The sequence below is a fragment of the Hemitrygon akajei genome, chromosome 13, assembly GCF_048418815.1.
Source record: "Hemitrygon akajei chromosome 13, sHemAka1.3, whole genome shotgun sequence".
NCBI classification, from domain to species: domain Eukaryota; kingdom Metazoa; phylum Chordata; class Chondrichthyes; order Myliobatiformes; family Dasyatidae; genus Hemitrygon; species Hemitrygon akajei.
Genome location: NC_133136.1, coordinates 45,155,849 through 45,409,126, shown reverse-complemented (window position 1 = coordinate 45,409,126; position 253,278 = coordinate 45,155,849). Strand labels below are relative to the sequence as shown.

Sequence of the window (253,278 nt, the reverse complement as noted above, 5' to 3'; positions counted from 1 at the left end):
ACCACATATAATCCAGGTAGCATCCTGGCAAACCTCTTCTGCATCTTCTCCATAGCCTTCACATCATTCAGTACTCCAGTTGTGGCCTAACCAGAGTTTTATAAAGCTGTAACATAACTTAATTACTCTTAAATTGGATGCCTCCACTAATAAAGACAAGCATTCCATACACCTTCTTTACCACCCTATCGACGTGTGGTCATTTTCAGAGATATGAACTTGGATCCATGGATTTTTCAAAGGTTATTATTCTTCATGAGTATGGAATAAGACATGCAGAAGAGATGCTCAACAGCAAGTATGGCATAGGACATGGTTATAATTCAATTTAAGTACATTCCAATAGGCTTATTATTTTCAATTCACAGCAAGAATAACAGATAAAAGTTGAACTTCACAGTAAATCACTAATTATAAATTAACTGCATCTGCTGGCACTGAATTGACAGAACTGGTGCTGGAGGAGGGGAGTTTTGATTTTACTGCTTAAATTGATTTACTGCCAATTTTACAGTGATAACAGCTATCACACATAGGTATCAAGAGCTTGATCTCCCTTCCTGCATTTCAAAATAACTTGAGCCATTTACTTCATAGACTCTCTGCCAACTCTTTGATTTTCAACTTTCTTGCTAGCCCACCTACACTAGAGGTGAATTATAATAGCCAATTAACCAAGTAACATCTTAGGGATGTGGGAGAAAACCAGAGCATCCCGGGAAAATACACACAGCCATGAAGAATATGCGAACTTGAAAAATGCAGTCTCTGAGGTTCATCTCAAACCCAGGTTCCTTAAAATTGTTATAGCCAGGAATGCCAGAGGGAATAAGCTCACACCATCTATTAAATTCTCCCAAAGGCATGTGTCTCAAGTAGCCTCTGACAACCAAGTCCAGCTCCTGGGCTTCTCATGTGTATTAGCTACTTAGCCCAGCGGAAACATTCCTGCTGATAGGTGAAGGGACAAAGAGTGTAACTGGTGCCTTAAAACCAGTAACTTTGGACAGATAAGGCTCATCAGCTGTGGTTGGCAACTTATCTAGTTGAAGGAAAACTCTGATCTCAAAACTCTGCTGCCTTGCCGCTATACTCAAGGCTTTGGAAGTAAATCGTGAGGAAAAATATGGAGCTGGAGTCCCTGTGCAATCCTACGTTGAGTTCAACTCTGACTGGCAACTTCAGCTGCTGGTGCTAAACCATAATTGGTCTCTGCCATTCCTTTGCATTCATCAGCTGCATGGAGAGAGGGAGCCTGCTACATGAGCACCAGCCTGCTCTCCATATCAAACTGCCCTGACTTGCATATCACTTAGACAGCTGGGACAAAACATCCATGGTTGAGCCTGACCATCGGAGGGCCTCATATCAAGCCTGGGTTGCTAGAACACTTTGGCAGCAGTTATGATTGCTGGACCACTATGTTACCTCAGTTGCACTACCCTCTTCAGATTGCATAAAGCGACAAATTAGCTGCAGCAACTTATGGTCATTTGAAAGCAGTGATGTCTCAATAAAACATTGCAAAAATATCTACACATTTTCATATACTTAGCTGTCAATGGTGTAATAAAGCAAAGGTCTGAAGAGAATTATTGTTTTGGACTGATGAATTTTCAGATATATAAAAGGTCATTTGACCTGAAACATTAACATTGTTCTTCTGTTCACTGACCTGCAGTGTATTTCCAGCACTTCCTGTTTTATTCCCCATCTATTTTTCCATCCTATGCCTTTGATTCCATTCTGTGTCCATTCATTGAGAACCTTTATCACTATGTTAAATTCAGCTAGGTAGAACAGACATCTGTTCTCTCATTTCTTTATTTCCATTATTTAGTTCTGCACTGTATGCAAACTATTATCTTTCTTCTTTAAATGTGTGCTGTTTTTCTCTTTTATCATTTCCCTAAGATTTCTTCCATTTGCCAAAATGCCTTGCTGTTCTACTCCCATTGAAATATATTTTGTGAAATGCCTTGCAATACATTCTAATGCCTCTTCCAAGACTTCCCATGCAAGATTTCTGCCATCTGCTGAAATGCGTTGCTGGTCTACTTCCATCAAAATATATTTTGTACAAAGTCTGGCAAAACATTCTCATGCTTCTTCTTAGGCTTGCTATGCACTTAGCTCTTCTGCACCATCATGTTCTACTCCCAGTCACCTTGCGAATTTTAACTTAGGCATAGAATTCTTCTTCATTCTCTATTCTTTGAAGTTTCTCCTTTTAAGAATTGCTCTGTGGTTTGCTGAGTTTGCTAGAATTGTTGGGTCTATAAGAATTAAGAACATTAGGAGGCCTTCGATCTGCACACAATCAATTACAGCACAGATATGTAATAAAATGGCATTGACCAATAGAAAATTAATATGTTTGATTAATAATCAATCATAGTAAAATATACTATTACTTAGTGGAACTAATGCATTAATGCTCTGCTTTCGACTCCACTGCACATCACTTCTACTGTAAATTGTCTCTGTGTAATCTTCTCATATTCTCTTTATACTATTTAGTTTGGCTCTTGCATTTTTTTTCATTCCCTTCCCTATACAATGAATTATTTTTCTCCCTGCTCTAACAAGTCCTGGTGGCTAATTGAACAGGCCGAATCCTGGCAGTCAGCCTCAATTACCATCTCTGTACCGTAGAACAGTAACATGCTGGAAGCACAGAAGAAGTAAACTTACACTATGTGGTGCATTATTAGGTAGACTCATTTGGAACCTCATCACAGGATGTAATTCAGAAGTCCAGACTATGGTAATTGGTATCAGTAAATGTTGGTATGCTTACCCAGCTACACTGTGTGGGAATATAAATACAATATACCGTAGATATTACAATGTAGAAGTGATTTAACTTTTTTCAAAACATGATTTTGACTATTTATAGTGTTGTGATCCAAACATTTTTTGAATTGATTGAAATTTTGAGAGTTCATAACAAAAAACTGCTTTTCACAAACCCACACTGCACATGATTCCAATTTCTATAACCTTATGCTTTTGCATCTTGAGTATTTTTATGCTGAACCACAGCCCTTCAGAACTTGTGGCCTGTACAGCTTTATAGAAACATTTCAATCAAACTATTGATTTCACTTGAGAGAAGTGTTTCATAAAGAAGTGAACACCAGAAACATTATTGAGAATACAATAAATGACTTGTCAATATATCAAAACAGAGCTTGAGTTTTATAAGTAAAATAATGTAACAGAAAACTTGAATGAAAATCTTACACGAGTGGAACCTGAAAGATTTTGTTACAGTTTGTGCTTCACTTGGATGGTAGTATAGTGGTTAGCACTGCTCTACAGTACCAGCGACTCAGGTACAATTCCCACCGCTGCTTGTAAGGAGTTTGTACGTTCTCCCCATGACTGTGTGAGTTTCCTCCTGTGCTCCAGTTACCTCCCAGAGTCTGATTAACCTACCATCGGTAGCTTAATTAGGCATTGTGAATTGTCCTGTAGTTAGGACAAGGTTAAATTGGGATATTGCTGGCCGGCTGGGCTGGAAACACAGCAAGGGCCTATTCAGAGCTGTATCTCAATAAATGAATTAATAAACCCAATCCATAACCGCCTTCCATTTTTTCCCCACTTCATAGATAGCACGATAGAGTTTATGGCACACAACCTAGTGCTTATAGGTTGATTTTCACAACATTTTGATTTAGGGGCCCACACTGCCCCTTCCTTCTCTTTCTGACAAAATCTCATCCGAATTCACGCCGCAGCAGCTTCGCCCCCCGGGTCACGCGACCGTATTTCTCCGGAGCGAGCGGGCGGGCGGGCGGTCAGTGACCGTGAGTCATAATGGGCCTGTCGCCCGGGGCGGGGCGGCACGTGGCAGCAGCTTCGCCCCCCCGGGTCACGCGACCGTATTTCTCCGGAGCGAGCGAGCGGGCGGTCAGTGACCATGAGTCATAATGGGCCTGTCGCCCGGGGCGGGGCGGCACGTGGCAGCAGCTTCGCCCCCCCGGGTCACGCGACCGTATTTCTCCGGAGCGAGCGAGCGGGCGGTCAGTGACCGTGAGTCATAATGGGCCTGTCGCCCGGGGCGGGGCGGCACGTGGCAGCAGCTTCGCCCCCCCGGGTCACGCGACCGTATTTCTCCGGAGCGAGCGGGCGGGCGGTCAGTGACCGTGAGTCATAATGGGCCTGTCGCCCGGGGCGGGGCGGCACGTGGCAGCAGCTTCGCCCCCCCCCCGGGTCACGCGACCGTATTTCTCCGGAGCGAGCGAGCGGGCGGTCAGTGACCATGAGTCATAATGGGCCTGTCGCCCGGGGCGGCACGTGGCAGCAGCGCGAGCTCGACGTTACCATAACTACCGCACGACGGTTACTGGCGACCCTGCTGCGGGCGTTGGAAAGATGGCGGCGGAGACGACGAGTGTGCTCGACCCGTCCTGTGAAACATCTGCCCCAGTTGTTCCCATTTTGACCATCCTCCACTTTAATGATGTCTATGAAATCCAGCCGCGTGCGGAGGAACCCGTGGGGGGCGCGTCCAGGTTACGATCATTCTTTTTACGCATTTACTTGGTGTAAGGTGTTTGTTAATAAACCACGAGGAACTTGCTGTGTTAGTTTTTCGTGGCTGTGTGAATTGACAGAGAGAGAGAGAAATAAGTTTGTTTTGTGCAGTTAAATACGAAATGAGTATGATTTCTAAGGAAGATGACAAGATTGCAAAAACCATATCATGCGTATATCAAAACATATGGCGAAACATGTTGTTTGTGTTAATAAGCAGCTCACCCAAGAATGTGCGGGGTGGGGGGGGGGTGCAATCCGCAAGAATCTCTCCATATTCCGGCACCAACATAGGTTCTACAGCTTTCTGACCAAAGATTACATATATTTAAAAGTGACAAAACATCTGGGTGATGCATTCGGGGTGGAGATTTGCTTTGAGCATTGTGGTAAGGATAGAGTGGTATAGTTATTAACATTGAAACAGCTATCTAGGTACCTGGACTGTTGATCCAGCGATGTGTTCAACCCACCATGACTCGTGAATATAAATAAATATTAAGCAAATGAACTAACTTCGGAATTCAATACAATAAATTGTATCACCAAGAAGATTACTTTAATTGAACTCATCAGGTTCACTACAAAGTTCGACCATGTTTTACCAGTCCCTTAATAGTTGGAAATTATAATAGAGGGCAGTTGGCAATGAATAATAAACACAGTGGATTCCCGTTAATTGGGACAGATTATGGCCCAATTAAGTGGCTGCCCAATTAACCAAAATTTCATGGAAATTATTAAAAAGGTAGAAAAAAGACAATACCATTTAACTGAGTAATAAATTATGTACTTAAATGAAAAACAAAAAAGTAGAATTGTAACTACTACAGTACTATAAAATTGCATTTGTTCCTAATAGTTATTGATGAAGGAATTAATCCAGTGTATATGTTCTTTAAATTGACTGTAAATGGAATAAAATCAGCACAGACACCTACCATAGATAATGGACTGCCTTTGGTACAATTCTTCTGATCATTACATCCTCCAAATCTTCATTTTCATTGTAACATTCAGTGTTGCTGAGATACCACCTAGGATGCACTGCGATGCTTAATCAGTGATGTAACCTGTGGTCATTGGCAGTTTTAGGTCTTTCAACATCAGACACCTTTGATCAGATGACCTAGCCAGGATTGATCAGGCCCCGGCTTGTGTCCCTGCAGCATTGGTTCACAGGTAACTCCTCTTGATCCATACCATCTGGAGGCACGCTTGTCAGCCTCCGTGATGATCCTGATTGTTCTGTTGTTTGCCAAGGAGAGATTAGGTTCTGTAGAATGAGCAGCCAACAAAAACCTTTACACCTCATTTCTATAGGCTTGCAACATTGCTCGCCACCATTGTCTCTGGCACTGCTCTACAAGCTCCTGGTATTTGGATTCCTTGAACTCGATTGCCTCCTTAATTCAGTCTTCCCAAAGCACTGTCAGTTCTACCATGACCAAGATGATTGTCAATACCTTCAAATTCTTTGTAGTCCCTAACTTGTTGAAGTAGTGAAATCGTTTTATTTTCATTCCTGGCATCTCCAAGCGTCAATGCTTGAAAATACAATGGGCAAAACAGTTTTGAATTGTCTTACTGCTTGTGTCTCACCAACTATCAGTGAAAAAATCACTGCTTTTTGAACACAAACACATGAAACTGATGATATTTTAAAACTGCTTGCTCTATGTATGGTGTAGTGTCAACATGCAAGTGCACACGGCTGACTCTAGTTAGAAACTGTTCGGCAAGTCTCCTGCCCAATTAAGTGGCACAGTGCCCCAATTAAACAAAGGGAACCCCAGCTATATTCTTGATTAGTTTTTGTTCTTTAAGGGTTGACCCAAATAAGCATCCGTCCTGATTTACTGATGGCTTGATTAACCGGAATCCACTGTATAAAGGTACAGTGAACATTCAATCTTTACCCTTGACAGGTGAAGTGAATTGGAAATATACACTTGAAAAAGGAAATGTTTCAGGCTAATTAATGAACACATGGGAAAATATAAAACTTAAGTGTAGTACAGGTCCTGTGGCCCACAATGTTGTGCTGACTCCAACCTCCTCTAAGATTCATCTAAACCATCCCTCCCACAAAGCCCTTCATTTTTTTTCTTGCATCCATGTGCCTATCTGTGAGTCTCTTAATGGTCCTAATGTATTTGCTTCTGCCAGCACTCTGGCAGCTCATTTCATGCATCTTCCACTCTAAGAAAACCTCCTTTTGACATCACCCTGTATGTTGTTCCAAATCCTTTAAAGTTATGTTCCCTCATGTTAACAATTTTCTTCCTGGGAAATGTCTCTGGCAGTCCACTTGATCTATGCCTCTTATTATCTTGTACAAACGTTTGTATATCCCTCTCATTCTCCTTTGTTGCAATGAGAAAAGCTCTAGCTGGTTCAACCCTTCCTCTTAAAACATGCTCTCTAATTCAGGCAGCATCCTGGTAAATCTCTGCACCTTCGCTAAAACTTCTACATACTTCCTGATAAGGTGACCAAACTGAACACAGTGCTCCAAGTATTGTCTAACTAAAGTTTTATAGAACAGCAACATTGTCTTGTGGCTTTTGAACTCATTTCCACGAACTAATGAAGGCCAACTCCCATCCACCCTATCAACTTGCGTGTCAACTTTGAAGAATATGACCATGGACCCCAAGATCCCCCTGTTCCTCCACACTGTGCTTTGCCTTCTGACTTGGCCTTCCAAAGTGAATCACTTCACACTTTTCTGGATTGAACTCCATCTACCACTTCTCAGACGAGCTCCTATCAGTGTTCCATTGTAGACTGCAACAACTTTATGCACTATCCACAACACCACTAACCTTCGTGTTATCTGCATACTTAATAACTACTTCCTCCTCCGGGTTAATTATAGCTTTCTGAAAAAGCAAGGATCCCAGAACAGATCTCTGTAGAACAACATTGGTCACTAGCCACCAGGCATAATATGCTCTCTGCCTTTGTGGGCAAGCCATTTATAAAGCCATGCAGCCAAGTTTCCCTCCATTCCATGCTTCCTGACTTTCTGAATGAACCTGTACTGTGGAATCTTGTCAAATGCCTTAGTAAAATCCCCAACCACTGCTCTGCCTTTAATTTGTTCCGTCACTTCCTCAAAAAATTCAATCAGGCTCATGAGACATGACCTGCCCCTTACAAAGACATGTTGACTATCATAAATCTTGTCTCTAAGAATCCTCTCCAATAGTTTGCCTGCCTCTAACATAAGACTCACTGGTCTACAATTACTATGGTTATCCCTACTACCTTTCTTGTACAAAGGCATACCATTTACCACACCCCCAGTGAGGATGCTAAAATCATTGTAAAAGGTGCAGCAATCTCTTCCCTGGCTTCCTGTAGTAACCTGGTTATATCCTGTCTGGCTGGGGATGGGGGAGGTGGGCTTATCTATCTTAATGTTTTTCAAAAGTTCTAGCACACTCTCTTCCTTAACATCCACATGTTTAAGTATATCAGCCTGTTCTACACTGACCTCACAATCATCAAGTTCCCTCTCACTATTGAACATTGAAGTAAAGAGTTCATTAAGGACCTCCCCTACCTCCTCCAACTTAAGGCACATGCTTTCTCTTCTATCCCTGAACAGTCCTATCCTCACTCTAGTCATCCTTCTGTTCTTTACATATGTGTAGAACACCTTGGGTTTTCCTTAATCCTACTCAGCAAGGCATTTCCATATCCCCTTTTAGCTCTCCCAAGTCCGTTCTTAAGCTCCTTCTTGCTACTTCGTAATTCTCTAGACTAGAGCCTTGATGGTCCTTGTTTCCTAAATCCCAAGTATGCTTCTTTCTTCCTCTTGACTACATGTTCCACATCTCTTGGCATCCATCTCTTCACCCTACCACCCTTTCCCAGCCTCAGTGGGACAAACATATCCAGAATCCCATGAATGTGCACTCTCAACAGCCTTCACATTTCTGTTGTGCATTTCACTAAGTCTATCCATTCCCAATTTATGCTGCTAAATCCGTGCCTAAAAGCATTATAATTTGTCCTCCCCCAATTAATACTTTTCCATAATGTCTGCTCCTATTCTTTTCCAAGGCCATGGTAAATGTCATGTTCATTGCCTAGTACCAGATACAGTATAGCTTCTCCTCTATTTGGCATTTCTACAGATTATTTCAGATATTCTTCATGGACACATTTGTCAAATTCTGCCTCATCTAAAACTTGCACGAGAAAATGCTGATCAATATTAGGGACGTTGAAGTCATCCATGACAACAACCCTATTACTTTTGCATCTTTCCAAAATCTGTCTGCCGACCTCTTCCTCAGTGACCCTGTTGCTATTGGGGGTTGGGGTATTCTATATCCTCATAGTCCCTCTGTATGCTGCAGTTACCTTTACACCAACTGCCTTATCTTCTAAACCATATATGTCAAACTCAAGGCCCGCGGTGGAATTATCTTTGGCCCGCAAGATAATATCTAATTACTATTAAAGCTGGCCCCAGTAATAGAAGCGCCTATGGCGTATGATATGGCTAATGCTGAGTTTATTCAGGTACCAGGTTTTCAGTGTTTATTCGGCAGTCTTGCTCGGCAGTCTTCTTCATAAGAAACGGAATTTGTAAAGTGAAACACTTTGTAGTTATAGCAGAGACTGAGACACATGAGAGCAGGCTGAAAAAATGGAGGCAACGAAAGCTGCGTTCGCACGCGTCCGACTGATCCGGCCCGCATGAAGCTGCATTTTGCTCAATCCGGCCCGTGACCTAAAATGAGTTTGACACCCCTGTAAACTATTGCTCTGCTTCCCACCCCACTGGCAAATTAGTTTAAACCCTTCCCATCAGCACCAGCAAATATCTATCAATGTTTTAATACCCAGCATTCCTTCTAGCAGTTCCACTTCAGGAAAATTTTCTATAGTTATGTTTCATAGTGTTTATCATGTTCTGTATAGTCTTTAATATTTTTCTTCCAGTTGCCCCCAAACACCCTACTTGGATATCAGTTTCCACTCAAACCACATCGCAATCATTTGTTCTAATTGCTTCCACAATTTGTGAACTTTCCCCATTATAGAATCCTGTGGTGCACAACTCAAGGACCTCAAATATAATATCAACAATAAAATTACTTGGTTTGTCAGAAACCCTGTCAGGTTCACCACAATATTTGATCATGTTTTCCTGGTCTCTTAATTACTTGTCTCGTACCAATATTGGTGGCAAATTTGAGCCTCCAGAAGTATGATACATCCTCTTATTGCTATCTTACAGTAAAACAATTAACATTGGACTTATATTTTGTGTGCCACTCCCTGTTTTTCCATTCCATGGCATAATTCCTGACATCTAATATTTAGAAACCTGTTCCCAGTGATATATTCTGTCAGGAATAACCCCAAGTTTTGATACACTCAGTATTCGTAGTACTTTCCATAATGTTTTAATTTATTTTAATATTTTAACTTACATAAGCAGCAAAAATCATTGACCCCCTCAGCCTGTAGGTTGATCATATATTATGCTCACTTCTTGATTTCCATTTCCTACCTATAATTTCCTATATGCCCATCAAAAGTCCATTCATCATTCCAAACAGTTCCAACTTTCTGCATAAGGGAATTTTGGTTTTAAATGGAGAAGATAATCTTTTGACATAAACCTACTCAGCTCCCATTCATCTTGATTTTTATTGTTTAAATTGCATCTTTTAGCTGCTAAGATCCAAACAAAATCAGCTGGTCAGGTTTCCCACAGAAATGATTGAGTTAGGAAAGTAGCACAAGAGAATTAACATTTTTAACTTTATCTTAGCACCACAGAAGCCACACAATTTGAGATTGAAAATATTTTCAGACTGAATTGTTGCTCTGAATTCAGAAGATTTTAAAAGTGTATTTGTTTCAGATATGCTTTAAATATAATATTCATAATTTCACTAAAGTTTATTTAACTGATTTAGACATAATTGTTCAACCTTTCCAAGCCTTATAAATCTTGAAAATCTATGATATATTGAACTATCTCTTAATGTTGAAAAATACACAGCTTCATTTGTTCTGGTCATTAGTATTTATTTTTTATTCATTCATAGGATGAATCACTGATCCAGTCACTGGCAAGGGCAATATTTATTGTCTATTTCTAATTGCCATTGAGAAAGCGGTGGTGAGCTGTCTTCTTAAACCCAATGATTTTGTTGAAGCTACTCTCACAATAGTTTTATGTTGGAGGTTCTAAGAATTTAACCCAGTGAAGATAAACTTTCAGGAGGTGATTTGAAGAAAAGCTTTCAGGAAATGATTTTCTCATTCATTTGTTTTATTGTTCTGCTATATATTAGTAACAATGGGTTTGGTAAGTGCCAAAGAAATCTTACAGGTTTGCTGCAAATGCATTTTTGGATAATACAGACTACAGCCATCATAAGCTACTGGTAGAGAAAGTGGCTTTTAGGGTAGTAGTTGGAGTAATTACATGGAATTAATTTGTCCTGAATTAGATTAGATTCAATTTTATTTTCATTGTGCTGAGTACAGATACAAAGCCAATAAAATGCAGTTAGCATCTTATGAGAAATGCAAAGAATAGTGTTATTTACAAAATAACTGCGAATAAAAAGTGTTACAGCATACAAATATAAAAGTACTGAGACAGTACAATATGGGTGCAGTACTGTTTAGCGCTGTGATGTGAGGTTCAGCAGGGTCACAGCCTCAGGGAAGAAGCTCTTCCTGTGCCTGCTGGTGCGGGAGTGGAGGCTCCTGTAGCGCCTACCAGATGGGAGGAGAGTAAAAAGTCCATGTTTAGGGTGAGATGCATCCTTAATAATGCTTTTCACCCTGCCCAGGGAGCGTTTATGGTAGATGTTCTCAACGGTGAGCAATTGGGTGCCAATAATTCACTGGGCGGTTTTCACCACACGCTAGAGTGCTTTGCAGTCCGATATGGGACAATTGCCATACCACACTGAGATGCAGTTGGTGAGTGTGCTCTCAATGGTACAGTGGTAAAAGTCCATCAGTATCCTGGAACAGAGGTGAGCTTTCTTGATGCTCTGCAGGAAATAAAGACACTGTTGCGCTTTTTTGATCAGGATGGAGGAGTTCAGATGTCAAGTTTTTGGAGATTCAATCATCTAGATAAATGAAGAATATTTTACCAATAGATTTGGAGTGTCAGGAAATGATTTTGTTATTTGATCTTACCAAATCTATTAGACACAGTGCTTATGCTTGTAGTCCAGTTAGGCTTCTGATTAATGATAACATCTAAGATGTTAATAATAGAGTATCTGGCACCAACATTGTTCCAGAGAGATGGTTAAATACTTGGATAAATCTAGTTTTGGAGTATGGTCCTAAATACTACTTGAAATAAAAACAAAATTGCTCTAATAGTGCAACAGGTTAAGCAACATCATTGGAAAGAGACCTTTCATCAGAACTAGGAAGGAGAAAACAAGTTAATTTTAATTTTAAGAAGGCAGGGAGGAGAATGGATATGGCAAAGGGAATATCTTTGATATGCTGATTCTGGGTTTGCAGTGAATGATCTATAAATGGAATGATCATTTTAATTATTTAACAGGACCAGTTAAAGAAACAGAATATGTGAAATGGCTGATCCATTCAATGCAAAGGTTTGTCAGTTGAGAAGCAGCACTTGCTCTTTTCAGGAATACAGGGTGTGAAAGCAGAAGTGCTGAAAATAAATGAGATACAATCAAATGCCTGCTAATGATGGAAGAGGGATAGCTATAGTTCAGGCAGAAGAAAGACATCTCCAAGTTTCTTTTATGTAGAAAGTCTCATTATCAGAGTGGATATGACAAAGATGGAAAAACTAGGAGAATAGAATTGAGTACCTGCAGGAGGCAGCTTGACGGGAACTAGATTTAAGATAGCTGTAGGAGTCTGTAATGCACATTTGTCACTACCCTACCCCTTCATGGGAGACAGAAATATCCAGAAGAGGAAAGGAAGGAGAGAGTCAGGTACATAACTAATTCCATTGGCCTCATAATCTCTTTTACAGTTATTCCCAAAACACCTTATCAGAAAAATAAGGTCTCACATTATCAGAAAAATACCCCTATTCTCTCTGTAAGTTAAAACAAACTTGTTTTCTTTCTTTCCTAGATCTGACAAAGGATGTTTTGATCTAAACCACTAACTTTTTTCCTAGATGCTGCATGGCTTGCTTAGTGTGTGCATCTTTCTGTTTTTCTTTCACATTACCAGTATTTTTCTGATTTTCACAAATAATATTTGGTTTTTCTGGATCTTATTTATTCTATGAATTCATCATTTTTTACAGGTTTGCTACAGCATTAAAACAATTTAAAGCACTAAATCCCCTGATACTTTTTAGTGGTGACTGCTTAAATCCTTCCCTCTTAAGTACAACTACAAAAGGACGACACATGATACCAATTCTTAATGCTTTTGGAATACAGTGTGCAGTATTTGGTGAGTAATTTTAAATATCATAAGTTGACATGAGTTATCTGACTTGATTTTTGTATTTCATTCCTATGTTATATTTTTCTAATTGAAATTAGCTTCAGCAGAATAGATAAATCTAATGGCTAGCCACGACTTTTTATTTGCTTTAGATATACAGTAGTTTCCTGCATAGTTATTAATATTTCAGTTTTAGGCTGTTTTTCTTTTTGATAGCTAAAATTTCGTGACATTAGACTATGGCTACAATCAGAATTGGATCAGTACATTTTGTTTACTGGACATTTGTTTTACAGGAAATCATGAATTTGATTTTGGAGTTGACCTATTGGAAGAAATAATATCAGATATGAATTTCCCTTGGTTGCTCAGCAATGTGTATGACTTATTTACTTCTGAACCACTAGGACATGGTATAGGAAGCAAGTTATTGGAATGGAATGGTGTAAAAATCGGTTTGATGGGATTGGTGGAAGAAGAATGGATTGATACTTTACCAACTATTGATAGGACAAATGTGAACTTTATTGATTACGTCATTGTTGCTAACCAACTTTCTCAAGATCTTCGAACCAAAGGTGCACAACTTCTGATTGCCTTGACACACATGAAATGGAATAATGATATTAGACTTGCAAGGAACACTGATGGGTTGGACCTGATTCTAGGAGGCCATGATCATGATTATGGCATCAAAGTAATTAATGGAACTCTAATCATCAAAAGTGGATCAGATTTTAGAAACCTAACCAAAATTGACATTACAAGAGCTTTTGAGAATAACTATAAGTACACCACACAAAAGATAGACATTACAGAAGATTTAGAGGAAGACGCTTTTGTGAGGAACATTGTCCAAGGATTTACTTCTAATTTGGAGGTATGTTGGCTATAGTTTAATGAATTTATTGATGCATTTTCATTCTATAAATTTGTGTCAGCAGTTGGTTTGGTGGAACATACTTCTTTGATTGATGCCCTGTATAATTTTCTTGATGTTCAATTATCAGATAAATGTTAATTGGTAAAACAAGATATTCTTGTTCAAAACACATGTATTATAACCTGAATTTACCTGGGAAAGTTAAGAATACTATTGCTGAAAGAAAAGTATTTTGTAATTATGTCAATATAAATTACAATGTGAAGAAAATGTTTGTATTTATCAATCCTCATTATCTGATTGGGCCACGGATTTTATGCAAGTAACAAAAAATAGTGGATGTTATTGATACCCTTTTCTCTATACCCAGTGCATCTCCAAGTAATGATAAATATGACCTATCATTCTAAAATTATTAATATGCATAAGTAAATACCAGAATCATAATCAGGTTTGCTTTAACTTTGACACATGTTGTGGAATTTGTTGTTTAGTGGCAGTAACAGAATTTACAATCAATCAATCAACCAGTAAATAAATAAATAGTGTTAAAGAAGTACAGCGAGGTAGTGTTCATGAGTTCATGGACTGTTCAGAAGACTGGTGGCAGAGGGGAAGAAACTTTCAGAATGGGTCTTCAGGCTCCTGTATGTTGTCCCTGATGGCAGTAATGAAAAGAAGGTGTATGCCAGATGGTGAGGGTCCTTAACAATGGATGTCACTTTCTTCAGTCCCACACTTTGGAGCTTCCATATCAGGTAGTGATGTAACCAGTCTGAATGCTCTCCATGCTATGTCTGTAGAAACTTGCTACAGTCTCAATCTCCTAATGAAGTATAGCCACTAGCATGCCTTCTTTGTGATTACATCTATTTGTTGGGGCCAGGATAGATCTTCTGAGATGTTGACGCCCAGGAAATTGAAGCTGTTCACCTTTTTCACTGCTGACCCCTCTGAGAACTGTTCTTAACATCACTTCCTAATGTCCACAATCAATTCATGAGTGCAAGATTCTTGTTGTGATACCATTCCAGCAGCTGATCTATCTTGGTCTTTTAAAATAGTAAAATACTGTTGTGGTTGAAGAGCCTCGGTTCTACATTATCTATATAAATGTTGTGATCTGTTTCAGACTTGTATTAAGTGGGATCCTATTGTGCAACATTGCAGTTGTTATTTTAATAAAGCAAGATTTTACACAGCTGTGTTTGATTTCAAAAACAATTGCTGTTTGTAAATATCAATACCTGGTTCTTGTTTGTACACCTCTGTATATATTTCATTTGTTGTAGGGCTGACATCATCAGCATGCAGATAATGAATGGCAAGTCATCAGTCATGATGCAAGGTTTCGACACAAAATGTCAAAAGGATTCTTTCCTCCCATAGATGCTGCTTGACCTGCTGAATTTCCCCGACAGTTTGTTGCTCAAGATTTTAGCATCTGGAGTATTTTAAGCTTTCAAAGTGCTAATGATAATGATTGGAAAAGAGTGTTTCATTACTCCAGTAAAACTGGAGGCAATCAAAGAAACAAAAGGACTTCCAATGTTATTTTAGCTACTGGGCTTGTGGAGTCTGTACTTTGTACAATAGGGACAATGCTGTTAAGATAAGGAAAGTTGCTTTCCTACTTTTCTGCAGTCCAGAACTGCTAGGTCAAGGCCAAAGATGATAGAGGAAACAGAGAGGCTCCCTGAGTGTGTGGATTGAAGGCCAAACGAAGAAATGTTTTAAGACAGGTTTTTTTTTATAACAATTAAAGAAAAAACATTTGCAATCTACAAAGATGAAAAAGTCTGAGAACCCAGGTGATGTGGCTCCTTTTAATTCTAGCAGTGGCTGTTTCACAGAATTTAAGAACTGTTTTGACATGCACCGTGTCAACTATGGATGAAGACACTGCAAAAATGTAGTTTTGGTTAATCTCTTATTATTTGTTTGTAGCAACAAAATATACTGTACCTATAAAAATGCCATTATTAAAATCCTGCAGAGAAGATAACTTAATTCTGTAAGTCCAAAATTTTTCAGCTGTGAACCCCCTTTTCACATTGAAAATTATTTTTATAATGCAATTTTCAATTATGTGAGATTTCTTAGGAATGTGATTCTTGCTTTAGAGCAGAACAGACAACTATCTTCAGAATCTTTTTGTGTTGCTTCAATTCTTGCTTTAAGTCTTCAGTACAACTCAATGCAGCAATACCCTCCTCTTTTCCTCTCTTGAATGCACTGCCTCCTGTACTAACATAGTTTGCCAAAATATGTTTAATTTCTGTATTGTTAAAGTTGTTGTGATTAATTGAAAAGCTTGTGGTGCAATCCTGGCTGTGATCAGATATCTCAAAACAAAATAGAAAACACCTTGAGCTTTTTTTTATGGGACAATTGATCTATTTGTGCACAAAATGAACAGGTGTTAATAAAGCTTAACTAATAGTAGGATTGCTAAAGAAGCAATGCACTAGACTTTATTCAATTCAGTGGGCCAGTGTTAAAACATTCTTGCAATAAACTTAATTATTTTGATGAAATTTTGTTCCCCAAGGATGATTTTTGGCTCTTGAAGCTTTATGGAGCAAATGAATCTTACAAGAGATTGCAACGTTTCATTGATAAGGTTTTTTAATTTAAAATTCCCTGTAAGGGAATATGATAATTTGAAGTACTTACATTAAAAGTTATATTGTTTCCATCATAATATTTTGTTCATTGTTCAGGCCCCCAATAGACTTTGGTAAACCTTGATGTTTTCACATATTGTTTTTTTAAAAAAATTTTTAAAATTAGTTTTTCTATACATTTTACAAATTAAAAACCCCAAATCCCAATGAGGAGCATTAATACAGTGCAAAATTAAGCATACAATGACAATATGCTACAAAGGAAGAGAATTTGACAAAAAAGCACCTAAATTGAAGACAAGTAAACTTAGTATCCTCCCCAAGCCCCACAACACAAGAAAAAACAACAACTCCAGACCAACCACAACATAATATAGAGAGTATAAATCAGGACAATCAAACTCCCAGACTGTGAATACACTTAGCAACAGAGGATAATAATGCCTACTACCAGAAAAAAAAGGGAGCTGAAAGCAAGGGACCGAAAAAAAAAACCCTAGTCAAGAGGAAGGTTATGAAAGTACTCGATAAAAGGTTTTAACCTTATGGAACTTTAGATCCGAATTAAGAACTGAATAATGAATTTTTTTGAGGTCCAAGCAGGCCATAATGTCGTTAAGCCATTGCGCATGAGTGGGCGGGGCAACATCTCTCCATCTAAGGAGGATCAAGCGTCTAGCCAGGAAAGAGGCAAAGGATAATATTCGGCATTTGGTTGTCCCAAAAACCGAACAAAGCAATTAAGGGGTTTGGTTCTAGGTGCTGATTCAGAATACACGATAACGTAGTGAAGACATCTTTCCAAAATCTCTCCAAGCTAGGACAGAACCAGTACATATGGATGAGAGAGGCCACGCCCCTCTTGCATTTATCACAGAGCGGACTAATGTTAGGGTAGAATCGAGATAGTTTAGATTTAGACATATGGGCTCTATGAACAATCTTAAACTGTAAAAGGCAATGGCGAGCACAAAGAGGTTGAGTTAACCGATTTGAGAATTGAGTCCCAGCTCTCATCGGATAGGGAGGTATTTAAATCCTGCTCCCAGGCCATTTTAATTTTATCCACAGGAGCCCGTCGTAAGGCTGCTAATTTATCTCGAATAATTGATATTAAACCTTTACCTAGTGGATTAATGGAAAGAAATAAGTCCATAGCATTTTTCGCAGGCATTTCAGGAAAGTTAGGAATTAAAGGAGCAATAAAGTGTCTAATTTGAAGATATCTAAAAAAATGAGCATTGGGCAGATTGAACTTAACAGAGAGCTGCTGAAAAGAAGCGAAGCGATTATCAATGAAAAGATCTTCAAAATGTCTAATGCCCTTCCTATACCAAACATGGAATGCTGAATCGTACGTAGTAGGTAAAAAAAGGTGATTATGTGCGACAGGGCTGGAAACGGAAAAACCGTGGAAACCATAGAGATTAGAAAAAAGGTGAAGAAAAGAGAAAAAAAATATAAAAAAAGAAAAAATAAATCAGCAATTAAACTGTGAACCAACAAACAGGGAGGCCTTCACTAAAGACTTCAAACCTCCAAAACAAGTTAGAGTCAGTTGTAGAACTCTATAGATAAAGTTATACAAGAATAAAATAGATTACACAAGTACTATTTAAACGTCCATAGGGAAACATTAAGCACAGAATGTCTATTTAAAAAAGACACACCAAATCCAGGGAGAGATTGTCAACAGCCCTTAGAGTTTCAATGAATAATGTTTGAGTGATTCAAGTGAAGTCTGAGTCCAGAAAAGGTAATTTTACTACGAGAAGTACTTATCCACCATTTTAGGAGGTCCGATCGGGTTCCGAAGATGACTGGATAGCCGGAAGACTTGCCACAAATGCTTCAGCTTCCTTCACTGACTTAAACCACTTATATTTTCCAGTATTAAGCTTGATTCGTAGATCAGTAGGAGTGCGAAGAGAGGGTTTAAAACCATGATCAAAAAGCACTTTCATTGCGCCTTTAAACTCAGCGCGCATCTTTAAGGTCTGGGGTGCAAAATCTTCCACAAAGCGAATGATTGTATTTTGGAAAGAAAAAGTACCTCTGCGACGTGCCTCCAATCAGACTGTGTTTTACCTGGTATTGATGAAAGCACAAAATTACCGGTCGCGGGCGGGAGCCCAGAATTCCGGAGGGAACGTAGACCCTGTGTGCCCTTTGGAGCTCAGGCGGGTTCGGAAGCAAATCTTTCCCGAATATCTCACAGAGAAACTCGGCGAAAAACTTCATGGTTGATCCCTGTTCGGTGGCCTCTGGCAACCCAAGAATTCGGAGATTGCAGCGTCTGCTGCGATTTTCGAGATCCACCATTTTGGAAAGGAGTTTGTTACATTTTTCCTCTAAATTGGAACAGAGAGTCTCCAAGTATCGAACATGACTTTCTAAATCTTCAGAAGTCAAATCGATGCGAGATAAGTGTTCAGCATGTTTGTCCACTCTATCGTTGATCCGATCCAGTTTGGCTTCCAACTGTTTGAAAGCGGTTCTAAATTCCTTTAAAATATCGTCTTGGAGTTGTTCGAGCGCAGCTAGAGTCTCAGCCGAGAGAGCCGGAGCTTCCTTTCTCCTGGATTTAGAACTCTTGCTAGACATTGTAAGGTAGATGTGTTCACAGGCAAGTAAAAGAAACCGAAAAAGTTCCTAACTAAGGTTTAAAAAATGCAGACATTTAGTGCAAAGATAGCGACAATAACGGAACAAAAGTTCGGAGCAGCTAAGCAATTGCCATCTTACCGGAAGTCCCCGTTTTCACATATTGTTAATTCTCTTAAGGAGCGTTTTGTTACTTATGATAATTTAGTAATAGAAATCTTCTGATTCGTTTTGATCACTCAGCTTAAGGGCATGTGAAACAATTATTTTTGTTAATTTTCAGTTATTAGAATAAATGATATAATCAGAATGAACTGAGATATAGTTTAATGTAATTGCCAGTTGATGATTTTTACTGGATACTAACCATAGCCACAGAAATTTATTTTTTACATATCTATTTTTCTAATCTATGCAGCACCTGTTGGGAGAAGTGCTGTGTCAGATAGAGGTAGAACTGGATGGCCGTTTCACCACAGTAAGAAAATCAGAGAGCAGTCTCGGGAATCTTGTTACCAATGCTATGCTTGAAGCCACACATGCTGATGTGGCATTGCTTAATTCAGGTATATTTTCCTCAATAAATCTTTGTTTTTAATAACTTAGTTTCTTCTAAACACCTAACCAGGTCCAATCAGGACTTTAGGTTGGATTAAAGTGTTGAGATCAACGAGCAGTTCTGATCCTTGCTACCTGGCCACTCTGCAGAATGTAAAACTGTTTGATCTTAGAGGAGGTGTATAGGGAGTGTTGTCTTTAAAAATTTTAAAGTAAAACAATGACACGTGTCTTTTATGGTTTTCTGAGAGACTAGAAGATGGTCATAAAGAACCTTTGTACAGTTCTGAATTATAATATATACCCAACTTTTGCTTATCATTAGATATCTTGAATTAATCATCTCAACTATTCAGCTGCTGGCTGTCTTGGATCATCACAATTCTTGGAACTAGGGTACTTATGCAAAGTTATGCTTTATTTAGGTATGGTGGGAATCAACAATGTAATTAGTCTCAGTGGTATTTCAACAGGCACTAACGATAAAATAATGTTTGTAATCTACCCTGAAATGAAATTATAGTAATACCAAATTGTAAGGCTTCCCTCAATAGCACAATGAGTAATTGCACTGTATGATTAAATATCGATCTATTAAAAAAATGGCAGGGTCATTTTCTGCTTTGAGGTAGGCAAGTAGATTGGCGTTGCTTTTGGCTTTGGTATGTTATCCACTCCTAATTACAAACCAGTGACTTTTACGAAGGTTTAATTACTGTTGTTAAATAAGTGCGGCATTATTTGCAAATTATTCTGCTTGCATGGTTACATATCATGCTTGTGTAGGGAAAAATCTGAAGAAAGGGCATGGAATTTCTTGGAAATTTAAGAGTGATTTTGGAAATAATTAACAAAATGTCATTGTCTATATGGTGGAATGGGGAAGGGGAAACATTTGGAAAATAGATTTTAATGTATAGGATGCATGCTGAATGTATTACTGACAGAACATATGGCACGTCCTGTTACTTTTGAACTTTAATTTATGGAGCAGGAGGCTTTATGATCTCTGCTTTAGTGGGAAGAGAGTTGTAGTTTTATTAATAGTACAGATTGTTGCAAAATTAGAATAATAACAGTTCTTGTTCTTGTGTGTTACCATAGATGACACCCCACTTATCATGCGTAGCATTTTCAAGCTTTGCCATGTAGTGTGTAGGAACTAATGCTATGTCAACATCAAAACTGCAAATTTAAAAATTATCTGTATTCAATGTAGATATTTGTTTCATATGGCAAATCTGAACTCACTCATTTAATCTGAGTTTTTAGATCTTTAATCTAGAAAGATGGGATTCAGTCATCATGGCATCTGTGATTCAGTAATTCTGGATCTTTTAAAAATATGTTGGCAATGATATGCACAAAGCTTCTAGAAATTTGGGTTCACTAATGTCCTTCAGGTCACAGATAACTTTTGCGTTCTGATTGACATATGACTCCAGGTCCACAAAGTGGATCACTTTTAACTCCTTAATTCAGGGACAGTTATGGATAGAAAATAAACATTGCATTTATCAGAGATGTCCATATCACTTAATTAAATTTTTGAAAATCTGCATGAAAATTTCACTGTAGTCGAAAAAGAACGACTCAGACTTGTGTCACCATCTGACAGCTGGTGTGCAGCTTTGGAGGCTATGGTTCTTCAACTACACAATAGGCATATTTTGAAATATTGTAAGTGCTTTTATCCCTACTATTATTTCTGGCAAAATTCCCAGTTCCTTATCACCCTCTGAGTAACATTTTTTCCCAGACCTCTCTAATCCTTCTACCAATTATTTTAAATCTATCACTCTGCCTCTGGGTTTTCGCCTCTTCTGCTAGAGGAAACAGATCCTTCATATTTTTAGGCAGATGAATTAGATTCATCTATTTCTGGCCTATCCTGTTCCAAAGGAAACAACCAAACCAATCCGATCTTTCTTTATTGATAAAATTTTCAAGATCCTGACAAAACCTTAAATGTCTGTACCATCACCAATGCAATCACATTTCTTTTTAATGTGACCAGAACTTTATGTACATTATCTAGGTATTGTTGTTCACCATTCTTACATTCTTTTCTTGGCTAATAAAGTAAAGCACAGCAAATGCCTTTTGAATTTAAGAGTTCAAAAGAAGCTGTGAGCATGCATTCCTATAGCTCTTTGTTCCTGCAGACTTCTCAGTAATTAAAAAAAGATTGAATTGACTCCTGATTATCAGAAATAGATTCCAAACAAATCAAGGAAATAAATGCACAATAATTAAAAGTAAATGAATCATATGGGCTCTGTAAGATAATACTGATCAAATCTATAAAAATAATCAATATTTTTGAATTTCTAGGTACTTTGCGCTCAGATCGTTTACACCCACCAGGTGATTTCACCATGCATGATCTTCTGATGGTTTTGCCTATTGTGGATCCACTCCTGGTTGTTCAGGTGACAGCTGAACAATTATTGGAAGCATTAGAAAATGGGGTGAGCATGTATCCAGAACTTGATGGAAGGTAATTATTTCTGGACTTTTTATTTTGAGGTGATTTACCAGATTATGACATATGACTCTATTTAGCAAAATGATGCAAAACATTGTGAAGAAATAAAACTAGAAATAATTCATATTGCAACATGATTATTTGTAGTTTATTTGTGATAATTTTATGCGTTGCATGTGAGTAATTTGTGCACCTTGTTCTGGAGGAACATTGTTTCGTTTGGGGGTATACATATATACTGTTGAATGACAATAAACTTGAACTTGATTAAGAAATCCCCTTAAGTTTAATTGTTAAATAGCTGGACTGTTTGTCCCACTCATATCAGAGAGGAGGCAACGTAACATCCACACCAGGACCATCAGATTCAAAAGCAGTTACTTTTCCCAAGCAGTAAGGCTAATCAACACCTCTACTCACTAACTCACCCCTCCACATCATAATAACCACTACTTTTTCCTGTCAGTTACCTTGTGTACAGACACTCCTGTGCCTAGTGTCACTTTATGGACATACGATCTATCTATGTACATAGGCAATCTAAAGTATTTATATTTACTGTGTTTTTATATTATTATTATTATTGTGTTCTTTAACTTTTTTTTGTGGTGCATCAGACCCCAAGTAGCACTTGTGTACAGGAAATTACATTTAACAACATTAAACAATCTTTAATCTTGAACTTTGAATCTTGAATAAAGAGGCATCAATAAGTGGGCAACTCTTGGCATGCAGCTCCAATGTTTAGGACTCCATAGCTGAAATCCACAGTCACAGTCATGGGTACTTCGGTAAGCAACATTGTTTTACGATGTTTAAAAAAACTATATTGATATTCAAATGAAATGATATCGACAGATATTGGAGTACTCCAGACTTGTGGAAAATAGAAGTGCAGAAGTCACACTAGTTTACAGGTGTGTTTGAAATGCTTAGACCTTGTACTGCACTCCTGACTATCCTGTTGGTGAATGTACCGTCTCTGAAAAATAAACTTGAGGACCTCAGAGTAAGATTGTAGTACCAGGGAGAAATCAGGGACTGCTGTGTACTTTGCTTCAAGGAAATGTGGCTCATGCCCGCCATTTCTGATGCAGTGCTGTAGCCCGATGCCTTCACCATTCTCTGCAAAGACAGGACAGCTCAGTGGTTTAAAGGTAAAGGAGGTGGAGTATGCTTTATGATTAACTTATCGTGGTGCACAGATGTTGAGATTCTGTTTTAGTCCTGCTCATCTGACCTGAAACATCTAGAGGTCAAATGTCATCTATGTTATCCGTCGAGGGATTTTCAGCCATCATATAGGTAGCAGTCTATGTTTCACTTCAAACCAACGTCAGGCAAGCACTAGAGGAGCTAGGCACTGTGATTAGCAGGCATGAAGCATTGCACCTTGATGCCTTCCCTATCATTTTGGGGTATTTCAACTAGGTCAGCTTGAAGAAGTCTCTGAACAACTACTGTCAACTTATCACCTGTGGAACCAGAGGAGCCAGCACACAACCACTGTTTCACTTCCATCAAGGATGCTTATCGTCCAATCATACATCCATACTTGGGAAAGTCTAATCACTTGACAATACTCCTATTCCTGGCATATAGGTTGAGACTAAAGACTGCAGCACCAGTTGTGAGGACCAAGAAGGTATGGCCAATAGAGGTGGAGAAGTGCCAACAAGACTGCTTTGACTTGATAGACTGGACAATATTCAGGGGCTCATCTTAGAATCTGAATGAATACACTACATTGCCACTGATTTCATTAAGATCTATGTGAATGAATGTGTGCCTTTGAGAGTATACCCAGACCAAACACAGTCTTTTTAGGGCTAGATCTGTGGCATTTAAGACCAGTGAGCCAGAAATATACAAGAAATCCAGGTACGACCTACATAAAGGACAAAAGAACAATTCCGATTGAGGTTAGAGATAAAAAATATCAGATGCATATCAACTCTGATTGGGTTTGTGGGCCATTACCTCCTACAAAGTAAAAAGTAACTGTTATGACATGCACCCAACCACACCAGATTCCTGCATTTACACACTCTAACTCTAAAATATAGATAGCTGGTGTGGCCCCTTTAAGGGTTCAGGACTGTCCTGCTAATTGGCGCCAAGAATTAAATACTTAAAGAGCACCTGAACTGAGGTTTGGCGCTCAATCATAAGCCTAACCAGAGATATTGTCTAGCGTTTTGTTTTTGCTCAGTTCTTGTTTCAGCTTTATACCATATCTCGAGTCCAGACTCTGATACAACAGCGCTTGGGTCCAAACCATCCTTATCAAAGTCTCTCATCACAGTACGATTGAGCCAACATGGATCCAATGGGGTAGCAGAGTCTCGGCCGCTGTGACCAGCCACAACAAAAGGATTTCCAGACAGAACCTGGAGCTACACAACCTTCAGGCCACCGTATACTAGCTATCGCTTGGGTGAGGCTATCGGTCGCTCTTGTTGAGCTAGTATATCTTCCGACCCTGGAGAGCTTTGATGGAGACCCCGGTTCTGCCATGGCTTCCTCACTCAATGCTCTTCAGAGCATGGAAAAGTGGCCTTTATGATCTCTCTCCTGACTGGGAGAGCACTTGCCTGGGGCACTGTGCATTGGGAACTAAGATCAGAGATTGGTGCAGTTTCGGAAGAATTCATGGCCACCTTGAGGAAGGTATTTTACCATCCTGCTGGTACAAACAGAGCCTCAAATGGTCTGATGTAGCTGCATCTGGGAAGTCGGTCAGTGGCTGATTATGCTATTGATTTCCGAACTTAGACACAAGAGAGCGGTTGGAACTGGGAAGCCTTGGCCACTCTTTACCGCCAAGGACTCCAGGACAAACTAAATGATGCCCTCGGTTAGGGAGAGCCAAAAGGGGACTTGTAGCCAACAGGCCAAAGCCAGCATGGTTTCCTGAAAGGAATATCCTGCCACTAACCTATTGCAATTTTTTGAGGAAATTACAAGCAGGGTTGACAAAGGAGATGTAGTAGATGTGGCGTACTTGGATTTTCAGAAGGCCTTTGACAAGGTGCCACACATGAGGCTTCTTAGCAAGAGCCCACGGAATTACAGGGGAGTTACTAGCATGGGTGGAGCATTGGCCGATTGGCAGAAAACAGAGAGTGGGAATAAAGGGATCCTATTCTGTCTGGCTGCGGTTACCATTGGAATTCCACAGGGGTCATTGTTGGGACTGCTGCTTTATACGATGTATGTCAGTGATTTGGACTATGGGATTAATGGATTTGTGGCTAAATTTGCCGATGATACAAAGATAGGTGCAGGACCAGGTAGTGTTGAAACAGAGAGCCTGCAGAGAGACTTAGATAATTTAGGGGAATGGGCAAAGACGTGGCAAATGAAATACAATGTTGGAAAGTGTAGTGTCATGCACTTTGGTGGAAGAAATAAATGGACAGATCATTATTTAGATGGGGAGAGAATTCAAAATGCAGAGATGCAAAGGGACTTGGGAGTCCTTGTGCAGGATACCCTAAAGGTTAATCTCCAGGTTGAGTTGGTGGTGAAGAAGGTGGATGCAATGTTGGCATTCATTTCTAGTGGTATAGAATATAAGAGCAGGGATGTTATGTTGAGGCTCTATAAGGCACTTGTGAGACCACACTTGGAGTATTGTGTGCAGTTTTGGGCTCCTTAGTTTAGAAAGGATATACTGACATTGGAGAGGGTTCAGAGAAGATTCACGAGAATGATTCCAGGAATGAGAGCGTTACCATATGAGGAATGTCTGGCAGCTCTTGGGCTATATTCCCTGGAGTTCAGGATAATGAGGTGGGATCTCATAGAAACATTCCAAATGTTAACCGATTAGATATGGTAAAGTTATTTCCTATGGTAGGAGAGTCTAGGAAAAGAGGCCATAATTTCAGGATTGAAGGATGTCCATTTAGAACAGAGATGCAGAGAAATTACTTTAGTGAGAGGGTGGTAAATCTGTGGAATTTGTTACCACAAGCGGCTGTGGAGACCAAGTCATTGGGTGCACTTAAGGCAGATATAGACAGGTTCTTGATTAGCCAGGGCATCAAAGGTTATGGGGAGAATGCAGTGGAGTGTGAATGACTGGAAGAATTGGATCAGCCCATGATTGAATGGCGAAGCAGACTCTGTGGGCTAAATGCCCTACTTCTCTTGTATCTTATGGTCTTATGGACTTGGAGGTCTTTATTGACCAGTCCATCTGCCTTGACAACAGTCTGGCAGAGCTTAAGAGGGAATACATTACAAAGACGAAGAGAGCTAGCCCGAGGTGTTGGCTAGCCCATGCAGATCGGTTACACAAGGCTCTCTGCCAGTGAGAATTCCTGCTGTCAGAATCAAGGCTACTGCTGTTAGTGTGGGGAAGCAAGTTTCCTGTGTGCTGAATATCCAAAGCTGTAGCCGCCTGAAGAACTGCTAAGACTGTCCATTGTCAGGAGGACTATGATGGTAGCAGCCACAACTCCCTATCCCATGGATTACTGAAGATGGAATTCACCTGGGGTAAGAACTGGAACTAGGTGAAGGCTTTTGTGGACTCTGGGGCAGCAGGTAATTTTCTGGACTTAGGAACTGCCCATTGACGTATCGTTGTGAGAGTTGAGCCAGTCCTTGCCCACGGCTGTCTTGGATGGCCTCTTGCTAGGTTTCGGGCAGATCCAGTAACAGACTGTGGTTTTGAAGATGAGGATAATGGATCACATGGAAGACATCAGTTTCTACATCATTGACTTACCACTTACACCCCTGATCCTTGGGCACATTTGGCTGTCCCAGCATAAATCCATCCTTGGGCTGAAGGGAGATAAGAGTCATTACTTGGTCCAGTTATTGTAAGGGTATATTTGCGGCATGGTTTTCCACAATCCCTCCCCTTCCCCCAGATTCTCACAAGACCAATGACCAACAAGGGGACAGTATTCAGTTCGAGGTAATTTGAAGCCCAAGAGAGGACTCCTAAATGTAGACTCTTGGAGCCCGTTCCCATAAGGACCATCAGTAACACTTTGTACTGTTGCCTGAGGATATGACAAGAATCTAGTGAACCTAAGGAGGAGACTGGGAGGTCAGTTGAATCACTCCTGCCACCTAAGAAGCCCCAGGAGACATCCTTGAAGGAGGTCTCAGAAGAACTTGCAACACCCAGGCCAGTCAAAGTTCCTTCATAGCAAGGGAAAGACCTGGACTCTTCCACTGCACTACCCCTACAACTGTGCTATAGATCTTCTGCCTGGTACTAGTCCTGTGGTTGATTATACATGCTCTTAGGTCCAGAGAGAAGTGCAGAGGAAGCATATGTAAAGTAAGTTCTTGCTATGGGATTCATCCAGCCCTCCACCTCACAGCTGGCGCAGGCTTCTTCACACAAAAGAAGGATGGAAGCCTGCAGCCATGTACTGATTATAACAGACAGACATATACTTTATTGATCCCAAGGGAAATTGGTTTTTGTTACAGTCTCACCAACCAAGAATAGTGTAGAAATATAGCAATATAAAACCATAAATAATTAAATAATAATAAGTAAATTATGCCAAGTGGAAATAAGTCCAGGACCAGCCTATTGGCTCAGGGTGTCTGACACTCTGAGGGAGGAGTTGTAAAGTTTGATGGCTACAGGCAGGAATGACTTCCTATGATGCTCAGTGTTGCACCTCGGTGGAATGAGTCTCTGGCTGAATGTACTCCTGTGCCTAACCAGTACATTATTGAATGGATGGGAGACATTGTCCAAGATAGTATGCAACTTGGACAGCATCCTCTTTTCAGACACCACCGTCAAAGAGTCCAGTTCCACCCCCACAACATCACTGGCCTTTCGAATGAGTTTGTTGATTCTGTTGCTGTCTGCTACCCTCCGCCTGCTGCCCCAGCACACAACAGCAAACATGATAGCACTGGCTGCCACAGACTCGTAGAACATCCTCAGCATCGTCCGGCAGATGTTTAAGGACCTCAGTCTCCTCAGGAAGTAGAGACGGCTCTGACCTTCTTGCAGACAGCCTCAGTGTTCTTTGACCAGTCCAGTTTATTGTCAGTTCGTATCCCCAGGTATTTGTAATCCTCCACCATGTCCACACTGACCCCTTGGATGGAAACAGGGGTCACCGGTGCCTTAGCCCTCCGCAGGTTCACCACCAGCTCCTTAGTCTTTTTTATGTTAAGCATTTCACATTCACATAGAGGATTAGACTGCATAACAGTCAAGAATCATTACCTGTTTCCACTCATAAATACTGCCTTTGAGATTCTCCAAGGGGCAAGAGTATTCATTAACCTAGACCTGTGGAGTGCATACAATCTGGTCTGTATAAGTGAAGGCGGCAAGTGGACGACTGCATTCAGTACACTGGCGATGCTGTACGAGTACCTGGTTATGCCCTTCGGCCTTGCGAATGTTCCAGAAGTTCTTCAGATATTTATAAACAACGTGCTGTGGGATACTCTCCATAAATATGCCTTTGTTTACTTGGATGATAATGGAATCTTCTTGAAGTCCATGGAGGAGCACATTGCTCACGTCAGGGACATTTTACAGAGGCTTCTAGACCATGGACTTTACGTTAAATTGGAGAAGTCCAAATTTCACGTGACAACCATTTCATTTTTGGGTTTCATCATCTCCAATGACAACCTCAAGATGGACTCTACGAAGATCTAGGCAGTCAGAGATTGGCCACAACCATCCAGTGTCAAACAAGTCCACGATTCCTGGGGTTTGCTAACTTTTATTGGAAGCTCATCAGGAACTTCAGCACAGTGGCAGCTCTACCGATGGCTCTAACTGAGAAATCCACAGGCCCCTTTATCTGGGCTACCAAAATGGAGGGTGCTTTTGCAGTACTTAAACAGCAGTTCACATCAGCTCCCATCTTGATTTCCCCTAACTCTGACCTTCCCTTCATCGTGGAGGTGGATGCCTCAGACATCAGAATGAGTGCAGTAATGACTCAACGGTCACCTTCAACAGTGAACTGCACCCATGTGCTTTCTTCTCCAGGCAGCTATTCCCTGTAGAGAGAAAATACAACACAGGGAATCGGGAGATATTAAACTGGCATTGGAGGAATGGCATCATTGGCTTTACAGACCATAAGAACATGGCTTATATCTAGAAGGCCAAGAGACTAAATTCCAGGTAGGCCCTTTATTCAACCATTTTAACTTTGTCCTGACCTGTCGACCTGGGTCAAATAATTTAAAACAAGATGCCATCTTTCGTCAGTTCGATGAACCTGAAAGAGAGGAGCAACTTGCCACCATTTTGTCCCAAGCTAAGGTGATAATGCCGATCCTTTGGGGAATAGATGAACTTGTTTGCAAGGATCAGGCACAAGGATGGTCTTCCTGGTCGACTGCTTGTCCCACACTTTGTCAGGTCACAGGTACTCCAGTGGGGACATTCATCAAGAATAACTTTTCACTCACAGATTGCCCAGAACGAGGAGCCCCATATCCAACCTCAAGGGTTTCTCCATCCTCTACCTGTTTTGGACTGAACATGGGCACACATCTCCATGGACTTCGTCACAGATCTTCCACTTTCAAGGGGAAAGACCATCATCATGGTAATTGTTGATCAATTTAAAAAGGCCGTTATCTGAGGTGGAGATGTCCTTCAGAATCCATGGTTTTCCACTGGACATAGTCATGGATCTCAGTCCACAATTCACATCACGTTTCTGGAGGACATTTTGCAAGCCATTTGGGGCAATAGCGAGTCCTTCCTCTGGGTTTCACCTACAGTTCAATTGCCAGATGGAATGGATGAACCAAGATATTGAACGTACCCTAAGATGTGTGGCCTCTGAAAGACTGCACGAGTGTAGTGACTATTTGATGTGGGCAGAGCTTGCCCACAACACTTTACAACATTTGGTGCATAGGATGACCCTTTCGAATGCCAATTTGGGTATTCTGTGCCAATATTAACTGAGAAGAAGGCCAAGGTTGGGGTTCCTGTGGCTGACGATCTTGTTTGACGCTGCAAGGAGAAATGGAAAAGAGAGATTTTGTTAGCCTCTGTCCAGAAGGTTGAAATAAAGGCTAACCACAAGGGAAGACAGTGACCAGTTTTGTAGCCTGGGCAATGGATCTGGCTGTTGACTCAGGATTTGCCTCCAGGTGGAGTCTAGGAAATTGGCACCCAAGTTCATTGGACCCTTCAAGGTTCTTAAAAAGTAAACCCGGTGGCTTACACTTCGCAACTTCCTAAGACCTTTAAAATCAATCCCACTTTCCGTATTTCCAAGTTGAAACCTGTGAGTACCATCCCTTTAGCCACACCACCATCAGCTCCACAGCCACCCAGTTTTGTTTCACTGTAAAAGGAATTACGAACTGTTCTGGATGTTTGGCAGTTTCTTGTGGACTGTGAGGGACTCAGACCTGAGGAATGGCGCTGAGTTCCTGAAAGGTTTCTCTTGGAGCCAGCTCTCATCCATGATTACCATCATCGTCTCTCTGAGCAGCCAGGGCCATCAGGAATTGGCTGCAGGAGAGGGGGTCCTGTTACGATAGGCACCTAACCATGCCAGCTTCCAATGTTTAGATGCTTTAGATCTCCAGAATATGGATAGCTGGTGTGACTCCTTTAAGGGTTCAGGACCGTCCCGCCAATTGGCAACACACACAAAATGCTGGTGGAACACAGCAGGCCAGGCAGCATCTATAAGGAGAAGCACTGTCGATGTTTCGGGCTGAGACCCTTCGTCAGGACTAACTGAAAGGAAAGATAGTAAGAGATTTGAAAGTAGTGGAGGGAGGGGAAAATACAAAATGATAGGAGAAGACCGGAGGGGGTGGGATGAAGCTGAGAGCTGGAAAGGCGATAGGCAAAAGTGATACAGAGCTGGAGAAGGGAAAGGATCATGGGACAGGAGGCCTTGGGAGAAAGAAAGGGGGAAGGGGGGAGCACCAGAGGGAGATGGAGAACAGGCAGAGTGATGGGCAGAGAGAGAGTAAAAAAAACAACTAAATATGTCAGGGATGGGGTAAGAAGGGGAGGAGGGGCATTAACAGAAGTTAGAGAAGTCAATGTTCATGCCATCAGGTTGGAGGCTACCTACCCGGTATATAAGGTGTTGTTCCTCCAACCTGAGTTTGGATTCATTTTGATAGTAGAGGAGGCCATGGATAGACATATCAGAATGGGAATGGGACGTGGAATTAAAATGTGTGGCCACTGGGAGATCCTGCTTTCTCTGGCGGACCGAGCGTAGGTGTTCAGTGAAATGGTTTCCCGTCTGCGTCGGGTCTTACCAATATATAAAAGGCCACACTGGGAGCACTGGACGCAGTATACCACACCAGCCGATTCACAGGTGAAGTGTCGCCTCACCTGGAAGGACTGTCTGGGGCCCTGAATGGTGGTGAGGGAGGAAGTGTAAGGGCAGGTGTAGCACTTGTTCCGCTTACAAGGATAAGTGCCAGGAGGAAGATCAGTGGGAAGGGATGGGGGGGGGGGGGGGGGGGGATGAGTGGACAAGGGAGTCACGTAGGGAGCAATCCCTGCGGAAAGCAGGAAGGGGGGGGGGAGGGAAAGATGTGCTTGGTAGTGGGATCCCGTTGGAGGTGGCGGAAGTTACGGAGAATTATACGTTGGACCTAGAGGCTGTTGGGGTGGTAGGTGAGCACAAGGGGAACCCTATCACGAGTGCAATCGACAGTGCTTCTCCTTATAGATGCTGTCTGGCCTGCTGTGTTCCACCAGCATTTTGTGCATTGTTTGAATTTCCAGCATCTGCAGATTTCCTGGTGTTTGCTTCGCCAATTGGCAATCATGTTTTGAGCGCCAAGTGTTGAGCAGTTAAAGAGCATCTGAACTGAGGTTCAGTGCTCAATTGTAAGCCTAACTGAAGGTATCGTCCAGCTTTTTGTTTTTGCTTGAGTTCTCATTCCAGCTTTATACCATGTCTCAAGCCTGGCCTCGGATACTCCAGCATCTGGGTCCAGATCATCCTCGTCAAGGCTTCCTATTGCACTAACATCATGAATGGCTGTGATGCTTCACTTCCAGATAAGCTCATTGTCTTTTATGCACACTTTGTGAAGGAGAGTAAACCTACACCTGTTCGTATCCCTGCAACATCTGGCGACCTTGTCATCTGTCTCAGAGGCTGATGTCAGAATATCTTTCAAGAGGGTGAACCCTCGCAAGGCACCAGGCTCAGATGATGTACCTGGTGGGGCTCTGAAAACCTGTGCCAACCAACTGGCACGAATTTTCAATGACATCTTCAGTCTCTCACTGCTGCAGTCGGAGGTTGCCACCTCCTTCCAAAGGGTAACAATCATACCAATGCCCAAGAAGAGCAGGGTGAATTGCCTCAATGACTATCATCTAGCAGCTCTCACATCTACTGTGATGTAGTACTTTGACAGGTTGGTAAAGGCCAGAATCAACTGGTGCTTAAGCAAGGACTTGGATCCACTGCAATTTCCCTATTGCCACAATAGGTCTATAGTGGATACAATCTCACTGGCTCTTCATTTGGTCTTGGATTACCTGGACAATAGCAATTCCTATGTCAGGCTGCTGTTTACTGATTACAGCTCAGCGTTCAACACAATCATACCCTCAGTTCTAATTAACAAGCTCCATAATCTGGGCCTCTCTCCACAACTAGGAACCTTAACTTCCTCACTGGTAGACCGGTCAATGTGGTTTGGAGATAATATTTCCTCCTTGCTGACAATCAACTAGCGTACATCAAGATTGCATGCTTAGCCCTCTGCTCTACTCCCTCTACTTCCAGCTCAAGTGCCATCTATAAATTTGCCGATGACACAACTATTGTTGGCAGAATTTCAGATGGTGACAAGGCGTACGGGGTGAGGTAGATCAGCTGGTTGAATGGTGTCACAACAACCTTGCACTCAACGTCAATAAGACCAAGGAATCAATTGTGGACTTCAAGAAGGGGAAGTCCTCATCAAAGGATTAGCAGTGGAAAGGGTAAGCAGTTTCAAGGTCCTGGGTGTCAACATCTCTGAAGGTTTATCCTGGGCTAACATATTGCCTGCAATTACTGTACAAATAAGGTATGACGGTGGCTATATTTAATGAAGAGTTTGAGGAGATTTGCTATGTCACCAAAGACTTGCAAATTTTTACAGGTGACCGTGGAATGCTTTCTAACTGGTTGCATCACAGCCTAGTATAGAGGGGCCACTGTACAGGATCGGGAAAAAAAAACCTGTCTGTTTACAACTGTCTGTTGTAAACTCAGCCAGCTCAGTCATAAGCACTAGCTTCCCTAGCATCAGTGGCATCCTCAAAAGGTTATGCCTCAAGAAGGTGGCATCCATTATTGAGGACCTTCATTACCCAGGACATTGTCTCTTTTCATTGCTACGATCAAGGAGGAAATACAGAAGCCTGGAGACAGACACTCAACATTTCAGGAACAGCTCCTTCCCCTTCACCATCAGATTTCTGAATCAACAATGAACCCATGAATACTAATTTTTTTTTGCTCTTAATTTTTATACAAATTTCTTGTTGTAATTTAGTTTTTTTTTGTTAAGTATTGCAATATATTTCTGCTGCAAAACAATAAATTTTACAACACAAATGAGAAAATCTGCAGATGCTGGATATCTAAGCAAAACATACAAAATTCTGGAGAAACTCAGCAGGCCAGGCAGCACCTATGGAAAAGCCGGCTGAAGGGTCTCAGCCCGAAATGTCGACTGTAAATTTTACAATAGATATGGGTGATATTAAATATGATTCTAATTCTAATTTGGGAAATTAATTGAATGCTACCTTAATTTTCATTCTTTGGATAGTTGTACTCAGTAGACCAATGAGTTTTTAATTCAAACTTTTGGTAATTGAGACTTTGAGTTTCCCCAATCATACTATAAAGTAAGATTCAGGAAAAACAAAGGTGTAAAGCATTGATGCATGTTTTTAAGTAGTGTTTAAAACATCAAATGGATAGTTCTGAATAAAGAAATTGAATATTTATTAAAAATGTAGTTTGTATTGTTTGTATTTGTTTGTATTGTTATATGGTATTCACAAAATACTGAATTTGAAAAAAGCCAATTTTCTTTCCAATGCTCCAGTGTTATTTTTCCCTTTTATATCTTTGAGGTTGACTGTAATAATCTCAATTAACAGAAGGCAGGTACTTTGCCTGATAAAATTGCTTACATGATTTACAGTCATGTCTCATCTTGTCATTTTCACTAACTAAGACATCCTGTTGATGCTGGCTACACTTTGTTATAACGTGCATGTTAGAATTTGATGTAGTCATAGTGCCTTGACCAAGATTGTAATTATGCAGTGAAACTGAATATTGTTGTAGCCTTCTCCTAGTAAAATTTGCACTGCTGTAGCTAATGCCAAGTGTAAAGAGAGTTGGAAGCAGAAGAGGCCATTCAAAGTATTTTTTATGATTATGTTACCAAGTGAAATTGCAAACTTTATGCGAATCACCAGCAATATTCAGGTTATGCGGGAACTCATGTTCCACTGTCCCATAAATTTACTCGAATGTTGGTGAATGGTAACAGAAATTAATCCTTATGGAATTCACAAATCACCACCAAAAACTTACATGATAAGAAGTAAATAAATAAAAATAAAACTTCCTTGAACTAAAGGCTGACCAGGTGGTATGGTAACATAGTGGTTAGCACAAATCTTTATAGTACCAGCAACCTCGGTTCACTTCACACTCCTATCTTAAGGAGTTTGTACATTCTCCCCATGACTGTGTGGGTTTCCTTCCGATACTCTGGTTTTCACCCATAGTCCAAATTGGTAAGTTAATCGGTCATTTTAAATTGCCCCATGATTAGGCTAGGGTTAAATTAGGGGTTGCTGGGTGGCTATTCCACGCAGCATCTGAATAAATGAATAAATAAATAAAAAACTTAGCCAGTTTTATCTAAAAAGGATCTAGTGTTTTCTCGGCATATATGACGAATAAACTCTTAGTGGGCTTCCAGCCGGTACAGGCTTCTTTCACATTGTAGCCATTCTATAGGTATGTCATGTGTAATCATTTTATTTCCTCATGGAGTCTCTGGGTCTAAAATAGTTTTCGCATGGTTAATCAAAATAGAAAGAACCACTCAACTTTGGAGGGCATGATGGTGGCTGATATTGTTGAGCTACAAATCCATGTGAGTGGGCTTCTGATTGATGCCATTTCCGATGGCTACTGTCCCGTTTCTGTCGTGTTAGCATGTCAGGAGCAAGATGCAACCATTCTTCTTCATTTCCTTCATAAACTGAATGTTTGGATATATGCTGTTCAAGATGGTCATGGAACTGTTGGAGTGCCTGGAGTCCATGAGGCCACACTACGAAGGTGTCATCAATGTATCTGAAGAAGCATTTGGGATGTAAGGGTGATGAACTCAGAACCCTCTCCTCAAAGTCCTCCATGTAGAAATTGGCAATAGCCATTGACAAGATCCTTTCCATTTGTTTGTTCATAGTAGTTTCCCTTATAGAGGAAGTACAATTATGCATAACATTTTTACAGAATGGTGACAAGGTGAAGCAAATCAATCGGACCCTGGAAAGGGCCAGCAGAAAAAGCAGGAACCCTAACAACGAGGGAGAACCCAACACTACCACCTGTCTTGCCTATATTTACACAGTTTCTGGAAATATCACCAAGATCCTGAAGAAATACTTAATTAATACCATCCACAAACTCATAACAAAGCTCAAATCACGGCTTATGTGGGTCAAAGATGACTTGTGATTCAGGACAGCTGGTGTTTACAGGATTCCTTATAAATGCAGAGCAGCTTATATTGGCCAGATGGAATGCACAGTGGAAACCTGCATCAAGGAGTACAGGAGGTATATCTGTTTGGGTTACCCAGAGAAACCGGTGGTGGTAGAGCATTGCATTCGCAATGACCATAGGATTGACTTTGATGGCACAAAACTACTGTGGCATGCCTGTGACTTTTGGGATGGTCTGGTGAAGGAACCCATTGAAATAAAATTAGAGGAAAAGAATTTTAATAAAGACAAAAGTCTCACTCTAGATAAGAACTGGAATTCCATTGTAAACAAGATGGGACAGCAGAAACCTGATTGGATGAGGACTAACCAATTAGGAGGGATGGACGATGGGACTATAAATAACACTGGATTAGACATGCCCAGGCATCATCACTGATGAATATAGCAGTTTGTCATCGAAACCCGTAGTCTCATGGAAGCCTGAGAAGAGTTTATTCAGCTTTATCTAGTCCAAATTAAATGACTTGTTGTCTTATACTGCACCTCTTGTGCAGTTAGACAGATAGTATAATCCATTAAGTCTACTATAGACAGTGCTTGTTTGCAAAGCTCTCTTTTGCTCCTTGCAATGAACATTAGTAACTGAAGACTTGCCTCCATTTATGGCCAGAAGCTAAACAAAGAATATTGGTTGGAAGTTTAACTTATTCAAAAACAACATTTAGATCTCCAGAAGCACACAGCTGCCATGTTTTGAAAGCTGAGCTTGGCATGAAACAATGCCCCCTTGCCCAGGACAGTCAATATCCATCACACTATAAACTTCACATAACTTTACTACTTTTGAGAAATGGACTGCATTATGCACATTTTATGGCTTTATTAACCTGCTATGGTATTTTTAATAAGTTGTGAATCTTGTAAATTGCATTAGATTTTAACTTGAGATGTGATAGTTATCTCTTAATTGGATCTGTGTCTTATATTGTACGAGTGGCATGTTTTATTTTTCATGTGAAGATCAATGTTGAAATATGCCAGAGGTCTGTGAGTGTCAAGGAACAGGAGTGAGTTTTTAAAAACTTATTTTTTTATGGGATGTGGGTGTCGTCAGCTAAACTAGCATTATTGCCCATCCCTAGTTGTCCTTGAGACGGTGGTGATGAGCTGCCTTCTTGAACCGCTGCGGTCCCTGAGGTATAGGTACGCCCACCTGTTAGGGAGGTAATTCCATGATTTTGACTCAGTGACAAAGAAAGAATAGCAATATATTTCCAAGTCAGGATGGTGAGTGACTTGGTGAGAAATTTCCAAGTGGTGATATTCACAGGTCCCTGCTGTTCTTCTCTATCTAGTTAGTAGTGGTTGTGGGTCTGGAAGATGCTGCCATAGGAACTTTGGTGTGTTGTTGTAGTGCACCCTGTAGACAGTACACACTGCTTCAATTGTTCATTGATGGTGGAGGGATTGGATGCTGTAGAAGGGGTACCAATCAAGTGGGCTGCCTTGTGCTGGATAGTGTCAAGCTTCTTGAGTGTTGATAGAACTGCAGTCATCCATATGAGTGGCGGAGTACACCATTACACTCCTGACCTGAGCCTCGTAGATGGTGGACAGGCTTTGGGGAGTCAGGGAGTAAGTTACATGTCTCAGGATTCCAAGCCTTTGACCTGCTCTGGTAGCCACTATGTTTATATGGCTAGACCAGTTCAATTTCCTGTCAATGGTAACCACCAGAAAGTTGATAGTAGGGGATTCAGTGATGGTGAAGCCTCTGAATATCTAGGGATGATGGCTAGAGCCTCTCTTGTTGGAGATGGGTCATTGCTTGGCACTTGCGTAGCTCGAATGTTACTTGCCACTTGTCAGCCCAAGCGTGGATATTGTCCAAGTCCTGCTGCATTTGAGTATTAACTGCTTCACTATCTGAGGAGTTACGAATGGTGCAGAACCTTGTGCAGTCATTTGTGAACATCCCCACTTCTGACATTGCTATTGCTATTACACTAGTTCCATTACTACTACAAAGGAAAAAGTTCTAGACAGATTCAAAGGTCTTAAGGTGGTTAAGTCACCTGGACCAAATGGACTACATCTCAGAGTCCTGAGAGAGGTTGCTGAAAAGATAACTTTCGCATTGGTCATGATCTTTCAAGAATTACTTGATTCTGGCATGGTCCTGGAGGACTGGAAAATTGCAAATGTCACTCCACTTTTTAAGAAGGGAGGAAGGTAAAAGAAAGGAAATTATAGCCTAGTTAGTCTAACCTCAGTGGTTGAGAAGATGTTGGAGTCTATTAGTAAGGATGAGGTTTCAGTATATTTGGAGACTAATGATAAAATAATTCTTAGAGAGTTCTTCAAGGAAGTAAAAAGCAAGGTGGACAAAGGAGGCAGTGGATGTCATTTACTTGGATTTTCACAGAATCTGCTGTCTGTCCCCTAACTATCAAGTCACCTATCATTATCGTTCTGCTTGACTTGACTTTTCCCTGCTTGACATCAGAGCTGGCCACATTGCCATTGGCCTGGCTGCCGCTGTTGTGCCTTGATAGGTCATCCCTTACCAAAGGTATGTAGTTGTAGCTGAGGGGATTAGCCACAGAGGAACCCTGCACTGACTGATTACTCCCCTTACCTCTCCTGGCAGTCACCCATCTACTTTTTAAAGCCTCCACATATCAACTGCTATTGTCCCAATATTCACGTCCCCCAGCCCCCACGTTCCATAAACTCCCCAGTCATCATGAACTCACCTTAACCTCTGAGCAGGTGGGAAGGGCCCTGGGGAAACTCAGACATGGCAAAGCATCGGGACCAGATGGTGTGAACTCCAAGGTCCTGAAGGAGTGTGCTGAGCAGCTGTGTGAAAGTTTCCAGTGCATTTTCAGTCTGAGTCTCAGCTTCTAAAAGGTCCCGACTGTGTGGAAAACATCATGTCTGAACCCAGTACTGAAGAAAGGCCAACTGAAAGTTTTGAATGATTACTGTCCAGTGGCCCTGACCACTCACATTATGAAGACCTAGAGGCTGGTCCTGGCTCACCCCTGACCCCTGGTCAGATCAGCCCTTGATCTCTTGCAGTTTGCCTACCAGAAGCACATTTTGAGTCAATTATGCTGTCATCTATCTGCTGAACAGAGCCTACTCCCATTTGGATAAGCAGGGCAGTGCTGTGAGGATCATATTTTTTTTTGATTTCTCAGGTGCCTTCAATACCATAGAGCCCTCATTGCTGAGGGATTAGCTCTGTTCAAAGCAGGTTGGCACTTCCATTGTATCCTGGATAATGGACTACCTGACTGGCAGACCACAGTTTGTGCAGCTTCAGAGCTGTGTGTCAGACATGGCTATAGGCAGCAGTAGGGCCCCACAGGGGACTGTATTGGCTTCCTTCCTGTTTACTCTGTATACCTTGGACTTTCGATACAACATTGAGTCATACCATCTTCAGAATTTCTCTGATGACTCAGCAATAATTGGGCATAGAAAGGGAGGATGGGAGAATGAATACAAAGCCTTGGTGGTGGACTTTGTCAAATGGTGCAAGCTGAATCATCTGCAGCTCAACCTTAGTAAGACAAAGGAGGTGGTGATGGACTTTAGGATGACTAAGCCTGCATTGTTCCCTGTTACCATAGATGGTTAGGACATGGATGTGGTGAGGATCTACAAGTACCTGAGGGTGCACCTACATAGCAGACTTGAGTGGAGCACCAACACAGAGGCTGTGTACAAGAAGGGCCAGAGTCACCTCTACTTCCTAAAGAGACTGAGATCCTTTGGACTATGCAGGCCTCTCCTTCACATGTTCCACCAGTCTGTTGTTGCCAGTACAATCTTCCATGTGGTGATGTGCTGGGGCAATGGCATTGCCATGAGTGATGCCAACAGGCTCAATAAACTAATTTGAAAGGCTGGCTCTGTTTGAGGAGCCATACTGGACACACTAGAACAAATGACCCTACGGAAAATCCTGGCAATTCTGGACAATGTTTCTCACCTTCTACATGCCACCTTGGCTGAACAGAGGAGCACTTTTAGTAATAGACTAAGACAGCTGTGCTGCTCCAAAGAGTCCTATGTAAGGTCATTCTTACTCTCGACAATTAGGCTTTATAATAAGTCAACCTATAATTGGTGAAGTGATGACCCCTTCCTGTTAGACTGTGGTAGCTTATTTTTATTCTTTCTATTTCTCTTCTAATATTTATACTTGTGCACTTGTAATGCTACTGTGACACTGTAATTTCCTTTGGGATTGATAAAGTATCTATCTATCTGCACGGGTGTGACCACCTCAGTAAAAGTTTCATCTATGAGGATTTCAGCCTCCCAGATGATCCAGAGAACATCCAACTCCAGTTTCTTGACCTTGTCACTCAAGAGCAGAAGTTGAGTGCACTTCCTACAGATGTAGTCATCAGAAAGACTTCTAGGTATTCTGAAATCCCACATCTCACAGGAAGAGCATTCCACTGCCTGAACATACCATTCTGCCTACTCTTGTTATATCTCTAACATCTCAAGCTTAATTTCTAGCCACTCTTAACACTGGCTCATTCACATAATCGTTGCTCTGCTTACACCTTGTTCTTTTTTGTTGGCTCTGCCGAGCATCTAAAAGATTGCAATGATTGGAGTCCGCTGAAAAATTCTGAAAGTCCCCGAACTTTTTTTTAAACTTTGCATGGCCTCATCAACAAATGACTTATTGGAATGATTGCAGTCTGTTGAGAAGTTCCAAAAGTCCCTGAGCTCATTTTAAAGCTCACATAGACTCACCAACAAAAGACCTTTCCTGTTGATTGTAGCTCGCTGAAAAGAATTGCTTAATAGCATAATTTCAAACTGAAATAGTTGATTTCTGAAGAACAAAGATTTGTATGTGTTCATCAAATCGTGCAGCACAGAAACATCCATGTCAACATTTTACATATGTGCACTAATCTCATTTGCTCATATTGGACTATACCCTTTTATTCTTTGTCACTCTAAATGTCTCCTAAATGCAGTTATTTGATTCTACCATCATCTCTGTCATCTTTCTGGACCTCTCATAATTATTTACTAGTCAATTATGTCTTCATGTCAAAGAAAACTATCTCAATTTAGTTCACATTCTTCAACACCTGCAATCTTTCTATCTCTTTCTTCAATGTCCTCTCCAGTGTAATTGCGTACTACCAGTATTGGGGTATGTGGTGAACTACATATACCTGTCTGGACACGCCCCCCCCGCTGACTGCTCCTGTGGCTCCTCCCACAGACCGTGGCTCCTCCCACGGACCCCGATATAAAGGCGATTGGAGGCACAGCCCCGGCCTCAGTCTCCAGGATGTTGTGTGGTGGTCACTTGCTGCTTGTTCTTTCTTCCAGCCAATAAAAACCTATATCTCGCCTCACGTCTCCAAGAGTTATTGATGGTGCATCAGGGTAACCAGCAGTAATCAACTGCAGTAAATTCTTGTGTATTCTCCCTTTTATCATATTCTCATAAGGGGAAATGTTGGTGTGTTTTCTGAACCTGTTAGCTCCAGGAATCTCTGAACATTCACTCCCTTCCTTCTGCACCTTTTAACATACTCTCATTGTCTGTTTGTCTTGTTTACCCTCTCCATATGCATTATCTTACACCCGCTTATTCACTTGCCATTTTCTGCTGACCAGACCATAACAATGATAATTTTCCACTGTCAGCAGCTTTTCCTTCATATTCTACAATACATTCAATTACACGATCACTATCATCTGTATATTTCTTAATCATAACTTTTGTTTATCTAAATCAAAATCATAAAAAAGGGGTACTGAATTTTGGGTTATTTTAATTGCGAAGAGCCATGAACTGACCAACTTAAACTGACCATAAACTGGTTAACTTTTGATTCCTGCCATCAGCCAAATTTTGGTTTAGTTTGGGGTTTTCACTTAGATTCCACCTGCATGCATGTGAACCAGATTTGCTATTTCTCTTAACAAACCAGTAGCATCATAGCATTGTTTGTTCACTTTTAACTGATTCATTAACTTACAGCCTTTTACTGCTGCTTTGTTATGTAATTAATAAAAGGGCTGAGATGAAAATGTTTTCCACAGTGGGTTTGTTATCTGGAAGACTCTGCTTTCAGTAGCAACTTTTTTAGGGGAATTGAATGTATACAGTATTTGACAAGAAAATGTTTGCAAGTTTATGAGGGCACTAAAGGAGAGTGACCAGTTCATAGTTTTAATGGATTGACTGGCCTCCTGTGCTATATGCTCCAGGAATTCACCCTGTGAGTGTCATAAGATGTTGGTATTAGACTGGGAACCCATCATACACAACATTCGATATTTAGCTTTTACAGTTAATGGAATTAAAGGCCCTGCAATAGAATGGACAACCTTTGTTTGCCATTATTGTTTCCCACAAAAATCTTTTCTCCTATGATTCTGAATAAATGTCTTTTTTTTATTTACGTATTTAATCTTTGTAGGAATTTTGTAAACTTAAATAATTTTAATGTCATTTATTCAAAATAGTTTTAGATGGTTGAATTTTAAATGATTGTTTTATGGAAAATAGAGATTAAAAGTTCAAGAGAGAAATTGAATTATCAGGTTTAGAAATGACAAGCCATAGATATTGGACATAAATTGAAATAGAACCCTATGGGAAAGATTCTATTTGAAACCTAACTTTGGTTTGAATTCTGACGGGGAAGGAGGATAAAAGGCTAGACTACAAAATCTATGGTGTTTCCCTGACATTTAGTTTCTGAAAATTACATTTCATCCAAGGCTAGACAATGAAGTCATATTTTGTACAGAAGGGTATGAGGATCAAGATTAGATGGCGGAAAGGGTGTACTGGAAGATAAACATACAAATAACATTTGAACTGAGAATGATGGTGTTTTCAAGGGGCAGCAAACACAAAAGAAAGAGGAGTGAAAAATGGATGAATATAGAAGGTGAAGTGGTAATAGAAAGGCAAGAACAGAGGTAGTTCATTGTAATTTATTCCAATATGCCCAAAGAGAGTAGTAAGAAATTAGGCAATGGGTGGTATGGTATAATCATTCATATCATAAGGAGGAGCAAGGTTGAAGTTATAGAAATAATAGCTTTTGACTAGTTTACATTGTGGAATAATGCACAATATACCGGACCCATTCAAATAGCTACAGAAATTGCTATATATCTGATCAAATTAAATGAGTAAATTGAATCTTCAGGATTATTTTCAACTTCCTATCAGATTTGCTTGCTATATAGGCACTTAATAAAACTGTGCACCTGACAACTAATTCATTGTTACTGACTGGAGTATTTGTGAAATTTCTTAAGGTCAGTCCACATTTATTGGTCCTCTTAGTCCTGATAAATGCTTGTAGCTGTGCTTGGGTAAGTACCTACTTTACAATGAATCAACTTGGCAGATGAATTCTCTCTGGAGTTCCCAAGGTTGTGGTAATGTTTCAGATTGGAAGCTGCAGGGTTTTTAAGCTGGTTAGTTTCAGTGTGCATCAAGTGCCTTTCTTATTGGCAGGACATTAAATGATAATTGGGTTATTTTAACATACTGCATATAGTGAAAAATGCTAGAAATGCTTGACAGTTCATTCAACACCTGTAGAGAAAGAAACAGTTAACATTAGTTTGGCGATCTTGCAGCAACATCAGAAAAATTAGAAAACAAGGATGCTTTAAGTTTTAGAGAAGAGTACTGGATGGATAAAACAGACTGTGATGGCTGGAGACTAAGAGAAACTGAATAATACTGATGAGATTGATGTTGATTGAGAGCATGTTAATTACTTGTCTCTAGGAAATGTAAATAGGAGGGAATGAATGAGAACACAAGAGACTGGGAGAGATGCTGGAAATGTGAAATGCAAGATATAGCAGTGCTGGAAAAGTTTGGGAAATATGAAATAATAAAGAATGCTGGAAATATCCAACAAATTGGGCAGTTGGAAAGAGATGAAATAGACTTAATTGAATAGTTCGATGACCATATAGGAAAAATTGTCAGTACTCACACAAATTAGGAAGGTTTGTTATCTGAAATTGTTAAATTTATTATTGGGTCCCAAATGCCCATATAGAAAATGAGATGTTGTTTCCTGAACACAAGAAGTTCTGCAGATGCTGCAAATCCAGAACAACACACACAAAATGCTAGAGGAATTCAGCAGGTTGAGACCCTTCATCAGGAATGGAAAGGAAGGAGGAAGATGCCAGAATAAGAAGGTGGGGGGAGGGAAGGAGTACAAACCAGAAGGTGCTAGGTGAAGCCAGGTAGGTATGTCGCATCCGGAATTATTTCCAGGTATTGGACGATTTCCTTCCACGGCGCTCTGACGTATTGGGAAATTGCGTACTAGGCAAGTTACTGCAGTGGTTTGCTATTGCCTTCTGTCGGGTGAGTTTTTTTTTAAAGAGATCACTACCTCATAATGGGATCCGGCTAGATTTGAACTCGGGACCTCTCACCCCGAAGTCCAGTGCTGATGCCACTACGCCACCAACCAGAGGGGAGAGGATAGGAAAAGAAGCTGGGAGGTGAAAGGTGGCATAGGTAGAAGGCTGGAGAAGAAGGAATCTGTTAAGGAGGGAGAATGGACCATGAGAGAAAGGTATCTAGGGAATGGTAATAGGCAGGTGAGAAAATGAGGTAACAGGGAGGCCAGAGTGGGGAATTGAAGAAGGACATAGAGGAAAGGGGAAAATAATTATATCCAAGATGGTGGCGTGACGCAGCTTGCAGTGGCCACTCCGGAACTGATTATCTGTTATTTGTGAAGTGGGGTGCTGTGCGCAATCATAGTTGATTGAAAACGGACGTGGGAGCACGGAGGAACATAGGGAAATTCAAGGAAGACCTTCTTCGTTGCTGCTGCTGCTGTGAGGTCCGGGACTCTGCTGGGAAGAACAGGCCCCCAGTCCTCGGGGTCGCGTTGGCGGGGCCGTCTTAATACACTCGGCAGAGGATGGTGCTCGGAGAAGCTGTGCCGGAGGGGATGGTCGTCGGCTCGGAGGTTCGATGGACTTGGAGTCCGCTGCGGTCAGGTCGCTTTCAGTGTGTGCTATGTCTGCGAGGCTGTGTCTGACGGAGCTTCCATTGTGTGCTGCGTCTGCGAGGCTGAGTCGGGCGGCGCTGTGGAAATCCATAGCGGGGGTATTCCCTTCTGCCGCCAGCGTGGGATGGTGAGTCTGTCGGGACCCTGGGGACTTGTGGAAACTGTGGTGATTTCTTTTGAACTTACAGTCCTTTAACATCTTGGACTATTTTTACTGTGCCCATAGTCTGTTTTTTTATCAATTATGCTATTGTTTGCACTGTTGTAACTATATGTTGTAATTATGTGGTTTTGTGCAGGTCTTGTAGCTTTAGTTTTTGGTCTTTTTGTGTGATGGATTTGGAGCTCCTTTCCGGGGAACGAGCTAGACGGTAGCGCGATATTAATACGCAGCAGCCTCTCCGGACTCTGGATTGGGGATTGCCAAACATTACGTGGATTTTTTGGTAGTCTGTTCTGTCATATTTTTGTGATATCATTCTGGGGGAACGTTGTCTCATTTTTTAACTGCATTGCATTTGTGGTTTCTAAATGACAATAAACTGAACCTGAACCTGAATAATTACTGTAAGTTGGAGAAATCAGTGCTCATGCCATCAGGTTGGAGGCTACCTAGACAGAATATGAGGTGTTTTTCTTCACCGTGAGGGGCCTCATCATGAAGGCAATAGACTGACATGTTGGAACATGAATGGGAATTAGAATTAAAATAGTTGGCCACTGGGAAGTCCTACTTTTTATGGATGCAGCGAAGATGCTCAATAAAGTGGTCCTCCAATTTACGCCTGGTCTCACCACTGTAGAGGAAGCTACATTGGGAGCACTGGATACTGTAGACGGCCCCAACAGATTCACAGGTGGAAGTATTGCCTCCCGTGGAAGGATTATTAGGAACCTTGAGTGGAGGTGAGAAAAAAGGTTAAATCAAGTATCTTTTCCACCAATCACCTCCCAGCTTCCTACTTCATCCACCCTTCCCATCCACCTTACTTTACCTTTCACCTTCTAGCTTTTACCCTTTCCCTCACCCCAGATTCTTATTCTGGCATCTTTCCCCTTCCTTTCTTGCCCTGATGAAGGGTGTCGGCCTGAAACGTTGACAGATTATTCATTTCTAAAGACGATGCCTGACCTGTTGAGTTCCTCCACTACTTTGTGTGTGTTACTGTTTCCTGAGCAGTTTGGTAATTGTTGGAACAGTGTAAGAAGCCTAGATGGGTAATTGGGAATTGGATGGAAGCTCAACAGAGTGCACAAAGTATGTGACTAGAAAATATGAATGAACATAGCAATTGTAAATTTGCTTACATTATTTCATTTTTAAATGTACAGTTTAATAATGGAAGTATAAAGAATCTGCATTGGATGCAAGTATTTTAAAATCAATTCTAACTGAATGCATGTAGAGTTCTTGTTTTAGTCCATCAAGAACAGCTCAATGTAAATGTTGAATATATGCATTGAATATTAAATTTGCATGAAGCAAATAAATTTCACATTCTAAAGTTAGGTAAGTATCTTAATAAAGTCTGCTTCAATATTTGAAACTTAATTTAGGTTTTGTGTTTTAAAGGTTCCCTCAAGTGGCAGGATTAGAATTTGGATTTGATCCAAGTGCCGAACCTGGGCACAGGATTGTTGTGGACTCGGTGAAGGTCCAGGGACAGTATTTGGACAGGAACAGAACATACTTACTTGCAATCAAGGAATACTTAGCAAAAGTAAGTTGTAATGTGTGGTTTATTTTTATGATAATCTTGTGTGTTCACAAAAAAGCACAAAAAGCTAATAGCTGTGAAGAAGGACATAGAGGAAAGGGGAAAATAATAATAATAAAAATAATAATAACAAGCTCTGTCTAAAAGCTAATAGGTACTTCAATTTGTTAATAAAACTTAACATGGAAGTGGAGACAAAAGACTGCAGATTCTGGTATATGGAGCAAAAACAAACTACTGGAAGAACTCAGTGGGTCAGGCATCATCTACAAAGGGAAATGGACAGTTGAAATTCAACCCAAAATGTCAACTGCCCATTTCCCTCCATAGATTCTGCCTGAGACACTAACTAGCAGTTAGTGTTTTGATTAACATAGAAATAATTAAATGGGATAGTAGTTAAAACATACAGTGCACAATATGTCTGGATATTGCTCTTAATCTAGGCAGTGACCTAACAATTTGCTTACATTCCCTTGATAAATTTCAAAATACCTATGTATCATTTCATAAGTGCACAGGATTCAAAATTCTTTAATTGGGTGATGAGCTGATATTGGTGCAGATGGAATCATTCTCTAGGTCTTGACAGAGGTCTAGAAAAATGGTGGAAACCTGATCTAGTAGTTGTGTCAGACCATTAACATTTTAGAGACCTGTCTTCAAATCAAAGGACATTTGATGTAGTATAGGACCCATACCATACATCCTGAATTTTATAGTTCTGTCCCTTAAGCAAATGAACTTTGGTGCTGAGAAAACTAAGTGGCGAAGTTGCTTTATATTTTTAGCAGACTAATTAAAAAAATAAATTTAGTATAGCCTAATTTTAAAAGTCCCCATTACAATTATGGGGCGTGTCAAGCATATTTAACCTTTTGAAGAACAAAAAATGCCTGAAATGCTCCTTGGCCGGTTGCTAATTAGAATTTAGGAAGACTTGAAATTTTACTCAACTTTAGTTTAAAGAAGGTGAGAGCACAACAGTGTTTGGCAGAACTTTCTAGTCTTTGTGATGCTCTGCCCGGTTTGAACTTTGGCCAAACAGGACTTCCTTTTTCAAAGAAATGGGTTTCCCTTCCTCCACCATCAACGCTGCCCTCAATCACACCTCTTCCATTTCATGCATGTCTGCTCTTACCCCATCCTCCCGTCACCCTACCAGGGATAGGGTTCCTCTTGTCTTCACATACCACCCCATCAGCCTCCGCATCCAGCACATAATTCTCCGAAACTCCTGCAACCTCCAACGGGATCCCACCACAAAGCACATATTTCCGCCCCCCCCCCCCCCACACCCACTTTCAGCTTTCTACAGGTGTCACTTCCTACACGACTCCCTGGTCCATTCAACTCTCCCTGCTGATCTCCCTCCTGACACTTATCCTTGCAAGTGGAACAAGTGCTACACTTACCCCTACACCTTCTCCCTCACTACCATTCAGGGCCCTAAACAGTACTTCCAGGTGAGGCAACACTTCACTTGTAGGTCTGTTGGGGTCATATACTCTGTTTGGTGCTCCCGGTGTGGCCTCCTGTATATCGGTGAGACCCAACGTAGATTGGGAGACCACTTCAATCGAGCATCTACACTGCATCCACCAGAACTAGCAGGATCTCCCAGTGGCCACCCATTTTAATTTCACTTCCCATTCCATTCTGATATGTCCATCCATGGCTTCCTCAACTGTTGTGATGAGGCCACACATAGGTTGGAGGACCAACACCTTATATTCCATTTGGGTAGCCTCCAACCTGTTGGCATGAACATTGATTTCTCAAACTTCTGGTAATGCCTCCCACCCACCCCCCATCCCTTCACTTTTTCCCATCCCCTTTTTCCTCCCTCACCTTATCTCCTTTCCCACCCATTGCCTCCCTCTGGTGCTCCTTACTTTTTCCTTACTCCGTACTTGCCTTTTTCTTTCGTCCACCATGGCCTTCTGTCTCATTCACCAATCAACTTCCCAGCTGTTTACTTATCCCTCCACCTCCAAGTTTCACCTATCACATGGTGGTTCTCTCTCCCCTCCCTGCACCTTTTAAATCTACTCCTCGGCTTTTTTCTCCAGTCCTGCAGAAGGGTTTTGACCTGAAAAGTCGACTACTTTTTTCTATAGATGCTGCCTGCCCTGCTGAGTTTCTCTAGCATTTTGTGTGTGTTGCTTGGATTTCCAGCATCTGCAGATTTGCTGTTGTTTAAAATGTAAGAGAATTATAAGAGAAATCTCAGTACCATGGCTACACCATCCTTTTAGGAATGACATGACTGGTGCTTCTGCCACTGAACTCAATAACTTTACTTAATTTTGGTCATTGATTAAGAATTATCATATCTCTATAATTTTAAAGTACTTCCAGCCTGTGGTTTCCAGCAGTAGTAGGCAGGGATTTGGATGGGTATAAATGATGTTAGATCTAGATATTTCAAGTCATTCTAATTTTTCAATTGCATTTTAAAAACCATATCTTTGAAGCTAGAAGAATGCTATTCAATCCCTCATGGCTGCTCTGGCTTTTGGTTCAAATGATCTAAAACTAATAATTTTCTCTCCAAAACTTTGAATTTTGTTTCCTCAAATATTAACTTGATTTGCTTAAAAGGTGAAATTGTTTTGGATCAGTAGCTCTTTGCTAACATTGTTTAGTCTTAATGATCCAATGTGTATAGACATTTCTCTAGCTGTATCTCCTTATTCTACTGTTGCTGATTTAAGGTGAAATTCCTTAATTACTTGTCAAAAATTCACTTCATGTTGTTCTGTTTTATGGAAATAGTGTGATAAGCTCAAATATGTTCTCACAACTTTAGTTCCTCACACTTGGAATTGTCCCAATGAACAATTTCCTATGTTTAATATAGAGGCTAAAATTCCTGGTGCTTTGCAGATTTATCAGGTGTACTTTGTAAAATACAAAATACTATTTCCATTTTTTTTGTAGTGCTGTTTCTGTGAACAATACATTTCACCCCTAATTCTCCTTTCTTCTTTTATCTCATTGTTTTTAATTTTGAAAGCTGTGTTTTTGTATTGTATATATGGACATGAATTACTGGATTTATTTTCTGCTGCTGAAATATATTACTTCCTGTCTGGACATTAAGTAGTTTGTAGCATCAGTCTTTGTCTTCATTAAATTAAATACCTTCCACTTTCTTGCTTGCCAGTCTTCCTAGTTGTGCATTTCAATATTGTGTATGCTACACCATGGTTCAGATTACTTATTCATATAGAATAAAAGCTAGCTAAGAGAACACCACTTCCTTCCCTTCTTTAATTCAATACACATTGCCTGACTCTGTTTCGATCTGTTAACTATTTTTGCAGTACTGTCTTGTTGCAGGAATACCTTTAACTGTCCTCTAGAATATTCTGCCTGTTCTGGGAAGTATCTCACACTGCTCTTCAATTAGATATGGTGGACTCCTTCTACTATTTCATGATAAATCAAATATCATGTAAATAGTTCCAGGACAATAACATCAGATTGGTGCTGAGCAAGGTAGAATTCATCTGTGGTCATCTGTGTAAACATGCACATAACTTCCCATTTCCACACTCTAGTTAGTAGAACTGAAATTTCAGAAACAGGGTACAGTATACTGCTGTTATTACATAGTGCATACAGTTGACAGAAGAGGAATTTACATATCAACGTCCTTGTGATCTGAGCTACTACCCTGTAGAGAAATGTCACAACATGTTTTCTATCTTCCACTGACAGCAAACTAACGAGCGATATATGCTCACTGGTTAAAACATGTTCACAGCCAAAAACTTTTGATTTGTCAAAAAACTTCCTTATAAATGGTGTTTTGTTGCTGATTATAGTGAAGATGAGGTGCCTCTCAGGATGTAGTGAAGATGTGGCAGAAGTTAAATTTCATGTCACATGCCGGTAATAATAAACCTGATTCTGAAGTAGAAAAGGAAAATCCAGATGAATAAAGAATTGTCTGGACACATCTCTTTTGTATATAAAGAGATCTTGTTTGGCAGGGTTTACACATGCAATTTCTCTTTACAAAATAGAGGTAGACTATAAGAATGCTTGAAAGCATTGCAAATATGGTAATACATAGAATGAAACTTGTTCAGGCTCAAAATTATGAGGGATATGGATAGGGTTAATGCATGCAGGCCTTTTCCATTGAGGTTTGGTGAAACTAGAACTAAGGGCATAGGTTAAGTATGAAAGATGAAATATTTCTTCTTCACTCAGAGGGCAGCACAAGTATGGAATAGTCTCCCAGACAACGTGGTGGATGCGGGTACAGAGAAGTTTGGATAAGTACATGGATGGGTGCGATATGGAGTGCTATTGTCCATGAGTGGGTCTACAGGTCTAAACAAATAACAGTTTGGCATGGACTGGATGGGCCATGGGCCATGGGTCTTGTTTCTATGCTGTAGTGTTCTATGACTCTAGACTCTTAAGTGTCCAGCTGAACATTCGAATGGCCCATGCATAGAAGGCATAGGGTGAAGTGCTGAAAGATTAGTTTAATATGGATGGGTGCCCCTGTTGCTGTGCATATGACAGACGAGTGGTATACGTCTATGCTGTATAAGATGGAGGATTTCCTTTTTCACTTACAGGATAGTTGGGTACTGAACTTACAGCCTGAGAAAGGAAACCATCATACCTAATCATATCTAATGATGGAAAGTGAGATTAGCATAGGCTGAGTGTCCTCCTGCATCATAATTAAAAATATTTAGATATATACTTGAGGGCTATAACCTGCAGAGTTACATATCTAATGATGGAAAGTGAGATTAGCATAGGCTGAGTGTCCTCCTAAGTTTTCTGTGCTCTATTCTGTCATATTATCTCCCATATTGTCTCCTGTCTTTTTGTCTGTTAACTATAGAACTATCTCATTATGTGCATTTGGAGGTTTTCTGTATTTCTTCTGTTGTTTCAGTTCATTCTGATTGTTATGGTGAATATTCTCAGGTAGACGATAGAATATCAAAGATTGAAGTGGCTTGAAGATTTCTGTTCAGCTTCTTCCTCTCCAAAATATCGATATAAACACAAGAGATCCTGCAGTTGCTGGAAATCCAGAACAACACATGCAGAATGCTAGAGGAACTTAGCAGGAAAGGCAGCATCTATAGAAATGAATGAACAGTCAACCTTTCATGCCAAGACCCTGATGAAAGGCTCCGCTCCTAAATGTTGGCTGGGTCGATCCCATTATGCTGACATAGAACATAGAAAACCTATGACACAACAATGCTGTGTGGAATATGTACTTACTTTATGGGTACCTCAGGTTACACATAGCCCTCTATTTTTCTAAGCTCCACGTACCTATCCAGGAGCCTCTTAAAAGACCCTATTGTATCCACCTCTACTACCGTCGCTGGCAGCCCATTCCATGCACTTACCACTCTCTGTGTAAAAAAACCTACCCCTGACATCTCCTCTGTACCTGCTTCTAAGCACCTTAAAACTGTGTCCTCTTGTGTTAGCCATTTCTACCCTGGGAAGAAGCCTCTGACTATCCACACGATCAATGCCTCTCATCATCTTATACACCTCTATCAGGTCACCTCCCATCCTATGTCACTCCATGGAGAAAAGGTCAAGTTCACTCAACCTATTCTCATAAAGCATGCTTGCCAATCCAGGCAACATCCTTGTAAATCTCCTTTGCACCCTTTCTATAGTTTCTACATCCTTCCTGTAGTGAGGAGACCAGAAATGAGCACAGTACTCCAAGTGGAGTCTGACTAGGTTCCTATATAGCTGTAACATTACCTCTCGGCTTTTGAACTCAGCCCTACGGTTGATGAAGGCCAATACACCGTATGCCTTCTTAACCACACAGTCAACCTGTGCAGCAGCTTTGAATGTCCTATACACTCAGACCCCAAGATCCCTATGATCCTCCACACTGCCAAGAGTCTGACCATTAATACTATATTCTGCCATCATATTTGACCTACCAAAATGAACCACCTCACACTTTTCTGGGTTGAACTCCATCTGCCACTTCTCAGCCTACACAAAGTGCACTGCGAATGCTGTGGTCAAATGAAGACGTACAAAAAAGCTGGATGAACTCAGCAGGTCGGGCAGCATCCGTTGAAAGGAGCAGTCAACGTTTCGGGTCGAGACCCTTCATCAGGACAAGTCTTGACAAGACTTTATCCTGACGAAGGGTCTCGACCCGAAACGTTGACTGCTCCTTTTAACGGATGCTGCCTGACCTGCTGAGTTCATCCAGCTTTTTTGTACTTCTCAGCCTAGTTTTGCATCCTGTTGTAACCTCTGACAGCCCTCCACACTATCCACATCACCCAACCTTTGTGTCATCAGCAAACTTACTAACCCATCCCTCCACTTCCTCATCCAGGTTATTTATAAAAATCACGAAGAGTAGGGGTCCCAGAACAGATCCCTGAGGCACACCACTGGTCACCAAACTCCATGCAGAATATGACCTGTCTACAACCACTCTTTGCTTTCTGTGTGCAAGCCAGTTCTGGATCCACAAAGCAATACCGTCGGCCCTCCTTATCCATGGGGGATTGGTTCCAGGACCCCCCGTGGATACCAAAATCCGCGGATGCTCATGTCACTTATTTAACATGTATCAGTGCGTTGGTCTTTAGGACCCAGCGGAACCCCGGACTTTATTTAACATGTCTCCGTGCAATGGATGTTAGGACCTGGTGACGCAGCTCTGAATCCGCAGTGTTTCTGTTCACAAAAATAATCACGATCGCTATTGAAAATAAAGTGAAAGTAATAAAGCGATCGGAAAGAGGTGAAATGCCATCGATTATTGGAAAAGCGTTAGGCTACAGTCGGTCAACAATCGGAACAATTTTAATGGAGATTGTGAAAGGCCCTACCCCGATGAAAGCTACAATTATTACTAAGCAACACAGTGGTTTAATTATTGAAATATGTATGTTTCTTAAGTGTTTTATATGCATAGAAAGGTAAAATATGTGCTATATACTAAGAAAAATGTTTGACTAACTGACGCTAAATAATACCGGATGTACCTCTTCCGACTTCAAATCCAACTTAAAGACGGACTCAGGAATGAAATTCATTCATAACCCGGGGACTACCTGTACTTTAAAGTCATTTCTAGATTACTTATAATACCTAATACAATGTAAATGGTATGTAATAGTTGTTATACTGTATTGTTTAGGGAATAATGACAAGAAAAAATAGTCTGTACATGCTCAAACAACGAGTGCTGGAGAGAGAACTTCTGGGTTTTCCCGATCCGCGGTTGGTTGAATCCGCGGACAAGGAGGGCCGACTGTATTCCCTTGGATCCCATGCCTCCTTACTTTCTCAATAAGCCTTGCATGGGTTACAGTATTATCAAATGCCTTGCTGAAATCCATTAACACTGTATCTACTGCTCTACGTTCATCAATGTGTTTAGTCACATCCTCAAAAAATACTATCAGGCTTGTAAGGCTCGACTTGCCTTTGACAAAACCATGCTGACTATTCCTCATCATATTATGCCTCTCCAAATGTTCATAAATCCTGCCTCTCAGGATCTTCTCCGTCAGCTTATCAACCACTGAAGTAAGACTCACTGGTCTATTATTTCCTGGGCTAGCTCTACTCCCTTTCTTGAATAAGGGAACAACATCTGCAACCCTCCAGTCCTCTGGAACCTCTCCTGTCCCCATTGATGATGCAAAGATCATTGCCAGAGGCTCAGCAATCTCCTCCCTCGTCTCAAGTCAAGTCACTTTTTATTATCATTTCGATCATAACTGCTGGTACAGTACACAGTAAAAACGAGAATTTTTCAGGACCATGGTGCTACATGAACAATCCAAAAACTACACACAGTAGCCTGGGTTATATCTTGACTGGTCCCAGTGACTTTGTCCAACTTGATGCTTTCCAAAAGCTCCAGCACATCCTATTTCTTAATGCCTATTTGCTCAAGCTTTTTAGCCCGCTGTAAGTCATCCCTACAATCACCAAGGTCCTTTTCCATAGTGAATACTGAAGCAAAGTATTCATTAAGTACCTCTGCTACCTCCTGTGGTTCTGTACACACTTTTACACCATCACACTTGATTGGTCCTATTCTCTCATGTCTTATCCTCTTGCTCTTCACATACTTGTAGAGTGCCTTGGGGATTTTCTGCTCGCCAAGGCTTTCTCATGACCACTTCTGGCTCTCTTAATTTCATTTTTAAGCTCCTTTCTGCTAGCCTTATAATTTTTTAGATCTCTATCATTACCTAGTGTTTTGAACCTTCCGTAAGCTTTTCTTTTCTCCTTGACTAGATTTTCAACTGCCTTTGTACACTACAGTTCCTATATCCTACCATCCTTTCCCTGTCTCATTAGAATGTACCTGTGCAGAACGCCATGCAAATGTCCCCTGAACATTTGCCAGATTTTTGCCATATATTTCTCTGAGAACATCTGTTATCAATTTATGCTTCCAAGTTCCTGCCTGATAGCTTCATATTCCCCTTACTCCAATTAAATGCTTTCCTATCTTGTCTGTTCCTGTCTCTCTCCAATGCTATGGTAAAGGAGAAAGAAATATGATCACTATCTCCAAAATGCTCTCCCACTGAGAGATCTGACACCTGCTCAGGTTCATTTCCCAATACCAGGTCTAAGACAGCCTCTCCTCTTGTAGGTTTATCTAGATACTGTGTCAGGAAATCAACCTGAACACACCTAACAAACTCCACCCATCTAAATCCCTTGCTCTAAGGAGATGCCAATCAATATTTGGGAAATTAAAATCCCCCAACACAACAACCCTGTTATTACTGCACCGTTCCAGAATCTGTCTCCCTATCTGGTCCTTGATGTCCCCGTTACTATTGGGTGGTCTATAAAAAACACCCAATAGAGTTATTGACCCCTTCCTGTTTCTAACTTCCACCCACAGAGACTCATAGACAATTCCTCCATGACTTCCTCCTCTTCTGCAGCTGTGACACTAGTTTTGACATTGGGCAGTCTGTAAGACTATCTCATCCACTGAAAACACAATCTTTATACCCTCCTAGTTATTGGACTATCATACAGCACTGATCTAGACATCGTATAAGCCGTGAACTTAACATATATTGGGCATTCTCAAGATACTTTTCTGATGAAATTTAAATTTTGGCTATTGTACAGCTGGTAGCAAAACTCTAGTTAAATTATTGGGTTCCAAAAGTTAATAGTAATTCTGGTAAAAAGGACTTTGAATTCTACAGGTCTCAAATTAGGTAAATGTTTAAATTTTCATTCTGCTGGCAATGCAGCAAGGTCCTTCTGATGACTGATGATTATATTGCAAGTAGATCCAACTGTTCGGAGCATAACTAGCCTGGCAGCAATTGGTATAAAGAAAGACATTATAGAGACATTAGGTATCTTTTTAAAGATTTAAACGACATTTCATGCATGGACCCCGTAGGGGCCATTTACCTACTTTTAGATACATGTATTTGTTGCACATTTATTATGAGTCATGGTAATTTGTCATGTGGGTTGTGGTATGGTAGAAACAAATGAATCTAGCCACGTTTATGCTCTTTGTGCTCGTTAGTTAATTTAGATTAATTGAGAGGGAGTGAGCCTGGAATAATTTTTTGTTGACTGCTAAGTACTCTAATTATGCTAATCTGAATACAAATTTCTCTTATTTCACTATTATTACTAAACTAGTTTCATTAGTTTTATTTGCTATAATATTGTTTGTCTTTGCTGGTTTTGTAATAGAGGATCGAATGTGCTTTTCTTGACTTGGAACTCGGTTATTTGGAAGCGTATCAATTCCTGTACTCAGTCTCTCAGCAGTTTTCATTTGTTTTCAAGTAACCAGAACATTTTGAAAATAGTTATATGAAATGAACACCTGTCTATGGCAAAGGATTGCCTCTGTTGGCGAAACTAGAGCAGCGTGTGGTACGATTATCTATGATCTTTTGTTGATTCATGCTGTGTATTTGTAGTTTGAACACAGCTTTGAATGGTCAGCAATACCTGTCCATTGTGGACTGTTGTATGATTGCCTGAGGGTTGGACACTTTATTGAAGTGCTGAAACATTGTCCCAGTTGCCAATATTTGAATTGAATGCCATTTAGGATAACTCCATTGAAGTCAGTTTCTATCCCTTGTTTGGAGCTCACTGCTGCTACAGTGGCAAACTGTATGGACATGTGTGGAGGAAAGAGTTGCACATGGAGCTTCATGACTCTGTTTCTTGGACTGATAATACTGTGCTGAGGTATATCAAGAATGAATGTTCATTGCAAACAGGGTTTCAGAAACGCTTAAGGTCTCACAGGCATCTCAATGGAGGTACGTAAACATTTCAAGCAACCTGGCAGATGAGGCCTCCAGAGTGCTGAAGGTGAAGGTATTCCTGAAGAATGAGGCATGGGTGTCAGGGCCTCAGTATCTTCTTCAGCCTGAAAGGGAATGACCTGTGAATCCCGATTCTTCTTGAGAACTCCTGCGAGATGATCCAGAAGTCAAGCGAAGTGTTTCAATGAATGCCATGCAGATTGAAGAGGAGGTGGACACAGTAATATGTATAATCCAACTTTTCTCGTTTTCGACCCTGAGGGAAACGGTGGCCAGGATTTTTAGATTTAAGAAACTGTTCTTGTTTCTTAGTCTGAAGAAGAAGTAATTGAACATCGTTCTTACTCAGTCTGACTTGGATGAAGAAAAACAAGGGAATTTTTTGGAGAGAGAAATTGGGAAGGCCAAAAGTCAGATCAGTCGAGGTTGTCTCTCAGTGGAAGAGATCAAAAGGCTGAAATGGAAATCATTGAGTCATCCAAAGAAAGAGATTTCCAGATGAATTCTCAAATTTACAAAAGGGAGAAAGTGTGAAAAGTAGCAGCCGTATTTTGAAGCTCAATCCAATACTTGAAGATGGTGTCTTAAGAGTTAGTGGACGACTTAGTAGGGCAGCCATGCCTGAAGAGTCTAAACATCACCTGTTATATTGGCAAAGGATCTTCCTATCTCAGACATCATTCTGAGGCGTGTTCATCAAGAGGTGGGATATAGTAGATGTAACCATATGTTATCCAGATTGCAGCATAAATACCAGATTCCCAGTACTAGTAGAGCTTTAAGAAGAATCCTATCTAAGTGTGTTGTTTGTTAACAGTTTCATACAGTTTCAGGATGCCAGCACACAGCAGAGCTACCTATGGACAGGGTCTCTCCCAATGAACCTCTGTTAATGTGTAGAAGTAGACTACTTTGGACCTTTTGAGGTGAAGAGTAGAAGGAGTTCAGTGAAGCTGTATGGAGGTCATATTTACCTGTCTGGCTACTTGAGCTGTTCACATAGAAGTGGCATCTTCTTTAGACACAGATTCCTTCATTAATGCACTTCGAAGCTCTGTAGCTGGTTGTGGATTACAGGAGGAATGGAGACGGGCTAACCCCTATTGACATCAATGGATCTGGGGTTGAGAGGGTGAACAGCTTTAAGTTCCTCAGCATCCACATCATCAAGGAACTCACATGCTCTGTACACACCAATTGTGTGATGAAAAAGGCACTACAGTGCCTCTTTCACCTCAGACGGTTGAAGAAGTTTGGTATGGGCCCCCAAATCCTAAGAACTTTCTACAGGGGCACAATTGAGAGCATCCTGACTGGCTACATCACTGCCTGGTATGGGAACTGTATCTCCTTTAATCATAGGATTCTGCAGAGAGCGTTGCGGACAGCCCAGTGCATCAGTAGTTGTGAACTTCCCATGATTCAGGACATTTACGAAGACTCATATGAGAAAAGGGCCCGAAGGATCATTGGAGACCCAAATCACACCAACCACAATCTATTCCTGCTGCTACCATCCAGGAAACGATACCACAGCATAAAAGCCACGACCAACAGGTTCCGGTACAGCTTCTTCTACCAAGCCATCAGACTGATTAACTCACATTGATTTGAGTGTATGTTACAATGTTACATTGACTGTCCTGTTTATTATAAATTATTATCAATTACTATGATTGCACATTTAGATGGAGACATAACGTAAAGATTTTTACTCCTCATGTATGTGAAAGATGTAAGAAATAAAGTCAATTCAATTCAATATAGCAAGATGAGGACCGGTTCATGAACTACCCTCTGGTAATGCAACAAACTTTGCTGGAGTAGAGCATGAGTTTCAAGAAGCCATTGAGAAGTGGAATCATTCACAGATCAGTGATGTCCTTTTTCAGAAAGGAATAAAGTGGATATTTACCCCCCCCACTTCCCCTGGCTGGTTCATATCTTGGAGGAGTGTGGGAAAGATTGATCAGGTTTCTGTGAAAGGTTCTCAGTTCCACTGTGAAGGTACAGAATCTTGACAAAGAGGGCTTTTACACAGTCCTTTGTGAAATAGAGGCTATTATCAGTGGTCACCCAATTACTAAGGCATCCCTCTGATTCCAGTGATTTTGAATCTACTACTACATCAACTTAGGCCTAGGGGGCCAGTGTCGGGCACGATGACGGACTCTCCACTCCTCCCTCTCCCTCATCAGTGTATTCAGTTCATCTACATTAGCTATGCTGCTCTCTTCTAGGAGCATGTTGACCATTGTCTTGGGAGAGTGCCCAGGGTTCATCCTCCCATGCTTGGGCTCCCATGTGATGACTAGGCTGGCAGGTAGCTCAGGGTGGCATAGACAATGCCCCGCTAGTTGCAGTCTTCTCGACTCGATTTTAGTAATGAGCATTGGTACGTATTCATAGAGCTCGACGTTCATCATGTGCTTTTGCCAACTCACATCAAGAGCCACCCGGAGCATTCGTGTATAGCAACCATCTAGTGACTTTCGCATGGTCTTGGTGAGTGTCCTCATCTCGCATCTAAACGTGACAATGGACTCTATGACTGCTATGAAAATCCTCTTTTTGAGCCCTCTGGTCAGGTTCAAAACACCAACACCTCACCATCTGTTGCTTCTGAAGAGTTCACCAACCTAACCACCAGGAGAGTTCCAAAAGGAAGTCATTTATGTTTGGCATGGAAACAGGTCCAATACATGTCAAGTTTACTTTGGAAACAGTTGGTCAGGAGTACTTACCAGAGTTACAGGAATGTCAGAAATAGTTAGGTATAAAATGCAGTTTCCTCCCAACAGACGGTGTGCTTATAGTTGCTGACACAGTGCCTCAAAACTCATATATCATTGGAAGTGCCATTCAGATCTTTCCAGATAGAAGAGGATTTGCAGTGTCAGCAGTGGTGGTAAAGTCACTGCCTGTCTGCTACTGAGATCCAGGTCAGTTCCTCTCGCCTGCTCCATATCCAGCAAGAAGCTCTTTCTGCTTCTTCCCCCTTCCTTTGAGCTTCTTGGTTCTTGTTGGCCCAGAGCAGACAGTAAACTCCATGCCAATCTTGCCAGGAACCCTCTGCAGCTAATCTCCATGGGGAATAGCCACATCTGCCATCATTTGTCCCTGCACTCCTGGACTAAGGACTGGTACTATAGGACCTTCCTCTCGTGAGCCTCCTTGCATCCGTCCTCCCTTGGTACTGTGAATTCCACCAGGATGATTTTCTTGTCTTCGGTGGACCACAGTACGATGTCTGGTCGAAGTATGTGGTTTGCACCACCTCTGGGAACTGCAGCTTCCTCCCCACATCAACCCTCATCTCCCATGATTTGTCAGTTTGCAGCAGATTGGATTTAGGCCTCTTTGATATGTCTGGCGTGACCCTCTCCTTGGCGAAAATGACTGCCTGTTTGCATCTCTGCCAGCTGGTCTCTTTTTACACCTCTTCTGCTCCAGTGTGTATGCAAGGGCAATAGGATCTTGTCGAGGCACCACCTATACCATCTTGTGTATGTGTGCCAGTGAACCTGCTGACCACAAAGCCTGCAGTTAGGGTCATCTTTCAGCCCCCATGTGTACAGCTGTGATGGTGTAGGGAGAGTGCCATACACAGACTGCAGGAGAAAAAGAAATGCAGAAGGGCGCCTGTCTCCAAAGCTCTGCCCAAGTAATCTTGCATTTGAGAAGATCCTATTTCATCCTGGCACCCTGCGACCCCAATTCCACTGCCTTTGATACCCATCTTTCATCTTTGCCATTCTGAACATCTGCCTCGACCATATCCCGCCTATCCATTGCATTTGTACTTGCATTCCCCCATCATTGGAAATGTGCTGAGCAGAGGCTTTGCTGTTCCAGGCATGGGTTGCCAATGGTGTCTCTAAATTGAAGGGAGCTCACTGCCTGATCTTGTTGTGACTCCTGCTTGGTTTATTAGCTTGTCATCAGAGCCCCTCAGTGTTAACACCTTGAGCTCCTCCACTACCAATGACAATGGGAGCTATAGCTGGCTTGATCTCATGTAGAGCCCCACTGAAGAAAAACTCGGGGGGGGGGGGATCCCCAGTCACCTCCACAGGTGCAGAGGAGTTTTGGGCATTTCTTATATACCTTGTAGGGTTTACCGTTTGGTCCTGGGGTGGCAGATGATTTTGCTCTCTTGATGATATCCTGGAGCTTCTGCCACATTCAGCTAGGTTGTTAGGATTCTTGATCGGGAACTTTTGGATTGAATTCTAGTCTCTGATTCCTATGGGGATGGCTGTGTGATTCCTGTAGAAATTCTTCCACCTCCTGCTTTGAGTTGGTTAAGGTGCCAGATTTTCACTGGCTGAGAAGGGATATGGTGAACCTGAATTAGTTTTTAACAAACTGCGCTGTCCTTCTCTCTTTCTGCCTTCTCTTTCATAGCTGCTCCACTCTCCTGAGCTTGGGCAGCTGTTCCTATAGTTTGCTGGTTAGATCTTTGACACCTTCTTATTCATCAGATGAACCATTTTTGAATTATTTGTTCAGGGTCTTTATCTTTCTTCTCAGGTGGTGAATCTCCTTTACCCTCCTGTTTGGTTGCTGTGTTGGTTTAAGATCCCCTTTCTTCTCCATTGGACTGAATTGCTCTTTAGCAAAGTTGAACACAATGGCTGTGAGGGTGATTTTCCTGTAGCTAGGTCCTGCCCATGTAGTTTCCAAGATGCAATCTGGGTCGTCATCAAACTGCTTCCAAGGTACATTGTCTGATGATCTAGATTATCTGATCCTCTTTCCTTGATGAATGGATTAGAGTGTCAAAGGGGCACTCACTTGGTCTCTTCTTTGGTACTCGGCGGCTTGGGTGCAGAGAGATCTTCAGCTCTGTGGGTTGTTTTCTGACTGGAGTTCTCCATTGTCTCACTGGATACTGAGTCGTGCGTTGCACTTGAGTTGCCTTCATTCCACAGCTGAACCAGCTTTGGTTTATCTTGAGGCCTTTGAATTTTTTTGCATATTTTGCTGCAATGGCACTTTGCAATGAATGCCTCCTTGGTCAGTGTTGTTTGCTTGAGCCATCTTATTACCGTATTTCCAGTTCTGGTCATTGCTGTTATGTTCATCCCCCACATCTCCCCCGAGGACTCTGGGGGTATTGTGGATTTAGTTTATTTCATCCATAGCTTGAATGTTGCCATTTTGTGAGTTCTGCACACATGGTTACTAGCAAAGAGAAAGCCACTGTTGAAATAAACATGCCATCTTAGCTAGAGTTTGCCAGAAGGCATGTGGGAGACGCAAGTCAGCTGGAAGGAGGTTCTATGGTCTAATGAAACCAAAATTGAGCTTTTTGGCCATCAGACTAAATGCTATATTTGGCATAAGCCAAACACCACACATTATCAAAAATAAAAATCTCTACTGTGAATAAAAAACACAAAATGCTGGCAGAACTCAGCAGGCCAGACAGCATCTATGGGAGGAGGTAATAATGACATTTCAGGCCGAAACCCTTCATCAGGAGTGAAGTAACATGGGATGGTCGAGGGGGGATAAGAAGTGGGGGGAGGGATAAAGTAGAGAGCTGGGAAGTGATAGGCTGGAGGGAAATGGGCTAGGGGAAGGTGGAGAATTATGGGAAATAAAAGAGAAAGAAAGGTAGGGCTGGGGGGAGATTATAGTGAAGCCTGGTGGTGTCTTCATCACGCTTCACTGCAGCAGGCCCTGGAAGGCTTGTGAAGGTAGAGAGTAAAATGAATACAACCAAATACAGGGAAATCAGGGAGGAAAACCTAATGCAGTCTACAAGAGAACTGCAACTTGGGAGAAGATTTGTTTTCCAGCAAGATAATGGCCGCAAGTATAAAGCCAAAGATACATAGGAAAGCTACAACAGTTAGTGTCCTGGAGTGGCCAAGTCAGAGTCCAGACCTCAATCCAATTTGAAAAGGGCTGTTCACTCACAATCCCCATGCAACCTGACAGAGCTGGAGCAGTTTTGTAAAGAAGAATGAAGAAAAATTGCAGTGTCCATATGTGCAAAGCCCTATCCACACAGACTCAAGGCTGTAATTGCTGCCAAAGATGTATCTACTGACTTAGAGGGGTGAGTAGTTATGCAATCAATTATTTTGTGTTTAATAATTGTAATAAATTTAGACCAATTTGTAGAAATTTGTTTTCACTTTGACATGAAAGAGTCTTTTGATCGGTGTCAAAAAAGCCAAATTAAATCTACTGTGATTCAACGTTGTAAAACAATAAAACATGAGGACTTCCAAGGGGGGAGTGAATACATTCTATAGGCAGTGTGCTCTCTTTGTCTTCGTTTGTTAGTGTAGATAGTTGAGAGGGAGTGAGCTGGGAATTATATTTTTATATTGATCACTTAATTGCACTAACTTGAATGCAAATTATTTTTATCTCGCTATATCACTAATTTAGTTTTGTTAGTTTTTTATCGCTGTAAGATCATTCATCTTTGCTGGTTTCGTAATAAAGGATTTGAATGTACTTTTTTGACTTGGAACTCAATTATTAGGAAGCGCATCATACAGTATCAATTCCTGTAGTCAGGCTCTCAGTGGTTTTGGTTTGTTTTCAAGCAACTGCTGCAGACCTTGAATGCCACATTTTGGCTGTTCCAACAGGATGGGCACCATTCTTCTGGCTTATTATGAATATAGTTGCCCCACCAGTTTATAAGACGATTTCACCTTCCTTTGTGATTTAAAAATTTGGCAAAATACCATTGAATTTGCAGCTGACGTTTCTGTACCAAAACATAATAGAAGAATATCTTGCTAACATCTGAAGTATGCATAAGTCTGTGTACCCTAATAATAGTTTTGATGCATTAAAAACCCTCTGTATTGAGAAATCTAAATTATTGTGGGGGAGGGATTTGGCAGGAAGAGTGACAATACTCTTCATTAGATTTTCTTTGAAGGATACTGCAGCAACTCCCAGTTCCAATATTAGCTGGTGAAGGGCGTACTCACTTAATAGCATGATCAGCTTTCCAATTTAAGCAAGGAAGTGATCTTACTGAGAGTGAACTTTTTTTGTTTGAAGTGACAGGGGATCAAGCAACATAAAAGTCTGGTGTGCCACAGATTTCATGCCTTCTGCTGTCAATAGCATCCAGAAACTATTGTTGCTCAGCTATTTTTAACTATTGTGGAAAAAGTCAAACACTAACAAGATTACTGTCTGGCCTGATTTTTCTTTGAAATTGTATTCTGGTAATATTTTCAAACCCAATTTAGTTCTTCCATGGCTAAAGTTCTATTAATTCACAGTCGTCATTCCTGGGCTTCAAGAATTTTACGTAATATAGCACTGGCTCAGATATATATTGTATTTTGTTTATGGAAATTATACTTCAAGTATTTCATATATTTAAGTAAATGATTTTCAAAATCGGAACATGCTGATAACAGTATTCTCTCAATTTAGTAGCCTTTGGAAAACTGTAATTGTTTTTTTTAAAAAGATGAATACAATTAATGCATTTCAATTGGCACTATCATTTTATGTTACGTTGTATGACATTAGCAGTTTTCAAATACAGTGGGTTCTGGTTAACTGGGAAGTATCGGGCCAATACATTTCAAAGGTTTCAAAGGTACATTTAATGTCAGAGAAATGTATACAATATACATCCTGAAATGCTATTTCTTCGCAACCATCCACGAAGACAGAGAAGTGCCCTAAAGAATGAATGACATTTAAATATTAGAACCCCAATGTTCCCCCCCCAGCTCCCCTCCCTCCCACGTGTAAGCAGCAGCAAGCAATGATACCCCTCCCCCGACCAGCAAAAAAAAGCATCGGCACCCATCTCCGAGCACTCAAACGTGCAACAAAAGCAACAGCAAATACATAGACTTGCAGTGCTCCAAAGACTATGTGTTCACCCAGTATTCAAAATACCACAGGCTCAATCTGTCCCTAATAAGGGAGAAAGAGATGTCTCCATTACACAGTAAGAGGGGAAACATAACAAACAACTCGCTGGTTTACAGTGTTAAAAGTCCATTGTGTTGCTTTTTCCGAGCTCTGTGCCCAAAGATCTCAGGTCTCTGGGCACACAGCCAAAGACCTTCCAGCTCCCACGACACACTGGTATGTCAGGAAGAGGATCTTGGTGATTGCAGTGATGATTTGCAGCGGACTGAAAAGCTTGAGCATGTAGATATTAAGGAAGAGGATGTGCTGGAGCTTTTGGAAAGCATCAAGTTGGATAAGTCACCAGGACCAGATGAGATGTATCCCAGGCTACTGTGGAAGTCGAGGGAGGAGATTGCTGAGCCTCTGGTGATGATCTTTGCATCATCAATGGGGATGGGAGAGGTTCCAGATGAATGGAGGGTTGCGGATGTTGTTCCTTTATTCAAGAAAGGGAGTAGAGATAGCCCAGGAAAGTATAGACCAGTGAGTTTTACTTCAGTGGTTGGTAAGTTGATGGAGAAGATCCTGAGAGGCAGGATTTATGAACATTTGGAGAGGTATAATATGATTAGGAATAGTCAGCATGGCTTTGTCAAGGGCAGGTCTTGCCTTACGAGCCTGATTGAATTTTTTGAGGATATGACTAAATACATTGATGAAGGAAGAGCAGTAGATGTAGTGTATATGGATTTCAGCAAGGCATTTGATAAGGTACCCCATGCAAGGCTTATTGAGAAAGTAAGGAGGCATGGGATCCAAGGGGACATTGCTTTGTGGATCCAGAACTGGCTTTCCCACAGAAGGCAAAGAATGGTTGTAGACAGGTCATATTCTGCATGGAGGTCGGTGACCAGTGGTGTGCCTCAGGAATCTATTCTGGGACCCTTACTCTTCGTGATTTTTATGAATGACCTGCATGAGGAAGTGGAAGGATGGGTTAGCAAGTTTGCTGATGACACAAAGGTTGGAGGTGTTGTGGATAGTGTGGAGGGCTGTCAGAGGTTACAGCGAGACATTGATAGATGCAAAACTGGGCTGAGAAGTGGCAGATGGAGTTCAACACAGATAAATGTGAAGTGGTTCATTTTGGTAGGTCAAATATGATGGCGGAATATAGTATTAATGGTAAGACTCTTGGCAGTGTGGATCAGAGGGATCTTGAGGTCCGAGTCCATAGGACGCTCAAAGCAGCTGTGCAGGTTGACTGTGTGGTTAAGAAGGCGTATAGTGTATTGGCCTTCATCAATTGTGGAATTTAATTTAGGAGCCGAGGGGTAACGTTGCAGCTATGTAGGACCCTGGTCAGACCCCACTTGGAGTACTGTGCTCAGTTCTGATTGCCTCACTACAGGAAGGATGTGGAAGCCATAGAAAGGGTGCAGAGGAGATTTACAAGGATGTTGCCTGGATTGGGGAGCATGCTTTATGAGAATAGGTTGAGTTAACTCGGCCTTTTCTCCTTGGAGTGACGGAGGATGAGGGGTGACTTGATAGAGGTGTATAAGATAATGAGAGGCATTGATTGTGTGGAAAGTCAGAGGCTTTTTCCCAGGGCTGAAACAGTTGCCACAAGAGGACACAGGTTTAAGGTGCTGGGGAGTAGGTACAGAGGAGATATCAGGGGTAAGTTTTTTATGTAGAGAATAGTGAGTGCATGGAATGGGCTGCCGGCAGCGGTGGTGGAGGCAGATACGATAGGGTCTTTTAAGAGACTTTTGAATAGGTACAAGGAGCTTAGATAAATAGAGGGCTATGGGTAAGCCTAGTAATTTCTAAGGTTGGGACATGTTCGGCACAACTTTGTGGGCTGAAGGGCCTGTATTGTGCTGTAGGTTTTCTATATTTCTATGACTCCGACCTTTGATCCGCCCGTCTCCAGAGCCCTGAGATCCTAGGCCTCCAAAGGTGCACCCTTGGCATGTCAGATAACGGCCAGTCATGAAACCCAGAGAGCGGGTCCCATTCCTGCAGAGAACTGAAGTCAGCGTGTAACTCCAGGTCAGGGTCTTCAAATGAACCCTGAAAGGGAAAAATAGAGATATTAAAGATGGAAATAAAGCCATTTCCGAAGATGCAAGCAAACGAGTCAGGGTTTAGTGCCATCATTTTGGCCCAATTAATGGAAGTTTCATTGAAATAGTTAAAAGTGTATGAAAAGATAAACTGAGTAATATATATTTAAATGAAATACAAAACAAATTAGTACACTACTGATTTTACTATAGTACTATAAAAATGTATTAGTTATCAATGGAGGAATTCATCAAGTGTATGCAATGAACAAAATCAGCAAAGACGCCTATTGCAGATAATGGACTGCCTTCATACAATGCTATCAATGATTGTATCCTACAAATATTTATTTTCATTATATCATTCAAGATGATTGTTGATACGTTCAAGTTCTCCATAGTTCTTAATTTGTTGTAGTGAAATGATTTCATTTTCAGCCCGGACTTTCTGGATGCTAGAAACCACAATGAGCAAAACAGTTCCAAATTGCCTTACTGCTTTTGTCTCACCAACAACCTGCGACAAAAATCACTGCTTTTTGAACACAAACGCATGCAACTCATGCTATTTACAAACTATTCACTCTAAGCACAGTGTAGTGTCTAATGGCTACAGAAGTTTGTGCGACTGATGCTAGTTAGAACCTGCTTGATAATGGTCTCCTGCCCCAGTTAAGTGGCGTAGTGTCCCAAATAAGCAACGAAAATCCAGGCAGTTTTCTTAATTAGTTTTTGTTCTTTAAGACTTGTCCCAAATAAGCAGCTGCTCCAATTAACTGTTGACTCAGTTAAGCAGAATCAGAATTGTTGGATGATAGAAGGCAAATGAATTACTGGTAGTACTTCTTACAAAATCATCACTGTAGATTTTGCACAGTTATGCTGTCAATAGTTTTACCATGAAGACAATATCCATCACCATTTGCATCAGCACAGGAGCACTGTAGGGATGTGTACTTAGCCCCTGCTCTACTCGCTTTACACCTATGACTGCATGGCTAAGTATAGCTCCAACAAGTTTGCTGATGAGCTGTATTGAAAGTGGTGGTGAATCAGCATACAGGAGGAAGATTTAAAATTTGGCTGAGTGATGTAATAACAACTTCCTACTCAATGTCAGTAAGACCAATGAATTGATAGAAGATTTCAGGAAGGGGAAACCAGAGGTCCATGAGCCAGTAATCTTTGGAGGATCAGAGGTGGAAAGGGTCTGTAACTTTAAATTCCTGGGTGTCACTATCTCAGAGGACCTGTCCTGGACCCATCATATAAATATAATTACAAAGAAAGCACGATAACAGCTCTACTTTCTCAGAAGTCTATGGAGATTCAGCATGTCATCAAAAACATTGGCAAACTTCTCTAGCTGTGTAGACGTGTGATGGAAAGTGTGCTGACTGGCTGCATTACATCTTGTATGGGAGCACCAATGGCTTTGAGTGGAAAATCCAATAAAAGGTAGTGGGATTCAGTCCAGTACAACATGGGTAAAACCCCCATCTACATCTACATGAAACAATGCTGTAGAAAAGGAGCATCCATCATCAAAGCTCACCACCACCCAGGCCATGCTCTTTTTTTTGTTGCTGTCATCAGGTAGAAGGTACAAGAGGCTCAAGACTTGTACCAGCAGGTTCAAGAAAAGTTACTACCTCTCAGCCATCAGGCTCTTGAACAAAAGGGGATAACTACATTCATTTAAGGACTCTTTTATTTTATTTCTTGCTCGTTTTGTATTGCTATTTATTTATATCTGCATTTGCACAGTTTGTTCTCCATTGAACTTGTTTACTGTACTGTTCTATAGATTTGCTAACTATGCCTGCAGAAAAGTATCTCAGGATTGTATGTGGTGACATGTATGTACTCTGATAATAAATTTTACTTCGAACTTTTGAACTTTGATATATTCTGTTTTTACAGGGCAAGGATGGATATGTGATGTTCCGTAATTGTCAGTGGATGGTTGACACAGAAACTGCTCCCAGTCTCTCTACTGTTGTCATTAATCATTTTGAATCAGTAAAAATTGTTCAAGGACTTAAGAAATGTAAATCTGGACATCGGATGGGTTTAATCAAAGTCTCACACTCTGCATCCATAACAGGTACTTCATGTTCTTCTGTTGAAAGAATTTGTCTAGAAATTGTTTTATGCCTGTGCCTTTTGGTTTGTGACAGGCAAACAATCATTCTGTTCAAAGCTGTGGATGAAGCCCAAACCACTGTGTGCTAGTGAACAGGACTTGCATGAAGAGAATTCCTTTCTTCTGCTGAGCATACAAATGACATCATTTAAATTAGGCATTGGGGAAATGCCTAATTTAGAAATCAGAAGACACAAAATGCACTGCAGATGCTGGGGTCAAAGGAGCACGCACAACACACTGGAGGAACTCAGCAGGTTGGGCAGCATCCGTGGAAACGAGCAGTCAGCATTTTGGGCCAGGGATTGATGGTGATTGGTAAAAAGAGGTTAAAAATGAGAGCTTTTGGGGAGGATACTGGTCTGGGTAAAATTGACTACTGGCAAAATTGGGAGGCATGGATGAGGCATTAGTCAAGGGGTTACATGTTAAAAATATTGTTTAGTAATTCACGGTCCCATCATTATATGAACATGGTTGGTAGTCTAGAGCATGATGCTTAGTCAGGGGAACAGTTGGTGTGATAGGTATGTCTTATAGATTGTTGGACAGAGTAATTGGATGAGGGTTGTTTCCTTGTTTAGGATTCCAGTGGGCTGGGACTGAATGATACTGAGTAAACTAATTAGAAGGAACTGCCTTGAGGGCAGTTCCTTGCATTGGATTGACTAGCAATGAAACAAGGTTCGCAAGTGCTTGAAGGCCTTCTTTTGCATGAGTGGTTCACAAGTGGCATGGGCCATAAACGTTCAAATGACAATTACAGAAGTGATACCCAGTCACATATTACATATTATTAGATGCCACTGTGTATGTCCAGTTTCCTCTGTGTATTAGCTTGTCAGACATACTGCGAATCTAAAAGGATAATTATGTTCTCCTTACAGTATGTTCAAATGCCTATCTCTATTGTTATTAAATCAATGTTGATTTTACTCCTCCTAAAATGGTTTGTTTAAAAGAAATGAAGTACACATTTTGAAAATAATTTGCCTCTAATTAAGTTATTAAGACTAAATACATTCAGACATTTCTATCATATCTCCTCTTAGCCTTTATTAATGAAGTGGAACTTTTAAAAGGATTTTCTGTAACTTTTAGTAAATATCTATATTAAGAATTTTAATATTTATGTCTAATCTTGTTCTACACTCACTTGTACAATTGTAGTAGTTAATCCTGTATTATTTCTTACGCCATTTGAAATTAAATGGCTTATGTTGATAGTGAGATGTTTGATGCTTCTGCAGTTCATTATCATTTTGTATATTGTATAAAAGTACAGAATTTAAAAATTGCTATCTTTTAATATCTAACCACTTCAGGATTATGAAATAAATAGTTTTGGATAATAAGTATTTACATTGAACAGACCAACTACAGATGATTTTTCTCATTCATACATTCTGTTTTAATAAGTACAATTTAGATTCATATAGCACGGAAATGGGCACATTGAGTCCATGCCAACTATCAAACATCCTTTTGCACTCATCCCATTTTATTCTCCCCACATTCCTGTCAATTTTCCCCTATCTGCTACCACTCATCTACACTTTTAAGGGCAATTTACAGTAACCAATTAATCTACCAACCCACACATCATTGTAATATGAGGGCAACTTGGAAATCCCAAAGGAAATCCTTTGCAAAGAAAGAGAGAATGTCAATGTTTCTTAGAAGAAATTGTCATTTTGTTTATGGATTTATTTTAAAAAAGGGGTATTTTTTGCTTTTCATTAATGTAATCTTTCACACTCAAAAATATTGTTTTGTTGTTTCTTAGATTTTGAAAAGAAAGCTGATGACAAAATTGTAGTTGCCCCTGTCCCTGAAGTGGAAGGAAGGATATATCACGTAACTGAGGAAATGAAACAACACCTCAAGCAACTACGTTCTGAACGAGAAATAGGCCAAAGGACATTTTCCTTAGATCTTCATAGTGCAGATAACTCAGCTGGTTGTAAACTAAAGTAGTAACTTAATCTCTGTATTTTCAGGATTAAATTTACTTGTTATTCTATTGTAAAATCTTTTTATTAAAGGAAAACTTTTTTTCTCTACAGATTTGAGTAATGTGAAATCCCTGCTTTGATTTTGTAACGAAAAATCCACAAAAGGTTATTAATTCAAAATTAACTGAAGAAATTCTTCCTGAAATAAAAGTGGATTCTTGATCTTTAGTTCTCATGTCTTGTGAAATTGAATCTGACAATGATTCCTTTTCTTATTTAAGACCGACTTCCCTGAAAATATTAACATTTAGTATCCTTATTTCTGAGCTTGCATCTTTACACCTTTGTACTTTTATATTTTGCTATGCTTTGGAGTAATATAATGAGACAACACAAAATGATTGAAGGGTTATTTAATAAGAGAAGTGCATAGCTTTCAGTAAATTTGGTAACATTATTTTTCCATGTCTTAAACATACTTGCACATACTGTATTTGCAGCTGAAATGTTACGTGAGATGTATCTGGCACTCTGCGTAATTGGCAAAAATATGGAGCGGGCACAATTTACTTAATCTTGAATCGACAAAATAAATGCTCAGCCAGTACAGAAAACAAATGGATAACATCCACTTGTATCACCATTCACTGCAGAGTTATAGAATTCAATTAAACAGCCATCTTAAAAAAAACAGGAAAAGTCAAAAGATAAGCAAACCAGATTGGGAATTTAGACAAAAAAATCAATAAATGTTCATAGAATGAAAGATTAGGAAATACTCACTGTCATGTTTATTAAAATATTTTAGTTTTATAATACAATGTAAAGTTTCATATGTGTACATCCTGCTCAGTCAGTTTCTATTTAGGGTCCTGAAAACTACAGCACAGAAGTAGGCCCTTTGATTAATCTAGTCCGTGCCAAACCATTTAATTTCATAAATAGAAATAGAAGAATACAGATATTTTTCTGTTGATAAACCAGGCACTGACCTGCAATGTGAACTATTTCTTTTCATATATTGTAGGTATCTATAATGCATATCCAGCCCCCAAACCTCTACAAAGGGCAAAGCTAGACAAGATTCATAAAGCAGCGCAACTTAAAACTCATTCAATAAGTATCATGCATTTTAGTTTTTAGAAGCACTATGTTTTACTTGTTCATAGATGTAAAAGGCACTGACATTGACAAACGTGCATTTATTGGGCAGGCCTAGTAGCTACCCATCATCTTGAGTAGACGATGGATAGGTATTGGCCTAGATTTACTGGAAACAGTACCATGCTTGTTAACTACTTTCTTATTTACTAGATTTGCATTTGCCTGGAGGATATCTTTGAACAGAAATTTGATTCATAAAATCTGCACTCACCTGATTGTTGAGCCACATGCATTGATTCATTGTTTGCACGCAACAGACACTTTCCACAAAGCAGCTTGGGCAACCAGCACAGCCCATGTTTCCAAGCTTTCTGAGTGTTCAGACATCAAAATGGTTTTATATTTGTAATTAATCCTAGTATTGATAAATTCTGAAATTTAAAAAACAAAATCTAAGACACTTAAGACAATTAAATAAATTGATTCAAAATACTTACATTACTCATGATTTTACCCGTTCCTTTTGTGATGTACCTCTATAGAAGTGAATAGCTGATCGATTGCTCAGTGTAACTGCTGGAAAACTAGATATGCCTGTTATTTAACTACTTGTAAATTAGAGAACAGTCAGAAAGACAGCAGCAAATGTCTGCTAAAGTCTGGATCTTTCAGACAGATCTCTTATCATTTACATTTTTGTTTCTTAATAGTCCTTCAATTAATAGACCTGTATTCTATTCCCATCTAAAAATGCTTTATAAACATGGTGTATTATGAATACTTAGCGCTACATAAAAATCCAATGTGTGTTTCAGTAGAGGGAAAGGAAGTAATTGATTTTGGCTCAGCTCTGATGGAAAAGTGCCAGTTACATTGACTGAATGTAGCTGGAATTGCCTGAAATAAAATGAAAACATCCATGAAGGTCACATTAACTTATTGGGAAAATGAATGATTATGAAACTCCAAGAATCATGGTAAAGATGGGAGGCAAATATTTATTTCCTTGACGATGAATTGGAACATTAGATGGTCTTCTTTAATGATAGCTGATTTATGATCCCCTAGATGAAAATTCCTATCTCAACATTATAGTGGTAGACTAAAGGTAAGTGATTTCTGGAGGTCAGACGCAAAAGACTGTGAGGAGTTTGCACATTCACCCTGGGACTGTGTTTCACCAGGTGCTCTGATTTCCTTCCTGATCCCAAATACTGCTAGTTGATAAGATAATTGGTATCTGTCATTATCCTTAGTTTAGGTGGCTGATGGGAGAACCACGGTGGAAATGATAGGTGCTCGAGAAAGGACAGGTTACAAGGAATAGGTAAGGGAAAATTATGATTGGATTGCTTTGAGAGTCAGCCTACGCTGATGGCCCAAATTGCCACTCTATGCCATAAGAACGGTGAAACTAGACCATTTTAATCCTGCCAATGGTATTCCATGGGAAGAAAGAGAAGGAAGTGGTAAAAGTAAAGGCACATCGCAAACTTTAAAGCAACTCAGCAGGTACAGCAGCATCTATGGAAACGAACAAACAGAATTTTGAGCCGAGACCTTTTTAACGGGCTGGAAAGGAAGAGGGATGATGCTGGAATAAAAAGATGTGGGGTGGGGAGAGGAAGGAGGCTAGCTGGAAGGTGATAGGTGAAGCCAACTGGGTGGGAAAGATCAGGGCTGGGGAAGAAAGAATCTGATAGGAGAGGAGAGTGGACCAAGGAGGAGGGGGACACGGGTAAGTAATAGGCTGGTGAGAAGAGGCAAAAGGTCAGAATCGGGAATAGAGAAAGTGGGGGGGGGGGGGAATTTTTTACTGGAAGGAGAAATAAATATACCATCAGGTTGAAGTCTACCCAGACAGAATATAATGTGTTGCTCCTCCACCCAGAGGGTGACCTCACCTTGGCACAAGAGGAGGCCATAAACCGACATGTCAGAACAGGAATGAGATTAAAATATTTGGCCACAGGGAAGTTCTGCTTGTAGTATATGGAGCAGAGGTGCTTAACAAAGCGGTACCCCAATTTACCACTGGTCTCACCAATGTAGATGAGGCCGCATCAGGAGTACTGGACACAATAGATGACTCCAGCAGATTGGCAGGTGAAGTTTTGCCTCATCTAGAAGGACTGTTTGGGACTTTGAATGGAGATGGGGGAGGAGGTGTAACACTTAGGCTGCTTGCAGAGCTAAGTGCTGAGAGGGAAGCTAGTGGGGAGCGACAAATGGATAAGGGAATTGCAGAAAGAGCAATCCCTATGGAAAGTGGAGGGGGGTGTAGGTGAATCCCTTTGCAGAGGGTGGAAGTTGTGGAGTATAATATGTTGGATGCTGAGGCTGATGGGGTTGTAGGTAAAGAAAAGAGGAACTCCAAGATGGCAGTAAGATGGGGTGAGCATGGATGTTCAGGAACTGGAGGAGATGTGGTTGAGGGAATAGTGAAGGGAGTGAAATCCCGTTCTTTGAAGGAGAACATCTCAGATGTCCTGGAAGGGAAAGCCATGTCCTGGGAACAGTTTCAGTGGGGCGAAGAAACTGAGAAAAGGGAATAGCATTTTACAGGAGATAGTGTGAGAAGAGGTATAGTTGAAATAACCATGGGAATCAGTAGGTTTATAAAAGGTATTAGTTGACTGTTCATCTCCAGAGAGGAAACAGAGATCAAGAAAGGGGAGGGAGGTATCAGAGATGGACCAAATGAATTTAAGGGCAGGGTGAAAGAGGCAAAGATAAAATTGTCGAGCTCAACATGAGTGCAGGAAGCAGCACCATTGCAAAATTTAAAGAGGCATTATATTTCAACTCTGCTCTCTTAATTCACTTTATATAAATTTGAAAGTCATTCAGAACTCTTCTGCATGCTTGCTAATTTACTCCAAGCCCACTACCCACTATCCCTTCGTTTGATCAACCTGATTAGGTCACACCTTGGTTTTTAAATTACTACACTTATTTAAAAAGTCATTTGTATTTTTCTTTCCCCTCTTGTTTTCTGTCACCTGTCTCTGCCCTCTGATTCTTTGACAGGTCTGTGTTCTACTGATTGTGATTTCTTGATATTTCCAGTATTTAATCTCATAAATATTGACAGCTGTATGTTCAGTTTCCAGAGCTCATAGTGCCTAGTCAATCTATGCAACAATCTTAACGCCTTGTAAGTTTTTGCCCATTTGTCCCATTATCTCTAATCTGGCTCTGCATCAGTTTGTGTTTGATAGTTTTCCTGTGAAGCATCTAAGGTTGTTTTGCCACATGAAGGCCATTTTGCTAATATAATTGCTGTTCAACTGATGTTTTTACTTTAGCTTTGGAAATGGAGCTTCTTGGAAAGATAAAAGGACTAATGCATGGCAGAGTTGATTACTCATTCAAATAATACTTTGGATACCTGGTTGATGAGTGTGTTATACTGCTCATTCAGAATGACGTGTATGCAAAACAAAGATGTCATCTTGACTATTACTGGGAGCAAAATCTGTTCATAGTAAGGTGACTGCTGATGGCCTGCCTTGTACATTGTAGATAGTAGGAAGTCTTTGTTGTGCCAGGGGCTTACTTATTAACTAGTTTACCCAGCTTCTCACTTGCTCCTGTAAGCATGGTATTTATGTGGCTGGCCCAGTTAAGTTTTTGATCAATAGTGACCCCAGGATATTGGGCCTAAGTCATTGCCTTTAGAACAGGGATGGCCAACCTATGGCGCATGCGCCACAAGTGACACATTGGATGATTAGAAGTGGCGCATTGCACCCCAGTGATAATAATAAAAAAGTAAGCCTACTCATGCAAAAGTATTAACCAAAAACCGATTTGTAGAAAAAAAAATCTATAACAGGAATGTGGGTGCGTCGCAGGGTTTTGCCAGTCAGTTTACAATTGACACTCGTGCGCTATGGAGTTGTGCTTGGTTCATCCTTTGTGACTTACGTACTTTTTTGAAAATTAAGCCTTGTTTTTACATTCAGTTACCCATCACAGTGCAAAAGAAAAGCAGGAAGTGATAGTAAGCGTGAATTCAGTGAACAGTGGAAAAATGAGTTCTTATTTATAGTGGGTCCGTCAGGAAAACCATTGTGCATTGTTTGTGAAAACATTTTCTCACATAATAGAAGACATGATCTTAATAGAGACTATAAAACACAACATCAGACTGAAATAGAAGGAAAACTGAAGCTAGTGCTTGGGTCTGAGTTATGGAAAGAATATGTGATTAAGAGAAAGGAAGAAATCAAAAGAAGACAAAATATTTGTTAAAAGTCTCACTAAGGTAAGTAATGTTTATTTTGTTTTTATATTAAATCAATATATCATGTAAAAATGCTAAATATGTCTATATTATCATATTTTTACAAGAATTGAATAAGGGTACAAGAGTTGTATGGCGCATCTGAACTCGTGTGTGAATATATTGATGCATGGAATGTAAAAGGTTGGTCACCCCTGCTTTAGAAGTTCCTGCAGTGATATCCTGGGGATGAGATGATTAATCACTGATAACCAATTTCTTTTGTGCAAGATATGACTCATAAAATCATATGGTCTTCTAGCATGGAGTTCAGTTACTCAGCTTACCACATCCATGCTGACAAGTGTCCTCTTCTGCATGCATGCCTGGATGAACCAGACTTAAATTCTGGCTTGAGAGTAATGATAGAGTAAGGGAGGGGCTGGGCCATCCATGACTTCGCAGATTTTGATAGTGTACATTTCTGCAGGTGGCCTACAACATCCCATGGGAGTCCAGTTCTGAGTTGTCAGATCTCTTCTGAGTTCACTCCATTTAGTACACAACAGAGCAGAGAGTGTCTTCAATATGAAGATGGTACTTTGCGCAAGGACTGTTTGGTGGTCACCTTCATCATTTCTTTCGTAGCCAGCTGATCTGTCTGCCCTAGGTAGATTGGTGAAGATGAGGTCAAGTGGATTCATCCCTTTTATTGGTTTGCTGAGGTATTTGCCACAGAGCTTGGCTGGCTTTTCTTTACTTCGTAACTCACAGCTTGATCAATGATGTACTCTTGGTGAAAGACATAGAATGTATTCTGGGTGAGGCAGCTTTGTGTGTCCTCTATGTGTCACTCAACATGGAAGAGTATTGATTTGTTCTCTGAGAGATGATAGAAAGTTCATAATGTGGAGGCTATCTTGAGATATCATAAAGTCTGGAATCAAGGTTGAGGCTTCCAAGGGCTCCTCCCTTTTATAGGTAACCTACTGTTCCTTCACCTCTTGTTGATGTATTCTGGTGGTGAGATAAGACTTACTCAGGACTGTGATGGACAATCTGACTGATTTTCAGTATGGAATGATTGTGTATCGCTCTGATACAGTAGTAGTAGTAGTAGTAGTAGTAGTAGTGAGGTTGGGGATAGCATTAAACAGGAAATTAGAAATGTGTGCAATAAAGGAACAGTAGTTATAATGGGTGACTTCAATCTACATATAGATTTGGTGAACCAAATTGGTAAGGGTGCTGAGGAAGAGGATTTCTTGGAATGTATGCGGGATGGTTTTCTGAACCAACATGTCGAGGAACCAACTAGAGAGCAGGCCATTCTAGATTGGGTATTGGGCAATGAGGAAGGGTTAGTTAGCAATCTTGTCGTGCGAGGCCCCTTGGGTAAGAGTGACCATAATATGGTGGAATTCTTCATTAAGATGGAGAGTGACGTAGTTATTTCAGTAACAAAGGTTCTGAACTTAAAGAAGGGTAACTTTGAAGGTATGAGACGTGAATTAGCTAAGATAGACTGGCAAATGATACTTAAAGGGTTGACGGTGGATATGCAATGGCAAGCATTTAAAGATCACATGGATGAACTACAACAATTGTTCATCTCAGTTTGGCAAAAGAATAAACCATGGAAGGTAGTGCACCTGTGGCTGACAAGGGAAATTAGGGATAGTATCAAGTCCAAAGAAGAAACATATAAATTAGCAAAAAACAATGGCACACCTGAGGACTGGGAGAAATTCAGAGACCAGCAGAGGAGGACAAGGGACTTAATTAGGAAAGGGAAAAAAGATTATGAGAGAAAGCTGGCAGGGAACATAAAAACTGACTGTAAAAGCTTTTATAGATACGTGAAAAGAAAAAGATTGGTCAAGACAAATGTAGGTCCTTTACAGTCAGAAACAGGTGAATTGATCATAGGGAACAAAGACATGGCAGACCAATTGAATAACTACTTTGGTTCTGTCTTCACTAAGGAGGACATAAGTAATCTTCCGGAAATAGTAAGGGACCGAGGGTCTAGTGAGATGGAGGAACTGAAGGAAATACACGTTAGTAGGGAAGTGGTGTTAGGTAAATTGAAGGGGTTAAAGGCAGATAAATCCCCAGGGCCAGATGGTCTGCATCCTAGAGTGCTTAAGGAAGTAGCCCAAGAAATAGTGGATGCATTAATGATAATTTTTCAAAATTCCTTAGATTCTGGATTAGTTCCTGAGGATTGGAGGGTGGCTAATGTAACCCCACTTTTTAAAAAAGGAGGGAGAGAGAAACCGGGGAATTATAACCTGGTTAGTCTGACATCGGTGGTGGAGAAAATGCTAGAGTCGGTTATCAAAGATGTGATAATAGCACATTTGGAAAGAGGTGAAATCATCGGACAAAGTCAGCATGGATTTGTGAAAGGAAAACCATGTCTGACGAATCTTATAGAATTTTTTGAAGATGTAACTAATAGAGTGGATAGGGGAGAGCCAGTGGATGTGGTATATTTAGATTTTCAAAAGGCTTTTGACAAGGTCCCACACAGGAGATTAGTGTGCAAACTTAAAGCGCACGGTATTGGGGGTATAGTATTGATGTGGATAGAGAATTGGTTGGCAGACAGGAAGCAAAGAGTGGGAGTAAACGGGACCTTTTTAGAATGGCAGGCAGTGACTAGTGGGGTACCGCAAGGCTCAGTGCTGGGACCCCAGTTGTTTACAATATATATTAATAATTCAGATGAGGGAATTAAATGCAGCATCTCCAAGTTTGCGGATGACACGAAGCTGGGCGGCGGTGTTAGCTGTGAGGAGGATGCTAAGAGGATGCAGGGTGACTTAGATAGGTTAGGTGAGTGGGCAAATTCATGGCAGATGCAATTTAATGTGGATAAATGTGAGGTTATCCACTTTGGTTGCAAGAACAGGAAAACAAATTATTATCTGAACTGTGGCCGATTAGGTAAAGGGGAGATGCAACAAGACCTGGGTGTCATTGTACACCAGTCATTGAAGGTGGGCATGCAGGTACAGCAGGCGATGAAAAAGGCAAATGGTATGTTGGCATTCATAGCAAAAGGATTTGAGAACAAGAACAGGGAGGTTCCACTGCAGTTGTACAAGGCCTTGGTGAGACCGCACCTAGAATATTGTGTGTAGTTTTGGTCCCCTAATCTGAGGAAAGACATTCTTGCCATAGAAGGAGTACAGAGAAGGTTCACCAGATTGATTCCTGGGATGGCAGGACTTTCATATGAAGGAATACTGGATCGACTAGGCTTATACTCACTGGAATTTAGAAGATTGAGGGGGGTTCTTATTGAAAAGTATAAAATTCTAAAGGGATTGGACTGGCTAGATGCAGGAAGATTGTTTCCAATGTTGGGGGGGTCCGGAATGAGGGGTCACAGTTTAAGGATAAAGGGGGAGCCTTTTAGGACCGAGATGAGGAAAATCTTCTTCACACAGAGGGTGGTGGGTCTGTGGAATTCTCTGCTACAAGAAATAGTTGAGTCCGGTTCATTGGCTATATTTAAGAGGGAGTTAGATATGGCCCTTGTGGCTAAAGGGATCAGGGGGTATGGAGAGAAAGCAGGTACAGGGTTCTGAGTTGGATGATCAGCCATGATCATACTGAATGGCGGTGCAGGCTCGAAGGGCCAAATGGCCTACTCCTGCACCTATTTTTTATGTTTCTATGTTTCTATGACAGATTGTTGATAGCCTGTGGAATATCTCTCCCAATTTAAACTCCATATGTACTGTATGTGAGGAAGACATTGCAAGGTCGACTGTGCTGTTTACACTATCACAATATATTATTAAAGACTAGCCTAATTTTCAAGGGTTTAATAATCCAGTTCCATCCCAATTTATTTTTAAAAATTATTTTGTGAACTAATATTTTTCCAATATTCACATTGATAAGCAAGACTTGATTTTTTAAAGGAATAAATACAAAATAATAAAAGAAGAATGTGTAGCATTCATGTTTTACAGCTTTAGTAGTATTTTACAAAGCCAAAAATAACTTTTCTTCAATAAATTTCAGAATCAGAATCAGGTTTAATATCACAGGCATATGTCGTGAAATTTGTTGTTTTGCAACAAATAGTAAAAATTATAAATTACAAAAAGAAGTGTATATATAAATAAATTAAATAATTAGTGCAAAAAGAGAGAGTAAAAATATAGTGAGGTAGTGCTCAAGCATTCATTATCTATTCTGAAATCTGAATGTGGAGGGGAAGAAGCTGTTCCTGAAATGCCTAGCGTGTGTGATGGTGATGTAACCAGTTAGAATGCTCTTCATGGTACATCGGTAGAAATTTCTGAGTGTCTTTAGTGACATACCCATTCTCCTTAAGCTCCTAATGAAGTATAGCTGCTGTCGTGCCTTCTTTGTAATTGCATCAATATGTTTGGCCCAGGACAGATGCTCAGAAATGATCACACCCAGGAAATTGAAACTGCTCACCCTTTCCACTTCTGATCACTCTTTCTTCCACTTTCTTCAGCATCTACTTTGTTTTCTTGTTCCCAGTTTTCAGTTAACTTACAAGTTGCAAAATTACTTTACCTCCAAGAGGCAGGAATAATTTTTTATTACCAACTTCATTAACAAATTCAAAACATTAACTGAAGTACATAAATCTTGAAGGATAATGTAAAGTTTAAAGTGGGTATTGGGGTATTGAATTAATGAACTTTGGGACAGTCCTCTTAGAATTTCAAGAAATGAAAGTATACATTAGACTGCAGATTGTTGTTGTACTAATGTTAATTTTTAGGAAACTTAGTATTTCCATGTTGAGGTGGCTTATCTTTGTGTCCAGTATTCCCACTTGTTCTGAAATTAATGTTAGAATAATGGCTACAACTATCTTAATGTTATAGGAGGAAATACTGGACAAAATGGTGCTTGGTGTTCCAGGGAACATGCCCATGTTATTAAATCATATTTTGATAATAGATTTTGATTGATAGCATAACTCAAAATACCTTGGACACTAAAGTGAGCATTATTTCTAAGTTGAAACAAGGTAGTAGCAAATTAATAGACAAATTTGAAATGAACCTCACAAAACACATTCATATTTGTTTAACTTCCTTCTATTAAAGGATTACTTTTCAGGATTAGTATCCTCACTTTCTTTGGATGGAATAATTCAAGTTAAGGTTATTTGTGATCATAGGCAAGATATAAATGCAGTGAAAATTAGTTCTTTGCAGCAGCAGCACAGTACATTACAAGATAGGGCAAACCTAAGTTAACATAAATTGATATAGATGATGCATAACTTACACGTGTGAAATAAACATAACAACATTAGTACAAGATTGAGAAAAGAAACACAAAGTAGTCTGAGGTAGTATACAGGTTTTTCAGGTCATTTTAAGATAGCAGTGGGAAAGAAGCTGTTGTTGAACCTTGAGGCGTGGACCTTCAGGCTCCTATATCTCCTGCCAGATAGCAGCATTGAGAAGAGGACATGGCTGGGAGGATGGGTCTTGCTGACGATGGATGCTGTCTTCCTGAGATATTGTCTCTTGTAGAAGACCTCAGTGTTTGTGGTGGTGGTGGGAGAGGAAATTGGGGGGGGGGGGTGGTGAGGAGCTGAATCCTTGATAAAACTGATTAAGTCCACTACTCATGGTAGCCTCTTGCATTCTGTGCTTTAGAGTTCCCATTCTAGGCCATGTTGCCAGAATGCTTTCCACTGTATACATGTAGAACTTCGTAAAATGTTTGATGACACAAAAATTTCCTTAAACCTCTAATGAAGTAGAAATGTTGGCATGCTTTATTTAGAGTTGCATCTATGTACTGGCCCCAGGATAGATTCTCTGAAAAGTCAAACCCAAGAGCTTGAAGATGCTTACCCTTTTCACTGCAGACCTTTCAAGGAGGACTTTTGCGAATTTGCCCGCCTTCCCCTTCCTAAACTCCATAATCAGTTCCTTAGACTTACTGATGTTGAGTGCAAGGTCAGGGTTACAGCACCATTCAATCAACTCATTTATCTTACCCATCATCATTCAACTAGTTCATTGTCACAGTTTCATTAATCTCTTATCATTCCAACTACCTAAATCCTTTACAATTTCACACACAGTTCTTCATTGTTTCTTTGAATTGCCCTCTCTTGTTTCTCCCAAGTTACAAATACTTTCTCCCTAAACCTTTTGTAAACCTGTGTTAAACTATTGGCTGGGAAAGTGATTAAGATACGTGGTTATGGATGCTGCATGGATTAAGCGTTAATGCGATTCAAAGAGATTGCCCATAACTAATGCTTGTGTTCTGAGCAGGGTGAATATGTGCAGACCAGATGAATTATTGATTAAGGTTTTAAGTACCGTTAAAGTATTAGGGAAAGTTAAGATCACAGAACGACAGTTTGACCAAATGGTGGGCAAAGATGTCGTTTCAGTTCAGAGTAGTGATGATGAGATGGGAGTGGATACCATTGGGGATCCAGAGAGAGGCAGGGCCATGGACCATCCATACTTTAAGAGAAGAGGGGAGTGCAGGCATGGGTGCTGAATTGGAAGTTGAGTTTCCTGTAGCTGAGGATGAAAAAATTAAAGAAAAGTTGCTCTCATTTCTACAGAGTGAGGGGAAGGAGATTTAAATTCTGAGCTTGTTTTGGCTATTACATCACTGGTTGATAAATGCAGGAGTATATCTGTGGAGAGCCAAAGTTACTGTAGGCTGGAAATATTCTCTAGGATCGAACCCACATGCGGTGGGGAAGAAGAATATGAGGTTAGGGCTGAGCAGACATCTCAGTTACTGGATGAATGGCAGTGCTCAGATAATATGAAAAAACAGAGACTGGTAGAGAGCTTAAAAGGGCCAGTGGCTGAGTGAGGTTCCTCAAGGCAGGAAATTCATTACCCACATCTGCAAGCTTTTGGCACTGTTGGAAGCGCAGCCGATCTTGGGATGAAGTTTAGGTACACATTTCAGAAGGAAGGAGTGAAGTTGTCTGCCTACATTTCAGGTTGGAGAAGCTGAAAGGGGGCATTCAACTGGCTGAGAGAAATTGCTTGAGGATGGAACTATTTGTGAAAGCACGTTGTTACACGATGATATTGCTTATGTATTCGAATGACCTGCAAGGTGTGCCTTCCTCCATTTTTTACTGAGTTGTCAGAGAAGTTAGAGGTGGAGGCCTCCATCAGCAGGGCAACATCCTCGGTAGTAGCCTCTGTTGCTAAAGCAATTCATGATGCCTCACAATTGGGGGTTTGCAGATGTTGTGAAAGATCTGCGGATCGAGGTATTTCAGATGATATCAGTTGGTGCTGCCACCAAACGTGGTGGGATATACCCTACAGAGCAGGGTCCATTGACCAGGGACCTGACTGGTATTTTCTGTTACATCTGTGGTGAAAATGGATATTTCAAATGGGAGTGTGAAGGACAGTAAAAGCTTTGGAAAGTAAATTAATCAAACAGAGAAGAAAAGAGGCAAAACTATAAAGGGATCCAGTAAAGGAACAGGCTGGTGTTTCGGAGAGGATACATATATTCCTATTAGTGTATCAAGGGAAATACTAAAGTACAAAACATTATTCCTGAAGGTTTGTGGGACCAAGCTCTGATGTATCCATATGGATTGAAAGTGTTTATGCTAGAGCCATACTTTACACAGGTTCTCAAGTTAATTGGCTTTATAGATCCTTTGACAATTGGTATTTGGTGCATTTACCATTGACGCTACTCAGTGTGCTTGAGATTCAGGGGCTTGGTACTGGTAAGTACCCATATGACGGTTACTTGCCGTTGAAGCTGGAGTTTTCGGAAGCAGACAGCAGAGTAACTGAGACTATTGACAAGGGTGGAGCTTCTATTCTTGTGATACAAATACTGCCATTGTGAGAAAGCTCCTGGGAGCATGCAAGGAGAGAAATGAAGAGAACTTTTTGAAAACCTTGAACATTCACCGTGTTCAGAGCTGCTTTTGAGAAGCGGCAAGTTCCTCCTAAGCAGGATGATGAGTAGAAAGGAGGAACCGTGTGGTACACCCAGTTTAACCCTATCACGTTATGTCCCGGAGTAGCTAGAGAGTGAGGACACCTCCAGGTAGGCTGGCCTATGAAGCACCGGGAAAACAGAATGTTGTGTCTATCCCCCTAGTAAGATACGTCACTACCGCTTACAAGTAGATTAGAGATCCTGACATCACAAAATTCCTTTGAAAACTGTGTTATTGATGATGGTTTGATAAGTTTCAGTCATGAGGACATGACTATTATTTGTGGGGGGTGGGAGAATGTAAATCCTTGGCTAAGATTTTTACAGCTATGCTGTAGGTGTTTTATTTTAGCAGCTCTGTAAGCACAGTCAGTTCTTTTTTCAGCCTATTTGGGTTTGAGCTAAGATAAAGGGCTTTGTTGTTCAACTTAGGAATGTGGTGTCAGCCAATCAGGATGGTGGAATTATAACCATATAAACCATATAACAATTACAGCAGGCCATCTCAGCCCTTCTAGTCTGTGCCAAGCACTTACTCTCACCTAGTCCCACTGACCAGCACTCAGCCCATAACCCTCCATTCCTTTCCTGTCCATGTACCTATCCAATTTTTTTAAAATGACAATATCGAACCAGCCTCTACCACTTCTACTGGAAGCTCGTTCCACACAGCTACCACTCTCTGAGTAAAGAAATTCCTCCTCATGTTACCCCTAAACTTTTGCCCCCTAACTCTCAACTCATGTCCTCTTGTTTGAATCTCCCCTACCCTAAATGGAAAAAGCCTATCCACGTCAACTCTATCTCCCTCATAATTTTAAATACCTCTATCAAGTTCCCCCTCAACCTTCTAAGCTCCAAAGAATAAAGACCTAAATTGTTCAACCTTTCCCTGTAACTTAGGTGCTGAAACCCAGGTAACATTCTAGTAAATCTCCTCTGTACTCTCTATTTTGTTGACATCTTTCCTATAATTTGGTGACCAGACTGTACATAATACTCCAAATTTAGTCTTACCAATGCCTTGTACAATTTTAACATTACATCCCAACTCCTATACTCAATGCTCTGATTTATAAAGGCCAGCATACCAAAATCTTTCTTCACCACCCTATCCTCATGAGATTCCACCTTCAGGGAACTATGCACCATTATTCCTAGATCACTCTGTTCTACTGCATTCCTCAATGCCCTACCGTTTACTATTTATGTCTTATTTTGACTAGTCCTACCAAAATGTAGCACCTCACACTTATCAGCATTAAACTTCATCATTCAGCCCACTCTTCTAACTGGCCTAAATCTCTCTGCAAGCTTTGAAAACCTACTTCATTATCCACAACGCCACCTATCTTAGTATCATCTGCATACTTACTAATCCAATTTACCACCCCATCATCCAGATCATTAATGTATATGACAAACTACATTGGATTCAGTACAGATCCCTGAGGCACACCACTAGTCACCGGCCTCCAACCTGACAAACAGTTATCCACAACTACTCTCTGGCATCTCCCGTCCAGCCACTGTTGAATCCATTTTACCACTTCAACATTAATACCTAATGATTGAACCTTCTTAACTAACCTTCCGTGTGGAAGGAATTGGGAGAAGGTTTTTGAGAATGCTGAGCAGAGAAGTTTTTGTGACAGACACTAGTGTAGGTGGAGGTCTTTTAAGCGGGAGCTTTGAGAATACAGAAGGGAAGATGGCTGAGGATACAGTCCCTGGTGCCCAGGGTGCTTTGTGCAGATGATTGGCTTCAAGGAGGAAGAACCAATACTCCTGTGGGAGAGCCCGTTTGTTCTAGATGGATTTCAAGTGTCATTTGGCAAGTGGTGTATGCCTCCACACAGACTGAGGGTCCAGCACGAGTTAAAGGAAACTGCAAGATGAGCTTCAACTTATGTGCATATTTGACTGTTTAATTATGATGAGCCCTTTTTTCTTTTCTTTAATAACTTTGGTTAAGTTAACATTCTTAAATATACTTTCTTTATAACTGTATCCAGTGTATGGTCTGTTATTTCTTGCAGACAGGCGATTACATAGGAGCAGTAAGTTATACAGCATTCACACGAATCAGGGTTCAGGTGGGTGAAACACCCCAACCTCAAGGGTTTGGTGGGATCGAGGTCATATCTATCCTAGACAATCAGAGTCTCAAAAAAGGTAGTTTTCTCACATCTGAGTCCAGTGGCTGTTAGCGAGACGCCCAGTAAAAAGCGGTTTCACTTTTTATTGTCTGTTTTCCTCCTTGCTGTAAATGTGATTAAGTGCAACTCTTAGCATTCTTTGCTATGCCTTTTTTTTTAACCTTTAAAGTCCCTCAGGCTGCCCTTACTCCACAATATTTAAGCTTTAGATTGTGTAACTGTTCCTTCTTTATTTCTTTGACTTGTCTATATTGTCCTTTGATAAGATTTTTTGATATTTTACCTATTCCATTTTAAAATGATTTATCTGAATATTTCTACTGCAATTACTTGACAGGGCTAATGAAGATATGTATCTGAGAATGTTACTGTGGGTATATTCAAAGTGGAAGTTGATAAGTTTCCTGATTAGTCAGGGCATCAAGGGATACGATAAGAGGGCAGGTGGAGCCATGATGAAATGGTGGAGCAGACTCGATGGGCTAAATAGCCTAATTCTGCTCCTATATCTTATGGTCTTATTACACAACACCCAATCCAGAATTGCTTTTTTCCCTAGTGGGCTCAACCACAAGCTGTTTTATAAAGCCATCTCGTAGACATTCTACAAATTCCTTCTCATGGGATCCAGCACCAATTTGATTATTCTAATCAACCCGCCTGTTGAAATCCCCATGACCATCGTAACATTTCCCTTTTTACGTGCCCTTTCTATCTCCATTTGCAATTTGTACCCCACATCTGTTGCGGAGGATGGGTGATGAGTGGATGCAAAGCTGGAATATATATATGCTGCAGATTTAGATGAGGATCTGGTGTGCTGCGATCAAGGCACCCAGGAGAACATGGGGAAAAGGGAATTAGGAGAATATTAGGAATTAATGGTCGGGACCATGACAACATCCTGGCTACTGTTCAGAGGTCTGTATATAACACACATCAGAGTCTTTTAACTTCCTGTTCTTAACTTTACCCATAAGGATTCTACATTTCCTCATCCTATGTCTCTTCTTTCTAGGGATTTAATTCCGTTTTTATCAGCAAAGCCACACCACCAATTCTTCTAACCTACCTGTCCTTTCATACAATGTGTATCTATGGATGTTAAACTCCCAGCTGTGATTTTCCTTCAACCATGACTCAGTGATGTCAATTTTGTCTACTTATTGCCTCAAGTTAAATTCTTGTCCATTTCTAAACTTTTTGTCTTATTCTTTATTCTGAGACTTCAGTAACCTCTCCTGCACTCTCCTCTTTTACTGTATCTGTATTTTTCCAAGCTGTTAAACCCACCCACAGCCCACTCTTTAGTTTAAAGCATTATCCTGACTCTTTTGAGCCAAATCCTCAGTTCTCCACTTGCACTATGGTCACTCTACTTAAGCTTAACTTTTTTTTAAATTGGCCCTTGTCAATTACCTAATAACCCAATCAATCTGGAACTCAGTGGGAAGTCCTGATTGGCCCTGCTTGCTTTTAAAATATGGCAGTGCTCATGACAAGTAATGGTAACCCATGATTTCACACACAGCCATCTTGTTCTGCATGGTTCTTTAGGTAAGCACAATCATAGCATGATGGAATTCTTCATTAAGATGGAACAGTTAGTCATATATTCAGAAAATACGGTCCTAAATCTGAGCGAGCAAACTTATAGGAAGCTGAGACATGAATTGACTATGCTTGGAAAACTTTACTAAATGGGTTGATGGTGGATAGATAAATTAATAATTTACATTGGTAAATTATTATTGTGTATGTTATTATTCTGTACTTTATTATTAGTTATTATTATTATATTTATTATTATTGCTAAGTGTGTTTTTAAATGTTGCTGCTGTAACAAAATAATTTCCCACCCGGGATCAACAAAGAACTTATTATTATTTATAGATATTATTTATTGAATGTGTACATGAATTACAACAATTATTAATTGCTGCCTGGCACAAAAATAACATTTGAGAGGGCTTAATCATGACTTCTGAAGGGAAGAAGTGTGACAGTATTAGGTTAAAAGGGGAGTCTATATATAGAGCCATTGCCTCAAGAATCAATATGTATCATTTGAACTGAATTCAGGCGAGATTTCTTAACATAGAGGGTAGTGAACCAGTGCATTTCTTCTCTACAGAAGGCAGCGGAGGTAAGTCATTACATACTGTATATTAAAGGAGGGGATTGATATACAGTATTTCCTAATGCCAAAGCAGGACAGGAGATGCTAAACAATGATCTTGTTTAATTGTGCAGTAAGTCTGAGAAGTCAAATAGTTACTCCTACTTTCTCTGTTTTAACACACTGTGATTTTCTAATGCTTTGAAAATATTACTATATCACTGAATAAGAAGGAATAACACTGTCCATTTTATCTTGTACCGTATGTCAATGTATCAAATTATTATTTTTCATTGATTCTTACACTTTGACAGCTATATAAATATATTATGGAAGCTGCAGTAAAGCAAGGGTTAAAAACAACATTTGGGCAAGGATGACCGCGGCAATGTGTAGCTAAACACAGACGAGGGAGATCTTTTGAAGCAAGACCAACAGAGCCATATTTACTTATTGCGGGTAGGTGAGAAGGGCTGTGGCAGTGTGTAATCTACCTCCAAGAACACAGCTTCCCTTTACATAGTAGAGAGTGGCTGTTATGGATGAGGTAGGAATAACGGAAGGATGTGAAATACAATGCCTTGAAAAAGTATTCAGCCCCCACAGCTATTTCCACATTTTACTGTCTCATTTTCTGAATTTAAAATGTATTGAAGCAGGATTTTGAGCTAATCTACAAAACACTGTACACCATGTCAAATCAAAAGAAAAATTGCAAAACCTGTCAACAAAACAAAAAATTAAAAACCAAAATTTTGAGGCTGTAGATACTATGCTAACATTCCTTAGGTGCAGTACTGCATATTACCTTACCCGCTCACTCAATTTGTTGATGTAGAAAATTGGAGGATCCCCTCTCTCTGTAAGGTCCAACAGTATGGTAGATATTCAATAGACCAAACCAAAATGAAGACCAAAGAGCAAGACAAGTCGGGGAAATGACGATAGAGAAGCACAAGTCTGGAGAAGGATACAAGACCATCTCAAAGGCACTGAACATACCTCGGAGCTCAGTGCAGCCCATCATGAAAAGGTGGAAAAATGTGAAGCCACATCCGCACTGCCTAGGTCAGGCTGCCCCTCTAAACTTAAGTCACTAGAGAAGAATGGCACTTGTAAATGCTGCAGGAGTCAGTGGCTACAACTGGAGATGAAGTTCATTGTCCCTCAATCTCTAAGGCCTTGCACATAAAGGACATTTATGGAAGTGTGGCAAGGAAGAGCCCTGGCTAAAAATAAAAGCATATCCTTGCCCATAAAGATTTTGCAAAGTGTCACTTAGAAGATGCTGTAAAGATGTGAAAAAAAGACTTCAGGTCAGTTAAGTCAAAAGTGGAACGTTTTGGCCTCAACACTAAGCAGTACATGTGGTGTAAATCTAATACTGAATATCAGGCAGATAACACCATTCCTATTGTAAAGTATGATTGAGGCAGCATAATGTTATGGGGATGCTTTTCAGCAGCAGAGACTCAAAATCTGGTCAGGATGGATGAGAAGATGAATGCTACTAAACATTAAGAGATCCTAGATTAAAAACTCACTAGCCTCTACCAGAAAGCTTAAACTGGGGAGGAAGTTTGTCTTTCAGCAGGGCAACAAGGCAAAGCACATTGCCAAAGCAAACATTGAGTGGTTTCAAATGAAGAAAATCGATATCCTTGAGTGGCCCATTCAGAGTCCAGACCTTAAGCTGATTGAACATCTCTGGCAAGACCTCAAGATTGCTGTAAACTGCTGCTCCCCAACTAACCTGGCACAGCTTGAGCAATTTTGCAGGGAGGAATGGACTAATTTTGCTACATCACGTTGTGCAAAACTGATAACGACTTATCCATAAAGACTACTGGCTGTAATAGCTGCAAGAGGTGGTTCAACCAAGTACTGAGCAAAGGGGATGAATACTTCTGAACTGCTGACAATTCAGTTTTTCATGCTTTACAATTTTACCTGTTCTTTGGGCTCTACTGTGGGGGAAAAAAGGAGCATGTGATTCACATATAAAAATTCTCAATTAAATTGATCAAAATTCCTAGTTATAATGCTCATTTATGTGAACAAAGGGTTGGTGGCTGAAAACTTCTACAAGGCACTGTACACCCAACAGCTAAGGAACAATTGCTTTATAACTTTAAAATGTCAGCTTGTAGTTTCTATTGACTTTTAACATTTGTACTGTGTATGACAATTGATCTTGCAAGTAAGGAATTCAAACATGTACAATTTACCCACTGGTTAATACAGTATCTGTAAATAATAAACCAATTCTGTATAAAATTAGAAGTTTTCTGTCCTGGCTTCAGAACAGTGTGGGTGACAGTGCCCATGTTCTTCTCCTTGTGCACAAGTAAAATAAAAGTATGTTTGAGTCATAAGATCGTGTTTGTAGTGAGCCCAGTAATTTTAGTTATTTAATTTTATTATCAGCAATGAAAATATTAAGTAATTTAGATAAAGGAGCTGAAAAATACCACTAACATCTATATTTAGATTATATTTGCAGGTGCATGATTAAAATTTGAACATTTGGAAAATTAACTAGAAGCAAATGAATACAGGACACCTCCAATGGGTGAAATGTAAATTTAATTACTGGAAGGTGTATGTTTACAGGTCCATGAGGAGTAACACTTCAATAGAACTATTTCCATTGCTGTTTCAGACAGCATGATTGTTAGATGGGTTTTCACTGTGGTATACAATTTAATACTTGAATTATATACCACAAGTTAGCAATGTAATAATGCTAACTTCAGGATCACAAAGTGGAGGTCTGTTGGGGGAAAAAAAGTATAAAAAGTAAAGCAACTAATTTAATTCAAGGAATTTCAATTGAGCTATTTTCAGTTTCTAAAAGCAGTTAATTTCAATCTAGTGTAGACTCCAATTAAAGTCAATAAAATTAACCAGAGTTTGGAAAGGCATCTAACAGGGAGATTTCCATATTGTTTAATGGACTTATAAGTTCAAAGTAAATTTATTGTCAAAGTACATGCATTTCACCATATACAAGCAGGCATACTCAATAAATCCATCATAGAAATAATAACTATAGCAGAATCGATGAAAGACCATACCAGCCAGTGCGCAAAAGCCACAAGCTGTGCAAACACAAAAAGAAAGAAATAATAATAATAAAGCAATAAATTTTGAGATCATGAGATGAAGGGTTCTTGAAAGTGAGTCCATAGGTTGTGGGAACAGCTCACTGATGGAGCAAGTGAAGTTGAGAGAAGTTACCGCTTTGGTTCAAGTACCTGATAGTTGAGGGGGTAATAACTGTTCCTGAACTTGGTGGTTGGGTTCTGAGGCTGCTGTACCACTTGCCTGAAGGCAGCAATGAGGAGAGAGCATATCCCGGCTGGTGTGGGTCTCTGATAATGGATGCTGCTTTCCTGCGACAACATTTTGAGTAGATACACTGAAAGGGGGGAAGGGCTTTACCCGTGATGTATCCACTAATTTTATGTAGCATTTTCTGTTCAAAAGCAGTGGTGTTTCCATACCAGGCCATGGTGCAGCCAGTCAATATACTCTCTACTACACACCTATCGAAGTTTGTTAAAGTTCTAGATGTCTTGCCAAATCTTCATGAACTCCTAAAGAAGAAGAGGTGCTGCCGTACTTTCTTCATAATTGTACTTGCTCTGAAATAACACAGAAATTTAAAATTGCCGACCCTCTTCACTTCTGATCCTCCAATGAGGAATGACTTATGGACCACTGGTTTCCTTCTCCTGGAGTCAATAATCATCTCCTTGGTCTCGCTGACATTGAGTAAGAGGTTATTGCTGTGGCACCACTCAGCCAGATTTTCAATCACCATCCTTTATGCTAATTCGTCACACCTTTGATATGGTCTGCAACAGTGCTGTTGTCAGCAAACTTGAACATGGCATTGGAGTGGTGCATAACCACATAGTCATAGGTGTAAGGTGAGTAGAGCAGGGGGCTAAGCACAAAGCCTTGAGGCGCAACTGTGCTGATGGAGATTGTGGAGGAGATGTTGTTGCCAATCTAAACTAACTGGGGTCTGCAAGTAAGGAAATTGACAATTCAATTGTACAAAGAAGTATTGAGACCAAAGTCTTGAAACTTACTGATTAGTTTTGAGGAGATGAAGGTATTGACTACTGAGCTATAGTTGATATACTGATGTATGCATCTTTGCTGTTCAGATGTTCCAGGGTTGAGAGATGAGCTAATGAGATGGCAGTTGCTGTGGACCTGTTGCTCTGATAGACGAATTGGAGCACATCCAAGTCGCCTCTCAGGCAGGAGTCCATATGTTTCATCAACAACCTTTCAAATCATTTCATCACTGTGACTTTAAGTGCTATTGTACGATAGTTATTGAGGCAGGTTACCACACCCTTTTTGGGCACCAGTATAATTGAAGCCTGCTTGAAGTAGTGGGTACCTCAGACTGTGAAGTGAGAGGTGAAGGATCTCAGTCGACACTCCAACCAGCTGATCATCATAGGTTTTCAGTACGAGGCCAGGTGAGGTTTTCAGTTCTAGGCCAGGTACCCATCTTCGCTGGATGCCTTTACTATTATGCAACTTTCTTGAACCAAAATTAAGTTACAATCACAATGAACATGAAGCAACAAGACAGCAATATGGCCTAATGGATGTACATCATTGTTCAGTGATTAAAAGTGAAATGTATGGAATCATAGAAATTTATGATGAGGAAACACTGATAACCTCGTGTCTGTGCTTCAACTCATCTAATTTGCATGTTCTTGGTATTTATCCCTCTAGTCATTGCTTCAAATACTCATTCAGCATTTCTTCAATACGTTGAAGATTTCTGTTTCTATACTCCTTAAAGACAGTTACAGTTGTAGATTCCCATCCCCACTGGGTGAGAATACTTCAATTACCTTCCACAGACCCCATCACATTAAATCTACACCTCCAGCTGAGGGAACAGACTCTCATAATTTTAAACACTTCAATATATCTTTTCCTTAATGTACACTGATCTAGAAAGAAAACCCTCCAACTTAACCAATCTTTTCTAATAACTAGGACTTGTTTTTTTTTAGTTTTATTAATAATAATTCAAAAGTACCAATGAAGGTTCATTTATGTTAGCTTTTTATTTGTTACACCATTGAAATTCGTGTTGGAAAAATTTCAGTTTCTAAATCATGTACTTAAAAATTCCAGCCTATAAAATGCACAGATTATCAACCAATTACATTTGTGAACATGTGACAGAAAATGATAGTGATGTGAGTGGAGTAATACACACAGTGCTGAAGACACCTAGCAGGCTGGGCAGCATCTAGCCAAGAACTGATGAGTGGTCTCATCCGAAATGCCAACCATTCATTCCTTTGTTTTGCTGCCTGTCCTGCTGAGTTCCTCCAGCATTTTGTCTGTGTTGCTCTGGATTTCCAGCATCTACAGAATCTCTTGTACTAGCAATGCGACTGGGTAACCTAAGGCAAAACAAGACAATACACATTTAGGTTAAGGGTTAAGAGATTCAGAGTGGATATGATGAGACCTTTTTCACCCAGAGAGTGGTTAAAGTGTGGTCATTGAAAGCAGTTAACAAGTCTCTAGATAAGCACTTGATGCTGGGTATGATCTGGGTTCTGGGATGGGCTGCTAAATGACTTGCTTCCATGCTGTAAGTCTCCATATAAGATTGGTTGAGGAAATACATTATTAAAAATATAGATAGTAACGGTTAACCGAATTTATGGATGTTACTTGGCATTAATGCCAGTTTAGTTGCAAATTAATTCAAAAAATTTCAATTGAAATCAAAATTCCAATTGTTTGCCTAAAGTTTTTTTTATTTTCCAAGATTATCCAGTTTTGCCAAACAATGGTAACTGGAGAAAACATTTGAATTGCATTCACAACTGTAACTCTCCAGCAGCAGGAACATTTGCTCCACCCATTCCAGTGCTTTGATATCATTTATGCAACGATTTAAACAGAATCTTATGATGTAACTTTAACTTGGCTTTATTAGAGTTTTATTCAGTTCTGGCATGACTCTTGTGCTCTCACTTGTTTTGGGAAATTAAGGAAATTATTTCACATCTTGATCACTGTCTTGCTGTATTTAGAGACATAAACACCAGCATCCATTTGTTACTAGGTATTCTAACTTTTATTCTACATTCTCCTACACTTTATTTTTCCAGCCTAAAATGCATTATTTCACATTTTTAAATGCTTTATTTAAATTCCTGATGAAGGGCCTCGGCACAAATCAGCAACTATTTATGCTTCTCCATAGGTGCTACTTGGCTTACAGAGATCCCCCAGGATTTTTTGTGTGTGGAATTCTTTTTGTTGCTTTTCTGTCCAACTGACTAATTCAGTGAGTTCCCTGGCGCCTTTAGCTTATTATTCATTGCTAGCAGCATGGCTTGTTTCTATATGAAGGTCAAGGCTGCTGAGCTATGCGTGTGCGATGAGTGGGTAGGATGAACTACTGGGCGTAAATCAAGTGAAAGGAAACCCAACGTGGAGACAAAATAGAATACATTTTGTGGGTGTGATTGAATATTCACCACATTAAATCTATGTTTGAGGAATGTCCAAATGAGTGATGGTGAGTGTGACAAGGGTTATTATATTTGGCAATGAAGGGCATCCTGCATCATATCCACATATTCACAGTAAACTAATGACTCTTGGTAAGAAATGGTAGTCCAACTTAGTGCAGTGTGATTTACCTTGAGAATCTGGGAAACATAAAAAAGATGACACATTTAAAGGAACTTGAAAAGAGAATAACAACACGCACAAAATGCTGGTGGAACACAGCAGGCCAGGCAGAATCTATAGGGAGAAGCTGCCTGGCCTGCTGTGTTCCACCAGCATTTTGTGAGTGTTGTTGTTTGAATTTCCAGCATCTGCAGATTTCGTCGTGTTTGCGCTTGAAAAGAGAATTACTGTTACTGTGTATCTGATAATTGAGTCAAGGTTGTACATCGCATGGTACTCGTTAACATGTTTTGGAGACAATTCTAAACTACAATAAACCTTCACATTTGTTTTCTTTATTGCATCTATACACAAGGCCATACAACCACAAGACACCAGAGCAGAATTAAGCTATTTGGCCCATTGAGTCTGCTCTGCCTTTTGATCACAGCTGATCCATTTCCCTACAACCCTATTTACTTGTCTTTTCCCTGTAACCTTCCACACCCTGACTTATCAAGAATTTATCAACCTTTGCCTTAAATACACCCAATAACCTGGCCTTCACAGCTGCCTATGGCAACAAATTCCACAGATTCACCACCATCTGGCATTGTGTACAGTTCTGGTCACCGAATTATAGGAAATATATCAATAAATTAGAGAGAGTGCAGAGATGATTTACTAGGATGTTACCTGGGTTTCAGCACTTAAGTTACAGAGAAAGGTTGAACAAGTTAGGTCTCTATTCATTGGAGCGTAGAAGGTTGAGGGGGAATTTGATCGAGGTATTTAAAATGTTGAGAGGGATAGATAGAGTTGACGTGAATAGGCTGTTTCCATTGAGAGTAGGGGAGATTCAAACGAGAGGACATGATTTGAGAGTTAGGGGGCAAAAGTTTAAGGGAAACACGAGGGGGTATTTCTTTACTCAGAGAGTGATAGCTGTGTGGAATGAGCTTCCTGTAGAAGTAGTAGAGGCCAGTTCAGTTGTGTCATTTAAGGTAAAATTGGATAGGTATATGGACAGGAAAGGAGTGGAGGGTTATGGGCTGAGTGCGGGTAGGTGGGACTAGGTGAGATTAAGAGTTCGGCACGGACTAGGAGGGCTGGAATGGCCCGTTTCCGTGCTGTGATTGTTATATGGTTATATATGGTTAAAGAAATTCTTCCTCATCTCCATTCTAAATGGACATCACTCTATTCTGAGGTGGTCCCTTCTAGTCTTTGCCCCCGTACCAGATGAAACGTTCTCTTGACATCCACTCTATCGAGGCCTTTCACCATTTGAAAGGTTCAAATGAGATAGCCCCCCTATTCTTCTAAATTCCAGTGAGTATAGACCTAGATCCATCAAACACTCATTATATGATAAGCCTTTCATTCCTGTAATCATTTTCGTGAACCTCCTTTGAACCATCTCCAATGTCAGCACATCCTTTCTCAGATAAGGGGCCCAAAACTGCTCACAATACTCCAGAAGCATTACATCCTTGTTTTGATATTCTAATCCTTTCAAAATGAATGCCAATGTTGCATTTGCCTTCCTCACTGCCAACTCAACCTGCAGGTTAAATTTAGGGAATCCTGCACAAGGATTCTCTACCTCAGATTTTTGAATTTTTCTCCCCGTTTAGAAAATAGTCTACACTTTTATTCCATCTATCAAAATGCATGACAATGCACTTCCTGACATTGTATTCCATCTGCCACTTCTTTGCCAATTCTCCTAACCTGCCTAAATCCTTCTGCAGCCAACCTGCTCCTCCACCTATCTTTGCAAACTTGGCCACAAAGCCATCAATTCCATCATCCAAATTATTTACATACAACATAAAAAAAGCCCCTGCAGAACACCAATAGTCACTAGCAGCCATTCAGAAAAGGCTCCCTTTATTCCCAATCTTTGCTTCTGGCCAATCAGCCAATGCTTGATCCATACTAGTACCTGTTTGACCTTATGTTTGACATCTTGTCAAAGGCCTTCTGAAAATCCAAGTACAGAACATGTACTGGTTCTCCGCTGTCTATCCTATTGTTATTTCCTCAAAGAATTCCAACAGGTTTGTCAGACAAGATCTTTCCTTATGGAAACCGTGCTGACTTTGGCCTATTTTATCTTGTGCTTCCAGATACTTTGAAAACTCATCCTTAACTGTTGACTCCAAAATATTCCCAATCACTGAGTTCACACTAACTCACATATAATTTCCTTATCTTGCCCCTCTCCCTACTTGAAATGTGGAGTGACATTTGCAATTTTCTAGTCCTCCAGAACCATGTCAGAATCTAGTGATTCTTGAAAGATCATTACTAATGCATCCACAATCTCTTCAGCTACAGGACCTCTTTCAGAATCCTGGTGTGTAGTCTATTTGCTCCAGGTGACTTGTCTACCTTCAGTCCTTTCAGCTTCCCTAGCACTTGCTCCTTAGTAATAGCAACTGCACTCACATATATCCCCTGATACTCTTGAATTTCTGACATACATCTAGTGTTTCCCACAGAGAAGACTGATGCAAAATGCTTATTGAGCTCATCTGCCATTTCCTTGTCCCTCATTACTACCTCTCCAGCGTCATTTTCTATCAGTCCAATATCTTCTCTTGCCTCCTTTTTACTCTCTACATACCTGAAAAAAACCTTTGGTATTCTCTTTGATATTGGTTAGCTTACCTTCACATTTCATCTTTTCACTCCTTATGGTATGTTTAGTTACCTTCTGTTGGTTTTTAAAAGGTCCCAAACCTCTAACTTCCCACTCTAATTTTTGCTCTATTACATACCCTCTCATCTGCTTTTCTCTTGACTTTGACTTCTCAATCTGAACCTCAGTTGTGTCATCCTGTTTTAAGAATACTACTTTTGCTTTGGGATGTATCTATTCTACGCCTTCCGAATTGCCCCCAGAAACTCAAGCCATTGCTGCTCTGCTGTCATCCCTGCTAGTGTCCCCTTTCACTCAGCTTTGGCCAGCAACTCTCTCACACCACTATAATTCCTGTTACTCCACTGTAATACTGATACATTTGATTTTAGTTTCTCCCTCTCAAATTGCAGGGTAAGTTCTATCATATTATAGAACAAACATAGAACATAGAACAATACAGCACAGTACAGGCCCTTTGGCCCACAATGTTGTGCTGACCCTTAATCCCTGCCGCCCATATAACCCTCCACCTTAAATTCCTCCATATACCTTTATGATTGCAGCCTCCTAATGGTTCCTGAATCTTAAGCTCCCTAATCAAATCCGTTTCATAACATAACACCCAATCCAGAATAGCTGATCCCTTAGTGGGCTCAACCACAAGTTCCTCTAAAAATGCATTTCATATGCATCCTCCAAATTCTCTCTTAGGATCCAAAATCAGCACCAACCTGATTTTCTCAATCTAGCTGAACATTGAAATCCCTCATGACTATTCTAACATTGTCCTTTTGACATGCATTTTCTATCTCCCATGGTCATTTGTAGCCCACATCCTGGCTATTGTTCGTAAGCCTGTATTTAACTCCCATCAGGGTCTTTTTACTCTTGCAGTTCCTTAACTCTACCCACAACAAATCTCTCTTCCAATCCTAGTCAACTCTTTCAAAGGATTTGATTTTATGTTTTACTAACAGAGCCACACCACCTCCTTGGGCTACCTGCCTGTCCTTTTGATATAATGTGTATCCTTGGATATTGAGCTCCCAACTATAATCTTCTTTCAGCCCACAATGTCATACTTGCCAATCTCTAAATGAGCTACAAGATCATCTACCTTATTCCATATATTGCATGTATTGAAATGTAACACCTTCAGTCCTGTATCTGTCACCCTTTTCAATTTTGTCTGTTACACTGACTGCAACTTTACCCTATCATCTGCCTGTCCTTCCTCATAGTCTCATCGCTCTCTGTCTCTGCTTGTATACCAACTGCCTCCATCCTCAGCCTATCACTCAGTTTCCTCTCCCCCTGCCAAATTAGTTTAAGCACTCCCCAACCATTCTAGCAAATTAGCCTGCAAGGATATTTGTGCCCCTCAGGTGTAATCTGTCCCTTTTGTTCAGGTACTACCTTCCTCAGAAGAGATTCCAATGATCCAGAGATCTGAAACCCTGACCTCTGCACCATTTCCTCAGCCACACATTCACCTGCCAAATCATCCTATTTTTACGCTCATAGGCACATGACACTGGCAGCAATCCAGGGATTACTACTCTGGAGGTCCTGCTTTTCAGCTTTCTACCGAGCTCCCTAAATGTTCTCTTCAGGACCTCTTCCCTTTTCCTACCTACGTAATTGTTGTGATTAGGTACCAAGACTTCTGGCTGCTCACCCTTTCTTTTTAGGTTGATTCAAGATGTCCCTGACCCTGCATCTGGGAGGCAACATATCATCTAAGTGTGTCTATCGCATCCGCATAATCTCATGTCTACTCCTCTAAGTAGGTAATCCCCCATCACTACTGGAGTCCTCTTCTTCCCTCCTTCTGAACAACAGGGCCAGTCTCAGTGTCAGAGACATTGTCACTGCAGCTTCCCTCTGGTAGGTCATCCATTCACAGTATCCAAAGCAGTATACTTACTATTGAGGGGAACACTTGCCCATTTCCTTTCCCTATTCTGACAGTCATGCAGGTAACTGCCTCCTGCAACTTAGGGGTGACTACCTATCCACCATCTCCTCAGTTTCCCCTATGAACTAAAGGTCATCGAGCTGCAGCTCCAGTTCCTTAACATGCTTTCGCAGGAGCTGCAGCTCGGTGCCCCTGATGCAGATGTGGTTATCTGGGAGGCTGCTGGTCTCACACATTCCCACATCTCACACAAAGAACACAACACAGCCCATGAGCCATTTTCACTGCTCTAACTATGTACTGATGGATGAAGAACGAGGAAGAAATTTACCAGATGCTTAACTCCAAGTCTATTTTCACTGAAACCTAATGAGCCAAAATCTCTGCACTCTAACACTGGTCCACTCACACAATGGTCTTATCCCTGCCTTATTTTTATGAAAGAAATGAATTGCAATTCGATTGGACTGTCGTAAAAATGGTGAAAGCCCGTGAATGCTTTGATTTTTTTTCTCTCACTCTCTCTTCCCCCCCCCCCCCACCCCCCCCCCCCCCCCCCCGATTGGGCTGCCAAGAAAATCCAAAACTCATAACTTGGGAAGGCTCATCTTCAAAATATAATACACACATAAAATTTGTGTCGTACTGTCTACTAAGGCATCATAAGCAAATGTAAATAATCCCGACATTTTTGTACTGCTTGAGTGCGGACCTTTAGTTAATGCATGTTTGGAACCATATTGATTCTAAAGGATATACTATTTTTGATGGCTGTGGCAGGTTCTCTGATCTCAGCTACTGGGGTAACTGGCAATAAACGCCTCAAGAGACTTCCTCTAATTATCACTTGGGACAATTCCTCCCTCCTCAGCTTACTGACAGCAACTGAACTTTCGAAAGATACATCCATCCAAAAAGTCGATCAGTATTGCAAATAAATAATGCTCCATCTGATGCTACATGATTTTAAAAAAAAAAGTAACAGAGCTCTGTAAAAGGTAAAATATTAAACGGAGCAAGAGGATGCCAAAAAAGCTCAATACGCCTCCACTCCATATAAAACCAAGAAACCCAAAAATTCATTGGAATGACAGGGTGGCACCAGTGAAGCAAGCAAACAGACAATGCTGTACCAAGGACAACATGTGTTTGAAGATTCAGTACTGGCCAGTACACCTTTAACACATAACCATGGTGCTCGGTTTCCCCACTTGTCAATCAAGAAGTATTTTTTGTAATGATGGAAGCAAGCAGTCATATTTTAAGGTAATTTTAGATCCACACCTAACTTCATCATAGTTGTTGTTGTACTTTTCTCAGTAACTGTTTTCACATGGATCCATGAGGAATCACCGGTCTTGAAGACAGATATATATAAAATAATATAATTACATATATCCTGTATGAAATAGGCCTCATTATTCCTGCTGTTATCAAAATGACACAGAGGAATGTCAAGTTTGTTGCATAGTAATTGAGGATTTTTTTTCAAGCCTTTAGTAATTACAATTAGTGGAAAAATCAAAATAAGGATAGGAAACAATTGTCCAAGATGGTGATAAATTCAGATTGCTGGCATTCTTATTAAACAACTCTATAAAATAAGTATTATACTGAAACTTGTATAAAATGTGATTTTAAACTGGCTCTAGTATTCTACATTTTTTTTGTTCAAGTTATTTGAAAATTATCAGTATTCTACTCAAAGTGTCACACTAACTTTGAAGCATGTGCTTGAACCAATGAAAGCAAATGTTTAAGATACAGTACTTGTCCAAAACCACATGTAGTTCTTGCTTTATACAGACTGTATTCTGAACTATCCCCAGTTACTGCCAGTATTAATTCTTGTCCACAATATCTTAGAGGTGGAAACAAAATACCGAAAGTCCCAAAAATGGCATAAATAAACCGTATTATGAGATGGTTACAATTAAGTTTTTAAACTAAGTTCAGATAGTGTTCAATCTCATGGAAACAAATAAAATTGCATCTGCTATACTCTGTAGATTCCATTAACGGTAGCTTAGTTTTCAAAGCGGGGTTAAAATTACACAAGATAACTGCAGCTGGAAAGAATATGGCTAACTTATTTCTTCAAACTTCATCATATTTCTGGACAATTTTTAATATGCAATATCTCAGGCAATTTCTTCTAAACTTGTTCAACATTCTGTGCTTGAATTATTATCATGTTATCAAAGCCTTAATAACTTAAAAGGATGGAAAGAAAAAGTAGCAAAGAAAGCAAAATATAATGAATCCGATGATCCAGTTAACAGAATAAATATAAATGATAACCATGTCCATATCAAATCTCCAGCCACGATTGTCATCTTCAAAATCCAGCCTGTAGGCACCATGAGGGAATTGTCTTCTTGCAACAGGATCTGGACGTCTTCGAAAACCTGTGAGGAAGACAATATTAATAACTTATGGCTCAGTACTCTCCAACAAATGACAAGCAGTATCTCGTGCATTAAAGAATAGAGTTGTTTAAGCCTTAAGGTAATAGACAGTTATAGAGCTACAAAAAGGATCTTTTTTCCTCTTAACACATAATCAGAGTGCACTCAGAAAACCACATGATCTCTTTGTGTATTAACTTTCAATTATTGTTTCCTTTCAATCTAAAATTGAAATCATTGAAGAAAAGCATTAACATTGTTAGATAGTTAAATAAAAGCAGAAAATATAGGAAAAACAGCTTCCCCTCCATGCACACTGCCTTCACTTCTCACTGCCTTAGGAAAGCAACCAATATAATCAAAAATGCCTCTGACTTTGGACATTCTCTCGTCTCCCCTCTCCCATTAGGCAGAAGGTACAAAATCCTGAAAGCTCAAGCCAACAGGCTCAAGGACAGCTTCTATCCTGCTGCTATAAAGTCAGTGAACAGAACTCTTGTATGTTAAGATGGACTCTAAACTAATTTATTGTGGATTTCTCCTTATTGTTTTCCTATACCGCACTTTATTGGTAAATGTAACACTCTATTCTGCATTCTGTCATTGCTTTTCCCTCAATGAACTAATGCTGTGAAATGATCTGTATGGATAACCAGCAAAACAAAGCTTGACACTGTACCTCGGCATGCATGACGATCATAAACCTATAGCCAATGAGTATTTTCACATCAGAACTGCTTCATTCATTCCAAGGTACAAATTATTTGATCCTTCATAATATTTATTTTCAAAATATATTGCAATGCAGAATGGTACGCAAAATATTTAAGTTCATTTAAAATACACAGAAAGCATTTCTACATAGTTTAAAGAATCTTGTGAATCAAATTAGTGGGCATCAAACTCTTGTGGCCAAATGTATTTAGCTAACTTAAGAACCACATTAACATGTAGGATACAAGCACCTTCCAGCTACATACCAAAGAAGAGGCCAGAGATTACAATGTGTATTAATGAGCTTGTATTCTATGCATCAAAATATAAACCTCCGAGAGATTACAACACTCTGTAACTTCTAGTTGATGAAAACAGCCTTTGAATTATGATGCATAAAAATATTATTTATTGCCAACTTCAGCAGCACATGTGACTCTTGATATGGGAAGCGGAGCGAAATTAAGATGGCTCTAAACGGCAACTCCCTTGCTTGCATGTTGGGTAACAGCTCTATATCCATCTTTAATATCTTCATTTTTCCCTTTCAGGGTTCTTTTTGAAGACCCTGACCTGGAGTTACAGGCTGACTTCGGTTATTTGCGGGAATGGGACCCGCTCTCGGGGTTTCAGGACTGGCCATTGCTTGGCACACCAAGGGTTCGGCCTGAGACTCTGGCTCGAATTCAGAATCCTAAGATCTCGGGGCTCTGAAGACAGGCGGATTGAGGGTTGGTGTCACAGCAGGAGACCCGTGTGTCGTCGGGGGAGTCGGGATATCTGCTGTGGGCCCAAAGACCCGGGATCTTTGCGATCTTCAGGCATAGGGCTCGAAAAAAGTGACATAACAGACTTATAACATTGTAAACCAGCGAGTTGTTTGTTATGTCTCCCCGCTCACTGGGGAAAAAACAGAGACACCTCTTCCTTCCTTATTAGGGAGAGTGCGAGAGAACCTCTACGTCGAATGCCAGATGAGACACAAAGTCTTTGGGGTAACTGCAAGTCTGTGTCTTCGCTATTGCTTTGCTCACAGTGAGTGCTCGGTGTCAGTACCGATGCTTGCTTTTTTTTTGCTGGTGGTGGGAGAGGGGATATTTGCTCACTGCCGCTTACGCATGGGAAGGAGTGAAGCTGGGGAGGCTTTGGGGTTCTTGTGTTGATCTGTCGTTCATTCTTTGGGGCACTTCTCTATTTTTGTGGATGTTTGCGAAGAAAAAGCATTTCAGGATGTATATTGTATACATTTCTCTGACATTAAATTGGACCTTTGAGATAAATGGTCTGTAAAAGACAACTGACAACAGTGGCTGTACAATCTACAAAGTAGAGAGCTGCAACTTTCTGAAGCATTTTTATAGCACATCCCAAACCTACATTCTATAACAAAAAAAGACAAACAAAAGAAGTGCATTGCAACTCCAATCTGCAAGATTGCCTGTAAGACGTGTAATCTTTACTTGGAAATGTATCTCCCTTTTCCTATTTCTTTTGGATATATAATCCTTGAAATCCTGACCAAATAGTACCATCTACTACCCTAAACATTCTTTCCTTCCACTACAATACTGTGGCTGCAATGTGTAGCATGCATACATCCCAGTTCTCTGCTCCAGCTACCTGCAACAGCTCCCAAAATTGTGATATCATCACCGCAGGCATGAAGTGCATAGACCCAAACCATCATTTGTAAGGGAAGTATTTTTTTGCTGCTGAGAAGATAGTGATGACTGGCCTTCATGAATTGCACGACCTTCTGGCAAAGCTATTCCTGCAGTGCTTGAACTACCCAGTGACAATGAAGGCATATATTTCCAAGTCAAGGAAGTTTGTGATTCGGCAGTCATCCTGCCGATGATTGTGTTCTCATGCACCTGCCTTTTGGTGGCAGAGATTGCAGGTTCAGAAAATGCTATAGCTGTGCTTTAGGTGAGTAACTGCACTTCATTTTAGATAGCACACATTGAAGCCACTCTATGCAAGTTGGAGGGACTAAACAAGAGAGGGTGGTGTGCCATTACAGCAGGTTGTCTTGCTCTTGATGAGAGAAGGTTCACAACTGTTTTTGCAAATGCAGTCATCCAGGCAAGTGAGAGTTTTTTTTTCCATCTCTTGCCCTGAGCCTTGTAGATGTCGCAAGAGCTTTGAAAATTCTGGAGCTGATTTACTAGGACAGCACGGCATATGACCCACTCATGAAGCCATGGTAACCCAACCCTGTAGGTCTCTTGGCAAGGGTGGCCACAGATTGTTAATGGTGGGGTACTAAGATGGTAATGCTGTTCAATATTAGGGATAGAAATTACAATATGTTCTTGCTAATGTCTTCATTTCTGAAAAGTTGGATGCTGTGCAACGGTGGAATAAGTAAAGTTGACATTGGTTTTAAAGCCTGAATTAAATAATCAGAAATGCATCACAAGGTTACAGGGATGGAGGAGATTACAGAGAAAGAGTGAGAAGACTTTGCTAGAGATTGAGAATTGTAAAGTATTGCTTAACTGGGAGCCCACAAATCAGAGAGCAGATGGTGCATGTTAGGACAAGGTCTACACAGTTTGGATGATCTCAGGCTTATGGAGCATCGGACAAGGAAGGACAGTTAGAAGTGTGTGGGAATAATTAAATCTACTTATGACATACTGATGAAGTTTCCAATTGATGCAGGAGCAAAATCTGCAGACGCTATAGATGCTAAACTAGTGGTAGAGTGATGTGGTCTGAAGTGACATCATTCATGGAACTAGAATTGTTCTGCTTCAGATAGAGATCAGGAAAAAGGATGGAGTAGTTGACTGGAGAATAGAGTATAGCAGTTAAGAGGATTTGTGAATGAATTTTTCTGAATCAAACTTGCTTTAATTTTTTTGATAAATATCTATAGTTTATTTTACTAACTCAGAAAACAGAATTGTTCCTACGTTATTACATGAAAAGTGGTCATGATGCTGTAGTATGTCTGTTGTCAACAACCTGTTCATTTGATCTTAAAGTCATAATGCAAAGAAACATTTTTTCATTAATATGGGCATATATTATTTCTTTTCGTGCTTTAACTTTTCAAAATAAACCTGGAGAAACTGGATCTAAATGGTGCTTATAAACTCAGTTGTTGTGTAGAAAAATGTGAAAGACTGAAGTATTTTGTTACCTCCCAAGACTTTGATCAGTCTCCTGCAGCTAGGCAATGGCCACTTTGCACAGCTTGCTTTTTGAAAGCTTTGTCCTCTGGCTAAATACTCCTCAGAGAATAAACTTTTCATGGTGTTATTCAACTCTGGAAAGCAGGGAAGATTAAAGAATGTTAACAATTTCTGTTAATTAAAAGTTAGCTATGTTTACATGAGACTATAAAACAGGAGCAGAATTAGGCCATTCAGTCCATCAAGTCTTCTCTGCCATTCCATCATAGATGATTTATTATCCCTCTCAACCCCATTCTCCTGCCTTCTCCCCATAACTTTTGACACCCTTACTAATCAAGAACTTGTCAATCTCCACTTTAAATATATCCAATGACTTGGCCTCCAAAGACAATGAATTCCACGTATTCACTACCCTCTGGCTACATAAAATCCTCTTCATCTCTATTCTAAAGATTCATCCTTCTACTCTGAGGATGTGCCTTTTGGTCCTAGACTCCCTTACTAGAGGAAACATCCTCTCTATGTCCAATCTATCTAAGCCTTGCAATATTCAATATGTTTCAATACAATTCCCCTCATTTTTCGAAACTCCCGGGAGTACAGGCGCAGACATATTAAGTACTCCTCATATGTTAATCCTTTCATTTCCAGGACCATTTTCGTGTACCTGTCAGAACCCTCTCCAATACAAGCACATCCCTTCTCAGAGAAGGGGCCTGAAATGCCTCACAGTACTCCAAGTGCGGTCTGACCAATGTCTTATAAAGACACAGTATTTTATCCTTGCTTTTATATTCTAATTCTTTCAAAATTATGCTAACATTATTTACCTTCCATGTCACCAACTCAACCTGCAAGTTAACTTTTAATGAATCCTGAACGAGAACTCACAAGTCCCTCTGCACCGCCGATTCCTGAATTTGCTCCCCATTTGGAAAATAGTCGACACTTTTACACCCTCTACCAAAGTGCCTGACTAAATACTTCCCTACACTGTTTTCCATATGCTTCTTCTTTACCCACTCTCCTAATGTCGAAGTCCTTCTGCATTCTACCTACTTTCTCAACACTACCTGCCCCCCGCCACCTAAAATTTGTATCATCGGCAAACATGGCCTCAACATCATCAATTCTGTCATCCAAATTATTAACATATAATGTGAAAAGAAGCGATCCCAACACCAAACCCTGCAGAGCACACTAGTCGCATGTCGACCTCTGAAATAAAAAGATTGCTAATTAAAATGTCACTGAGTCCTCAGCTCAATTTTGCTGTTGCAGTACCTGTACGATGAAGGGAAGCCACATTCCAAGTGAGAGGGAGGGAAACGTCTCAGAGTTTCATCCCGGCTGTTGCTTTGCTTTGCAACAATGTTGTGAAGGAATGGGTATGATTGTTGAAATAGCTTCATTTCCTTTTATGGCATTCTCATTGTCTGAGAAGATTAAGGCAGTAAACAGCAGAGACTTGTGAAGCTCAAGTTTAATCTGCAGTTTGTCCTAGTCAGCAGATAACAGCTGAGGCTGTGGTAGGACATAGCAGTAGGAGTCAACATCCTGAGCAACTGAAAAGAAATCTGGCCATAGTTCACACTCCCAGTATCAGCTACTGACTTTTCGCTAAAGTTGAATGTGTCAGTAACATTGAGGGAAGACAAGGTGGACAACATGGTTAAATATACATTCTTCATCTATACTCCTCATGCAGTAGTATACATGAAGAATGAACAGTTTGTACTGGCCAATTTAAAACCATACAAAACCAACATTCATGTCTTTCAAGTGGGGAGAAGTCAATTTAATAAAATAAAAAGAAGTTCTTGCTATTTTTGTTACCCAAGGTTCACAAGACCTACCACTATACCATAATTGGCATCACAGTTAGGTAACTGTGTCTTTAAATGTGAGGGCTAAACATTTTCAAGGTAGTGGCTGCCTATTGTACATATCCATTTATTTAGTTCCAGTTTTCTTGATTGTCAATCTATTCATTATCTTGGATATTCCATCCCTCCATACCATAGCAACTTCCCATGGCTTTTACAACAGCATCTGGCTGAACCCATGACCTCCAAAACCACTTCCAAGTCACACGTATCCAGACCTGGAGATATAAATAGGTTCCTCCAGTCATATTAGATCAAAATCCTGGATCTACCCACCTAAGAGCATTGTGGGAGGACCTTTCCTTAAAACAAAATGCAAGGAGTCAAGAACGCTGCTCCCCATCATGTACTTAAAGATCATTAGAAATATCCTTTTAAATGAGGGTCACATCAGTAATATCCAATTCCCAAATACAATTTTTCATTTTATACACATCTACTTTCTTTTAGTTCTTTTCATACTATCCTCCTCTTGCTCATCATTTTAGGATTCATTTGACCATAAATGGCAAATGCAGGAGAAAATCAAATTAACATTGATGTTACCATATTCTAATGACAAGTATACATGAGTGTGATTTAAAACATGATTATTAGGAGTGAATGATAAGGTTAATGGAATAATTGTTGTGAGATGGTGAAAAGCTGTGGGAAGTCGAGGGTTAAGATAACCAGGCAAAAAAGGTCTTTTAAGGAACGCCTTTAAGAGCTTTGCACAGCAGGGGGCTAGAGCCATTTGGCTTACTGGGGCAAGATACGGGACAATTACTTTACTAACTTCAAAATATCATCACTTAATTGCTTACAATTTCTAATAATCAGCATTAAAAATGGTGATTGATCATGCAAACAAGGAATTTGAACTTACACAGGTTACCAAAAGGTTATTATTCGTGTTGGTCAATTCTATATAATAAAAATGGCATTTCTCTGTTCAGACTTCAGAACGATATGGTGACAGGGGCCATACTGTTCCTCTGTGCACAAGTAAATAGAGTGTGATTGAGGAATGAGTGCAAAGTTTCAGAGTCCAGTTAATCGGCATCAACAATGAGATTTGATGATTTGTTCTATAACCTTGACTGCACTTTTCTGCAGCACCACCTTCCTGATCTTGCAGTGGCCTGTTCCCAAGATCACTTGATACTTGGATACATCATGGATACTTCCCTTACTATTTGTGCGAAAAGGACTGCCCTGCTCCTTTTCACTTTCTTAATTGATTTTGCATCAGTCTTCACTCTGGAAGATACCAGCAACGTGCCAGAAATTCAAGAGTGTCAGGGGCAGAAATGAGCATAGTCACCCTTAATAAGAAAAGGGTACTTGAGAAGCTGAAAGACGTGAAGGTGAATAAGTCACCTGGACTAGATTGACTACACCCCAGAGTTCTGAAAGAAGTAACTTAACAGGGTTGAGAGATATTAGTAATTATCTTTCAAGAATCTTTAGTTCCAGAGAACACAGAGTTTCAGAGGACTGGAAAATTGCAAATATCACTCCACCCTTTAAGAAGTGAGGGAGACAAAAGACAGGAGATTATAGGCCAATTAGCCTGATTTCAGCGGGTGTCCATTATTAAGGATGAGGTTTTGGGGTACTTGGAGGCATGTGATAAAATATGCAGAAGTCAGCATGGTTTCCTTAAGGAGAAATCATACCTGACAAATCTGTTGAAATTCTTTGAGAAAATAAAACACAGGATAAACAAAGGAGAATGGATGGATGCAGTGTACTTGGATTTTCAGTAGGCCTTTGACAATGTACCACACCTGAGGCTGCTAATCCAGATAAGAGCCCATGGTATTACAGGAAAGACACTCGTGTGGGTAGAAGATTGGCTGACTGACAAGAGTGGGAATAAAGAGGGCCTTTTCTGATTCTGTTAGTGAATACTGGTGTATTGCAGTGGTTGGTGCTGGGTCCACTTCTTTTCATATTATATATCAATGATTTGGATGATGGATTGATGGCTTTGTGGCCAAGTTTGTGGACAGTACAAAGATAGGTGAGGGACATGTAATCTAAAGAGTCTGCAAAAGGACCTGACAGGTCAGAAGAATAAGCAAAGAACTAGCAGATGGAACATCAAGAACAGCTCTCAAAGCTAGTTTGGTACTTGCATTATGATAGAAATAAACAGTACAATGATGATAATTTCATAATTTAAAGAAACCCCTCCAATTACTATTTGTCAATCATGGTAAATCTTCAAGTAGAGACGTTGTGAATGTTTGTTCTGCAAGGAATTAAAATTCAAACAAAAATGCTACAATCAAGGAAGAACCTAAGGCAGGTATTCATTCAAAAGTTTAAATGCATGCGATTTTGGATTAAATTACCTTTTAGATTAGATTAAGTTTATTTGTCACATGTACATCAAAACATGCAGTGAAATGCTTTGATTGTGTCAAATCCAATCAGGGAGCATTGTGCTGGGCAGAATGGCAAGTGTCACCATGTTTCTGGCACCAACATAGCATGTCCCCAACTCACTAACCCCAACCCGTACATCCTTCTAATATGGGAGGAAAGCAGAGCGCCTGGAGGAAGCCCGTGATGTTCAAACTCTTTGCAGGCAGTGGTGGGAATCGAACTCCAATCAGAGATTGCTGGCACTGTCAAATAATTGCACTCACCTCTATGCTACTGTGCTGCCCTTTTAAGATTAAGAAGATGTTTTTAATCTTATGTAAACCTTCAGAAGTTATTCAGTAACAGAGATAATACTAAAATATTTTTTTCAGACAGAAGAAATCTTCCTCATAGACCACAATGAAACTGAAAATCCTTCACTCTCTCCTCTTCCCACCACAGTCGTGGATTGCAAGGTATACACAAGTAGCTGAAGAGAAGTGAGTATTCTGTATTCTGGTGGGAATAATATTTTATGGTACAAAGCATGTTGGAACAAAACAAATATTCCTGTTCTATTAAACTATCAGACCTGGGTAAGTAGAAATAATAGCAAATAGCTCACAGGAATGTTCTCTAATGAGGTCAGAGGATTGTTGCAACCCTTGAAGTAATCCATGACAACACAAAAGGACATAAATGGAGAGACAATTGTTCTTTTGGCTTCATATAGGCAGGTTATGAACTACCTGCAGGATGTAAAAGATATGAAAGAAATTATAAGCTTGCTCCTGGGTGGAAAGAAACCTTTGCAGGAATGCAGAGAAGGGTCATTGTTCTGTTAACACAACTGAGCACCAGATGAAATATAGATTGATAAATTGGTAAATGTGGCTATTAAAGGCAAGCCTGTTGTTTACAAACTATTTTTAGAAGGGCGTGATATTGATTGATTCAATCAAAGGGGTGCTTGCTATGATGCGATACTGACCAGAGGCAAGGTTTTATCTTAGATGCAAGATGTGCTAACTAAATGCCTTGTACATTGGCCAAACAAGTGCTCTTCTATGATTTGTAACCTTAGAACTGGATGATACAAGGCGCATTAGCAATTCCCAGAGTATAAAAATCACTGCAGAATTGTGATCATTAAATCAACTCAGAGGTCTGTATGTGGGTGTCTTCCTTGTCAATGCTCAAGCAAATCAGTGAACAAATAAATTTGTTTTGGCTGATTACTGTGAATGTGGAATGAAACTGAACTGTCACAACATGTCTACAAACTCTCTTGTTAATTCAACAGCTTTTACTTTGTACAGGGACATGAGACAAGTGGTACTTATTCAACATGAACAGGGTGCTTGGCTTTTGAGATCATGGTATACCCAAATCAGAAATTTCTTCTGTTCCTGCTCCTCTCTTTTCCAGCAATTACTGGGCTTAAATTAATCCAATTTCAGTGATGGAAGTGGAGTTAAACAACCAGCTGTTGGAGCAAGTTTTATCCGCCTTCCATTGCTACATGTCTAAAAAATGATGTCATTATTATTTTCAGTCTCCTCAAACAAAGGATAAGTTGATTTAAAAATCTACTCAAATTATTCTTATTTGTGATGGATCAAATCAAGTTGCTTGTCAATTGGTTCTATAAACTCAAAACTAACATGGTAGTTTCAGATTATTCTGATATTTCTGAATTCTTTAAAATATTTGAATTCTTTAACCTTATTTTGATACTGAATATTCTGGCAAATAGGAACCATAAATACATGTACTCATGCAATATGCTTCCACTGATGGATCAGACCAGAAGATTCTCAACATGAATATCCGTTCAATTTTAGGGATGTAAGAAAGGAAAGATTCTCTTACAGACAGTACAGTGTAAGGCAAAAAACTTCTCAGTGGGCTTCTTCCACTTACTTTGACAGAAAGGCTGTAAACCAACATTTAAGCCATTTTCCATTATTTAAATGGTTGTGATATTGGCATGCAAGTATTTATCAAAATCTGTTTGTTACATTAGACCTATCCATATCTTTATATTTGTGTACCTGTTTGAAAAAAAACTCTTGTGATGATGGTACGGCACAAAGGGCACGGCGTACTCGTAGGGTTGTCTTTTGCAAGACTCCGAAGACAAGGTTCACAAAAGATGTGATGACATGGGTAGCACATGTAAGGACTGAAGAAAATATCCAAACAAACGGCACAGATGTAGCCTTCCTTTTCCCACTTAATTTCATCATCATCTGAAGTGGTCAGATTTGAACTGGAAGCCTGAAAACAAAACATTTTCTTTTAAACTCAGAATCTACATTTTCCCGAGCACATGTAGAAAAGCTTAGCTAAATAACATTCCATCAAAAGTAAAATTAGCAGGCACAGTATAGTAGACTTGTTTTATATGAAGAAGCATTTAGCTAAACCAGTGATCTGGGCTAAATTATTTTTCTTTGTCAATTGATTGAAAAATCAAAATGGCCACCTCTTGATGACAAGGTCAAACTCCCATAAACCAAGTACTTATTGCAAACATGTGCACAACAGAAAGTAAGGAGCAAATCCAGAATCAGGCCAGAAAATGCTTTATCTTTGGTATGCCATTTTAATTGACAAGAGGTTATTCCTATCAGATACTGGGAAATTGCCCAATGAAGAAAATGTAAACTTGTGCAGTGAAGAAGGTCCCCTATGCACAAGGCGGATTCTGACTGATCTGCCTTGTGCATAGGAACTCTTTGACACTTACAAACTGTGGCCACTTTATTAGAAACAGGAGTGGAATCGGGTGTGTTTTTCTGCTGCTGTAGCCTATCTACTTCAAGGTGCGATGGGTTGTGTTCAGAGATGCTCTTCTGCACACCACTACTGTAACACTTGGTTATCTGAGTTACTGTCGTCTTCCTGTCAGCTTAAGTAGTCTGACCAATTGCCTCTGACCTCTCATTAACAAGGTGTTTTCATCCACAGAACTGAAAGTTCAAAGTAAATTTATTACCAAAGTACATGTATGTCACAATACACAACCCTGAGATTAGTTTTCTTGCACACAATCACAGTAAATACAAGAAACACAATAGAATCAATGAAAGACTACACCCAACAGGACAGACAACAACCAATATGCCCCCAAAAAATACAAACTGCAAATACAAAGAAAGGGGAGGAAAAAAAGAAATAACAATAAATAAATAAGCAATAAATATTGAGAACATGAGATGAAGAGTTGTTGAAAGTGAGTCAACAGGTTGTGGGAACAATTCAGTTATGAAGTTGAGTGTTATCCCCTTTGATTCAAGAGCCTGATGGCTGAGGAGTAATAACTGTTCTTGAGCCTGTTACCTTCTTCCTGATGACAGTAGTGAGAAAAGACAGAGGCCTGGATGGTGAGGTCTTTGATGATGGATGAAGTTTTCCTGCGAAAGTGTTCTGTGTAGATACCCTTGAAAGGAACTGCCACTCACTGGACTCACTGGATGTGTTTTGTTTATCACACTATTCTCTGTAAACTCCAGAGACTGTTGTGAAAATCCCAGGAGATCAGCAGTTTCTGAGATACTCAAACAACCCCGTCTGGCACCAACAATCATTTCATGGTCAAAGTCACTCAGATCACATTTCTTCCCCATTCTGCTGATTTGGTCTGAGCAACAACTGAACCACTTGACCATTCCTGCATGCTTTTATGCATTGAGTTGCTGCCACATAATTGACTGATTAAATGTTTGTATTAATGAGTAGGCATACCTAACAACATGGCCACTGAGTGTATAGTGGCTGATTTGTGCAGCACAGAACCATGACAAAAATAAATTTTCACGCATAAAAGGAGGTTGTTGTCACTATGGTGGCCAAAGGTGAACTATCTGACCTAATCTGTTTCACAACTTTTTGGCCTATTGGAATATCTCATCCCAATCATTCTCAAACATCTAGAATTTTTAAATGCAAAGGTTCTAATCTTTACCATTCTTTTAGGGAGCAAGTTCCAAATACCCAGTGAGTGACAGAAAATAACTCTCTAATTCTTCTGCAATTGCTTTACATGTACTGTATGACCTCTGATTATTGACGTACCTGCTATTCTGTCCATGTCCATTATTTTTATACTTTTTAAATTAAATCATCCCTCAACTTCTTCTGTATCAAAGAAGAGCCAGCCTTTTAATGTTTCCTCACAGTTTCAATTCTGTGAGCAATATTCTTATAAATCTCTTCTGTGCCCTCTTGCTTGCTAGCACTTCTTTTAATGCGATGGCAGAGTTATAAACAGTACAGTAGTTGTGATCTATCCTGCAGTCTAATATTTATATAACTTCCTGCTGATATGTCCTAAGTCTCAGCTAATAAAGGGAATTGTACAAACATCTTGCTAAAAGGGAAATGAAAGCTTAAGGCAGACATCAATAGTTTTGGAGGTTGATTTGGTGAAAGGTATGACTGGGAATGTATTCTTCATTCAAGGATTCTAGACCTCCTAGATGTAGTTTCAACTCATAGGGCAAAAGCCATTTCTCTCACTCCACGTTATCAGAGTAGTAATGAAATCTTGCCTTATAGAACATAGAACAGAATAGCACAGTAAAGCCTCTTCTCTCCACAACGTTGAGCTGACCTTTAACATACTCTAAAATCAACTTAATCTTCTCTTCTACATAGCCCTCTGTTTTTCTTTCATCTTGTGCCTATCTAAGAGTCTCTTAAATGTCCCCTATGTATCTGCCTCTACCACCACCCCTGGCAGTGTGTTCCATGCACTCACCAATCTCTGTGAGGAAAAACCTACCCGCTCTACTTTCATCCAATCGCCTTAAAATTATGCCTCCTCATACTAGCCATTTCTGCCCTGGTTAAAAGGCAGGCTGCCCACTCTATTTATGCTTATCATCTTACACACCTCCATCAAGTCAACTGTAATTCTGAACACACAAAATGCTGGAGGAAATCAGCAGGTCAGGCAACGTCTATGGAGAGAAATAAAAAGTCAATATTTTAGGTCAAAGCTTCACAACAGGATTCTTATCCTCCTTTACTGCAAACAGAATAGCTCTAGCTCACTCAACCGTTCCTCAAAAAACATGCTCTCTAATCACGGCAGCATTCTGGTAAATATTCTTGGCTCCCTCTCTAAAGCTTCCACCTCTTTCTTATAATGAAGTGACCAGTACTGAACACAATACCAACACACCATACACCTTCTTAACCATCCTCTCAACCTGCATGGCAACTTTGAAGTGTCTCCCTCTCTTCTTCCACACTGCTAAGAATCCTGCCATTCATCTACCTTCAATTCTGGCCTTCCAAAGCATATAATTTCACATATTTTCAGATTGAACTCTATCTGCCACTTCTCAGCCCAGCTCTTCATCCTGTCATGTCCTGTTCTAACCTACGACAACTTTCTACAGTATCTGCAACACTACCAATCTTTATTTTATTTCAGGATGAAAAGTGTGCTAAGGTTATAATCATGCTTTAGATAAACTGTTATTCCTAATAATTTGTACGTAGAAGGACAGTAATTGCCACTTTTCAGCCAAGGGAATTAACCTCAAATTTAGAACTAAAGCAGTTTACAGCCTGTCTTTTCTGGTTCAAATTAGTTCAGGCAAAAAGAGTCTTTTTCTAAATGAAATGAGAATGGGTTATCGGAAATCAGTTCCCTGAAGGCACAAACCTCCAGCTAAGAACACTTTTAAGGTCCAATTAACAGAAGGAAGGCTACACAATGCCACGTAGAAATGTTTTTTCAGTAATTAATAGTCGTAAAATGTGGTAGAGATTTATGCACAAAGCAGAGTTGAATATCATTAGTAACAAGACATATTAAACCCTGAAATGTGTTCATTTATGATCTACATGATTGACTTGAGGTGTAGATAGAGCATTCTTACATAATAGTACCTAATGCAATTTTGATCCTGTACACCAAGTGGGCTAATGCAGAAAGCACAGAAAGCATGCAGGGAAGAAATCAAACCTTATGCAATGCCCGCTTAAGGCTTCCCTTGTGAATTCAATTCATGTTGATGAAATTAGCACTCAGTGAGAGCCACATACAGAAAAGCAGGTCTGAACAACTAGTACAATCATTGCACTGGAGCTATTTAAAGGGATCAATTACTTGCAGTTGCCAGGGGAGTCATTTGGAGCTGAGCTCACTGGCAAATACTGTTACTAGAATTCTTGGAGGAACATCTGTTGAATCTTTAGGTGAAAGTTGCTTTTTCAAAGATATTGGAATAGTTTACTGGAGTAGGTATTCCACACTTAAACATTCTGAGGATAGATGCTTCTAAGACTTTTAATTTTAAGGTAGTGGAGACAGAGATTTGTCAATCTGTAATTTATCATCATTGGGGCCCCCCACAATCAAAAATCCGAGAGTCACTGTTGATCAGGAGGTCATCTGGATCTCCTCACCATTAATTCGGGAAGGGCAATAAATGCCATTCTTGTTAGCAATGCCCAGTTCCCAAAAGAATAAAGGAAAGTTGTAACTTGTCATCCCTTAAAGTAAATCAGGATTAGCAACAAATTCTGATTAAGCCATAACATCAAATGATGTCATACCAATGAATAACACGATATCTGTCTTCCATAAAAGGCACATATCGTAACCCCTCTTTAATGATCAAACCAATGCTAGTTTTTGTGCAAAGTATGAAAATTAGAATTAAGGAAACTAGTATGTTGAATATTTTGTATCTTTAATCAAGAGAAACAATCCTGTTGTCTTGTCTTCATTTTGTCTTCCATGAGCCTTTGCATGTCTTATTAACCACTGCAGTCCTTCCATCGTATTGCCATCAGCCGGTGGTGGTTATTCCCAAGAATGACAAGATAGCTTCAAAAGTGAAATGGACAGCTTGGCTTCACTATGAGTGGTAGCAGTCTGTACTGATTACCAGCAGGCAATTGTGAGTTTAGTATTGGAAAGGCAATGCAGGGAGCATGAACACAGTCGATATGAGAAAGGGTGGCCAATTCATTCTCCATGGAATCTATCACCACCACTTGGGGGCAGGGTATCTGGTAAAGTGACTGCTGGAGAGCAATGATACCCTCAAAACATCAGCAAAGAGCAGAAGTCCAAGCATTCTGTGTAACCCTCATGCATTTTCCCTTTGTTATGATGAGTGGCATCAACCGTAAATCATTGTCAGGTTTGTAAGTGTTGATAGTAACTGGCCATCATTTAGATGGTGAAAGGTCAATTACGCAGAGTACAGGAAAGGTATGTTCCTATTGTAAGGAATGATTGGGATGAAGAGAGAAGAGAACCTTGAATGTCCAGAGAGATAATGAATCCAGTTAAGAAGGAAAGGAAAAGTATATAAAGCTTCGGATGTTAGGATCAAACTAAACACATGAGTATAAAGAAGACGGAAAACAACTAAAGATGGAAATTAGGAAAGCCAGGAGGGACCATGAAAAGTCCTTGGCAAATAGGATTAAGGTGAATTCCAAAGCATTCTATACATACATCAAGAGTAAGAGGATAACTGGGGAGAGGGTGAGAACACTCAAGGATAAAGGGGGTGCAGAAAATGTGAGTGAGGTACTTAATGAGCACTTTGCTTCGGTATTTACCAAAGAAAAGGATATGGAGGACCAGGGGATTAGTGCTGAGTGTATAAATATTATAGGGTGTTTAGAGGACAAGGAGGAGGAAGTGTTGGGTCACCTAATGAGTATTAAGGTGGCTATGTCCCCAGGTTATTGAAAGTGGCAAGAGATGAGATTACTGGGCCCTTGACCTGTATCTTTGTGTCTTCTCTAAGCGAGGTCCTGGAGGACTGGTGAGTGGCTAACGGTGGTGGAGGTAAATATATTAGAGGCTTTTAAGAGACATCTGGATAGGCACATGGATGTAAGCAAGTGAGAGGGATATGGACATGATGTAGGTAGGAAGGATCAGGGTTTGGCTGATTGTAATTTACTTTTCAATTGGTTCAGTACAACATTGTGGGCTGAAAGGCCTGTTCCTGTACTGTACTTTTCTATGTTATGTGTTCTAAAAGGATTTCAGTCATTGTGCACTATCTGGACTAGTTGGGTGCCACAGTGCTTGGAATCCACCATTTCTTAATGCAACTTAGACAGGATTCCAAGTAAACCAAACAATGCCATAGTCTCATCAGCCTTCACTGTCCTACCATGAACAGAGCTGTTGCTCTGAGGAGCTAGTTCATTGAGTACCTTCTCCCTTGGCTTGCCTTACTCATCGACTTACAATTACTGATCTCATCTCTGAAGTTCTGCTGGCAAGGTGGCAGCATCCGACTTTCTGAGGTAGAAGTTGTATTGACATTGTGCATTCTTCCTCCGTTTAATAGGATAGCTCCGCTTCCAGGATCCGACCTTCTGAGGTAGAAGTTGCATTGACATTGTGCATTCTTCCTCCATTTAATAGGACAGCTCCGCTCCAGGATCCGACCTTCTGAGGTAGAAGTTGCATTGACATTGTGCATTCTTCCTCCATTGAATAGTATAGCTCTGCTTCCAGGGCATGGTCAACTCTTTGATATGGAACATAAAGGAGCACAACACAGCAACAGGATATATTTTGTATATTAACAGATATACAAAATATTCCACATGTATCTGAAATCTTTTACTCAGCCAGCCTCCAGGGGTTTCTTAAGTTTTGTGGGTTCTGAGGTGACAGATGAGGCCAACTTCGAGACCACGGACTCTTCCATGGATGGGACAGGAGGTGTTAATGTTATGGATAGGCGAGAAGAATGGGAGATGGTGTGCACCTTTCACCACTTTTACTCAGTTCTGTGCATTACAAAGCCAACTTTTGATTTCTGGTGCTACACCAGCTGCTCCTTTCCCACAATGATTGTTGAATAACAAGAGATTCTCACGAATCGTGAGCACTTTTTCATTCTTTAAGAGGCTTTGAGAATATTCTAGACACACGTGACCTGCTGACAATCTCTTGCCACTACAAGTCCTTGACCTGCCAATCAGACCTGACAGAGTGTAATCAGGATCTTAAGGGAAAGTGACTTGGCAAGAGGACTGCGGATGATTTTTGTTCATCTTACCAATGGATTTGGATGATTCGGTGGAGTCAATATTAGTGGTATTTCTAGATGTAGTCCATGTGTCAAAGTGTACAGAAAGGCAGGGATCATTGCACTATGGTCTTTGCACTAGCCTTGAATTGAACTTCAAACACTCTTTTGTGAAAGGCTGTGTTGGTGAATTGGAAGCAGTGGGGGATTTCAACACGTTATTTGCTCTCGTCATGACATGGCTGCTGAGGTATGGAAAGTAGTACATAAAGTTTTGTCATGGATCTTTATTGTCAGGAGGTGCTCTTTGGGGCAGGGGTGGGGTTATGGTGATTAGTACAGGACCTTTGTTTTTATATTTTTGTTGAAAATTTCATTTTCTCATAAGGTACAGGAACAAATCAACAATAACTTGCAGACGAAAGCAAGGTGATATACAAACTGCAACCCAATGACTGAGGAAGCAGTGACCTTCCATCACAGTGGAAGTGTCATAGGCTGAATAGTTTCCCATTAGTTCCACTCCAGTGTGAAGAAATTTGGAGGTGATCTAAAGTGAAAAATGTACAAACAGATGATGAGAGAAGAGGGCATGCATGAAAATCATGTACCAATAACACTGGAACCTCATGCAATATCACTTTGGTACATTTTTCATACAAAATGGATTTCTGGACCAACTATCAGTTCTCACCGCCAGTTAGATCCAGATCTCTAGGTTGCTAACTTATAATTAATGTTTATCAGTCATACCATTTCATGTGTTAAAATACTTGAACTCATTCTATCTGCAAATTTGCAAATGGCCTTTACCTATTCAGCAAAGAATAAACTTTAAAAAAAGATCAATTGGTACATTTATTACCAATATTGCATGTACTAGTTTCAACTCATAATCATGTATTAGTTAAAGTTCAAGTGCCTTCAAGGGAAAACAAATACACTTGTACACTCTGTATGGAGGGAGTTTTCTGCTGCATATAATGCACATTACATTGCAGCTTCATGCTGGCAGAAGAAGTGAAGTGAAAACATATTTTGCTAGTGACTTCCTACATAAATATGATAAAACTATACATTGGAGCCTTGAAGGTGGAGTTTTGTTCTTCAATTTTATCTTCAGTATTTGTTTAGATCAATGATTACACATGTTAAACTTGAATCAAGTAGAAATCCATTCCAATATAAAAATGTTCTCCACAAAGTTTTACCAAGATTAAGCAATTATGTTGACATTTCTTGTCCAAATCTGGTAAAGGACTTTTGTTTACACCAACCTGGGGGTTCCCAATATAGAAACCTTCCAATGAGATATCATTAACACTGTGAGATGTCTATACTGTTATGTTTTTGCTCCCATAGATAAAATTGCATTGTGCTATTCTAGGAATTCATCACAGTACGGATGTTATTTTCACACGCACACATCAGCTCAGGACTGCCAAGCTGTTTTATATATATATTTACATTTCCCTGAACTATCATATTCCAAACAACAGTTTTTTAATTAGTAAGTAAAAATAATCTTAATTGGGGTTTATAACATTAACCCAAGGTGGGGATCAGTCTTCAAAAAAGTGCCTAGTATTCCTGTGCGAACTTTAATTTTCTAAGAAATCATTTTATTACCACATGAATGCTCAATAGCATTCTTTTTCTGTTGTAACAATAGAGATGCAGGTTAAAACAGCAAATAAAGAAACACTGAAGAAAATCCTTAAATATTTGAACCTAGAAACTGAAGGCTTGGATTTATCAAAACAGTTTATTTGGGTGAGAGTGTGCTGGCAACTATTTCTTGGTGAAATTGTGCCCATCAGGAAATTGCATGGATATATCTGGGTGTAATTCATCTTAGTGCAACTGATATTTTCTTGGTTTTACTTGCATATCTAATGACACCACAGATCATTTACCGCATATTCCTTCTACTGCTGGCATAAACAGGGTGCGACCAATGTCCTTCATTGAAAGCTAACAAGAAAAAACTTAGAAATGCATTGTATTGAGATTGCTATGTGTCTAAAAGTCTCTGCTCTGACTGATAACTTGCACACAGCATTTGTCAGCCTCTGTTTTTAAAGCTCAGGACATTTGAAACCAGGTTACTTGCTATTCATATTAGAGCCACAGGCTGAAGTCTCTACTTCATTGATAAGCCCACAGCTCACAATGGGATTGGGTTATTTGCAACAGTGGGTTGATCAGGGAAGATGATGGCATGCTCATGCAAAGGAAGTCATTGTGCTCCCTTGTCTCCCATGTCTGCCCTCATCTTCCGGACAGCTTTTTAGTGATCTGTAGAGCAAAGGCAAGCCACCTGGGAGCTCAGTATTCATACACATACAAGAACTGCACAGGTCCCATTTTACTGCATGATTCTGTATGCAGATTGCAATGGTAACATTCTAACAATCTTCAATTTCACAAATTGTTTTTCAGGAAATTGATTTTGAGTCTTACAGCTCAGAAACAGATCCAGTGACCCATCATGTTATTGCTGACTTTCATATATTGATGTCATTAACCAGCATTTGGTCTATAGTCTACTATGCCTTGGCAGTGTACATCATCACCCTGCTGTACCTTATATGTTCTGGGGTGCCACTGGGCACTCTAGGAGCAACTACATGTAAATAGCATCTTCCCTTCAGCAGTCCCAACCTCCAATAAACTGAGATTAGATTCACTTCTTTACCTTCTCTCCTTGGGGATAGTCCCCTCTTCCCAGACATGAATATGTTCTCCACCCATCATCAGGCCCACCATTCTTAGTAACATCTCCCCCATCCACTTCGTCATTCACCAGCCTAGCTTTCTAATTCCCTGATTTCCTCCAGTTTGTTCCAGCTCAAGTCCCAGATCTCTGCATTATGCTGATGCCCTGAATCCACAGCTTGACTTCCCTTTGTGTGCACAGCACTGCCGAGGGAGGATGTCTTATAGAAGGTTCTCCAAATGAGGTCAAATTCATAAAACATAGCAATAAAACAGACAAATGTTTTACTGGGATTATACTACAGACCTCACAACAAGCAGCCAGAGGCTGCGGGACACATTTTTTACCTGTGTTCATGAAAAAGAAAGACATTGTACTTGGAGATTTCATTTGGGAAGATGAAATTCTGGAGCACATTCAGATTAAAATGGTGGAGCAATTCGATATATAGTAGGTATAAAGGTGAATAAGTAATGAGGGCTCGGTGAGAATTGTCACAATCTGCCATTGGTAGGTTGGGGTCTGAACAGTGCTAGAAAAGGTGACAGCTTCTGCATCTATTCAGTTGAAATCATTGCTATGGTCATGCTGTATAGTTCTTTCCTTTACCTTTGCTGTGAAATGACCTATCTCATTGCAGTGTTTGGTAACTAAGGCAATTTATTTGCTTATTATATCTATTTATTTTTCTCACCCCTTATGGGTGGTGTGTATGCGTATTCTCCCCTCAATTTTGGGTCCTCTATCAGAGGCCTGGGAGCTTGAGGGTTTGGCGCAGTGTCATTGCTGTTCCTAGTAGGTGCTCTTCTGGAGAAGATCTCAGACGTTGTTGTCAGGATTTACGTACACAACGCTGGAAGAACTCAGCAGGTCAGGCAGCATCCGTGAGAAAAGAGTTCGGCCCGAAACGTTGGCTACTCTTTTCTCACGGATCCTGCCTGATCTGCTGAGTTCTTCCAGCGTTGTGTATGTATTCTTTGATCCACAGCATCTGCAGTTGTATTTTTGTGGAGCCTTTTTTTTTGTGGATTTGTTGGAGCCACTTTCCTAGTCCAGGTGTCCTGTCACCACAGGGATTACTCTGGCTTTAACCTTCCATTGCCTTTCTATTTGCTCTTTCAAGCCCTAGTACTTCTCCAGCTTCTCATATTCTTTCTTGCTGATGTTACTGTTATTTGGGATTGCCACATCTATTGCTATCGCTTTCTTCTGTTCCTTGTCCAATATTACTATGTCTGGTTGGTTGGCCAGTACCTGAGTGTCAGTCTGTATTTGGAAGTCCTACAAGATCTTAGCTCTGTCATTCCCCACTACCTTCTTGGGTGTTTTCCATTTCGACTTGAGAGTGTCCAATCCATGCTCAGTGCAGATCTCCTTGTACACAATTCCTGCAGCTTGATTGTGCTGCTCTGTGTATGCTGTCCCTGTCTGCATCTTGCACCCTGCAACTATGTGCTGGATGGTTTCAGCGGATTCTTTTCACAGTCTGCATCTTGAGTCTTGTCTGGTGTGATAGACCCCTGCTTCTATTTCCCTCGCGCTCAGCGTCTATCCTTGTGCAGCCATGAGCAGTGCCTCTGGGCTGTCCCTCAGCCCTGCCATTTCCAGTCATTGGTAGGACTTTCTAATGTCAACCACCTCTGATGCATGCAGTGGCTTGGCTTGCCATGGCCTCTGGGCCACTGGCTCTGTTTCACCCACTTCCATTTGTATGCCCCCTGCCTGCCGTCTTTGAGGTATTCTCTAGCAGGTCATCCTTCAGGATCATCTTCCTGATATACTCATGGATGTTCTGCATTTCTTCCAGGGCTGTGATTTCTATTTATATATTCACTCTATATTCATAGGTTAACTTGTATAGTGATAAATATATAATAATTTATATTCATATATTCACTTTGTATTCATAAGTTAATTCAAATAGAAGAAGTCAGGGACATAACATCCACTTTTTCTACAATGCAGTGGTTGATTTATTAATTTCTTCTGTGACTTAAAATTTTCTGTATCCCATTATATTTCTTTTAATCTGTTACAAGTCTAAACAGCAAGCTTTCTGTGGGAAGTATTTCCCTTTCCTTTAACACCTTTTCATTCCCTAGAAAGCACATGAATATATCTTCCATGTCACATCTCTCACATGCTTTAAGGATTAATTTTCACTTAATTAGTGAATGGCTAATTTAACGTTTCTTTCACACTTCTCTATTTTCAGTGCAGTTCTGTACCATGACCCTTCGTTTACTTGCATTTCCCTAATGAAAAATGGTTCGCAAGTCTTTACTTTATAACTTCTTCACTCTTTCTTAAAAAGACATGTTTTTGGTTCATTACAGTGTTAACCATCAATATAAAGGTCCATTGAACATTGTTATTGTCTGATGCGTGATATTAAATTTGAATATTTCTGTGTCTAGGCTTTAGATAGGAAAGCATATGGAGTTAATGCAGGGAAGTACTGCTGCGATAATCCATGATCTCACTGAATGGCGGAGCAGGCAAACTCCTGCTTCAGTTTTTTATATGTAATGCCCTGGGAAAGGTTTCACTGCTAATGTAATGGTTTTTCTGTAGCAGCAGTGTTTGGGTTATGGCTAGAGATAACGGGGGCTTCGGAATGTGCACCGTCCAATAAAGGTAGTGTTCTTTTCTTGTTGTGTGCCTGGGAACAAGGTGATCCGGGTGTGTTGTTTAGCAAGAAATGAAGAGAGAAGACGCCAGAAAGGAGAGGTCATAGTGTGGACTTGGAGTGAGGCCAGAAGTCGATGAAGCCCAGGGAAATCGATAGAGGACCAATGGAAGCGAAACCGTGAGCTCCAACTTGTGCACATTAGGCTGTTTCATTAAAATGGGCCCTTTTCTTTTTGTTTTTCTTTACTAACCCTTTCATCAAATTGAGAATTATAAAGCTAAATCGCTTAATTGCATATGGTGTACTGTCTGTTGTTTCATGGTACTGATTTGTAATGGGGGAACAGATCACACAGCATCCACACAAACAAGAGGTTTTGCACCTCAGATTTCACATGTTTGGCGGGGCCAGAGATTCCCTAGACGAACGCTGTGGGAGCTCGGCCGGGATTGATTGCGTTGGATGCTGTGTGTTCGCCCTGGGCATTGAACCAGTGAGTTGTGTGTTTAAGTCTGTGCTAGTATGGATGCCTCCGGGGTTGAGCGGTGGTGTTCATCCACAGGGTTACCGGGAAAGAATGTGTGCGTGTTGAATGGAATGCAATATTCATACTCTGGATGAATTGCTAATTCGACTTTTTAGTATTGTTAAAGCTGTCAGCAAAGTTACGATTACGACGGAGGTTTGCTAAAAGGGCGGACACAAACCTAGTTTTAGTTCACACTAGCGCTGATGTAACAGTAGTGGAACTGCCTGGTAGTATTGGGGTCCTAGGCAAGGAGGAGCCGTGGGCTGTCCATACTCTCTGGGAGGAGGAGAGCATAGTGGAGTGGGCCAAATCGCAAGTCGATTCTCTCGTAGCTGGGGGTGGAGACTTCAAAGATAGGGTTCTCTCGTTTCTGAGGAGTCAGGGGAAGGGGTGGTCAGATTTGGAATGTCTAATTAATCCTTGTTCCCTAGGTAAGAGTAAGAATTTTGAGTTACCTCTCTGGCAAATAAATGGCCCAGTGTGCAGGCAGAGAGTCCTAGTTATCGAAAGTTAAGAATATCTTTCTCTGGAATAAAGCCCACTCACGAGGAGCAAGAGGAGTATGAGACCTCTCAGTTATTAGATGAGTGGCTGTGCTCTGATGATGTAAAGAGACAGAGATTGGTTGAGAGTTTGAAGGGGTGGGCTGTTGACATTTTGAGAGCCGTAAAGTCCCAGTACCCCGCTTGCCACTGCTACTACTTACATAAAGGCACTGGAAAATGCATTTGGCACAACATGAAGCCCAATAGAGCTCATGTCGGGGTTTCAGAACGTGCGTCAGGAGAAGGGAGAGAAGCTTTCTGTCTACATTTTTCGGCTAGAGAGCAGCTAAATTGCTTGTGGCACAGAGGGAAGCCATTCAGGTGGCTGAGGTGGATCAGTTAAGAATGGACCAGATAGCAAAGGGTGCCCAGTCCCAGGACCTGATCGTTTGGGGTCTCTGAATGAATCATAAGACACATCCCCTCCCTCGTTTGTTGAGCTGATCAGAGAAGATTTTAGATTCGAAGCAAGAAGGCTGCAAGTGGAACGTCTAAAAGGATTTTCGGAGAGAAGACATTTTACTGCTCAGGGTAAAGAGAGGCAAGACTGCACAGGCTCGTGACGTCAACCAGTAGAGAGTGGGAAGAGTTTAAAAAGAAGACCGCCATATACGGCGGGCAGAGGCGTAAGAGGGTAGCAGAGTGATAGGGCTTTGGCTCAAATGGGGCTTAGGCAGAGAACTGATTTGTAGAGATTCACGGATAGCAGCCTTCGACTTCCCCAGCGGACTCTTCCCTTTCTCCCATGGTCCTCCATGGTCCACTAACATCCATTGCTCTGACGTGGCAGGAGAGCTCAGACCCGTGCCATGCTCGTCCTGCGCCATGTGGGAACTCAGGGAGGATGACAGTGTCCCTGAAGATTACGCGTACAGGAAGTGTGTCCAGCCGCAGCTCCTGCTAGACCGCATGGCGGCACTGGAGCTGCGCACAGACCCACGTTAGAGCGTCCGAGATGCTGAGAATGTTGTGGATAGCACATTTAGTGAGTCGGTCACACCGCAGTTTATGGGTCTAAGGAAAGATAAGGAATGGGTGACCAACAGGAAGAGTAGTCACAGGAAGATGGTACAGGAGTCTCCTGCGGTCATCTCCCTCCAAAACAGACATACCGCTTTGGAGTCTGTTGGGGGGAGATGGCTCATCAGGTGAAGGCAGCAATAGCCAGGATCATGGCACTGTGGGTGGCTCTGCTGCGCAAGAGGGCAAGAAAGAGTGGCGGAGCTGTTGTGGTAGGGGATTCCATGGTAAGGGGAATAGAAAGGAGCTTCTGTGGCCGCAAACGGGACTCCCATATGGTGTGTTGCCTCCCGGGTGCAAGGGTCAGAGATGTCTCAGAGAGGCAGCAGGGCATTCTGAAAGGGGAGGGTGAGCAGCCAGCCACCGTGGTGCATGTAGGTACTAAAGATATAGGAAGAAACCAGGATGAGGTCCTACAAGCTGAATTTAGGGAGCTAGGAGATAAATTAAAGAGTAGGACCTCAAAAGTAATAATCTCGGGATTATTACCGGTGCCACGTGCTAGCCAGAGTTGGAATAGCAGGATAGCTAGAATGAATATGTGGCTTGAGGGGTGGTGCAGGAGGGAGGGCTTCAGAACTGCATTGGAACTGCTTCTGGGGGAGATGGGACCAGTACCATCCGGATGGTCTACATCTGGGCAGGGCCAGGATCAATGTCCTAGGAGATTGTTTGCTAGTGCTGTTGGGGAGGTTTTAAACTAATATGACAGGGGGATGGGAACCCACACAAAAAGGAGGGAAGATATGCAGAGAACAAAGCTAGAGTTAGTGAAGAAAAAAGTAACAGTAGAGTGCATAAAAGTAAAAAGCAAAAATCACATAGGTCATTAGATTCTAAAAGGACAATGAGTATAAGGGCACTTTATCTAAATGTCCGTAGTATTAGAGACAAGGTTAGTGAACTTGTGGCACAGATCAGTACCAAGGCATATGATTTAGTGGCCATTACAGAAACCTGGTTGCAAGGTGGAGATAACTGGGAATTAAATATCCAAGGTATCAGGTAATATGGAAAGATAGACAGGAAGGCAAAGGAGGTGGGGTGGAGCTCCTAATTAAGGATGAGATCAGGGCAATTGTGAGAGATGGTATAAGATCTACGGAGCAGAATGTTGAGTTCATCTGGGTAGAGATTAAGAATAGTAAAGGGAAATAAAAACTGGTGAGAGTTGTCTGTAGGCCACCTAATAAAAATATTGCAGTGGCAGAAGTGATTAACCAAGAAATAACTGAGGACTTGTAAGAACGGAACAGCAGTTGTCATTGGGATTTTAACTTCCACATAGATTGGGTGAATCAGGTTGGTCAAGGAAGTCTTGAGGAGGATTTCATAAAATGCATCCGTGATGGCTTTCTTGAGCAGCATGTTCGTGAACCTACAAGGGAAAATACTATCTTAGATCTAGTCCTGTGTGATGAGACAGGTAAGATTAACAATCTTGTAGTCAGGGATCCTCTTGTAAAGAGTGATCACAGTATGATTGAATTTGGCATACAGATGGAGGATGAAATAGTTCGATCTAAAACTAGTGTATTATACTTAAACACGGGAGACCACAACAGGATGAGGGAGGAGTTGGCTAACGTGGATTGGGAGCACAGGCTATTTGGTAGGACAGTTGAGGAACAGTGGAATACTTTCAAAGAGATTTTTCACAGTGCTCAACAGAAGTATATTCCAGTCAAAAGTAAGGACAGTAGGCGTGGGGAGAGCTAGCCTTGGATAACTAGGGAAATAAAAGATAGTATCAAATTAAAAGCTTGTGTTCAAAGTCGCAAAGAGTAGTGGGAGACTGGAGGATTGGGAAAACTTTAAAAAGCAGCAGAGAACAACTACACAAGAAATAAGGAAAGAGAAGACAGTATGAAAGAAAATTAGCACAAAATATAAAAACAGATAGCAAAAGTTTTTATAAATATATAAAGCGAAAGAGGGTGGCTAAAGTCAACATAGGTCCCTTGGAAGATGATTAGGGGTAATTGATATTGGGTGATAAGGAAATGGCTGAGGCATTGAATGATTATTTTGTGTCGGTCTTCACGGTGGAGGACATGTCTAATATACCAAAGAATGATGTTATGGGCGAAATGGGAGGTGAGGACCTCAATAAAATTACTGTCACTGAAGAGATAGTGATGAGCAAAGTAGAGGGCCTGAAAGTAGATAAGTCCCTTGGTCCTGATGGGATGCATACCAGGGTGCTGTGGGAATTGGTGGAGGTTATAGCAGATGTGTTGGTAATCATTTACCAAAATTCTCTAGACGCTGGGTAGGTCCTGGCAGATTGGAAGACAGCAATTGTCACGCCACTTTTTAAAAAAGGATGTAGGCAAAAGACTGGCAACTATAGGCCAGTTAGCTTAACATCTGTAGTCGGGAAAATGCTTGAAGCTGTCATTAAGGAAAAATTAGCTAAACATTTAGAAAGGAGTGGTTCCATTAGACAGACGCAGCATAGATTCAGAAAGGGCAGGTCCTGTTTGACAAACTTACTGGAGTTCTTTGAGGACATAATGAGTGCAGTGGATAGAGAGGAACAGGTGGATTTCGTATACTTGGATTACCAGAAGGGATTCCATACGGTGCCACATGAGACTTATAAATAAGATACTGATGCATGGAGTTGTAGGAAGTGTATTGGCATGGATGGTGGATTGGTTAACCAATAGAAGGCAGAGAGTTGGTATAAATGGGTGTTTCTCCGGTTGGCAGTCAGTGGTGAGTGGGGTGCCGCAGGGGTCAGTGCTGGGCCCACAGCTGTTTACCATTTACATTGATGAGTGTAGCGTAGCAAAATTTGCTGATGACACTAAACTGAGTGGAAAAGCAAATTGTACAGATGGTGTGGTAAGTCTGCAGAGGGATATAGATAGGTTAAGTGAGTGGCCCAAGGTCTGCAGATGGAATACAATGTTGGTAAATGCAAGATCATCCACTTTGGAAGGAATAATAGAAGAGCAGATTATTATTTAAATAGTGAAAGGTTGCAGCATGTTGTTGTGCAGAGGGACTTGGGAGTGCTTGTGCATGAATTGCAAAAAGTTGGCTTGCAGGTACAACAGGTTATTACGAAGGCAAACAGAATGTTGCCCTTCATTGCTAGAGGGATTGAATTCAAGAGCAGGGAGGTTATGCTGCAACTGTACAGGGTACTGGTGAGGCCACACCTGGAGTACTGTGTGCAGTTCTGGTCTCCATACTTGAGGAAGGATATACTGGCTTTGGAGGCAGTGCAGAGGAGGTTCACCAGGTTGATTCCAGGGATGAAGGGGTTAAGTCGCCTGGGATTGAGTCACCAGGGATTGAGTCGCCTGGGACTGTACTCTCTGGAATTCAGAAGAATGAGAGGGGATCTTATAGAAACATACAAAATTTTGAAAGGGATTGATAAGATAGAAGTAGGAAAGTTGTTTCCATTGGTAGGTGAGACTAGAACTGGGGAAATTGCCTCAAGATTCAGGGGAGAAGATTTAGGACGGAGATGAGGAGAAACTGTTTTCCCCAGAGAGTGGTGAATCTGTGGAATTCTCTGCCCAGGGAAGCAGTTGAGGCTTCTTCACTAAATATATTTAAGATACAGTTAGATAGATTTTTACATAGTAAGGGAATTAAGGGTTATGGGGAAAAGGCAGGTAGATGGAGCTGAGTTTATGGACAGATCAGCCATGATCTTATTGCAGGTCAGGCTCGATGGGCCGGATGGCCTACTCCTGCTCCTATTTCTTATGTTCTTATGTAAGTACAGAAGGAGGAGAGTGCATTGGAGGTGCGTCAGCAGGGTACAGTGGCCCCTTGGGTTGAAGTAACCACGGATAGCCCAACCCAGGGAGTGGTAAAGGAGATCGTAGCTGAGTTGAGAACTGAGATGTCCCATTTGTTATCAGCAGGTGTGCCCCCCCCACCCCGGTCGATGAAACTGATAGGGAGGTGGACCCCCTAAGGGGACAGACTACGCAGAGGGTTGCTGGTGGCCAGAGTTCCACGAGAAGGAGAGTGGCTAGTATTGTCTGTTATTAATAAGAGGGGCACTTCAGGCAGGAGCGTGAATGGCGGGAAACCTCTCGGAGTGTGAGCCCCCAGGTACCTAAGCAGAGAGAGACGTCAGGAAACTTAAAGGAAACCCAGTGAGGGAATGGCCTGGTGTCTTGGCGGGGGGGAGAACACATTCCAGCTATATATCAAGGAATCCTTGAAAGCAAAAGACCCTATTCCTGAAGGCTTAGTGAGGTCAAGCTCCAACGTATCGCTATGGATAGAGGGTATTTATGCTAAAGCCATACTCAACATAGGGTACAAGGCCACTTTGCTGTACCATTCATTTTATAACCAGTATAACATTCATTTAGCACTGACACCACTCAGTGCACTAGAGATCTGGGATCTTAATGTGGGTGATTATCCATATGATGATTAATTGTCAGTGAAGCTGGAGTTTTTTGGAGGCCGATGTGGGAGTGGCTGAGGTCCTTGATACATTAGTGCTGGTTTGTCTGGACCCCGTTAAGAAGGGCAGTGTTTCAATTCTGCTGGGGACCAACACTCCTCTTGTGAAGAGGCTCACGGGGGGGCCTGCAAGGAGAAGGCTGGGGAGAGCTTTCCGGTAACTTTGTCTGTGCATCCGGTGTTTCGAGCTGCTTTTGAGATAGCGCGTGGCTGCACTGGGCCGGATACCAAGTTTAGACGCTCCGGAAGACCACGAGGGGTCGAGGGGTGTTGGGAATTCCTGCTGGGGTACTGGAGTGGCCCAAACTGCAGAAGCCCTTGCATGTACATGTGAACAGGATGGCAGTGATTGTCAGGGACACTGCGAAGAGGGGGGGTCACCTTCAAGTGGGGGATGCCCCGGAGCATCTTTTCCTGGTGACAGTAATGTCTAGCATCCCGGTAAGACAAGCCAGGGATAAAGCCTCAGCTAAGGGGAAAAAGTTGACTGCTGAGTGATTCAACTTTGGGGACTCCCCAGTACCTGTAGGTTGGAACAGGAGGCTGAAACTGGAAGGTGTCTTTTCTACTGACGAGTTTGATGTGGGTTCTTCCAAGAGCACTTGAGGACACCCCGTTCAGAAAGAGGTCATGGTGACAGGCCCCTGCAGAGGTGGAAGATGTTCGGCAGCATTTGTGTAAGTTGAAGGAAGCTGGGGTCATCAGTGAGTCCAGAAGCCCCTATGCATCCCCAATAGTGGTGGCCAGAAAGAAGAATGGGAAGGTACAGATGTGTGTGGACTATAGGAGTCTGAACAGGCGCACTGTCCCTGACCAGTTTACGGTCCCAAGGGTCGAAGATGCGCTGGCCTGTCTGAGTGGTGTGAAGTGGTTCAGTGTGCTGGACTTGAGGAGTGGATATTACCAGATCCCCATGAGTGAGGCTGACAAAGAGAAGACAACATTTATATGTCCACTGGGATTCTTCCAGTTCGAAAGGATGCCCCAGGGCATATTGGTAACCCAGGCAACCTTCCAGCGTGTCACGGAGAAAACAGTGGGGGATATGAACTTGTTTGAGGTATTGGTATATTTGGATGACCTCATAGTGTTTGGATCCACCTTGGAGGAACATGAAGCGAGGCTACTGAAGGTGCTGAGTTAAAGGGTTAAAACTTTCCCTGGACAAGTGCCAGTTCTGCAAGATGTCTGTCAGCTACATTAGGCACATAGTCTCATGAATGGGAGTAGCTATGATCCGTCTAAGTTAGAGGTGGAAACCACATAGCCAAGGCACTCGTTCCTCAGGTTCTGTGGTTACTATTGGAGGTTCATGAAGGGCTACGTGAAAGTGAGTCACCCTTTAAATCAGCTTCTATGTGGTTACTCTCCCTTAGGGAAGAAAGGGAGGAGGCCAAAAGGAGAGCAGGGTAAAGAGTATCTTAGCCCTTCGGAGCCTTTTGAACCAAGGTGGGATGCGAAATGTGAAGTTGCTGACCCAGGCACCAGTGCTGGCTTTTGCAGACCCCCGATTGCCATATGTACTGCAGACGGATGCCAGCAGAGAGGGTTTAGGGGGCATCCTGTATCAGGATCAGGGCACTGGGTTGAGCCCTGCTACGTTTGTCAGCCAGAGTCTGTCGCCCTCTGAGAAAAACTATCCCATGCACAAGTTGGAGTTTCTGGTATTGAAATTGGCTGTGGTGGATAAGTTCAGTGACTACCTCTATTGGTGCCAAGTTTGAGGTGAGGATAAACAACAATCCCCTAATTTCTCAGAGAAATTCTGACCTCGGTGAAATTGCCAAAGGCCATCAGTGGTTGGCGGGGCTGTCTGCCTATGATTTCAGCCTGAAGTACCATCCGGGAAGTAGGAACAATGATGCTGGTGCTTTGTCCCGACGTGCGCATGAAGGGCTGGACAGGGATAGAGAGTGGGAGAGTGTTCCTGCCTGGGAGTGAAGGTCATGTGCCTGTTTGCCATCCCGATGAAGGCAGACAGAAGGCAAGGGCAGGATCGAGTGGTAGATCATTTGCGAGCTTCTGATGAAGCCATTCCACAAGTTTACTGTAACCTGACTGCTCTGAAGACAAACCAGTTACTGGAATGGAGTCCTGGTGAAGTGGCAGCTGCTCAGCGAGATGACCCGGGCATCGGTACTGTTTGGCCAGCAGTCGAAAAGGGAGACATGGCTCAGGCGGAGAAGACGAAACACACTGAGGTGCCTCCATTACTGAGAGAGTGGCCCACACTGGAGTTGAGGAACCAGATTCTATACCGGATCAGGTGGCTTCCAGACCAGTCTCGGCATTCCCAGCTAGTTCTGCCTGAGAAGGAGGATCGGAGGATTGTGTTTTAGTCACTTCATGATGATTCTGGACATTCGGAGGTTGAGAAAACCTATGGATTACTCGGAGATCAGTTTTCTTGGCCCTGAAAGAAGCCGGAGGTTGAAGAATACTGCAAGTCGTGCATTCGATGCATATGGAGGAAGATGCTGCCTACGAGCTCAGCTCTCTTGTCCCACTTCCAGAGTGCGGGGCCCCTTAACCTGGTGTGTATGGATTTCCTCTCACTTGAACCAGATGCCAGTAACATGGTGAATGTCTTGGTCACTACATCAGATAAGCACAAGCTTTCCCTACCAAGGATCAGAGGGCATCCACACTGGCCAAAGTGTTATAGGAGAAGTACTTAATTTATTATGGCCTCCCCAGACAGATGCACAGTGATCAGGGATAGGATTTCGAGAGTAGGCTCATACATGAGTTACTGGGCATGCTCGGAGTCGAGGTTGAGTACTATGCCTTATTACCCACAGGGTGATCTCCAGCCCGAGAGGTTTAATTGGACAACACACACAAAATGCTGGTGGAACACAGCATTCCAGGCAGCATCTATAGGGAGAAGCGCTGTCGACGTTTCGGGCCGAGACCCTTCGTCAGGACTAACTGAAAGGAAAGATAGTAAGAGATTTGAAAGTACTGGGGGGAGGGGGAAATGCAAAATGATAGGAGAAGACTGGAGGGATAGAGGTGAAGCTAAGAGCTGGAAAGGTGATTGGCGAAAGTGATACAGAGCTGGAGAAGGGAAAGGATCATGGGACGGGAGGCCTCAGGAGAAAGAAAGGGGGGGGGGAGCACCAGAAGGAGATGGAGAACAGGTAAACAACTAAATATTTCAGGGATGGGGTAAGAAGGGGAGGAGGGGCATTAACAGAAGTTAGAGAAGTCAATGTTCATGCTATCAGGTTATAGGCTACTCAGCCGGTATATAAGGTGTTGTTCCTCCAACCTGAGTTTGGATTCATTTTGATAGTAGAGGAGGCCATGGATAGACATATCAGAATGGGAATGGGACGTGGAATTAAAATGTGTGGCCACTGGGAGATCCTGCTTTCTCTGGGGACCGAGCGTAGGTGTTCAGTGAAACGGTCTCCCAGTCTGCGTCGTGTCTCACCAATATATAAAAGGCCACACCGGGAGCACCGGACGCAGTATACCACACCAGCCGACTCACAGGTGAAGTGTCGCCTCACCTGGAAGGACTGTCTGGGGCCCTGAATGGTGGTGAGGGAGGAAGTGTAAGGGCAGGTGTAGCACTTGTTCCGCTTACAAGGATAAGTGCCAGGAGGGAGATCGGTGGGAAGGGATGGGGGGGACAAGTGGATAAGGGAGTCGCGTAGGGAGCGATCCCTGCAGAAAGCAGAAAGGGGGGGGGGGGGAGGGAAAGATGTGCTTGGTAGTGAGATCCCGTTGGAGGTGGCGGAAGTTATGGAGAATTATATGTTCGACCTGGAGGCTGGTGGGGTGGTAGGTGAGGACAAGGGGAACCCTATCCCAAGTGGGGTGGCGGGCAGATGGGGTGAGGGCAGACGTGCGGGAAATGGGAGAGATGCGTTTGAGAGCAGAGTTGATGGTGGAAGAAGGGAAGCCCCTTTGTTTAAAAAAGGAAGACATCTCCTTCGTCCTGGAATGAAAAGCCTCATCCTGAGAGCAGATGCAGCAGAGACGGAGGAATTGTGAGAAGGGGATAGCATTTTTGCAAGAGACAGGGTGGGAAGAGGAATAGTCCAGGTAGCTGTGAGAGTTTGTAGGCTTATAGTAGATATCAGTAGATAAGCCGTCTCCAGAGATGGAGACAGAAAGATCAAGAAAGAGGAGGGAGGTGTCGGAAATGGACCAGGTAAATTTGAGGGCAGGGTGAAAGTTGGAGGCAAAGTTAATGAAGTCAACCAGCTCAGCATGCATGCAGGAGGCAGCACCAATGCAGTTGTCGATGTAGCGAAGGAAAAGAGGGGGGCGGATACCCGTATAGGCTTGGAACATGGACTGTTCCACAAAGCCAACAAAAAGACAGGCATAACTGGGACCCATACGGGTGCCCATGGCTGCACCCTTGGTTTGGAGGAAGTGGGAGGAGCCAAAGGAGAAATTATTGAGAGTAAGATCTAATTCTGCTAGATGGAGGAGAGTGGTGGTAGAGGGGAATTGGTTAGGTCTGGAGTTTAATTGGACCTTGCTAGACATGCTTGGAACCTTGAAGGTCAGCAAGAAGAGCAGGTGGAGTCAACATATTGGACAGCTGGTCCACCTCTACAAATGTACACAAAATGAAGCTACTGGGTACTCGCTATATTATCTGATGTTTGGGCACGAGGCAATTTTACCCATCGACCTTTGTTTTGGGACTGCCTAGGAAGGCCTACCACCAAAGACTTATCTGAACTATATGTCTGATATGAGAAGGGAGCTGAAAAGGGCTCATGGCTGCCAAGCAGAATCAAGGAAATAAGAGGAGGAATGATCAAAAGGTTAGGTTCTGCCAACATCCTGGGAGACCGACTCCCCATAAGGAATTTGGGGTTACCTGGGAAGCACAAGTCAGCTGACCGCTGGGCGGCTATGCCCTATGTAGTGGAGAGTCCGATGCCAAACATACCAGTTTTCTGGGGAAACCAGAGGATGGGACTGGGCCTGTCAAGATTCTCGATTGGAACCACCTTCTGCCTCTGCAACAAGAGCTGCAGGTTGACCCAGAGCCCGACCTGTAGGAAGACTCTGCATCGACGCAGGGCAACTGAAGGACCAACAGCAGGAGAGATATGTAGGCATCTGTTAGTCTCGAGAGATCATGGATTTGTGCCTTAGAAAGTTTCCAGTCTGGACAGGGTTGAATGGGAGACTGGCAGTTGCCCATGCTGCAAGTCTCCCCTCTCCATGCCACCGATGTTTTCCAATGGAAGGGCAAGAGCTTGGAACTGGTGTCGCCTTAGACACAACACCTTAGCTGAGGCTCGAACTTCACTAGATCACTAGACCAAAGCCTTAACCACTTGGCTATGCGCCAACATGCAGGAGAAATAGAAACACAGAAAACCTACAGCACAATACAGGACTTTCAGCCAACAAAGCTGTGCTGAACATGTCCTTACCTTAGAAATTACCTAGGGTTACCCATAGCCTTCTATTTTTCTAAGCTCCATGTACGTATCCAGGAGACCCTATCGTATCCGCCTCCACCACTGTCGCTGGCAGCCCTTTCCACGCACTCACCACTCTCTGAGTAAAAAAACTTAACCCTGACACCTACTTCCAAGCACCTTAAAACTGTGCCCTCTCGTGCTAGCTACTTCAGCCCTGGGAAAAAGCCTCTGACCATCCACACGATCAATGCCTCTCATCATCTTATACACCTCTATCAGGTCACCTCTTATCCTCTGTTGCTCCAAGGAGAAAAGGCCGAGTTCACTCAACCTACTCTCATAAGGCATGCTCCCCAATCCAGGCAACATCCTTGTAAATCTCCTTTGCACCCTTTCTATGGTTTCCACATCCTTCCTGTAGTGAGGCGACCAGAACTGAGCACAGTACTCCAAGTGGGGTCTGACCAGGGTCCTATACAGCTGTAACATTACCTCGGCTCCTAAAATCAATCCCATGATTGATGAAGGCCAATGCACCGAATGCCTTCTTAACCACAGAGTCAACCTGTGCAGCAGCTTTGAGTGTCCTAGGGACTCAGACACTCTGATCTTCCACACTGCCAACAGTCTTACCACTAATACTATATTCTGCCATCATATTTGACCTACCAAAATGAATCGCTTCACACTTACCTGGGTTGAACCACTTGACACTTACCTCAGATTAGACCAGCCCCCGCCCCTGAGTGGGATAGTCATTCAGAGGATAAGGAAATGTGGGTGTGGTATAAACTGCCTTTTGCTCACTCCCCACTGATTGCGGGAGAGATTCCCAACCCATCTCACACTGAGTCAGGTGAAATCGGGTGGACTATCAGCGGACAGCATGGGTTTCAGTGGGACCCTGCAAGGGATGAAATGGGGCTTAGCCAAGTGACAGAGGGGTCAGAGTTGCAGGAGGGCATGAGTGACAGACCAGGGAGAGGCCCCGCTAGGTAGACCAGAAGTATCCCCAGTAGTGTGAGAATATGAAGAAGTAGATGAGGGGTATGGAGGTCTCAAAGAATCAGGAGACCACCAGAAAGACTGGCCTATGTAGCACCGGGGGAACAGAGTGTGGCACCTACTGCCTTGGGGAGCTAAGTCACTGCCTTTTACACCTGGGTTGGACTTTGTGCTTTGCAGGAAGGGTTGGCAACTTATCTTAATGTCATGAGGACTTGATTAAATTTGGTGGGGGGAGAGTGTAATACCCTAGGAAAAGTTTCACTGCTAATGTAATGGTTTTGCTGTAGCAGCAGTGCTTGGGTTATGGCTAGAGATAACGGGGGCTTTGGAATGTGTGCCGTCCAATGAAGGGAGTGTTTTTCTTTCCTGTTGTGTGCCTGAGAAGGTGATCCGGGTGTTTTGTTTGGCAAGAAATGAAGAATGAGGACACCAGAGAGGTCATAGACAGCAGGACGGAGTGGACTTGGGAGTGGGGCCGGGAGTCGACGAAGCCCGGGGAAATCGTTGGAGAACCAACGGAAGGGAAACCGTGAGCTCCAATTTGTGCACAATAGACTGTTTCATTAAAATAGGCCCTTTTCTTTTTGTTTTTCTTTACTAACCCTTTCGTCAAATTGAGAATTATAAAGCTAAATCGCTTAATTGCATATGGTGTACTCTGTTGTTTCATGGTACTGATTTGTAATGGGGAACAGATCACACAGCATCCACACAAACAAGAGGTTTTGCACCTCAGATTTCACATGTTTGGCGGGGCCAGAGACTGTCTTCCCAAGACTAACAACGCCAGCCGAACCTGAGGGTTATACATATTTTTATGTTATGCTTAAAACTGTAGAACCTTCACAAAATCCAACAAAAATCCAAAAATATTTCACAGAAATACAGAACATACTGAAGAGTAAATGGGAAGGAAATTATAGAAGCTCTGAAGTCCTGGCTAATGAAGCTTTTGGAGATATTTTGGAAAGGGGAGGCGTGCAAAAGAATTTTGTAGGTTTCAAAACACAACATGTACTGCCTGCCTGTGATTTTGGAGTGAAGTATACCAGAAGTGGAAGAGCAGATGGCACATGGTGGAATGGAGACGTTACATGTACTGAGGAAATCAGCTAAGGTACTGATGCTCTGTTTGGCAAAAGAATGTGAAAAGCAAGGCACGTTTCTTGCTATATCGAGGGCAGCTGAGGAGCATCTTGCACAATGACTAGTAATAAAATTGGAAAGGAGCTTATTATTATTATTATTATCAGGTTCTATCAACATCGAGTTCAGAGGCTTTGTTTTCAGTACTGGCATGCCCTCACATTACAGCCTTTCTGGTAACAGAAATTTACCCTTATGGAACTCACAAATTATGACCCAAAAATTTGAGATGCTGAATAGAGTTTTATAGAACTTAATATTGTGGGGGGGGGGGGGGGGGAAACAAACTTAAATGTGAAAGAAATAAAACATTCAATTCTTAATTTTAGTCACTCAGTGTTACAGAGCAATAAGACTTGGACATGATGTCACAGCTTCAATTTGGCTGGCAGTCGCAGCTGTTTCCCTTTGCAATAGTCTCTTGAATCTTAGGACATATGATCAGATGTCTGAGTGTGGTGCTGCCATACTCTTTGCAAGGCATCTTCTCCAATATGCTGCATTGTGGGAGGTGCAGTAGCTGTGGCCCCTTAAAGTAACCTCGTCCTCTAAGTCACTGTGCTTTAATGCATTATCCTCCTGAACTCCGACACCACATTTGTCCCATGCACCCCAATTCTCGAATTCCATCACTTTTCCTGATATCCCCACTTCCTAACCCCTTTACTGACCCACAAATCTTGTTCATCTCCTCAAGTCTAATGTTGGCCTCAACTGTAGGATAGTGAAGGCAAGTCATTTTGTCATCGCAGACAAAACGGTTTAATATGAGGTATAAACATTCCATAGGAATGTATGTCCACTTATAACATGGGGCTCAAAAGGAAAGGGGGGTGGCACTCCAGAAAAATCATGATATGGGCAATTCTCTAGAAATGCAAACCCTCCAAAACACGAGGTCACCTCTATTCCAATTAAAACCGTTCATATCACTAAAATATTTCTGCGAGGGGCTGCAAATTTATTTCACATGCAAGTACCCTTCCAATAACGATCAACGCTCTCTTTCAACTCCAAATTCTTGATGGTCAGTCAAATGAGGCAATCCCTCTGGGTCAAGTATGATTTGCTTTCACCTTGGTTATGTGAATTCTTTCAATGTGGGACAGCCACAGCTCACCAACTATCATTCTTATTTGACAGAGTGAGAGCTTCCTCCAAAGCCAGTGAGGTCCAAGATAATTAAAGACTGTGCTCTCCTGAACAGCGACGCACATGACCACATAATTATTTGTTCTCTTTCTTCTATTAATCTTCCCCCCATCTTGATGCACTTCTATGTTCTTTCCATTCACTCACTTTCAACTTCCCTCTGCCCCTCTCTCACACCTCTCACCCACATGCTCCACTGCACTTTACCCTTCATTTATTACCCCCTCTTTCGTGGCTCCCTTTACGCACCTGCAAGAGCACCGTAGAGTCAGCTTTTAAAGATTCAGGATCTCTCCTGTGTTTAGGCCTAAGGCTGAGCACCAAGAAGCAAGTACCAGTTCGGACCTAAACAAATCTTTGCTGATAATGGCCAAGTTTTTTTTTGAATAGCTGTTGCTTGTCTGATGAACTTATAGGATTCTTTGAAGTGAGAACTTCCCAACTTACAGATTTTTTTGATGGCAATCAATTTAGTTTTGGATCTAGAAGCACGGTAGAGGAGTGGTTAGCACAATGCTTTCTAGCGCAAATAAGCCCAGTTGAATTCCCACCGCAGCCTGTAAGGAGTTTGCACCTTCTCCACATGACTGCATAGGTCTTCTCAGGTGCTCTGCTTACCACCCACATTCCAAAGGTGTTTGGGTTAGTAGTTTAATGGGTCACGTGGATATAATGGAGCAGTGGGGGCTCATTGGGCCAGAAGGGCCTGGTATCGTGCTGCATCTCTAAATAAATAAAAAAAAGCATTGGGGGCACCATGGTAGTATAGTGGTTAGTGCAATGCGATTACAACTCTGGGCGTTCTGAAGTTCAAAGTTCAGTTTGGCTCCGTTCTGTAAGGAGTCCTCCCCATGGACTGAATGGGTTTTCCCTGGGTGTTCTGGTTTCCTGGAGTCCAGAAATATACTGGTAGGTTAAGTGGTTATTGTAAATTGTCCCATGATCAGGTTAGGGTTGATCGAGGTTGTAGGGTTACTGAGGCAGCATGGCTGGAAGGACTAAAAGGGCCTACTCCAGGCTGTATTGCTAAATTTAAAAAAAACAAAACAGAGCACCCAGTTAACATCCACTCTAAAAATGGATGGAATCCAATTGCTTGACTACTGATCATGGCTACTTCACAATTAGGATTAATTCAAATCCAATTTATAAAAATTAGCAACCAACTAGGATAACTCACCAAACTCTACATTTGCTTAAAAGCTCTGAAACAAGATCCTATATTTGTTTAGCCATGTTCCCAGCAGTGCTAGGGAGAAACTGCAGACACAAGGCTTCTATTTGTTGACCTACTGCAACACTGACAGTTTCTTTAACACTTTATTTATAAAAATCAAAACGAAATAGAATGTTGGTTCAACATAACAAACAAGACATATTTGGATAGTGAAGCCAAGCTATTGCTCTTTGTAAGGGTATTGGTGTAAAACCCATACACCCCATAGTATCCTACCCCACCAACTATGAGATTAGCGATGTAAAACTTCTGAACCTCAAAGCTCCATGTCTTCTTTCTTTGCTGGTTTGTCTTTTAGTCCTTTGTAAATCCTCCTGATGTGGCACAAATTTTATGATTTTCTGGTAATACATTAAAAAAAAATCGGTGTGCAAAGCTCATAATTTTCTGTAAATGCATGTCCTAAATACCGGTAACTTCTAATTCTAAAACATAAAATGCACACCTTTTCAATTAACATCCTATTATAAGACAGTTATCCCAAATGAGTAAATGTGCTACTTTTAATTAGATAATCTTGGTTACGGAGGAAGAGTGACAACTCTTCAATTTCAGACCTATTTCTGCACAATTCATATGTGGCTTCTGTACCACGGAAGTAAATCCTTCTACAATTCCCATTGCTTTTATCCTATCACTGGCAGTGTTACTTTACTCACCTTGGTCCTAAACTCTGAATAGCCAGTCCTAAGCCTTTGCCACACCGGGAAAACACAGCAGGTCAGATTGATGACTCTCCATAGATGCTGCTCGACCCAATAAATGTTTGCAAAATTGCCTACATTTTAGGTTTGGCTATAAACTTTAATTGTTGGTGAGATTATTACAAATTTTAGACCGTCAAAATAGCTCAACAGATTTTTGTTGCTGCAACTAGAAACATAGAAAAACTACAGGAAAATACAGGCCCTTTGGCCCACAATGCTGAGCCAAACATGTACTTACTTTAGAAATTACCAAGGGTTACCCGTAGCCCTCTATTTTTCTAAGCTCCATGTACCTATCCAGGCGTCTCTTAAAAGACCCTATCGTATCCGCCTCCAGCACCGTCACCGGCAGTCCATTCCATGCATATTGATCATCAAAACCAGTTCTACTGTAAGGTTGTTAACTCTTATTTTAAGCACCAATTACTCTATCCCACAGCAACCTTTCTGGGCCCATTTTACTGTTATTTCTGACCAACAGGATATCACAAAGGCCATCTCCCAACTTAAATATAACAAGATCTCAGTAGCAGGATCTGTTCCTGCTGAAATACTGAGCTTTAGGCACGATCATCGACAAAGTAGCAGATGGAATATAGTGTATGGAAGTGTATGTTTATGCACTTTGCTAGAAAAAATAAAGGCATAGACTATTTCCTAAATAGGGAGAACATTCAAAAATCTGAGGTACAAAGAACTTGGGGGTCTACCGTGCAGGATTCCCTAAAGGTTAACTTGCCAGGTTGAGTTGGTGGTAAGGAAGGCAAATGCAATGTTAGCATTCATTTCGAGAAGGCTAGAATATAAGAGCAAGAGTGTAATGCTAAGGCTTTTTAAGGTATTGTTCAGAATGTATTTGGAGTATTGCGAGCAGTTTTGGGCCCCTTATCTAAGAAAAGATGTGTTGGCGTTGGACAGGGTCCAGAGAAGGTTCACAAGAAGAACTCCAGGATTGAAAGGGAATGCTGCAGCTCTATAAAACCCCAGTTAGACCACACTTGGAAATACTGTGTTCAGTTCCGGTTGCCTCATTGTAGGAAGAATGTACAGGTGTGAGAGAGAGTGCGAAGGAGATTTACCAGCCTGCTGCCTGGATTAGAGAGCACGTTTTATGAGGAAAAATTGTGCAAGCTGGAGCAAAGCATAGATTGAGTGGATAGTCAGAGATCTTTTCCCAAGGTGGAAGTGGCTAATACAGAGGGGCATAATTTTAAGGTGAATGGAGAAAAGTAAAGAGGGCATATCAGAGGTAATTTATTTTTTTAACACAGAAAGTGGTGAGTGCATGAAACTCCCTTCCAGGGTGGTGGTAGGGGCAGATACATTAGGGACATTTAAGAATGTCTTTGATAGGCACATTGGTGATAGTAAAATGGAGGGCTCTGCTGGGGGAAAGGGTTAGACTGACTTTATCATAGGTTAAAAGACATCATGGGCCGAGGGGCCTATACAGTGCTGTAATGTTCTATGTGATCTGTTCATTTGATTTGCTTCTAATATGTTGCCCAATTTCCACAGCTGTAGCTACTGAATCCTGTGACTCTGCTAGTCTTCAACACAATTGCAGCAAAACTTAATGGAATCCCCAGAGTTAAACATTCTCATACTACATGGAGGGTGCAAAGGCTTCTCTTAAATTATGAAGGATGCTGTGTTGTGATACTACTCCTAAATATACATACATATGTTGTTGAACTAGGGCATCAAGAGGCAACATACTGAATGGATTTCATTCAACAGAATAAATTTCACTAAATGTGAAATTTAAGGGTTTTTTTTAACCGTTAATATCAGTGACACAATACTGCTCTTGAATTTAAAAAAAAAGTCAGTGCTTTTTTCTTTGTGTCAAATTGTTGTTGCCACAAGATAGGAATGGAATTGTGTAGCAAAGAACAACAGACAGGAATATTCTACTTAGCAGAAGGACACATCCTGCTGATCGTCACAGTGTTGACAGCCAGCGTGAAGAATACTGGTGTGAACACTCCAAGGATAAAAGTGAATGCAGTAACACTGCAGAATGCGGAGAAGGTGAGAATGAATTACTAATCCCACTTTGCAGACTGATTTTGCAACATTTACCTAAAATGTGTACTACTTTCTCTGTAATTTATAAAAACTCAGTAATGTTTACTTAAGCAACATGCACAGAATGCTGGAGGGACTCAGCAGGCCAGGCAGCATCTATGAAAAAGAGTACAGTCGATGTTACGGGCTGAAACCCTTTGGCAGGAATGCTTATATATTTATTTATTCATTCGTTTATTTAGAGATACAGCGTGGAATAGGCAGTTGGGTTCATTCAAATCACATTATCCAGCAACACCTGACAACCCCAGTTTAACCCTCACCCAGTCACGGGACAATTTCTAATGACCACTAACCTACCCTGTACTACTTTACCCTATGGGAGAAACCAGGAGTACCTGGGGCAAATGGTAGCAGTCTTCAGGTAGGACATGCAGAGACTAGTTACAGAGGATGCCGGGATTGAACTTCAAACTCTGAGCTGTAATAGCATCGTGCTAACCATCAATTTCTCCAGTCTTTGGACTTTAAAATATTTAGACCGTTGAAAAAAGTATCCAAGTCATGTGAAACTATTGTTTATAGAGGATTTGAAATTGGCTAGCCCAGTGGATGGTCATAGGTGGAGCATATTCTGCATGGAGGTCTGTGACTAGTGTTCCTCAAGGATCTGTTCAAGGAACAATATCGTTTTTATAAACGATTTTGAGGAAGTAGAAAGGTGTGTTAGCAAGTTTGCAGACTACATGAAGTTTGGTAGGGTGCTCCTGCATAGTTTGTGGGTAGTATACAAGGTTGCGGTAGGGTACAAGACACACAATGGATGCAGAACTTGGCTGAGAAGTAACCAATGGAGTTCAATTTGGACAAGTGTTTCATTTTGTAAGGTCAAACTTGAAGACAGAGTACATGGTTAATGGCAGGATTCTTAACAGTGTGGAGGGACAGAAAGATATTGAGGTCGATGTCCATAGGTGCCTCAAAGTTGCCCTGCAAGCTAGTAGCTGGGTAAGTTTGTATAGTGTGTTGACCTTCATTAATCAGGTGATTTAGTTCAAGAGCTGTGAGGTAATCTTGAAGCTCTATAAAGCTCTGCTTAGACCACACTTCAATTACTATGTTCAGTTTTGGTTGCCTCATTATCAGAAGGATTTGAAAGCTTGAGAGAGGGTGTAGAAGAGATTTACCAGGATGCTGCAGGATTAGAAAACAAGTCCTATATGGAAAGCTTGAGCAAGGTAGGGCTTTCTTTTAAAGAGTAAATGTGGATGAGAGGTGACTTGATTGATGTGCATCAGATTATAAGCAGGATAGATAGAGTGGACAACTAGCGTCTTTTCCCACGGTAGCAGTGGATAATACCAAAGGACATCCTTTCAACGTGAATGGAAGAATGTTTAGGGGATAAGTTAGAGGTAGTTAGAAAGAGTGGGAAGTGCCAAGAATGCAGTGTCAGGGAAGATGGTTGAGGTTGACACATTAGAGACATTTAAGAGACTATTAGATGGGTACATAAAATGGAGGGTTGCAGGCAGTGAGAGAGGGAAGGGTTAGATTTATCATGGAGTAGGTTTATATAGGTCAGCACAACATCATGGGCCTAAGGGCCTGTACTGTGCTATATTGTTCTTTGTTCTATGCTCTAAGTAATCTAACCTATTTATTTGTAACATTAGCATGAAATAAATGACATGTTCAGCATAAACATGGGAATTCTTTAATATTATACTGATATTACTTGTAAATATAATGGTTTGAAATGAAACAACTTTTTCTCTTTAAAGTTATGATATAATTTACATGGCTGAGATTTCTTTAGTTTCACTTTATCAACACTGTTCTAGCAACAAATTCAACATCTCTTTTTCATTATTCTGATGTAATCTCATTAAAGCCAAATGCTAACAGTAAGTAAAATGGTAAACAATTCTACGTGGAATGGTTGATTTCTAGGACAAGCAAGCAAGTTTATAAAAATATTTCCTTTTAAATTCAAAATTTCATGACATTCAAGCCAACCCATTTTATTTAAGGCACTAGAATGTGGCAGATTCTGAAATAACACAACAGCCCATCTATCAATGTGAATGAACAATAACTTAATATTTTCCTTGATGTAAGAATGAAGTCATGGAGCATAGCTACTCTCTGCACCATAAAACAACCATGGTGATTAATCTTCCAGAAACATCCCACTGCAGCTAATTTAACTGATATGGAAAGATACAGACAGCATTTTAAAAAAGGCATAAAGATTATTGAACAGTCAATTCTGACACCCCCACCACATTTAGTGAAAAGTGTGTTAGAATATAGAACACGGCAGTTTACAAATGTACCATTTCCCCACAATGTTAATTAGCTCAATGCACTGTAAATCCCAAGTATGAACAAGACTTCTAAATTTCTGAGAGATTTCTATCACATTTCTCTTTATCCTTTACAAATTTTAGTGCAGTGCTTGACAACTTTTAATTGATTTTACCTTTGAGCTTCCAATCTTCCTCAACCTCCCTTTTGCTACATTTTTTGTTTTTTGTTACTTTGCTTTGTTCTTGGAATTATAAAATGGTCTAATATGGATGGAATCTATTTGCATTGATATGCTTGTTAAGTTTCTGCATTCATTTTTCTTCCATTGTATTTCCCACTTCACTGGTCCCTTCAATGTTTACTAAGTCTCTAAGTTCTGTGTTATCTACAAGCTTTGAAGAAAGCAGTATAGCAGTTTCCTTCAGCCTTTGAAAGAATCTGTCAATTCACCTTTCCTCTCAAGCTTTTATCCAATATTATTTTGAATCTGCTCCTACCATTATTCAAGGCTGTGCATACCAGATCACAGCAATTAACTATATAAAATTATTTCTCCATACTTACTTTAATAAAATCATTAATGGTTTGAAATAACTCCATGAAATCTCTTCTTAACCTTTTGTGCTCTGTGAAGATCCAGCTCTTTCAGTTTCAACACATACAGTAACTCTAGTTCCCTAAGCTTGGTGATATTCTAGTAAATTTCATCCCATCCAAACTCATTATCAAGCTTCAAGACCTGGCCCTCCGTACTTCCCTCTGTAGTCCTCATCAGCAGACCTCAAATAGTAGGGAATGGTAACAACATCTCCTCCTTGCTGACCATCGACCAGGAGCATCTCAATGCTTCATGCTTAGTCCCTTGCTCTACAATCTACTTTCATTGCACCTGTGCACACTGTACTGTACCCATGCATATGACAATAAACTCAGATTTGCCTTTCATAATTCAATACACCTCTATAAGATCACATCTCACTCCCCTACGCTCGATTAGGTTGTTGGATTTCTGAGCTTAATATAATGGAATAAAGCCATGCAATACTAGAAGTACTTAGCATATCAATCTATATCTGTGAAGAGGGATCTCACATTTCAATACTGTTTCTCTCTTCACAGATGAGGTCTGACTTGCTGAATATTTCTAACACATTTTGTTTTTATTTTAGATTTTCAGCACCTGCAATTTTTTTTCATATCATGTTGTATGATAACAGTGGTCACATTACTGGATTAGTTTATCAAACGACATAGACCAAGAAGCATAGGCACATTTAAATCCCAAATAGACAGCTGGGAAATTTAAATACAATTTGTTAAATATATCTGAAACTTAAAATAATAATCTGGGTTTGGTGATCATGTAACAACCCATCTGGTTAATATCCTTCAGAAAATGATATCTACTGTACCTTGTCTAGCTATACGTGACTTCAGACTGCAATATGGGGCTGCACTTGGTCTCAAAAACAGCAGTTATTTCAGACTACTGTTTGACTTGCCAGCAATGACCACATGAATAAAACTCATCATTTTCAAACCTTGAAGATAGCAATATGCTTCCCCAGTCTGAAAAACAATTATTTGCCACCATTCTCCGTCTGTTCAGTCAAAATGTGTATCCTTACCAGTGTTATCTCCTTAATTCCAAATACATCATCTTTGCTGATGGTGTTTTCATCTCTGGTTTCTCATCAGTTTGAAATTATTGACATGGAAGCTTCTTCTTACTTGTTTTCTAAATCTGCCGAAGCTGTCTCATTGTACTGTTTTCTTGTATAATTGATATTTTCACAACTCACTGCAATTGATTAAAACCTTAACCTTTTCAATTTTTGCCTTCTCCGGCTATAAAAATGTTTTAAAAGCTGTCTAATTATCTAATGAATTATAAATTAGGAAGCAACAATCTGATGTCCAAAAGGTTTTTTTGTTCTACCTTGGGTTGTTGAATAGTAAGCAGTACAAAACGTTTAAAACGAGCACAGGAATTGATCATAATGTCCATCAGACTAACACTGTATTCAATAAAATCTCAGGAAACAACTACATTAATTTTTCTACAGTAACTCAATTTTCATTCCTTACCACAATTTCCTTTAAGACCCCAAGAATGTAATAATCTCAATTATAAATATGCTTTCAACCTTATATCCTCATGCCTCTCAGACAGAAAACGTCGAAGGGTCATGATTTCTCCTCATCCTAGCGATAAATGCCCAACCTTTCACGCTCCTTTATTTGAGATTTTTTCAGTTTTAGGAAAAACAAATTGAAAATCTCAGCATTCAGCCTGTCAAACACGCCCAAAGTGTTAAAGTGAGTGCAGTACGGGGAAAAGGAGCTGCAAGGGAGCAGGAAGCAGCCAAGATGAAAGGCAGTGAGAACAGCAGCATGGCCCACTGTCAGAAGCAGCAGTGAACCAGGGATGGAGCCAACTAACCTGAGAGAGCAGCAACAGAATGATAACAGATCTCACGATTCCAAGTATGGTAGGAGAAGCAACCGATTGGTAAATAGAAACAGATGAATATTTTCACTGCTTTTATAGTTTACTATTAAAGTTAGAGACATCTTTGGATTATGTGGGGGAGTGTTGAAAGTAAAATAGTGCCTAATGGATACCTAGATTTTAATTTAATTTAAAATAATCAAAGGACAAATGATGGCAGAAGTTGTGGCATCCTCCTGGGTGACTAGGGGGAGACTAAGTCATCAAGGCCATCCATGTCTGGATCCACAGGAGATAGCTGAGATCTTTGATGTCTATTTCTCCTCTGTGTTTACTGAAGAAGATATCATGGATGCCAAAGAAATGTGGGTGGTAAGTTGTGAGGTCATGGATCATATGCATATTATGAGGAGGGAGGTTATTGAGCCTTGAAATGCATTAAGATGGGCAAATCCCCAGGACTTGATCATGCACACACCTTATGGGAGGCCAGGAAAGAATTTTCGGACATCCTTGTAGAGATATTTGCTTTGTCATTAGCCACAGGTGAAGTTCTAGAAGACTGGAGGGTGGCTAATTTTGTTGCATTGTTCAAGAAGGGTAGCAAGGGTGTTGAGCCTGACTTCAGTTGTAACAAGTTACTGGAGGGAATTCGGGGGATAAGATCGACCATCACTTGAATACTTAAGGGCTGATCAGAAATTGCATGGTTTTGTGTGTGGGAGGTTATGTCTGATGAATGCTTTGGAATTTTTTGAAGAAGTAACTATTGGATAGATGAAGGTAGGGATGTTGTCTATACACTCTTTGGTAATGCCTTTGACAAAGTCCTGCATAGGAGGCTGATCTGGAAGGTCACGTCACCTGGGATACACGTAAGCTAGTGAGGTGGATTCTAAGACTAATACATCCTTACTAGTATAAAGAGACTAATTTTTTTCCTCAAGTGTGGTCCCATTAAAGCCTATTTGTGGCAAGACTTCCTTATTCTTATCCTGCAAGTCTATTGTGCTACAGGCAAATGTTCCATTTATCTTCCTAATTGTTAATTAATTCTTAATGAACATGCTGTACCTGCATGTGACTCATGTATTGTACAAGGACAGCAGCATTTATTAGTGTCTCATCTTTTAAAAGCTATTCTGCTTTATTATTCATTCTAACAAAGTAGATTTAGTCCATATACCACCTTGCCTAATCACTATGATTTTATTTCTCTTTACAGCCTCTTTATGTTCACAGCAGTTTTATAACATGAGTAGCTTTAGATACTTTAAATTGGCCTTCTCTTCCTAATCATTGATACAGATTGCAAATAGTTGAAGCCCAAAAATTGATTCTTGCAGAACTCCACCAATTGCACCCTGCTATCTATAAAAGATACATTTATTCCTATTTTATTTTTGTCCACTGCCAGTCCATAGTTCATTATTTCAACTGCAATCCCAAAATGTAACGTGCATCTAATGGAACATTGCTAGTATAATCTGCTAGGTATATACTTAAAAAATTGAAGATCAATCAAACAGATAGTATTTTTCAATGGCTTTTACATATTACTGAGCACTTACTTGCAATAGTGCCTGCTTTTTGTACCTAAATCAGTTTATTGTATTTTCTTTGTTTAACAAATACATGCCTAGAAATAGTTGTGAAAATAGTTGGTCTGTTCAACAGAAAGCATTTTACAACTATAGTTGTGCAAATATTAATTAAGATGCATGTTGGTGTTTAATTTTGTCTAAATTAAATTAATACAGTATATATTAAATATTCACCTGTGCCACATGGTCTCTAATTATTTATATCTTTGCAATACAATTTTAAACTACTTTATAATTTCATACTTCAAAAGAATTTTGAATAAGGAGATGAAGGGTGCTGTATCATTGCGGTTCAATTAGCATAGAGGTGTTTGCATCAGTGATCCTGAGAAACAAATTCAGATCTCACCAAGACAGCTGAAGAGTTTAAATTTAAGTAATTAAATACATTGAAGCAAAAAGCTACCATGAGAAATGATGACATTGATATTCCTGGACTGTCATTTAAAAAACCTACTTTGCATCAGGGAAGGAAGTTTGCCATCCTTACCTGGTCTATGTGTGACTCCAGAGCCACCAACATGGTTGACTCTTAAATGACTCATCAGATGAGGGGAAATCAAGGATAGGCAAAAATGCTGGCATTGTCAGCAATGTCTATATCCTATGAAAAAATAAATAAAAGAAAAACAATCGCAGGAATTTTCTCAAATTATCCATGGTTATAGGGAGATAGCCAATATTGCATTAACAATGTAAAATAGAATCCTAGCTGAAATTCACACTTTTGATGCAGTTCATCAGTTTGTTCAAGGCAATGGCACAATTTCGTTCAGCTTTTGATGAGCTTTATTAAATATTTAGGGAGACTATATATTATAGTGTTAATTTGGATATTAGGTTTATCAATTGTTTATATTTAAACACAGATGCTTCCAACTTGTGATAAAGTACTTCCACAAATACAGCACAGAAAAATAAAAATCAGACTGATTTATTTCCCATAAGTATCACCGCAGCAAATTTTCTATTTTTGTTCCCAGTCATATGATTGAAATAATTTTTTAAAAATACTATTACTAGACATGTGATTAATTGCAGTTCTTCGAACTAAAACAATAAAACACTTGCTTATTTCTGATGGTGCAGTTTGATTCAACAAACTGATTACTGAATTAAAAGAATTTCCATTAGTGCAAAGTAAAATATCCCAAACTTTATCCTTTTTTTAACTAAATAAGCAATGTATGTATTTTTTCCCAACAACATTCCCTTTAGTGTTGCATTAGTGAATACACTTAAATTGTGTTTCAATTTTTTAGGAAGCACTGTTGAAGGTAATGTACTGTGAAGATAATGTTCATGACAAGCAAACATCATCAGTGAGCGATAAACTCCAAAGACACTGACGTATTATTTATTTTAAAGAAGTACTGGACATTCTTGAAGTGATCATGCTGTGCAGCTCAAATCTATCTACTGGCTTTTGGTTGCAAGGTGATGTTCATGTTCTCAGACAAATATATTCATACATTAGTAAACTTAATTCAAGTTATGACATTCTCTTGTATCAAAAGGTAATATTATAGTGGTTTTGTGACCAGTTGTAAATATGCCATGATGAAAGTTATGCTTCATACAATTTGAAAATGACTTGTGTTTGACCATAAGACATAGGAGTAGAATTAGGCCATCTGACCCATCGAGTCTGCTCCACCATTCAATCATGCCTGATCATTTTTTCTTCTCCTCCTCAACCCCATTTCCCGGCCTTCTCCCCGTAACCTTTGATGACATGTCCAATCAAGAACCTAACAATTTCTGTCTTAAATACACCCAATGACCTGGCCTCCACTGCTGCACGTGGCAACAAATTCCACAAATTTACCACCCTTTGCTTAAAGAAATTTCTCTGCATCTCTGTTTTGAAAGGGTGCCCCTCTATCCTGAGGCTGTGCCCTCTTGTCCTAGACTCTCCCGCCATGGGAAACATCCTTTCCACATCTACTCTGTCTAGGTTTCAATGAGATCCCGTCATCCTTCTGAATTCCAGTGAGTACAGACCCAGAACCATCAAACATTCTGCATATGATAACCCTTTCATTCCAGGAATCCTCCTTGTGAACCTCCTCTGGACTCTCTCCAATGCCAGCACATCTTTTCTAATATGAGGGGCCCAAAACTGTTCACAATACTCAAGGTGAGGCTTCACCAGTGCCTTATAAAGTCTCAGCATCACATCCTTGCTCTTGTATTCTAGACCTCTTCAAATGAATGCTAACACGGTATTTGCCTTCCTCACCACCGACTCAGCCTGCAAGTTAACCTTTAGATAAAGGATATGTAACAATAGTTTAAGAACACATGAACAATCCAATTGGCTGTCAAACTGTTCATTGATCAGTTTCTTAAATCCACCTATCTTTGTTCTGTAACCTTTAATTGCTTTGTCAAGTGAAAAATTCTCAACCATGAAATTGCTGCATTATTAGAAATGCTATATTTCTCACTCAACTCGCTGTGCCATGGCCACGTTGAATTGGAAGGATTGGAGCAGGTGGCATCCTTCTATTTCTCTGAGAAACTTCTTACAGAAATGTAGACGTTTCACACCTTTAATATATGAATTTTAAGGGTAATGGAGAAAACATATGGTCTATCAGAGACCAAAGAGATGATCTATGCAGAGATCCAGGAACCTTCACTGTGAAGAAAGAGGACACTGTAGTCCAAGCAAGGCAGCCTGAGATTCTCTAATAAATTGCGACAGCAACGGAGGAGGTACTAGCTGAGTTTGTGAATTTCAAAGTGGATAAATCTCCAGGACTTGATGAGATACATCATTGGCTGCTATGGGAGGCAAGGCAGGAGATTTCTGAGATTCAGACCGAAATTTTCAAATCTTTGGTCACAGCAGAGTTGCCAGGTAACTGGAGAACAATATATATAGTAATTTAGTCAAGGAAGTCAGTGGGAAAGAACAGGAAATTACAAGTCAGTGAGCATTAGTAGTAGAGAAATCATTGGAAAAAGTTCTGAGGCATGGGATTAAGCTACAGAGCTGGGGATTGATCAGGGTTAATCAGCTTGGCTTTGTTGAAGGGTGATCCTGTCTAATTAATTTGATTGAATTTTTCAAGAGAGTGACCTGGTGTGTTGCTGAGGATAGTGTGATTAATGATGGCAATATGAGTTGCACTAACACCTCCAATAAGCTCCCTCTTGGGAATGTGGTGGAAAAGGTAAGAATCCAGGGATACAGTTCAACTTGGCAAACTGGATTTGAAAGTAGCTTGGTGACAGTCAATCAGTAGCTATATTTTGTGCTATGTAATTAGAAACCAATGATCAGTGGTTTACCAACGAGACCCTGGCTGTTTCTCATATTTTTTGACAATTCGGTTGGCCTACAGCTCCACTGAGTCTATTCCAACTTTCCCATCAATCCCACACCCTCACTTCCTTCCCATGTAGCCTATTCCCTCTCCCTTTTCCAACTTTCTCTTCAATTCTCCTGCCACAAATCTACTTGTCCTAGGTTACTTACAGTAGTCACATTATTATGTTAGGATGTCTTTGGGATGTGGGAGGATATTAGAACATCTAAAGGAAATTCATGTGGTCAAAGGGAGAATGTGCAAACCCACAAAAACAGCACCAAAGATCAGGATTGTGCCAAAGTAATAATTAGTAAGTTTGTAGATTGGTGGTGTCATTAGTAGTGAGGAAAACATCTATGGAATTATATTGATCGACTGTTAAAATGAACAACTTGAGGTGATGCAGTTTGAGTGGACTAATTAGGCTAAGATATACAGAAGGAGTGGTAGGACTCAAGGAAGTAATGAGTAACTGAGAAGCCTTAGTGGTTAGGAAAGGATATTTCTACTTAAGAGCTTGGCATAGAATAAAATAGCTGGGAAATTATGGTATAACTTTGTAAAGATATTTGTTAGGCCACAGTTAGAGTATTATGTGACATTCTAGTCATTATACTTCAGGAAGGGTGTGATTGCACTGAAGGTCTGCAGAGTAGACTTGGCAGGATGGAATGGAAAGCTTACGATATGAGGAGAGACTCACAAGGCTGTGTTTGTTTTCTCACGTGTTGAAAACTGAGGGGGGACTGAGATACACAAAATCGAGGAACATACTGTAGATTGTACAGGCCATGAAAAATGTTTTCCTTAGCAGAAGGACTTATGACCAGAAGGACTTAAGATTTCAGAGTTCAAATTCCAACAAATTCCATCAATGTATGTGTACCACATACAACCTTGAGACTCATCTACTTGCAGGCAACCACCAAACACAATACAGCCCTTCAAAAACCGCCATACATTAAAGACCATCAACACCCAATGTGAGAAAAAAGAACAAATCATGCAAACGATAAAAGAGTAAACAAATAAACAGCAGTGTCCCTGAAAGTGAATCCACAGCCATGGAGACAGATCAGTGCTGCAGCTGATCCAGGAGTTCAATAGCTACGAACCACGGCCACAGAGCCAGTTCAGCACAGGGGCGAGTAGAACTTCTTGGAATAGTAAGCTGAGCACTAGTTCATCCTATGCCCTCAGCCTTGACACCTTGATCTTTTTAATCTGGCTCGGCACTTAAATCAGCCAAATATCAGTGCATTTTCTGCTCTTGGGTCTAGCCCGAGGTTTCAATCCGGTCCCAAGTCCGCTCCAGCAGTGGTCACCATGGCTGTGCCTGCATCCTTGAGAGTCCAGTTTGCTGAGTCATTCAGGGTACTGCAAAAGTGCCAGAGTGTACAGTCACTTCTAAAGCACAACTTCCAAAGGGAAATAGCAGGTTGCGGACTGCAGCGATCATAGTCCAGAAAAAGTATGATTAATAGAATAGTTAGAGGTTTTGTTTGCTCTCTGCAAAATGTTGCTTGTCTTGTCGGCGCCTCTTGTCTGATGAACATGAGGTGGTGTTTTTTAACCTTAGAGTGTGGTTGAAATCTGGAACATTCTGCCAGAGGAAGTAGCAGAGGAAGCGACTCTCATGATATTTTGTAAGTATTTAGAGGAGCACTTGAAACAGCATGGACCAGATGCTGGAAAATGGAATTAGGTCAGAAAGGCACTTGATCCATTACACAAAAGTAATGGAGTGAACAGCCAATTTCCATCCTGTACAACTCAATGACATTATTCCCAAAACGGCATGCATTAGTGAACTTCTCTTTGAACGTCCTGGACAGATATGCCCTCCTCCTGGGAAACCTCTACCCCCTCAAATGCCTCCTTCTTCCTTCAAGACACTGCTCTGCATGCACAATGCTCATTCTCCCACTAATGTTGCATTGCCAAAGGGAAATTTGTATTACTGCACCAGTGGTCCAGAGCTTTGAAGTCTCTCAGCACCTACTACACTACAGCTCTGAAGTTTATCAACTTTAAATCATATAAATACAGGTTGAGCATGAAATCCATTTACATCATTGACATCATCAGCAATGATCTTGGCATACCCCTCAATGCATTTCACTGCTGCTTCAAGATCAGCAGACACTTTATCTTTATCTTTAAAATTTAATGCCACGTCTTTTCCTAAATATCTGCAACCAGCCTGCTGAATATTCACAATTACCATCAATTTTCAGTTTGTCGTATTAGATCTTTGCTTGCTTCATAATCGTTATACCATTAGGCGGCATATGTTCACTCTGACACTGACGAATCCACTCTCTCAATACACAATCAAGATCTTCATTTTTCACTTTTATGCAGAATTCTATTTTTCATTAATTTCTGTCACTACTTTCTGGATACTTCTGTCCTTCTGATTCTTCAGGTCATAAATGGTGGTCATTCCAAGACCATATTCCTCTGTCAGATGCTTCACATTTACACTGCTGTCAAGTTTTTCCAACAACTTAACTTCCTGTGTTATAAATAAACATAAATGCTTCCTCTTCTTCTTTTTACTATTACCCATAGGGGTAACTACAGGCTTTTCTGACATTCTTAATAGTCTTCACAGCACAGAGCAGAGAATAGGTGCAAATCACATAGTAATCACTGTGAGTAATACAGACTCTGGCTATGAGGACCTGCTGCAAATAAACTGGCACCAGTAGGGCCCAACTCAGAGTGTGTGAGATCATTTCTCAGAACTGCGTGTGGTGCACGGAGACCAGCTCATTGCTTGGGAATCATCCCAGAAATTTGTGGAATTTTCCATTTGTGGTGTCATGTCAGCACTCAAAAAAATTTGGATTTTGGAGGTTTTTGGATTTGGGTTTTTGGATAAGGGGTGTTCAACCCGCAGTAAATGATTATTTGACATATTGTTAGTGGGCAGAAGAGGGCAGGTGGGGGACGTGGGTCTTTCTTGTTGCTCAAAATTTAATCAGTTATGCGAATATAAGAATGTGTATGTGCCAGCCTTTAGAGTGGCTTTGGCTTATCAGGCTCAGGCAATATCAGAGGTAGATTGTCTTGTAAGTTACTCTCTATGTGTTTATATCTGTTCATTCCTCATCTATTAATGCATAGTATAATGAGAATGGCTCCCAAGTCAGTACTGTCTACCACATGTGGGATGTGGGAGGTCTGTGAGACCTCTGGTCTCCCAGATAAACACCTCTGCACAAGATGCACTGAGCTGCAGCTCCTGAGAGAACATATTAAGGAACGGGAGCTGCAGCTCAATGACCTTTGACTCGTACAGCAGAATGAGGAGGTGATACACAGGAGCTACAGGGAGATAGGCACCCCTAGGTTGCAGGAGACAGGTAACTTGGTGACATCGGGGAAGAAGAGGAAATGCACAGGCAGTGCATAGTACCCCTGTGGCCACTCCCTTCAATAACAAGTATAACTTTAGATACCATTGAGGAGGACAACTTACCAGAGGGAGCCACACTGACCAGCTCTCTGACACCAAGTCTGGTGCTGTGGCTCAGAAGAGCAGAGAGGTGAAGAGGACTGCAGTGTTGATAGGAGATTATTTAATCAGAGGAACAGAGACAAGGTTCTGTGGACACAATAGAGACATCCTGATAGTATGTTGCCTCCCTGGTGCCAGGATCAGGGATGTCTTGGATCATGCCCAAGGCATTCTCAAGGACGAGGGTGAACAGCCAGAAGTCTTGGTGCATATTGGCACCAGTGACATAGGTAGACAAGGTGAGGAGGTCCTGAAGACAGAGTTTAGGGAGCTAGGTAGAAAGCTGAGAACTAGGACCTCCAGGGTAGTAATCCCTGGATTGCTGCCTGTGCCACGTGCCAGTGATGGTAAGAAAAGAATGGTTTGGCAGGTGAATGCCTGGCTCAGAACCGGTGCAGGAGGCAGGAGTTCAGATTTATGGACCATTGGGATCTCTTCTGGGGAAGGCATGACCTGTGCAAAAGGGACGGGTTATTTCTGAATCCGAGGGGGTCCAATATCCTTACGGGCAAGTTGGTTAGAGTTGTTCAGGTGGGTTTAAACTAATTTGGCAGAGGGATGGGATGTAGAGTGAGGTAGTTGGGTTACAAACAGAGGCAACATTCAGAGAGTCTCCTAGGAAGGAAAGGCTGATGATAGGGCAAAATTACAGTCAACAGGACATTGCAACATAAAAGGCAGACAAAAATTGAAACGAGCAAATACAGGACTAAAGGTGTTATATTTGAATGCGCACAGTTTGGGAATAAGGTCAAAGAATTTATAGGACAGTTACAGATTGGCAAGTATTATGTTGTAGGCTTCACTGAATCATGGCTGAAAGACAATTATAGCTAAGAACTTAATGTTCAAGGACACACATTGTATCAAAAGGATAGGCAGGAAGGCAGAGGGAGTGGCGTGGCTCTATTGGTAAAAAATGAAGATAAATCATTAGAAAGAGGTGACATGGGTTTGAATCATTGAGGATAAAGATAAGGAGCTGCAAGGATAAAAAGACTCTGATGGGAGTTATATACAGAACCCCCCCCCCCCCCCCACAAACAGTAATAAGGATGTGGTCTACAAATTACAATGGGAAATAGAAAATGAATGACAATGTTACAATAGTCACGGGGGATTTCTATGTACAGGTAGATAGGTAAAAGCAGGTTGGTGCTGGGTTCCAAGAGGGGGTATTTCTAGAATGCCTATGAAATAGCTTTTTAGAGCAGCTCATGGTTGAACCCACTGGGGGGATTAGCTGTTCTGGATTGGGTCCTGTTCAATGAACCGGAATTGATTAGTGAGCTTAAGGTAAAAGAACCCCGGGAATGTGATCATAATATGATCAATTACACCCTAAATTTGAGAAGGAGATACTAAAGTCAGATGTATCAGTATTACAGTGGAGTAAAGGAAATTACAGAGGCATGAGAAGAGTTGGTCAGAATTGACTGGAAAAGAACACTGGCAGGGATGATGACAGAGCAGTAATAGCTGGAATTCCTGGGAGCAATTCGGAAGGTACAGGATATATACATCCCAAAGAGGAAGAAGTATTCTAAAGGCACAAACATGCCTAACAAGAGTTGTCAAAGCCAACATAAAAGCCAAAGAGAGAGCATATAATAGAGCAAAAATTAGTTGGAAGTTAGAGGATTGGGAAGATTTTAAATACCAACAGAAGGAAAATCAAAAGTCATTAAGAAGGTAAAGATAGAATATAAAAGTAAGCTAGCCTATAATATTAAAGAGGATACCAAAGGTTTCTTCAGTTACATTCTTTGTAAAAGAGGGGTGAGAATAGATATCAGTCTGCTGGAAAATGATGCTGGAGAGTTAATAATGAGGGAGAAAGAAATGGCAGGTGAACTGAATAAGTATTTTCACACCAGTCTTCATGGTGAAAGACACTAGCAGTATGTTGGAAGTTCCAGGTGTCAGGGTCATTAAGTGTGTGAACTTACCATCACTAGGGAGAAGGTTCTCAAGAAACTGAAGGTCTGAAGGTAGATAAGACACATGGACCAGACAGCATGCACCTAGGGTTCTGAAAGAGGTGGCTGAAAAGATTGTGGAGGCATTAGTAATGACTTTTCAAGAATCAATAGAATCTAGAACAGTTCCAGAAGACTGGAAAGTTGCAAATGTCACTTCACTCTTTAAGAAGGGACAGCAACAGAAGAAAGGAAACTGCAGTCCAGTTCGTCCAACCTGGGTGGATGGGAAAATGTTGGAGTCAGCTGTTAAGGATTTGGTTTCAGGGTACTTGGAGGCATATGATTAAAAAAAAAAGGCTGTAGTCAGCATGGTTTTCACAAGAGAAAATCTTACCTAACAAATCTGTTGGAATTCTTTGAAGAAATAACGAGCAAGGTACACAAAGGAGAATCAGTTGACGTTACACATTTGGATTTTCAGAAAGTCTTTGACAAAGTGCCACACATGAGGCTACTTAGCAAGCTACAGATTTATGGTATTACAGGAAAGATTCTGGCATTGATAAAGCAGTGGCTGATTGGCAAGAGGCAGAGAGTGGGAATAAAGAAAGTTCTTCCGGTTGGCTGCCAATGTCTAGTGGTGTTCCACAGGGTTCTGTATTGGGACCAATTGTTTTTATGTTATTTGGATGATGGAATTGATGGCTTTGTTGCAAAGTTTGCAGACAATATGAATATTGGTGGAGGGGCAGGTAGTTTTGAGGAAGTAGAGAGGCTACAGAATGACTTGGATGGATTAGGAGAATGGGTAAAGAAATGGTTGATGGAAGACAGTGTCGGGAAGTGTATGGTCATTCACTTTGCTAGAAGAAATGAAAGGGTTGACTATTGTCTAAATGGAGAGAAAATACAAAAATCTGAGATGCAAAGCGATTTGGGAAACCTTGTGCAGGATTCCCTAACTGTTAATTTGCAGGTTGAGTCTGAGATGAGGAAGGCAAATATGATGTTAGCATTCATTTCAAGAAAACTAGAATAAAAAAGCAAAGATGTAATGTTGAGACTTTATAAAGCACTGGTGAGGCCTCACTTGGAGTATCGTAAAGAGTTTTGGGCCCCTTATCTTGGAAAGGATGTGCTGAAACTAGAGAGGGTTCAAAACAGGTTCACAAAAATGATTCCAGGATTAAACGGCTTGTCATATGAAGAACATTTGATGCTTTGGGGCCTGTATTCACTGGAATTCAGAAGAATGAGGGATGCCCTAATTGAAACATATTGAATGGTAAAAGACCTTGATAGAGTGGATGTGCAGAGGATGTTTTCTATGGTTGGAATAGAGCGGTGTCCTATTAGAACTGAGATGAGGAGTATTTCTTTAGCCAGAGACTAGTGAATATATGGAATCCATTGTCATAGACAGCTGTGGAGACTCAGTCTTTATGTATAGTTAAGGCAGAGATTGATAGATCCTTGATTGGTCAGGGCATTGAAGGGATATGGGAGAATGCAAGAGATTGGGGCTGAGAGGAAAAATGGATTACCATGATGAAATGATGGAGCAGACATGATAGGCCAAACGATCTAATTCTGCCCCTACATCTTATGGTCTTATGGCACAGCTACAGCATTGACTTCTAATTTAGCATTAATTGACAACTTCATCAAGCTACCTTTCAAAATTTGGATCTAATATGGCAACTCTGCAGATAACATGGTGATATAATGGGTTCAACAGAGCTGAATTTTGCAGCCATAATTTATTAATATATGAAGACTAAAAACTGACTTCATGAACATTTCTCTGTTGATTCCCAAAGGAAGAAATTCTGCTCTGATGTTATATCTACTTGGTTAAGTATGAAGAATATCAAGCTTTACTTTAAGTTTGAAAATCAGCATGCTAGAATGTGAAATATTTATTTAATTGATTGTACATTACTCTGAATGGATGGTCTCTATTTCTGACACTTGTTTTCCACAGTCTCTGTAAAACTGAGAAAGGGCACAAAATAAGAAGTTCATGTGGATTTTATTGCTCACTTCCAGAAACTCTTGTTCTTCAGATGAAAATACAATGGTGATCTGCAGTAACAAATATTCTTAAATGCTTCTTCTATAAACAAGAATTGGCTCAAGACCTAGAAATTCCAAACACGCTTTTCTGGACAGAAACCTACAAAAGTGGCAGCCTCATGAAATATGGTACATCTTTCTTAGCTGGTCATAAGGTTCGGAATTGAACTGTATGAACTAGATTCCATTTAGCTAAAGGGATTTTGACAAAGTTCAATTGTTTGGTGTGTAAAAGTATCGTATTAGACAAAAGAACCAAGTCCCATAGGACAAAAAAGGAAATTGCATACCAATAACAAGCATAATATAACAAGGATTACTCATCCATGCACTTTGCAACATCATTCCATCAGGGTACCAACTGCAAATAATTTACTTTACAGGCAAGAACCAATAAATAATTTACATGCTATCAGCACAGTATAATCAATACAACTAGAGCTAACTGTCCAACAGCTAAGGCATACTGTATCTTCAATGGCAGCAACCTTCAGAATTGTAATGCTGAACCAATGTTCCATTGCTTGTACCCTACATATTCAAAGCATAACAAATGATCAGTCTGGTTAAATATTAAAATGTAAATGTATCATGTTTTAACAAATTATTAAACGCTTGCTCTCTAAAACTTCATTTGATTTAGCCAATAATAAGTAACCAAAATAATGTTTCACACCTCATCAAGCTGAGTTAAAATGGCTCAATGAATGAACGAGCTGACGTAGAAATTGTAACACATCTTCAAATTATGCTGCAGTCTGGCAGATCCCTTGGAATATATATTTTTTTACAGAAAGTCAAGAAGCACATCAAAGCCTGGATATCCTTATCATATCTTGCCTTTGTCCTTGCCTTCCCTGCAGTTGAATTTCCAAGAGCATGAAATGTATCCACTTGGATCTCACATATCCTGACTGGGCCAGTGTTGGAGAGTACTAGCAGCTACAATCTCATTAAGAATTTGTGAAAGGCTTTTGTGTATGTTTAGCTTTGCTGCTCTATTCTTCCCTGGATCTAGAAGTTAACAAATCATCAGAGAGTCTGTAAATCAACAAGAACTATTTAAACCATTTCTTACCAGACTAGGCTAGACATTCAGATGCCTGGACTAACTATCCAGTGTTCAAAACCCAACATGATACATGTGGATTTTAAACTGAATTCAATAATATGGATTTTGGAAAAAACCTACAGTAACAATAACCATGAAAGTATCGGATTGCAATACAAACTAATTCAGAATGTGCCTTGGAGGTGAGGAAATCAGCCATCTTTACCCATCTGTGGGGACAGAAACAAATTCAATGCTTCAGATCAAGGATCCCTATGTAAATATGATAGTCAGAGCTAAGGAGTCTCATAACAAACAGATCAGAATGAAATGCTGTGTCTAACCACATCTAGATGCTGATGGTATTGGACAGTTAACGGGAGGAGAAGATTCCAAAAACTTCGATATCCACAATGTCTATGTGATACCAAGAAATAGTTGACAGCACCAAATAAAAACAAAAGCTATGAGAATTAACAACAGTCCAGTGCTGAAGATTCATGCTCCAGTACAAACCACACCAACACAATTTGGTTGCTTCAGTACAGTGCCATTTACCCAACAATGTGGAGAACTGCCCAGATAAGTTCTATTCACAAAAGGCAGGACGAATCCATTGCATCTAATTACTGCCCAGTCAGTCTACTCACAACCATCAGAAAATGAATGGATAATATTTCTGATTCTATGCATAAAAGATTGGCCAGCATTATCAATAGCTAGCACCAGTTATAAAACTTCAGTAATTAGGTAAAACCAGAATTTGCTGTGTTTACTGAATGTAAGTGCTGATAGCATTTCCAAAGGTCGTAACACACTATATTCTCCAACTCACCATGTGTACTTGATGGACCCAGAATATCACTCAGAGTCATGCAATTTAAAGAAATTAAAACTAATTCTCCATGGAAATATGATATTGTTAGCCAGCAGCATGGTGTGAGGATGACTAAAGCACATTATAAAGTTCAGTTTAACCATGAGGTTCTAGTGTTTGACTTTTTGGTTTATGGGCATCACTGATGACTTTTGCAAAATCATTGTGAACAACTTTACTATGCAGTATCCTGTCACACTGTAGAGGCTTAGAAATATCAACTTAACTGTTATTTATTCACTTATTCAGGATTTGGGCATCTGGCAAGGCCAGTCGTTTATCGTTTATCCCAGACTGTCCTGGTGAAGGTGGTAGTGAATGTCCTGGTGTAGCTTCTCCCATGGTGCAAAGTTGGGTAGGGAGTTCTACAATTTAAATCCAGTAAAGGAGGCAGAATAGTGATATGTATCTAAGTCACAAATCTTCCAACACTATGTTCGAAAACCCGACCCTGGACTTAAGCTTTTGATGTGCTCTACAGGACATACCTCATTAAAACAGATATCAATTATTTCACTGTAAAAGCTAACAATGTCTGATGAAAAAAATAATTGGATAACTACTTAATGTGTTCATATTCTTCTACTATTATTATTCTACCTTTTTATTCCAGTTATTAAAAGAGTAGACATGCAAATGTGATTGATAAATTCAGAGTTGATACTATTATCGATCATTTCTGGCCTTGCAATTCCTGTTAGGATGAAGGAAACATTACTTGGAAGTAAATGCTCACTTGTCTGTACTCTGGGATTTCTGCACTAATGATGATCCCCATTACTGTCAGGTAATTGTACAGTAGAGCTTGTCATTTCATGTAACACTTAATTCTTCAAAGATGGAGTTTAACCTCAAACAATTCCTTCAAACATCAGTTGTAAAGAATAATGTTTGCTTTCAATCCCCTCTAAACATATACATTGTTTAAAGAAAAACATTATTTGTTTCCTAAAGTAAAAGACACAAATTTCAGACAAATTTATTAATCAAGTAATGTACTTACATTACCAGTATGTTTTATTAAGACATTAATAGCTTTAAACTTAAAGGTAACTTCCTGGCAAAACTGTCTTAACACCGTATCCAAAATGATTTTCAATTGAGATCCTAATAAGTATGGATTAGCTATAAATCAGAAAGCTCGATAATAATTTTTCGACATTTTTTCTGTGACATTAAAGTTTGCAACATAACATCAAATAAACTAATGAAAGCTAAAGTGGAATAAAGCTGCCCAGATCCAGTGAAATCTTTTCCCCATAAGCTGCAAGGCTGGAAACATATGACCATAAGAAATAGGAGCAGTTGGAGGCCATTCTGTCTCTCAAGTTTGCTCTGCTACTCCATTTATGATTGTTTAATGTAAATTTTAGTACACAAGTGTAAAGGAGAACAAAATAATTGTTACTCTGAATCTGATGTAGCACAGAGAAAAACACAATAAAGTAAAAAATGTAATAAAAACACAAATATAACTACATAAGATAGCTTGTATACATGGATTGATTGTCTCTCCATAAAGTAACACTAGGTACAGGAGTGTTTAGACATAAGTTGGCTGACTGGGAATGATAAGGTAGTGGTGGTGGTGGTGGGTGTGGATGGGTGGGTTAGTGCGTGGAGGTATTGATCAGCCATATTGCTGGGAGAAAGTGACTGTTTTTGAGTCTAGTGATGCTGGTGTGGATGCTACATACCCTCCTCCCTGATAGGGTTGAGAAAAACAGTTCATGAACAGGGTGGGTGGGATCCTTCTTGACGTTACTGTCCCTTTTCCAGCACCTTTCTGTATATACAGTATGTCCTTGATGGCAGGTAGACTGAAGCCAGTGATGCATTGGGCAGTTGTGGCTACCAGTTGCAGAGCCTTCCTATTTGCCACAGTGCAGTTTCCACACCGTGCAGTGAAGCAGCATGTTAGGATGCTCTCTACTGAGCATCTGCAGAATTATGTGAGTATAGATCTGCATATCTAGCTCTCTCCAGTTTCCTGAGAAAGTAGAGGTGCTTGTGATTGTGTGTAATGTGTTCTGAGAGGTTGTGCAAGATGTGCATTCCTAACAGTTTGAAACTGCTCACAGTTCCCATTTCTGTGCTCCCCATGTAAACAGGGGTGTAGAGAGATCTCTTTAAGTCAATAACCATCGCCGTTGTCTTGTCGACATTGAGGAAGAAGTTATTTGCTTGGTATCAGGCCTCAAGCTCTTCCACCTCCTCTCTGTAGGCCATCTCATCATTCCTGGCAAGCCCCACCTGTGTTCTGTCATTTGTGAACTTGAGACAATGGGATTACAGCTGATGTTCTGCATTTCACTGCTTCCTTTTACTTGCAAAAATATTAGGAATGCAAAAACACCTCTTTCATGTAGATAATTCAAAAGATTCACTGCCCTCTGAATGGACAAATATCCCCTCATTTCAATTGCAACCCTCATTCTGAGAGTGTGACTCTTAAGTTCTGGATTCCTTCACGATTCGAAACATCTTCCCTGTCAATCCCTCTAACAACTCTGTAGGCTTTCATTTATTTTTTGTTTCAGAAAGTTGATTTCATTGAAATATACAGTAAAAAAGGTGTTTTATATTTGATCTTGAAGTAACAATCTGCTGGAGTTACATCCCAAACCCCAGGTGCAGTCAGTCTGACTGGAGCCCTACCAAGTGCTGCATCACCTACCTGAAAATACACAATTTCATCTCAAACTCTTGCTCATAACACTCCAACATTTTGCTAGCTAGTTTGGATCGGAGCAGGAACACATTTAGTCCAACCCAGCCCTGGCCTCACAGTGACATTGCTTAAAACCAGCATTAAATGAATAGCTCTTCTACAAACTTGTGCATTGAGAAACTCAGACAGGGCACTGTGGTTTACTGTGTATTAATCGTAAGCTATTTGAACCAAATCCAGCCCTGTGTATCTGGTCTGACCTATATGTGCCTTCTGACCTACAATAATGAGACCAATACATTTTAATATTGGTACACATCATAGTAATTTATCAAGAATACTTCTGACATCAATACCAGCACCAAAGACTCCATATTTCTAGAAAACCATTGGTTATATTAAGCTCTAAAGGTTATGTCACTGCCTCTATGTGTACCTGCTCCAGACCAGATCTCTGTTTTATCGTCTGAAGAAACAAAATAATTACTACATCAATAAAATCAAAAGGAGAAACAGAAATTCATCAAAGTTCAAAATTATTATCAAAGTCTGTATACAATATACAACATTGAGATTCATTTTCTTGCAGGCACCCACAGAACAGGAGATCAGGATCAGGATTCAGTTTAGATAGATAGATAGATAGATAGATAGATACTTTATTCATCCCCATGGGGAAATTCAACTTTTTTTCCAATGTCCCATACACTTGTTGTAGCAAAACTAATTACATACAATACTTAACTCAGTAAAAAATATGATATGCATCTAAATCACTATCTCAAAAAGCATTAATAATAGCTTTTAAAAAGTTCTTAAGTCCTGGCGGTAGAATTGTAAAGCCTAATGGCATTGGGGAGTATTGACCTCTTCATCCTGTCTGAGGAGCATTGCATCGATAGTAACCTGTCGCTGAAACTGCTTCTCTGTCTCTGGATGGTGCTATGTAGAGGATGTTCAGAGTTATCCATAATTGACCGTAGCCTACTCAGCGCCCTTCGCTCAGCTACCGATGTTAAACTCTCCAGTACTTTGCCCACGACAGACCCCGCCTTCCTTACCAGCTTATTAAGACGTGAGGCGTCCCTCTTCTTAATGCTTCCTCCCCAACACGCCACCACAAAGAAGAGGGCGCTCTCCACAACTGACCTATAGAACATCTTCAGCATCTCACTACAGACATTGAATGACGCCAACCTTCTTAGGAAGTACAGTCGACTCTGTGCCTTCCTGCACAAGGCATCTGTGTTGGCAGTCCAGTCTAGCTTCTCGTCTAACTGTACACCCAGATACTTGTAGGTCTTAACCTGCTCCACACATTCTCCATTAATGATCACTGGCTCCATATGAGGCCTAGATCTCCTAAAGTCCACCACCATCTCCTTGGTCTTGGTGATATTGAGACGCAGGTAGTTTGAGTTGCACCATATCACAAAGTCCTGTATCAGTTTCCTATACTCCTCCTCCTGTCCATTCCTGACACACCCCACTATGGCCGTGTCATCAGCGAACTTCTGCACATGGCAGGACTCCGAGTTATATTGGAAGTCTGATGTGCACAGGGTGAACAGGACCGGAGAGAGTACGGTTCCCTGCGGCGCCCCTGTGCTGCTGACCACCGTGTCAGACCTACAGTCTCCCAACCGCACATACTGAGGTCTATCTGTCAAGTAGTCCACTATCCAATCCACCATGTGAGAGTCTACTCCCATCTCCGTTAGTTTGTGCCTTAAGATCTTGGGCTGGATGGTGTTAAAGGCACTAGAGAAGTCAAGGAATGTAATCCTCACAGCACAACTGACCCCCTCTAGGTGAGAGAGTGATTTGTGCAGCAAATACGTGCTGCTACGTAAACATGCGAGGAGTAATAAGTACTCACCGCTGGTCGAGAGGGTTCACCTCCTGCATGCTAATCCCCAGTATGCCTACGTGGTCTTGTCTGATGGGCGGGAGGACACGGTCTCTGTCCGCGACCTGGCGCCCGCCGGAGCAGCAGACCACTACCACGAGCATTCCACGGTAACTATGCACCCTGTACCCGAGGTGACACTGCACGCACCATGCCACACCCAGACTCCTCACGACGCTCATGTACCGGGCATCTCGTACGCGTCTATTCCAGGGACCTCGCTCACACGCGAGGGATCCCTGACACCTCCTGTTGGGACAGAACCAACCCACTCTCCGCCTCCGGTGCAAACACCACCTCCGGCACCTGTGCCATCACCACCTCCGGCTCCTGTGCAATTGCAGCCGGAGCTACGTAGATCGCAGCGAACGATTCGACCACCTGATAGACTTAACCCCACAAATGCAATGCAGTTAAAAAATGAGACGATGTTCCTCCAGAATGATATCACAAAAGCATATGACAAAACAGACTACACCAGAAAATCCCCATAACGTTTGGCAATCCCCAATCCAGAGTCTGGAGAGGCTGCTGCGTATTAATATCGCGCTACCATCTTAGCGCGTTGCCCGGAAAGGAGCTCCAAATCCACCAGACAAACAAGACCAAAAACTAAAGCTACAAGACCTGCACAAAACCACATAGTTACAACATATAGTTACAACAATGCAAACAATAGCATAATTGATAAAAAAAAAAGACCATGGGCACAGTAAAAATAGTCCAAAGATGTTAAAGGACTAAGTTCAAAAGAAATCACCACACAGTTTCCACAAGTCCCCAGGGTCCCGACAGACTCGCCATCCCACGCCAGCGGCAGAAGGGAATACCCCCACTATGGACTTCCACGGTGCCGCCTGACTCAGCCTCGCAGACGCAGCACACACCAAAAGCGACCTGACCACAGCGGACTCCGAGTCCGTCGAACCTCCGAGCCAACGACCATCCCCTCCGGCACAGCTTCTCCGAGCACCATCCTCTGCCAAGCGCATTAAGACGGCCCCGCCAACGGCCATTGGCAATGCGACCCCAAGGACTGGGGGCCTGTTCTTCCCAGCAGAGTCCCGGACCTCACAGCAGCAGCAGCAACAAAGAAGGTCTTCCTGGAGATTTCATGATGTTCCTCCGTGCTCCCATGTCCATTTTCAATTGATAATGATTGCGCATGGCACCCCACTTCACAAATAACAGATAATCAGCTCCGGAGTGGCCACTGCAAGCTGTGTCATGCCACCATCTTGGAATTGGCCGATGCAACAGAATTCACAAAACAAAACAAACAACAAAGACTACCACATGTCCAATTTTCAAAAGAGAACAAATCACACAAATAGTACAAAAAAAGGTAACAAATAACATGAACTGCAGAGCCCTCGAAAGTGAGTCCACATGTGCAGAGCCAGTTCAGTGCTGAGGGGAATGAACCTGATCCAGGAGCCTGATGGTAGTAGCAAGATGAGAGGGAGACTGGTCAATCGCAGGCAGCCAGCATTGAACACCCGTTTGTCTTCCGCACTTAGTCCCAACAATTTTAATCTTGCTCAACACTTTAATCAGCGCGGGATAATGAAGCTGAGCACAGCTTCGTCTTCTGCTATCAAGCCTTGACACAGTGTCTGCCCCAATGATGGCCATACCTACACTCTTGAGATTCTAGTTTGCCAAATCCCCAGGAGATCACAAAAGCACCAGTTCATTTAGTCAGTTCAAAAGTACATCCCTTTAAAGGAAATTGTAGGCTGCAGACTACAGAGCTCACAGTTCTGAAGAAGGATATTTATAAGAGTATCTAGTTGTTTTGTGAGCTGCCAGCAAAACATCACCATTGCCATCTTGTAAGCATGCAAAATGTACCAATGTCCTTTATTCAAGCATATACCTTATGAAATGTATCTTAAGCTTAGTTTATTAATACTGCACAAACTCAAAGCAGATCCAGTGCTCTCTGCTGGCAGTTATGCCCTATTGCTTGCTTCACAAAATACTATTATTTACTTGATCATATGCGGTCATCAAATTTACTGAAATTCATCTAAGTGCATCCTGTTATTTTGCACAGAACCTATCCTTCGGTCCCGGCTTGTGTTTGAATGCATACCACATAACATGGAAGTTGCTGCCAATGTCATTAGATGGGAGATTCCTCATAGTTTCACCAGAAGGAAGAACATGCCTAAAACAATATGACTAGCAAACAAACGCACCACATCAACATCATTAATCTCCGTTTTGAAGGGCATGGCATAAAGATAATATGTTCTTTAATGGTATTTACCATCTAAGCATTCATCAGAAGAGATCTATTATTAACTACTCTGGCCTATAAAGGATTCTGGACACACAGCAAGAAGATCTTTGAAACAGCCAGCAGGCTACTGAAGAGATGACACAAAGGTTGGGAGTGTTGTGGATAATGTGGAGGGCTGTCAGAGGTTACAGTGGGACATTGATAGGATGCAGAACCGGGTTGAGAAGTGGCAGATGGAATTCAACCCAGATAAGTGTGAGGTGGTTCATTTTGGTAGGTCAAATATGATGGCAGAATGGTAAGACTCTTGGCAGTGTGGAGGATCAGAGGGATTTTGGGTCCGAGTACATAGGCCACTCAAAGCTGCTGTGCAGGGTGACTGTGTGGTTAAGAAGGTGTATGGTGTATTGGCCTTCATCAATCGTGGGATTGAGTTCAGGAGCTGAGAGGTAATGTTGCAGGTATATAGGACCCTGGTCAGACCCCACTTGGAGTACCGTGCTCAGTTCTGGTCGCCTCACTACAGAAAGGATGTGGAAACCATAGAAAGGGTGCAGAGGAGATTTACAAGGATGTTGCCTGGATTGGAGAGCATGCCTCATGAGAATAGGTTGAGTGAACTCGGCCTTTTCTCCTTGGAGCGATGGAGGATGAGAGGTGACCTGATAGAGGTGCATAAGATGATGAGAGGCATTGATCGTGTGGACAGTCAGAGGCTTTTTCCCAAGGCACAAATGGCTAGCATGAAAGGGCATAGTTTTAAGGTGTTTGGAAGTAGGTATAGAGGAGATGTCAGGGATGTTTTTTTACGCAGAGAGTGGTGAGTGCATGGATTGGGCTGCTGGCAGCAGTGGTGGAGGTGGAAACCTTATATAAAAACATACAAAACCTACAGCACAATACCGGCCCTTTGGCCCACAAAGCTGTGCTGAACATGTCCTTACCTTAGAACTACCTAGGCTTACCCACAGCCCTCCGACAGGGCTGTATTGTGCTGTAGGTTTTCTATGTTTCTATGTAATAAATACAAAGTGCTGGAGGAACTCTATGGAAAGGAATAAGTCATTGATGTTTCGGGCCAAGACTCTTCATCAGGACTGAAGAAGTAGGTTTGGACAGTAAATGTTGGTCTTGCTAGTTATTCTCACATTCCAGGAACTGAATTAATAGATATTAACTATAAAGGAAACCTAATGGGGCAGAAGGAACACAAGATGAATCAACTTCACCTTTATAATATTACTAATTGTTAGAATTATTCTTCTCAACTGTTTATAACTAGATATATAGACCTCCAGCTGGAGCTCGAACTCTGGTGGACAAAGGCCTCAACTGTGGTGCTTTCTTCAGATAAGTTTTTCTTTTCTTCTGTTCTCATTTTAATATAATTTCAAGATGCAGCAACAAAAAGAAGTGTAATCGAAAGAAAGGGACCAACCAAACATGGAGGCCTAGTTTGTCAAACAAAGGGCAAAACCGAACATAACTCTGTTCTGATACTTCAAAAGATCATGATGCATTGAAGAACTTAACCAAAATAATGGGAAATAGCAATGAAAGAATACGACTAAAATTTTTTAACTAATTTACATTCCACAGTATGAAAATTGTACATCATCAGCTATAGCAACCAACTTTCTACCTAATTGTTCAGCTGATAAAAAATGAAAATTCCAATTGCTTTTATTAGACCATAAGATGTAAAAGCAAAAGGAGGCAATTTGGCCCATCAAGTCTGCTAGGCCATTCAATCATGGGCTGATCTAATTCTTCCAGTCATCCCCATTCCCCTGCCTTCTCCCCATATCCTTTGATGCCCTGGCTAATCCAGAACCTATCACCTCTGCCTTAAATGCATCCAATTACTTGGCCTCCACAGAATTTGTGGCAACAAATTTCACAGATTTACCACCCTCTGACTAAATTAATTTCTCTGCACCTCTGTTCTAAGTGGACATTCTTCAATCCTGAAGTTGTGCCCTTTTGTCCAAGACTCCCCTACCATGGAAAATAACTTTTCCATATCTAATCTGTTCAGGCCTTTTAACATTCAGAATGTTTCTATGAGATCCCCCCCTCATTCTCCTGAACTCCAGGGAATACAGCCCAAGGCAGATGTTCCTCATATGGTAACCCTTTCATTCCTGGAATTATTCTTGTGAATCTTCTCTGAACCTTCTCCAATGTCAGTATATCCTTTCTAAAATAAGGAGCCCAAAACTGCACACAATACTCCAAGTGTGGTCTCATGAGTGCCTTATAAAGCCTCAACATCACATCCCTGCTCTTATATTCTATACTTCTAGAAATGAATGCCAACATTGCATTCGCCTTCTTCACCACCGACTCAACCTGGAGGTTAACCTTTAGGGTATCCTGCACAAGGACTTTCAAATCCCTTTGAATCTCTGCTATTTGAATTCTCTCTCCATCTAAATAACAGGCTGCCCATTTATTTCTTCCACCAAAGTGCATGACCATACACTTTCCAACATTGTATTTCATTAGCCAGTTCTTTGCCCATTCCCCTAAACTATCTTAGTCTCTCTGCAGGCTCTCTGTTTAGAAAATAGAACATAGAATAGTACAGCACGGTACAGGCTCTTGGGCCCACAATGTTGTACTGACCCTTAAACCCTGCCTCCCATATACCCCCCCACCTTAAATTCCTCCATAAACTTGTCTAGTATATAATGTTTCCTCAACCCTACCTGCTCCTCCACTTATCTTTGTATCATTGGCAAATTTAGCCAAAAATTCATTAATCCCATAGTCCAAATCACTCACATACATCATAAAAAGCAGTGGTCCCAACACCGACCCCTGTAGAACTCCACTGGTAACCAGCCAGAATAGGATCCCTTTAGTCTCACTCTCTGTTTTCTGCCGATCAGACAATGATCCACCCATGCTAGTAACTCCCCTGTAATTCCATGGGCTCTTATCTTGCTAAGCAGCCTCAAGTGTGGCACCTTATCAAAGGCCTTCTGAAAATTCAAGTACACATCTACTGTATCTCCTTTGTCTACCCTGCTTGTAATTTCCTCAAAAAAATTGCAGTAGGTTAGTCAGCCAGGATTTTCCTTTCAGGAAACCATGCTGGCTTTGGCCTATCTTGTCATGTGCCTCCAGGTACTCCGTAATCACATCCCTAACAATCAATTCCAACAACTTCCCAACCACTGATGTCAGGCTAACAGGTCTATAGTTTCCTTTCTGCTGCCTCCCACCCTTCTTAAATAGCAGAGTAACATTTGCAATTTTCCAGTCATCTGGTACAATGCCAGAATCTATTGATTCTTGAAAGATCATTGTTAATGCCTCCACAATCTCTCCAGCTACTTCCCTCAGAACCCGAGGGTGCATTCCATCAGGTCCAGGAGATTTATCTACCCTCAGACCATTAAACTTCCTGAGCACCTTCTCAGTCACAATTTTCACTGCATATACAGACAGCCCTCCTTATCTGCAGGGGATTGGTTCCAGGACCCCTTGCAGATACCAAAGTTCGCGGAAGCTCAAGTCCCTTATTCAACCTGTCTCAATGCAGTGGACCTTAGGACCCAGCAGAACCCAAGACCTTATTTAACCTGTCTCAGTGCGGTGGACATTAGGACCCGGCAGTAGAGATCTGAATCCGCAGTGTTTCTGTTCACGAAAATAATCACGAACACGATTGAAAATAAAGTGGAAATAATAAAGCGATCGGAAAGAGGTGAAATGCCATCGGTCATTGGAAAAGCGTTAGGCTACGTCAGTCAACGATCGGCACGGTGGAAAGCGCACTCAGGAACGGTCTATCCCGAGTCCCGAGAACTTCCGTTCCCAAGCCCAGCGCTGAAACATACGTTCTTAAGTGTTTTATATGCATAGAAAGGTAAAATATATACTATATACTAAGACAAACATTTGACTAACTGACACTAAATAATACCGAATGTACCTGTTCCGACTTACTTAGTAAGAGAACTTATGATTTTTTTCGATCCCGATCCACGACAACCCACGCACATCCTCCCGTATACTTTAAATCATCTCTAGATTACTTATAATGCCTAATACAATGTAAATACTATGTAAAATGGTTGTTATACTGCATTGTTTAGGGAATAATGACAAGAAAAAAAAGTCTGCAATTGCTCAAGCAACACGTGCTGGAAGAGCACTTCCGGGTTTTCACGATTCGCGGTTGGTTGAATTCGCGCATGCGGAATTCACAGATAAGGAGGGCCAACTGTACTTCACTTCCCTGACACTCTTGAATGTCCGGTATACTGCAGATGTCTTCCACTGTGGAGACTGATGCAAAATATGCAGTCAGTTCCTCTGCCATCTCTCCATCTCTCATTACAATATCTCCAGCATGATTTTCTATTGGTCCTGTGTCTACCCTTAACTTTATGTACTCAAAAAAGCTTTTCGTATTTTCTTTGATATTAGTCACCACCTTCCTTTCATAATTCATCTTTTCCTTCCTAATGACCTTCTTAGTTTCCTTCTGCAAGTTTTTAAAAGCTTGCCAATCCTCTAACTTCTCACTAGCTTTGGTTTCCTTGCATGCCCTCTCTTTTGCTTTTACTTTGGCTCTAACTTCACTTGTCAACCTCGACAGTGTCCTTCTTCCATGCGAAAATTTCTTCCTATTTGGAATATATCTGTCTTGCACTTCCATTACTTTTCGCAGAAACTCCAGACATTGCTGCTCTGCTGTCTTTCTTGCAAATGTCCCTTTCTAGTCAACTTCGGCCACTTCCCCTCTCATGCCATTGTAGTTTCCTTTATTCCACTGAAATACCAACACATTGGATTTTATTTTTTCTCTCTCAAATTTCAATATGAACTCGATCATATTATGATTACTGCTCCCTAAGGATTCCTTAACTTCACGCTCTCTTATCACCTCCGGATCATTGCACAACACCCAGTCCAGAACAGCTGATCCCTTAGTGTCTCAACAACAAGCTGTTCTTAAAAAGCCATCCCTTAGACATACTACAAATTCTCTCTCGAGGTCCTGGTTTTCCCAATCCACTTTCATGTTAAAATCCGCAACCATTTTAATGACATGTCTTTTCTATCCCTTGCCATAATTTGTAATCCACATCCTGGCTGCTGTTTGGAGGCCTGTATACAACTGCCATTAGGGTCCTTTTATCCTCGCTATTTCTTAACTCAACCCACAGTGACTCTACACCTTCCAATCCCATGTCATATCTTACTAATGATTTAATATTATTTCTTATACACAGAGCTACTCCACCCCCTCTGCTTGCTAACCTATCTTTCCGAAACACCCTATATCCTTGGACATTCAGCTCCCAATGGCAGCCATTCTTTATCCAAGTTTCAGAGATAGCCACAACGTCATATTTGCCAATTTGTAGCTGAATTTCGAGATCGTCCATTCAAATATAACACATTCAGTCCACTATTTGTTGCTTTCTGTTTTAACTACACCATGCCTCTATTGCCCTGTAACTCATACCACTGGCTGCGATTAAGCCTCACCTTCTGCTTGTTCTTTCTATAATCTCTGTTGCACACTATCTTTGATTTATTTCTGATTTCCCCTTCCTCAACCCCATCACTCTGGTCCTATCCCCCTGCCAAATTAGTTTAAACCCTCCCTAACAGCTCTATTAAATGTGCCCGCTAGGATATTGAACCCCTTTGGGTTCGGGTGTAACCCATCCTTTTTGTACAGGTCACACCTCCCTCAGAAGAGGTCCCAATGATCCATGCTCTCAACCACACATTAATATGCCTGATCATGCTATTCTTGCACTCGATAGCACGTGGCACAGGCAAAGGCAGCAATCCTGAGATTACTACCCTAGAGGTCCTGCTTTTCAGCTTCCTACCTAACCCCCTGAATTCTCTCTTCAGGACCTCCTCCAGAAAAATTCCTTCAAAATACTCTGCACCCGATCCAAGACATCCTGTACCCTGGCACTGGGAGGCAACACACCATGTGGGCATCTCTATCAGGCTGTCAGAATCTCCTGTCTGTTCCCCTCACTATGGAATCCCCTATGACTACCACATTCCTCGTATTCTTCTCTCCCTTTTCCACCATGGAACCAGGCTCAGTGCCAGAGACCCGATCACTGTGGGCATCCTCTGTCAGGACACCCCCCCCCTCAACGAGATGACGATTACTGAGGGGGTGGCCACAGGGTGCCCTCTACTATCTGAGCTCTTCCCATCCCTTCCCTGACAGTTACCAACTTTCTCGAGGTGACTAACTCCTTGTAGCTCCTCTCTATCTCCTGCTCAGTAGAGTAAAACTGAAGGCGGCTTGAATCAAAGCTTTCCAATGGTAAAAGGAATAAAAATTCATCTGCTCACTTTTTTGTAATTTATTGCCATACCCAGTTCTGCACTTACTCTCTGATCTAAGGTTTATCTATTCTGAGTCCACATTAACCACTTTTGATTTTACGTCTCCATTCAAAGTAAACTGAGAAAAACAGCTAAAGATGTGAATAAGCTCTATTAATATGCTTTTCAAATTTTAAAAGTACCTGAAAAGATAATAAAATTGATTGTTTTAGTTTAGGATTTCAAAAACAATGAACAAGTAAAACATTATTTTCCATCACACAGAATATCAAAGCTCTGTTAAGGTTGTGTAATGAACCTTATGCTAATCCTACATGTAACATAAATATTTAACTTTTTGAACAATCATAACATCTGAAATATGACTTTGAACATTGTTTATGTTGCAATAGAAAATCAAGCATAAAATGCATCATTAATTATTTTGTCAGTTAAACATTTGATAAAAGTTCTTAAATTATTAAGAGCCTCAAATACTGAACGTCAATTATTTTACAGCTGCTAATAAATTAAATTAAATTCAATCTGTCTGGCCTGATATACACAGAGGCTCGATTCCCCATCCCACACTATTTACAACATTTTCAAACTGTATAGACAATTCTCAGTTAAAAGGATAAATAATACCCCAGATCAGAGTAGGAAGTTGCAAAGGGGAATGGAATCATTGCTTGAGGGTGGCAAGCTAAGAGAGGCAGATGAATAAACGCTGCTTGAGCTTCCATCTGGGTACAGGTATTGACTTTAACTGACATTTCGATGACAAACTCTGCCATCTTTATCTGGGACCTCTTGGTAAAGGAAATCATTGATGGCCCAAGTATCATCCCTGATGAAGACATTTGAGATTGTCATCGAAATATCAGTTAAGATTGATACCTGTACCCGGCTGGAAGCCTACAAAGAGTTTATTCGTCATTTATGCCAGGAAAGCACCTTTTACAAGGTAGTAGACTTTGACATGTATAACTGTGCAAGAATTTGTTTGGAATTCAAGAAAGAAACATTAAAATGGCTGGAAATCAGAACAACACAGAAGCAAGGATTTGGTTATGTATGAATGCAAATCATTAAAATTTGAAAGCAGCTACAGTGAATTCTTTGGAATACAAAAGAAGTTATGCTAGAGCTTAAAGAAGTAATTATCAGACTCGATCTGAAACACTTTGTTTGGAAGCAACCTAACAATATGTAAGAAATATCTACGGAAGGAGTCCATCTGACCCTTTGAAACTTGTCTGTCATTCATCAAGACCATGGCTGATCTTCTACCTCCCACCATTTTTCAGCACCAAGCCCTTGATTGCCTTTATGTCCACAATGACTGAGACCTCACAGCACTATTGGATAGAGAGTCTCAGAAATCACATGTTCACAGTGGATGTGGTATATTTGGATTTTCTTCAGGCTTTTGACAAGGTCCCACACAGAAGATTAGTGTGCAAACTTAAAGCACACAGTATTGGGGGCATGGTATTGATGTGGATAGAGAATTGGTTGGCAGACAGGAAGCAAAGAGTGGGAGTAAACGGGATCTTTTCAGAATGGCAGGCAGTGACTAGTGGGGTACCACAAGGCTCAGTGCTGGGACCCCAGTTATTTACAATATATATTAATGATTTAGACAAGGGAATTAAATGCAGCATCTTCAAGTTTGTGGATGACACAAAGCTGGGCGGCGGTGTTAGCTGTGAGGAGCTAAGCTGTTAGCTAAGAGGTTGCAGGGTGACTTGGATAGGTTAGGTGAGTGGGCAAATTCATGGCAGATGCAATTTAATGTGGATAAATGTGAGGTTATCCACTCTGGTTGCAAGAACAGGAAAATATATTATTATCTGAACGGTGGCCGATTAGGAAAAGGGGAGGTGCAACGAGACCTGGGTGTCATTGTACACCAGTCATTGAAAGTGGGCATGCAGGTACAGCAGGCGGTGAAAAAGGCAAATGGTATGTTGGCATTCATAGCAAAAGGATTCGAGTACAGGAGCAGGGAGGTTCTACTGCAGTTGTACAAGGCCTTGGTGAGACCGTACCTAGAGTATTGTGTGCAGTTTTGGTACCCTAATCTGAGGAAAGACATTCTCGCCATTGAGGGAGTACAAAGAAGGTTCACCAGATTGATTCCTGGGATGGCAGGACTTTCATATGAAGAAAGACTGGATCGACTAGGCTTATACTCGCTGGAATTTAGAAGATTGAGGGGGGATCTTATTGAAACTTATAAAATTCTAAAAGGATTGGACAGGCTAGATGCAGGAAGATTGTTTCCGATGTTGAGAACGATGTCCAGAACGAGGGGTCACAGTTTAAGGATAAAGGGAAAGCCTTTTAGGAGCGAGATGAGGAAAAACTTCTTCACATAGAGAGTGGTGAATCTGTGGAATTCTCTGCCACAGGAAACAGTTGAGGCCAGTTCATTGGCTATATTTAAGAGGGAGTTAGATATGGCCCTTGTGACTAAAGGGATCAGGGGGTATGGAGAGAAAGCAGGTACAGGGTTCTGAGTTGGATGATCAGCCATGATCATACTGAATGGCGGTGTAGGCTCGAAGGGCTGAATGGCCTACTCCTGCACCTATTTTCTATGTTTCTAACCTTTGAGGAAATAATGTTTTCCTCATCTCAGTGCTATAAAGCCTCCCCTTTATTGTGAATCTTTGTCCCATGTTCCTAGATTCCTCAGTTAGGGGAACAAAATAACGACACATTCCTCCACTCCAAACTTTAAGAATTGTGCAAATTTCAATGAGATCTCTTTTCATTCTTCTAAACTCCAGAGAATAAAGATTTGCTCACTAAATCTTTCCTTATGCAACATTCATCACTGGAACTTTTCTAGTAATTTTTTACGGCAGTGTGTGGAGACTAACAAAGCGTGAGCACACACAGAAAATCCTTTGTTCCTGATATGCTGAATGTGTTCTATACATGATTTGACCAATTGACAACTGTGGCATCAAGGAAAGCCGCTCTCTTCCTGAGGAACAGGCATCCTGTCTGGCTGTAACTGGAGTGGATGGCCGAAGCTCTGGCACCATCAGCCATGGTAAATGCATACCAAGCTGCAAGGCCAGACGACATATCTGTTCAGGTGCTGAGGGACTGTGCAGTCCAACTAACAGAGGGCTGAACAGATATCTTTAATATCTCTGTGAAACAGTTCACTGTCCCTGCAGGTTTTAAGGTGGCCACCATCATTTTGGTGCCACGAAGAGCAATAGTAACTGGCCTAAATGATTACCACCCAGTGGCACTGACTTCAACAATCATGAAGTGCTTTAAGTAGCTGGCAAAAGACTGTATAAACTCCCACATTCCAACTACATTGCAGGTTGCTTACCCCTCAAACCAGTCCATTGATGATGCCATAGCCTCGGGTATCCACCCCTTCCTGTCCCACCAAGAAACCGGTGTCCTGTACCCCAAGATGTTGTTCATCGACTTCAGCTTGATGCTTGACATGATCATTGCTCTGAGGCTGATGGGTAAGCTGTCCTTGTTGTTGAGGCTCAACACCCCTCTCTGTAACTGGATCTTCTTAAAGGAAAGACTCCAGTCAGTCAGAGTTGCAGCAACATCTCAAGTCCAACACACTGAGCACTCATGCTGTCCAGGGTTGTGTGCTTAGCCTGCTACTAACTCACGACTGCACTGCCCGATTCAGCTCAAACTGCATCAAGTTCACTGATGATCATCGGCAACAATACAGATGAATAACACAAGGCATTTTTGAGGAACCCCACCACCCATTCCACAATCTCTTGACCCACTAACATCAGGAAGGAGATTTAAAAAAGCACCAGGACTTGGACTACTAGACTGGATAACATCTTCTTCCCTTGGGCTGTGAGACTAATGAATACCCTGCCACCATTGAGGTCTCTTCACTAAAACAGCGAGCTGTTTATAGTACTATTTACAGTTTACCTGTGCTGCACCTTACTACATGCATTATATTTGAAATATATTTTATTGACTTATTTATAGCATAGTATTTTGGTTTAAGTGAAGCCTGATATATGTTGTGTGGGTGCACTGTGGTCCAGAGGAATGTTGTTTTGTTTGGTTGTATACAGTATATGGACAGTAAACTTGAACTTGGACTAGAACTAACACTGCACACAAAACCCTAAGTGTGGTATGATCAAAGCACTATATAAAAGCAAAAATATTTCCTAATGGTTCTAATTCAAATCCTCTAGTAACAGAGGCCAGCATACTACTAACCTTAGTCACATAGTTGCAGACCACAGGCTGTATGTACATTTCAAAATATAAATAGAAAGGCTTCACAATACTTGTTTTATTTCAGGATAAAAATTTCAGATAAAAAGATTATAAGTAAAATGTTAATTTGAATTTTTCTTTTCTTTCATGCTAGTTTGTCCAATCTATCAGTGGCATTTTATTCCAGCTGTCCAGCATTTCTCTGATCCCTTTAATCTTTTATAGCACCGTGTTAGTTTTATTGCTATCATTATACTTACATTATCACGAGTTTGATGATAACTAATCAAACCATGTGCATAGGCAAGCTCGCAGCATGTTGCCTCCAAACAGAAATTTGTACTTTTGCAGTTTGAAGCAGGGTACAAAAATGGTATACAGCACTGCAGGGATCAACACACAATTAAAGCCTGGCTTTCTTAAACTTACCATATATTTAGACAATGTTCTTCATGGTCGGATGATTCACATTATGCTGCCATACACGTTAAGTTTTGCAACTTCCAATAACATATAATAATTTGTAATGTTTCATGTGTCACCAAGAGAAAAAAATTTATTGCTGGATGGACTTATACAAACCAACTAAAACTAGCTAAATTAACCAGAGTTAACGTGTTTGAATTACTTTTGATCTCTATCTTTTCCCTTCCCTTTTTCTTATTAAAGTACAGCTTCATTAGTAGATAAAGAAAGGTTATCTCCCACTAAAACAGGTTATTCGGTCATTAACAACTCACTTATCCAAACCAACTGCTGTTTTCTACATTATAAGAGCAATTACACTGAGTATACTATTGGCTGTAAAGTGCCACAGTTGGAAAAGCAAATAATGGCTTTTAATGGGTAATAATCACAGAAGTCACCCTTCTGGAGCCATTCTGCCAGTGATGTGTGCACTAGTCTTAGATAATGCCATCTTCCAAAACAAGGTCAAAATTCAAAGTTCAAAGTAAATTTATTATCAATGTATATGTCACCATATCCTACCCTGAGATTAATTTCATTGCAGACATTCACAGTAGAACAAAAATACAACAGAATCAATGAAACCCCACACACACAGACTGACAATTCAATGTGCAAAAAAGACAAACTGTGCAAATACAAAAAATAATAATAAATACCGAGAACATGAGTTGTAGAGGTCTTGAAAGTGAATTCACAGGTTCTGGATTCAGGTTGTAGCCCTGCATATCACAGTTCTTACGAATGCAATCTAACTATTTGTTAAATACAGTGAGGGTTTTTGTCTCTACCACTCTTCTAGTTAGTAAGTTCCAGGCCCTTACTACCTTACATATGTATTATGACACAGAAAGCTGTTATTTGGCTTCCTGGCCAGTTTTGTCTCCCAGTGGAGCAATCCCATTATTCTGGACAGAACTGTGAAATAATAAAGGAGCAACCACTGTTATGGATTCTGACTGGAACTCTGTGCCCGTGCTATTCTGCAGGGATCAGTGCTGGGATGTCTGTTGCGTGCGACACATGCAATTCATTTGGATATAAATGTAGATTGGTTGGTTAGGAAGGTTACAGGTATCTCATAAACTGGAGGAGTTCAGGATATTGAAAAAGATGGTCAAAGGACACAGAAGTACATAGATTACAAACATAGAAGACCTACAGCACAATACAGGCCCTTCGGCCCACAAGGTTGTGCTGAACATGTCCCTACCCTAGAAATTACTAGGCTTACCTACAGCCCTCTATTTTTCTAAGTTCCATGTACCTATCCAAAAGTCTCTTAAAAGACACCTATCGTATCCACCTCCACCACCGCTGCTGGCAGCCCATTCCACGCACTCACCACTCTCTGAATAAAAAACTTACCCCTGACATCTCCTCTGTACCTACTCCCCAGCACCTTAAACCTGTGTCCTCTTGTGGCAACCATTTCAGCCCTGGGAAAAAGCCTCTGACTAACCGCACAATCAATGCCTCTCATCATCTTATACACCTCTGTCAGGTCACCTCTCATCCTCCGTCGCTCTAAGGAGAAAAGGCCGAGTTCACTATCCTCATAAGGACATGCTCCCCAATCCAGGCAACATCCTTGTAAATCTCCTCTGCACCCTTTCTATGGCTTCCATATCCTTCCTGTAGTGAGGCGACCAAAACTGAGCACAGTACTCCAAGTGGGGTCTGACTAGGTCCTATATAGCTGCAACATTGAAAACATGGACAAAGAAAAGGCAGATAGAGTTTAAACAGGTTAACTATGAAGGTGTTGCACTTTGAGGTCAAACATAAGTGAAAAGTATGCAGTAAGTGGCATCAGGAGTTTTTGTTATTTTCTTCTATAATTTTTTCTCACTATCAACAGGATTAACTATTTTAGATTTTGACCCCTGCTTTTAACTCTATTTCTTCATTAAATACCAGAAACAGCAAGGGATGAGAACAGATTCCTACAAAATCCCAGTAGTCATAGCCCTCCCCTGCTGAAACCCTGGTCACCTTAACCATCTGCTTCCATAGGTTATGCAATCAGGTTGTAGCCCTGCATCAGTCAGCATTTAATCAATCTTGTAACCCTCTCTTGGCTCCCAAGTGGTTTTTATTAACTGTTTCAATTCCACTGTACTTTATTGTATACAACCATATCAGTTATCTAACTCTTTTATGGAACTACAATCTTATGTCATTTGAGGAAAATTGTCATGCCATGGTGGGGAACAATCAGATGCAACCACCAAAGCTCCTTCACCAGCACTGATCTTCAAAAATGTCATCATCAGACTATCTAGGAGGTTAATTGACCAGCTACATTAATGGCCTGATTGCTATAGCAACATCTAGGATCTTGGTGATGCGCTCACCTCTTGGTTCTGAATGGGTGGCATGGTTGCTCAATAATTGAGTCTGCTCCTCGTGGTTCCAAGGACATGGGTTCCTCTCAGACCTCAGGTGTACACAGTCTCCCCAAGGCTTAGAGAGTTTCTACTGGGTTCTCCAGCTTCCTCACATATTTCAAAGATGCGCCAGTGAGGTTATTTGGTTTCTACAAACTTTGCCTTAGTACATCAGCAATAGCAGTGCCCAGATCAATATTGTTCACCCGCTTAGTATTATTGCCACTGAGCTCAGTCTTCACAGAATACTATGGTGCAGATCCTATTGGCTTTACTTGGACTCCAACCTGGATGTATCTTTCTGCTCATTCCTCACTGCTCACACAACAATTGCCAACCCAAATGCATCCTCTGATATATGTTCTAGCACTTAAAGAGCATGGTTCTGCTTAACTAATTTCCAGAACAAAATAGTCTTTAATTCACTGTAAATATATGCTTCACCTTTCAACAAGTTTCTCCGCTTACTTTTATTCAGAGTTCAAAGTTTATTATCAAAGTACATATGTCACTATATAAAACACTAAGATTCATTTTCTTGCAGACATACTCAATAACTCCATCACAGAATAATAACCATAATAGAATCAATGGAAGACTGCACAAGCTTGAGAGTTCAATCAGTGGGCAAAATATAACAACTGTGCAAATACAAAAAGAAAGAAAGAATAATAATAAATAAATAAGCAATAATTAATGACAACATGAGATGAAGAGTCCACAAAAGTGAGTCCACAGGTTGTGGGAACAGTTCAGTGATGGGGCAAGTGAAGATGAATGAAGTTATCCCTTTTGGTTCAAGAGCCTGATGGTTGTGGGGTAATAAATGTTCCTGACCTGGAGGTGGGAGTCCTGAGGCTCCTGACGGCAGCAGTGAGAAGAGAGCATGACCTGGGTGGTGGGAGTCCCTGATGATGGATGCTGCTTTCCTGTAACAATGCTCCGTGCAGATGTGCTCAGTGGTCGGGAGGGCTTTACCCATGATGGACTGGGCTGTATTCATCACTTCATTTATTTACATTTACATTTAGTATTCATTTACAGGTAAAAGCATTACTTGATAAAACTAGTGTTAAATGCTCATTCCTAGTTGCCTTTAAAAACCTGAGGGTGTGACACCTTCTTGAAAAGCTGCATTCCTGCTAATAAAATTACCTTCACTGTGTTAAGTAGAGTGTTTCAGGGCATAAATGAAGCAAGTAAAGGGATGCTTCTCGTATGTTTCTAAATAAGGACAGTGTGCAATTTGGAGCAGAACCTGGAGGTTATTCAAGATTGCTGAGCCTCTGGCAGATTGCTGAGTCTCTGGCAATGATCTTTGCATCATCAACGGGGATGGGAGAGGTTCTGGAGGATTGGAGGGTTGCAGATGTTGTTCCCTTATTCAAGAAAGGGAGTAGAGATAGCCCAGGAAATTATAGACCAGTGAGTCTTACTTCACTGCTTGGTAAGTTGATGGAAAAGATCTTGAGAGGCAGGATTTATGAACATTTGGAGAGGCATAATATGATTAGGAATAGTCAGCATGGCTTTGTGAAAGGCTGGTCGTGCCTTATGAGTCTGATTGAATTTTTTGACGATGTGACTAAACATGTTGATGAAGATAGAGCAGTAGATGTAGCGTATATGGATTTCAGCAAGGCACTTGATAAGGTACCCCATGCAAGGCTTATTGAGAAAGTAAGGAGGCATGGGGTCCATGGGGACATTGCTTTGTGGATCCAGAACTGGCTTGTCCACAGAAGGCAAAGAGTGGTTGTAGATGGGTTACATTCTGCATGGAGGTCAGTGACCAGTGGTGTGCCTCAGGGATCTGTTCTGGGGCACCTTCTCTTTGTGATTATTATAAATGAACTGTTGAGGAAGTGGAGGGATGGGTTCGTAAACTTGCTGATGACACAAAGATTGGAGATGTTGTGGAGGGCTCTCAGATTTTACAGCAGGACATCGATAAGATACAAAACTGGGCTGAGAAATGGCAAATGGAGTTCAACCCAGATAAATGTGGTGGTTCATTTTGGTAGGTCAAATATGATAGCAGAATATAGTATTAATGGTAAGACTCTTGGCAGTGTGGAGGATCAGAAGGATCTTGGGGTCTGAGTCTACAGGACAGTCAAAGCTACTGCGCAGGTTGACTCTGTGGTTAAGAAAGCATATGGTGCATTGGCCTTCATCCACCGATGGATTGAGTTTAAGAGTCGAGAGGTAATGTTACAGCTATTTTGGACCCTGGTCAGACCCCACTTGGAGTACTGTGCTCAGTTCTGGTCACTTCACTACAGGAAGTATGTGGAAACTATAGAAAGGGTGCTATGGAGATTTACAAGGATGTTGCCTGGATTGGGAAGCATGCCTTACGAGAATAGGTTGAGTGAACTCGGTCTTTTCTCCTTGGAGTGGCGAAGGATGGGAGGTGACCTGATAGGGGTGTATAAGATAATGAGAGGCATTGATCATGTGGATAGTCAGAGGCTTTTTCCCAGAGCTGAAATGGCTAACACGAGAAGGCACAGTTTTAAGGTGCTTGAAAGCAGGTACAGAGGAGATGTCAGGGGTTAGTTTTTTATGCAGAGAGTGGTGAGTGCGTGGAATAGACTGCCAGCGACGGTGGTGGAGGCAGATACGATAGGGTTTTTTAAGAGACTCCTGGATAGGTACATGGAGCTTAGAAAAATAGAGAGCTATGGGTAACCCTAGATAATTTCTAAAGTAAGTACATATTCAGCACAGCATTGTGGGCCGAAAGGCCTGTATTGTGCTGTAGCTTTTCTATGTTTCTATGTTTCCATTTTTCTGTTTCATTAATGTAACATTAAGGTTCACAAGACTGTTTCAGCAGTTCCATCTTGAACCAGATCTACCAGAGAGGAGCCATCTGAATTCCTGAAGTCTGGGATTGGAGCTGGACACAATTAATTAAGTGATTTTGCCATTTATCTAACCTTTCAGAATGACACTGGAGAATTTGCTATCATCCCTTCTTCCACCAAAGGAATTTTTTCTTTATATACCTCACTGTTTTTTTAAAATCTACCTGATATTCAGCATTTAAAATAACAGAGCATTTTTATGTTTATTTACAAGGGCAGAAATTACTTTCAAAAATTGTGAAGACACTATATATACCTTTAATTGTTGACTATTATTATTATTGTTGCAAATTAGGTACTATTTTAATTTTTAACATCATCAAAATGCAGCTTTTTTTAAGAAACAATTTCATCTTTCTATTATAGGTTTTGGAATCACAGAAGCAGTAAAGTTCAAACCATTCAATCCATCTACATTATACTGGCTTATACCAGAACAATTTAGTCAATTCCACTTTCCAATTCTTTCTCAATAGCCCTTTAAACTTCAAATATTTGTCCTGCAATCTGCATCTACTACACTTACAGCTTATTGCTTTTTAGTGTTTTATTTCTACTCTCCCCTTAATACCCTAGACCTTTTGATAATAATTTTATTGCTATGCCTTTTGGAGTCCACTGAGGACAGGTTCTCCATAATCATCCTATCGTGGCGACCCACTTTCTACGCAGGTGAACCGGCTCACAAAATGGCGCTGGGCCTTTTTCTTCACCAGCAAGGGGAGAAAGCCCGTGCGTGGGAAGAGACTTTTGTACTGCACCCCTGACGTTAATTCCACCCGGAGAGGGTGGGAACGGAACTGCGTAAAAGCCAGTGCCACGAAGTTTGAATAAACTAGACTCGAGTGCAACTTACAGACTGCGTGTCGTTATTTCTAGCTCTGTGTGTAGCACATCATTACACTATCAAGAACTTGCACATTTCTATCAAATCTTCTTCTCTTTAAAAAATACCATTCTCTCTTCCCTTTTCTTGTATCCAAAATACGCAAACCCAGAAACATTTCAGAAAATCCTTTCTAGGGGCCTTGCATCCTTCCTAAAATCCAATGACCAATGTAAAGTATTTTAGTTATGGTCCTCATAGCATTTTATAACACTTTATTTTTGCATTTTGTGTGTGAAATCCAAAATCTTATGCATTGAAGATGAGAAGGTGAGAGTTTCCAGTTCCTGGGAGTGAACGTCACCAATAGTCTGTCCTGGTCCAACCACGTCGATGTCATGGCCAAGAAAGCACAGCAATGCCTCTACTTCCTCAGGAGGCCAAAGAAATTTGGCATTTTCCCATTGACCTTTACCGATTTTTAGTAATGCACCATAGTAAGCATCCTATTCAAATGCATAATGGCTCATTATGGTAACTACTCTGTCATGACCACAAGAAACTTCAGAGTTGGGGACACTGCTCAGCACATCACGGAACCAGCCTTCCCGCCATAGACTCTTGCCTATAACTTCTCGCTGCCTCAGTAATGCAACTAGCATAAATGTCGACCTCATCCACCCCAGATATTCTTTCATCTCCTCCTTCCATCTGGCAGAAAATATAAAAGCCTGAAAGCACTTACCACCAGACTCACAGTTAGTTTCTACTCCACGGCAGAGTTTGTCATCAAAACGATACTTGTCCCCGGCTGGAAGCCCGAGAAGAGTTTATTCATCATATAAGCTGGGAGAGCACTAGATCCTTTTTTTTAAAACAATTAATTAGTTCTCTAATATAATAAATGGACTTTTGACCTCACAATTTACCTCACTATGAACTCGCACCTTATTATTTACCTACACTGCACTTTCTCTTTAGCTGTTTCACTTTGTTTTGCATCGTGTTATTACATTTCCTCGTTCTTCCTCAATGCATTGTGTAATGATATGATCACTTGTAAGAAAAAACTTTTTACTATATATTGGTGCATGTCACAATAATAAAGCAATTCCAATTCACTTACATAATCTGACCAACCATCTTCAGATATTTGCACCCAAGCCTCTTGGTTTCTGCAGCTTTGCTATTACGTATACCATTTAGTCTAGTTGGAATCCCCTCTCTCTTCAGTTCACACTTGTCTGCATTAACATGCATTCACACTTCAGCAGTTCATCTCTAATGTCAACTCTAGTTAGTATCCTCATCATTGCTAACATATTTTGTGTAAACGACAAATTTTATTTAACAGCAACGTCCATCATTAAAATATATCATAAATAATAGCAGCTCCAATATGAAACCCTGAAGAATACACTGTTAATATTGCTTTGATCTAAAAACAACTTTTGTTTTATAACTTGGGACTTTTGGTGCCTAAGTTGTGCTCTTAATATGCAAACACTGACTCTTTGATTCTAATTTAAATGCAGATTATATTTTAACTGATATTCCTTATTTTTTACTGAGTAGTTCCCAATTTTAACCTGACTTTCTGATATTAACATTACTGCATGTAGGCTGTCTCAGGCTTTCAAGCACTGACCTGTTTTTGTTCCTTCAATTTGCTCTGATGCCATTGCTGCCACTTCCGTTGCTTCCTCTTCAAACTCTTCAGTTTATTTCTCTCTCTTTTACTCAAGGGTCTCTCATCTACAGAGGACAATAAGGGAACGCATGGCGCAGAATCATCACAAGGATTGCTTGCTCCAGCTTCATGTCCTTCCCCCCTCTCTTCTGCATCACTAGTTTCAGTACTTGAGTCAGGGGACCAACCTCTAACAATGGTGGATACGTGAGCAGCTGTGTTCCTACAGTGTCTTGGAACAGATGGACCAGGGTCGATGTCTTCTTCGTCAACTGGATGATCATGGAATGACTGAGGGTTCAACACAAAATCAGACTCTTTAATGTGCTGATTAGGAAAGAGAGATCCATTTGATTCTTCTCTTGCAAACAGCTGCAGTTTAGTATCTTCTGACACTGAAATCTGCTGTATCGGATCAGAAGCCTCAGCTATGTGATTCATTATAAGGCCACAAGAAGAAGATCGTGGACACAATCCATGAATGCTAGCAGAACTAACTGATGCATCCTTTGAGCTTATGCTGTTAAAATCCAGACTGAAAGACTTTTTATGAAAACCTTTCACTGCACATCTGGCTCTCACTGGCTGTGAAGCAGAAGAGCATGGCTGTGGATAAGCTGCTTTGAAGTTGCTGTCAACTTCTACAATTCCTCTGTTGTGTGATCTTGCCTCCAGGCAAAGGGCATCAGTCCCTTGTTCATGATCCATCTTTTTCAAATGATGTAAAAATTCTTTTTGCCTGCAGTGGAACAAACTATTTTTTGACCCATGCTCCAACTTCTCCACAGGTTCTAGTCTGTGTATATATTGTATTTTCTGCAAGGATTTCACCTCTGCAGACTCAGTGCTTCTGATTAAATGTAGCGGTTCATAGTCAGTCCGACGCTTGCAGATATGAACAGTCACTGTCTGCCCACAAGGGCATTTGGCAGGGCAAACAAAATTAAATTCCCCTAGACGGGCCCCACAGTGCTGGCAGTTCAGTTTCCCAATTGTCCACCATGACTGTAGAAAAGAAATAAACAACACTGGTCATTGTAATAAAAAAAAGCGGGAAAGTGACCACATCAACTATTTCATACAAATCATAAGGTCAGCTTTTCTTTCTGTGTGTCATGTGGAATCTAGCACTACACAGAAAAGCCCACATAACTGCATGCTGAGGCACCTGATTTGGCAGATTGTATGGGTTTACAGTGCATCAGAGTAGCAGACTTTAGAAAATACATATTATTCAGTTGTGCCTGAAAATTCCCACTGTTTTATGCCAAAAAGCATAATCTATAATAATGCCTTTAATAGTTAAGAACATAAATGGCTTTATGATCACAGACCACTGATAAAAGTATGGCTGAGCTATCAAAAAAATCTCAAAACCACAACCTATGAGTACTAAAAAGGAAGTTGTTTTCCAGCTGAAAATACCTACAAATTAAAATGCTGAATACATGTTCCATTGTTATTTCAGAATACAGCAGAAAAAATGTTGAACATTTTGAGGATTATTGTTAATTAGTCAAAGCAAACAGTTTATGTTCCATTCATTTCATACTGAAAAAAAATCATTATTTGTTTAAAAATGGCAACAACTATATTTTGATTGTAGTTGGTGTAGATTTTCCGCACATCTTATTTTAAAGTATTCTAACTTGGATCCTGCTCCAATCTAAATAGTAATTTTGCTGTTGTACAGATCTGTTTTGCTAAAATGCACATTGCAGGTTTAGTAAAGACAAGACAATTTATGGAGTGAATAATCTCCTGAAAGTGATGAGTAGCAACACCATTTAATGAACAGTGAGTATAAACTCATGTTATGAATAATGCAAGAAACTTCAAAAATCAATAATCATTAAATTTTGATTATAAATGAAAATTCAGTCAATTGTTTCTAAAACAATATCGGCACTGTGCCACAAAAGGAGAATGAATGTAAGACCAGAGAAATAGCTACTTCCAGTCACATCATGTAACATGAACATAATCATCATTTCTCAATGTGTAAAAGACTCCTGAAGACAATACAATCACAGATTTAGTCTCATCCATTTAATAATAAGATGAGAAGCAACTTCATCATGCAGTGATTCATGACTCTGAAAATTTCTATCCCTAAGCACGATAGTTGTCTAGTACCTTCAGTCCAAGATTGATAGATTTTTTGAATCAAGGCTTAATTTTTGTCATGTGGATCAGAAGTTAACATAATTGAAGAATGGTCATGATCATATTAAATGGAATATACAGCACTCAAAAAGCCCCTGGATTCATTCTAGTTTTACATTTAGTGTTATTATAATAAAACTATTTTAATTATATTTTTTTCTCATGAGTATCAAATGGAGATTTTTGAGCTATACTCACAAAGACCTCAACCCAGGTGATTTACTTAAACAGTAAAAATTCCTGTCAGCAATTGCACCTGTGGTCCAGGAAAAGGAAGTTCAATATGAGAATCTCTCTAAGAAAGAGCAAGTTTAAAAAGCTTCAGATTTTGTTTTAACTTCAGAAGTTTACATGAGCCACAATACATGACTGATAAGTTAGACAAATCTGGTGAGAGAGAGAGATGCCAATTATTGGTGTTTCGCAGTTTCCAATTAAACGTCTGTTTCATCTTAGTAGCCCAGGCTGATAAACAGTTAAAGTATTTATAATATAATAGTTTAGGGCACATTGCTAAGTCTTAAATTAGTTACAATGTTTGGCAGGAGTCCAAGTAAATCTGGCAAATTGAGGTTCAACTCAAATTAAGTCATTCCCTGTTACAAACTATATTAATGTTCAACTCTCTCTGTCCAAAGTCATAGAATATATAATATTCCAAAAAGGTTTGTTGTTTTACTCCACAAAACAAACAGGCAACCCCCGTTTACTAGACTCTTTCCCAAAATGTAGTTCACATATCAGAAAGGATGAGCAAATCTTTGATAATTTCTTTTAAATGCAGTTTACTTTGGCAAACCATAGCATAGGACTGAGCTTGCACATTTCATATAACTATCCATATGATCTCACTAGGATTCTCAAATGCAAGTTCACTGATGTGCTGGTAGACTAAGATGCTACACTCTTTAAAAAAATCAGATCGAACAAGAGTATCTGCAATCTGGCTACATACAGCAGAATCTTAACTGGCTTGCATGGAACAGGCATTAAACAAGGTAAGGTGACTATTTTTTGGTAATGAATTGAAATAGAGGGCTTACCTCAGTGAAAAATCAAAAGGCTGGCGTTTAGCATATTGTGACAATAAAATAGATGATCAGGTGATTTTTATGGTTAATAAATTTATGGCAAAGTGAAAACTAATCCGTGACTAAAGATACTGAAACCTCTTCAGTCACGGAAGAACACAACAGGCATGTCTAAATTCTTATACAAATTATATGCTGAACATAACGCAGCAAAACTTTGGTAGTCAAGAAAAATAATTATTTACTGCTGTAGAAATTAGTACTCAGTGGAGAGTTAATGAAAGAACCTATAATGCTAAAAGTTAGAACAGAACTACAAGTCGGGAGTCCTTCTTTAGTTACTAAAATAAACATAAGAAAAAAGGCAAATCTAAGAATAACAAAATTAGTACTTACTACTTCAGTTAAAATATGCAATTTAATCACTTTAGTGGTCTCCTGCTGATAACATTAACATCTTTTTCTGGTCCATTTTCATTGCTAAACATTGCAAATTATTTTTTTAAATTTAGCATCGAACAACCATTAAACAGACAAGATTTTATCTACTGCTCTACTTATTTACTGGATTCTACTTAAATGTTTCAAACTTAAGTTTAAAACGCTGTCCAAATACCTCTTCCAGGCTACTGAGGAAGATAATCCCTCTCCAATGGAGTGCCTCTGGACTCAAAGTGTATATACTGGGAAACAAGCGAAAGAGACTTTTCTCCCCCAACCCCAAATGCTGTGCTACAGCACTGTGACATAAACACAAGAGATTCTGCAGATGCTGTGTCCTTTCCCCTCCACACCCTCCCCCCATCTTCTTGCGAGGAAGCAGAAGCGAGGCGAGTGGGCAGGAGTCCATGCCAGGAAAAGAGTAAGCCCTAGCCGGCTGGCTCTCCCATCCATTCTGCTCTCCAATACTTGCTTACTGAGGGAATCGGGCTTGCAGTCCTCGGAGTCGCCTGATGCCGGTGGCCGGAGGTGGGGACGTCGTAAGCAGTGTGCGAGGAAGGGGAAGCAAGGCGAGCAGGCAGGAGTCCGTGCCAGGAAAAAAGCAAGCCCTAGCCAGCCAACTCTCCCGTCCACTCTGCTCTCCAATGGACATTAAATTGGACTACATCTATGGCAACGAAATACTCGGTGGGAATACCGAAAAAGACAGAATCCCAGACGCCGCCATTTAGCTGTTTATTTATGTAACAGATTTTCCCCCAAGCCATCAGACTACCAACCTACTGCCCTCTGCTGTGCCTATTGTCTTGTTTATTATTTATTGTAATGCCTGCACTGTTCTGTGTACTTTATGCAGTCCTGGGTAGGTCTGTAGTCTAGTATAGTTTTTGTGTTGGTTTACATAGTTCAGTGTAGTTTTTGTATTGTTCATGTAGCACCATGGTCCTGAAGAACGTTGTCTCATTTTTACTGTGTACTCTACCAGCAGTTATGGTCGAAATGACAATAAAAAGTGACTTGACTTGACTTATTCTGGGTTCTGTCCCCTTCTTTTCCACTCTTGATTATCACCCGAAATGCCGACCGTTGGTTTCTCTTCATAGATAAAGTCATATAGTCATAGCAAAGTACATCACATAAACAAGACCCTTCAGCCCATCTAGTCTGTACCACACCATTTAAACTGCCTAGGCTTATGGACCTGCACCCAGACCATAGTTGTCCAAACCCCTGCCAACATGTACCTATACAAACTTCTCTTAAACATTGGAATCGAGCCCACATGCACCTCTTGCACTGGCAGCTCATTCCACACTCTTGTGACTCTCTGAGTGAGAGAAGTTTCCCCTCATATTCCCCTTAAACTTTTCACCTTTCATTCTTAACACATGATCTCTAGTTCTAGTCTCACCCAAGCTAAGGAGAAAGAAAAATTTTGATAGGTAAATGTATGAGAGGGGCTTGGAGGGAAAGCACATTATATATATATATAAATATGATATGAATTATTTTGTGGTAGATTTCCATAAGACCATAAGATATAGGAGCAAAATTAGGCCATTTGGCCCATCAAGTCTGCTCCACCATTTCACCATGGCTGATCCAATTTTTCTCTCAGCGCCAGTCTTCTGCCTTTTCCTTGTATCTTTGTGAGTAGAGTTAAGAGACTGCAAGGGTAAAAAAACTATTATGGGAATCAATATAGGCCTCTAAATAGCAGCCAAGATGTGGGATTGAGATTGCAAAGGGAGCTGGAAAAGGCATGTAATAAGGGTAATGTCACAATTGTAATGGGGGACTTCAAAAAGATAATGGAGGATTGGGAAAATCAGGTTGGTGGCAGATCGCAAGAGAGGGAATTTGTTGAGTGCCTATGAGATGGCTTTTTAGAGCAGCTTGTGCTTGAGCCGACTCAGGAAAGGCTATCTTAGATTAGGTGTTGTGTAATAATCCAGATTTTATTAGTCAGCTGAATCTAAATGAACCCCTAGGAGGCAGTGATCATGATGGGATTGAATTCATACTGCAATTTGAGAGGGAGAAACATAACTCCCATGTATCAGTATGGCAATGGAATAAAGGGTATTAAAGAGGCATGAGAGAGGAGCTTGTCCAGGTGGATTGGAGGGGTATACTGGCCGGATTGACAGCAGAACAGAGGTGACTGAAGTTTCTGGGAATAGTTCACAAGGCGCAGGATAAATATGTCACTGAAGAAGCTCTCAAACGGCAGAGCTAGGTAACCATGGCTGACAAGGGAAGTTAAGGATTGCATAAAAGCCAAGGAAACAACATATAAGGAAGCAAAAGTGAGTGAGGAAGTGGGATGATTGGGAAGCTTTTATCATCCTACAAAAGACAACCAAAAAACTATAAGAAGGGAAAAGATGAAATATGAGGGCAAACTAGCTGACAATATAAAGCAGGATACCAAAAGATTTTTTCAGTTATATAAAGAATAAAGGGAGGTGAGAGTTGATATTGAATCACTGGAAAATGATGCTGTTCAGGTGGTAATGGAGGACAAAGAAATGGCAAATGAACTTAATAAGTACTTTGCTTCAGTCTTCACTGTGGAAGACACTAGCAGTCTGCTAGAGGTTTGTGAGTGTTAGGGAGCAGGAATGAGTGTCATTGCTATTACAAAGGAAAAAGTGGTAGACAAACTGAAAGGTCTTAGGGTGGCTAAGTCACCTGGACCAGTTAGACTACATTCCACAGTCCTGCAAGTGGATGCTGAAGAGATAACAGATGCATTGTTCATGATCTATCGCCACAACAGGTCAACGACAGATACAATCTCAATGGCTCTTCACATGGCCTTAGTCCACCTGGACAACACAAACACCTATGTCAGGATGCTGTTCATCGACTACAGATAAGCTTTTAATACCATCATTCCCACAATCCTGATTGAGAAGTTAGAGAACCTGGGCCTCTGTACATCCCTCTGCAATTGGATCCTCGACTTCCTAACCGGAAGACCACAATCTGTGCGGATTGGTGATAACATCTCCTCCTTGCTGACAATCAACATTGGTGCACCTCAGGGGTGTGTGCTTAGCTCTACTCTCTATATACCCATGACTGTGTGGCTAAGCATAGCTCAAATACCATCTATAAATTTGTTGATGATACAACCATTGTTAGTAGAATCTCAGATGGAGATGAGAGGGCATAGAGGAGTGAGATATGCCAACTAGTGGATTGTGTCGCAGCAACAACCTTACACTTAATGTCAGTAAGACAAAAGAACTGATTGTGAACTTTGGGAAGGGTAAGACGAAGGAACCTCGTAAAGAGTCTTTTGTGTCCTTATGCAAAACTCCCAGAAGGTTAATTTACAGATTGAGTATGTTGTAAAGAAGGCAAATGCAATGTTGGCATTTATTTCAAGGGGAATAGAATATAAAAACAAGGAGATATTGCTGAAGCTTTATAAGGTGCTAGTCAGGCTGCACTTGGAGGGTTGTCAACAATTTTGGGTGCCATATCTCAGAAAGGATGTATTGTCATTGGAGAGAGTCCAGAGGTGGTTCATGAGGATGATTCTGGGAATGAAGGGGTTAACATATGAAGTGTGTTTGGAAACTGTGGCCTGTACTCACTGGAACTTAGAAGAATACATGGGGATCTCAGTGAAACCTACAGAGTGTTAAACAGACTAGATAAAGTGGATGTGAAGAGGATGTTTCCTCTGGTGGGGTATCCAGAACTAGCGGGCACAGCTTCAAAATTGAGGGGCGACCTTTTAGAACAGAAGTATAGAAGATATTTTTTAGCCAAAGAGTGGTGAATCTGTGGAATGCTCTGCCACAGTCTGTGGTGGGGACCAAGTACATGGGCATATTCAAAGTGGAAGTTGGTGTATTCCTGAGCGAGGCATCGAGTGATGTGGTGAGAGAGCAGGTGTATGGGGTTGAATGGGATCCAGGATCAGCCACGACAAAATGGCAGAGCAGACTCGATGGGATGAATGACCTAATTCTGCTCCTATGTCTTAAGGTCTTATCCCTTCATGCCCTGACCAATCAATAACCTATCAACCTCTGCCTTAAATATGCATAATGACTTGGCCTCCACAGCTCCATGTGGCAAAGAATTCCACAGATTCACCACTCTCCGGCTAAAGAAACTCCTCCTCACCTCTATTCTAAAAGGACACCCTTCCATTCTGAGGCTCTGTCTTCCGGTCTTAGACTCTCCCACCATAGGAAACAACCTCTCTACATCCACTCTGTTAAGGCCTTTCTCAATTTGATAGGTTTCAATGAGGTCAACCCTCATTGTTCTGAATTCTAGTGAATATGGGCCCAGAGCCATCAATCATTCTTCATATGACAAGCCACTCAACCCTAAAATGATTTTCCTGAACCACCTTTGAACCCTCTCCAGTTTCAGCACATCCTTTTTAAGATAAGGAGCCCAAACCTGCTCACGATACTCTAAATGAGGCCTCAACTGTGCTTTATAAAGTTTCAACACTTCCATCCTTGCTTTTATATTCTAGTCCTCTGGAAATGAATGCACATTCATTTGCCTTCCTCCCCACTAACTCAACCTGCAAATTAACCTTTAGGGAATCCTGTACAATGACTCTCAAGTCATGTTGCACCTCAGTTTTTTGTATTTTCTCTCCATTTAGAAAGTAATCAACCCTTTCATTTCTTCTTCCAAAGTGTGTGACCAGACACTTCCCGACACAGTATTCCATCTGGCATTTCCTTGCCCATTCTCCTAATCTAAGTCATTCTGTAGCCTCTCTACTTCCTCAAAACTACTTGTCCCTCCACGTATCTTCATATCATCTGCAAACTATGCAATAAAGCCATCAATTCCATCATCCAAATCACTGACATATAATGTAAAAAGAAACGGTCTCAACACAGTCCCCTGTGGAACACCACTAGCCACCAGCATCCAGTCAGAAAAGGCTCCCTTTATTCTCACTCTTTCCTGGAATACCACGGGCTCATAGCTTGTTAAGCAGCCTCAAATGTGGCACTTTGTCAAAGGCCTTCTGAAAATCCAAGTACATAACATCAACTGATTCTCCTTAATCTATCCTGCTTGTTACTTCTTCAAGGAACTCCAACAAATTTTTCAGGCAAGATCTTCCCTTGAGGAAACATGCTGACCATGGCCTATTTTATCATGTGTCTACAAATACCCTGAGATCTCATCCTTAATAATCGACTCCAACATCTTCCCAACCACTGAGATCAGACTAACTGGCCTATAGTTTCCTTTTTTCTGCCTCTCTCCCTTCTTGAAGAGTGGAGTGACATTTGCAAATTTCTCATCTTCCAGAATCATTCTAGAATCTAGTGATTCTTGAAAGGTCTCCTCAGCCACCGCTTTCAGAACTCTGGGGTCAACATCATTTGTTCTAGGTGACTTAGCTAGCTTAAGACCTTTCAGTTTCCCAAGAACTTTCTCTCTGGTTATGGTAACTTCACACACTTCATGCCCCCTGACACCTGGAACTTACACCATCCTGCTAGTGTCTTCCACAGTGAAGACTGATACCACACACTTATTCAGTTCATTGGTTATTTCATGGTCCCCCAATTACCACCTCTCCAGCATTGTTTTCCAGTGGTCCAATATCCACCCTCGCCTCTCTTTGACATTTTTAGATAAGGTGTCGGGTACAGTTAGATGGGACAAGGCAGATGGAGTTGGCATGAACCGGATGGGCTGAAGGACCTGTTTCTGTGTTATAGTATTATAAATTTAACACTAACTTCATCAGTTCTTAGTGGCAGAGCCTTATTTATATGATCAAACTACCATCTGTTGGTGTACTTTGGTTTGAAAGGTTTTCTGGTTTTTATCTTGCTGCAGTTACACAGCCAGCAGAACTGTTGCCTCACAATTCCAGTAATCCAGTTCAATCCTGACCTCAGGTGCTTTGTGAAGTGCACGCGTTCTTCCTGTGTTCCAATTTCCTTCCATATCCCAAAGACATACAGGTTAGTGGACTAACTTGACACTGTAAATTATCACTAGTATGTAGGTGAGTGGCAATGCCTGGGCAGTGTTGAAGGGAATAAAAAGGGTTAAGCATAGGATTAATGTAAATGGGTGCTTGATGGTTGGACTTAGTGGACTAAAGAGACTTTCTATGCTGCTTAATTCTATGACTCTATGGATTTAATAGTTCAATACACATAAGCACAACATAAAGTATGTGATTTGTTCTCTAAAAATCCAAGTGAAGGATTTTACAGAATAAAATGTCAGCCATTATTTACAATTTATAAAAAGATACATAACTGAGCGGAACTGCAACATGTAGTCTCAGGCAGTCTGTGAGTGTATGGTTCATGAATATCATTACTAGCAATAATAGTAACGATTCTGCATGTAAAGCTTTTATATCGTGCATTATGACAACATCATTAAATTGTTCTCTCATGCCAGAGTACAGTGTTCTTAAATGAATCAAGGAGAAAGTACCATCTGAAGCTGTATTATCATCACTCCCTTTGGTCTGTTGCAATTAATGGATGAAGTCAGTGTTTTAGAATCATGAAAATTTACAGCACTTATGCCTGTTCTGGTCAGCCAACTAAAAATCAAACTAACATCAGATTAGGGTGTAGAGTTGTTATTTTTCTCAATTTGTGCATCATTAGCATCCCTAGTTGCCCGCAGGGAGTTGGTGTTGAGTCAATTATTACAGTGCTTCTGGTGAACAGTCTGTTGGCTGGCTTTCTAGTCAAAGGGTCTCATACCATTGAATATCATGGGTAAGTGGTCAGGCTCTCTGTTGTTTGCTAGGCACTTCTGTGGCATTTCTATTACCTCATAACTGAATAAAATCTCGATTTTGTGGCACATAGAGACAGTTTGATATTTGTGGAAACTTGAATGGAACTGAACAACGTCCAATCAACAGTGGACATCCCTGTTTCTAACCGGGAAAATAATAAATATAAATTTATTATAAATATAAATATAAATATAATTCACCTTTGAAGCTGCTGAATATAGGAGACTTCCCAAGGAACCCCAGAAAACAAGTCTTGAGACTTGATAATTGATCTCCAACAGCTGAGAGATTGATTTCCAACATTTAGAGAGTTCTCTATGGACATTTACAGCAATTTGTTTTTGGACTAGAACGTTTTCTCTTCGATGCCCATTGATTTCAATTTTACCAGGATTTATTGAAATCTCACTTTGTCAAATGCTGCCTTAATTTCACAGACAAGCAATCTCACATCTACTCTGAGATTTATCCCTTTAGTTCATGTTTGGATTAAAGCTGTAGCAAGATCAGCTACTGAATGGTCCTGGGAAAATTTGTATTGGGCATTGGTGAACAAGTTATTGGCAAGTAGTGTCACTGAATAGCACTGTCAACAGCACCTATTGTCATTTTGTTGATAAATAAGACCAAACTGATAATTGATAATTGGATGCACTGATTTGTTCTATTTTTGTGGCTCGTATGCAACTTAGCAATTGTCATGTGGAGATTACTGTGAAGGAAATCTATGGCTAGAAGCACAGTTAGTTTTGAAGTACACGTCCTCAGTAACACAGCTGGATTGCTTTATGGTCTCACACATTTCTCTGTCTGGAGCTAGACTTTCACTGTTTTTTGGCAGAAGAAAACATTTCTTAACTCCCCTCCAACCTTTCTACTAATTAATAAATTAATGTAGGGTGAAGAGTCTGTTCCTATGCTGTACTCCACTATTGACTCCACTCTGAAGGGAAACAAGTCATCATCTTCTCACTTTTTAAATAACAGTCCTTCAGTACAAAGACTATAATGAAAAATATGAAAAATCCTACACAGCTTCGAAATGTTTCCACTTCTTTTAAAGAACTTGGAATATGTTATACACTGGCTTAGCAATTTAGCCACTCTTAAAAATCCTAGAAACCTTAATAAATCATTATTCCATAATGTTTGTTACTTACATTATTTAATTTTCTTTCTCTTTAAAAATGAATGTCATAATCGTCTTTCTCTTTCTGAAGACAGAATGCAAAACATTTATTTAAAAATAAACATCTATTTTGGAGCCACACATTGTCTCCTGATTTGATCTCTAATTGAACCTACCGTACTTCTTTTGTTCACTTTCTTTTAATACCTGTGAATACTAATAGAATCGCTTTATCCTTACTCTTTATAATTTCTCAGCACTTTCAAGACTCTTCCATATTTTCCACAGTTTTGAACTCTCTAAATTGTATATTATCCTCTCTTTATTGCCTTAACCTAACATTGTATGTAGCTCAAAATCCATGGCATCTAGATTTGGGATTCTGTTTGTTGAGGACGTATTTGACCTAAATTCTCATCAAGCCCTCCATAAATTACTCTTATTTAAGAAGCTGTTTCCAATCCCTTTTTGCTGAATCAAGTACAATTCTGGTAAATTTGACCGTATTCTAATTTAAAGCTGAAATGCATTCTAAAAGCTTAATTCATAGTTAGTGTGTTATTGTAGTTGAAGCGTAAGACAACCAAAATATAATAATTGATATGCATTTGCTTGTGTATGCATATATGTATATCTTACACTTAACAATAGAGCAGTAAATAAAACTGACTACAAAGTTCAGAAATCTTGCTTGCTGTATTCAATTTCTTGTTAGTTCAATTTTGAGAAAGTGGCATTTGCACATGAATTGTTAGATTTAACTCAATGATAGGCCCACCATTGGTCAGAGTTGACCAAGGATATTGTGTCCTAGCTGACTTTGTGATACACAAGCTGGTATGCAAGCCAGGGTAGTAAGATACGGAGAGTAAGCTGTTGCCTATGAAGCAGGCTGCCCCTCTCCACCCAGCTGAAGGCAGAACAGAGACTGATACAGTTCAATACAGGCCAATATACCAAAAGCATCACAGGGGTTCCCAGTCAGTGTTGAACTCAACGTAAGACTGCCTTAGGGACTCCAGCTCTGGGTTTTTCCTCAGGGTTTACTCCCGAAGCCTTTCCCGTGGGTGAAAGGGAGCAGAGGTTTGAGATCAGAGTTTCCCTTCTCCTAGATTAGCTGCCAACCACAGATGATGAGCCCCATCTGCCCATAACAACTGGTTTTAAAGCACTAGTAATCAGCCTTTGCCCTTTGATTTATCAATAGAAACGGTTCCACTGGGCTCACAATAGTTAAACTGCATGTGAAGGTCAGGAGCTGGACTTAGTTGTCAGAGGCTATTTGAAACACACTTTATTAAGAGCATTTAATAGGTAGTCAGCTTATCCCCACTACCTCCCCAGCTATGACAACCTTAAAGAACATGAACCCATTTCTGACTGACTGTTCCATCCAAAGCAGGAACCAATTCCCCAAATGCTGAGTGTTCCATGACTTTTGCAATAGATGTCATTTTCATTTTATAATTATTTACCTTTTCTATTTCTTTTTGTATCCACTCTGGAATAGCCTCTAGCTTTACATGCCATACGGTACAGTTGACTTGTGCAGTTGATTCCTCAGCAGCATCCTAAAATAAAGAACAATTAGATCTAAAAAATAATAAAGATGATTCAAGCCACATCACAATACAGAAGGGGAGAAAATATATACCAAACAGCAGTTTGAAGAATCTATAACATATTATGTCTGTCACATATGTTATATAATTAGGAATGGAACTGGTAATAATTTCTCTCCAAACCCCTCTCCACCTCTGGTTTTGTAAACTAAAGAGGCAGCTGCAAACCCATAAATGTGAAAAGGAACAACTTGAAGACAAAAACATGTTCTAACACGGTGAATGGGGGAGGGAGGGAAGGGAAGAAATGAAATGAAATTAGAAAATGCTTGTCTGCTACAGAGTAGAAATGGACAGCAGTTCTTGAACTGCTGAAAGCAGGACAGAAGAATCAGATACTCCAAGAGCTCAGCAAGATGAGTTAGAAGTAAACATAGAATCTTAAACCATGGAAGGCTGCTGCTTAGCCCATACTATCTATGTTTTTTGTAAAACAGCCAAATTCCACATATAAGCACTCAGTTCTTTGAATGGAGGTCATGAATCTTCAAGTACACATCCTGGTATTGTTTAAATGCAATGAAGACTTATCCTCGATGTTTTTTCTAACAGCAGTTAGCTGGATTACTTGTACTCCCCTTCAGCTGATCTCTGATCCTACTAATAATTATTTTAACTTTATGTTGTCTATTTTTGTGCCACTCTGTTAAAGGAAATACTAGTCTATCCAGACCCTTCATAATTTTTATGTATGTCAATGATGTTTCCCCGTGGTCTTCTCTTCCAAAGGAAACAATGTTAGTTTATCCATTTTTCATTCATAGTTGCAACCAAGCAACTTAACTCTTAATAAAGAAAAACATTCAGTATGCTTTATGAAGCAAATAATGATCTGTCCTGCTATCTTTAAGGGCACATGCACACATCCTGCAACAATTGTCTTTTCCCTCACACCACTCTATTTTTTTCCCCATTTATACGTTAACCAATTGCTTTTTTCACCTTGCCAAATGCCTTTGTGGATTAAACTCCATTTGCCATTTTTTTTGCCCAACTATAATTATTTGGACTATAAGTACTTGGTTTATCCTTTCCTCCCATTTTGAATAATAGTACAACAGCAGCATTCTCCAGCTTGGCACCAGATCTGATTAAGTTGTAGTCAGTATCTTGCACCTTACTTCCCTGCTTTTTTTTAAGACAACCTGGGCTGTATTTAATCTAGTGCTTGGATTTTATCTATTTTCAAAAATAAAATTTTGTTTTAATACTTACTCCTTTACCATACTTATCTTACCTAATATTTTAACACGTTCCTTGGCATCATCTCCCTTCTTCTGACAGAAAGAATCATTAAGAAACTTACCCACATATTCCACCTCTGTCTTTTTAAGTTACCTTTTAGATCCTTAAGTGCTACTCATTCCTTAGTTATTCTCTTGCTCTTTAAGCATTAATAAAAGATCTTTGGCTTGTTTGATTCATTGACAATATCTGTATATTCCCATATGTTTTGTTGCTTTTCTAATTTCTCTGTCATGATTTTAATACTCTTCCAGGCTTTGTGATATGCTCTTTCCCTATTTTGATCTATTGTACCTTGAATGTACTTTGTCATCCAGTGTACTCTTGACTTGGCAACCCCAAGCTTTATCACTGTGGGAATGATTACCATACACACCTTGAGTATCTCCTATTGTTTCAAGAATAATTTGTCTCTAAGTATTTGCTTTCAACCTACTTTTGGTAAATCAATTCATAGCTGAATAAAATTGGCCTTACCCCAATTTAGAAACATTACCCTTATCCCATTACTGTCCTCTTCCATAACTATGTTAAATCTAACTCAATTCTGATAACAAACACAAAGGTGCTAAATTTAATGGATCCTTCCACCTACGCAGCTTCATAAGAAATGAGAGCAGGAGGAGGCCAATTCGCTCTTTAAGTCGGCTTCAATATTCAACAAGGTCATGGTTGATTTCCCACCTCAACAGCATTTATTTGTTCTATCTCCATCAGCCTTTATCCAAAACCCTACTGATTTCAAGCTTGAGTGAAATGAATGGCTGAGGTACAAAAAGGTAGAAAAAAGTCACACAACACTGAAACCTGAATTTCTAGAACTATGTTTATTCCACAAAATTAAGAAATATATCATTTATGTCAGCAAATGATCAAACATGAACAATACCTGCATTTTTGATTTTTGAATCCCCTGTGGAAGGGACAAACTATCAGCGTTCAATACAAATCTTCGACATTTCCAGCAACGTAGTATACCTTCCATTTCTGAATTCTCAGTGGATCCTCACATGTCTGTAAGAGAATGTGCATGAAACAAAGATTAACCTTATTTGTCACATATATATCAAAATATACAGTGAAATGTTACATTTGTATTAATGACCATCACAGTAATTGGTAAAAAAAAATGATATAAAATCCTTATAAAGAAGTGACATACAATTGGAAGATGTAGAATCCTTGTGGGTAGAGTTAAGAAACTGCCATGGTAAAAAGACCCTGATGAGAGTTATATACAGGCCCCTGAACAGTAGGAAGGATGTGGGATACAAATTACATTGGGAGATAGAAATTGCATATAAAAGGGGCAATGTCATGATAGTCATGAGATATTTCAAAATGCAAGTAGATTTGGTGAATGGAATTTGTAGAATGTTTAAGAGATGGATTTTTTAGACAAGATTGTGGTTGAGCCCATTAGGGTAAAGGCAATTCTGGATTGGATGTTGTGTAATTAACCCAATTTGGTTAGGGAGTTTAAGATAAAGGAACCTCCAGTAGGCAGTGATCACAATATGATAGAATTCACCCTGCTTTTTTTTTAACATGTCGTACCAGACAGTCAGCCATTCTTGTCTGGCGCATGGTATCAGGATTGGTCTCCTTTCTGATTAACCGGGTCACAATATGAACGTTCCTGACTCGACCCTTGTTTTTTTTTTTATGAGGCCAAGTGGCTAGCTTGACACTCAACCCGGCACAGATGGAAAGCATGGCAAATCTTTCCTGACAAATCTGAACAAATTCTTTGAGGAAATAACAGGCACGATAGACAAAAAAAGAGTCAGTGAATGTTGTTTACTAGGATTTTCAGAAGGCCTTTGACAAGGCGCCACACATAAGAGGCTGCTTAACTAGATAAGAGCCAATGGTATTACAGGAAAGAAATGGGTATGAATAGAAGATTGGTTCACTGGCAAGAGGTAAAGAGTGGGAATAAAGGTGGTGTTTTCTGGTTGGCTGCCAGTGACGTGGTGTTCTGCAGGGTGTGTGTTGGGACCGCTTCTTTTCACATTAAATGTTAATCGTATGGATGGCGGAACTGATTACTTTGTGGTCAAGTCTGCGGATGATATGAAGATAGGTGGAGGGGCAGGTAGTGTTGAGGAAGCAGGGAGCCTACAGATGGACGTACATAGATTGGGAAAATGGGCAAGAATGTGGCAGATGGAATATAATGTAGGGAAGTGTATGGCCAGGCACTTTGGTAAAAGGAATAAAGGCATGGACTATTTTCTAAGTGGGCAGAAAATTCAAAAATCGGAGGTGCAAAGTTACTTGGGAGTCCTTGTGCAGAATTCCCTAAAAGTTAACTTGCAGGTTGAGTCGGTGGTAAAGAAAGTAAGTGCAATGTTAGCATCCATTCTAAGAGGACTGGAATATAAAAGCAGTGATGTAACGCTGAGGCTTTATAAGGCATTAGTCAGAATGCACTTGCAGTATTTAGGCCCTTATTTAAAAAAAAGATGTGCTGGCATTGGAGAGGGTCCAGAGGAGGTTAATGAGTATGAACCCAGGAATTAAAGGGTTAATGTATGAGGAACATTTGATGGCTCAGGGCCTGTACTCACTGGAGTTTAGAAAAATGAGGAGTGATCGCATTGAAACCTATTGAATATTGAAATGCCCAGATAAAGTGGATATGAAGAGGATGTTTCCTGTAGGGGGAGAATCTAGGACCAGAGAGTACAACCTCAGAATAGAGATAAGGGGCATGAGGAGGGTAGGGAAGCTGGGGAAGTCAGTGCCACAGACGGTGTGGAGACCAAGTCACTGGGTATATTTAAAGTGGAGATTGATAGGTTGTTGATTAGTCAGGGTGTCAAAGATTACAGGGAGGAGAATAGTGTGAAGAGGGATAATAAATCAACCGTGATGGTATGACAGAGCAGACTCGATGGACCGAATGGCAGAATTCTGCTCCTATGTCCTGTGGTCAGATAGTCCGAGCATGTGTTGCAGGCAGCCTACAAGTGTCGCCATACTTCCAGCACCAACGTAACCGGCCCACAATTTACTAACCCTAACCCAGGTGTCTTTGGAACGTGGGAGGACACCGGAGCACCCGGAGGAATCTCACCAATCACAGGGAGAACATACAAACTCCTTACAGACATCAGCAGGAACAGAACTCTGATCTTCTAATCATTAGCACTCTAAAGTGTTACGCTAACAATTACGCTACTGTGCTGTACCATACAAGTAATAGTCGTTAAAAGCAATTAAAAAGCAGAGCTTAAATTGAAACTTGCAAATATGAAAAACCCTGAGCTGCATTAAACCAAATCAGAACACTAATTCTGATGAAAACATACATATTTGAAATGCCTGAAAAATGCTAATACATATTGTTGGAATTTATGAGACATTCCTAGTACCAGTAAAGTCGGCTAAAGTGAAAAAAAAATTGTGAACTACAAGTTACGTACACTTGGAATTCATATTTTGCAGAACATTTATGATTAACAATATGTGACTTGGTACATCTAAGAGGCTTACTTTTGCTACAATGTACATTATGCTACAAGCCACATTATGTTACTGCAGTCAAAAATCACTGGGAAAGCCATTATTTAAAGCAGTGTGGCTTTAAAAAAAACTCTAATGTCAGGAATAAGCTCAAAATAACTTTGAAAACAAAAATGGAATATATAATACTCTTTTACACCCCACAACTCTCACTATCGACTCTATTATATTCTCAACACATCAACGTATCATAAAATTCAGAACTTAATTATTTTCAGTATTTACTGTCTGTCCATGGAAAGAGCAATTATTAAACATGAATTCATCCTTACTATGCTAATAATCTGGACCTAGTCCATTGCAGCATTTTTCCATTGTTAACAGTGGTTTCACCAATATCCCTGGCACAGTTTCAAAGGCTTTAAAAAAAAAGATAAAATTAATTATTGGCAGTTCCAACTCAGCATTATTTGGATCCCTCATGTCAAGTTGCTATGTTTCAGAAACAGCAGGTGCTAGTAGTTCAATTTCCCACATTAACAGCACCTTTCTTCATAGCTCTTATCTTGGCAAAATAGTCCTAAACATGTTACGCCATAATAAGATCTCCATTCTTTCAGCTGCTTGGGGTTTAGCAAGAATTGGCAGAGCCCTTTCAGGGGCAGAGGGACCTACACAGTCTGCTTAAGAACAATACGTAAAGGAGGCAGCCTCCTTCTCCCATAGGAGCTCACAGCAGGATATTGCTAAGGAAATGACCGTAGAAGGCATGAGCGCACTTTACGAATACCTGCATTTTTAGAGGGTCCCTACCCACTTTGCCTGTAAAGCTCTGCTGCTCACTGCTGCATTACAGAAGTCATAACAAGTGTCACAAACAGTATATCTTAGCAGAAATGGGTTGTAAGGATCTGAAAGCAAGATTTATGACAGTGAAGAGGACTTAACCTCTCAGTACACTACAGGCACAACTTGGTCACGTCGAGTTTATTGTCATGTCACAAACATGGTGAGGTACAGGTACAATAAAAACTTGCTTTCAGCAACTTCACAGGCATATAGGTTCAGACAACAACACAAAACCTAAATATACAAGACAATGTAGAGAAAAAAATGACTAATTTAAAAAAAAGACATTAATGCAAGAAAAACACAATCAGAGAAAAGTTCATAATCGTGTAAGAGGTAGTCTATAGTGTTCCATTGCTCAGGCAGAGTTAGGATTGTGCAGGTCAGCTCATTCTGGTTTCCCCATTCCTTTCTAGTCCCGATTAAGAGACTCCGCCTGAAATGTCGACTGCTTATTCCCCTGATGCTGATTGAGTTTCAACCTCCTGGGAGTGCGCATCATGATCCCAGCACATATCCTACACAGTCAGGAAAGCTCACCAACTCTTCATTCTGAGGATGCTGAAGAGAGCCGGACTTCGCACATCCATACTCACATCATTCCACAGATATGGAGTGGAGAACATCCTAACAAGCTACATGACTGCGTGGCATGAAAACTGCACTGCGGTGGACAGGAAGGCTCTAGAATGGGTAGATAAAACTGCCCAAACCATCACCGGCACCATCATCATGGACATATGTACAGAAAGGTGCCGGACAAGGGCCAGTAACATCATGAAGGATCCCACAAATCTCTCTCATGATCTGTTTGGCCCAATCCCATCAGGGAGGAAGGCTATGCAGCATCTACACCAGGACCACTAGACTCAGAAGTAGTTACTTTCCCCAAGCAGTAAGGATGATCAACACCTCCACCCACTAAGTCCACCACTACCTTAGTATTTCCTGTCAGTCAGCGTATGTACAGCCTTGTGTCACTTTATTGTCATACAATCAGTTTATGTATATAAGCTATCTTATGTACTTTTATTTTGTGTTTTTTTAATTATTATTGTGTTCTTTATTTATTTTTATTTAAAGATACAGCACGACTTAGGCCCTTCTGGCCATTCAAGCTACACTACCAGCAACCCTCATTTAACTCTAGCCTAATCATGGGACAATTTACAATGACCAATTAACCTACTAACCTGTACATCTTTAGGCAGTGGGAGGAAACCCATGCATTCCATAGGGAGGACATACGAACTCCTTACAGTGTATGTCTGGATTGAACTCTGAACTCCAACATCCTGATCTGTAATAGCATCGCACTAACCAACCACTACACTACCATGGCACCCTATTTATCTTTAGTGTATCATTTTGTGCTGCTTCAGATCGGGAGTAACAATTATTTTGTTCTTCTTACACTTGTGTTCTGGAAATGACATTGAACAATCTTGAATCTTGAGTTCCTGCATATGAATTGCTCTGGATTTCCAGCATCTGCAGAACCACATGAGGTTACAGTTCAAGAATCCGATATGTTGTAGTAAAGTAGCTTCGATACCTCCTGCCTGATAGTAGCAGTGATAAGAGGGCATAACCTCGATGACTGCGATGTTTGATGATAGATGCCACCTTCTCGAAACAGCACCTCCTATAGATGCTGTCAGTGATGGAGAGGGCTGTGTCCACTACTCTCTGCAGCTGCTTGTGTTCCTGAGCACTGGAATTGATGTACCAGTCGATGATGCAACCAGTCAGAATACTTTCAACAATGCAACTGTAGAAATCTGTTAAGAGCATTTGATAATATGCCAAATCTTCTTAAGCTTCTAAGGAAGTAGAGGCACTGGCACGCCTTCTCATAATTACATCTGATTGCTGGACCCAGAACAGCAGATCCGAATGTTAACACCCAGGAATTTGAAGCTGCTTACTCTCTCCACATCCAAGCCTACAAACAAAGTTGGCACAGAGTCACCCAACTTCCCCTTTCTGAAGACAACATTCAGCTTCTTAGTTTTATTAACAATAAACGTGAGGTTGTTATTGCAGCACCACCAAAACAGATGTTGAAGCAGTCTTGATGAAGGATCTTGGCCTAAAACATCGACAGATTTCCACAGATACTGCCTGACCTTCTGAGTTCCTCCAGTATTTTGTGTGTGTTCAACCAGATGCTTGTTTGCTAACAAATGCGTGTGCAGTACAGGTGACATTTTTTCCCTCAGGTAATGATGGAAAAGCCTCCAAATGGCGCACCCAGGCACCTGCTAACATTATCTTGATGTTAATCACCTGCATTGATTGTTGTGGTAAACTGAGAAATGTACTGTGCCCTGAACCTACACATTGCTTTGGTATACAGTACATTCCTGCTGTTAATGGCACCTCATAACTCTCCAGCTGTCATGTGAGTTTGCCCACTTTGTTGCCATGGCGACAAGGCAGCATAGCAGTTAGCACAATGCTATTACAACTCAGGTTGTTGGATTTCAGAGTTCAATTCTGGCGCCGTCTGTAAGGAGTTTGTACATTCTCCCCGTGACCGCGTGTGTCTCCACCGGATGCCCCAGTTTCTTCCCACAGTCCGTGGACATACCAGTTGTAGGTTAATTGGTCATTGTAAATTGTCCTATGATTAGGCGGTAGCTCATTGGGCTGAAAGGGCATGTTGCTCCCCGCATCTCTAAATAAATAAATAAAAATCTGATCTGTCAGTTACGTCCTTCAGAACTCACTCAGTAGTAGCACAAATAGTGAAGATAAGGAAGTCCTCCACTCTCTGTTCCTGCTAATTTCCCTGTTCTTACACGAGTGCTAAACAAGGACCAGCAGAAGGAGGATAGTATATGACTATCAGAAGGAGGTCTAACTGATGCCAAGAAACTTCAGCGATTTACAAGATCAACGCTGAGGTATCCCTTGACTACCTCCTCCCACTGGTTAATCACTGAAGTGCTCCCTCTGATGATTCTATTCTGTCAGAAAGACAGAATGTACGGAGGATTTGTGACTGAGGAAACTGGAACATTTTGGCAGATGTCTTTCTCAGTATTTTAGTCATTTCTGATCTGATAAATATAGAAACTCGTTTTTCTGGCAGGATATCTGCAGGCATTTCTAATCACTTAACTTTCTGAGGACACCTGCTGAAACAATCTGGGGTGTGTGGTGACTAAAATCCCAGCCTGGGTCACACTAATTAACCTTTGACAACATCTTGAACAGCACCTGCCAGTGACTACAGCAGAGATGTGCTTGACCATTTAACTAACATTCAATCTGGGCCTTCAGTCAGGTTAAAAGCTGTTTATCATTCTTTCATTTCTCTCTCTCTCTCACTTTCTCCCCACACACCCCATTGAACAGCACCAATTGTGAACCAGCTGAAAATCTTGCTAGAAAACAATTTTGGCAGGTCCTGTTGGGGGTCTCGACCTGAAACATTGACTGTACTCTTTTCCATGGATGCTGCCTGGTCTGCCGAGTTCCTCCAGCACTTTGTGTGTGTTTCTTGGCAGTTATACTGATTTTGACTTCCTTTGAGTGAGGAAATGCCAAAAGAAATAGCATTAAGGTAAATGTTGCAAAAGCATACATCTTATTAAGTTACCGAGAAGTATGTGTGAAATTGGTCTATGTCATGTTAATATGATGTTTTGAGGCACTGCACAGGCACAGAGCACGGGGTTCAGATAAAATTTTCTCAGGGACAAGAATGAATTCTTGACTTCCAGTGACACCATGATTTAGTATTGACCTGCCTCGCATTCCCTCCCTCGAAACTTGAGGAATAATAGCTGTTAAGTTACTTTTGTCCATCTATGAAAGATATTTTTGCTAAGTAAAGAGTAGAGGAACACGAATACGGCGTCTCAGACTTCAAAACACATTGAAAAACAAGAAATACAAAGAGAAAGCAAAGACTAAAAGATATAGCTAGTGCCAGAACAGGCCGAAGCTAGCAAAGACAATGAGGGAGAAAGATATGGCCGTGATACTACGTGAGTTGAAAGAGCTGAGAAAAGAAAATCAAGAGTCATTTTCAGACACCAAGGCGTCCCTATCCAGACTGGAGACCTCGGTGACAGACCTGAAGGAATGACTGGATCTACTCGAGCACAAATCTCTGAGTGTAAGTCTTGAATTAGTGTTAACGAGGATGCACGGTTCCGGCATGAGAGAGCACTTAAATACCTGTTGAAGTGAGAAGCCGCTCTTACTGCAGCTTGCGATGTTCTCCAGAACCGCTTACAAAGAAATAACTTAAGAATCTATCAGATACCTGAGGGTAGTGAGAAAGGAGACATGGTGCGGTTTGTCAAACAGTTAATTGAAACGATGCTTCGGCTGCCAGAGGACTTAAATATACATATTGAGAGAGCCCATCGATCTCTGATCAGAGAGCTGGCGTCCTCTGCACCACCGCGCTCCATCATTGTGCGTTTCTTGGATTATACAGAAAAAAGAGGCAGTACTGCGTCAAGCATGGGCTCATATACAAGTTGTGTTTCAAGGCAGAGTCATCTATTTTGATCAGGAATAGTCTCCCGAGGTCCAGAAAAGAAGAGCAAAAGTCCGCGCCGGATCAAACAGCTAAAGGAGAAAGGGATGGAAGCAAGTTGTCGCTTCCCAGCGCAGCTGAGAATAAACTTGGATGCTGGAGTGAGGACCTTTCCTTCCTTGATTGAAGCTTTACCTGCACTGGACAACCTGGGCATCTCCGTGCCGGTGAGTGGGAGGGAGAAGCTGGAGCAGCGACTCATCAGCGAGGTATGGCAGGTGCAGCGGAGGGGGTGAGGAGGAGGGAGCGCTGCGCTGTTGGAGGCAGACATGAGAGCTTTCCTGACATAAGACAAGACGATTACATTTTTTTTTCAAAGCAGGAGGTATTATAAACGCTGTCTTTTTTGGACTGATTAATAATTTCTGGGTGTAAGTAATATTTAACTGTCTTTGCCAACATGTACAGCTATTTACCAGCGTAACTGACATATTTTGATATACAATGTAGTTTCATGGGGGGAGGAGGGTGAGTTAAATTTTGTTAAGCAGACAGAGAAGGAAAAGGAATCATCAAGTGAGGGAAACAACTCAACCAAGGGATATATTTTCTCTCTGGTTTGTAGCTATGACAGCACTGTGTGCATGTTCCCTAGAGAGAAGCAGGTGTCATTACTCTCTGCCTAATTATCATCAGGGGGTGGTCTTGATAAGGGAAAAAGCAGTCATAATAATTTGTTTTATCAGGAATTTTAAAAGACCATCTGGGTTTTTGGAAGTGTTGTTTGGTTTTGTTGTGTTTTGTGGGTTATATTCTTTTGAAAATAGTTCTCTAGGCATTGGCAGGTCTTCACAAGTTTTTCAGTTATTATACTATAAAAATGCTGGGTTTGGGTGAAGGTGGGAGGGGGTGGTGATGTAGTAAGAGATATTGTATCATGGCCACTTTGAACATAATTAGTTATAATATTAATGGAATCATCACCCCATTAAAAGGAAAAAAATATTGGCTCAAGTTGAAAAAACTTAATTGCTCTATAGCCCTATTACAAGAAACACATTTAGGAAACATGGAACACAAAAAATTAAAAAGAGAATGGGTAGATCAAGTCTATTATTCATATTGCCCTAATAGTAGAAAGAAAGGAGTTGCAATATTAATTCACAGATCAGTTTATTACGTGGTGGAAAAAGAGGTTAAAGACAAGCAGTGTAGATATGTGTTCGCTTTGGGCTTGATGGGAGGTGAACTATCATGAGCATCTATGCACCGAATGAAGATAACCCCACCTTTTTCAAAGAAGTAGCTTGATTACTTGCCCAGGAAGCTAGAGGCACTGTTATAGTTGGAGGAGACTTTAATTGTATTCTTAATAGGAGTCTGGATAAATTACCTGGGAATGGGGAACCCCTGAGCAAGAAGTCTAAAACAGTAAAAATTATGTTGGATGAGCTTGGGCTAGTTGCTGGCTGGAGAGCATTGAATCCAGGTGCCAGAGATTTTAGTCATATATCAAGAGCCCATGGCTCATATTCAAGAATTGACCTTATTTGCATCCAAAAGAAGAATCTACATCAGGTGAAGGAATGTGTTATTGAACCCATTAGATTGTCAGATCATGCTCCTGTTAGACTTGTACTGAAAGTAAGCTTTAGGCAGCACTTCAGATATTGGAGGCTCAATGTTTCCATGTTGATGGACCCCTCTCCCTATAATCAACTAGAACATTGCATTGATGAATATTTGGTGACAAATGACAGTGGCGAGGTTTCACCCGCGATACTGTGGGAAGGTGCAAAAGCTGTGATTAGGGGAAAATGTATTGATTTGGCTGTTCAAATGAAAAAATGCCAAAACGAAAAATATAATCAGTTACAAAGTGAAATAAAAACATTAGAACAAAGGCACAAATTAACACTGAACAAGGATGATTGGAAAACCCTACAAAAGTGTAGGGATGCCTTGAATGAGTTGCTCACATATAAAGCAGAAGGAGCACTTAGATACACAAATCAAAAATATTATGAGATGGGGAACCCAGCCAACCATCTGTTAGCATTTCAGTTGAGAAAGGCACAATCTAACAGAAGAGTTGTACCAAAAATTAGACATCCTTTAACTTTCTCCAAGGTATCGAACCCAAACGATGTAGCAGAGGCATTTAGGGCCTGCTATAAAGGTCTGTATGATTCTTCGGATCCACCACAAAATAAAGGCAAGCTGGATGAAAATTTCAGAGACATCTGTACAAACAAACTTTCAGAAAGTGAGATTGTTTCACTGACACAACCAATCTCAGAACTAGAAATAAAAGATGTTATTAAAACATTAAAAAATAATAAATCTCTGGGTACGGATGGATTTTTATAAGATGGGTGAGTTTTATAAGATACTTACAACAGAGCTTACTTCAGTTTTATGTAAAGTTTTTAATTATGCTCTGCATGAACATGATCCCCTGGAGAGCTGGTCAGAGGCAATCATATCAGTAATCTACAAGGATGGAAAGGACCCTATAGCATGTAGTTCATACAGACCAATCAGCCTGCTTGGTACTGATGTGAAGATTCTTTGTTCTATTTTAGCAAAGAGACTACAGAAATATATAGGAAAATAGATTAATCTAGATCAAACTGGATTTATTCCAGGCCACCAGGGAGCAAATAATGTTAGAAGAGCTTGAAATATCCAGTCTTAAGACTATAGACACAGAGATCCATTCACCCTTCAAAGCTTCTTAGCTTAGATGCCGAGAAGGCATTTGATAGGGTGGATTGGATATACTTGGACTATACCTTAGAATAAATGGGTTTTAATGCAACATTTCAAAGTTGGATGAAGACGCTGAATAAAGATCCAGTTTTGAGGGTTAGAGTAAATGGATACTGTTCCAATTTCTTCAGGCTCAAAAGGGGAACCAGACAGGGGAGTCCCCTATCCCCGATATCATTTGCCTTAAGCATCGAACCACTGGCTGAGTTAATAAGACAAAATGAACAAATTGAGGGTATAACAAATAAAGGAGGTATAACCCATAAGATAGCTTTATTTGCAGATGACATTCTTCTCTTTATAAAGAATCCTCTTTCATCAGTTCCCCCGCTTATACAAAGTTTGAGGAGCTATGGAGAGGTCTCTGGATACAAAGTTAACAAAGCAAAATCTGAAGCTATGATGATTACAGGGACCTGGCCAAGCCAGCTGGATGATGAAGTGACTTCACGTTGGCCAAAACAGGGCTTTAGATATTTGGGGGTTTGTTTAACTCACAGTTCCCCACAGCTCTTTGCAGCCAATTATGTTAAACTTATTAATCAAGTGAGGAGAGATCTTGAACATTGGGAGATGCTTCCTTTATCACTGATAGGTAGAGTAGAAGTGATCAGGATGAATATTTTGCCCAGGCTTCTTTTTCTTTTCAGTGCTCTACCCATAATAGTTCCTGTATCTACTTTTAAAATGTTGGATAGACTCATCAGTAGGTTTATATGGCAGAAAAAGAGGCCCAGGGTGAGACTAAAAGTGTTATACTCAAGTAAAAAACAGGGAAGTTTAGCTTTACCTCATTTAAAGGCCTATTATTGGGCTGCCCAATTAAGAGCAATTGTGTCATGGATCAGAGAAGACGTGGATTCAAGATGGGTTCACATAGAGCAAAATTCAATTGGCGAGTTATCTTTAGCAGCTCTTCCCTTTTTAAATCCAAACGTGTGGAAGAATGTTGGGATTCAGAATGAATGGGTTAACTATACATTGAAAGTATAGGATAAAATTAGGAAAAAATTAGATCTTCCAAGGACTATATAAAGGGCAACCAGAATTGTATTAATTTCAGATTTTATTCCAGCAAGACTGGATTCGGGTGGGTGCAAAGAGGCCTGGTTCTTGTGGACCAAATGTTTAATGGTGAGGCGCTCAAATCTTTCTCCCAACTCCAAACTGAATTCAACCTTGTATCAAATGACTTTTATAGATTCCTCCAAATTAGACATTACCTTACATCACACAAAGAATGGAACAATCTTAAAATACAGCCAAATAACTTGGAAAAATTTTGGATAGAGATCATCATGGGTAGGACGCAATCCCAGAAAATTGTATCTTGTATATATATATTTTAAAAAAACCTGGATACAATGGATGACACATTAGATGTTAAACATAAGTGGGAATTGGAAGTAAATACCATAATAGAAGAGGAAGAGTGGGAGAGATCTTGGGAGTCATGGCATAAATGCTTCAATAGTTCCAATTGGGGGGAATTTGCTTGGAAAATAAGGATGAGGTACTTTAAAACCCTGTTAGTAATATCATTATATGCAGAAAAAAACAGCAGACTTTGCAGGAGAGGTTGTGGCCTAGTGGGAGATTTTGCACATATATTCTGGGACTGTCCCAAATTAAGGGAATTTTGGTACAAGGTCACTGAGGAAATAAGAAGGATTTTAAATACAAGTATACCCTTTGAACCTAGTCACTTAATTTTAGGCAACCTCCCGCAATCTGCATTAGAGAAGAATAAACTATACATGTTAAGAGTCTTGATTCTGATTGCTCATAAAATGTTAACTGTTAACTGGCTTAAATCTCACTCACCCACTCTAGAACAATAGATACAGAGACTGAAAGAAGTGAACTGTATGGAAAATATCACTGCAAGTTTACAGCTGAAAATGGACTCTTACTTGGAATGATGGAGCTCTGTTATAGTGCATTGCTATAAGATCACTCGTCTTTATTGGTTCCTTAAAAAAGGGTCAAATGTACTTTGACTCAGGACTCAGTTATTTTTGGAGGTGCCTCATACAGTGCCAACTCCTGCACTCAGTCTTTCAGCGGGTTTGATTTGTTTTCAAGTAACCGCTGCAGTATTTTGTCAATTAACAAAGTTATACCACGAAAACACCAGTCTACGGCAAAAGACTGCCACGCATCGGTTGACAAAACTGGCATCTCAACGCTGAGAAGCCCAAGCAGCTTGCAGTAGGATTATCTACGGCCTTTTGTTGATTCATATTGTGCATTTCTAGTTTGAACACAGTCCTGAATGGTCAGCACTGCCAGTCCAATGGGGACCACTGCTATTTGCCTGAGAGTGCATTCCTTTTTTTAATTGAGTGCTGAAGCATTGTCCCGATTGCTAACATTTGATTGTTCCTTGGCCTGGTTTAAGCACTGTGGATGTGTGAACAGTTTGTTTGTTGCCTACGTTTATTGAAAGGAATATCACTGGTACATTTTGTGAATGTGCTGTAGGAGAATAAAGTTAATTGCGAGTGGTGCAATAATGGTTGATCCAAATATGTTACATTGAAGGTCATGGTGCTGCAACAAATATAACAGAGTGAATGGAAGCATGGAACTGTTGTCAGCGACTCTGCAGTGAAAGCCGTGAAAGAATCAGACACAGCAGTGAGTAGTGCCCTGGTGTCCAATGGGCTTACAGGGGATGGCGATTGTGGTTGTAAACTTCCCATTTTTCCAGCTCAAGTGAAGTCAAAAAGGCTAACAAGACAGTGGTTATTTATGAAGTACAGCAGTGTTCTGCACTGTGGGCCTCATGAACATGCTCAAGCTCACAGGAAAAAGTACACACATTCTCTTACACACCAGGGGCCAAGAGAAGGTCGTGAGTAGCTACACTGTTTCAGGATTGGAAGTGGCTGGCTTAGATGGCGAAAACTATTGCGAACTACCTAATATTTGTACACAGGAAAGTCTGCCTGTCCATGGAGGGAACATTCCATGATAGAGGATCTCCAAGGAGGTCTCACCTGAAGCGTGCCCATTTGCCAAAGATTGATTCAGAAATTTAGGATGAATGTGCCTAAAGCATTGGAGCCATTGCAAGTGACTCACAGTATTAATTATGGACCTTATGCAGTCAGAGCAATGTTGGGTTAGACTGTGAATGGACACTGAAAGGAGAGTTTGTGCTTAGCCTGAGCTGCGAGTTAACAGGATCTCAGTTTTGAACTTGGATGAGCTTTGCCAGTGGCAGTTCCATGCAGACTTTCCTGAATGCAGTCAGGTGAACCACCTGGTTTTCACCACAAGTTCTTAGAGCTGGTTACAAATTCTACAAAACTGGTTGAAGACTACCATCAGATTAGTTTACCTTTGAGAATGATAAATAACAGGAAGATTGTATAACAGTGTGCTCTAAATCCATGGAAGAGGTTTGAGAAGAATTTGTCATTTCACACTAACTACACTGCTTTCTTGAAGGATGTCATCTCCAAAGGTTATGCTGAAAGAGTGCCAGCAGAGGATCTGGAATGTAGTGGTGGGAAAGTTTGGTACATTCCACATCATGGTATTTATCACTGCATAAACGGGAAACGTCATGTTATGTTTGACTGTGGAGCGACTTTTCAGGGAATATTACTTAATGCTCAGCTTTTAGAGGGACCAGTCTTACTAGCTCATCGATTGGAGTCATAACCAGATTCAGAAAATAACCAGTGGTGAACCAGCTAAATATGGTTGACTTTAGAATGGTGGTACATCTCTTTGATGCAACTTCATCACCGAGCTGTGCCAACTTCACTTTTAAGAATTGCACAAAAGACAATGAAGAGCAGTTCAGTTGTGAGACACTGGATAAGGTTTTGCAATGCTTCTATGTTGATAACTGACTAGTGTCAGTGTCCTTTGAGGAAGGAGTAGTGTCTCTCTATCATGACCTTGTATCCATTTGTCCTAAAGGCATCTTTCGACTCATAAAGTGGATACGCAACAGACATAGTGTGCTATCTGTGATATCAGAAGAGCAAAGAGCGAAAGACATGGAAGATTTGGATGTGGATCAAGATATATCTTCAGTGGAGAGAGTACAGGGTGTCCAAAGGTGCACCCTGTTCTGATACTTTCAAGTTTAAGATCATGTTCCACGATAGACCGCTTGCCAGAAGGGGGATCCTCTACACAGTTAGTTCCATCTTGAGTCCAGTGGTGTCATCTGCTAAGAAGATCCTACAAGATCTATGTAAGTGAGAGCTTGCCTGAGAAGACACTATACCAACATTAGCTGTCCATGAGTTGAACAAGCCGGCTGGAAGAACACTGTCATTTGGAAGACTTCAAGATTGTTAGGCATTTGAAGCCCCTGCATTTTGCAGAAGATACTGCTGCTCAGTTACACTACTTTACAGATGCACGAGAAGATGGCTGTGGAGCAGTGACATACCTATGTTGCACAACAGGGACTCTCAGATGCACAGTGCTTTTATCATGGGGATCTCTGTGGTAACTCTGTTGAAGTCGGTTTGCTTCTCTCATATGGAGCTCACCACTGCTGCAATGGTGAGCTGTATGGACACACTGCGGAGGAAGGAGTTGCACATGCAGCTTCAGGACAGTTTTTTGGACCAGTAGTACTTCTGTTCTGAAGTATATCAAAATTGAAACTCCCAGGTTCCAAACTTTTGTTGCAAATAGTGTTTCATAAATTCTTAAGGTCACACAGGCATCTCAAGCAATCCAGCAGATGTGGCCTCTAGAGGGTTGAAGGTAAAGAATGAAACATGAGTGTCAAGGCCTCAGTATCTTCTTCAACCTGAAAAGGAATGGCCTGTGAATCCTGATTGTTCTGGAGAACTGCTAGATGATCCAGAAGTCAAAAGAAATGTTACAATGAAGGCTATTAAGATTGACGAAGAGGTGGGACATCCTGGGCATAACAACATGTTATCCAGGTTGTGTCAAAAACACTAGATTCCCTGCATGTACAGCTGTAAGAAGAATCCTGTCTAAATGTGTTGGTCTGTTGACCATTGCACACAGCTCCAGGATTCCAACACATGGCAGATCTACCTCTGGACAGGGTCGCCCCAGATGAACCTCCATTTATACATGGACTACTTTGGACCTTTTGAGGTGAAGAATAGAAGTACAGTGAAGAGGTATACTGTCATACTTACCAGTCTGGCTACACAAGCTGTTCATATTGAAGTGGCATCTTCTTTAGACACAGATTGCTTTGTAAATGCACTTTGACACTTTACAGCAAAACGACGACAGGTTTATGAACTGCTCTCCGATAGTGTGTCAAACATTGTTGGAGCTGAGCATAAGGTGTGAGGACCCATTGAGAAGTAGAATCATTCACAGATTACTGATGTCCTCCTTCAGAAGAGAATTAAGTGAAATGTAATCCTCCCCCCGCCCCCCCAGCTTGTTCACAAAATGGAGAGTCATGGGAGAGATTGATCAGATCTGTGCAATGGTCCTTAATTCCACTACGAAGGTACAGGAACTTGATGCAGAGGCCATTAACAATGGTTGTTCAGTTACTAAGGTATCCTCCAACCCCAATGATTTGGAAGCACTATCACCCAACCATCTGCTGCTTCAGAAGACCTCACCATTCTTACCACCAGGAGAGTTCCAAAAGGAAGATATTTATGCTCATTATAGACAGAAGCAAGTCCAATACTTATCAAACCTGTTTTGGAAATGATGGGACAAGAAGTATTTAACACAACTACAACAGCGCCAGAAATGGTCAGGTATAAAACACAATTTCCTCCCAGGACACAGTGTGCTTAATGTTGATGAATAAGTGCCTCGAAAATTATGGATCATGGGAAGAGTAATTCAAGTCTTTCCAGATGGAAGAGGATTTGTGCAGCAAGTGTACATCAAGACCAAGACCAGCTGTCTGGATAGGCATATAACCAAGATCTGTCTTCTTCAGGGGGCAGAGGTCTGAGCTACAGCTCTAGAAGTTTCATGATTTAAACTTGACAGAGAATGGTGGTAGTTTTAAATAGGAGAAGGGCAAATTACGAAGGCATTAGGCAAGAACTAAGAAGCGTTAATTGAGAACACCTTTTTTCTGGGAAGTCCACATCAGACAGGTGGAGGGTGTTTAAAGATCAATTGCACAGAGTACAAGAAAGGTATGTTCCTGGTAGAAGGAAGGACGGGGATGGAAAGATAAGTGAACCTTGGCTATCCAGAGTGGTGATGAATTTAGTCAAGAAGAAAATGGAAAAGAATGTAAAGCTTTGGAAGCTAGGATTAAACAAAGCACATGGGGAGTATAAAGAAGCCAGGAAAGGACTAAAGAAGGGAATTAGGAAAGCCAGAAAGGTACATGAAAAGTCAATAGACAATAGACAATAGATGCAGAAGTAGACCATTTGGCCCTTCGAGCCTGCACCGCCATTTTGAGATCATGGCTGATCATCTACTATCAATACCCGGTTCCTGCCTTGTCCCCATATCCCTTGATTCCCCTATCCATAAGATACCTATCTAGCTTCTTCTTGAAAGCATCCAGAGAATTGGCCTCCACTACCTTCCGAGGCAGTGCATTCAAGACCCCCACAACTCTCTGGGAGAAGAAGTTTTTCCTTAACTCTGTCCTAAATGACCTACCCCTTATTCTCAAACCATGCCCTCTGGTACTGGACTCTCCCAGCATCTGGAACATATTTCCTGCCTCTATCTTGTCCAATCCCTTAATAATCTTATATGTTTCAATCAGATCCCCTCTCAATCTCCTTAATTCCAGCGTGTACAAGCCCAGTCTCTCTAACCTCTCTGCGTAAGACAGTCCAGACATCCCAGGAATTAACCTCGTGAATCTACGCTGCACTTCCTCTACAGCCAGGATGTCCTTCCTTAACCCTGGAGACCAAAACTGTACACAATACTCCAGGTGTGGTCTCACCAGGGCTCTGTACGAATGCAAGAGGATTTCCTTGCTCTTGTACTCAATTCCCTTTGTAATAAAGGCCAACATTCCATTAGCCTTCTTCACTGCCTGCTGCACTTGCTCATTCACCTTCAGTGACTGATGAATAAGGACTCCTAGATCTCTTTGTATTTCTCCCTTACCTAACTCTACACTGTTCAGATAATAATCTGCCTTCCTGTTCTTACTCCCAAAGTGGATAACCTCACACTTATTCACATTAAACGCCATCTGCCAAGTATCTGCCCACTCACCCAGCCTATCCAAGTCACCCTGAATTCTCCTAACATCCTCATCACATGTCACACTGCCACCCAGCTTAGTATCATCAGCAAATTTGCTGATGTTGTTCTCAATGCCTTCATCTAAATCGCTGACGTAAATTGTAAACAGCTGTGGTCCCAATACCGAGCCCTGTGGCACCCCACTAGTCACCACCTGCCATTCCGAGAAACATCCATTCACCGCTACCCTTTGCTTTCTATCTGCCAACCAGTTTTCTATCCATGTCAATGTCTTCCCCCCGATGCCCCAAACTTTGATTTTACCCACCAATCTCCTATGTGGGACCTTATCAAATGCCTTCTGAAAATCGAGGTACACTACATCCACTGGATCTCCCCCGTCTAACTTCCTGGTTACATCCTCGAAAAACTCCAACAGATTAGTCAAGCATGATTTACCCTTGGTGAATCCATGCTGGCTCGGCCCAATCCTATCACTGCTATCTAGATATGCCACTAATTCATCCTTAATAATGGACTCTAGCATCTTCCCAACCACCGATGTCAGGCTGACAGGTCGATAGTTCTCTGTTTTCTCCCTCCCTCCTTTCTTAAAAAGTGGGATAACATTAGCCATTCTCCAATCCTCAGGAACTGATCCTGAATCTAAGGAACATTGAAAATGATTACCAATGCATCTGCAATTTCCAGAGCCACCTCCTTTAGTACCCTAGGATGCAGACCATCTGGACCTGGGGATTTGTCAGCCTTCAGTCCCATCAGTCTACTCATCACCGTTTCCTTCCTAATGTCAATCTGTTTCATTTCCTCTGTTACCCTATGTCCTTGGCCCATCCATACATCTGGGAGATTGCTTGTGTCTTCCTTAGTGAAAACAGATCTAAAGTACTCATTAAATTCTTCTGCCATTTCTCTGTTTCCCATAACAATTTCACCCAATTCATTCTTCAAGGGCCCAACATTGTTCTTAACTATCTTCTTTCTCTTCACATACCTAAAAAAGCTTTTGCTATCTTCCTTTATATTCCTGGCTAGCTTGCGTTCGTACCTCATTTTTTCTCCCCGTATTGCCTTTTTAGTAAAGTTCTGTTGTTCCTTAAAAACTTCCCAATCATCTGTCCTCCCACTCACCTTAGCTCTGTCATACTTCCTTTTTTTTAATGCTATGCAATCTCTGACTTCCTTTGTCAACCACTGTGGCCCCTTTCCCCCCTTTGAATCCTTCCTTCTCCGGGGGATGAACTGATTTTGCACCTTGTGCATTATTCCCAAGAATACCTGCCATTGCTGTTCCACTGTCTTTTCTGCTAGGATATCCATCCAGTCAACTTTGGCCAGCTCCTCCCTCATGGCTCCATAGTTTCCCCTGTTCAACTGCAATACTGACACCTCCGAGCTGCCCTTATCCTTCTCAAATTGCAGATAAAAACTTACCATATTATGACCACTACCTCCTAATGGCTCCTTTACTGCAAGATCGCTTATCAAATCCTGTTCATTACATAACACTAAATCCAGAATAGTCTTATCCCTGGTCAGCTCTCGTACAAGCTGTTCCAAGAATGCATCCCGTAGGCACTCTACAAACTCCCTATCCTGGGGTCCAGCACCAACCTGATTCTCCCAGTTCACTTGCATGTTGAAATCCCCCATAACTACTGTGACATTACCTTTGCCACATGCCAATGTTAACTCCCTATTCAACTTGCACCCAATATCCATGCTACAGTTTGGTGGCCTGTACACAACACCCATTTGGGCCCTTTTGCCCTTACTGTTCCTCAGTTGTATCCACACAGACTCTACTTCTCCTGACCCTATGTCCCCCCTTGCAAAGGACTGAATCTCATTCCTCACCAACAGGGCCACCCCACCCCCTCTGCCCACATTTCTGTCCCTACGATAGCACGTATACCCTTGTACATTCATTTCCCAGGTCTGATCTCCCTGCAGCCATGTCTCTGTTATCCCAACAACATCATAGTTACCCATTCGCACCTGAGCTTCAAGCTCATCCGCCTTATTTCTAATACTTCGTGCATTCAGATATAGAATTTTTAGCCCATTTCTCCTCTCTCTGTTTGAATCGCTGCCTATTGTGCTTAACCCAGCTTCCCGAACTCCCATCGGGCTATACGCCCCTAGAATTTTGTTGTCCTTCCTAAATTTACTTATTCTTTCAACACATTTAACTCCATGTTCCGTCAGACCATCCCTCTGTACATGTGTCCTCCTCATCACTTGTTCCGCCTCACCCTTCTCTACTACACACTTAATGTTCCGGAACTGTGTAGTCCCCACCTGTCCTTTATTCTTCCTCTCGCTATGCTCTCTCACATTCTGGATCCCCGCCCCCTGCAAATTTAGTTTAAACCCCCCCAAGAAGCACTAGCAAACTTCCCTGCAAGAATGTTAGTACTGCTCCAGTTCAGGTGTAAACCATCCCTTCGGAACAGATCCCACCTTCCCTGGAACAAAGCCCAATTATCTACAAACCTGAAGCCCTCCCTCCTGCACCATCCTCTCAGCCACGTATTAATCTGTATAATCTTTCTGTTCCTTGCCTCACTCGCACGTGGCACAGGTAGCAATCCTGAGATTGTTACCCTGGAGGTCCTGCTCTTCAGCTTTGCACCTAACTCCCTACGCAGGACCCCCTCACTCATCCTACCCACGTCATTGGCAAGTAGGATTAAGGTGAATCCCAAGGCATTCTACATACATCTAGAGTAAGAGGATAACTAGGGAGAGGGCAAACCACTCAAATATAAGGGCGGACACATTTACTTGAATGCAGAGAATGTGAGTGAGGTACTTCATGGGTATTTGGTTCAGTATTTTCCAAGGACAAGGATATGGAGGACCAGGAGATTTGTGCTGTGTGTATACATACATTAGGGCATTTAGTGTCAAGGAGGAGGAAGTGTTGGGCTTCCTAATGAGTATTAAGATGTATGTCCCCAGGGCCTAATGGGATTTACCCCAGGTTATTGAAGGAGGCAAGAGGTGAGATTTCTGGGCCCCTGACCTGTATCTTTGTGTCCTCTCTAGTCACAGACGTGGTCCCAGAGGACAGGCAGGTGGCTAATGTTGTACCTCTATTTAAGAAGGGAACAAGGGAAAATCCTGTGAACTATAGACGATAAGTCTCATGTCAGTTGTACGGAAACCGCTGGGGAAAATTCTTAGGGATAGGATAGATGAGCAATTGGAAGCTCATGACCTAATCAGGGAGAGCCAACGTGGCAAATCATGCCTTACCAACTTGATAGAGTTTTTAGACAAGGTGGTAAGAGAGGTTGATGAGGGTAGGACAGTGGATGTTGTCTACATGGATTTCAGTAAGGAATCTGACGAAGTTCCTCATGGGAGGCTAATCCAGACGATTAAGATGCATGGGATCCGCAGGGAATTAACCGTTTGGATTCAGAACTGGCTTGCGCATATAATAGAGGGAAGCGGTTGAAGTGACATATTCAAGCTGGAGGTCTGCAATTAATGGATTTCCACAGGGATCTACACTGGGACCTCTGCTGTTTGTGATGTGTATAAATGACCTGGAAGAAATTGGCGATGGGTGGGTTCGTAAATTTGTGGATGATACCAAGATTGGTGGAATTGTGGATACTGTGGAAGACTGGAAAGAACACAATGTGATATAGATGAGTTGCAGATATGGGCCGAGAAAAAGCAGACAGAGCTGAACCCAGATAAATGTGAGGCGTTGCACCTCGGTAGGGCAAATGCAAGTAGTACACTGATAAGGATAAGGTCCTTAATGGTGTTGCTGAGCAGAGAGATCTTGGGCTCCAAGTTCAAAGCTCCTTGGAAGTAGCTACAGAGGTCAATAAGGTGGTTAAGAAGGCTTGTGAAATTCTTGCTTTTATTAGTCGAGGCATTGAATTCAAAAGTCTGGAGGTTATGTTACAACTTTATAAAACTCTGGTTGGCCACATCTGGAGTATTGCATACAGTTCTGGTCACCCCACTATAGGAAGGATGTTGAGGTTTTGGAGAGGGTGCAGAAGAGGTTTACCAGGATGCTGCCTAGTTTAGAGGGCATGTGCTATCACGAAAAAATTGGATGTTTTCTCTGGAGTGGAGGCTGAGGGAAGATCTGAAAGAGGTTTTCAAGATTATGAGAGGTATAGATAGAGTGGACAGAGAATATCTATTTCCCATTGTTGAAATGTCTAATACCAGAGGGCATATATCGGAGGTGAGAGGGGTAGACTCAAGCAGGATGTGAGGGGTAAGTTTTACTCAGGGAGTCGTGGATGCCTGGAATGCACTGCCTGTTATGGTGGTAGAGGCAAATACATTACAGGCTTTTAAAAGACGTTGGATAGGCACATGGATGTAAGGAAGATGGAGGGATATGGATGTAGTGTGGGTAGGAGGGATTGGTGTTTGGCTGTTTTTGATTTGCTTTTTAGCTGATTCAGCACAACACTGTGGAGCAAATGATCTGCTCCTGTGCTGCATTCTTCATACTAGGAATAAACCTGATGAACCTGCATGCTAACTTTTTATGTTTTATTTATGAGAATATCCAGATTTCTCTGAAAACAGCATTATAAGTCCTCTTTATACTTAAACACCTCTATTCTTCCCATCAAACCTGACATCCTCACGTTTGCCCTCATTATGTTCCAGTTGCCAGATTTTTGATCACTCAATTAACCTTTGCATATCTTCATGTAAACTCTTTGCAGCCTCCTCATTACTTAATTCCTGACTTCGTATTTCAGAAAACACATTGTGCCTTCATCAAAAATTCAAGGTAATTATGAAGAAAAGGTCCTCAGGCTGAGATTCTGAATTGGAGAAAAGCCAATTTTAATGGTATCAGAAGCCTAAAGGCACACACTCAGCAATTCAGGAACAGTTTCTTCTCCTTGCACATCCGATTTATTATTTTATCATTGTTTTCATTCCTTCTATATTATGTATTGCATTGAACTGCTGCTGCTAAGTTAACAAATTTCACAACATATGCCGTTGATAATAAACCTGATTCTGATTCTACAGCAGTGAAGTCATGGACACTATACCGATTACAGAGGAGGAGGTCTTTGCTGTCTTGAGGCAAATTAGGATGGATAAATCCCCAGGGCCTGAAATATGTACCCTTGGACCTTGAGCAGAAATTGCAGGGGCCATGGCAGAGATGTATAAAACACACAAAATTCTGCAGATGCTGGAAATCCAAAGCAACAAACACAAAATGCTGGAGGAAGTCAGCAGGTCAGGCTGCATCCAAGGAAATGAAGAGGGGAGAGGAAGGGAATTTTTGTAATATACTTTTTAGACATATTTAAAACTTCCTTAGCCATGTATAAGGTTTCAGAAGATTATAGGATAGCTACTGTTGTTCTATTGTTTAATAAAGGTTCTAAGAATAAGCCAGAAATTTACTGGGTAAGGTATTGTACTCTAAGGGACCAGGTATATACTGTAAGTATTTGGATAGGCAGGGACCGATTAGAGATAGTCAAAATGCTTTTGTGCACGGTAGGTCGTGTCTAACCAATCTTATAGTTTTTTGAGGAAGTTACCAGGAAAGTTGATGAAGGCAAGGCAGTGAATGTTGTCTACATGGATGTTAGCAAGAAGTTTACCAAGTTCCTGCATGGGAGGTTGGTGAAGAAGGTTCAGTTGCTTGGCATTTGTAAGGTAGTAAATTAGATTTGACATAAGCTTCGCAGGAGAAGCCACAGATTAATAGTACATGGTTGCTTCTCTGACTGGATCCATAATTCCTTGAAAGTGATGTCACACAGAGATGATCATAGAGAAAGTTTTTGGCACATAGGCCTTCATAAATCAATGTATTGAGTACAGGAGAAGGGATGTTCTGTTGAAATAGAACAAGATATTAGAGAGACCCAATTTGGAGCATTGTGTGCTGTTTTAAGTCACCTACCAATAGGAAAGATGTAAATAAGATTGAAAGAGTGCAGAGAAAATTTACAAGGACATTGCCAGGTGTTGCAGACCTGATTTATAAGGAAAGGTTGAATAGGTTAGGGTATATTCTTTAAAATGTAGAAAATTGAGGGGAGGTTTGATAGAGGTACAAAAAATATGAAGGGTATATATAGGGTAAGCTTTTTACACTGAAGTTGGATAAGACTAGAACTAAAGGTCATGGGTTAAGGGTGAAAGGTGAGAAGTTTAAGGTAAACAGGAGGGGGAACTTCTTCATTCAGAGGGTGGTGAAAATGAGGAACGAGCTGCCAGCATAAGTGGTGGATGCGAATTCACTTTCAACATTTAAGAGAAATTTGGATAGGTACATGGATAGGAGGGCTATGGAGGGCGATGGTCCTGGCACAGGTTGCTAGGACCAGGCAGATTAATGGCTCAGCACAGGCTAGATGGGCCAAAGAGCCTGTTGCTGTGTTGTAGACTCTATGAAAAGTCAATATAGATTATAAATAGTTGAGGTCCCAGCACTGATCCCAGTAGCATGATACTATCTAGATATTCATCATTGTTTTGTGTCCTGACGTACGACATAAGTAATCATGGTCTCATGATCATGATTGTTCTTGGCAAATTTTTCTGCAGAAGTAGTTTGCCATTGCCTTCTTCTGGGTAGTACTTTTACAAGAAGGGGTATTATCAAACTCTTCAGAGGTTGTCTGCCTGGTGTCAGTGGGCACATAACCAGGTCTTGTGATATGCACCAGCTGCTCATACCACCAACCACCATCTGTTCCCATGGCTTCACATGACCCTGGTTGCTGAAGGGTTACCTGTAAGCTAGTGCAGGGAAGGACCAATCTTCTTTTCATGCTTATATATCATTACCAAAGCTCTAATCTCTTACCTTGTGCAGTAACTTTTCATTTGGCACCTTAGTGAATACGCCCTGAAAAATGAAATACACAACTTCTTCAGGTTCACCTTTATCCACATTGTTCATTACATCCTCTAATAACTCTACTCAATTTTCCAAACACAATTTCTCTAATGTAAAACCATGTCAACAATGCTTGATTACATTATGATATGCTAAATGTTCTATTACTACCTCCTTGATAGTAGACTTATTCTATTATGCTTGCCAGAATTAAATTTATATAAAAGCAAAATAACCTTAATGTACTTAGTTAGTTGTAAGCCAGTTGTGAACAATGAGCAACTTATTTCTTAAGAGTCTGAATATTTCAACAATTACTTTCTTCAAGTTATTCCACTATCTGAATGCAGTCAGAGCACAGGATAATCCACAAACTGAGAAATATGTCCACAGATATATAGCACTAATTAAGCCTAATGATAAGGCAATTTAGGGGGACCATATAATCTTGTTAATCAATCATTACAGTTCATTATTATTCATAGATTTCCAGCTTTACCATGAACTTTTTACAGGGCAAATGGTACAAATCATTTGCCAGCACCACAAATGTCAATTATAAAAGCATAAATTATTAACATATTAAGAGCATAGACAACTGTGAACAGTGTATAAATGCCTTGTATTTAGCAATTATATAAAACATGTCAACTCAGATAATTAGGGAATTTCAGCAATTGAATTTAACCTTTCTGAGGCCTGATAACAGGGTTTTTAGGGATTGAAACCTATTGATTTCAGAGAGAGTTTAAACAAATGTTGCTTTTATTTTGTATGTAACACAGGGAACACTCTTTAACTGCAAAGTGCCTGCTATAAGCAATATACAGGGGAAATGCTAAAAATTATTAACTAATGGATCAGAAATTGTGGCCTAATGCTGTTAAAGTTCACAATAACTTTTCAATAGGATTCTGCAGGTTCAAAAACTATAAAGCATAACGCCATCAGCAGAGCAGCTGGGTCTTGTGTGAAAACAAAGTAACTGTAACTCCTTAAGCCATCAGGCCAACGGAATCATTAATGTACAGCAGAGTGAATGTAGGAAAATATTACAAATGCTTAGGGCAAAATGCAGGTCTTGTGAAGACAGAAACAGAATTAATATGTGTGTGTTTTTTTTAAAATCAGAGCTGGAAGAAGGAAGAAAGATTAGAGAGAAACAAGCTTTAAGATACAGAAAATGTGGAAACAGGCGAAAGGAGCAACAATGAAGTTCTGCAATAAGGCAGTTCGTGAGATAGATTAAATATGAAATGGAATGATGTTGCAAGGTGAAAGAGGATGCCAAAAGGCCAAAACAAGCATCATTGGAGAAGGGTGTGAATAGGAGCAGCTGAATTATTTTCTGAAATTTATAAATTCACTAGTTGGTGTCTGGAAGCCTACGATTTGCTCAAACGACTGCTGATCAAGATTATGTTGAACTTCACTGGAACAGTGCAGGAAAGCAGGAACAAAGAATTAAAGTGACAGGCAACTTCAGATACAAAAAAATACAAATACATTATTGTCACCAAACAATTAATACTAGAGGGTACAATCATCACAGTGATATTTGTTTCTGTGCTTCACGCTCCCTGATTATTATGTGATTTGAATAGAGATCATTTGCAATTAATCAATCTGCAGTTGGTCTCCCAGTTGTAGAAGAGATTATATCATGAATAGCAAATAAAGTATAATAAACGAGAAGTACAAGTAAATCATCAGCTTACCTGACAATTTCATTTGGAGATCTGGATGGTGAGAAGTGTGTAGGTAAAATGGCATTTTCCATCATTGCATTGGAAGGTTGACTGGTTTTGTTAGAAGAGCAGTCCTTTCTAAAACTGGAAGCTGAGGAGAGAGGGACAGATGTTCTGTGGTGGCATCATTGGAGGTACTGGAAATGACAAAATCCTATGTTAACTGTACATCTTCAATTTAAAGAAGTTGTTACCTACTGTTCATGTAAACAATAGCAAGCATTTTTTCCATCATTATGCCTAATCTTACTGAATAGACCCTGCTGTTTGGAATCAGCATCCTGTTCTGCACCCAGGGGGACAATTTTAATAACCAAAAGCTACTTGGAATTCAGTGACCTTGGCATTAATAAGGCCTTTAATGCCACAATGCCACAATAAGGCCTTTAATGCCTCCCTTAAAAAGTCCCTGAAAAGTTTGCCAGTTGGCCAAGTACGAGCTATAGCTTTATCGATTGTCAAAGCTACCATTTTTGTTCAAATATTTAGGGACATTTCAAAACCATTATAACATGATGCCATTTAAAACTTATCAAAATGTTTAACAATAAAAATGTATTCCAACACAAATAATTTAAGAACTTGTCTTCCCCTTTATTATCTACTTTTCAAAGCCTCAGTTAACAAACTTATTATTAGGAATAATGAATAAATCTGCCAGATGGCATTCATCCAATATTTCATTAGTGGAAAAAGAACGAACACTGAAATTAACTAGTGTGTATGCTTCTACCATCCTCATACAAAGTAGACAGCCAATAGTATCTTATACAGACTCTTAATTTAAGTTTCCAAGGCTGCTTAGACTAACTTAAGTAAATATGTGTGAGAATACTTGATCTATAAACAATTGGTAATACAAGACAGGAAGAGGCCTTCTGTTTGTAAAACTTAAGAGGAAAAAAGTAATGAGTGGGAAATGCAGCTGAGTACAATTTAGAATCTGCTTTTGCATTGTGAAAAATATGCTAAATGGTTACAATGGCTGCATTTCTCTGACATGAGGGGGAGTCTAGAACGAGAGGATACAGCCTCTGAATAGAAGGCTGTCCGTTGAGAACAGGGATGAGGAGGAATTTTTTTAACCGAAGGGTGATGAATCTGTGGAATTCATTGCCTGAGTTTGTTGTGGAGGCCAAGTCATTGGGTATACTTAAAGCAAAGGTTGATAGATTCTTGAATAGTAAGAGCATTAGAGGTTACATGGAGAAGACAGGAGAATGAAATTGAGAAGTAAATTAGATCAGCCATGATCAAATGGCAGAGCAGACTCAATGGGCTGAATGGCCTGATTCTACTTCAATGTCTTCTGGTCTTGTGCTCATCAAAGACACACAAACAATAATGATTTGTAAGAAATGCAACAAGTTTATTTAACATAATGGTACTTTTTCTCATGCAAAAATAATGTTGCAAATGATTCATTGCAATTAAATCTTACATGTTCGTTTTGTTTAACAATTGCTAGAAGAATTTGCAACCTAAGCTAACATACTGCATGTCCACAGAGATTTGGCTGGTTTTTCAATAATGTAAAGAGGGACTGCTCCCGGTGACATCCTATCTGTCTGCTCCGACAGACACAAAAGGCCCCGCAACATTCAATATGTGTAAAAAAAAATGATAACAGTGCCCTGACCAATATTTATTCCTCAACCAACACAACTAAAATAATAACAATTCACTCATCGTATTAGAATAAGTAAAAGGGTCGGCACAACACTGTGAGCCAAAAGGCCTGAACTGTGCTGTACTGTTCTCTCTCATTATTTACATTTCCTCCCACTGCAAACACTTTAACCGTAGATGGAGCCAGGGAAAATGTTTCCCCAACTACCCACCAGCAACTTACAGGGCACCTGCTTTCTGAGCACTCAATCAATAGGATGTAATTATGTAATAACCAAAGAAACTTACAGAAGTACAGCTGAAACTCAGTCTATATGGATGCCTCCAAGGCAACTTTGCCCTACAGTGGAAAACAAAGATAAAAATCTTTCACAAACAAGAGAAAATCTGCAGATGCTGGAAATCCAAGCAGCGCACACAAAATGCTGGAGAAACTCAGCAGGCCAGGCAGCATCTATGGAAAAAAGTACAGTCGACGTTTCTGGCCGAAACCCTACAGCAGGTCTGCAGAAAACATCGACTGTACTTTTTTCCATAGATGCTTCCTGGCCTGCTGAGTTTCTCCAGCATTCTGTGTGTGTAACAATCTTTTAACCCACTTGTATTCTGACTCCCAGCAGGCACTCAGCCCTATCTTTGTCTCGTCCCCAACAAGGTTTCTAATTTATATACCCGTCAATATGGGTGACCACCTTCGATCTATCCCGACGTGAGAGTCCTAACAGTGACATGGTCAAGGATTTCAGCTCCTGTATTTTTTCACAGTGATTGCTGTCACATTATTGTGGAATAAATCTCATCTTCAATAAAATAAAGTACTTTTGGTTTATAAAGCACTGTTTACAGTTTACCTTTGCCTGTTCAAAGGTTTGCTTCAATACTTATGTGTGACATTGTAACATTACTATCACACAGCTCCTCAGCTGTAGTAGCAGTTTTTTTTCTCCAATATTGAGTACTTGACACTCATCTTCTTAAATAACAGCAAAATTACTCCTGCAATTATTTCAGTTCAAAATTATATAAGAAGGCACATTATATATAAATATTATACAAATTATTTTGTGATATATTTCCATAGGACCATAAGATATAGCAGAGTTAGGCCATTTGATCCATTGAATCTGCTCTGGCATTTCATCACAGCTAATCCATTTTCCTCTCAACTGCAATCTCCCGCCATCTCCCCATGTCCCTTCATGTCCTGACGAATCGAGAATCAACCAACCTCTGCCTTAAATACACCCAGTGACTTGGTCTCCACAGCCGTCTGGCTAAAGAAATACCTCTTCATCTCCATTGAACATCCCTCTAATCTGAGGCTATGTCCTCTGGTGTTAGACTCCGCTACCATAGGAAGCATTCTCTCTAAATCTACTCTATCGAGGCCTTTCAACATTTGATAGGTTTCAATGAGATCCCCCTCGTTCTTCTGAGTTCCAGTGAGTACTGGCTCAAAGCCATCAAATGCTCCTCCTACGAAAAGCCTTTCAATCCCGGAATAATTTTCGTGAACCTCCTTGAATCCTCTCCAATATAAGCACACCCTTTCTTAGGAAAGGAGCCCCAAACTGCCCACAAATCTCCAAATAAGGCCTCACCAGTGCTTTACACAGCCTTAACTTTATATCCTTGCAATTATATTCTAATCTTCTCGAAATGAATGCTAACATTGCATTTGCCTTCCTCACCACTAACTCAGCCTGCAAATTAATCCTTAGGGAATCCTGCACAAGGATTCCCAAGTACCTTTGCATCTCAGATTTATGAATTTTCTCTTCATTTAGAATATTTTTTTACCAACCACCAGAGTGCATGACCATACACTTCCCTACACTCTATTCCATCTGCCACTTGTTTGCCCATTCTCCTAGTCTAAGTCTTTCTGCAGACTCTCTCCATCCTGAACAGTATCTGTCCCTCAACCCTTCTTTGTATCCTCCACAAACTTGGCCACAAAGCCGTCAATTCCGTCATCCAAATCACTGATATAATGCAAAAAGAACTGGTCTCAACGCAGACCCCTGTGTAACACCACTAGTCACTGGCAGCCAGCCAGAAAAAAGGCTCCATTTATTCCCATTCTTTGCCTCCTGCCAATAAGCAAATGCTCTATCCATGCTAGTATCTTTCCTATAATATCAGGGCTTTTAACTTATTAAGCATCCACATGCGAAGCACCTTATCAAATGCCTTCTAAATATCCAAGTACACAACATCCACTCATTCTCCTTTGTGCATCCTACTTGTTATTCCTTTAAAGAATTTCAACAGATATGTCAGGCAAGATTTCCCTTCAAGGAAACTATGCTGAATACAGCCTATTTTATTTTGTGTCTCCGAGTACCCCAAAACCTTAACAAGCAACTCCAACATCCTCCTAATTATTGAGGTCAGATTAACTGGACTATGATTTCCTTTCTTCTGCCTCTCTCCTTTCTTGAAAAGTGACATTTGCAATTTTCCAGTTTCTGAAACCATGCCAGAATTCATTGATTTTTGAAAGATCATTATTAATGCCTACACAATCTCTTCTGCCACCTCCTTCAGAATGCTGGGGTGTAGACCATCTGATCCAGTGACTTATCTACCTTCAGATCTTTCAGTTTCTCAAGCACCTTCTCCCTAGTAGTGGCAACTTCACTCACTTCTGAACCTTCGGCATAATTCTCCACCCAAACAATATTCTCAGAGCAGTATAATCGCCTGTTGTGAGATGAAGAATTGTTAAGTTCTACATCTATTTGGTGAGTGGCTCTCTCAGATTTTACATGAAATTCCTGGAGAAATGTAATTATTTTAGCATAGAAGTAATAATCTAAATGTTAGTTAGGAATAAAAATACAATGTCACCAAGGGCAACCTGGCGCATGTTCTAACCAGCTAGAAAAGAAAATATCATTGATCCACATTTCCTGGTACTAGAACTGACTGACCTTCATTGTCATTCTACCTTAAAATTGACAGTAACATCAGGGTTGCTAAGACATGTAGTTTAAATTGCAACAAAATCTGTTTCTGTCAATGAGTCAGAATCATTCTGCAGCTTTTGCCACCGCGACAAGGAAGTCAGATAAATTGGTGAACTAATAATGTTGCCACACTGTGAAATACTAAGATTGTTGCATGGGACCTAAGCTTTAAACTCATGTATTAAACCATAGTTACTGCTTGCTTCTGTTATTGGCAGAATATACATAGACCATGAGATCACAGATGCAAATAAACCCATTCAAATTCATATTGGCTCTGCCTTTCTAATGGTGAGCTATGAATGTACATATGAATAATCCAACCAAGCAAAGAAAATTCTGCTATTAATAAATACCTTAAATAATGTCATAAAATGGATTAACTACCTTTTGCCATTTCCTTGATCTCATTATTTCACAGTTTCTCCCTCCTGCACCCTCTTAAGTTTAAAATTTTATTTCAAATCTTTAGCTATTTTATACCACGATCAAATTAATGATCCTTTGGTTCATTTGTTAGTATTAAGTAACTATACATTTACTTCACATATGCAAAATTATTCCTAATATGCAAAATTCCTTGTGATCATTAATGGAGAATGTGTGGAGCAGGTTAAGACCTACAAGTATCTGGGAGTACAGTTAGACGAGAAGCTAGACTGGACTGCCAACACAGATGCCTTGTGCAGGAAGGCACAGAGTCGACTGTACTTCCTAAGAAGGTTGGCGTCATTCAATGTCTGTAGTGAGATGCTGAAGATGTTCTATAGGTCAGTTGTGGAGAGCGCCCTCTTCTTTGTGGTGGCGTGTTGGGGAGGAAGCATTAAGAAGAGGGACGCCTCACGTCTTAATAAGCTGGTAAGGAAGGCGGGCTCTGTCGTAGGCAAAGTACTGGAGAGTTTAACATCGGTAGCTGAGCGAAGGGCGCTGAGTAGGCTACGGTCAATTATGGAAAACTCTGAACATCCTCTACATAGCACCATCCAGAGACAGAGAAGCAGTTTCAGCGACAGGTTACTATCGATGCAATGCTCCTCTGACAGGATGAAGAGGTCAATACTCCCCAATGCCATTAGGCTTTACAATTCTACCGCCAGGACTTAAGAACTTTTTAAAAGCTATTATTAATGCTTTTTGAGATAGTGATTTAGATGCATATCATATTTTTTTACTGAGTTAAGTATTGTATGTAATTAGTTTTGCTACAACAAGTGTATGGGACATTGGAAAAAAAGTTGAATTTCCCCATGGGGATGAATAAAGTATCTATCTATCTATCTAATTATTAGGTATAGGAACAGAGCACCAACTAAACTGCTGCTTGTGCTCAGTGCCACAAACTGCTCACATAATACCTCTGAAACCTCCTGGGTTCCTTGGCTGCACAAGTCTAAGAAACCAGGGAGTCTGATTGTGAGGACTCGTCCTGGATGCTGAGGCAGGTGAAATGTGGGGGGGATTAGCAGTGCTCAGGCAGGCTTGCAGTTGGACCATGAAGAGGGGGCACAGGCTAAGAAATGGGTAAAGGAACTGCAGCAACGAGCCAGTCCAAATATAGGGATTGCATTAGCTGGGAACAAGGCTGACCTTGCAAATAAAAGAGCAGTGGAATTTCAGGTTGCACAAGCATATGCAGAAGACAACAGCTTGCTGTTCATAGAGACACCAGCAAAGACAGCAATGAATGTGAATGAAATATTTATGGCCATAGCCAAAACACTGCTGATAAATGAACCTGGAATGCAGGTGGAACGTCAGGACAAGTCCCCACAATGAAACCCCCTGGTTCCCTTGACTTACACAGCCAAGGGGGTTTCATTGTGGGAGCTCGTCCCTGATCACTATGTATCCGCCTGGGGAACTCGTAATAAATGAAATACTTCTCCTGTAACACTTTGGCCATAGTGGACACACTCTGATCCTTGGTAGGGAAAGCTTATGCATATCTGGTGTCGTGATCTGTCATGACTAAGACATTCACCATGTTGCTGGCATTTGGCTCTATTGACAGGAAATCCATGCACACTAGGTCAAGTGGCCCCACACTCTGCGAGTGGGACTCCTGGTGGTCTATGCCTCTGGCTTGGTCGAATCATGGTCCCGCTGATGCACCATCAATAACTCACTCTGAGACATAAGAAGCGAGATATCGGCTTTTACTGACTGGAAGAATGAACAACACTACATCCTGGAGAATGAGGCCGGGCTCAGGCCTCAATCGCCTTTATACAGGGGTCTGTGGGAGGAGCCACAGGAGCAGTCAGCAGGGGTCTGTGGGAGGAGCCACAGGAGCAGTCCAGACAGGTATATGTAGTTCACCACACCCGCTCTGGGTCGAATCCTACAACCTCTTCTCTCCTATATCTTCCCTCTTCATCTCCTCTCAAACAAAAGCCCCAAGCCCAACCTTAGTGTCCCTCACCAGGGAAATCTCCTCTTAACTTGACCATCCTAACTGGATGGCATACATTTCTCCTTATCTCTTATCTTCAACAATAACCCAAACAAACATGAAAACAAAACAGACTGCTCTTACAGAACTGCTAAATGAAATACATATGGCATAACAGTAAAAATATGAACCAGAGCATTACACCTCATAATGTTTTAAAGTTTTGAGCCTGGTCAGAGTTAATGTATATGATTTTTCAGAAATATCAAACACTCTTATGATCTTCTAAACTTCAGATAGCCTCATATTCTCAAATGGGCCTGATTTTCAAATAATTTAGTTGCACAGAGTTGTTAAAAGAGGGTGGATGCAGCAGGGGCTGGGCGAACTTAGAAATTTAGGAAGCAGACGGCCAAACAACCCAAGAAAAGAAACAGGAATCTAAAGTGCTAGCGTTCTGAACATTGCTAGCCCTTCCAAATGAAGCAGCACCAGGTTACTCTATAATGTACCTCATTGCCTAATGAAGACTGATGAATGTCATTTGATAGACATTATCAACATGGACTTTAGTAAGACACTTGACAAGATCCTGCATATTAAGCTGGTCCAGAAGGTTGAGCCGCATAGCATTCAAGGTCAGCTGGTTAATTAAATCTAAAATTGGTTTGGTGACAGGAAGTAAAAGGTAATGGTGGAAGGATGCTTTTCTGATGGAAGTTTCCAAATAGAGCTATACCACTTCTGTAATTTGAAATATATTGTAATTATATTTGTAAGATTTAAGTGACTTGGAAAAGAATATAGGAGGCATTGTTATTAAGTTTACAGCTAATGCCAAAGTTGGCAATGTTAGGGATAGAGAGGAAGGCCGTCTAGGGCGACTATTGGATATAGATCAGAAGGAAAGACAGGTATAGCATTAGCTGATTGAATTTAATCATGAAAAGCACAAGGTGACTTTATGCACAGTAAATGGTAGGGCACTCGAGAATGTTAATAAATGGAGAGACATCGAGGTTCAAGTCTATAGTTCGTGGAAAGTAGCAACATAGATAGATAGATAGAGTGGTAAAGATGGCATGTTTGCATTCACAGGTTGGGGCACTAAACATAGAAGTTCAAAGTTCAACAACAACTGTGCAAAAAAAGTTGGGATATCATAGTCGTAGAGAAGTACAGCACAATAACAGGCCCTTTGGCCCATGAGTCCATGCCAAAACCATTTAATCTGCCTACTCACATCAACCTGCACCAGGACCATAGCCCTCCATACTTCTATCATCATGTACCTATCCAAGCTTCTCTTAAATGTTGAAGTCAACCTCACATACACCACTTATGTTGGCAACTCATTCCACACTCTCACAACCCTCTGAGTGAAGAAGTTTCTCATGTTCCCCTTAAACTCTTCACCTTTCACCCTTAACTGATGAGCTCTGGTTGTAGTACCAGCCAACAGTGGAAAAAGACGGTTTGCATTAACCCTATCTATACCCTTCATAATTTTGTATACCTCTATCAATCTTCTACATTCTAAGGAATACAGCCCTAACCTATTCAATCTTTCCTTATAACTCAGATCCTTTAGAGACCCAGCAAAATCCTTGTAAATTTTCTCTGTACTCATTCAACCCTGAACCACAGAACATTACAGCACAGAAACAGGCCTTTTGGCCCTTCTTGGCTGTGCCGAACCATTTTTCTGCCTAGTCCCATTGACTTGCACCTAGACCATATCCCTCCATACCCCTCTCATCCATGTACCTGTCCAAGTTTTTCTTAAGTGTTAAAAGTGAGCCCGCATTCACCACTTCAACAGGCAGCTCATTCCACACTCCCACTACTCTCTGTGTGAATAAGCTCCCCCTAATGTTCCCTTTAAACTTTTCCCTTTTCACTCTTAACCCATGTTCTCTGGTTTTTTTCTCCCCCAATCTCAGTGGAAAAAGCCTGCTTGCATTCACTCTATCTATACCCATCATAATTTTATACACCTCTATCGAATCTCCCCTCATTCTTCTACACTCCAGGGAATAAAGTCCTAACCTATTCAACCTTTCTCTGTAACTCAGTTTTTCAAGTCCTGGCAACATCCTTGTAAACCTTCTCTGCACTTTTTCAACCTTATTAATATCCTTCCTGTAATTAGGTGACCAAAACTGCACACAACACTCCAAATTCAGCCTCACCAATGTCTTATACAACCTCACCATAACATTCCATCTCTTCTACTCAATACATTGATTTATGAAGGCCAATGTGCCTAAAGCTTTCTTTATGGCCCTATGTACCTGTGATACTTTACATGAAACATAGTTGAACTGCACTTGGAGTATTGTGTGCAAAGCAAATTTAGTGTGGAAGGGATATGGTTTTGCTAGTGAGAGTGCAGAGGAGAGGTGATTCACCAGGATGTTGCTTGGATTAGAGGAATTTAATTATAAAGATTGGGTATGTTGATTTCTTTTCCCTGAAGTGAAAGAGGCTAGAGGGTGACCTGATGGAGGTATATAGCATTGTAAGAGGCATAGATGAGATAGAAGGTCAGAATTCTTCTGCGAATTCAAATTCAAGTTTAATTGTCATTCAACTATACATGACTACCCATATCCATGAATACAGCCAAATGAAATAGTGTTATGGTAGGGGTAACAAAATTGTAATGTTTAAGGGGAAAGAAAATAGTTTTAAAGGGGATTTTAGAGGAAAGCTTTATTGTTATTTTCACACAGAGAACAGGTGATATTGGAAACTTGCTGTTCAAGGGAGAAATTGAGTTAGATACCATCACTGCATTTAGACAGGCATTGAAGAAGCAAGGTTTAGATGGATATGGACCTAATGAGAGCAAGCGGGATTTCTGTATCTAGATATGATAGACCCAAGGGCTGCCTTTTTCTTTGTTGTACAACTCTGACTCTGCACTGCACTCAGAAAGAGGTGGGGCTGAAATGATAGGCTAGTAAGCAAATATCTGTAATTTTATGTTTCTCTTAAAAAGCAAATTGCAATCATTTCAGCTTAGATTGCAGAGCAACTGTGGCAGACAAAAATTGCTTTTAATAGAATTTAGGCTTTAAGTTATATGTCAAGGAGAGATTAAATTTAAAAAAAAGGAAACTTAGCCAGAGGGCCCCTTGTGGCTGCTCTGCAATTAAGTGTGATCATAACTGATTTCCTGCCTCGCTGCCACTTTCCTACACTAACACCATCTTGTTTGATTTAATTATTGATCTCTGTTTTAAATATTGTCAGTAAGTAAACTGCACAGGCCTATTGGATTTTTCCTCAGATAAACATTTTACTGTTTACCCTCTAATGCCTCTACAATGGAGCAAATTTCTAAACCGTGAGAAAATTCAAAAATTAGAAGTGCAAGGGGAATTTGTGCAAGGTTAACTTACAGGTTAAGTTAGTGGTAAGGAAGGTATATGCAATGTTTTATTATGCACTTATTTTGAGAGGACTATAATATAAAATCAAGGATGTAATGCTGAGGCTTTAAGGCATTGGTCAGACCATACTTGGTATTGTGAACAGTTTTGGGCCCCTTATCTCAGAAAGGATGTGCTTGCAATAGACAGGGTCCAGAGGAGGTACATGAGAATGATCCCAGGAATGAAAGGGTTAACATATGAGGAGTGTTTGATTGCTCTGGACCTGTACTGGCTGGTGTTTAATAGAATGAGGTGGGATCTCACTGAAATTGTCATATACTGTATTATAGTGTGAATGTTGAGAGGATGATTCTCATAGTGGGGGAGTCTACCACAGGAGTACACAACCTCAGAATAGAGGGTCGTCCATTTAGAACAGAGTTGAGGAATAATTTCTTTAGGCAGAGTGTAGTGAATCTGTGGATTTCATTGCATTCCAACTCTGGGGGCCAAGTCACTGGGTATATTTAAAGTGGAGGTTGATAGATTCTTGATTAGTCAGGGCATCAAAGATTACAGGGAGACAGCAGGAGAAGGAGTTGAGATGGATAATTAGTCAACAATGATGGAATAGTAGAGCAGACTTGATTAGCCAAATGGCCTGATTCTACTCTTATATCGTATGTTCTTATATTAAGTAGGAGCAATTTAGTACAACCCACCTCTCCCATAAGTTCTGGGAGTCTCCCGCATATTGATAGCAGCTCCCTGACACCCGCAAATTATTTACAATATCCCGGAAGTTGATTTTTTGAGAGCGAGTGAGGGAGAGGGGAGAGGGGGAATCCTGATTGGTCTCTCTTCGTGCTAAGTAGATCTATCAGCTTTCTCTGTGGGCAGGCTTTACAGTCGACCTCTCTCTTTCATTGTCCATCAGTTCAGTTTAGTGTCCTGCAGCGCCATGACAGAGTGTTCCAAAAAAAGAAAATATAAAACGTACTTCACCCCAGACTAAAGTGTACCCCTGCATAATAGGGGTCAAAATAATGACAGTGTTGCTCGCTGCACTGTTTGCAACAGTGACTTTTCTATTGCCCATGGTGGGTTAAATGACTGTAAAAGACAAGTTGAGGAGTTTAACAAGTGTCATTCATTCATTAGCATAGCTAACGTTATTTAAACTAGCTGGCTAGCTGCTAAGGAGCTACACAATTGATGTCCTACATGATGAGGCCAAACTCCCTGTAGACTTGCTTAAAGTTGTAATAGAATTTAAAAATGACTCCATGATAATATAAGTACATATTTTAATGTCACATTTTCTGCATAAGACAATATAATAAGGATACACCTTATGCTTTCATTTCTTTGAGGGACCACAACATATTAGGGAGGCTAAGCGCAGGGAAGGTTGCTCAAGTATTTCACAGTTCTTTTCAGCAGAAAACCAAAGTCTGACAGAGGAGGCCACTAGAGCTGAGGTGTACTTTACATCTTTCATCGTTGAGCAGAACCTGCCATTCCAGGTGTGTAAGCACACAGGCAGGAAAATGTTTCCTGATTCAGAAATAGAAAAACTATGCCTGCTCATCAACCAAGACAGCAGCTATTGTGAACATGGCACTGTAACCTGAATGTTCAGAGGATCTGTACAAGTTCACCCAGACAGGAAAAAAAGGCCATACAGTATTCAGAAGTCAGCTGTCTCACAAAACACTTGTGAATCTGATGTCTTGCAAAATTAACAAATTCATTGACACAGACTGCTATGAGGTTGAGACTTCAGGCAAAATGCTCGAATCTGCCAAGCAAGCCAAATCACAATACAACGAAAGTTTGCAAAGGAAATTGAAAAGCTATTTGCATTAGCATTTAGCTATTAGCATTGAGACTGCCAACAAAATACTCAACAAGGAATATATGTGTGTGTGTAAACAGTTTCAATATGTGATCAAATAAATCGTTGTGTTCTTTCACAATCAAATGTCCAGTATATATACACCTTTGGAGGACGAGGACGACAACGATGGGGGGCGGGGGTGGTGCTATCTCCATCTCCCTGAAATGAGTTTTTGCAGGGTGGGATGTCTGGATTCTACTCCTATCTCGTAATTAGGAGCAATTTAGTACATATTAGTCCATGGGTAAGTGGGGAACCATGACATCTTGCTGCGTTTGAACCACGCTATTACAATAAATATGAAATTACTTCAGAGCATCGCTCTCTAACAAAATGTAAATCATATCACGGGTTGTCAGGACAGCTGACCAAAAGTAGGTCAAGGAAATATAATTATGTTCCTCCGGAAGAAAGGACAGTAATAGAACAACAGGTGTACACTGTTCATCTTCCGTCAGGTTTTTGCCGGAGGGTATACACACACAGTGGGGCAGTGCTCTTCTCACACCCACGCTTCTCAGCAGCAGAGGTGCTTCCGAAACCCGGCCACGCACTGGGCCCCGAATCCCTGTGCTCAGAGCCGCTCCCCACACTCGGGCCCGTCCTCCTAGCAACAGTCTGCGGCCCCGAGTTCAGGCTCCACTCGTCGCCCGGCACCCGCTCTCCGAGCCCCTTCACCCATCCCTTTCCCGAGGCCCGACAGCTTTCGCCATCCGCGCCGACTCCCGTTTCCCGAACCCCGGCACTTCTCACCGTCCAGCTCCGGTTCCTGTTTCCCGAGCGCTCGCCTTCGACTCCGGCTTCCTTTCGCTGTTTTCACTCTCCTTCCCTTTCAGCTTTTCACCTCTACTTCCTTCTCCTCCACAGTTCAGAACAAGTGTCCCCGAATCTGAGCTCTCGTTCTTACCATATTTTTGGCATTTCCACCCAGTAAAATAATGTGAATTTATTATTTTTTTAAAAAACCTTTGGATTGCATTGGAACGTAGGAGGAGATTTTTTTTTAAAAAAAATCTATAGTGTGAAATCATTTCATTTCTGCTGTTTGGAGAACTGCGATTAATACAAAAGTTCTCGCATCACAAATATTTTCAGAACAAATGCTCACATACGTTTACTGCATCTCTGCTCATGCATTTAACTTCTCATCATTCTTCCTCACTAACATATGCTCATCTTTTGCTTCGAATAATTCCTGAAGAGTTTCCTGTTGCAAGAAAGCATTATCCAGCTCAGGAAGATCCATCACCTAGATCACGTTATCTGCTCCCTGCTGCCATCGGAAAGAAGGTACAGAAGCCTCAGGCTTCACACTACTAAGTTCAGGAATGGTTATTACCCCTCAACCATCAGGCTCATAAGCCAGTGGGGATAACTTGCCCCATCATTGAGCTGTTTCCACAACCTATGGACTCACTTTCAAGGTCTCTTGTTCTCAATATTTATTACTTATTATTGTCTGTGTATTTGCACAGTTTGTTGTCTTTTGCACACTGGTTGTTTGTCCACCCTGTTAGGTGTAGTCTTTCATTGATTCTATTATGGTTCTAGGATTTACTGAGTATGCCCACAAGAAAACTAATCTCAGGGTTGTATATGGTGACATTTTTGTACTTTGATAATAAATTTACTTTGAACTTAAAGGTGACCATTGTTTTCTGATTCTTTTAATAACTTTTCAGAGCGGAATATGTATGAGACATTGACTGCATATAAAAATATTGGGCTAAATCATTTTTTTGCCTTGAAACCTCCGGTATTCCGTTTATTTACTGATTGCAATCCAAAAGCACACCATTCAACCTATTCTTGTTTATCCTGGCTCCTGGCTAAGATATTTTCCCTCATTTTTTGATCCATTTGCCACTTACCCATGAAGGGATAACTTATGGCATCCAATTACCATAACAGTGTACATTGGGATGTGAGAGGAAGCCAAAGCAATTAGCAGAATGACAAATGGTCATGTGGAGAATGTGCAATCACCAAATACATGGTAACAGAGATCAGAATGGAATTCTAAACCCGTGAGCTGGCAACACAAATCTGGCACTGGGTTTGCTGACTGCAAAGTTCTAAATTCAAACAAAGACTTGAAGCCCTATCTGATATAGATAGTCATGTGTACCCTCACTGAAAGAGAAGTGATACTGTAACTATCCAATCTTCAAAGACTAGTTCACTTCCCTGTTTATACTCCACGGCAAGTTTAGCTGCTGATACCCACTATTTGAGCTATGCCCCCTGCCCCCGCCACCAAGGAGAATATCCTTCCAGCTAAAAAATAGTTTAAACACAGTTCATTTATTTTCACGCTCACATCCAAATAACATGTTCAAACCACATTTAAAACTCACAGAAGATTTCTATCTTAAAAATTATTTCCTTATTATAAACCATTTCTGAAACACAAAGGACTTCCAAAACACAGGCACAATTCCAATAAACTAAAAAGACATACCCACTAACCAGTCAACTGACGCAGAAATTGAAGGCAAAGGAATTGATTCTAGTTCACCTCGTATTTCTGTTAATGCTTTTGATGTTCTTTACCATTCCTAAAGAGCCATAACTGACTTCACAGACGATATTCTTTCAGATATATTTTAGCACAACTAGCCTAAAAGCAATTTAGGCTGTTCCAGATTCCCATAATTAATGCTGTGAAGCTGACTCTGAATGTGCAAACCTTCCAACCATTGACAGATCAGCTATTTGATATGCTAATAACTTAGCCAGTGTTGTCTAGTCTGAAACAAGCCCAATTAAATAACCCTTTGTCTTATATTGCACCTCTTGAGCAATAAGCCTAGTGCTGTGGGCCAATAAGTCTGCAATATGGACAGTGCTTGTTTGCAAAGTTGTCCTTTTAACTTAAAGCTGATTTATACTTGCCAGTTACATTAAGAACTGAAAACTGGCTCCTGCTTCCAACAAGAAGCTAAACAAAGAATATTGGTTGAAAGTTTAACTTACTCAAAAAACAACACCTTGATCTTTAGAAATGTCAGCTGCTAGTGTTTAGAAAGCTGTGTTTGTAAGAAAAGAAAGGCCCCCTGGCCTAGGGCAATGAATATCTATCACATAGCTAACTCGACCACCCCAGGTATGTAAATACTGGACTTACGTAGGTTTGAGGCACGTTGAGCGACTAATGCCTGCAAGTATGTTAGTCCATTCTAAAAGTAGACTCCACATGAAGTTTAAGTATAGAGCTTGGGGCATAATTTTTACCTGGCGTTCATTCTGGGAGTTCATATTTTCAATCTACACCAGCCCAATTTAGAGTCCCGATTCATCTTAATGGGAATTATTATGATGAGGATTTTATTTATATTCAGTTAATTTCAATATTTTAGGCCTATTTATTTTAATCTATTGTGGTTTAATTAATTTGATGTATTTTTATTTTTTATTATTTTTATTGACATAGTGGGATTGCAGTTGTTGCTGCTGTTTCACTGATCCAGGTTCCTGGGTCTTATCCTGCCCTTGGGTGTTGTCTGCAAGGAACTTGCATGTTCTCTCTGTGACAGTGTGGGTTTACCTCAGGTGCTCAGGATTCTTCTTGCATCCCAAAGATTTGTTGGTATATTAGCTGATATATTAGCTATTAGCAGAGCCTTTTAATGTTGCTTAATGGCAGGTAGTGCTGCTGTTTCACTGCTTTGTCATCCTAAATTTAATCTTGACAGCCCCCCCCACCCCCATGCAATCTATGTGGAGTTTACATATTCTCCTTATGACCATTGGATTTCTTGATGGTTTTATTATTTCTGCCCAAATTTTTAAAAATGTATTTGGTAGCTGAATTGGCCATTCTACATTAACCACAATATGTAGGAGAATTAGGGTGGAGATGAAGGGCACATGGAAGAGAATAGGGAATATGGAAATCAGAGGACAAATGGAATTGGTGAAAAGTTACCACCTGATGCAGATCCACTTTTTCAAATGCTGCCCAATTTAAGTCCACATTAACATTCATCTTATGCACAAAGGACTTGGCACCAATTGTTTATCATCTTTTATCCAGGACACCAGAGGCTATATATACCAGTACAGAAGAAAATATTCCAGTTTTTCCTGGGACAGTTATCCTTACATATACTGAATCCTGCTGCACTCCTGCAAGGCAGTATTCCAGGGCACCTCTCTTCCACAACCTGACCTTAGGGATATTCCATTTCAAAACCTCGACTTGATCTTCTTTATTTCAATCTAAAACATGGAACGTTCTAAGTGGATACACTGTATGTTCACCCTATTTGACATTCGTCTGTCTGTCTGACCAGGGCTTGCATCTTCATTGCTGGTGCTATGTTTATATGGACTCATATTATGCCTTGGGACTGTGAGTTCTTCTTCGGGAACCGTGGTATGGAATGATGAATTAATTGACAATCTCTGCCATTCAGCTGCCTTCTGCAGTTTCTGTCATTAAATATATGGCTCTTGCTCTTGGAAATGACAAAGTGTCTAAAAGTAACAAATGAGCTGATTCCACTACCAAGGCAGCAGCAGTGGATTCTCATAAGCAATTTGTACCACAATGCATCGAGGCTGCCAATCCATTCCAAAATTTTATTGATGAACTTGTAAAATTACAGTGTGATGTATCAGAGGGTGAAAATATTCTATGGACTAAAACACACTGTGTGCAAGACTCCCAAGGGCTCTATTGTCAACTCACTGGTTATTCTTTTGCTCCCTTCTCTCTTTTTGCCTGGCTTACCTTCATTGTGCACAGATTGATGCATGTGGGAAAAAGGAGGATGAGGAGCACAATCGAGGATAAGTGATATGTCTTGGGTTCCTCAACCACAGCAGGAATAGTGTCAGCAAATTGCATCATCTGCAAAAATGCACAACTGATGAAAGACATCACTGGTGTCTGCCACTGCTGGGCCCTTTGTAATCTCCAAATGGACTTTATGCAGTCACCTAAATGTATGGGCTATAATTATGGGCTGGTCACTGTATATTATTTTCTCAAGTGGTAGAAGTCTACCCAACTCATAAAAATTATGTCGTAGCTGTTGCTCTTTTATTACAAGAACTATTCCTAGTTTTGGAATCCCCAAGAAGATGTCAAATAACAGCTGCCTACACCTTCCAAGCAAGTTGATGCTGAAACTGATGAAAGCTTTACAGTGTAAACATTACTTAACTTGCCTATGCCACCCACAAATGACTGGAGCAGTTGAGTGACAGAACGGACTCCTGGAAAACAGGATGGTTAAATTTTGCAAGGAAATTAGATTAATGTGGTCAGGGGCACTTCCATAACAATACCCTGCACTGTAAACCATGTAATGGGCCTATCTCCACATGAGAAAGTGTTGGGTGTGTCCCGTACGTATGTTTATCGGTCGCTCCTTCTCTTTGTCAAGCAGATGGACATCCACACTATGAGTGAAAGCATGTTGCAGTATTGTGTGACACTAATGAGAAAATGAACAGGCAGGGAATGGGAAGATATATACCACGTTACCATATACAAACCTGAGAGTCATTTTCTTGTGGGCATAGACCACACCATTCTGGATGATTTTATTTTTACTCTCAACCTCATACTCCTGCCATCTCCCCATAACTCTTGACACTTTTACTCATCAACACCCAATCAACATCTGCTTCAGATATATCCAATGACTTGGATTCCACATGCATCTTTAGCAATGAATTCCATAGATTCAACACCCTCTGACTAAATAAATATCCTGTAGCGGGGTGTAGTCATTGTCAGACAGCGTGATGGAGTCTAGGTGTGGGGCCGGCAACTGGGCTTCACCCAGGGAGAACGTTTGAAAAGTCTCGGCATGGACCAGACTCCTCCCTTGCAGGTCAACCAGTAGGCTGTGAGCTCGCAAAAAATCCGCTCTCAGGAGTGGTTGGGCTACGGTGGCCAGTGTGAAGTCCCACGTGAACTGGCTGGAGCTGAACTGTAGTCGCACCGTACGGGTGCCGTAGGTCCTTACTGTGCTGCCATTCGCGGCCCTCAGGGTGGGACCCAGTTCTCTGTTGCGGGTGTCGTAACTCGTTGGAGGTAAGACGCTGATCTCGGCTCCGGTGTCGACCAAAAAGCGGCATCCCGACTGCTTGTCCCAGACATACAGGAGGCTATCCCGATGGCCATCAGCAACGGCTGGCCCTGGCGTTTCTCGGGAACTTGCAGGGTGGACTTCAGCGGTGGGCTTCTGTGCCCCACCGCTGGTGGTAGAAGCACCATTGTTCGTTGGTCTCCTCACCCCTGCCTCTGGGGTTAGTGGGCTCTGCAGCCGGGCCTGGTCTGGTTTGCTGCCGGGAGCGTGGCCTGGTGATCTGTGCGATGGATGCCCCGCTCTCCTTCTTGGCTTTCCACAGCACGTCTGTCCGGGCCGCCACCTTCCGGGGATTGCTGAAATCCACGTCGGACAGCAGCAGGCGTATGTCCTTGGGCAGCTGCTCCAGGAACGCCTGCTCAAACATGAGGCAGGTCTTGTGACCTCCGGCCAGGGACAGCATCTCGTTCATCAAAGCCGACAGCAGCCTGTCTCCCAAACCATCCAGGTGCAGTAAGCGGGCAGCTCGCTCGCGCCGTGAGAGTCTGAAAATCCTTATGAGCAAGACTTTGAATTCTGTGTATTTGCCATCCTCCGGGGGCGACTGTATGAACTCCTCAACCTGGGCCGCTGTTTCCTAGTCGAGGGAGCTCACCACGTAGTAGTAACGTGTGGCATCCGACGTTATCTGCCGAATGTGGAGCTGGGCTTCTGCTTGCTGGAACCATAGGTGAGGTCGCAGCGTCCAGAAGCTTGGCAGTTTTAATGAAACTGCATGAACAGATGCGGCATCGTTCATCTCTGGTCCAAATATCGTTTGGGCCGTCGGGGTCACCAATTGTAGCGGTGTACTACACGCAGCGCTGCAATAACGACACGGAGTTGGTGAGCTGCAGTTACAAAGAGGTTTATTCAAACTTCACGGCCTCGCTTTAAAGCCTTCCTGTTCCCGCCCTCCCCAGGCGGGAATGCTGTAGGGGGGGCGCGTATTCACAGTCCAGTCCCGTGTGCGGGCTTTTCCCCTTGCTGGTGAAGCAGGCTTGGCGCCCTCTTTGGGACCGGCCTCAATGCCGGCGCGTGCCACTTTGTGAGCCGGTTCGAGTGCGCTGGGAAGTGGGTTGCCACAATCCCTCATCTCTGTTCTAAAGACATCTTTCTATTCTGAGGCTGTGCCTTTTGGTCCTAGACTCCAGCACATTTTAGGTCATATTTATACAGAAATAGAGAAAATTCTACAGGGTTCACAAACTTTCTAGCATCACTGTATAACGAGAGAAGAAGTGGTTTCAACACTGACCTCTGCAGAACACCACTAGCCACCTCAGCCAGCCAGAACATTCCTCCTTTATTCTCATTCTTTGCCTCCTGCCAGTCAGGCAATCTTCTGTCCTGTAATACCATGGGCTCTAATTTTGTCATTTCATTTTTAAATCTTTTTATTAATTATTATTGAAGATTAACAAAAAAAATACATTGAGTCAATATGTCATTATGTACAATAAAAAATTAAATTAGCAAATAACTGATTAACAAAGCTAAGCAATATATCAATAATAATAAGAGAAAATAAAGTGTTAAGAATATTTTTTTTAATTGCAAGGAAATTAGATTAATGTGGTCAGGGGCACTTCCATTGCAATATCCTGCACTCTAAACCATGTTATGGGCCTACCTCCACATGAGAAAGTGTTGGGTGTGTCCTGTACGTTATTTTAAAAAAATTCTTAAAATATTCTTAATTTTGTCTTACAGCCTCATGTGCAGCACCTCGTCAAAGGCCTTCTGAAAATCAAATAAACACTGTCTACTGATTCACCTCTGTCTAGCCACCTGTTATTTCCTCAAAGAATTCCAACAGGTTTGTCAGTCAATATCTCCCCCTATGGACTTTGGCCTATTTTATCATGTGCCTCCAAGTACCCTGAAATCTTATTCTTTATTAAGTCAGGCTAATTGTCATATAATTTCCTGACTTTTGCCTCCCTCTTTTTTTAAAGAGTGGAGTCACATATACAATTTTTCATTCCACCTGAACTATTCAAAATCTTGCAAGATCACTACTATTGCGTCTGCAACCTCATCTACCTCATTCAGAACCCTAGGGTGTAGTCCATCTGTTCCAAGTGACATATCTACCTTTAGAGCCTTGAGCTTTCCAAGCAGCTTCTCCTTGGTAACAGTAACCACACTCACTTATGGTTCCTGACACTCTTGTCAAATTTCTGGCATACTACTAGTGTTTTCCATAGTGAAGGTTGATTAAAAATACTTATTAAGTTCATTCACCATTTCTTTGTCCCACATTACTACCTCTCCAGCATCATTTTCCAGTGGTCCAAAATCCACTTTTGTCTCTCTTTTACTCTTTATGTATCAGAAAAAAAACTTACCTTCATATTTCATCTTTTCTCTCCTTATGGTTTTTTAATTGTCTTCTGTTGGTTTTAAAAGCTTCCCAATCATCTAGCTTCCCTCTGATTGGTACAATATTGTATGCCCTCTATTTTGCTTTTATGCTGTCTTTGACTTCCCTTGTTAGCCACAGTAGCCCCATCCTCTCTTTAGAACACTTCTTCATCTTAGGGATGTACCTATCCTGTGCCTTCTGAATTACTCCCAGAAACTCCAGCCATTGCTTTTCTGCTGTCATCCCCGCTGGTGTACCCTTCAATCAACTTTGGTCAGCTCCTCTCTCATGTCTCTGTAATTGCCTTTGATCTTGTAATACAGATATATATGATTTTAGCTTCTCCCTCTCAAACTGCAGGGTGAATTCTATCACATTATGTTCACTAACTCCTAAGGGTTCCTTTACCTGAAGCTCCCTATCTGGTTTATTAAACAACACACAATTCAGAAGTGCCTTTTCCCTAGTGAGTTCATTCTTAAACTCCTGTAAAAAGCCATCTCATAGGCATTCTATGAGTTCCCTCTCTTGGGCTCCAGCAGCAACCTGGTTTTCCTAATCTACCTGCATATTGAAATCCCCACGTCTAGCATAACATTACCCTTTTTACATGCCATTTCTATCTCCTTTTGTATCAATTATTTGTCTAAATCATGCCGTTTCAGGTTACTTTTTCTGTAAGGTTCCACATGACGTTACAGTAAATTAGTCTTGTAGGCAAAATTAGAAAGAACATCTAGAAATATAAGATGTTGATATCTTCTGTTTATTACAGATTAGGTTTAAGAAGTTTTTTTATACCGAATCTCTTAATGACACTGTCTGCAGTTCCAATATAAACTGAAATAGTCAAACAAGCAACTAAAAATATAAATGAAGAATCAACAAGATAATTATTTGTAATTGTTCTTTTTTTACAACATTGCTAACAGTGAGAGGATGCCACGTAATGACTTTGTTGCAAATAAACTGCAAGGTACCTGTTATTTTACAAACTAGTATAAAAGAACTATTTAAAGAATACCCAGTCAGATGATATATTTTATCTTTTTATTTCCACATAAGCTTGTGTTTTTTTCCCAAATTGAAAATCTTATTGGTGGAGACTTTCAATACAGTCATAGCACAGCTGATTTATCCCAGAAGGTAAATTAATCCCAAAATAGCAATCCCTATTGATAAAGGCTCGGTCATGGATTTCCCTTCATATTAGTGAGAGGCTATCCAATGTACCTTTGAAAAAGGGAATGTTGTAATATATCTTTGGGTGAACAAGGTCATGGGGCACCGCATGTGCATAATCAATTGCTCACATTTTAAATGTTAAATATTTTTGGATGTGTTTGCCCCGATGTTAATCTGGGTGCACTGTCATAAGGTTGTCCAGTTCTGACCTGAGCCCTTTTTTAAAATGCTTTTCTGAAACAGTGCAATACCTAGGTCTAATGAGAAGCCACTGAATCCAGTTATCTTTCAACATGAAAAACAAGTTCAGTTTAGTGTAGCAAATGTCCAAAAACATTTCACAAGTGTGCTAAGGAGTGAAAATTTTCAAATAGCGAAATGAGGAGATGTTAGTGCATAAGACCAAAAGCTTAGTTAAATGAATATATTTTAAAGGGACTTGTCAAGTAAGTAGTTAAAATTTCATGGATTTTTCCTTAGGTAGTAGATGAGCTGATGCAAAGTCAGAATTATAATGACCTAAAGGAAGTAGAAATTGGGAGTCTTAGTGATGAGAAGGATAAATAGTCTAAAGGTTCAAACGTAACACCATCGTTGGGAAGAGTCTGCTTCGGCTTCAGAAATTTGTGAAAGTGAGGAACGATGTTGGAAGCTGGTGAATGGATTTCTTGCTGGAGGTCAAAGACAGGTTGTTCTAATATCTGGCTGGCGAAGATTTCCACTCAGTTAGTGATGAAAGTTGAATAAATGGTCTTGCAGCTTAAAGATAAAAGAGAAATCAACATATTGGGGTGAGGTCACCAACATACC

At 40.7% G+C, this 253,278-nt stretch overlaps 2 protein-coding genes across 2 annotated transcripts; one reads left to right on the top strand and one right to left on the bottom strand.

The window, feature by feature from the left end:
- Positions 1-3,941: 3,941 nt before the first annotated feature.
- Positions 3,942-71,245, top strand: LOC140737832 (mannosylglucosyl-3-phosphoglycerate phosphatase-like). Its single transcript, XM_073064516.1, has 8 exons — positions 3,942-4,523; positions 12,851-13,002; positions 13,293-13,876; positions 19,529-19,676; positions 22,003-22,168; positions 46,524-46,671; positions 68,852-69,035; positions 70,861-71,245. The coding sequence occupies exons 1-8, from the start codon at positions 4,384-4,386 to the stop codon at positions 71,049-71,051; spliced, it is 1,713 nt and encodes a 570-aa protein (XP_072920617.1). The 5' UTR covers positions 3,942-4,383; the 3' UTR covers positions 71,052-71,245.
- Positions 71,246-100,439: 29,194 nt separating this feature from the next.
- On the bottom strand, positions 100,440-243,749 carry rnf180a (ring finger protein 180a). The gene is made up of 9 exons (XM_073064515.1): positions 243,586-243,749; positions 230,530-230,696; positions 228,779-228,820; positions 204,067-204,191; positions 201,786-201,881; positions 188,724-189,770; positions 112,426-112,651; positions 106,136-106,261; positions 100,440-102,270 (listed from the first exon to the last, which is right to left on the bottom strand). The coding sequence occupies exons 4-9, from the start codon at positions 204,160-204,162 to the stop codon at positions 102,077-102,079; spliced, it is 1,785 nt and encodes a 594-aa protein (XP_072920616.1). The 5' UTR covers positions 204,163-204,191; positions 228,779-228,820; positions 230,530-230,696; positions 243,586-243,749; the 3' UTR covers positions 100,440-102,076.
- Positions 243,750-253,278: the final 9,529 nt, after the last annotated feature.

Bases quoted from the DNA above. Each gene is read 5' to 3' on its own strand.
- LOC140737832 (XM_073064516.1), top strand. From the start codon at position 4,384: ATGGCGGCGGAGACGACGAGTGTGCTCGACCCGTCCTGTGAAACATCT. The intron at 22,169-46,523 runs GTAATTATTTCT...TGTGTTTTAAAG, and splicing joins TATCCAGAACTTGATGGAAG to GTTCCCTCAAGTGGCAGGAT. The intron at 69,036-70,860 runs GTACTTCATGTT...GTTGTTTCTTAG, and splicing joins ACACTCTGCATCCATAACAG to ATTTTGAAAAGAAAGCTGAT.
- rnf180a (XM_073064515.1), bottom strand. From the start codon at position 204,162: ATGGAAGGTATACTACGTTGCTGGAAATGTCGAAGATTTGTATTGAAC. The intron at 112,652-188,723 runs GTCAGTGCTTGA...TTTTGTTTTCAG, and splicing joins AATTGAAGGAACAAAAACAG to GCTTCCAGTTCAAATCTGAC. The intron at 102,271-106,135 runs GTAACAAAATAC...TCTTCCTCACAG, and splicing joins ACTGATCAAAGTCTTGGGAG to GTTTTCGAAGACGTCCAGAT.